This window comes from Scaptodrosophila lebanonensis, unplaced genomic scaffold (genome assembly GCF_003285725.1).
Source record: "Scaptodrosophila lebanonensis strain 11010-0011.00,11010-0021.00 unplaced genomic scaffold, SlebRS2 tig00000001-arrow-pilon, whole genome shotgun sequence".
NCBI lineage: Eukaryota > Metazoa > Arthropoda > Insecta > Diptera > Drosophilidae > Scaptodrosophila > Scaptodrosophila lebanonensis.
In genome coordinates, this window is record NW_022060529.1 from 6,559,307 (window position 1) to 6,845,034 (window position 285,728).

Consider the following 285,728-nt stretch of genomic DNA (forward strand, 5'->3'; position numbering starts at 1 on the left):
CAACTGACTGACGAACTAAAGAGAAAATCAACGTGACTTTTTCTCCTTTGTGTTTCTGCATTAACTTTCGCATAAAATGTAATTTATAAAATGTAATATAATATGAACAGCACACAGTGGTAGGGGAAGAAAATGACCGTAGAGAAGGGCTCGTGAAACTTATGAATTCTGGTAAGAAAATAAATTATGTTAATTAAGGATGAATGCTGTTAATAAAATTGAATTTAAAAATACTTGTATTACATTTCATTGCCAAGGTGAAAAGTAAACAGAAGCGTTGACATTAACTGTTTGTAAAAATGTTTTGGGGCAGACTTGTTATTATTTAAATCTTTTTTAAATATCACTGAATGGATCTATAGCGGTAAGAAAAATAACCAGCATATATAGCACTAGATCGATCATATAGGGTGGTTCGATATTCGAAATGAAATACATAGTGAGCGTGAGTAAGCGTGACACGTCCTCTCACGCTCTCACATCTAGCTGATACAACAATGCCATAATGTCAACTGTCTTTGTCCTTGTGCTGCACACAGTGCTGGGTCGGAGCTGGGTCGTCGTCATTGGGCAACCTGCGGCTGCTGCTACTGCTACTGTCGGCGCTCCTGCTTCTGCTGCCAGTTATGTGGATGCTGCTGTGACAGCGGATTCTCATCGAGTCGCTGTTCGCAGCATTTATTTTATTTCATTAAGACGAGCGAAATTGTGTTCGGTTGTCGCTGCAGGCGGGCGCAACTCTTTGCATAACCACAATTTAGCATATCCTTGTGCCTTTTTATTTGGGGTAATTACATGCACATTGAGATTCTTATTGTCCCTGGCCGAGTGCAGGCCAATTTCAAATTTTATCTGCCGTTGACAGTTTGCTTTTTATTATACACTCTTCGCAATTGAATTGTTGTGCATGCGTGTACGTGGTTTGGTGTATGTTTGTGTGAAAGAGTGCTGTGCGCCTTTTAATGGCATTCAATAAGCTTGCCCGCCTGTTTTCGCAATTCCTTACTTGCCCCTTTGTCAAAGCTAAGTAGCAAATCCATTATAAAAACATAACTGCCTCCGTCTTCCCATGCTTGCCCCAACTGGAAGCACTCTGTAAAGTCTATGCGCTGTTGTTATTATTGTTATTTTCTTAGTATTGTTCAACGTCTTATACAATATATTTGTATAGGGCATTTTAATGGTTCTGGATAGATAATATTTCGATGTACGGAAAAATATATATTTAACTGGGTTTGATTAAATATAAGAATTGCTTTGATTCTTGAGATCCCAACAGCTTCTGCTTTCCAAATTTGTATGTTTAAAATAAAATACAAATTTATTGGAAAGCCATTGTAAACTTTGCCGGGGAAAAAAGGTAAACTACGAGTATAATGACGCTGGCAAGAAAATCTGGCATTTTACATATATCAGGATATCATCCATTCCACAAAGAGTTCGCAAGATTTTATTAAAAATTCGAATGTTCCACAAATTACTGTCATATCAAAAGCGATTGCAACATTTCCTACACCTTCTTGCCATCCCAAGAGCTTTTGCACTCGAATTCACTTGATTACAAAGTAATTTATTGGAAAAACAGGCACCCAAGTCCTACAACAACAGGAACAACAACTACTACAAAAAACAACAAAAAGGCAGTTTGCCAGCTACCCTAGGATTTTGCTCAATGTCTGGCAAACAACGGTCTAGCAGCTGCTGTGCATACAAAATGCGCCAAATCCCAAAAATCAACAAACAAATGAAAAGAAAATTCAATAAAATACTTTTCTTGCCAAAAGAAACCAAAGAGACGAAAAGAAAAAAGAAATACCGACGGAGAAGTGGCGAGGCAATGAAAAAAGACCTCTTGGTGAAAACTAATTACAACCAAGCTGAAATTGCGACTTCCAAGTGGGCGTGTTACGCATACGCCCCGTTTATCCAGAGTGTTTCACTTCTTCCTTTTTTTTTGTCCACCATTGCGTAAGGCGCATTTAATTGCGTATGCTGTGCGTGTCAATTCAAAGCATACATTCACACAGGGACAGACAAGCCGAAAGGAAGAGCATCGGTCGGTCTCACAATCATCAACGTCGTCATCGTCACTATATCAACATCTAACTCAAAAAACTCGAATAAAATTAATTATTTTGTCAGTTGATGTGACGATGATGATGGCTCTGCTCTGCAGATCCGTGACAGCCGCAAAGCCACAAGCCCGCCACCTGCCGCAGTGGGAGAAATTGGCATGTTGTGTCAATATAGATGCCCAACTTCAGCATACAGGGCGCGCAACTCTGGGTTGTACTTAACTAACCAGCAAGCCAGAGTAGACTGACAAAAAAAGGGAGCCGTTGACATCGACGCTTGCCTGCGGTCATGTTATTTTTTGCAATTTGCACGCAGCTAGCGTGAGGTCACAAAGCTGTTCTGTTTGCAGGCAGGTTGGGTAGCAGTCGTTGAATTCGTCAAGTTAAAAATCTGACATAGATGGCATTCGAATTCGGAGTAAAATCTTGTCTTTCGAGTGTTTTTTCAAAGGAAAGTTAGAGGTGCATGAAACTGTTATTTCTAAAAAAGGCAAGCTTAAAATATGGGAAAAAATTAATAGTAGTAACTTAATAGTAATAATTTAAAAGTGATATTATAAATGTAATAGGCATTACTATTCCTTCAGAAATCTTATTTATCAAAATGTTGGCTACTTAATATATTTCGATAACAATTGTTCAAATATTATTCTAAGCATGCACCAAATTATTTTAATTTAAAAAGTATTAACATTTTCTTGTAAATATTGGCAGATGCTGAAGTAAATAGTTTAGTTTTACCAATAAATGTATAATTGTGTTGATATTTTGCTTTTAGAATTAATGGATACAAACAATATAAATTTCCTTTATTTATTGTATTTTTTACGACTATTCCAATAAATGTTACTGTTCGCAGCTATATGTACGTAAATGTATAAATCAACTTTACCAAATTATGTTACAAATTTTCAACAAATTCTATCTAATATAATTCAAGAGCATCTACTATATAAAAAATATGCAAATCCATAAGCAAACTCTTTTTTATAAATCATAGCCAACCACAGATTTACAAACAATTAGATAACAATTTTGTGACAAAATAAAAATTGGAAATGCTTTGATTATTTTCGATTTTTATTTTTAGGGTGGTTGGATATGCAATTTTTATTTTTGTTCTTTTTGGGCGGTGGCTAAAAAATTTCATTACAATTCGAAGCAGAGTTTAAAAAAAGGAACGCACAAAAGTATGCAACACGAAATTGCGGCGCAGTTAAATGCGAAACAAAGGCAACAAAAAGTAGCGATGGTAACGAGAAAACGGCACTGCAACAGACAAAGATTAAATGAACGCTAAACTGGCAAAGGGAATCGGGAATAGCAAAAAGTGCTCATGAAAAAATAGCACAGACACACACAAAATTACATAAGCACATATATACACACATGCATATGCATGTACTCGTATACACACATGCACAAATGTGTGGCCCATGCTGCATATGTGCTAATCTTCGGCGTTGATGTTTTGTTGCAGCTTTTAGGCGCAAACGTTTATTGCATTTAGTTTTCATTTTCCAGCCATGCTAAAAGTCAAACAAACCGAAAAACTGAAACCCCTTACCATTCTGACCCGACTCAGCGCTGCGGACCTGAAATTGCAATGGCAACGTTTAGCGTTGATGGGCTGGAGGGAAGATTTGATGGGTGGAAGAGAGATTGTGAGGGAGGGCGAAAGGGAGGCTTGGAATAAATGAATAAAAATGCCAACTTATTTGCACATGCTGAATTTAAGCGGTTTTAATTTGTACGCGCCCAAAAAATAAAAGCAGCAAACGAAATTGTTATAAATAAATAAACAAAAAAGTAACAAATTTCATTTCTGCAACGTTTTTGTTTGTGTTAAATTGTGTGCAACTTTTTCGTTCTTGTTGTTTTGTGAGCGCGCAAATAAGGAAATTTACAGCACTTATGCAAACTCACACATATCCACACCCACACACATGCAAACTTACGTACATACATATTAATTCATGTGCAGGCACACAGACGCAATTGAATGCAATTTTCCATGGTATATTAAAAATTTTTTTTGCTTGGCGCATTTCGTAGCTTGCCTCATTTCTTTTTTTTTTCAAGTTTTTTGTTTCTGTATGGTTTCCTTTTTTTGGTGCCAATTGTGTTGTGTGTTACATTTCCGTCTGATGGGGCTGGGTGTTACACACATACAAAGGCATGTCCATGTGTGTTGTTGTCTGCAGGGTGCACTTTTTATTTTATTACGCGCACATTATGATGCAGCCATTGCTCATTGAAGGCGTAGCAGCAGCAAAACAATAACAATGAAAACCGTTTTTAATGAAATTTTTGAACAAGTTTTCATGGCAGGAAGAGGTACGAGTACAGCCACATGGTATATACAAAATCACACACATACGCGCGTGTGTTTGTGTTATTTTCAATATTTTTAACTTTTTCTACTGTCTTTTGCCCTTTAACCTCAAATTAGAATAAACAATATGAGATGGCTCCTAACCAACAAAAAACTGTCACTGAAAAACAAAGTGATTGTTTATAAGTCCAGCATCGCTCCCTCTTCGCGATATGGCTTACAAGTTTATGGAATCGCTGCAAAGTCACACCTGCAGAAAATCCGGGTCCTGCAAGCGAAAACCCTTCGCCTCCTAACTGGTGCTCCCTGGTACATGAAAACGGCACACATAGAAAGGGATCTAGGGGTGCAAAAAGTTGGAGACGTGCTAAAGAGATCACACCCTGCTGAACTTCCCAATAGATTTATTTAATATAAGTATAAATAATTAATAATTAAATAAAATAAATAATTAAATAAGACTAAACTCCTAGTTTAAGCTGTATTTGTATATTTCTATAAGTTTAATTTAAGTTGTTGTAAATAATAACAGTAAAATTAAAGTTTTACCAAAAATTAACAACAAAAAAAAATTCAACCTCAAAATAATATTATACTATATGAATTTGAAATGTTATTCACTTCAACACTTGTTACGAATTTCAAATGATTTCTTTCAATTGTTTATTGGCCACTTGAATGGCAAAAAAAAATGCTAACCATTCCAGCCAATCTGCTCATCAACACATATGCCAGTAAATACTTACTTATAACCACAGCTCAAGCCTCAACTATATAATTTCGCAGAATTGGTGTTGCTTTGTGTTATTCTGTATAGCTGGATTTTCGGCACGCTTCGCTGCTACAAAAGGTGTGTGATTACAATTGTTGTTTGTTGTTGGTAGGCATGTAACGCCCATACATAAATAGTGCATCGCATATGCATGCTTAAACTGAACGCCAAGTAAACGCCAGCAAGGTGATGAAAAGAACAAAAAAGTACACTATTGAGTCTTGACCGGTTCAAGCGTTTTATTGTCATCATCTCCCAGCATTCTGTTGTTTGTATGTTTTTGTTTGCATATGCTTGGCCATTTTGGTATTGTTAGTTCACCTTTGTTGTTTGGCTGTGCATGTGGGCCTGCGAAGTAAAAACGGTAGCCATTTGCCATTGTTCGTGCCCAATTTTTATGTAATTCAAGTGCACAACAATGCAAAGGTAATTCTCACGAATTCCGTTTCTTTCCTCCACATGCGGCGCACACACATGAATGTCTCTGACTCCGGTTCTGTTTGCAAGCCAAGAAGGTGGCAAATGTGCTAACGCCCACAAGAAATAGACGAGAAATGGCAAAAACACACGTACATATGTTGAAAGATGAGTCCTTTGGCGACAACAGAAGCCGCATTATTATCGGGAAATGGCATATTTGTGTCGGCATTTTAGCTTTCAAGTGGTCGGCGAAAATTCAAATGAGTTTCGGCTCAGCAGATCAGAAACTTGGATATGTTAGCGGTAATCTTTGGCAGAAATTTGGTGGAAACGCACAACAGAAACCTTTCGCATATGCATATGTTCTTTAATTTTGTACTTAATGGGTGTCAATGTGTTCCAGATAAGCCTGGGCTACTGCTCATGCTCAGCTCATGTGTGGTATGCTACTTGGAATTGCTTATCGCTGGGAATCTCCATGGGAAGTGTGCCACAGCGTCTCTTGGTCTGCTCTGTTTAGAATACTCGTAGATTCCCGGAGTAGTGTTTCACTTTTAGAAAAAATCAATATAAATAGAAGAAATCTAGCTAAATGGTAAATTTGGCCGAAAGTGAGTTTAGACCCATATTCTTTGGAAATTCGGAAAAACGTTTTCAAGACCAAATGAACGCAGAATAATTTTTCTTTAGAGTTCGTTCAGAAAATTTAACATTAAAATATAGTAACTATTGTATAATTTTAAGCGTTCGTATTTAGTTGCGCTTTAACTTCTTTCCCAGTGTACTTGGGTCGATAGCTGGCAGGCATAATAAGCGTTTCAATATTATCAAGAGAAAAATGAAAGAGACAACGTGCTTGGGTTATTTGTATGCGGTCTGCCGTTGCTACTGGTTTGGGTGACGGGTTCCGAAGCCGTCTGGCCAACGGAAGTTTTCATTTAGTGTACGAATACTCGTATGTGTGGGCTAGCATCCAACACTCAACTGCTGGGCACTGCTGGAATATTAAATTATGAAACTTAATGTCAAACAAATGTGTGGCTTAACTTTTCCAGAATGGTCGCATAAGCTGTCTGTGAGTGAGTTGTTTGGTTACGCAGCCGCAAGCAACGAAGGATATTGAATAATTTGTGCGCGCATATACATACAAAGTATATACATACATATATATGCCCTTATGTGAGCTTATGGTAGCATCCAAGTATCTGTGATTGCTAACCAGAAGCAAGTTAACAACTCATTTATTGGAATTAAATTCATATATGGCTTTGATCGTTTTCTCAAAGGGTTTAAGATATAGTTTTCTGACAAAACAAAAATAAGAGTGGTTGGATTAGGAGAGTATAAATATATACCAGTGCATACACATATTATTTAATTATATTTATTCTTTAAACTGTATTGGTGAGAAATTCTACTGTAATTACAAAAGCATATTTTCAATAGAAGCTACTTAATAGGCCACACACAGTCAAGTCAATATTGTACCTAAAGTCAAAGGCAAAAAATCAAATTGAAACCCCATTCCCACGCCCCGAAACAACACAGATTTCACGCTCAGAAACTGACAGCAAACACCCGAGTACACAGAGACCCAAGACCCTGCCAAGAACACCCACGATACCCCAAACCAATGAGCTTGCTTGACGTTCACTTGCTGCTCAACATCCGGCAGACAATAGAAGCAGACGGTAAGTAGACGAAAACTTTTTAGTTGGATTATATTGAGGGGAAGCACGTTGGCACAAGCACGCATCATTCACCACCCACTACCCACTACCCACCACCCAGCACTACATCGAAACCCTCCACTACGGTCGTCCATCCTCCGCAATCTACCAACTCGCTGCCTCGTATACACACAAAATTCGTTTTATTACTTTGATATATTAGATTTAATGGTTAAGAAAAATGTTGCCACCAGCCTGCACCCGCCGTCGTAATGCCCCCAAGCATCTATTGTTAGACTAAGCCCCATCACCCCGTCCTCGCTCAGCTCTCGTTGCATTTAACCTTATTAAAAGGTGAACACTGGCATGGCACCAGAGAGAATTGCCACAATGTGTTCACTATTCTGGGGCCTGAGAGCTCAACGAGTCTGGTTTGGGGGTACGATTGGTTTGGCAACACGATAATGACCTCAATGTGTAAATGTATGCGTAGCCTAGGAAAGGCAACGTCCAATGAGCTTTCACCAGATCTGCGCATGTCCAATGAGCATATGCTCCCATTTGGGAAGACTCCCTCACACACCATCTTTCTCACGGGGCAGACGTGAGCGCAGTGGGTTTGTCAATGAGCTTTGTACATTGATGTGCTAATTTAGAAATTACAATGAAGTATAGCTTCAATGAGTTTGATTCAATTTGTCATTTCACACTTGGACTAAACGGCTTGGTTGCCATGGCGGCCGTTCCGGGGCTGCACATTTTGAAGTGTGGCCCTCAAGTGGTTCCCATTATGGTTTTGCAATTAAGTACATAACTAAAGAACGTAAGTAACAAAGTAAAGCTTAAATGAAAGTGATTTACTGAATTTAATTAGGAACCATTATCTGGAGACTTTTAGGTTTCCTCGGGACATCAACTTCTTGTAGCTCGTGTAAGAGAAAACTTTTTCATTATTATAGTGTGTACCGGAAAGGTGAAGGAGTATACTAAGAAGCCCAAAGTTGAAGTAAAAGGCTATATTTTAGAGGTGAAATGTTCACCACGGTCCACCCGAATAAACATTACAACTAAGAGCTTTCAAATCATAACATTAAGTGAAACACAACTTCGTCAATCGATAGCGTAAATGAAACTTATCTTGAAAAACCTAATTTCCTTTGAAATCCTCATTTTATCATTATGTATTTTTGTGAGCTCGGGAACTAGATTCTTACATTCTACTAAATGCAATTAGTCCTGAATTGGGTCAATTTGTAAACATTTGGCTTTAAATTGAATAATATTTGAAATTGAAAAATTCAAGCTGGTGCTTAGAGCTTAGAAAGCTGCATTTAATTCAATATAATTTAAAGATTTTCATTTCAGATCTCAGAATTTGTAGCAATATGGCTCAACATAAAAATAATTGCAATAATTAACTTATATAGAGCGATTCCCTTCTTATTGAAAGTAAATTAATGTTTTATAGAAACTACTTAAATACATTGCTAAAATCACTTTCTTCTGTTCAGCTAATTGTGTTAGTAAAATTTCTCAACCATTTTAAAGCATTATTGTAAATATTCGAGGCGTGCCCGTCTATTTTTAAGGTGTGTGTATTAGTGATATTAGAAATGTTGGGGCCCTAACACTAATTGGCACAATTAAATGTTTTGATATGTCTAAGATAGGACATGTAAATTACATATTATCGGTATATCCCTGACGAGTTTGCCTCATCATCATACAGAGTGTGCATGATTTTGCATAAATTGAAAATGAATACGAGTATGAAGAAACTATGAACGCATTGCCCATTTCAAAGATGGGAGATTAAATGACAGGTAGGCGCTCCCTGGGCCTGCGACAGGGCCAAGGACTTAAGTCGCCGATGCTGTCCTGACCTGAGCTCTAAATTAAACGAACGATCAATCGGATTTCTGAATGAAATCTTCTCCTGTCGTAGTCCTATGAAAATATGATTAAGCGCCTCACATACACGTATGCAAATGCGCGGTGCGTTAATCCACAGGCCACTATCCCGACTGCCTGTATGTGGCGTCACACATCTGTCACATTAATGAGTTTCATCAATGCTTCTGTCTGCAGGCTACTTGTGCACAATTCCCGGGAAAATACATATCCAGTGAATTTTCGCAGTTTGGCTTTGCCGTTTGTTTGTATGCAGCTCACAATTGAATTGTGCAAGTTTCGACAAATTAGTGAGCTGAGGTGTTGTCGTCGTCGTTATAGTCGACGCTGTTGCTCTTACTGCTCATTGTAAGCGGCGTTATGCTGCAGCTTAGACAAATGAGGCATTGTATTGGTTTTCGGAATGACCATCGAGCATGTCTCTTCTGAAGCACTAGCATTTTAGCTGCCTTTTGTCTGTTATGCAACCTGTAAATTGCTGAGTAACCTCACCCAGCAAGGTGCAGCCTGTACATATGTAGTTTGGCGCTCTAAGCTAGGATCAAGTAAATCTACGGGCGAACAGGCTGCTTCGGGATTTAGAATGACACTGGGTAAGACTAACACTATTCGGGGTTTGCTGAAGCAAACCTTCTTTTTTATACATGAGCCAAGGCTTGAGTTTGAGCAAGGGACTGAGTATTTGTTCCTCATATATTGAAAAGAGCTTGAGAAAACTCTGAAGAATAATTAAATTGAAAATACTTGTATAATAGGAAGTTCATTTTCTCATAGAGCAAAAAGCATTCTAAATTGAAATTCATAATGTATTTATTACATCTTGAAGCTAACATGTTTTAGTATAAGAAATTAATACATTGCATATAACGCCGATTAGGATATATGTATATGCGAGGTACTGTTCCTTTTGTTTTTTAAAGTTGACACTACTTTGAAGTTCTCGAAAGTCTACATGCAAAAGAACAATTATAATTTTTATGAAATATGAATGAGAGTCGTTCATTGTGGATAAACAACTTTTAAGAAATATAAATTGGATATTCTTATATAACATCTATTAACAGAGAACTGCAGAAACTTCAAAGTTTGATTTGATTGGAAAACAAATTGCTACTTTGGTTCAAGGTTGGTTTGTTTCTGTGAATCTAAGACCATTACAAATTTAAATCAGCAGTGAACTGCACTGTCGCGAAAGGACTGAAGGATTTATTGAATGAACTGATTAGGTAGGTACAGCTAAGTGAAGGGATTCATTGAGTGGTTAAGCTATCAATGAAAGCCGCTAATAAAATATGGTCATACCCTTATTATGGTTGTCATAAATTTGTCTCTATGCGCGATACGGGAAAATAGTAAAACTTTGAATGACGCCAAAGGGCAGACGACTTGAAAGAAATTGGAAATTAGAATATTCATTCTAAATGGCGCATACGCCACGCTGTCACGAATTTCAGGTAGCTCAGTAACCTGTTTTTGATTTGTTGATGCACGGACCTCTCAGGGTATCATGGAGTGAGCAGGATGGTTGCCAATGGCTAGGTAAGGAGTGTACTGCGTAAGAGCGCAAGATTAAAAAAACTACTTATAAGGATACACAAGTTTTAATGAGCACAAAATTTGTCAGCTAAACAAAATTAATAGGCAAACGTGCCATAAACATAAAAACGAGTGGAAAACAGCGAGCTGTTCAACAAGAGAGAAAGAGAGTAAAGTAAGAATGTGTGTGTGTGTGTGTGTGTACAACACCCTTCGTGTGCATGTATATGTGACTACCTGTATAGCTAACATTTCAACCATTACCACTGCCAATAGCCAACCCAACGCCAATGAAACTACCCTGCGCTTTGCGACAGAGTGAGATAGAAAACGGCGGGCAGGATAACAGGCGAGGATAACAAGAGCCCAAGCGCCTCGCCCATTTCATTCAGACGCACAGACACTTGCCATCCGCAATACAGACCGTTGTATTTAATACCAACGTTCTGCACTCTCGGCGCTCAGTCGGTGGTTGTTGATCGCTACGAGCGTACGTGCCGTTTTAGTGCTGAAGCCCAAAAACAAACCCGCCGTCACCGCAGTAAATACATAGCAATAACAACAATTAGCAACTAAATTAACGAAATCAAATTAACTAAACAATTTGTGCGTGCGCGCGTTAATTTATTCTTGTTTCTTTGCCTCGTAATCGAAAAGTGCACTTGGCAAATTCCCATTCAAAACTGTTGCACATTCCTCAAGCCAACGAGTGTTATAATTGTTAATTAATTGAAAAAGTGCGCTCAATGTTCTAGTAACAGTTCTAGCACAGGGAGTAGAGCAATTACTGAAAACAAACAATTTCAAGATATGATGACCACAACCACAACGCATCCAATCATGCCACCCGCCATGCGTCCCGTTCAGGAGAGTTCCGTATCGCGCCCACGCGCCGTCTATAGCATCGATCAGATTTTGGGGAATCAAACAAAACGAAGCGGTAAGTCAGTATATTTAACTTTTCTAATGTGTTAAAGGGAAATGAATACACTGAATAGTTTAGTTCCAAAGTAGTCTCTCAAATGCCGTTGGCATAACAACATCATAAAAAATGATTTTTTATACTTTATTTGCTATTTTCTGGACTTTATGTAGTAGTTATAATCTGAAATCGCCGTTTAATAGAGACTTCCTTCAGGATTTTAAAATATGTAATTTTCAGGGAAAGGTATGAATAATTGTAAATTGACCTTTAATAGAAACATTCTTCAGGATTTTAAAATATGTAACTTTCAGGGAAAGATATGCGTAATTGTTTTTATCGGATTCAAAAAATATACCATTACTCGTATGCCATATAGCTGTAATAGAAACCATAAATACTTATTAAGAGGCAAGCATGATCGCTTTTTTTCTGATCTAGCTACACATACGTTGCCAGGTTTGAGAGAGTAGAGATTAGTATTTTGAAAAGAGTCTTATTATTGATGTTGGTAACGAAATATCAAAATTTGTGGATCCTTCAGAAGTGGTCCAGAACTTTTCTGTGGTAGCAAAAATCCGAAGATTAGACCACAAATAATACACATTCTCATAGCAAAAAGAATGATATAAAAGTGGTTATCTTATATAGTTTACACAATAATTTTTCAAGCTTAAAACATCGAATTTGTTGTCTTAAATTCCTTAGTAATAAAGAGAGATCATTTTGCATTGCACGATATAGCAATTCATAAAAGAAAATAAGTTATTATTATTTTCCGGTGCAGAATGCTTTTAGGTATAATTATAATTAGTACAGATATAATACTGTTTTTCAATGGCCAATTCGATTAAAGTAACAAGTTAAATTGTCAAATTTTGTATCCATTGGATGCATGAAGTTGTTGAAAACCGTACTAAAGGTGACAGTTAATAGCACTTGTTTTAACACCTTTTTGGCGCTTAGTCCAAAGTGTCCGATTCCTCAATCCATCAAAACCCATTTTGGCGTCAGCCTATAAATGAACAGATGGATAAGTGAATGTGTTTTGGTGTGTCCGAAATATGCAAATGTTGGTATTTCATGCATAAAATAGGTGACTGTAGTTATGGAGATCGGGTGTCGGAATAATGTGATTGGGGCGTCGCATGATAGACCCTTGTAGTGGGCGTGCTCGATTGCCCGCAGAGTGTGCGGAACTGTTGTGAACACCCGAGGCTATGCAATCCCTTTGGGATACAATAGAAAATAAAAAATACTTTAAAGCGAGCAAATCAAAACATAGCCTGAGATTTGATGCCTAGCACCCAACGAGTTTGGGTAATAAGCGAAATGCGTCATTAGACCCATAATTAGATTGATATTGATGCGAAGTGCTGGAAAACTGTGCTCGCATCCACAACTACGCTACAATTTGTGACAACGTGTGCACCGCAGGACATCGCAGGATATCAGAGCAAGCGCTTACCAAATTGCACGTTCATACTCTATCGGCCCAACAATCGTTGGAAGCGAACGAGCGTCGAATAGCCGGGCTGCACGTAATTTAATGCCTCGGAAATTACCTTTTTGCCACAATAAGCGGCATGAATGTTGCAAAATACGAGTATGAAGGAGAACGACATCGAGGATACATGTACATGCATAGAGCATGAGCATGACTTGCGCAACTGCTGATAACAACAATAAATCCTGTCGCGCTGTACCCTGTTAAATGTCCTGCTGTGCCGCCTGTGACGCTTTGTTTGGCACGACGTCGTCGTATCGCTGGCATTGTGAATATTATTAATTTGAGGTTCATTAAAATTTGATTACATGTTCTGCACATGAACAAGATTTTACAATTTTTCTTTCATGTATGTGCAGAGTCGTGTGAAATTGGATACGTTTACGATAGAGCATTTTTATGAATTTAGACAACAGGTTTTAATTATCCATAGCAACAGCATGTATAGTATGTGAAAAATCACACAAGTGTGTAAATAATTAATTATACTTGTATATATATTTATACCAAAATTAAGAAAGAATATGATTGATTTTAAAATCGATTTACACCCGGGCTTCTTCACAATCTCAATCGTTTTAAAGTTTTTTTTTAAGAGTGTTAAGCTAAACGGTTGGAGGCGCAGCATTATATCAGGATATTGCAGCTTGAATTACAATTGAATGGGTATGGAAAGCACACACATACAAATATGTAGGACATGAACAGACGTAGGCACTTTTGATTTCGCGCGCGCAGCTGCTGAACAAAATTCAGCTCGCACTTTAAACTCCACTTTTGAACTTTTTTTTTGTAGCTTTCAAAGTCAAACACAAATTGCAAACTCTGGTATACTCGAATTCAATTGAGTAGCATTTGAATTTGATTTTTTTGATTTTTCTATACTTGTGTATGCATTTTTCGTTATTGTTGTTGTTACTCTATAGAGGCCAGGCACTTTATTTCGTGCATTGTTTGCATACTTAATATTGACGCTGTTTGCGATAGAAATTTTAACTGAATGTTGTGCAACCCCGATAACGCTGTTGCTGAAGCTGCAATGGGAACATTTTTAAATTTTACGAAAAACTTGTATTCCTTATAGATTCCAATGATGTACTTATAACGCATCAGCATCATGCACATCACATACATCATTTGCACAACAACAACAGCTTGTTGCAACTCAGTCACCAGCAACAACAACAACAACAGCAGCAGCAGCAGCAGCAGCAACATCAGCAACACCAACTTCAACAACAGCAGCAACAGCAACAACTTTTGCAAGCAGTCGCCAAACGTGAGGATTCGCCAACGAACACCGACAACGGGCTGGATGTCGATAATGATGATGAGCTCTCGTCTAGTCTTAATAATGGCCATGAAATCGGCGATATGGAGCGGCCGCGTAAAGTTCGTAGGTGAGTCAGTCAGTTAACAAGCCGCTTAGCAGATAAAATCGTATTAGTCGTATTGTCATTGTCTCGTTGCGAGAGAACCAGCCAAATAATAAACAATGAGATTAATGTGTTTTGTATCGTCCCCTTTCCTTTCTCTGCTGTTACAGATCACGCACAACTTTCACAACATTTCAATTGCATCAATTGGAGCGCGCCTTTGAAAAGACACAGTATCCTGATGTTTTCACAAGGGAGGATCTGGCCATGCGCTTGGATTTGAGCGAAGCACGTGTGCAGGTAATTGAAATAAATAGCTTAGCTTAAATAGTACTTTTGATGGTATCAAAGGTAGATCGCGCACTTGATACCAAATCATCTCAAACCACTTTCTGCTCAACTGATTATGAAATTGTTTACGGCCCATGAACTGCAGTTGAAAATTTGGATACAATGCGCGGTCCAAAGCTCACGGAGATTATGTGTGTTTTTAATTGGCCGCCAAAATTGAATTGCTATATATACATATTTCGAATAAGCCAGCAACCGGCCAGCCTGAGCATAACAGTAGATACTGCCTTATAGAAAAATGGCAATCAATATTGAGGCTTTTCTCCCAGCAGACAAACATGCAGAAAATGTGCAGAAAATTACTAATCTTTTTCAAATATTATTAAATACGACTCAACCTCATCTCAAACTTGTCTCAAACTCGACATGCAATTTTGGTTTGTTTTCTAGTGGCTAAGGACCATTAAGTAAAGGTGTTGATAGTGGATTCTCAACGTTCAAAGTTATGCCTACACGGGGCTTACTGTATTCCTGTATGTTCGAGTTCATATGAAAAACATGCATAATTTGTAAATAGTCTTTTAAACACTTAAGCCCCCATTTGTATAAAATAACATGTCAGATAATTTGCCGACAGGATTGCGTGCTTTAGGGGTGGCAATGTACATTATATTATGATTTTCCAAATGATTAAATTGGCTTGCTCAGGGTCGGACGCATAGTAGACGTGGTGTTAGTATTTTTATTAACTCTACTTTTGGGTAAACAATTAAAGTGGCTTTGGGTGCACGCTCTGCTGGTGGTTGTTGCCGATATATACATACATATATACGTGTATATACGAGTAGTTCCGCGCGTTTCCACACGGATACACATGTAATTAGGGTGACGTGGCCGACGCTCATGAGCATTTGATTGCTTGATCCTTGCACAATTTGATTTCAGTTGAAATACATAGCACACAATACGCTGAGCGGCATTTCAAACACTTCTCGCCCATTTCGAACGTTGACAGAAAATGAAAACAAATCTTGACCCGTCGCTTAGCGCGCGCAGTGGGATTATGTCTCATACAAAATTTGTTTCAGTCCTCTTCAACTTCACGGGCTTGTATCTGTTGCTAGATTTTCCGTAATTGGTCATTGATTTGACGATACATGTATTTTTTGTGCTCTCTACTCCCTTCAATGACTTTCACATGAAGCGCTCTTGAATAGTAACAGATTCTGAGCAGTTTGCTTTGTGATGCCTTTTTTCTTCCCAGTTATCCTTGTGAAACGTTTATCGTGTTATGTTTGCATATATGCATATACAAATTTGCTACCCCTAGAAGGGTTGACGAGTGGGCAATTATTTTCGGATTTTGTTCACTTAATCGCGCAAATGCAAACAAAAATCAAGTGTGGAAGGCTTAAATTCAGCCTTGGCGTTTTTGTTGTTTTTTTTTTTATTTTTTTATTTTGGTTAGCGAGTGGATTTATGTTAAAATGTTTGGGTCAGACTGGCTTTAAAGTATTTTATTGAGAACAAATATTGAGAAAAAATAAGGCAACATTATGGCTATAATACTTTAGCAAAAGAATGATTTTCCTATTATTCTAAAATATATTTCTAGTTTCAGGATTATTTTTGATCAGGACGATGTGAAGAATTAGAGGCGAGATAAGTAAAATATGCTTCTAGTGAAAGATAAGGTATTACAAAAGCAGTTGGGCATACAGTTTTGTTATAAGACAAAGTGAAGGGTATACAGCTTACGACTCGTTCTCTTCTATTATGATGCCAAAGTATCTTGAACCACAACGTTTTCCTTATTGCAATAATGTCAACTTTCTCATGTTAATATATGTAATTTGCTTGCACACTTGCATAATTAGAACTTTTTATAAAATATACATAATATGAAAATTTATTCTATGTACAAAAACTATGTCCTCTCTCAAATTTAAATAATAAACGGGACTTTTAGGCTTCTACAGCCACTGACAAAAATACATTTGTAACAGATACTTGTAGAACTTTTGTGCATCGACTTATTCTTCTGTATATTATCAGATTGCACATGTGTGATAAATGCTGAGCGGATATCCGCAATTCAAGTTTTACGGCTGTGTGGCATACAAAGTGGCTTAAGTTGTAGAAAAGCCACAATATAATTGTGCTACTAGCAATTAAAATGTGCAATGCACACAAAAATACTCGGACACATTTGTGCGAGCTTATCACAAGGGTTGGCAAAATTTACTCACGCATACACAGACACAGCCACAGACACAGGCACAGTCACAGGACAATAATTGGCAGCAATTATAGCAAGGAAATCGTTGCTAATTTACTACTCGCTTTGCTGCACACATTGTTGTTGTTACAGCCACTGTCGTTGTCAATGCTGTTGTCGCATTTGCGTAATGATGCTATATACTCGTATATAGGGTGTCTAAAATTGTTGGAAATTCTTGGGCACAGTTGTTAAGTGATTTCAATTCACAAACAATTAATTTTCTTAATATGCGCGCTCAATTTGAGGGCAGGCCCATTGTCCTTAACGGAAATGTCTATGGACAGAAGTAGAAGGCTCGCAGGACTTTTTCTCTAGCTACTGTTTGAAGGGCCCTTTACGGATGGTTGGTGTGAAAAGTGCAAGATATCACCCCAAGGTACATGAAGACACCACACCCTTAAAATGTACTGCCCTTTACACACACACACACACTCACACACACACGCCGGGCGTAGCAAATCAGAGTTGCACACTTCCGATTGGATGCTATTGTATTTGCCATGGACGCAAAGACAGCAATTGATGAACTTTTCGGCCGAGGCCCAGTCGAGTTCAGTCTGCTGTGAGGTAGTGGCAGATATTGGAATTGGTCAGGGCAATTACAAGACGTTAGGCCAAATTTGCATGGATCCATGAACACACACACACACTCCATACACAAAGGCAAACTCTTTGGCAACACAACTCAAACTTCTTATTTGGTTATTTTGCAGGTTTGGTTCCAGAATCGACGCGCCAAATGGCGTAAACGTGAGAAGTTTATGAATCAGGACAAATCCGGCTACTTGCTGCCCGAGCAAGGTGCGTATATTCACATTTGGCTAATTTCGAAATTACGTGTCTAACATAATTAAAAAATCAATTTTGATTGCCACGTGCCATGCACCACGCCCATCACGACTAATGATGACTTTTGATTTGATTAACAGGTCTACCGGAGTTTCCATTGGGCATTCCGCTGCCACCTCATGCCCTCCAAGGACACCCCGGTGCTCTGCCTGCCGAGTTCTGGCCTCCACATTTTGCCCTGCATCAACATCAGCTGATGCATCAGCAACTTATGCCGCACTACAAGCTGCCCAACTTCCACACCTTGCTCTCGCAATACATGGGCCTGAGCAATTTGAATATTTTTGGCGCCGGAGCTGCGGCAGCTGCTGCGGCGGCCAGTGGCTCGGCTGCTGTGGCGGCTGCGGCTGCAGGATATCCGCAGAATCTGTCGTTGCACTCCTCGGTCAGTCAGGTTAGTCCGCCGTGCAGCAATAGCAGTCCTCGCGAGAGCCCCACGCTCGTGCCAGGAGCTACTACCCTCGTATCTGGGGGTCTTACGCTGACGTCAACATCGGCGTCCTCGCCCCGTAGCCCCCTCTTGATTGGCAGCGCCGGCAGCGCAGCGGGGGGCAGCAGCAACGCCTCGACCCCCGTTTCCGTTGTGACAAAGAGCGACGACTGAGATACCAATGTGGATGAATGGGAGCGAGAACTCACAATCAATGTCGCAAATAGCATAATGGGTGGCTAATTCATTTCGCACAAGTTTTCACAGAGCAGTGGAAATTTGCATTGCATTTGTGGTGATAATTAATATGGGGTCTATAGTTTTAAGTGGGCCGAGCGTTGTGTAGAAGCTTGTAAAATATCGTACAATATTAGGGCAAAAGTTAATCTTAAATACTTGTATTTAGTTGTAAACGCAGCAAATGTCATTAATTAATAATTAAATCAATAATAAATTAAGCAAGTGCACAATATAAAATTAAAACTTTGTGTTATAATCTAACTTAACTACAAAAACTTCCTACAGTTTTTACATAGGATCGTAAGTATTTCTAAAATCTGGGGAAAAAAAAAACAATGGACAATCGTCGAGGTTGATAATTCTTAGCTAAAGATATTTTCATCAACTTTCTTTTCATTAAATTAAATTATTTCCAATGTCATTAGATGATCAATAATATGGATTTAGAAAACATAAACAAATTTCAGTTAATAGGATAATCAAAATTTATAGCATGGATATTACTTATAGTATAAGCTCGCGTCGGTAACATCGCAAAAAAAATCCCCAGCCGGTCCAAAAATTAGGAAAGTATTTCATACCTCTTGGTTTGTTTACTTCAAATTGAAAAGGAATGCAGGTCCAGTAATATGTTCTTCTAGTTGTAAAAATGTTACAGAACGTTTTTTGGCTTTGAATGGAACGTGCAACAGAATACATAAAAGGTACCATTGACAAATCCGTAATTAAGACATTCTGTTGTAGGTACGGGTCGTGGAACTATTATTTGCAAACAAACCATCGACCTATGATTGCGCTGATTGAAACTGATCTTCGGCACGTCGACTACTGAAGTACTTAACATCAGCGCCGATTAACAACCCCTGAATAAAATGGTTCAATGGTCCTTGGCCATTGTATGTGTATAAAATCAAGAAGCAAGAGAATTTCAAATAGAATAATAATCTCGATATTGTGCTCATGTGAGTTCAAACTACCAGCAAAGGAAATGTTGCATAACATGTAGCACATCTGAAAGGAAATAATAAAGGGAGAAATTGCATTGTGAGCTGCGGAAACGGCGGCAGTATGTGCTCCAAAGTCTGTGAAGCAAAGGGATTTCTGCAAATTGAAGTGGTGCACATAATGCGTCAACACCGAAAGACTTTCCGCATCCACATTAAATCTGGGACTGAAGTCGGCTCGGCTCTGTGCCTTTTGTAGTTGGCCGCATGCAGGGCCAAAGGCTGTATTGATATCTCATAATTTGTGCCGCAATTACTTTTTAATAATTTCGCATTGAGTTGACGTCTGTCGGAGCATTTCGCTCGACATGACGTCGCATTGTGATTATGCGCACCACTGCGCCTGCGCCGCTGGCAGAAAAATTTAATAAAAACTCTGTTTTCTCGGACAAGTACTCAGTCGATGCGCTTGGAATTTGATTACACTTACAATTTGGCACTTGGCTGTGAGGTCAGAACGGAACGGAACTGTGAATTGTGAAATGTGAATTGAATTCGATGCATCAAATATGCGACTTAAGGGATTTGTCTCATCAAATGTGTGCTCGGGCATAGGGTACAAAGGAAGCTTTCATAAAAGTCACATGCAGTGGCTTTTGTATGCACTACGTCCCTTCCACGCTTCTCTAGACCTTTCCGTCTATAAACGAAAATTCAATAAGTTGAAGTAGATCTCTTATTTGTGCAAGTGTTTGCGGCCTTGGGGGCAGGACGATGCTTTCCGTTCATGGTTGCAAAGGGCTTACACACCTATTTACATTTTTTCCACCAAATATCTGTATATACACAAACACACACACACACACAGACATACGGCTCTGTGTGTGCATGGAATTTCATTCAGTGCACTCTGCGGGCTATAAATATATGAAATTTATCAAGTGGCCTTTTGAGTTTCTTATTTGTGGCTCTATGAAATTGAGTGTCGAGGTGTGTGTGTGTGTGTGTGTTTGTGTGTATTTGCATTTAGCTCAGATGCACAGTGTGTTTCACCTTGTAAATGTGTGTGTGAGTGTAACGAACACGTACATATAATAAAGCACATTGCCATTTTTGCCTACCCTGCTTTGGCGGCTACTTGCAGTTTTATGAGCTCTTCAAAAATTTTGTGAACAATGAAATGAAAATCAATTTCGATGCGACACTCGAGCGCATTAAAATGGTAACAGTTACGGAAAACAAGTGCCAGCAGCCTGACGGGCGGTCACACTTGAAGAACTGGCCACATTTTGCTATTTTGCGAAGAAAATATTAATAATTGTACACTCAGACAAAAAATTCCAATTCAAACATGAAATATCAAAAGAGCGAACAAAAGCTTGTTAAACAAACTGAAGGATATATTATTATAGTCAAGTTTGTAAGCAATAATACATAAATTAAGCTACCAATATGAAGAAACAGGGTTTATTTCGATTAAAAGATTCAAGATTGTGTTAAGAATCTAACTGCGTACATTTTACTCAAATAGAGTAGGTCAACTATGTTACGTGGTTGATACTTATCCAAATAAGAGTTTTTGATTTATTTGGCAATCTATCTCTTTCAATTTTTATTTCCCTTTTTAGTTGTTATTGTGGATTATTAGTATTACATTTTAAAAAATTAGCCACTCTAATATTTCTATGATGAATATTTTCCTTTCATAATATTCAAGATTAAATTTAGATTCTATCAGTGTATATGTCTACTTATTTAAATGCATACATATAGACATACCGATATTTACTTGTGGAGTCGGCCAACGACTTGGTATAATGAGTCACTGACTGAATTTCTGTCTACAACGACTGAATACAACGGTAATTAAACAAGTTAAATCCGCTCAACAGCCGCTCAAGGCAGATTTCATTTCGCGTGCTTTTCAGCTGCTGCTCCTCGTGTTCGTGGCTGCCATTCGTTGTTGGCATCCTTGTTGGCTGCTGTTTGGCGCACCATTTCATTTCAATTCATTTCATTTGCTTGTCGTTATGCACACACTTAAATATTATTTAATTCATCAAAAGTCGTCAACGAAATAATTATGCAGCTTGTCTCATTTGTGCGCTATTATGTGGCAGCAGGCTGGCAGGCTGACAGGCGCAGATGGAGATGTAGCCACTGCTACTGCCGCCGCCACTTCATGGGCTCATAACGAGCGCCATTTTGTGCTCTGAGGCGCCCAAGAAAATATCACAATACCGACAACGCCTTCAAAATAACAGCAATCTCCAGCGATAATTATAGCAATTTGTGTCCCACTTATGAGACCTCAAGTATCTAATGTCACTGTCCTCAAGGATGATCAACATCACAGGCAAATTGCCAACACACCGCAATATGCAATTGCTACAATTTCCGACAGGATATTAGTAAGTTGGCGACAGCAGATCGAACAACACGAAATCGGATACTTTTGTGACTATTTCAAAGTGGGCCGCTGCGGATCTGGATCTGATATTGAAAGTGAAGATTCCTATGAGTGCGTTTCGCTGACTTCACTAAACAGCACTAAGCTGTGCCTTATTTATCGTCTGGCGATAGATGCAGCTGATCTTGAGGATCTTTTTCTCTGTGTTTTCGCCATGTTGTGAATAAAGAAAGAGCAGTAGCTCATGGTGTATTGTTTAGCGTTTAGCCAAAATGGTTTCATGCTTGATTTAATTTGATTTATATGTTTATGTTTTGGGCGACGTTCAGGTAGAACAACTATGACAAACAGCTGCTAAGGAATTGTTCAGTTAATTCGCTATTTATTGGCCATTTTTATTTCAAAGGCAAGGACCATTATAGATACATCGCTCACACACACGGGAGTAAGATAAGTCTCGGACAGAAAGAGTAAACTAATGCATATACAAGTACTTACATAGGAGGTGCGCTTAATGGATATACTTGTAAATTTATAAAATTGAAAATTAATAAAACTGGGAAAATAGTTTTATTTGATTCTAAAATAAAAAGCATGGATACGTTTAAAAATTTGTGGCATTCTACAATTTATAACACCCTGGAAGAATTATTTTCATGAAAGACAGTGAACATCGAACTGTATGCCTTGCTGTCATATACGATTATTACTTGTATTAGTGCATCAAAATCATAATCAATATGCAATATGAATTACATTTAAGCCTATGAAAAGCCATATTTAAATTGCCAATAAATACGAGTAAACAAGTAAATAAGCACAAATACGAGTCGATTAAATAGATATCACAATAGAATACTATTAAATTAAGTTAATCAATTGTATGCGCTGTGAAACTGAGCAGCTGCTGCATATTGTTTGTTTACATTTCACCTTGCCATCGGCGTTCAAAACACAACCACAGACTCATAAATTATATTAATAAAAGACAACAACAAAAATAACCAGCAATGCTCGAGTGGGGCGGGCGAGAAAGTGCGCGAGATAGGTTTGCTAGTGTGTTAGTGGGTGTGTGATTGCTGTTAAACCTTATTTACTTTTTGTTTATTAAACGACGCGGAAAACTAGTGACAAGCACACACATGGACATGCACATGCACATACACACAAAGACACAGAGACACAGGGACACAGGCACACACAAACGAACAAACATGCAACATGGGAACAATCCGAGCGTGTTATAAACTAACAAGTCACACCTGACTGGGAATTTGCCACCCTCATTTGTTACATACGAATATTCGCAGTTGGAAATGAAAGTATTTGCTTTTAATTAAATTTCCTTAACTTTGTCACAATTTGTTAGGGAAATTTGTTGGCTAATATTGGAGTGTGTGTGCATATAATTTCAAGGCTGCTACCAGGTACACCTTTTAACCCTTAGCTACAAACAAAGTTCTGTTGCGTGTTGTTCGTTTTTCTTTTATAGTATAGTGGGGTTATATTTATTTTCGCGCTACGTATGTAGCAGATAGTTGAAATTATTATATAATTTATTTGGTAGTAAAAGCCAGACGATCAGTTACCAAATTAGTGTCATATTTTATGCTCGTTGAAGAATATCTGATTACCAAGTTGTATTACGACAATTGTTGGGAAACAAATAGGCGAGACAGCAGAAAACGGTATTCCTAAATTTCTTAAGTACACGAATAAAGAATATGAAACGGTGGTTGAAATAAATAATTTAAAATAAGTTATAATTAACTAGTCATATTTTATTTTTATTATCCTTCAATTTAGTTTTAATTCCGAGTTGATTTGGACTAGGGACTTTTGGTTTTAGTATGGAAAATGGCTTGATGTAAACGTTCAAATACTCTCAATAAGAATCAAAACCAACCAAAGTGTTTAATGAGATATTTTGTGATTTTGCTCACGCATTGCTTGGTTTATTATGCACCCGTTTGTGATATTTATTTGTGAGAGTCCTCGTTCGTGACAGTTATTATTGATTTAATTATATGGCAGGTGTTTGTTTTAGTATATGTATATCTGTTTGTAAATTTTGATTGCCAAATTTTCGATGCCGCAGCCATATTATTGCACCTTTCTATTCTCTGGCTGTCCCATTTCGTTGTCGGAGTCATTGATATTCTCCAGATGGCGCAACAATTCGGGAACGTGTGCCAAATGCGTTCTCTCTGCAAGCATGCTGCGAAAAGTAAGTTAGAAATCAGAGTAAATGCTTTAGTACTTGCCTAACTCATTGGCTATATCATCCATTGTATCCATAGCCTGCCATTCACGCAGTTGCAATGGAAAGCGTTGGCGTTGCTCGTTATCGATAAGCGGCATCGTCCTTGCTGTTGCAATAGAATTTTGAAGACCAAAAGTTTGTTTGTGCGGCGAGAAATATGTGTAGGTAGTATTTAGTTATTGTACGAGTGATCAAAGGGATGCTTGCTTGGTTTTACCTACAAGCGATTCGTGCAACAGGCGACACGGGCCTCAGAGTTATGTTTGCCGCCTTAAAGCCATCATTCTTGTGTCAGTGCTCACGTATGTACGTGTATTCAGCTGCTGTGGGTGTACTTGGCCCAATTATCACGCTTGATTTAATAAACTCAATGACGCTTTTAACTGCAATAAGTGGCTGCTAATCGTTTCGCATTTTCTCTTTCATTCTGTCTGCTCTGTCGGCAGCGCCGTATTGTATGCTATAGAAATAAAGTTCCTCTCCACGCAGCCAGCTTAAGAAAAACATGCACACAATGAAAATGGAAATAAAATTGTTATTCGCAAAAAAGTACATCAAACGAAATTGATGACAATTCAAGCTCATTGTCGGTTTTGCTGTCTGCCTTGTTGTCTCTTTCTCTCCATTTCCCTCTGCTTTCGTGCCCGTCGCCCTGCTTCGTTCATCATTGACGCTAACTACGGAAGCCGGAAACGCGCCGCAAATTGCAAAGTTTGAGCAGCGCGGCTGCTTCTGCAGATGTTTCTGCTCTTGCCTCTGCCTCTGCCATCTTCATCAAATTAATTTTATTGCATACAATTGACATTTTGGTTTTGTTGACAGTCGTCTTCTGCCTTAGACTTGATATGGATTTGGGCGACTGTTGCGCGTTGTGCGTAGGCATGGAAATTGACGGCAATTTTCTTTGCACTTTCCACATTTCCTATGATTATGCGGCGATTATAATAAATGCGAATTTCCTTCGCCATTTCCTTACTGTTTCTTTTGCTTTTAATTTGGAAGTGCAATAATTTTGCATTCGTTGCTGAGCGAAGGGAACTGACAAATTTCATTTAACTGAATTCAATATGTTTGCCAAATACAAATATGAAAAATGTATTAATTTTTTGATGAACTTTATAAATTAAAATGTGCATTTGGCCGTATGAGCGGCCACACGTTTTTTTGTTTAACTTTTATATTTGAATAACTTTACTGCAAATATATTATCAATTTTAAATGATATATATAAGCATTTGCTTACATAGTGTGTGTATCGAGTATTGAGCTCTGTGAAAAGCTTAATGATAGAATGAACTCTGGTTCAAAACATAAAATAGAGAAAATATATTAATTTCCTGGATCTGAAACGGACTCGCAAAAGACGAAATATAAATACTCGTATACAAGAGGCAGAAACTATTTTTATTCATGTTGTTCATATACGAGTATGAAAGTCATCGGACTCGAAGTTTGAGGCGTGGCTTGAGCTTTTGTGTGCGCTTGTTGGGTCGGAATTCATAAAAATTTACAGAAATGAGCGGCACCATTTTGGCCTTGCTTTGCTGTCAGATTTTCTACTTGGCTGATGCTTAAAGGCAAATTAGCAGCAGTTTTATGCCAATGTCTGCCCATTTGCTAACGGCTGCATTTAAGTTGTTCATCTTGAATATACTTATGTACGTATGTACGTACAATGGAGCATTTGAAGGACGCACGCGTCATAGTTGTATGTAGCTAAGCTACCAGATGTGTTCCCTAGCGAAAAAACTCCCTAAAAATAATAGAAAAATTCAAGTGCACGTGAGAAAAAAAGGAAAACACACCGATGAATGAGAGGGAGAGAGAAAGATGAAATATGTGTGTAAAAGGGACAGTGTGAAAGTCGTGCATTTGCTGCAAATTAGCAAGCATTTAGAGTTAAATCAGGCGCATAATTATTTTCCCATTGCCGAGAATGAGTGTGCGTATGTGCAGGTATTAGCTGTCCTGCATGTTTTGCGAAAAGGTAAAGCCGCCAAATGTGTGGTGATGCCGACAAAGGACAAGTATGCGGATACATGTGTGTGGTATAGAGTGTGTACGATATGCTTTTCACACATGCAAAGGCAGCACCTTTTTGCACACACATGGAATGGGCAATGGACAATGGACAATGAGGGAGTTGTCGTCGTCGTTGGCGGCTTATTTAAATTACAAATAGCTGTGAAATAGACGCATTACTTTCACTAATTTGTGGGCATATTTTCAAATCATAATAGAGATTTTTCACACACTCACACTAACAGTCGGTTAAGTATGCTTTGAAGTGGCTAAGGTGCTGGAATAATGTGTAAGTGTGGGCATCTTAAGTGGAATTTGAACTGGACAAGAAAATCGAACTCTGCTCACCTGGCATTAAGAACACTTGAGTTCAAGATTTCTTTCAGCCTAACTTGCATGTACAGCTCTTACTTATTTTGCTATTTAATTGAAAGGTACAAGGTTGAAGAGGGCTTAAAATGTTGCCGACATTCAAGTTTTAAACCCGATTTCATGCCATCGAGCTTAGCAAAATGGTCGACCCTATGCACACTGAGGTCGAGCAACCCCAGCAATAGATGCTATGTCGTCGATTTTGTTGAAACCAAGTCTATTAGAGTCAATTAGCGCGCGATTATAATGGCATTTTGAACGGTCGGTCGGACGGACGCACTCTTTTTTCCAACCAAACCCAAACACCAACATTTTGCCTTCCTTTAAAGTCATTGAAAAATTTGCACATAAATTGCGTAAAGTGCAATTTTTTCTGCCCTAACACGTTTTTTTATATGGTATGACAGAGAATGGGAGAGAGGCCCTGATATGTAGGCTGTAGATGCGGTAAATCGGCGTGGTTTGGTGTGTCCTGGCGTGGTCATAAATGGCAATCACCCCCAATTTATCGCTGGGGCGCGCCTGCACGTAATGCATGTGTTGTTACCCCTTTGTATGCGAGTTCGCAGTTGAATGCTTTCAATGGGCTGTTCTCTTTCACTCCTTCATACGCTTTTTATTTTTTTAATCCATTGCCTGCCCAATTTCACACAAAAAATGCAATCAAATGTGACGCTTTTATTATTCTTGCAAAAACTCGCATTTGGAGAAGAGTGAGAGAAATTAAAATCAATCAAATTAAATCGCCTTGTTCGACAATTTTGCGTGCACATTCCCCGACTCTTCAAATTTTTATTTCTCTGCAACTTGTGGGCATTGTATGTGCGGTCGTTTTAGGAATATGGAAAGTAGTGTCCCGTGTCTCCACGCTGTTGTTGTAACTTTTCTATCGAAACATTTACGTAAAAATGATTCTAAATAATAAGATAATAATAAGTAAAGTACACATAATATGGTTTAAATGCATATTTAAGAATCATTAAAAATGAATTTACATAGTTTTTAAAAACGATTTTTATTAAATTATTAAGATGTAAATTGCAGATAGCTATTCCCTCAAAAACACTCCTGGTTTAAACCTTACAAATTCGCTAACATTTTGAGTACATCCACAATTTGATTCTAATTGACTTTGTTACTAAATCTGACGCCCTACAGCTAGTTTGTTAGTCTGCCTACTTTCGTTTCTTGGTATGGCTTCATGAGATCTACCCCATGACAGCAATGGGCCCTATTAAGTGATAGATACTCTGGGCTTATTTTTTTGGCACAGAACGCCTTCCAGCAACTGATACTGTAAGCATCTTTTCCGTTTGCTTCGCTCCTCATTTAATGAAAATATTTGAAAAGCTTTTTCCATAATATTGCGCAAAATTATTTTCATATTAAATTAAAACTGGACTTTTAATTGAAAACACTCACATAGTTGTTTAATATATCAATACATTTGTAAATATGAAGATTTATTTAAAAGTCCTTAGTTTATTAAAGGAATAATTGTAATTTGTTTGTTAGCACAAAAAAATATATTAAATATTGTTGAAAGGAAGTCATGAATTCACAAAGTGTAACCCAACTTGGCACTTCAATGCACATGAGCGCTCTTTAAGTTGTGTGATGGGAGCGGCTTTTCAATTTCATCGATAATAATTGAAGTGAAAACAATAGTATGTGTTTGTGTGTTCGAGAGTGTGTGGTACGGAAAAAGCTTCTTCAAGAACTTAGTATTCTCATTGTGTTTGTATGTGTATTTGCAGTCGTGCTCACAGCCATACTAATTGACCATATGCCGTTGTGTGCTGCATACTTGAAAGCGTCATATACTGGTATATTATTTGCACTCTTTATTACGGATTTAAATCAAATTTGTATGGAAATTAAAATTGAATATACCAGTACTACAAAAAGCAGGCCCATTGACGATCATGATGACGACGTGCTTAGCATTGTGTGCGTGTTTATTTTTGTTTTTGTGCAAATTGATTAGTGGGCTGAACTTCAGGGTTGCAATGGGTTGGCTTGATTTTGCATGGCCATTGCCTCCTTAATTTCCTTTTTTTTTTTTGGATTGTGCTTTGTTGTGCAGAGTTCTGTAAAGTGATTCGCTTGAGAAAAACGGTTGTAAAAAGTTGACAAAAATTTAAATGACAAAACATAAAAGATGCCAAGTGTGAGAGTTTCGAGGCATCGCCTCGGTAAGCCCTTAATAAGCATGAAAAAATTAGTAGTAGTAGGATATTTGATTAATACATTTCAATTACTAGAAAAAGAAAATCAAAAACATTAAAATTTAGTTAATACAATATATATTTATAATGAAGTCAGATTAGTGACAAACCTGAAGGCAAATAAATTTGATCTATTTTTACGTTAGGAGGGAAGAAGCGGAATCTTCTTAGTATGATAGCTATATAGAACATCAAAAAGATTCCCTTTTACTAGTATGGAAATGCTTTTTCTTGATTGCGTAGCTACTTTTTTACACTCTCTGGCTATCTGCCATTATTTGCACTCATTAATTACTATTAATTACTATACTATACATATATTTATCTGCATCTGTGCAGCGTCTGTGACGGCAAAATATTTCATTCATGAAGATCGAGTTTTAATTAAACGCATGTGTCTAAATTGGTAAACGTGTTGACTAATTGTGTTTGGCTGCACTCGAGCGTTGCAGATTTGTTGGAAGTGCAATAAGCGGAAAAATTGTTGGCACTACTCACATACACGGAGAGAACGAATTAGAAAATAATAGCGCTCGGACAACAGTGGAAAAAATAGAGTCAGCTTCAACAAAACCCTATTACTTCATAATACTGTTTACAAATTTCCATTCAAATTAATTTCGAAATGTTAATTTGTTCTATTTAATTCAAGTCGATAACATAAATGTTATTCTCAAATGAATATTTTGCATATATAGTAGTTTAATAATTGGTGCCTAAGTATTTCTGTCTTGTTTAATTTTCGACCATGTTTATTGCACTTTTTTGATCAGTGTATGCATAATTAGCAGTGCACGATAGTTTATTAGAATTTATGTACGTGCCAAAATATGGCAATCTGGTCATTTGCTTTGTTGGCATTTCATAAATATGGTGTAAAATTTTCTGTCAGATTAGAATAAATGGTGGGAACAATTTTTAATAATTTTCTATAATTGAGTATATAGAACACTGAGATGATGTATATCGTATGGGTGTTCCAGAATACAGTATTTGGAATTTCTCATTCTCTCATTCTCTGAGCGCATAGCGTCTTAGCGCTTATTGAATTTCCACAGAGAAGCCACGAGGTATAAACAAAAGAATTATGTTAGTCTCTATACAATATGTTGTATTAAAAGTTCTGCTTTCTATAAATAGGCCAATCATCTCTAAGCAACTTACTATATATACCAAATCGAGAATACCATTTTTGTGTTCGTTTGTACAGCACATCAGAGCTTTTTCGTATACATACTATAGATAAATGGAAATTTGAAACGGTGCTGCTGGAATGCTGGGAAGCTTTTGTTGACCTTAAAATAGCACGCACAAGCACGAAACAAGCTATTCGATAGTTCGATAATAAATGAAGAAGAAGGAGGGAGATAGAAAATGGGTGGACAAAACCACACACTTACCCCCGAACCCACGCCCATCTACTAGGCAGAGAATTGTTGTTTTTAGAAAAAATTAAATCTAAAAAATCGAGTTTTATTTATAAATAATTATAAATTGTTTTAATTAAAATTACAAATCATGAGATTATTTTATATTTCGTAGCAATAGACCCCATCATTCTATTTATGATCTTCTATACAAAATAAGAGTTGTTCTTCATAATAAAATAATCAGATGGTCAACATTGATGAAAACATTAAACAAATTAATGGGGGTCGTTTTCATTGATAGTTCAGTCAGTAAAAAAAATAATTTGGAACCAAAGATGACGTTGGTAAAATGACATTCAAAAACAAATGGGCGGGCATCTCTGATGGCATTGATGTTGTTGTTGGTGCATGCATACACAAATAGTCCACGACAATCCAAAGTAGAAGGCATAGACTATTATGTAAGCATTGGAGATGATGAAGCAACTGCTTAGAAGCACTTGCGGTGGACAATGCCAGGGCCGGACTCGTCGTATTCCTCCTTGGAGATCCACATCTGTTGGAAGGTGGACAGAGAAGCCAAGATGGAGCCACCGATCCAGACGGAGTATTTGCGCTCTGGGGGAGCAATGATCTTGATCTTGATGGTGGAGGGAGCCAGGGAGGTGATTTCCTTCTGCATGCGATCAGCAATACCAGGGTACATGGTGGTACCACCGGACATGACAATGTTGGCGTACAAGTCCTTACGGATATCCACATCGCACTTCATGATGGAGTTGTAGACGGTCTCGTGGATACCGCACGATTCCATACCCAAGAAGGAAGGCTGGAAGAGGGACTCTGGGCAGCGGAAACGCTCGTTGCCGATGGTGATCACCTGACCGTCGGGAAGTTCATAAGACTTCTCCAAAGAGGTGGAGGCAGCAGCGGTGGCCATCTCCTGCTCGAAGTCCAAAGCGACATAGCACAACTTCTCCTTGATGTCACGAACGATTTCACGCTCAGCGGTGGTGGTGAAAGAGTAGCCACGCTCGGTCAAGATCTTCATCAGGTAGTCGGTCAAATCGCGACCAGCCAAATCCAGACGGAGGATGGCATGGGGCAAGGCATAACCTTCATAGATGGGCACAGTGTGGGAGACACCATCACCGGAATCAAGAACGATACCAGTGGTACGACCGGAAGCGTACAGGGAGAGCACGGCCTGGATGGCGACGTACATGGCTGGCGAGTTGAAGGTCTCAAACATGATCTGGGTCATCTTCTCACGGTTAGCCTTGGGGTTCAGGGGGGCTTCAGTCAGCAGGACTGGGTGCTCCTCAGGGGCGACACGCAATTCATTGTAGAAGGTGTGGTGCCAGATCTTCTCCATATCATCCCAGTTAGTGATGATACCGTGCTCAATTGGGTACTTGAGGGTCAAGATACCTCTCTTGGATTGGGCTTCATCACCAACATAGGAATCCTTCTGGCCCATACCGACCATCACACCCTGGTGGCGTGGACGACCGACAATTGAGGGGAAGACGGCACGGGGTGCGTCATCACCGGCGAAACCGGCCTTGCACATGCCGGAGCCTAAAATTAAAAACACACCATTGCGCAAGTTAATAAAATGGAACGACGGACATGCGACGAATCAAATAGATGGACGACCCCAAAAACGCACATATGGGTCGTTTAAGAAATTCTAGATATTTTTCAGCCAAATTCTTGAAAGAACTTGGCAAATTAGAAAGTATTTATTCTGAGAGCACGAAAAATGAGAACTATCGGGTAGTTATAAGAGAGCTATTAGAAATTTATGGTAGAGATATTGTTCTCAAGTATTCTTATGGTTTTTAAACTTTTTTAAGTTTTTGAAAAATTTGAGTGATAGTTTTACTCGAAGTCGGAAATTCCCATGACTGATCGTGCTTCTTTTTAGAGAAATTTGAGTGATAGTTTTACTCGAAGACGAAATATTCTGATTGAAATGTATAAGTAGCATATATTTTTGGAACTGCTACGTTGTTTAGCTGGAATGCTATTGTTCTATTAGTTTTCTTGAATGCTCTTGAAGAGTTCACTTGCAGTTTTTGATATTCGGATATTATTAGAACGTTATTTAATTGCTTCATAATTGAAACATTCACTATAATCACTGCACTTTAGCACTCAGCTCTAGAACTATTGTCCTTGTTTAATCCGCATGTACAACTACATATTTGTAGTACATGACTATGTATTTGTGTATGTGGTGGGTATAATCCATTTGATTTCCTGCCGATTAGTTGCTATCCATTAGTATGTGCAGCTTCTGATACGCACCATTATCAACGACCAAAGCAGCAACCTCATCGTCACACATTTTGTCTGAGTTTTGTTTGTTTTACGGCACCACGGGTAAATTTAAATCAAGAATTACGGCAATGTGTACGCTTTGGAACACAACTGACTGACTAAATCATCGCCGCGTTGGTACTCTGATTTTATACCAGCAGCGCGATTTCTTTCCTCCCAGTCCAAGAAAAATCTGCTGGCACCCCCCACACACGCATACACACACACACACAGGCTCTCAAACATATGGATGTCTAGCCACCTTGGGCTATGGCATAGCGTCTTCGCCTGAGTCACTAAAAATAGATCCTTCTCGGCAAGCATAGGGGGCTCTTTGGAAATCGTAGCAAGTGAGAGCGGGAGGCCAACATATAAAAAAAACAGTTCGGCATGATCGAGCGTGCAGATTGTGATCGTGGAGGAGCGTTCTTTCGACCGCTCGAGCGTTCAGTGTGGCGTCGGTGGTGCTGTTGAGCCCAAAAGTGCCGTATAAGGCAAGGCTGCTCCTGCCGGCGGCAGTGGGCGCCGTCAGAACGATCATACAGAGCAGCCGCCGTCTCCAGCGCTCTCTTCGCTTCTTTGTGTCTTGGTCTTTGTGTGCGTGAGCGATCTTTCTACATAAATATACACATATATACGTACATACATACATTTTTTTGGTCGTGGGGGATTTTGAAAATTAATTTCGAATAGTCGTTGTTGCTGTTGCTTGCCTCTGCGTCTTTCAATTTCGAATATTTTTGTAGTTGCTTCTATTTTTTGCTTTTCATAACTTTCGTGTTTTTCTCATGTCGTAATAAATTCGTTTTCTATTTTCGATTTTTCAAACGATGTTGCTACACATACTCGTATATACTATATGTACATATACATACACATAGGTATATCAGTATATTTTCAGTTCAATTCAATTCCACCCGAAAAATTTGTACAACATTTGTTAATTCTTTAATTTTGCGCGCCATTTGCCTGCGCACGTTTCCACCTTCAATGAAATTCCTCTTCCACTTCTATTTTAGGTAATATTTGTGCGCTCTTCTGCGCTCTCATATCATCATCTCTCTAACTAATTAGACGCTGCCGACACCCACAAATTTCTTGTTCTTGTTGCCAGTTGTAATGAGCATTGCAGCATGAGTATACATTTAATTGTTTATTTACAATTAAAAATTGTTCAAACACACATCCCCAAATACCCACACACATTTTCATTTTCATACACTAACCATTTGATGCATGCCAGGCACTTGCAACGCTATGCTGCAACGCGGTTGGGGTGCCGCAGTCGCGAAGTACCCGTTACATGCCATTTCGCTGGATCTGAAATCAAATTAGGTTTATGCTGCGCCTTTGGAATTTATTTTTAGCGCATCTAAGTGGGGCATGTTTACGTTTTATGGCATGACTAAAGCACCGTTGTTTTCTGCTGGTCTGGCTTCTATAACTTATGTACAACTTATGTATATATATGTATATACACTCATGCTTATGTGAAGCTATCCGCCATATAATTATGCTGCTTATTTTGTTTTGTAGCAAAGTGTTGCTATGAAATAAAAGTACGAGTAAAAGAGATTTATGTCGCAAATAGGGTAGCGAGGCCGTTTTACGTATAAAGCTTTGAAATAAAAACGTGTATATACTGATAAATGATATACTAATAAGCATGTAAAGAGAAAAGGTGTACTTTTTACATACATATACTTATCTATATATTAACGAGTATATATAGGGTGTCAAGGAAGCTAAATAACAAATTACTTTTAATACGTGGAATATTTAAATATATTTTTAATAAATATATATTAAATATATATATATATATATTAGGATTGCTCTTATAGTAAGGATATTGAAGTACATTTTCAACAATTTTATGGACATTGTGTTAAATCGTGTTAATTGTTATAAACATAACAAATTAAAAAAAAATATATATATATATATATATATATATATTCGTTTATTTATTTATTATATATATATATATTTTTTTTTGTTTTTTTTTTTTAATTTGTTATGTTTATAACAATTATAAAAATTCCAAAATCACAAAATTTTTGAGTTAACCCAGAAGAAACTTAAACTTCTTCTGATATCATAAAAATAATGGGAAACTAAATGCACCTAATTCTGTTTTTACACGGTTTAAAAATTAAACATTGTATATAAAATGTTACACGAGTTTATTCCATTTAGCACAATTAATTTTGCTTATGTTCAATGTCTTCTTTCACGCGTTTTTTAGGAGCCAATCTACCGTAAAAACAGAATTCCATGTATATATTTAATATGATAAATGTTTTTTTTTTTTTAATCTTTACCCTTTATTTAAGATCTGTCCTAAGTTAGACAATTATTAAATTTTATGATAACTTTGTACTTTTTAATGATGATTCTGTCATGATGGTTGCTGCATGATTCGAATCGAGTGCCTACTCAAGGAACGAACTCATATTGTGGGATTCCTGCAAGTTCGTTAAGCTATGCCACGCCCCAAAATAAATTAAATCTCCTTGTTGTATTTATTTATATTTTTAGATACATTTTTGTTTAAGATATCGTACGTAACGGGAAGTTAACTAGGTTAAAAAATGGCTGAGATCGCGGATCAATGCCAAGTCATGCAGTTTAACAAGCGGCAGAGAGTAAATAGAAATACAAACTGTGTCGCTTAGCTACAAAAATAAAGGACAATTGCAAATAGATTATATAAATTGCTAAATCAAAATTTAATAAAAGCCAGTCAAATGTGCAGTTGGTGGCTAAGGAATTTTAATAACAAGCCCGTATCCTGGCTGCCGTGTTGTTTTAGTGCACGTGCCTCAATTGCCGACACTAAAGGGATTCATTTGTGAATTACCAAATGCCAATGCGGGCAACGCACGCTCCTAAGTAAACAAGGTGAGCGGGTGGTGGTTGCAGCCTTCCTGGCTGCCTTGAATCAACGAAAACAAATTGCAATTGAGCCTGTACTGGTGGCTGGTGTTGGCGCTCCCCCTACCCTGTCCCTGTCCCTGTCCCCGTCCCTTTGCCTTTGCTGATGGTGACACAAAGTGGCCACCACATCATAGAGAGTAGCATTGCGCATTTGACAGCTCAAGCGGAATGCACACAGACGATGGCGAAAACGCCCAAAGCCAAGGCAACAACAAGACGTCACATGAGCTGTGGCTTTGAATACTGCCACTGCCGCTGCTGCTGTTGTTGTTGTTGTTGTTGTAACTGTGGTTGATGCCGCTGCCGGCTCAAGTCGAGGCAGACACCCTTAGGGCATGAATTTGTTGAGCATTGCCATGAATTTGTGGAATTTTTATTAACTTGCCAATTTGTTGTTTTGCTTCTGCTTTTTCTGTGGCGCCGCTGACGGAGTTCATGAAAGTGCAAAAGTGACTGTTTCTGTGTGATGGGAGGGGGAGACGTAGTAACAAACAAAAACTATTGCCCTGATTTCCTGTGTGAATTTATATTTAATTAGTTTGCCCATTTCACACTGCTAGTGTTTTTCAGCTCGCCCCGGGGTTGGCGGCTTATTGGATTTTGCAGCGGCCCTCAAGGCGCGTGTGAATCCATCAATGCAACTCATGAATGCAATTGCAATTGGACGGACGCCGCCCACGCTATTTTGGATTGAAGTGTCGGAAAAGGGTTAACCGTAATCCCCTTTTATGGTATCGATTGTTGTCAGTTTCAATAATAGGACTAATCACAATTGTCGCTGATTTGTTTAGCGCATTAGTGGTTGCCCCTTATGTACTCCTTCAAATTTCTGACCACCTAACCACCGCCTGCTGACCGTTGTCCAGCCCGGCAGGCAGGAGGCAGCTGCAAGTCCATATTCGACACATTTGGCTACCCATTGTGTGTTTATAATAATGTGCGCCACTTGGCAGCTCATTTGATTTAAATGGCTCACACAAATGTATGTGGTGTGACAGCTTCCATGCACTTTGTTTATACATATATATGGATGCGAGTATGTGTGTTTGTATGTCCAAAAGTAAATCAGGTCGAATGCATTAATTTGTGTTTATGTGGGCAGCAACTGAGCATAAAAATGTTTCCAGCATAGTTTCATTTTGGAATTTGAATGCATTTGCGGCAAACGCGCCTCAATTCCTCAGTTGCGTTTATTTATAGTTGAAAGTGTTTGAATATTGTTAAAACGAGAACTATTGAATTTAAAATCTGATTGAATGCATGCGCCACGATATATTAAAATTCTGATTTCAAAAGTTATTTAACTGCTGAACTTAGGCTAATATGAATAATTTGTTTAATAGTCCAATATGAAATAATTGCTTGCATAATTGCACAGCAAATGATATTTTAGAATTATTATCGACTTAATCTTATTCCTAGAATTGCAATCAAAATCTGTTACGGTTATTGATAAAATGCACTTTTGAATCGAGTTGAGCAAGTCCCAGAATCAATAAAATGCTGCTTATGTGTATTACATTAACAGGTTTATTCTTATAGTTTATAAAAAACTTAACATTTTCATTGTCTAGGTTACATATTTTATTTCTTTATAAGCCATGTATAAATAAATGAAATCAAATTATAACTTCAAATAATAACAATATTAATTTAGATTTAAATTATTGTTTTGTTAAAAAAACATATAAATATTTCACTTAAGTGAAATAATGCCTCAAGTAAAGTAAATGTATTTGTTTGTGTATCACGTTACATATTTTTAAACCAAATTCATTTCAATAAATTTGGTGATAGTGGTATTAATAAGACTTAAACAAATATTTAGCCACACATGGATTTACGCGCTACTTGCATTATTTTTCTCAAGCAAACAAAAACAGACAAGTGGCAGAAATGTACGTGTGTTCATATATGCATATCACATATAGTACTTTCATGTACATATACACGTATGTGTATATACATACAGCTTATATAGAATTTGCCATTTTTGCTCTGCTTTTCCAAAAGTGAAAATATTCATGATCAACACAAACATAGTAAAAGTATACATAGATATATGTGAGCAAAAATAAAAGAAGAAGGTAAGCAAGACTGCCCAAATATTCTTGTGGAAATAAGCAATAATGTCTATAGATTAGAGTGATCCTTTTCTTTTAATAAAATAAAGTATTAAAATTGTAGATGAGAGGTAGAACCTTTATTAAATGTATCTAATAACAGTTGTTTTTATTTTATTGTAATTATTTTTTGTTTAATATGTAGATCAAGAAAAAGTTCTGTCGATACAGATTACTAATATTATGTTATAATTTAAACTTAAAAAAATTTGAAAGACTCAAAAATAAGTATAGAATAATTAGTATTAAATATTGGCCAATCAAGTGTGACAATTTTTGTGCATCGACAATAATATGCTGGTCATTTTTCTCACTTTTCGTTTGGATCAGCCATAATGAGAAGTCAGGCATATTACCTATGCTAAAAAAATGCCGCGGACATTTATGGTGTGCGCCACAAAAGATTTCCACCCATGAAGATTTTCAGAGCACAAACAAAATGCTGTTCAATAATTTCTTGTAGTTTGGCGTCGCTGGTTTCGCCTAGAGATTTTTATTTTTAACATTGTTATTTTATATATACAAAGGAACGAACATCGAACGAGAGAATACCGCCAACGCTTTCATCATCGACGAAACTGGCGCGATCAGCTGTGTGTCGTCAAATTTTGTGTAGAGGGGAAGCCAAATTCAGGGGAGCTGGGTGCATGCACCCAATACATACATATATGTGTACACACTATATATCAGCTAGCACATATTGAGAAATATATTGAAATGTTAGTTTATAATTAATTTACAACTGCAGTGGTGTTGGTGCAGGGTCGGGTGTTCATGAATTGTTGGATCTAGTGTGCTGAGCAAGCGAAACGGAAGCTACAACTTGTATTCCTAAAGCCATCGACAGCAGCCAAGGACAGCAGTGTATCTAGTGACGAAATATACTTGTATTGCCGTTTTAGTGACTGGATTAGAGTTGCTTCATCAAATTTCTCTGGGAACCTCATGAGCTGTTTAGTATAATTTATACATTTATTTCATTTATATTTATAGTTTTGATTTTAACATTTATTTTCATCTTAAATTCTTTTTCTTGAAACTTAGTGATATCCTCTAAGTTCTAAAAACCTTTTCTACTCTCAAACTGTTTTATGTGATATATCATCTCTTAACAAAGGTAATAAAACGCATGCTTTATAAGTAATTAAAAATTCTCGATTAGCAAAGATTATTAAAGAGAGGATGAAATAATTTGTTTAGTTTCGAAATAATTGATCCCTTTGAATTAGAGGTATGTGAAATTTCTCTTCAATATTTCTTGCTGTGTACTTATTTTTGTTTTCGGAACATAGTATATGAATAACGCCAATGATGCTTCCGTTATGGGACTGGCATTCGCACCACTCATGGCCGTGAGGCAGCCGCCCAGCGTATCAGCCGTCCGATGAGCAGCCGCTGCCGTAGCCACTCGGTGGTTTTTGACAATATCTAATTTTAGTAACACACAGTGTTGATTGTGGAACACTTGTCGTCTTCGTCTACGCCTTCATCTTCATGTTTGTCGATGACGATTACACCCATGCGTGCTGTCTGGGTGTCGTTGTGTTTCAGTCTCGAAGCAGAAATGCCATTGCAACATTATTGAAGAATTTTAATTTGATTTTGCGAGCGATTCTCGTGCAGAATTCGTCACTCAGCAGTTTCAAGTTCAATTTGCTCTGCAATTGGACTTTGGCATGCACTTTGCCTGTCACTGCATTTTTTTATTGCATTTCTTGGCAGCTAGTGCGAAAAGGCGAGCAAAGATGCAGGCGATGAGTGTTCAGCCCATTCATACAGAAATACAAACATGAATACACAGCTGCTGCTGCTCTTGAGGGTGATGGCATATTTTCCTTATATGGTGTTTGGCAAGAACTTAAGCATATGTGATATGTACGAGTACTTGTATATACATATAGTGTAGATACTTATGTATTTAACGTGTTCTCTGTTTTCATTTCAATGAGTCATGCAAGTTTCTGATTAAAAATAAGCAGAGACTTTTCTGTTGCCAAATCCGTTTTTTAAAATAATAATGAATTCCATAGCAGTTTTGTGTTATTAAAACAGCATATTTTGAAGAAAAGAATGTAATTGTTTGGTATTTCTGATATATGCGCGCAAAAGATACAAATATTCAATCATTTAATTCAAACACCGTTAATTTTTCTGGCGATAGACGTACATGTTTGTGGGTGGTATTAGCCCTGATTGGTGTCTCCATTGATCCAGAACTGATTACTATGACCAATGTTTGCGATACACCATGCTGGAGCTTGAAAGGTCTAAGCAAGTCAAATATTTGTGGTTGACTTCACGTTAAGGCAATACTTTCTTAAAATCGTCAACTGCGAAAATTAAAAGGTGTTTAAGTTTTATCTTTCAGGCTTGCAAAGTATAATCTTAGAGATTGTGTGCTGGAAGGAGAAGAGATATATTTAGCAGCATCCATTGGAGACCACTAATACACATACCGATGCGTTAACATTGAATAACAATACAAAGGCTAGTACGTCGTATTCCGGAAACGAGTGGAATGCCTGACCAGGAGATCTTGAACGGAAATTTTGGGTTGGGAGGATATCCAAATTTTCTTTTGTTTTGGGTATACTATATTTTTTGATTCGCATAGCATTCGGTAGGGATTTAAAATGCAGTAACATGCCATTTACTTTAACAGTAAATGAATAACGCACTCATTGAGATATGAAAAATAAATAGACTTTTCTGTGCACACCTGGCTCTTAAATATGGCTCTCATGCTATAAAATTATGAAAATATGCAATCAATGATAAGCGAAAGAAACGTAATGATTGGACAAGTTTATAGCTAGAATCACTACATCTGCATATATAAAGATATATTTGTTGTTATTTACTTGCTTATCATTAAAGCTGATTACTCTATTATAAAGGTCTTAAGCTACTATAATTAAAGTTTATCTTTGGTAAACAGTTCTCTTACACTCTACACTAAAATCACTGTTGACTTAAAAGAAACCGCTCATGGAAATGATTCAAAAGCTGTTCACTATTCTACAAACCCTGAACCCAAAGCAATATTACACAAAGAGAGAGGTGTGAAGAACAAATTTATATATACTCGTACATATTGTTGATCAGTAATAGGAGATGTGTCGATTTAATGATGTCAATATGAATGAGTGAAATGGATGTAATGAATGGAGAATCCGTTATTTCCTTCGTAATTTATGGAATTTTACGCCTAAAATTGTTAATTATTATACATACATCCGGTTAGCGCTTTCTTATCAAGTCATTTCATCGTCATGGGGAATTTCTTAAGTTCATTTTAGCCATAAATGTTGCTCCTTCAGCAGCTGCATATTCTTCTGTTGGTTTTCTTTAACACTCTACTGCACACCGCAATATTTTTAAACAGAAATATTTAAAAAATAAGTTTCTTGAATAAAAATAATTATGTTGTATTTAAAACTGCTGTTTATTATTTATATTTATATATCCTTATTCCAAATGTTCAAAAAGAATAGTATAAGCATTTTTTTTGTGGTTCATAAATAATAAGACTATATATTTATTATTATACTCTGTACATGAAATGTACAGAAGTATATTAGGTTTGCGGGAGCTGAAAAATGTAACGGGCAGAAGGAGGCGTGGCAGACCCCACAAAGTATATATATTCTTGATCAGCATGACGAGACGAGTCGATCTAGCCCTGTCTGTCTGTCTGTCTGTCTGTCTGTCCGTCTGTCCGTCTGTCAGTCTGTCCGTCTGTCCGTCTGTCCGTCCGTATGAACACCTGGATCTCAGAGACTATAAGAGATAGAGACACAAAATTTTCCACAAAGATGCGTTATGTGTGTATTCTATACGAGTTTGTTTTATTTTTTTGATTTTCCCCCCCACTTCTCCCCTATGGGGGTTTTCCCGATTTTCCATTCGTATAATCGCCTATATCTCGGAGACTATAGGACCTAGGAACACCAAATTTTAGTCCCAGGTGCCTTATGTAAATACGTAGAAAATGTATATTTTGGAATTTCCTTCCCTCCCCCCTCTACCACGCAAATCGTAACTCCCGTAATTCTTGGAATTTCGAACTACAATTTTGGAAATACCCCCAGTTGGTTATTATATGTCCGTATACCAAGTTGCACTATGATAGACCGATTTACCAAGAAGTTATAGCCATAAATATATTTGCTGCTGCAGCGCTGCTCAAGCGCTGCCCGCGGCTGTTGTTGATGTTGCTGTTTGGTTGACTGTGAAAATGCTTACACAGACACGAATAGATGCGCATAGGCATACATACACTCACACAGACGCAATTGCTTTGTAAATGTGCAATTATAAACCCTTTACGTGAGTTCGAATACCGAGAGAGGTAAAATCGATCAAATTTTGTTTTTTTTTAATTTTCTTAATTTTTTTATTTTCTATAATTATTGTAAACATATGTACAGAGTATTTCAAAGTCGGGACACCCGACTTTAGCTTTTTTACTTGTTATAACATTGCCCTGCGTATGGATAAGACAAGTCTACATACGGACAGTTTTAAGTATGTACATGAGTAGATTTTATTTATATTTTCATTTTTATTATGGGCAATTCACTTCTGATAAGTATGTTATTTGCATATGAGAGTGCTGAATTTCTTTTTATGTCGCCAACAAATATATTTGCATCCAAATGTTGTTAGACTCAACAAACTAAGAAACCAAGTTACCTTAAAAATAGTAAATATAAGATATGTAAGAACCTGATCTGCATTGACGATAATAACGTTATGAAGGAAAGTTCTAAGACAAAAAACAGGCTAACCCAAGAGTAGGGATTGCTTCTACACCCACTCTATATGTTGCTGATGCTTTATTTTTTATTTAAAATATTAATTCTTTCAATATCTTTGTACTTGTATATATTATACGAGTAAATTTTTAGATACATAGGTAGACCGAACATTTTCTGCATGGATAGTTATATACAGAATAATCTTGTATACTACTTGTAATTTATTTCTTGTTTTTGTACACATGCCTCCTTTGTTGCACGACGATTAAGTTTGCCATTCGGTAATTTTTGCAATTCATTTACTATGAAGACCCCACCATTCAGGTGCTTGTACTTGCACTGATTTTTGACTTTACGAAGTCTAAAACTTCGCTGGCACTTAGCTGGGAGTTTTGATTTTAACAACGGCTGCTGCAGCTGCATCGCTTTCGAGTTCACTCCAAATGGCGAAAACGCAAGCCTCACTCACAGCTGGAATATCTGCAATGATTTCTTCGATCTCTTGGGAAGCATATTTCCCCCTGTTCCCCGGGTCCTAATGCGGAACCATCCTCGTTGATGATCTTAACGCGAAAGCCTGGTACGAGATCGAAAGTACGTTCAGAAATGATCCGTGTTGTGCCCACCACCACTGATTTTAAGAGAGTTATTAAGCTAGAGATCCAGTCGAGCGTGCTGGAAGTATATTGGATATCGCTAGGCAAAACATCACTGAAAAAATTCAAATTAGGAAACTATGTTTACAATATTAGCCCAATACTTACACTGCTTCGAACAGTATGTGTGTGTTACTAATGGTTACAGCTTTTGGTATGCCGGTTGTACCAGAACTACTTGTACTTATAATAGCCAATGTTTGCGATACTCCATGTTGTAGTTTTAAAGGCCTGAAATAAAGCACAATGCATATCAAAGCAATTCTTTTTGAAGAAGAACATTACCTAAAACTGTTTACATCGATGGGTGTTTGAAGTATCTTCCATGCTCGTAACGCCGGATACCTCTGGTTTCATTATTATAATTTTGGCTTTACGGCTTGTTCGGACCAATAGGTCATAGTTTTCTGCATTACAAAAAACGATCTTTGGGTTGGTGAAGTCTAAAAGTACGTAACGTACACTTTGGAATATAAAAAATATACAGACGTTTCTCTGCGCGCAACTGGCTCTTAAATGTACTTCTAATTTGCTAAAGACATACAAAAATGTAAGTAATCTGTGATAAGCAAAAAATGAGATATGGTGTTTTCTTTTTAAGTACTCAGTTGGTTATTACTTAAAATGTGTATAGCACTACAAAACTTTAGAGTTACGATAATATTTGTTTATTGTTGGTAAAAAAGTTTCCTAGATGGCTTTGCAAATGACTTTGCGGCATAGCGTCATATCTCCGACGACATATCTCCGCCCAGTACATTTTTGCGGCGGAGATATGTCGCTATTTTTTCGGCGGAGTTATGTCGTTTTCAAGCGTCATAACTCCGCGCGGAGTTATGTCGTTTTGAGCGTCATAACTCCGCGCGGAGATATGACGCTTTGAAACGACATAACTCCGCGCGGAGATATGTCGTTTTTACTTCGGCGGAGTTATGTCGTTTCAAAGCGTCATATCTCCGCCGAAGTAAAAACATATAACTCTATACATGTGTACATTAGAGCTGGAAAAAACATCGATATCAACATCGATATATCGATGTTTTGGCAATATCGAAAACATCGATGTTTTAGTTGCCAATATCGATAATCGGGTACTTTTTGAAAATTCGAAAGCGAAAAGCAGGATGAAATATTTTAGTCCCAGTTTTCTTTATTTATTAATTGAATTTTAATAATTTTTTTATTAATGTAATAGTTTTGGAAGTAGTGGTATTGACAGTGAACGTGGATGCAAACTATGTATACATATCTGTAAAGTAAACTTGAAGTGCATATATGTATGTATATATTTAAGTCCGTTTTATTGAGGCCATGTAACCATGTAAATATTTGTGGTTCTTGTTGGGATCAAATTATTGCCCACCATGAACAAGATAATGAAAATCCTAAGCTTAAATGTCCAACATGTAAACAAGAAGTAAATGAAGCAATTCGCAATGTCTTCATTTATACATAAAAATGTATTTGATATTGATAATATATAATGTATATTAGAAGTATATTAATAAATAAAATATATGAAAATTAGCTTTGTACTTTGACTTGATTAAAAAATTTGAAAGAAAGGTAAAAAAAACAAAATACGCTGTGCCCAGCTTTGAAATGATAAATTTGATATAATAACTAAGGCACATACCCATGACGAACTTATGTACATATGTTGTTACTAGCAGGTATTGCCCGTCTTAACCCGGCTCAATATAATGTTTCCAATTGTATTTATTTTGTGTGTGCATAACCTACCCATATGTTTTCACCTTATAAGTTACCAGTAGGAAGGCATTTAAGGTATTTAAATGAACATTTTCTGTTCTTGACAAAAAATTGTTCAGTAGTCCGTTACATTTTTGTTCTTGCCAAACTATTTCTTTAAACGAACATGACCACTATAACTAATATTTTTTTAAACCTCCCCCCTTTGGAGTTAGAATTTTCCAAAAGCCTTTCTTAGTGTGCTCCTACACTATGATGGATACTATGAAAGGATACTTGAGTCCAAATTTCATCTTTTACCGTTTGGGCTGTGCGTTGATCACCAATTAGTCAGGACAAACTGTTTTATATATAGAGATAACGCAACGTTTTAAGATAGACTATGTGCAAAAAAGGGGAATAATTATAAGGGTATATCCTAATTTTAAATTCACATTTGAGTCTTTTCGTGCCATATTGAGTCAATACGGTCACGCACAAACTCGGAATATGAAACACGGCACACGTGTCAATGCCGTGCAGCGATGAGCCACGATCAAAAAGCACTGACAATTCTCATCTCAATTTGCTAGAGTAAGACTTTCGATAGTTGAAGCCACCGATAGCATAAAAATATCGAAGTTTGAATGGAAAAAGCAGAATATTTAAATAATAAAATCTAATTATTTATTGAGATCGATAAGAACAAATCATATACATACATACATCTGCCCGCAATGCGAAGCAGAATATGCGTAGCTCCGTTATTCGGTTTCTGCTTTACTATCGCATACGCAGTCGTTGCTTAGCGACGGTAACTGTAAACTTTTGGCGTTTTGCCTTTGCAATTAACATTAAATGGTCAAAACGAAAGAAGATGAGCGAGCCAACAACTTGAAGTTGTTGTTGTTGTTTTGTATTTACATGCTTCATACATATACAGGCATAGATACATATGCTTGTACATATGTATGTATGCATGGGCACACATAGACACGAACTGTTCCCAACTATTTGATATTTGATATATGGCAAGTAAAAAACATATTGCTATATTTTAATCGTTGAATGCCAATTTGTTGATATAGTTATGTTGATTACATTACCCAAATTTGAAATCGATCGGACAAAATTTATAACACAAACTATTCATTTGAAAAAGTGAATAAATATTAAAACCCCAATAATAAAATTAAATGCGATATATCGAAAATATCGATACTTGTGTTGATATATCGTAATACATGTCGAATACAAATACATCGAAAAACATCGTTTGAGAGTTATTGATTATAATACTGTATTCGATTGTACACTGTACACATACATACATACAAATTTATTTGTATGTGTACTGTAACTGTAAACTTTTGGCATTTTGCGTATGTAATGAACAGGACTCCCACTACTTCGATGTTTGATGTCAAGGATGGCGCTGGAACCCCCAAGGAAGCAGACGGGATCGGCAGACCTAAAAAAGACGGCAACCTGGCAGCGGATGCATCAGGAATTCTCCCAGAAACAACAACACCACATGGGACACAGCCAGACAGACGGCTAGAAGTTAGAATGTTAAGATTGGAAAAAAAAAATGTCCTTGTAGTAGCCCTAAGCTCCCAAGTGGAGTACAAAGGAAATAAAAAAAAAAAAAAAAATGAACAGGCGTAAATGATCAAAACGAAAGAAGATCTGCGAGCCAATAACTTGAAGTTGTTGTTGTTTTAAAAATTTTTATTTGAAACCATAGAAAACTATTTTTTACAATTAAACAACAGTGTTCGATAGCCCACTGCATACTTGTACATACAAACCTATATATGTATATAGGAATGTATGAACGTACATACATACTTATTGATGTACATACATACATATGTACATGCTATACATACAGACGTATGTACGTATGTAATACATATGGTGCTGGCGTAATTCATAATGCGAAATTCTTTCTAAGGGGAGAAATGTCCCCCCTGCCCAACCTGCGTACGCCCTTGTAGTCCGTTGTCCTAAAAACTCCTTATGCCAAATGTACTAAACAAAGAAAAAAAAGCATAAAAATGTTTATGTTATAATGTTAATAATTTTTAATTAATTAACATTTCTTGCCCTGTCAGTGCAAGACGAATGTACTTTTGTACATACATATGTATGTATGTATGTACATACATGTGTACAAATGAACATTCACACATTAGTGTCTCACATTTTGCTTTGGCTACTTCAACCGTTTACACGCAACTACACGAACAGCTGCTTGTATGTATGTATGTGTGTGTGTGTGTGTATGTATACTTAGTTGTCCCCAACTGTTTGATATTTTGTATTGTTTGTTCTACCTGCATTTGTAAAATGCATATTTTAAAAATCGTTAAATGCAAAGTTGTAATTTTAGTTACGTAGATTATATTACCCAAATTTGAAATCGATCTGACAAAATTTATAACACAAACTTTTCATTTGAAAAAATGAATAAATATTAAAACCCCAATAATTCAAGCTCCAACACAAATTTTGAAAAACCGAGTATGCAGTTTTGTTTGTATTCTTTTATAGATTATAAAACCTAAATTTAAAGTTGATCGATTCAAAAATGCAGAATTTTCAAACAAACTTTGGAGCTACTTTTCCCCCCTTTGGAGCTCGAATTTTCTTCTTAGTGCGCATCTACACCATGATAGGATACTTGAGCCCAAATTTCAGTTTCCTAGCTTTTACCGTTTGGGCTGTGGGGTGTTGATTGTGTTTCAATTTTTCCACGGAAAACCCCCCTTTTTTCATGCCCCAGGAAAAATGGTGAAAAACCAAGTATACAGTTTTTCTTGTATTCTTTTTGAGAGTATACAAACTAAGTTTGAAGTTAATTGGACGAAAATTGTAGATTTTTCATACAAACGTTGGAGCCTGTTTTCCCCCCTTTGGCGATCGAATTTTCCAAAACCGCTTCTTAGTGCTCACCTACACCACTGAAGACAACATGTGTCCAATTTTCAGCCTCTTAGCTCTTACCGTTTGGGCTGTGCGTTGATTGCACATAGCTTTTCGTTTACCGAATTTTCCACCGGAAAATCATTATTATTCAGGCCGCAGGAAAAATATTGAAAATCCAAGTATACAGTTTTTTTTGTATTCTTTTTGAGAATATACAAACTAAGTTTGAAGTTAATCGGATAAAAATTGTAGATTTTTCATACAAACGTTGGAGCTCGTTTTCCCCCCTTTGGAGCTCGAATTTTCCGAAACCCCTTCTTAGTGCTCACTTTCACTATAAGAGGGATCTTGTGTTCAAATTTCAGCTTCCTAGCTCTTACCGTTTGGGCTGTGCGTTGATTGCCAATCAGTCAGTCAGTCAGTCAGTCAGTCAGTCAGGACAAACTGTTTTATATATATAGAGATGTACACTAGAGCTGTAAAAACATCGATGTTCACCAGCATCGTGATCTAACAAGAAGTTATAGCCATATATATAATCTCAGGGCAAGTACTGCCCGCAGCACGAGACATACACAGACACACACAAACATACACGCATAACTATTCTACACATATGTACAGAGTATTTCAATGTCGGGACACCCGACTTTAGCTTCTCTATTTGTTTTATTTAGCCTTTATTTGTTAGATCAATATTTTTGCTCAAAAATAACCATTTATTTACGATTGTACTTTTTTTAAATCTCCTACTTTTGTTAAATTTTTGGCCAGCTTTGCTAAAAGTGCGTTCAGAGGCACATTATTTGGCAGGCACGGCCACGATCTGCCTGGCTACAGAATTCAATGAATCACTGATTGCCAAACAAAAGATGGCTTCTCACACAGTTGTCCCTCATGTAACTATAAAACGGGAAACACTTATAGAAGTTTCAATGCATATCAGACAATCATTACCTTAATTTGGAAGCACGTGTTCATTTCTTAAATATATACATACATATATGCACTTCAAGTTTACTTTACAGATATGTATACATAGTTTGCATCCACGTTCACTGTCAACACCACTACTTCCAAAACTATTACATTAATAAAAAAATTATTAAAATTCAATTAATAAATAAAGAAAACTGGGACTAAAATATTTCATCCTGCTTTTCGCTTTCGAATTTTCAAAAAGTACCCGATTATCGATATTGGCAACTAAAACATCGATGTTTTCGATATTGCCAAAACATCGATATATCGATGTTGATATCGATGTTTTTTCCAGCTCTAATGTACACATGTATAGAGTTATATGTTTTTACTTCGGCGGAGATATGTCGTTTTTAGTTCGGCGGAGATATGTCGTTTCAAAACGACATAACTCCGCGCGGAGATATGACGCTTGCAAACGACATATCTCCGCCGAAGTAAAAACGACATATCTCCGCGCGGAGTTATGTCGTTTTCGAGCGTCATAACTCCGCGCGGAGATATGACGTTTTTAAACGACATAACTCCGCGCGGAGATATGTCGCTTTCAGTGCGGCGGAGATATGTCGTCGGAGATATGACGCTATGCCGACTTTGCGGTTAGGCGATATCTGCAAATTGTCGGCGATTGAATCACAACTTCTGCTTAATTGTTGGTAATTTTTATTAATTTTGACGAGTCTATTCACTATTCAATTCAGTATGTGAATCCGGTTTCCTTTTGGAGATGGTTTCTTAAGACATCATAAGCATTTTATGGTTGTTACGACAAAATTAATGAGCGATACATCTTATTTGAAATATTGCAGCTTTACACTAAGATTACAAAATAATATCTACAAAAACTCAAATAACATTAATAATCCCTTAACAGTTCTGCATATGCCGCTTCTGATCACATTTTAAAAGTTATTGTTTGAATTTAATTATTGCTCAACAGGACCGTATATTTGCTATTAAATATATGTATACTGTTGCTATATTGTAACAGACGGCGTCAATTTAAAATCGTTAGTGCTGCGTAGGAATAAGCAAAGGCGCCACTTATTGGACTACAGTACATAAATGTAAAATGGGACTGCTTGCCAAACAGTGCATATTGAATTTCTCGCTAGTGGCGCCACTGTCCTCGTTTGAATAGTCCGTTGATGAAAAAGCCGGGATGTTACGGAAATAAATAAAAGCTTATAAATAAATACAAATATGTGACAAGAGATTTTTGAAAAGTGCACAGTGTGCTTAAGCAGACTATTGTTTTCATATTTCGCTAGAATATAAATCATATAAGAGTAGAGAAAGAGGCTTTAATTTCCCACGTTATTCAATTATAATTAATTATGCATTTAGTTCTTTGTAATGGCATTTAATTGCAGATTGTCATACCATGATTTCTAGTTCATTCTAAATATTTATTTCACGTAAATTCTTTCAATATTTTTGTATTTATATTTATTTTAAAAGCTCTGCAGGCACTGCGTGATTTTTATGATACGAGTTAATTTGAAGATACATACAAGTAGGTAGAAACCGAATAATTCTTGTATGGATAGTTATTCTGAATAACTGTATCATGTATACAAATTTATTTGTTGTGTTCGTAAACATGCCTCCTTTATGGCCCGACGATTAAGTTTGCCATTCGGTAATTTTTGCAATTCATTTACTATGAAGACCCCACCATTCAGGTGCTTGTACTTCACACTGATTTTTGACTTTACAAAGTCTAAAATTTCGCTGGCACTTAGCTGGGAGTTTTGATTTTTAACAACGGCTGCTGCAGCTGCATCACTTTCGAGTTCACTCCAAATGCCGAAAACGCAAACCTCACTCACAGCTGGAATCTCTGCAATGATTTGTTCGATCTCTTGGGGATAATATTTCATGCCTCGGTACATAAGCAAATCTTTTTTGCGATCAACAATATATAAATAGTGATCGCTGTCCATGTAGCCAATGTCACCTGTGTGTATCCACCCTTCATCATCCCGCACTCGCATTGTTTCCTCTGGGTTACCTACATAGCCTGCCCAGGGTTGTCCATTATTGAAGCATATTTCCCCTTGTTCCCCGGGTCCCAAAGCGGAACCATCCTCGTTGATGATCTTGACGCGAAAGCCTGGTACGAGGCATCCAACAGAACCGCGCTTCACAAGTGCGTTGCTATTAACGGTTATAGCTGATCCTGCCTCGGTTAGACCGTAGATAATGACAGGAATGCCGTGACGCAGTTGGGTTTGAAGTTTCTGAAGAGTGCTTACATTACTATTGCCACCTCCAACAAGCACTAGACGTACAGAGTCGAGTTTGTGGGGCGCAATTTGGGAGCAACTAAGAAGCATGTTGATATGCGAGGGCGAGTGGAAAAGCCAAGTGATTTGGTATTTTTGGACTAATTCTATTAGATGGAGCGGATCGAAAGTACGTTCAGAAATGATCCGTGTTGTGCCCACCACCACTGATGTTAAGAGAGTTATTAAGCTAGAGATCCAGTCGAGCGTGCTGGGAGTATATTGGATATCGCTAGGCAAAACATCACTGAGAAAATTCAAATTAGGAAACCATGTTTACAATATTAGTCCAATACTTACAGTGTTTCAAACAATTTATGGGTGTTACTAATGGTTACAGCTTTTGGTATGCCAGTTGTACCAGAACTACTTACAATAGCCAATGTTTGCGATACCCCATGCTGGAGTTTTAAAGGCCTGAAATAAAGCACAATGCATATCAAAGCAATTCTTTTTGAAGAAGAACATTACCTAAAACTGTTTAGATCAATGGGTGTTTGAAGTATATCTTCCATGCTCGTAACGCCGGATAACTCTGGTTTCATTATTATAATTTTGGCTTTACGGCTTGTTCGGACCAATAGGTCATAGTTTTCTGCATTACAAAAAACGATCTTTGGGTTGGTGATGTCTAAAAGTTTTTGGAATGTGGCTGTAGCGAGAAGAGAAATATTTAGAAACATCTTTTGCAGATCACTACTATTCTCACCTTCTTCTAAGGCAGGGTTAAGTGAATGGTAAGCAATACCATTGAAGAACAATGCAAAGGTAAGTGCTGACAGGTGCGTCGTATTCTGAGCTACGATTCCAACGATGTCGTCTTGCCTTATCCCAGCATTGCGTAAATAAGTGGCAATACGAATCGCATTCAGCAATAACTCTTTTTTTGTTAGCGTAGTCTGCTCTGAATCGGATATCTGGAATGAAGCTACTTATATAAGGCTTGAACGATGATTTTTATAAGCAGTTACTTACCTGCGCAACTTTCTCTGGATCTTTTTGTAAAGCTTGAAATACAATTTCGCCGATACTTGTGTTGGAAGGATATCCAAACATGGTTTTGTTTTGGGTATACCACATTTTTTGCACCGCATCGTATTCCGTAGGGATTTGAAAGGCAGCAACCGGCATCTTTCTTCAAATGTAAATGAATAACGTACACTTTGGAATATAAAAAATATACTGACGTTTCCCTGCGCGCAACTAGCTCTTAAATGTACTTCTAATTCGCCAAAGACATACAAAAATGAAAGTAATCTGTGATAAGCAAAAAATGAGATACCATATCTTTTCTTTTTAAATACACAGTTGGTTATTACTTAAAATGTGTATAGCACTACAAAATTTTAGAGTTACGATAATATTTGTTTATTGTTGGTAAATAATTTTCGTGGGTAGCTTTGCAAATGACTTTGCTGCTAGGCGATATATGCAAATTGTTGGCGATGGAATAAAAAGCTGGAATGGATGGAATAAAAAGCTGATTGTAGGTGATTTGTATTCATTTTGGATGAGTGGAGAAACCATGGGCGTTCACAGCGTTTTGGTTTTCTCTTTTCAATTTAGTAGGGGAATGCGGTTTCGTTTTGGAAATGATTGCTATTCATTATGAAGACATTATAGGCATGTTCAGCTTGTTAGTTACATCAAAATTAAAGAGAGACACACCGTTGTGCAATATTGCAGCCGCACGATATGATTATAAAATAGAATATAGATGAATAAAATACATTGTTCTAAGAAAAGGTAGGACTTGAAAAAGGTGAGTAAAAGTTGTTGTTTGAAATTTAATTATCGCGTTTTATAAACATTATATGTACTTGCATATAAAACATAAAGCTAAACAGGACCGTATATTAGAGAATTTATAAAATTTTATATTGAAATTGATTTTACTGTTGCTTAAATTTTCACAGCCTTGGCGACTATTTAAAAAAAGCGCCACTTGGACTACAATGAAAAACAAATAGAACTGCTTGCCAAGCAGTGACTATTGAATTTCCCGCTAGGTGCGCCACTGTCACCACCTTGAATGAAGGAATGACATCATCATGCGAACGATATAGTCCGTTGATTAAATGACAGAATTGTACGAAAATAAATAAATTTTTATACTATATATAAATACAAATATGTGGTAAACGATTTTTGAAAAGTGCACAGTGTGCTTAAGCAAACTATTGTTTTCATGTTTATCCTCTATATAAATCACGTTCTTATTCAATTATAATTTTTATCATATTTTTATTTCAGGCAACTGCAGCTATTCCCAATTATTTTCCGTCTTTTCATCCCCCACGCAAATTAAATACACATAGTATACCTTGTCACTTCCTTTGGACAATTAGACAATTGTAGTGCGTTATGCATTTAGTTCTTTTTAATAGCATTTAATTGCAGGTTGTCATACATGCATTAAGTTTTCTTTTTTACCTTGTCGCGCTCGTTCAATTTCTTCTTGTCTTTAGTCGCAATCATAATCTTATGGCGCTTGTCAGGGGGGTGTATTCTCTATGGGCGTCCAATTAATTTAGTTATTAAGGACGCTGTGACAGGCGATTGTTGGTTCTGATAAATTTGTATAATTATTGCCCATTTACAGCATGTACAGCAACTAATTATTTGACTATGTGTACTTGTGTTTAGAAAACAAACAGATTAATCGACCAAATATCACTGCAAATGCAATTGCACAATACTATTAGCTGTAATATCAAAAGCGATAAATATTAAAAATACAATAGTATTTGCTGAACAAAATGTCGAAAAGTTTTAATGTTGGAAAAATTTCGCTTGCACAGTAACTAAAGCGAATGTTTGTTTCCATTGCTCTTATTACAAAGTCCAGTTGAAGTTTCAGACTAAGCTCTGATCTGATGTGTCCTGTAAAATAATAAAACTGCCAAGTTGCAGACATGTTGAGCTAAAACTTGTATATTTATTTACTTTAGTGCTAGTCATAGATGTTGCGTTATATTTCTACATGGAAATAACTAATATACATTATATAAAGGATAGAAAACATTATCTGCGCACTGGGTTGGGCATACAACAGCACTAAGTCGTCTGATCGGGGCTATTATAAACGACGAATTAACTAAACTAATATGTAACTTACAAGCTAGAAAAGTACAGTTTTGATTGAAGAAATATCGCTCGCGATGAAACGCTAATTCTGAGCCAAACTTGAGGTGCGAAATAGACCATCTAAGGCTAATTAGATTATTGCGCATACGCATAACTGTGGAGCGGTCAGAGGTTGGGTCTGGGATAGACTAAACGATTACTTATATGATATACAATTTGCAGGAACTCTTGGTACAAGTCTTGCCTATTCTCCATCGCTCTACCTAGACCATTGAGACTAGACCTTTGTTGATGTTATCGAGGTGCTCCTTTGCCTTGATGCGCAGCGTGGCAATCGAATTGCTGCGCATATCCGTGGACGGCGGTGCGGTTGGTGGTGGTGTGCGCTTAATGCTTAGACTGGTCAGTGTGGAGGGAGGGGGTGGACTTTCCCTGCCCACATCGAGCACTTCGTTATTCGCGTTAGCCGCGCACTTGTCCAGGCTGCTGTCCACATCCCCCATATCCTGACAATCGCGTCCATCCAGCGCACCATTTGAGTCGGCATTGGAAATGCTCAGATTTTGTGGTGACATGCAAACATCCGTAGCACTGCCCTCCATTGAACAGGAAGATGCTGAGGACGTATTTGTTGCTGCTCCCGGTGCTGTTGCAGTTGTAATTGTGGACGGCATATTGCTGTGGCCGGTGGGAGTGGGCTGAGTTGGCGTCAGTGGCGTTAAAGCTGCCACAACGCTATGATGATGTGGCGATAGAGATGAAGTGACGTTTGATGTTGTTGTTGTTGCTGTTGTGGCGGCAACGGCTGCATTTAACTGGGCGGACATTGTGGCCAAACTTTGCGGCGACATGCGTGACAGATGCGGTGAGAGATGTGAGAGCGGCACCACATGATGTGGATGCGGGCCATGCGAAGGCAGAGCCCCGTGCGGTGGTGGAGCCTGCGGTGGGGTTGCTCCCATCCCATGAGAAGCTGCAGACGGTGGTGGTGCCAGCGGTCCGTTATGCGGCGGCCCATGTGGTGGCGGTGCATGATGATGATGATGTCCCATGGCCGCAAGACTGCTCATTGTTAGATTTGCGGGCGCCAGGCTGAGAGGTGGTGTCAGATAGCTGGGGTAAACGGTTTGCGGATGTGATAGAAAGCCTGCCAAAAGGAAAATTGCTTAGCTATAGTTATTCTGCAGAAGGTCTTGTTTACTAAAATTATAGTTTAGCTTATACTTTCAACATTTCAGTGCTACACAAATGTATGTAGCTGTTGCCAGAATTTGCCAAAATTTATTTTCTCAGGGATTCAAGAAATATTGGTAATTAAAATGCATTTTATTATTCAGATATTTTAAAATTAAAATGTAATATTTTTAAAGGTTTTAATTGAATTTGAAATTAATGTGAAGCAGCCACAAAATATTTTTTCATTAACACATTAATTTAAGTTTTTTTATTAATAACAATAAAATTAGTAAAGAAAATTGAAAACGATCTTTAGCTTTTGCTATGTTGGGAACATGGCGGATAGAGTAATTTTTGTTTGCTTTAACTATAATAGTAGTACTTTATTATGTGCCTCTTTCGAATTTGAGCGAACTATTATTTATCTTAAAATACAGGCACTTACCTGGCAGAGCGGAGAGCAGGGGCGGCGACAGCCAGGGATCCACGGGCAGGCCGGAGCCACCGCAGCCTAAACGATGTGGGAGCTGAGTGAAATGGGTTAAGCCAAGTCGTAGACTTTCAGATTTCTCCTGGCGGCGCCACTTGGCCCGACGGTTCTGAAACCACACCTGGAAGACAGAGAAGAAGATAGCAAAAAGGGCGCATTAGTCTTAGGTAATTAGTTTGCTTAAAGTAAAAGAGCGAAAGCAATTAAATGAACCACTTCAACGAGACGCTAATTTAATCAGGCGTAAAATGTGTCTAAGCAGCAACAACAACAACAATAACAACAACAACAACAACAACAACCAAGAGAAGAGTAACACCACGGATAATAGACAGGCACGTGTAGCACTTGGCAGCCAGCAGCCCCAAAGACCATGAAACGTAATTAGAAAACTGAATGAGCTTAATTACGTGGCTGTGACGAGGCAAGAAAACGCGAAGAAGCTGAAGAAGAAGATGAAGAAGCCGCACCAGCAACAACCTTCAAGAATAAGACAAAAAGGCGAGCCCAAAACAAAATGGCGGCTAACGCAAATTGTTAATACCAAACACTCACACAAACATAAAGACAGCTCGACAGATAAAACAAAATGGCGCAGCAGCAACCCCAACAAGCAACAGCAACAACCACAACAACAACAAAACGTCTATGTTATTGACGTGGCCAAAGCCGTTAAGCGCTCAGAAATAAAATTCAATTAGTGACGTAGCACTAATTAGAATTATCGTAACAATGAGAGCGGAATTGAGTGTTTGAGTGTAACAGAGTGTATCTGTGCGTGTGTGTGTGTCTCAGTTGGAGCTTTTCGTCTGGACTGGCTTCGCCAACCACCGGGCAATCAAAAGCACTGAGCGTCTGTCTAATTAGTGGGAAATGCGAGCAAGAGAGTTCGAGAACATGGAGTGAGAGAATAAGTGAGAGGCACGACAAACACTATGTATGGTGAGCATGTAGATGGCTATGTGTGTGTGTGTGTGTGTGAGTATCTGCGTGTGTCTGCGTCTGTGGGTGGCACATTTTGACGTCGTCGTCTCCACAACGCCCCCAACCCAACACCATCAAAGTCATCCTCATCCTCATCCTCATCGTCACCGCCGGCGTCGCTGCCGCTGCGCTCAAAGTAATTAAATGCAATTTGAGCAAATTAATAAGAAATTATTTCTGATGGAAATTTCATTACCATTATGGCGTCCTGGTTCTGTCGCACACTCACTCGCGCACTCGTTCGCTCGTTAGCTGCTGTGGTTGTTCTTTTTAGTCAGCCGCTGGCGCCACATTGCAAAATACTTATGTACAAACAAATTCTGTGTGCATGTTGCGTTGGTGTGTGTGTGTGCGTGTGTGCGTGTGTGTACATTAGGTGTTGGCATTGACTCTGGTTTTGAAATGCCAGATCGCGTGCTCCTTTCTGTGGGCGGCGGTTTAATTAAACATAATGGCGCGTAAAATTATTTTCGTTGTCAATTTGTGCACGAAAAAGTGATTTGCATTTCAAATTTTTGCCCGTCTATATTGGTGCGTGTGTATGTGTTGGGCCTTAAATTCGGTTTTGATTAAATTACTGAACGAATGGCGTCAAATGATTTTACAGCGCTAGCCCACGCCGAACTGGTCAGCTTAAATTTGAAGTGGCATCATAAATGGTATTGTACTAGAGCGATTGCACTGGTTGGCATTGATAATTGAACAATCCTATTCTGGCTTAATAAATTACTCATTTTGGATCATTAGCCAAGAAATGGCACCAATTTGCATATCCAGTTTTTGCATTTACGTGATCACATCGCTCTAATTATAGCCCCTAAAATAGAGGAAATACCTGAACGGAGGAACATAGAGTTGAGAGAAAGTAGGAAGGTTTATGCCCAGCATAAATCATTGACAAAACGCAATTAGTTTTTTGTTGCTAACGATTGATTTTCGAAGATTAATGTAGAGAACATGTTGAAAGCCCTATTGAAATATAATTAATATAATATTTTTATAATATATATATATGTTATATGTATATACATATACTTATTATACTTATACATATATACTTATTTGAACATTTACAATCAAGATCTCGACAAACATGCCATACAACAATTCAAAACCTGTCAACCAGTTCGGTAGAACTGAGTTTATATCGAGAATACATAAATACTACCTGTACATAAGACAACTATGCATGTTTAGCCTCTGAAATAAATGGCTTGAAGTAATTCTAATCACAAGTCTAAACTAAACAAGTTTTATGCTTTGTAATGACAATTGCAAAGTAATCTGCGATGACAGAATATCGTAGTAATTTTATTAGTGTCTCAATTGTATAGAATTGGGTTGCACATTGTTGTCTGTGCGATTTGATTGCATTAAACCATATGTGGATATAAATAAAAGAAGCAATTAGATGGCACGCACACAAGTAGCAAACTGAAGCGGCAAGTCTCAAAGTCTAATTTCCTGTCGCTCAAATCTGTACGAAAATAGCTAACAGTTAGAAGCTTGAGGCCACCCACATCCATGTGCATATACTTACAAGCACATACAAAAATCACAAGGATAAACACCCGAGCTGGCAACAGACGAGCGCAACAAGCGAAAGCTGTGAGGGGAGGAAGCAGGAGAGGGACAGAGAGAAAGAGAGATGGAGTCGCAAACGTTAAATGAATATTGACATTTCAGCAAATGGCAGCCACTCGATGTCAATAGCAATAGGTATATATGTATGCATGTACATACACATAAATACATATATGTATATATATATATATTATATGTATGCGAGATCGAGTGGATGGCAGTCTCTGCAGCTGACTGTTATAATTTGAGTTTGTGCTTCTTCATTTTAATTAAATCATCAAAATCAATTTTGTAATTTCCATTCATGGCGCGCCATAATGAAAGCAAACACACACACACATACAAGCACTCTAAGGGCGCGCGCTGTGCTGGTGGTGCACGCCCACACACACAACCATCCGCACAGCCACCCACTTAACCACCCGCTCAGCAAATTGTCTGCTTTCATCTTTGGCTCCTGATGCTGTGCTCTGTGCTGTGGCAGCGCCAAACACAATTTTCCACCCCATGCACACAAATACAAATACAAACAGCAACACAAACACATACTCAAACCCACCCACACACACACACACACACACACACACACACACGCACACCCCCATTTCAGCCATTTTCAATTTAGCTTCATTCCTTCCCTCACGCTTGCCGCCTGCGGTATGTAGTTTTCATGCGGCAGCAAGCCTCCCACCTTGCCTCAAACGCTTTCCCCGCTCTCCCGCAACGTCAACCACTTTTCAACTTTAATCTTTTTCATAAACTTCACATTGGCAGCAAACAATTTGCGTCGTCGGCGTCGTCGTCAACGTCCGCGTCCGCGTCGACGTTGGCGCCACTGCCGAAAAAGTAAACCCAAAAACGAGTGTCCACTCCCACTGTTAAATGGCGGGCGCCTTCTCCTGCTCACTGCTCTGTTGCAGTCCTCATATAATGCGGCATCATCAACGTTGTCGTTGTCGTTGCCATTGCCGTCGTCTTCTTTAATTTTGTTCGCAGCAAAGTTTTGCCATTTTATTGGAAAACTTCTGCCGCAAAGTGTCGTTTGGTCGTTTGGTGTGCGCCCAAAAGCAAACACGGCGTATACGCAATTTGGTGTGCAGCTGCTGTATTGTGTATGTATGTATGTGCCTGAATGCTCTCTGCCTCTCTATCTCTCTCTTGATCTCTCCTGCTTTCTCGTTCGCTTGCTCTTTCGTTCTGGCATCAGCATTTACCAAATGGCCTGGCATGTTGGACTCTTTGCGCTTTGCGCTTTGTGCGCCGTGTGCCATGGCGCACAAATTGCTTTTCGAATGTTTCTGACAGTTTGCAAATTGGAAAATTGACTTTTAACACACAAGAGCTCAGCAGCTTAATAAAAGTGTTTGCAACTTGTAGGACGAGGCTCACTTGCCAATCTGCATGCGTCTTGTCATTACACAGACTTACTTTGAGAGCACTATTGTTGTCGGCCGGGGTGTCCGAGGGACATGGCATAGGCGTAGGCCTTGTTTGTTTGTTCATTTGTTTGATGGCAGTGAAGCAGTTGATGCCGGTCTTGGTTTGCCTTTTTGAATATCAAGCACACTACTTATGCATATCTAGAAAAGTGCTCACAAAACTTATTATGTTGAATTATTTCCTAAGAAAAAGAGGCCCAAAGTAGGAGCAGACTTGATTTTGAAGGCTGATCTTGAGAAATTCAGATGAATTCGTATACCTGTTCGTCTGTTCATCTATTACCCATATTTCAAACCATCATCTAATTTGTATATATGTATTTATTTATATATATGTCAGCAAACATTCACTGTCGACATAGGAAACCACTAAATAAAAAATTATAATAAAACCTTATAAACTAGGAAAGTCTATAAGTAGAAGAAATCTAATCAAATTGCCATAATATCTAATAATGTTATGACCTAAAGAATAATGAAGCATTAATGCACGTTTTTTAAATATTATAAATAGCTTTTGTTTTTGCACTGCTAACATACCATATGTCGTTTTTCACAAAAGTGAAGCAACAGTTTATAATTTGGGGACATCAAGTAGAAAAGTTATTTTCTTTTAAATTTATTTGGGAAGCTAGTTATAGAGATCCGACAATCACTACCTTTGAGAAAAGTAAAGAGCCTATGTAATTGCCTTTCTTCGAGTTCCTCAAATTTGTAAGAAATTAAATAAAGGTGGGTCAGAGAAATAAATTCTAATTTTTTTTTTATTATTTCATTGCTTTTTATTATGCATTCTTAGAAAACGGCAACAACAGCTACGGAGTTCACTTTAAAAATTATTACATTCGCAGGATGTTTGGTAAGAGGCCTCAACTAAGTAATACATTAATCCATGTATTTTACACGTGTTCATATCTCTTACTATTTTGTATAGCTTTTAATAGAATTTCGGTTCTAAAAATTAGAAAATCCTATTTTATTGAGTAAGTTCTGTCGAACGTACACATGCTTGGTAATAACAGCTTGCTTCCCTATTCAATTTGTGCGTTTTTTAATCAACCCTAAAATCTAGACTACCACCATAGTAGGTAATTATGGCACTGGTGTAATCATTATCGCACCGTTGCGCCCGCAGCGTCGCATTCAAATGCGGAGGTTAGTGCTGTCCGTTTCGGGGCACGGCATGCAATCCAATCAAATTGATTAGAGTTGACTCTGTCAAAGGAGACGGATGCATTTTCCAATGTACTTATGTATGCGGTATACGGACTAGGTAAAGAATCGGATAAGCATTTAATTGTATGGAAAAAGTGGCCTGGATATAAGGTAAAATGTGTACTATATAATTAAAGCCGCATGGTTTCCAAACACTTCAGGGACGCGCTGAATCATGTAGAGAGCGACGGCCCATTACGTTCAAGGATATTGATAGCGGCGCCCGTAAGTGTGTACGAGTATACTTGTACTTGTATGTATGTATGCGCGCCTATGTGGTTATTTTTGAGTTTTAATTCAATTAAAAATTTGCCAGGCAACGAGGTTCACAGCTTTTTATTTTGTGGCGCTGCAAACTTCAATTATACGTAGTGGCATTGTATTGTGCCTCGTTTTTCTTTGCCGCTTATGTACGTGTATGTCTTGCCCGGCCGACCGGCAGACAGACAATTATTCAATGTGCTTGTCATAATTTGCCAACACAATGCCACAGCGTGGAACTTTTATATGCAAGTACGAGTAGCTTATGACGTATTCTCCTTTGTTGGCTTTTAGTTCCGGCCGCTTGAGCTTTGATATTTTACCTGTGCGTTTCTTGCCGCAAGCCAGGACAGGCATCCTGTTTCGTCTGTCAGACATTCAGACTCATTCATTTAGCTCGAAGCAAATTAGTGCAAAACAATGGCGTTGCGGTCACAAAGCGCAAGATGTTTTAATTAGTTTAGGAGCCGACAAGAGTATTGATTTACCGACCGATTTCTTTGTGCAGAGCCGCAAACCTGAGTTCGTTCAGCTAAGTTTTGAGCCGTGCTCAACGAATTATTTGAATTATTACTAGTAGTACTAGCAGGCTGGCTATTAAGCGGGCAAAGTTAAAGCTATACAAAATTGCAAACATATTTGACTTATAGAAATATCTGCTCCAAAAATAGTTTGGCTTTAAAACCTTCCGGCAAAGTCGGAAAAGTAAGGAGTAGAAAACTCTCAAACATATCGTTCAAGTACTAGTACTAGTACTAGTATGATTATGATAGTATAGTCAAAAGTTCGTCTACAAGAGATCGTAATATTATGTCCATATATAATGTATTAAGGTTTTTGAATTCTTAGACAAATACTTGTATTGGTTTCCTATTTGCACTATCCCGATAGGGAATAATTTAACGGTCTAAGAGGAATCTCATAATATGAGTTCGTTCCTTAGTCTACGACTCGGTTCGCATCACGGCTGTATCAACATTGCAAAAAGCATGTATTTACAAAAATAATTGCAGCTCTAATAATTCTGAAAGAGTGGTTTTCATAAAAAATTTTGAAATTTTAACCCTAGGTCGATTCCGCAGCATAATAATAGTAATAATAATAAAAAAAAGTCTGTCCCATAACAGCAGTAGTAATACTCCATGATCATGTCCCCAAAGTTATTCTAATAATTTCTTGAGTTACAAAAAGTTGATTGAAAAATAATTGTATTTCAGCAACAATTAAAAAAGTGTATGCCAAAATCAAGATAAACGATAGAGAACTATTATTAACGTTACAAACAGATATAAAATCAGTTGCATCCTTGTGAAGAAAGGAACATAATATTTAAAAGTCTTCTGTGACAGGGCCTTGCAAGGAGGAAGGTTTGGGGCATTATAATAACAGTTTCGGTTGCACATCAAATAGGCTGTAATATAAAGCAAGACACACGGCTTTGCGACTCGAATGTCACATGTGAAAAGTCAAGCGAGAAGCCCACCATACAACCACCGCCCACTTAAGAGAATGGGCTCGAATTTCCCGTGATTTGTAGCTGGCTTTGACTGCGGCTGGTGACGGGACGAGACGGGACGGGAGGCTTGTAGACGCCTTGTTTGCAGTACGGCACGTGGCACCCTGTATTTAATTAGCTATTTATTTACTTGCTGACATGCCGGGCATAGTAAGCGACTGCGACGGAGACGGCGACGGCTACGACGAGGTCGAGGTAGAGGTCGTGCTAAAGGTGGCGGAGAAGGAGGAGAAGGAGAAGGAGGAGGAGGGCGATGACGATGAACACACGCACAGTTAATAAGCAGTTAAATCGGCTACAAAGAACGACAAATAAGTCAGGGAGCAAATAGCAGTTATTGCCTGGGCTGTTCCGTCGGGGGGTGTGTGACGGGGCGTAGTTGGGCAGTCGATCACACGCTCGACTAAACGAGCCGGCAATTTACCTCACGGCTGTCTTTGTAGTGTATAGTATATTCTGTTGACACTTCCCAACGCTTCCATGCCGCACTCTGCTAATTTGCAACATTGCTAATGACAATGGCAGGCAAGGTCGTGGCATCTATCAAATACACCTAAGGCACCTCCACTCAAGGCCTCACGCACCCGCGAACGGGGGTGGCTGGCGAACAGCTTGCCACGCTCGTTGATTACTAAAATAATTTGAATAATGCCTTATGACTAAATAAATTAGTCCATGTCGAGTTTTGTGCGTTAAAGTGCCCCCAGACTGCACAAACTTTTCTGTATGAATATATTAAAAGTTCTTGTGCAGTGTAGTTTTATATAAACAGGTGTGTGTGTGTGTGTGTGTATTTGTCTGTGCCTTGATAACTTAATTACTCATTTTGCGTGCGCTGGAAATACTTTTGTTGTGACAAAAACAAAGCGAGCCGAAAAATTGTAAGGTGATTAATTAGCACATAATAAAATAAGTAGCAGCGGCCCATAGAAAATTATTTAAGTGTTTTATGATTCATGCAGCACAACAATAAAGCGGCAGCAGCGCATTCAAATTAAATAAAAGGCAAGTAATTTGAATAAAAGAAATGAGTAGGTAACAAAAATGATTAAAAAGCGGAAACAGAGTGTACGGGAAAGCAGGCGCTTCTACATGCACATCTCTTTCACAAACAAACAAAAATAATCATATATACTTGTAGTATGAGTATGTATAGTATGATATAATGTAAGCCGATTGTGTCTGACATAATTAACGTTTTGTGTGGGACTGCCTTTCCTTTGCTCTGTAGCCGATGTCAAAACAAGCATTTATATTAAGCTGATTAAGTCAATTTCACATCGAAGCAGATACACATACGAGTACACTTAGTATAAGCGTATGAATGAATCAAGAATTTGTTTGGACCTGCCGCAATTCGTTGAAAAATTCTTTTATTTATGCATTTGATTGACTCACAGCCGTGTCATGCCATTGAGGTTGAGCCCAAATTGTAATTGTATTGTCGGCTCGGTTTGACAACATAAGCCAGGGCTCATTTAAAGTGACAGTGCACAAGAAGCGGCATGTTTTGGACAGCGCTTGAGGTGAATTGGTAAAAAGCGTCCATAGATGCTGATGGCCCGTTGCCAGCTGGTGATCGATTTGAATGGATCGGGCTTACGCATAATATTTCAATAGTAGAATAGTCAAATTGTTCAAAATGGGATCGAATACGCTTATTTATAGATCATACCTAGAAACGTTTTCATAGTGCAACTGTCAGTGTCAACAAATTGACGTAATCAAGTTAAGCAAACATCAATGGAATTATCCAAAATTGTAATTGCACATTTAGCTCACATTATTGTAAACAAATTTCATGCCTAATTCGATTTTTTGTATATGCGCTCACTTGGCATCTGACACAATGTACAAAATATAAGAGCCATAATGAAATTTTAATAGAATAATAATAATAAAAAAAACTCTCCCACCCCAAACTCGCAACGGGCAACCTTATTTGTCGCGCAAACAACACGCCTTTTGACTTCTCTCGCTGATAGCAAATTTTGGAAAGGACCAGAGAGAAGGTGGAAAAAGTCAGAACACGAGCAGATGTGCAACTCATTACGAAGCATTTAAGCGTTTAAATTGAATAATATTCATAATATTATATAAACGGCAATCAGTGAGGGGTGCCGGTTTGCAACCCTCATGCATACAAGTATACTCGTATACTGTATAGTAATACTATGTTGTTTTTTTTTTCGCTCTTCACTTGGCATTCACTTGACATTTCGAGTGGGTCAAGAAACACTTCAGACCTGGACAGCCGCAAGCTGCCGGGCAAACTAACTCACTAGGAATATGAATATGATGTGATGTCACATTATTTCTAAACAATTCGAGACATCCATGTGTAATAGGCTTAGTGGGAGCTGTTAGATTGTGGTTAGGCATTGCAATTTTTGCTACAATTTCGTATGTAATTCACCATAAAAAGGAAACACAAATACAATTTCATTGTAATTGTATTCGCTTGATTACATTTTAGCGTATTTTGTTTCACTCTAAGCCCTCAAACATATTTCGAGTGCGTACAGCTCGAGGGCTACAAGTAAATGTGCCTGCCAGTTTGCCAGGCAGTGTGCCTGCATTTTAACCCCCAAGTGCCGAACTGTTATATGTCAAGTGAGGTTATGTTTGTGCGCTGTCACTTTTTGTGCACGAGGGTTGGTTTTGGAAATGATTTATAATTTCATTCTCTTTGATTTATACATTTTTATTGAAATGTGTTGACAGGTTACGCTAAATTTGATATGATTCTTGACGTTGAAATTATTATGCACAATCTACATACACGTACATATTATACATACTTGTATAGAGGTCTGGCTGTATTTTTTGGTCGGTTAAATCTCTTTTTAGTTGAAACTACTAGACAGTGGATTACAAATCCTGAGCACGCGCTTGCTCTTAATGCTTTTTAATTTGATTTCATTAGCCATGTGAATAGAAGCTGAAAAAAGAGCAAAAGCGTTGCGCACTAAACACACAAATACACACAAATACACCGAGAAGGCAGCTTTCAGGACACGTTTCGCAGCTTAAATTACGCACACGTTGACAGTTACTAGGCACAAGAAGATGACACAGAGACAGCAAAAAGGCAGTTGATCTACTAGTGTTTGCTTTAAAGTTGCCGTGCCTAGGGCACTTCGAGCTATGCAGACCCACAGACATGGGCGTAGCTAGGATTTTATGCAAGGGATTTTCACAAGACAACCTTTTCGAATATGCTGCAGAAAATTGGTGCACTGCTATTTCCCTATCTTGGACAGTGTAGAATGTTTTTTATGCTGTTCAATGTTTGTTAAATGACGGCAAAAATAGAAGCTTACAAGAAATTACTAAAGGTATTCGCAAAAAACATTCACCGAATGTTTACTATATATTGATGAAAACTAAAGAATTAAAAGTAAAGATGAGTTATCTAAGATTGCGACTTAAAGGGAAACTTGTAATATTTTTGTTTGCTCCGAATTGGACGGAGATATAGAGAGAGAGGGTCACTGACAGTTTTTCCCCTTTCGCTGAGCCCATGTCCATGTACACCCTTTGGCCAGCAAGGCTGCGCACAAACCTTCATATACTACACCAAGAGAAGACAGGAGCAGGACTGAAGTTGTGCAAACTCAATAAGTCGCATAAAAGGATGAAATTGGATGCCATTGCATGCGGCAAGCAAACAAACCAAGCTGCTTCAGGCGTTATAATGTGCCTCTATACACAAAAAAGACTATGTCTGGCATGCCTTTGAACTTGGCGCGTAAAAACTGCGGTCGCCGCCTCTCTGCTGTAAGCTGCTGTAGTTTGCTCTAAAAATTCGACATTAATTGATTGCGATGCAAACTTAGTTCTCATTCTGTGTAGGCGGTACCTGCGCAGATAAGTAAGGCAAGGAGGCAAGGAAGCAAGGAGACAACCAAGGCGGCACTGCTTTTGGGAAATGAGCTTCTATTGAGGGTTAATTGAAAGCGGCAAAGTTCTGTGAATCTGCGCAGTGGTTTTCAGAGTGAGTATTCAAAACAGCCGCCAGTATATTTTATACACTTCAAAAACTTTTGTAACCAAAATTCAAAAATTTCTGGTAAATATAAAAAACAATGGGAATTTAAAATATACCAAATATTCTAACAGAAATCGAATCACAATTAAATATTTATTTTGTATTCAATTTAATTTATTTTATTTTAAGCCTACAGCAATGAGCCAAAGTCACTGTGATACGAAAGACCCGGCACCTCTTGCTCCATCACTAGACCCCACTATTAGATCAGTAGGGATCATTGCTTCTTCGTTAGAAATAAATACGGAATATCTAACTGTGATATTTTCCAAACTTAAAAATACACATTTAACTAACCCATATAAGTACTATTGGCTGTTACATTTTATTTGTAAATATGGAATGTCATATTGACGTACATTATGGAAACCAGACGTCCTGCTACAATATATAGATTCCGAAGGATGAACAAAAACCCAACGGAGCATTCTTAATCTGCAACTATTATTAGTTGGCCATAGTTGGTATGGTAGCTATTCGGAACTACAATTTACATGATCTTTAAACTAAATTCCTGGTTTTTAAAGATTCCTACATTCACAATTTCATGTATTTCTTTGTGTGAGCTTAATTGGGTAGCTCGTTGAAAGTGCTTGCTTTGTTTCGTTTGACAGCAGACTGAAATGAAGAATATACTGAAAGGGCAGATGTACAATTATACATTACATACTATATATGCTTTAGGTCTGCATATTTTATTATTTACACACTCATATTCATTACTTGTGGTGGCAACCTCAACCCTCTATCTTGACTCTCAATAATTGTTTACCCTCGCACGAACGGTGCGGGTGGCTTTTTAGTTTTGTTTTAGGGTCTTTTGTGGGCCGCTGTCAACGACCAGCTACAAAAAATGTCGCTCAAAGGTGGCATAATGTGTTAATTGTTGTTAAAACATAGCAACCGCATTATTTTTCCCTCTATAACTACACATGAGAAGAGTACTAGAATACTGTGCAACCAAACATGCGACAGCTGCTGCTTTTTCAGCTGTAATTATTCAAATATTTAAAAGCTAATTAAAGTACCTGGCCCAGCCATTAGATATATTGCAGACAGCCCACACTGGCCACTTAAAAAATCACTGAAGTGTTATGGACTGTCTAATAACTGACCATGTGCCCCAAGAGTTCTATTTGCGTTAGCTATTGAAAAAATTTCCCCAAGGTGCCATTGTCTGGTCGGTAACAATACGTTAAATATGTTGAATGGCGCATGTCCTTAGGGAGGTGCTGGCATTTATGCCCATTCAGTGAAATTAGTTGGAGCTTTTGCTAGTCAGTCTAATATTAAATTATTTTTGGCTGTGTATCTAATGGTCAGTAGAAAAATGGCTTGTTATATATGTTAGACCAAACATGACTTCAGTTTTTATACCCTGTACCCAAAGGGTACAAGGGTATATTAGTTTTGTGCGAGTGCACATGGAACACACAGAAGGAGGCTTGGTAGACCCCACAAAGTATATATATTCTTGATCAGCATGACAAGCCGAGTCGATATAGCCATGTCCGTCTGTCCGTCTGTCTGTCCGTCTGTCCGTCTGTCTGTCTGTCTGTATGAACGCAAGGATTTTCGAAAGTATAAGAGCTAGAATAACCAAACTTGGTATACAGATTCTCCTGAGACCGAGAAAGGACGAGTTTGTTCATTTTTTCTGATCCACCCCCCCACTCCCCCCCTATTAACGATTTTCTATAACTCCCGTAATTCTTGGAATTTTGAACTAAAATTTGGTAGTCACATTAGGTTAGTAATTATATATCCGTATACCAAGTTTCATTATGATAGAATGATCGGAAAGAAGTTATAGCCAAGTTATAGCCATATAACCAGGCCCAATGCACACATACATACATATGTACAAGTACACAAACACGCATAGACACTATTCTGATGCAAAGGTAAATGTATGCATGCATGGAATATTTCATATTTAATTTAGTTAATTAATTAAATTAATTTAGTTAATTAATTTAATTTAGTTAATTAATTTAATTAAATTAATTAATTAATTTAATTACTTTTTTGTGGGGTGGTACAGGGTATTTAAGAGTTGAGCCTGCTCGACTTTAGCATTCCTTTCTTGTTTCAAGCTTATGTCTTTAGTTTAATAGTTTCTTATTCAGAGACTTTGACCTCAACCTTTCTGTAAGGCTTGTTTTCTTATGCTGAAAGTAGGATAAAATAATTTTAATCATTAATTAAATAAAGAGAACAATTCGAACGGAGGATGAAGCTTCTTAACACTCGGTTTTTCACTTTAAATAGAGGTTGATTTCTTGAGTGTCATTATATTCGTGGTTTTTTCCGAGTTATCTGGGGCGTTGGCATGATACGATTTGAAAATACAAATAAAAAGCTATAAGTATTAAAGATGAGGAGCTTTAACTTTTGTTACTCCTGAAATTATGTTTTTTTAAATGCCAACGTTTGTCGCTGTTCATTTGCATTGTTTCATTTTTACTTTTCGTATACGAGTATTTATTAGTAAATTTGTGGCATGAAGATGGAACAAATCAAGCTAATATGCATTATGGTGATTACTTATGAAAGCGAAAGCGCAAATAGACAAACGACGCCCATCATAGGGAAATACTTTTGAGGCAAATGGAGCGTTTAAGAAATTCACATGCATATACACAAGCTCTATGAAGTCTGTCTAGGCAAATGCCATAAAGAGAAATAGTAGTAGCTGAAGTACATATTCAACGTAAATAAAAAAACGGTAAATATAAATAAAAACGGCAATGTTCGAAGCGAACAGAGCAAAGCAAAAGAGTGGAAGACGCAATGGCCATGGCAAGTGGAATGCAATAAAAATCTATTTTATTTGTTAGTGAAATGACATTTTTATTTGTTTGCTGTTTATGCACACTCACATACTCACACATACTAACACGTACACTCGATGAGAGCTGACACATATGAATACATACGTCTATTATATACGTGTATCAGTTGTATGGTTTTGGCTTGGGTTGTTTTGTTTATGGTGCAGGGCACACGTGGCGTATGCGCAACGTACATGCATATATCAATTGAACTGTTTTGTATTAGTTTATCGAATGTTTTGCTATTTTTGGTATGCATTTTGACAGTTTTACGATATTTAATAATTTAACTATGCAAAATAATTGACTATGGGCCCACGGTTGTTTTTTTTATTTGTTCGTTTCTGCTTCATTTTGTTTGCTTTTGTTGCTAATAACATTAATAAAGAATTGTTATGCCTGGAAATTCGATAAAGGTATGTTAGAATAAACAATCTAACAATGTGGATTTTTGGCTTTGCGTGCAGTTTGAAATTGTTCCGTATTTATGTTTATTATTTCTAGTAGTGCGTTGATAATTTACATTCTTGGCTCGCAAAATAAAGACACGCACGTTAGTTATTGCCAGTTTTGTATACTCCGTGTGGGGCCATTGGCTTAACAATTTAATGATTTGCCATTAAATCTGAATTACCCTAACTTGCGTTCGATTGCTCGTTCTATACACGATATTTGGAGCAGCCATCAATCAATTTGTCTCACAAGTGATTTTGTGCCGCAAACGTAAATGTAATTCGCTTCGGTTTTCTACGCTAAATTAAATTTTAATTAACCCCTTTGGATGCTGCTCAGTTGCGGTTGTTGTTGTTGTTGTAGTCGTTGTTTTTGCTTTTGTTTGAGTGTGCAAAATAAAATTCCATTTTCTTTTATGCCCTACTCTACTCGTACTATGGGGCTTGATTGTGTTTAATACGGCATATGATTAGAGCTACTTGAACGCTCACATTTAACCCTTAAGTGCTTGCAAAAACAAAAACCAACTGACAAGCGTCTGGGGCGATGGCTCAGCAACCCTCGGCACTAATTTCGCTGCCGTCAGCGTGTAATCCAAATAAAATAATTGTCATCTGTAAGACATTTTGCCATATGTTTGAGCTCACATCGTAAAAAAAGGTGGCGATTGCCTGAAATTGATGAACACACTTCCTGTTCATTTTCACACCACAAGTAGTTGCTGTTACCATTGTGGCTGTTGTTGTTGTTGTCGTGGTAGTATTAATGGCTTGTCTTCTGCCGTTAATCTGCAGTTTAATTTGCTGGCTTAACAATTTTGTTTTGGTTACATTTGTTATGATAAGAGCGTGCGATAAACCTAAGCCAGCTGCTCTACGGGATAAATGTTGGAAACCCAGCAAATACGAGCATATAAGGGCTGTTTACAAGTTGCAAGACAACGTTTCACACTCTATATTTTCCATTGTGTTGCAACTACATTAAAATGTAATTTTCCATCTGCATTATTTATTTCCTATTAATAGGTATAAGTAATCAAAATAATTCTCAATTATTGTAGTAAATATGTTTTACTATTACTTGTGGATAAAAGGATTTATACATTTTACTATTTCTTGTGGATAAAAGGATTTATATAATTGGTTTTCTTAATTTATTTGTGATAACCCTTTATGAATGTAAATTTATAAATGAAATCTGTATTTAATAGTAAAATTGTACTACTAATATGAAATATTAACCTGTATCGAATGGGCAAATGAGCGAAATTTGAATGAACATTCTTTCATTTTCCGAGCTAACCAACGGCGATAACCACAAATGCCTCGATTGCAATTTAACATTTTTTGCCTTTGCTTTGAGCCAATTGACAGCTAAGCAAGGGGGCGGAAGCCAAACTGACACACCCACATACATACACACACATGAATGTCGCTTACAGTGCCCATTACAATATGAAAATCTGAGCGAGTGCAGCCAATATAGCCATTTAAACAACAATCAAACAAACCACAAAAATGCATACACACAATGAAAGAGAGCACACAATGCATACAATGTACAAAATGCAAAATCCAATCAAACTTTTTAAACTAACATTTAACAAATCTATTACAAGCACGTTTGTTGTGCGCCCCAAAAAAGCAAATGGACTGATCTAAACGAGAAATTGTGGTGGGCAAAGCAAATACGATATTGCACAATTTCCAACTCATATGAATGGGTGGATGGGCGAGGAGTTAATAGTTGAAAAGAAACAACTCTTGCTGTATGTATGTGTGTGTGTGTGTGTGTGTGTGTGTATGTTGTTGTGTGTGGAAACTTAATCAAAACAAATTTCCACCTTCAACGAGTTGCACACCAAGCAATTTCCCAAGCGCAAAGGCAACGAGCCTAACGAGAAGTTCGTGCAAAACTAACCACAAATACAATCACACACAAGCACACACACACACACACACACACACACGCATACAAGCGTAGAAAACTACTATATAAAAAATGTTGGCCACGAAATCGAAAAACGAGTTAAATGCAAATGTATGGCAACGAGACGGGCTCGAAAGTTGGCCGGGCCGCAAGCACTTTTTGAGACCGCTTATATATGTATACATACTTGTATATATATTTGGATTTTTGTTTGTTTCGGGGCAACAATTTTGGGTGCCCCCCTCCTCACAGGCATAATTTGAATTCGTGTCAATTTGACAAAGTGACACATGAGGGCTGTACGCCATAAAGCGCCATCTAGAAATACTGATAAATCGTAGCGCCGGCGGTGCAAGAAATTTTTATGCGATTTCGGCTCATTACTTTTGTATTTCATTTATGTATATTTGTGGATCAGACGACGCTTGGCGGCGGCGACGTTCGTATTTGTTTATTTATTTATGTGCATATATTTTGTTGCCAAGTCTTTTTTTTTTTTGTCAACCTGAGTCTTTCGACTGTTGGGCGGGGGTCTGCAGGTGACAGTGTCGTCGTTGTCGTCGTGACTGTGGCACGATAATGTTTAGTCAATAAAAATGATTTGTCGGCAGAGGAAACGAAATCATGAAACTTGATATACTCTGCATTTCCTCTAAGTAGGTATGTAGATAGAGCATAACGAGTATAATACACTCAGAAAAGCAAAAAATGTAGGAGGAAGGGTTCCTTAACGTTTCTTTAATTTTAAAACTTTAAAGGGAACAAGAAATTTTAATAAAAAGTAGAACAAATAGAATATTTGTGCCATGCCAGCCTGATTCTTAAATGCACACCCCGTTAAAGCAGTTAAAGAAAATACAATTTTATTGCCGAAACGAATCTGATATAACTTCTTATTATGGTGTGGGACTACTTGTAATGGAAATGACAAATTAATTGTAATAAATAGGCTTAAATTTCAATAGAAACTCTAAGATATGACAATTTTAAATGAAATTCTAAAATTAGAACGCTCTGGTAAGATTAATATGATATTGGAAACATTAATTTCCATTTAATTTTCCATCCAAAGTTAAATACCTTAGTGAAAAATTGCATACAACAGTTAACAATCCTAAGCAATTTGATCAGTGTATCTATACTTAAGACGTTCGAAGATAGACGCCCACTTGCAGACGAAAATTGCGGTTTATGTGCTGAAGAGTTGGCCAAAGTTATTGCCACTGCCATTACTTGGTCCTAGTTGCTGTCCACTTGCTGCTAAATGCAACCAATTAGCTTGGTAGGGGGCATCAACTTGTCGCGCTTCAATGAAGAATGAACTGTGAAGCCCGTTCTCCTGCTTTTCCGAGCCGCGTGTCTTTTATGCTACACGGTTCTGAAAGGAATTTACGAGCCTGCCGTCGCGTTTCGCCACCCGAAACGAATGGCAGTCAGACATGCATGTACAGACAGACAGACATACATATGTATGTATGCAGCAGCGAAGACTTGTAAAGTTTTACCCCTACGCCTATGCATTGCTTGTCATTGTGCAATTGAGACATAAATTGTAATATGCATACAATAAGAACAACAAAACCAACGAACCAACGTTTTGCCTCAAACTCAAGTCTCTTTGGAAAAACTGCAGCATAAGTCGTTGTCGGTATGAAGCTCGAGACTAAACATTTTAGCACCTAAGCGGGCGCAACTTAATTACGTTAAAATAAATTGGCAACGGAAATTGTTTAATATCCGGTCTTTGCTGGCTGCTGCCTCCTGCCTGCCGTTTGCGGCTAACATGTTGACTGCACACAATTATTCAGTGGTTTATGCATAAATAACTTTAAATACATATGCAGTACAAGCTCTATGTATAGTACTTATATTGCTAACCCTAAAGGGAAGGCTTGAATCATTGCAATGCATAATATTCTAATCAATTGTATAATCAAAATGCACAAAGAATAAGAGTAGATTACAGATAACTCACATATTATGGAATTATTTTATACAAGCTTAATTATTTCATTGACCATTCAATAAATAATTCCATTAAAATATAGTTCTTTGTAAACTATAGATCATTTTTTAATACAAGTAGTTGTGCTGACGGTTTCTATATGATATAGTGGACCAACTTTTATAATTTTTCTTTGATTTCTCTGATTTTCTGAAGAGAATACTCCTGTGGATCGGCCCTATACTGTACTTGATACAACATTGAACTGAATTGGAACTCACCTGGACGCGCACTTCTGGCAAATTAACTTTCATGGCCAGCTCCTCGCGAGAATAGACATCGGGGTAGTGGGACTTCTCGAAAGCGCGCTCCAGCTCGTGCAGCTGATAGGTGGTGAAGGTGGTGCGATTGCGACGATGCTTCTTCTTCGCGCAGTTGTCGTCTTGGCCTAAATGGGTGGGTGTGCTTGGGTGGCTGTTGTGCGGCTGGAGTTGCTCAATACTTACCCTCGTCATCGCTGCCGGAAGTGATTTTTTCGCCCTGCTCGCTGGAATTGGTCTGATTGAGGTCCTCGCTGGATGCACAGCTGCCGTTGACCAGGCTGTCGGCGTCAGCGTTTAGGCGCTCAGAGTGGTCCGCAACTCCAGTGGCGCCAGTGACGCGATAATCATGCTGAAAGTGTTGCTGCGCTTGTTGGTGGTGTTGCTGCTGTTGCAGGTGCGCCTCATTGGCGCCATTTATCGACTGGTGATGCTGCTGCTGCTGCTGTTGTTGTTGTTGCTGTTGCTGTTGCACCTCCTCCAATGTGCGGGCGCGAATGCCCTCGAAGCTCTTCATCGAGTAATTGCCCAACGCACTTCCGTTGGACAATTTCGTTTCATTATCATCACAGTAGGCGCTTGTGGACTTGCGTTTGTTGCCAACGAGGCCGCTGCCGGGGCGACGAGGCGTGGGCGGCGTGGTTACATCGATGCTGCCAGCGCCACTGTTGCTGCCATCCTGCAGTTTTGCATCATCATCTTCGTCGTCGTCCAGCTCCTCCAGCTCTGCAGCACCGCTGGCCGATGACATTGAACGATCGTCATAGTCGCGTGCCTGTCCAGCAGCTTGCAACTGAGCATGAGGCTGAGCTTGAACTTGGGACTGAGCCTGGGCTTGTGCTGCTGTTGGTGGCACATCTGCCACAAAGTAGCCCGAAGCTGTTGCTGGCGGTGATGACTTGGCGTATTTGTTGTGCTGTTCCTGCGCATGGGCAGCCAATGCGGCTAAATGTTGCTGATGACTGCTATAGGCTTGGCCGGCCATTGACGAGTTAGGCGGCGGGGGCTGTGGCGGCTGTTGCTGCTGCAATTGACTGGCCTCGACCATTTGGTGCATGGAACTGAGATAATCACTAGCGCTGGCGTTCCCGCTGCTCTCTTGCTGATGCGCATACTGAACTGCTCCAGTATTCTGCTGCCCAAAGCTTAGCATGGCATTGTGATAGGCAAAGGGCGCATGAGAGGTCGCTGTTGAGGGCGACGTCGTGACTGCCATATGTAGTCCTACGTGACCCTGCGCCGTGGGTGAGTGGGTGAGCGCATAGGGGCCACCATTTTTATGCGCCGCCGCATGTTGCTGCAACATGTTTGCCATGTGGTTGTCCATGTTACGCAAGTGCGTTAAGGACATGCTGCAACGCAAATCGGTGGCATCTTCATTTTCCAGGGCATCTCCATCGCCATCGGCTGCAAAAGATAGACGCACGGCATAATCAGCTTAGAATGAAAATGCTTAACAATTTTTTTTATAAAGTATTTAAATTTAAAGGATATCAATACATATTTGGATATGTTTAAATAAGAACAGATTCAAAATAAAAAACCATAAAAAGGAAATCATATTCAAATATAGCTACGAAATAACAGTAATAATACTCTTTAAGATTAAACTTCAAAAGTCGGCATTATACATCGTATTTCTAAATCGTCCAATTTTTATATTCCCAGTACACATTCTATTGAAATGTAATATTATCAATTTTTAAATTTGTAATTTAGAACAGTTTTTTATTAACACTAAATTCTATCCTGCACTTTTTGAACGAATCTTATGACAGAAACTTAGGTGATATTTACAAAAAATTAATAGCAAATTTTCTTAAGACATCTCTATAAACGAAATAATTATCCTACTAAGAGTGGTTTTATAATAAAACAATTATATGACAGTTATAAAAAATAAAAAGGCTATATATGGTTTGTAATTTTAATATGCACTTAAATAATAAAAGCGGCATATTTAGCGTATATATATATATATATTATATTTAGTGTTGTTACGAACGAACAGACGAACGGAATATACAGATTCGTCGGCATGCTGTTCATATTCTATGTACCTCCTGCCTGTTACATACTTTTTCCGTTTGTTTTACTAACCCTTCAGAAACAGCGAACTTATAGGTATTTAATAAGCATTTATTTCAAAAACTGAAACGTCGAAACTATAATACACGAAGCAGATGACCATCACTATATCTTTTATGTGGCGATGACTACATAGCGATATTTTTACATCCATTTCCAGGCCTAGATTTTGTTCACTGCTATTTTCAATAGATTAATATGTAATGCAATTTCAAATCATTTGCAGAAATATCAATCATATACTTACATTTACAATTCATTGTGTTAATATATTTGTTCTATATTTAAATTGATATTTGGGGCCAGACAGCAAGTAACTAGACAAACGCAAGCTCACATGTCAAAATCAATCGAGCGAAGAAATTTGATATCAATTAGCTTGTTTGCCGCCACATGACTGTGGGTGCACAGCAATGCCTATAATTACATTTTAATTAGCCGTTTCCACACACACACACACCCACCTACGAACAGGCACGTACTTGCGTTTTGAGAATCGCAGACAGGTAGCCAATTCATGAGGCTCTGTGGGTGTGTGTGTGTGTGTGTGTGTGTGTGTGTGTGTTTGTGTGTGTGCTCGCCCATTTGTTTATCGGTAGAAGCTTGCCAAGTGGCGCCCACGCAACAATAACGTGTTATTTAATTTGAACTCCCCTCCTACTCACACATGCGCTCTCAAACACACAAGCACACAAATACAACGACGTGTGCACCCACACCAGCGCACATAATGCACATTAATAAACGGCTTTCAATTAGTCGCCTCATATTTACAATGTGCGGCAATAAAAAAATGCTCCTTCATACTTCGTATTATTCGTATTTCCTACAAAAACGTCAAATACCCAGTGAAGGCTCGTTGGTGTAAACTAGAAAGCTCGGCCATAGAAACAGGCCATAATAGTCAACGTGTATGGATATCTGTGTGTATCACGTGACATGCAAGGAAGTCATTAGTTTGTCGCTGAACGGGTGCCAAGTGGGTGACTGGGATTGGGAGTGGGAGTGGAAGTGGGGGAGCGGTGCAGTAGCCGTCTATTTGCATTGACTTTTTACAGTTTTCTGCGGCCCTCTGCGCATTTGCGAGGTGTAGGTGGGTGTGAAGTAAATTCAATTTTGTGTTAAATTGGCTTCTATACATATAAAGCAGAGTGAATAATAAAAAAAAAGCCAGTAACGAAAAATGCAATTACTCTGCCCGATGCCACAAACACATATAAATTCATATGCAATTATAGGTTTTGTGTAATTGGTTTCTGATGTAACTGTGGGTTCGATTTTAAGCCCGAACATAATTATGTCTTGTGTAATTATTTTAATTGCCAGTAGCCAATGCTAATGCTAATGCCTTTTCATTTGAGTTTTGATATTGATTATTTCACTGAGCATTTTTGTTTCAAGTGTGCGCCCAAGTTTCTCAGACTAATTTTCTTCGTATAATTGGGTCAAACGAAAGAAGCGAAAAAATTGTCTAATTAACTTTAGAGACGCTCAGGAAGCCAAAGCGCCGAAAAAGCTTTAAGAGAAAAGAAAAACAAAATTCAATGCTTTTAGGTTAAATTAACCTTTACAAGTTTTCACTAATCATTCGAAATTTACACGCACAGCGTGCGATTTTCTGAGCGGCAGGGGCCTTAATAAAATTAATAAAGGTGTTGGAATAGTGAGAAAACTGTGTTCGAATTTGTGCGTTCAGTGTAAATGAGGTAGCTTAGCAATAAAAGGCACAAACAAAGGCGAAAAACTATTTAAATATTGTAAACACCACATGAGGTGCGTTGCCAATTTAGACAGTAGCCCAATAGCCCACACCCAGTGCGTGTGTCCGCTAATTGACTGTGAGTGGCTAACAAAAGAAAGTTTCGCTCCAAATAGTTGTTGTGCGGTGCAAACTGGGCTAATAGGAATGCCAACAGCAATGATTGAACTTCATATTTACTTATATAGATAGGAACCTTGTAGAAATACTTTTTTAAATTAGGACTGCTTGTGCTGTAAAGTCCATATGATGTCAGACCTGCTTCCCTCAATTTAGAAGTGTTTCGATATTTGTCGGAAATAGTAAATTATAAAGTTGTAATTAAGCTACTCTTTAGTTTTTCCCTATCTATACAAATATAGGCACTCAGGAGGTTAATAAGCCAAGTTTGGCAAATCAGTTTGTTTCCTTATACTGAACATGCATTAATTGCATTGCAAACAGCTCCGTTTGAGTTTAATGCAACAATTTCAATATCTAGGGGGATATTTTTTTCAATCATTCAGTCACAGTCACTTGCTGAGTCCAAAACGCCGACGCCAAGCCAATTTGTCTGATCGACACTTCAATTAAGGCATGATTTCGTCTTTATTTTCAGCGTTCAGGCCATTAGCTGTGGCAATTAAAGTTGGCAGCTGGAAATTTGTTGTTAACAATTTAACTATGAAGACAAATGTAAGCGTGAGCTGAAATGTTAAAAGGTTCAAATTAAGCCAGCTACTGACAACTTCAAGTTTTCGGGGCGTGTTGGCCAATTGAAGGGCCTTAATTGAACATGAAACCTTTTATATAAATGGACTAATGCGTCGCAGATGCCGAAGATTACATTGTGACTATATACTCGTATGTATGTATGTACATTATCTAAGGCAGCAATGAGTGTTCGAACAACCCTTGTTTGTGCTCTAATTTGCCGCAATTTCGCCGGGAAACAATCTTGAGAGCAATAACATCAACAAACCGAGCGACAAAGTGACGCTAATCGCGTCACTTTAGATGATTTGACAGTTTCAAATGAATCTCGCCGACCGGCACTCGAAAAACTTGATCGCTAGACGGGCGGATAGCGGCCTAATTGAAATGTTATTAGCCAAAAGCAGGGTTTCTTCTTTTAAACTTTTTGTCCAGTCATTGCCAACAGGTAGGCAGAGACGGGTCGATGCGATGCACAAAGCGAAACGAAAAGGAAATGCACAAGTTGGCATCGGCTTCGGCATCTTCCGGCGCGCAAGATATCGAATTCATATCAAAAATCGAAACAAGCCGTAAACAAAGCTGTCAATCATGCGCATACACGTACAAAGAGCCGAGTAAAGTGAAGTTGAGTCGGTGCAGCAGCAACAATAGCAACAACAACAACAGAAAGAGGTCGGCTAATAAGCAGTAACAACACCGACGCGCGTTTAGCTCGCTTCAATTCAATGGGACAGAGGACGGCCGGCCGGACACGCATTAAAATCATTAAGCGACTTAATGCTCAATTTAATGCCGCGTCAACTGCCTAACAGCCTTGCCGACCAGTCCAGTCCGCCGATCGATCGATCGATGGATCGTGTAAGCCTGTCTGTGTCTGTGTGAATTGTTTATCTTGATCTTAATGATGCAGAGCACATCACTTTATACGGCCTAATGCACTTGTGCAGCGCCTACTCACATCCACATCCATATGTACCTATATGTATATACTCTTACATATGGTGCATATGTATATATGTATATATACATAGTCTAAAATGCGCTTTCATGCGTTTAATGAGCGAGTTGATTGCTTGCCTTTCCTATGTGTGCGTGTGTGTGTGTGTGTATTTATGCTTATGTCTGTCTGTGTGTGTGCGCGCGCTGCCTTGGACGTCGCAGCGCCGCAGGCTGTCATTTTAAATGCTTTTTGACAGCCTGTGTCTAGCAGCAGTTTAATTATGGCTTAAATGGCAACTGGTTTGTATATGTCTTTCTTCCCCTCCTTCGCCATTCCCCGCCGCACCACCACTCCCTTCTGCATCTTGCCAGTTACCGGTTTATTTGCTTGCGTTTAATTAAATTCTGGCCATTAACTTGAATGCAAGTTATATTTTAGCCTAATGTTGTTGCTTTTTTTGCAAAGCGCCATTTTCTCTGCTTCCCTAAATAACGCATGTGCTGTGGTTTTGCTGTCATATAGCTTGCTACGCATATCAGCATTATATTTTTAATTGAAGCGAAACACCTACATATGTATAATTGAATTGTCTTGCGAGTGTAAAAAATGCTTGCATAATATTAGAGTTCATTGATACTTGTATATTTCGCGTCTTTTATCTACATATTTGCAGATTTGCACACTTTGCTAAAAAAACACCCATTTTTCTCAGCTCAACATTTGAAGGCGAATGACAATCGCTTGCCAGCAATCAAAACAAAAATGAAATGAATTAAATATGACGTGCTCAGCACCATTTCCATTTCCCCATTTCCGCCCTTGTGGTAAAATGTTGCCTTTGGCGCCATCGCCGATTGGAACAGCTCATAAATCCAACTATAATCCAGTTAAAAAGCCTTCACAGCTAACGAATGCGGCCCATGTGGGGGCAATCTAATAAAAGTTTAAATTACTAAGAAAACACGACGAAAACAGAAACAGAACAAGAACTGCCATAAAAACGCCCCCGAAAACTGCGCGAAATGGTCGCACAACGTATGCGGCACTTCTAATCCTTTCGGGCCATGTAAACGATTACCGCTGACTGATTGCTTATCAGCTGTCGTGCATCTCGATACGTAAGAGTGCAAACGTCTACGATTGCCAGCCCATTACAACAGCTACTTCTTGCAGCTATGTACGTCAAATGGTAACGAAGAAAATAAATGCTAATGTAATTTTGCGATTGTGTTGGTTGATTGTAATTCTTTTTTTTGGGAAGTGGGAGGACATGAAACTCCTCAGGTCGGCTGCTCCGTAATTGAAATCGATGGCCGCCAGCTTACAAATTGCATTTTGCTTATCAGCTATCAGCTCAGCGAGAGGGCGAATGAAGCTCATGCGATTATGATTACTTGGACGTATAGAGCTATGTATGAGAAAGCAAATTGCAGCCTTTTGTTGTTGACAGCTGTAATTTGTGACACAATTGGCCATTTGGCAATTAACCTGAGCTCTAATGCATAAATAATCACACAAGTTAGCAGCTTGATTTATTGTGGCTCTCATGATTGTTAATACTAGGAATTTAGTGTATTATTTTGCCACTTACCATCGCTACCCTCGGTGCGATTTTTTAGGCCCAGAATGGCATCGATTGTGTGACGGGGCGTTAGGGTTTGTCCACCAGCACCATATTTGCGGGCATTGTCTTTGAGCGCTAGCTCAGTGTCTGCAAAAAGTAATGAACGCTTATATGAAAACACTGAGACAGCTTCAGTATCGCAGGATTTGCTTTTGATGCTTAGTGTATGTATATTATATGTAATATAGGAACTAAAAACGACTTTATTTTCATTCCATCACTCCAATTAAGAATATTGATTATGGCACTCTTTGTGTTCGCAATGGGGACATATGTATGTATGTATCTTTGTGCTTGTATGTATGTATGTATGTATGTATGTATGTGTAAGAATATGTCATGGTCGTCAACTGATTAAATGGATTTTTTACGACAATTACTGCTACGTTCAAATTAAAAGGCTGTTTACCAACAGTTTGGCCATAAGCGCATGGAAAGTCAATTAGGCGCACGGAAACTATGCAAATTTGTCAGCAATTGCAAAGGTATTAAAATGTAGTGCAGTGGAAATTCTGCCAGCCCCCTGCCAGTCCTTGTCACAACGTTATTTACCGTTTTAACGAGCTAAAAGCTGTAATTGCATTTAAGCGACACATTGGGCCATTTGGCTAAAGTAAAAATGCACGGACAAGGCCGTAACGAGCAGTTATCATGACACACATGCAGAATAGGGAAGTCGGCGACTCTGAAAAGTATGCAACATGTTTTAAAAGCTTTTATGCTAAATTGTTAACTGCACGTTTTTGATTGACCCAAATGGTTGTTGTGGATGTTGTTGTTGCTAAATGTTTTATGCATTTTTAACTAAATTAAAACAAACATGGGGCATGTACACAGCAATGAATAAAAAAACAAGAACAACAAAAACAACAAACTTGTGCGAATTAGGAAAATACTTTTTAATTGCTGGCTGCGACGTTTTTTTTAGCCTGTTCGTTGGCTGCGTGCTTTAGCAATTAGCTTTTAATTTGCAAATAATTTCCACTGCCTGATACATGTACCTGTGCATGTACAGGTGCATGCTAATGGCCAGCAAGCTGGCCCTCAAAAATTTCTGTGAACACGCAGGCTGTTGCATTATTTGGCCGGCCTTCCGACAACCTGCTGTGCGGGCAATGCCCAACATTATTATGTTTCTGATGTTTCTGCTGTTGTAGTTGTTGCTGCATTTGAGCGCTTGTCAATGCATGTTTCCTTGCAATTTGTGCTAATTAAATCAGTTTAGTTTTGCGCTTTCCGGGAACTAATTGCGTGCGCTTGCCAAGCAACAAAATATTGAGTGATTTGCATTTTTCTTATACATACATACATACATGCAGTATTAATTCATTATGGTGAATCTTGTTTGTTTTGAATAATTGCAAAAATTATCTAAACTGCAAGAAGAAACTGGCTACTATTTTTATTGAGTTTGCCGCCGCAACTTACCTTCGGTGATCACAGTATTGTTGTTGCCCAGATTAGCATAGTGCTCCTGAAATTGCTCCAGGTTCTTGAACTTCTCCACAATCAGCTGCAAGTTCTTGGCATCGCGCACATTGCCCAGCAGATGACGCAGGTGTTCGAGTTGCTTGGGCGGCATTTTATGGTGACCGCCGCTATTGGACACTAGCTTCTCGAAGATGTGCTGGAATGTCTGCGGCTTGTGTTGCATGTCCAGACACGAGAGGCTGCCAGTTAAGGGAGTCGGAGAGGTTGGTGAGTCCACCGTAGCGGGAGTGCAAGGTGATGATCCGGTTTCTGCACTAAGTGTTGTGCTTTTAATATCCATGTTAGTGGTATTATATGGTTGTTGTAGCTTGTTATACTGTGTTTGGTTGGTGGACTTATGAAACTTTCCTGCAAGCACAGCTAAAACACACATACACACACACACCAACAGACAAATTTTGATACAGTTGGTGCTTGCAAATGGTTTTCCTGTTACTGTTTTTCAAATGTCAGCCATTATGGAAGAAGATTATTTAAGGGATTCTTTGGTGCCAATGATGCCGGTTATACAAACTTTAAGATATTCTTGTTAAGCAAATTTTTGTGTTTTTATTTTCACATAGAAATTGGCAATGTTATATTTTTCCATACCACTATAATGGTATTATCAACATTGAAATACGAGTATATTACGTTTACGCACAAACTGTCGAAAATTCTTTCACACCAAATTTGAAAAACTGCTGATTATGTTTCTATTCTTTCGTGCATTCAAGCGAAACCGTAACGCACCGTACCAACGCAACGTTGGCAATAAACAAGCCGCCAAACTCGACAGCGACTTTCAGCCCAGCGCTCAAAATCTAGAAGTGAAATCAAATTCAAATTGGAAACCGGTTCTATGCGCGGTGGTGAGTGTGTACAGGGGCGGAGCTTGTGCTCACAACTGGCATCCTTTTAGTGTTAAGAGAGAAGGGGAGAGCGAGCGAGAGAGAGAGACTGCGCATGGCTTACAGGGATAGGCACACAAGTTGCCTGCGGGCTGGCGGGCATACAGTCCGTCCATCCATCGGTCCCTTCCTTTGTCAGTCCTGCCCATCCATTTGCCATCTGAGCGCCCTGCACGCGTGCTATAACTTTGGCCCATTGTTGCGCAATGTGTGAAGCACTCTCGCATTAAAGTGTCGAATACACTCACATCCATTGTCATGGCAGACAATGGGCTGTTGGTGTTTCTTTTTTCCTCTTGGGTTACTTGCTTGCCAGTTGGATGACGGTTTCTCCATACCTCGCTTCCCTTTTGCTTCTGCGGCTTGGTATGTAAAACAAATTGTTTGTCAGATGCAATTTTTGCGACACAAAACTAATAAAATAAATTCTCGAGGAGTGGTCGTTAGTTGTAGCCAAGCATTGGAGACATAAGCTAAAAAAGTGAGTTGAGCTGATTAAGAGCATGAGAGGAGCTCTCTACATATATGATATCTTCTTATATAAATCTGAAGCATTCTTTCAAAATAATATTCGAGACCATTTTGCTAATAAAATTTCTGCTACCATCGAAGCATCGCCCATACCCCTAGCTGAGTGCAAGCTCGTTTGTGCTCTCCGAGCCGAGCAGTTGCAGAATTTAAGTGAAAATAAAGCAAAACGGATACATAAGTGGATTTTGTTAATATCCTGCTATTGTTACAAATTTGCAACTGATTGCGCAAGCGACAAATGGACAAAGATGGCGTCGGTGACGGCAGCACTTAGTCTCTGTGCGAGAGGAAATAAAGTTAAAAGGATGCAACAAACTTAACAAGGAAAGTGAGAGCAAAGAGCAAGTTAAGACAGACGCTTGTTAGTCGGCAATTGAAAATGGTTTGTGGCAAGTTTGTGGCACTTTGTTGGCACACACACAACCATCCGATTTGCTTGGGTATTTTGGAATGTTCAATGAGGCTAGGCTTGGAAGCATTTCATCTTAAGTAGAGCCAACAGACTAGATTTGAACTTACTTGAAAAAAAAAGAGAAGAAAACATCCAATAATCCAATTTGGCATTAAGTTTAACCAGGCATCAATGTCGATGCCTGTTGTCGTGAGCTGCAAATTTTCATTAAAGTCATTTACTCCTTTGCGCTATCCTCCATTACATGTGAAATGAAACCTTGTGGCAGACGCCTCTACTAAGTAGAGAAGTACGTTAGTCGTGATTTTTCTTGATATTCTGAAATATATAAAATTCCGAATATATTGTAAATTAAACACGCATAATCTATATATGTGACGAAAATGCAAAATGCTACGTTATTTTCACTCAACCTAGTTATGCCTTTTAGCTTTAAACTGTGAGACTAGTTGGCAAGAAACAGAAAGATCGATAGGTGTTTAAAAACATGATATACCTTTAATGAACTTAGCATATGAAGCTGTACAAAATAAATCTTGTCTTACAATATTATTCTTGTAAAAATAGTTTAGAGGTCAGATCCCAAATTTTATAAAAAAGTTTTATTTTCTGAAAAATGAGTTAAATATATTTGAAATATTTTTAACATCATACGAGAGCTTAAATGTGTTTTGATATTCTTTTGATTGATTAATGTAATGAAAACATTACGAAATGAATTAGCTATACCTTTTCTATTTAGTGTGTATGTTGATAACCACATTTATATATATATCTGCCGGTCTATCTATTTCAAGCACTACTACTCCCACAGTTTTAAATATGAATAAACTTTTCATAGAGTTTCATAGTTTTTATTTGAAGGGCACATATAAAATGACGAGATCACTATACTATATACTAGCTGCCACGCAAACGTTATGATTTAGAGATAGTTGTTTGAAAAACTTGTTTATTTGTAAAGATATGGGAATTGAATGGTGAGAATAATGAATAATGATTATTATTAAATCTAAAATGCTTTCTAATGCGAAATAAGAAACAGTCTATAGTGAAGTATAAGCAGCTTCGGCGCAGACGAAGAGTACTTTTTAGTACGTATGTTGAGCCTTTCGTGCATCATATCGGATCCATGGCCACCTCTACTCGCTACCTAGCCATCGCTCCTCCTGGCCCATGCCAGCTATTCGATTTGTGCCAACTAATGAGCTCTTAATACGAGTTTATTCTTACGCATAACGAGCTTGCCAAACGTCATTACGCGCACAAATGAACGCTAATGTGCGCTTGCCTGTGTGTTAGTGTGTGTGTGTGTGTGTTTCTGTGAGTGAGTATGTTTGTGTGGGTGCTGTGTGTTGAGCATTTACGAGAGACTGTCATGGCCATGTCGGAGCGCCGCTTAATTGAAGTGGAGCTGTTGCTTTCGCTGTCACGGCTGCGAATGTGCTTGTGTGTGTGTGTGTGTGTGTGTGTGAGTGTAGGGTGGTGTGAAATGATGTCGCATCTCAGCTTCATTTATGTGCTCAGCCCACAGAGTTTACTTTTTGTTTTAAATTAATTTGCTTTTAATTTGCTTTATTATGTGGCAATTTCTCCTCTTCGTACTTTAATTAGTTTGCTTTTATCGTTAAATTGTTAACGGGGTAGCAATTTATTCAGGTTTTTACTTGACGTTGTTGTTGTGGCTGTAGCTGAAGCAATTGCTGTGTCTGATATCGTCGTTCTTGTAGGTGTGTGTGTGTGTGTATGCAAATGTAATAACACATACGACCTGTGTTTTTCATATAGGTGGCCGCCATTGCAGATAAAATTAATAAGGCGGTTAATTTTGTGTGAGTTGTGTGAATTGTTGTTTGCGAATCAGGACTATCTTTTGCAAAGTCTAAGCACTTAACACTAATATATCCGAGCATTCTACACATGTACTATGGATGCAGGTTATCGCTGGCATCAAATCGAAATTCACTACGCACGCGTAAATGTCTAAGCAGGGGCACATTGAATATAACTAGTTTTATGGTCACACGGCTACAGCTGCTTCTGACTCTGCACAGCAACTGAGAGAGCTCACTCCATCAGTGATGCCAGGGGGTGTGGCCTAAACGAGTTAAAGAAGTGCCGCGAGAGAGTGTCTGAGCCGGCAAAGAGAGTGCATTCAGTGAGCGAGTCAGCGCAGTAAGCGGATTAAAAACACACTCACATACACGTACGCAGCAAACACACACACACAAGCAAACAAACACGGACGCCTGCCATGTGGTAGACCATTGAAAAAGTGATGAAAATAACTCTCTGTCACTTTATTGGCGCTCGAGTTTGAGTTGATGAAGAATTTAATTTATGATGCTGCTCACACCATGGAAATAGTTGAGGGGCGTGGGCTGCATATGGGGTATGGAACATACAAGTAGGATGGGGTTCGGGGGGTCGCAAACACGATTCTGGCTCATATATGGAGCTGTTGCTTGTTTCCAATGGCGCGGCAAACCGCAGCACATAAGTGAAGCTGACCGTGTTAGGCAAGCAGCAAAATCGAACAGACTGACTGAAAAATAAAAAGGGCTGTTGGGTATGTATATGTGTATGCGTGTGTGTGTGTGTCAGAGTGGGCGGCACGGTGCTGTGGGCACAAAAAAAATAATAGAAGAAAAATTAATGAACTCGTAACTGTCGCTTTGGAAATTGGGGAACATGTGGAGTATGTGTGAGAAGCGGTTAAAATTGAGCGTAGGTGTGTGTGCTGGGTCACGCCATTTCATGAATATATATCCACACACACATATGTATATGTATGTACATATGTATGTGTATCCCCATGGGGAGAACGAGCGCACAGACAGAAAAGGATGGAGAGAAACAAGGAAAGCAGCAGCCGCTAGACGTCAAGCTTTGATGATTTAATTTTCTGGTCTTCTAATTTAATTTTATTATAGAAATACAGACGTGCGCATGAGTGTATGTGAGTCGGTGTGTGTGTGTGTGGTGTTGTGTGTGTATGATTGAAAAAGCACGGCTCCTGCCGCTGCCGCTGCTGCTGGCAGAACACACACGGAGAGCCACAAACTCACACACTCTGACACATGCAAATTCGTTAATGGAAAATGGTGGCGTTTAATTGAAAAAGGAAGTTTACTGAGCGGAACTGAGGAGGCGGAGGCAAATGAAAGCAGCGAGCTATGCGCACAGTTTTTCTACCCTATACGAAAAGGAGTGATGGCTAAATGAAATTCATGGCACAGCTCACAAGGTCTGTTTATTGTTCCCCTTGGTCATCTACCTCCCGAGATAGTAGCGTGCTTTTCCGAAATAATTTAAGGACTAGAACTATGGCAGACCCGATGCCAACTGACAATAACTATATTGACATGTTGGTAGTGGGAAAAGAAATTTAATTTAGGCCACTTTGAATTTCATAAAACGTGACTGGGTTACTTGGTCCCGTTTTTGTTTGTAACATCACTCTTATCGGGCTCCAAATTCTTGAACAGAGCAGTTGTTGCTTCGAAAAGCAAGGAGCTAATAAATTATTGTAAGTCTTTGCGGTATTGCGAATTGTAAGCCCCTCATGTAGTTTTTGAAGGATTGAAACAACGTACGTTGGTCAAAAAATTGTGGAAAATTTAACCTACCATCAATGCTAAATTTTATTATTATATTTATTTCTCTATATGGATAGGTATTGTTAAGTAAAATCAGAGTATTTTAAAGTCTCTACATATGTTTTTAGCTTAGTTTGCAAAAACGTTGATGATTTTTTTGCGGTTACTGTTCCAATAAAAATGTTTAATTAAAGTTATTGGTTTGCATTTATGGTTTAATTGACAGACACATCAAACAGTTGAAATACAAAAAATACTGCACTACATGCGCTTTTGCGCAAAGTTAATTGAATTAAAAATGTGCAGATAATTACAAAATGGCGTTGATTAATCGGTAGCTGCCATATTGATTTTTCTTCTAGAACAATATTCAATGATTAACAATTAACATCGCACTGGGATTTTTGATGCCAACTGCGGCTGCTTCTGTGAGCCTCAATAAAAGCAATTAATTTTCATTAGCTGCAAATTTTCAGCATACATACTCGTACAATTACAAACACATACACATATATACACGTACACACACACAGATAAACATACACAAAAGCACATACTAATGCCATCACGCGCTCGTTTTCTCAATTATTCATTCAATTTTCTTGCCACAAAAGCAGCTTTAGTTCCGGGCCTCGACATTGCCATACATATTCATGCGGCTAAATGAAAACGGCAACACTTAAATGCAATTTTCCTCAATTTTCGCAACGTCTATAAACACACTCGCACACACACACATTTACCCTGAACGTCAAAACTCCATCGTTGCCGTCTTCATTATCTTCATGCTCTTGCTCTTTTCTTAGACGGCATTCTGCCCGGTTCTGGAACGTCTAGAACGTCTTAACGTCTTTTCATGGCACTTACATCGTCATTCTATTCGTCTAATTTCATTTTCATGCCGTTTTCCGCCAGCAACTACGTAGCTTATTTTGCGGTTCTGCCCTTCCATCGTCCCTTCATCTCAACTTCAGTTGGAAACTGTGGAAGCAAGCCCAACTGCTACTGCCTCTCCAGTCCTTGCCATGAAAAGCGAATACACGCACATGTACTCGAGTGTACGTATATTTGTATCTCTGCAACTGCTGTCACACAAGATTTGGCAGCTCAAGCGTTTTTCTAATTACTTTCAATTAAACTTGTTAATCTATTTGTTTTCCTTGCACCAAAACCGGAATCTAAGAAATAGCAGCTAGTGTTCGTTGAAAGTCAATGTATTGCTCAATTATTTAACTTGACGCTATGCAAATAAGTTAAAGGGGAAGCTACAATTCTACAATCAGTAAACGTTTTCTTTTGACTACAGATTTAAATTCGTTTAAATATGTTATGGTCAAAAGTCTGTAAATGTAAACGTTTCAGTACATCTATGAATAATTCCAAATAAATTACCAAAGACTTACTTTTATAAATTTTTTAGTGCCTTATTTAGGCATACATTTCAGCTAATTCAATGTTTAGAAATCGATTTCCACATTTTAACTTTGATAAAAATGTTCAAATCGGTACTCGTAACGTCATCTTGGTCCTTTTTTGATCATACTTATGTATGTCGATAACGTGAAGCTTATTTCGCTTTCGTATAAAGATCCTCTCCACCACAGTCGTTTGCAGGATGATCTGATATATTATATTATATATCTAAATGTAAGTTTTTGACTTTGCAGCTTATGAACTTATAGATGCGCATAGAAGTTTCTTGTCTCGTTATTATAGCTGCCATAGAACCGATTGGTGCACAAATTATTCTTAACATAATAACTTTTTTATGAGCATTAAATTTGGTGCACTAAATTATATAACTGACATGGAAACGATCGGAGAAAGCTTGGTACCAACAACTCTGTGCTTATACAGATATCTCAAGAAAATCTCGTATTTATAAGTTTTCTATTTTGTTTGTAAGCTTTATGGGTTTTTTTGTATAATTTTTCCTAGTTTACACTGTCGATTACTGTTAACCATTTTTATTTCTCCATTTTGTTTAATTAAGTAGAAAAGGCTAAGCTGCCTATACTCTTAACATAAATATATCTTTGCCTCACTTGTTAATTCATAATGTTTTTAAGAAATGTGAATAAATAAGTAAGGCTGGAACGATTTCAACGTTCTACTCGCTTAAATAGTATTCATACGCTACAATCATGCGTTACTTTCTAAATATACTTATAAGAACCATTGATCTAGAAATGGAACAGAGTACATTATTAAATCCATAAATCATTTCATAAATCCAACTTTAATTAATTGTTCTTAATTTTTTATAAATTTTCGTCGGTCTTTTAAACGTATAATAATGTTAAAATCGTTGCTCACTATTTTTAGATTGCAATGTTTTATTAAAAGCGGCCATAAATTAACATTTTTATTTTGTTGAACAGACAACACCTAAATTATGCATTTCGATATTCGCATTAATTTTCCAAAAAACATTTTCGTACTAATTGCAAATAAATGTTTGTTCTTGTGCACAAACATTTGCATATCATTTTATGCATCTGCATTAATAAATACAATTATGTATCTATTTTAATTGAATTTCGGTAATTTTCTATATTCTACAATTTATCAAAGCACTGGTGCATTATATTATCGCAATTAATGAGCGAATGAGTGAACACTTTTGTGCATACATTTAGCAATAAAAATTGATCAAAATTCAGACAAATAGGCAAACGCAAACGCGGGATGAAATTCGGGGAGCCAAGAGCATCACCAAATATATTAAATTGAAATTCAATTAAGTTTTCAAAACACGTAAATTGTGCTAACAATATACAGAAAGTGCGTGCTTGCCACTCCAAATATTGACAATTGACAGAAACAGCATCAGCAACAACAACAACAACAACAACAACGACAATTTATCCATCGGCATTCGTTGCCAAATTGAAACTAGTTTGTATAATTTCATTAGCGTTGATTTTCAGCAAATAAATTATACAGTTGTCGTTGTTGTTGCTCGTTTTGTGGGTGCCAGTGTGTGTGTGTGTGTGTGTGTGTGTTTGATTAGATGTCTCGCATGTGTGTTAATCAGGTTTACTAAAGCCTTGCAAAAGATGCGGCAAAGCCAAAGCACATGCAATTTAATATTGCCCTGAAAATTTCAACTTCAACATGTTGGGCACATAATGAAAAACTAATTACGAGAAGGAGACAGACAAGCCATTTTAAGGGCATATTAGGAGCCCACATACTCGTCCTCGTATGGAGGATGGCTATAGCTTGCAGCAATGCGATAATTGTAGGCTGAAACTCGGCACCGGGGTGGTGGAGGGTGACAGCTGTAGCAGAGGATAGAGGGTGCGACTGTTACGCAGCGGGTGGTAAACAGCGGAGGAAACAACAACAACAACAACAACAACAACAAAAACATCAGCATCAGATTCAGATTCAGCAAACACGGCCACATCCACATTCACATCCACATCCATGTTCATATCGACATCGACATCGACATGTACATTAACATCGACATGTCCGCAACAGTTTCCATTGCACTAACGAAATTATAGACTCAGACAAACGCAAATACACAGATGAGTGGCCACACACACACATACACACATCTGCACACAGTGCTTGCGCAGTTCAGCATCCTGTGGCGCAGTTCTAGGACAGGACATTTGGTTAATGCGCCCTGAACGACTAATTAGTGGATTATTATACACAAACTAGTTGCCAACGACAATTCGATCAAATTGTGTGGAAAATTCACAGCAATATGAGTTCAATTAGCCTCAGAGTAGGCAATATATTTTTATAAGCCAGTGTATTTTTTTTTTTTTTTTTTTTTTTTTTTTTTTTTTTTTTGTAAAAAATGTATATATAATTTATTAAACTAGTTTTCTACTAACAATAAGCTAGTTGAAAGTTAGGGAATACAAAAATTGTCTATAGTAAGCATCTATAGGACGCTCTTACATCTATGTATATACAATATTTACAATGTTTTACATGAAAAATGACATTACATTTTATACAAGGAATCTTGTGGGGAGATCCTTTGGATGGCACTTCTTCAGTGTTCTCTTCTTAGGTTTGGACAGGAGCCGCCTCGCTAGTGCGTTGGGGTGACTGCCGAGTCGCTTCTCGTAATTGCCTAACCAGTGTATTTAAGTTAAAACTTTTTTTTTTTTAATTATATATACATGTATATATTCTGACACAACCCGGTAGCCGAATTATACAATTTCTTGAGTCGTGCATGGTTGGTATTGATCGATCCGGGAAACTTGTATGCAACCAAAATAAAAAGTTTAAAGCGTATTACGAAGTCCGGACCTATTTCACATAACCAGACAATTTCACAGAGCCCATAAAATGAGCGGAAAAGCACAAATGATCGCCCGTAGATAAGATAATATAATATTTAAATGATTGTATCTTACAGTTAAACCCTCATTGCAATTTATTGTAGAGTAACTAGCACCTGCAGGCTAAATATGAGTTCTAGAGCTGTTAGTTCAATTTTATAACATACACCAGAATTGAAAATCTACACTAAACTTCTAATTGCTTTTAATAATTTAGTTACTGATTCTAAAACAAAAAATACCATCAAGTCAAGTAAAGGTTTCGGATATGTATGTATAATCAGAACTACTCTGAATAATTAGAACTAAAACACAAGCTGTATTCGAAACACAAGCAACACAACTTTATTTCACATTACATTATAGCTTTTATATTAAAAAGCTACTTGTTTTATTGAGTTAAGCTTCATATATAGATCGTGGTTTAACTTTTGGTTAGCGGCGGGATCTAACTCCAAATGTATTATATTTCACGGTGCGATCGCAGAGTGGCTGAACAGGTCGAGCATTGGGACCAATGCGAGCTCCATTATGGTCCCGCAACTGGCGGAACTCATTGAGCTGCCGGGCACCAATGGCTATGGGCATTGGGTAGATGAACCACTCGACACCTCGATGGCAGGGTGGCTCCGTCAGTGAGCCATGGTAGCTGTAGAAGCGCGTGTAGAAAGCATGCATCAAATAGCGCAGGGCAAAGGGCGGAACTTCCGCACACTGACCTGCTCGCTGAACCATCACCAAATGCTGGACGAGCGTATCTAAATAGGGATTCTCTTCAGACACCTCGAAGAAATAGGAGATCATCAGGATGCCGCGACTGGAGGTGCTGGAGCTGTCGCTCGAGTAGTTCACATGCATGCATTGCATCTCCAGAGGGTAGTGGGCATAATCGATGGCGTGCTCGGAGCCCCCCGTGTTGCGCCAGCTCCAGCGGAACGAGATCTCTCGGAACTCAAAGCGGCTGAGTAGGTCGCCGCCAGAGATGTTGGGCGTCGGCGAATCGAAGGCGGCACGCAGCAGCAGAGTGCGTCCATTGTTTTCCAGACGAATGCCCAAGGGCAGATCATCATAATGGCACCATACCAATGGCGTACTGAAAACGACCCGCTCGACGCATCGCGGATCTATGTTGATGGGACTCTGATTGTTTGGCTCCGTCTGCCAGGTGTGTGGTCCATGTGTGGGACCGTAATCGTAGTTGGAGGTGTGGCTGTTACTCACGTCATACGTCCGCACAGCTCGCTCCATTTGCATAGAGCCCTGATTCTGGCAAATGGCGTAGCCAGCGCTGAAATTGATGATGAGCAGCAGGGCGAGTATTCCGGCTAGCAAGACCAGGAAGAGCTCACTCTCCCTGATGGCGCAGTAGAGGTCCGAGAACCAGCAAAATGGTTTCATCAAGAACACACAGGCACTGCATTCCATTCCATTCGTTCGTTCTGACTGAATATAGCCACCGACTAAATTAACTTTTCTGATCCGAACTGAACCAAACTGCTGACCGAATTTTGTGTGTCTCGAACAACAAATTCAACGCCTGCCCGGCCCATGCCCGAGCATCAACAATTTCTAATTAAACGCAACGAAAAGTTAATTATTTTGAAAAACAATTTGCAATTTATTTGCATTTCGGCAGTGTTGTGTGTTTTGCATAAATTAATTTTACGCTGCTAAAAACTCTTCAGCGGCGGAAATTACTTGCACAAATATCCTGTTGCACTTTAGCGCAACAATTTCAGCGCTCATAATGAAGGATATTAATTAGTTTTGTGTACAAAATGAGCATTCCAGCGGAAATTATTATGAGCGCGTCTTATTTACTCTTTTTGCCACCTCGCCTGACCTCTCCTCTCTACAAAAATGCCAGCAAATGCTCCGTCGATATGAATACTTGTAGTTCCTCTCGAGTCTGGTACAAAAATGTAGGCATATCTTGCAGGGCGTTGCTGGCACGTAACCCGAAACTGGCCGCCGCAGTTGCATCACTGATTAGCATAAAGTTATGAAAAGTAATCAAAAGACCAGTCCACGCCCACTCCATGTTGCAACGCCTCAAAATTCGGTGATGTGACAAATTGCGTGCTGCGTTTAAATGTGTACGCATAGCTCGAGGGTTGCCAACGATGGATGCTTCAGGCGTGCGTGAGTCACTCTCGTGAGCACAATCGAAATGCAATAAGTGTAAAAAATGCTAATAGTTTTCAAAAATAATACAATATAGTCTCGAAAGCCAACGCAGCTACAAACCGGTCGATCTCAAAAATACCAAAAAATACAAAAATTGTGCTTAAACAAATTGTTAGGAATACCTCATCGTCAATCTAAAATGAATTGGAATTTGTGGGAATGTAAGTTTGTGGATTTCTGAGATACACAAAATAACTATATTTTCAAATAACAGAGTCTATATACTTAGTCTATTAAATTGTATACTTGTATATTCTACTCAAACCTCAGCTTCTAAAAGGACAAGGAAAGGTTTGGAATAGTTTTCTAAGACCTCGAAAAATGATTGGTTTTGCAAAACTCACCCTTTTACGCATTGGACTTTTAAAAACGAGTTCTTCATTTCCTGAGTGAGCCATTTCCATGGTTGGCTCGCTTTTCGCGATCTGCGTGAGCCTAGAGTTTTGCTCTTACCTTTCCATCTTTAGTTCTGGCCCTGGTCATGTCATATCAGGTCAGGTCAGGTTGCTGCGCTGTTTGTGATTCAATTATGGAATTCATCAAATTCTGCTTTGATTTGGTGCCCCTGATTATTATTACTTTTTTTTTTTTTTTAATTTTCCCAAACGGGGCGTCGCCTTGTGACAAATGTTACAAAATATCTCTGTTAACTCTGTTGCGAAGCTCGCTGCTGTTGCCAAAGGCGTTTTGTTGGTTGTTTGCAACGTGCACGCAAATTGCTGGGTAAGCATGTGGCGGCTGAAGCGGGCATTAACACCATTATATAAAGCCCACAGTGAGGGGGTGCCCAGGACAGACATAATTTTGTGCAATGGCTGCCCGCAGGCGATTGTTTTGATCGTGGCTCGAAGCATGTATGTTTACAATTAATTGATAAGTCAATAGAAATACCCCAGAGTGGCAGACAGCATCAGACCATTTTTAGTAAAGCATTTTGCCAGTCCAATAATAATGCCAAGTCCGTTAGGAATGACACTGGTAGTGAGACCTTGACCAGCTGGGAAAAGGTGGGGAGTATGTTGTGAGTTTTATGTTGCTGGTGTCGCAAGCCAAGCCAAATCACCAGCAATTCCTCAACAATACAATGATGATCACTGCATTTTCCGACGCTTTGATAGAAAGCCAGAGCTGGAGCTTGAAAGAAGTAGCCGCAATAAGCCTGCACCTATTTACACTTGCAAACTTACTTAGTTATATATTTAATTGAAATTAGCTAGATCAGCACGCTGTTTTTGTACCCTTCCTGTATTTAAATGCAATTTGCAAAAGAAATCAAGGTAGTGCTTAACATGGCTTTAAGCTAGCAAGTTTCTGATAAGATTCAATAGATAGATTCTGATAGATTCAGTTGCAACCACTGTACGCTTGAATAAGTATCAGTAATATAATTCCAATTCTTAGTAAAAAACACCCAGTTAAGTTTCTGATTATTCTTTGAACAAATCCGTCATTTATAATAAATTTATAATAAATAATAATAAATTTAAAGTTTTTTTTTGCCCTAAGAAATTTATTTGTACACGAGTAAAGTACCATTAAACTTTTGGAAAAATGAAGATGAAATACAAATTAATGGCAATGTGCTCATATTTTATTGTTTTTATACAATGATTCTGTTCAAATCCTAGGCCGATGAAGGCAAATACTTTTTATATTATTATGTGGATATTTTCTCACCTTTAGGGAACTTTGGCTATTAAAAATATTAAAAAAGGGTTTCTGTTCTAAGTCTAAGACTGAATACAAATATAATTTAAAGAGATATATTGATTTTGTATTTCATATTATTATTCATATTATTATTCTTTTAAAAACTCGTATTCATTATGCCTTAATAAAGGAAACATATATGCATGAGAGTTAAGATTTTGCCAAAGTTGGTAGAGCACCTTTAATTTGTAGCTTAAAGATGGGTTTTAAAAGTTTTGAATTGTGTTTAGTAGAAGAGTAGCAGAGAACTAAAGGCGTACACTTCTTTTTGGGAATGTTTTTTAGGTTGCGCTTGGGCTGAGTCCTCGTGCTGTCCTTGGTGTGCCACCCGACACTTAAATGCAACGGAGCAAACAAATTGTCGCTCGTGCTCAAACATACGAAATGAATTTCCGTTTCCGTTGAGAACATCGTTAAACTGACGCGAATTTGATTGAAAGCGAAAAAAGTGGCAGCGACAAAATGCAGCCTACAGGGCCAGGTGTCATCGTCTGTCGCCAGTGTGGAATGCAAATGCCAAAAAGACACACAGGCGGCTCAGTCAGCCTGTGGGTGTCGATGATGAACCGCAGAGCTTACAAACAGAAGGCTGCTTGGGAAAATGAAATGCGACACAGTTTTCAATTTTCACGAATGGGATACAGGAAGAATTTTTGGGCTTCTTCTTTAATACCTTCTAAAATGAGTTAATTACACTGCCCTATACTATAGATGCTTCAAAATCGGCTCAAGCACTTAACCGCATTTGCTGATTAAGCCAATGAACGATGCTTCGCAGCAGGCGCCTTCCGCTCGGCGTAAATTTTCACACATTAAACAAATGCCTTGCTCCGAGAAAGAGAGAATGTGAGGAAACAGAGAGAGAAAGAGAGAGAGGGACAAACAATTGTTAGTTGGTAGTTTTCGATAAGATTGTCTCTTGTTTAGCAGTACGGCACATCAGATAATGTTCGCTGCGGGAGATGAAAAGCAGACAACCTAACCAGACAACCAAACAACCGAACAATCAGAAAACCAGAACCAGCCGGCGGGCCGGCTATGCTCTCCTCGAGCTGAACAACAAGAGGTTGGGCCGAAAATCCGCTTATGTCGCAGTTTGCATTGAATTTTTTGGCACAGTATTTTACAAAATTTTGAGCGGGATTATCAATGTTTTACAAGCCGAGTGAGTAGTCCAGCGCATCAGCTCGGTATTGTTAAATTGTTAAATGAGCAGCGGCAATTCTGCGGCTGCGCGGAAGCCACAAAAACACAAACAGACGCTTACCGTGCATATGAGTTTCGGTGTCGTGGTGTTTCTGTCATATGCTTCTCTTCAATGCGATCGGTTGCAAATATACATATGTATATATGCATTTATATACACACGTATATGTTGATATGTACGTACAAAGTTGCTTCTGTTTGCCACAGTCTCTCAAATGATCCTTAACGCAGCATGCGCCCTTTGTGAAGGATCCCATTGTGCGTCTGTTCATCATTAGCAGCTTAGGGGCGTGTATGTGTGTTGCCTGTTGTTTACAACAACGTATCGCTTCTTTGGCTTTATTACAAATTTGAGGCGAAGACAAGGTAAGTGTGCATTTCCTTTTTCTTGTTCTTGTTTTGGTAAGCCATCGGGTAAGCAATAGGGTATCATTAGTCAGTTACCTCTGAGTTTGTTTCAAGAGGGATGGATTTATTTATACTCGTATTTACATACATATTGGTGTGAAAGCATTTACGAGTATGCCAATGCAGCTTATAATATTAATTCATTTGCCAAATGAAACACATCTAAAGAATGCGGCCATGTATTTAATAATTGAACAATGTTCAAGTAGAAAGAATGTAATTTTTAATTAAATCTAGCAAGTTCCACCGTGGTGGTAGTGGTGGTGTTGATTGATTGATGTGGTTTGCCGATGGTTGAATGGGAGGTTGCGGTCCATCTCATTTGTTCTTCATTTGATGGGGCTGATGGGGCTAAGCCTTGTCCATTTTTTTACTTCACTCAAAATTACAACTACACTGAATGCAATGCTTGCGATTGTTGTGTATGGCGATGGTTGGAATTCGAATTGCGATGGATATGAGTAAGCGGTGTCTGTATTGATACTAAAAGTATAGGTATTGCTCGTTTTAAAAACGCATTAAGGTGTTAGTGGTTTCCGTTTCTCCTGTGTGCTGTTAAGAAAAATTTGAATTTGTTGTTTTGTTTTGATATACATGGAAATTGAGTAGTAGCGCCATCTATTGTTAAAATAATGCGCGCCACCTATAGTGCAAACTATTTTGTAGAAATTGTCGCCATCTTTAAAATCGATATGCAATGTTGGACTAAATTGCTTAGCATGGCTTCGCACCAAGATGAAAGCTCCAATTTGAGCGTTGCCAGATATTGCTAATAAGACGCTTATAAGGCAACAAATCAAGACTTATACTACTATTGGTCATTCGTTTGCAATTTTATTTATTTCAAACTTAAATAGATCGTATAACATCGAAATATGAACATATGTTGTTATATTTAATGTAGTAGTAATCTTTATTGTTTTTTTTGTGTTATTTGGTTTTTGTTTAAATATTTAAAAATAAAACCAAAATGCAAACAGAGGAATAGGTAAACTAAACAACCGAAATACGCATTCATTTTATAAAAATCGAAAATAACAAAAACAAAACCAACCGTTTTGTTAATTTAAAAGAGAACTAAAAAAACTTTACATACTTCAATCATTGACAATTTCTGAATACCCTTCAAGCAGAAACAAACAGGAGAGCAGGCATATTCCACATTTGTACTGACATTTAAATTTGAGTATGCAGAATGGAATAGTAATATGAGAATCGGAATAGTAATGGTAGCTACTGAGAAACTAAAAAAGATTTCTAATCCACCGCATTACGCACTTGGCCAGTGGGGAAAAGGGACACGTTGCGGAGCCTGAGTGCGACGCTAAGCAAGAATAATGCGTTACACGAAACTGCACTAAAGGAAACATTTTTGGCCGCTTTTTGTTTTTATGCGCCGAGCTGCACAAATCGTGGAGATAAGTCCACAACACAGTGACAGGAACAAGTCGAGGCGAGGAAAGCCGCAACCCGAAGGAAACTTCAGCGCAAAAACGACTGTTTGTCACTCAAATAGGGCTGGAGCAGCAGGACTCGGCACCACTAGTGTACCAAAATGGCGCCTAGACAAATCACCATTGAGCTGCTGAGACATCAGTCTGTTCGTGTCAAGCGATGTCTTGCTGGTGCACTCAGAGAAAATAATGAACTTAACACAATAGGGCGTTCAGTTCAGTTGAGTTTTGCTCAGACCAATCGAATCTAAGCCCAAATATGGTTTTCTCTTACATAAAACCTTACTTACTTTTCAATAAAAATTGCTTGCATGTCTGTCCATAAGTGTAGTTTGTGGGAGGATAACAAATAGTATGTAAGGAATAAATCTCGTTTTAAGCACAAATGAACAAACTTATGGAAAGATAAAACAAAATCATAATTTTATGTTTCCTCAGAAGGCAAATGAGTCACACATTAATTTCACTGTTTTATCCTAATTGTAGAATAATATAAATTATTTTCATGTCTGCTACAGTAGCTTAAATTTGTATGAGTCCAAGGTAGGTGTCATAAGAACAAAATAAATCCATGAAGTCCCGGATTAAGTATGTTATGTGCATTGAATTATAGTTTCCATTTGAAAATTCATGAAGCATTAGAAAAAATGTATTCGACAGTCTTCATAAGATACATTTTTGTTTAGTTAAAAAATATATATTTAATATTAAACTCGCTTCTTGTGATTGAATTTCTTGCAGTGTGTGGCCGCATGGCCCAAGGGAAGTCCCGAAACATCGAATTTTAAAGAGAAAAAATCGTTTTGGGTCTAGGGTCTGGGAAAAGGCAATGATGGTTGAAGCCCGCTTACCAATACGGGCATATGCCCATTGTTAATTAGACAAGCTCTCGGGCAGCCTTTTCGCACACCCACATCCACACCCACACACACACACACACACAGAATGTCACACAGACGAGGTGGGGACAACAAGTGGCTTTGCGGCAATGGGTGTGGTGGGGGTGGGGGCGGTATTCCATGGGTTGACATGGCGGCGCCAATTAAATGCTTAAGTTGACTTTGTGGTACGGTTGTCATAAATTTTGACTGATTATGCGTATTCGTCTCTGTCGGTTGCTCGCCCCAACCACCCGAGCCCTCAAGCTGGCATGCGGCATATCCTTTGACAATTTTTCGTGACAACTAAAGGAATTTTGCTGTCTCTCCGGTGCTTTGAGCTTCTCTGTGCGCTGTCTGCCAGCGAGTGGCCCTTGTCACGGACATTGGACAATCCCTAGCCCCACCAGATGCTCCACCGGATGGCCCACTAGATGCCCGCTGCCGATTCCACAGCAGCCAGCGCCATTCATCATTCAATTAAAAGGCACATTTCGACGTTCTCCGTTCGCCGTTGGCAGTTCTTCGACGTCTTTGCTTTAAAATCTTACGCGAACATACTTTCGTGTAACTTTTGATGCATGGGCTTTGGGCACGAGTTTTAGAGTTTGGCCCTTGATTGTGCAAATCCTTTAATACGTTTTTCGTTGCCATCGATTATCCTTTCAATAAATGCTGCGGCGGCCCAGAAACTTTACAGTTCATCCCATCTTTTTGGTTGGACTCTGATTTTGGCCAAAGCGCAAATATCGAGCTTGATTTATGCGCTGACTTAAAAGCCAATCGATGTGAGCAGTTCTTTTTGCTTTATGTTATAAATTTTTTGTTGTTTTCGCTGATTCCGTGGCATGATTGGGATGAGCTGTTTGTAGGCTGCCACTGCTGCTGCGGCTGTTGGTGTTGCATGTTAAGAGGCTGCTGCACGTACTTGTTGAAAGCTTTGTGTTGGATTTCTGTTTCGTTGCGGCTTAAACGATTGTCAAAGTCGAAAATGCTTGGCACATGCCAAGCACAAGCCAAACACGCGGATTGCAGCGAACGCAGGAGCGAAAGAATGAGGCTCCAATCGAGTTTAGTATTCTGTTCCAGCCAACAGTCTTTTGCAGTCTCCGTTGCTTTTGCTGCTTGTGCTGCTTGTGCCGCCCCTGCCGTTCCTGCCACTCCTGTCAACAGCCAATATCCTGTTGGCATTTGGCAAAGTGATTTATGTGCTGCTCATGCATAGCATGCAAAGGCGGAATGCAGGTCCCTCCTTGCCCCGCAGATCGTGTCGGATCAAAGCCAGTCTGAGGGCTCAGCAGTCACATGTTTTAATTGAGTCTTACAGCTGTGCGCTCGAAATTGTGAAATCCATCCATACTCGATCCGAGCACAAATACGCAACAGCCCAGAAATGCGCCTTTGATTAATTAACACGCCAAACACCTTTGATAATAAAATCAAAATAGGGAAACAAATCTTTGACGCCACCAAAGCTCTAATAAGCCCAGCCAACACCGAAGTGAGATGTTTTCACGAATAAGCCAACACTTTTCTGCCCTCTGTTTACCCAATGTGCTTTACACCGATGAGTACATCGATTTCGACTTGATATTCGCTAATCAGTGGATCAGAATATCTGTAATTCGATAGCTGATAGTTGACGCAAAGAAAATTGAATACGTTTTATCGAGTTCGAACTGGTATGTAAAATCAATTAGTTCTTCATATTCTCACATTTTAGAGACTGATGAAGATTGCTGTTTATGGGTCAATCTTTTTCAAAATCGTAAAAACCTCTATCATATTAAATTCATTGCAAGTTATTTTTATTTTTGAGTACATTTAAAAAGAAAGCCCGGCTTTAAAATATTTATTGACAAAACCCTCAATTAATATGATGTTGGAAAAAAGTTATCATAAATCGTAATGGGACAAATTACGGTGTGACGAATTCTCCGATTTACTGATCCAAATAATAAAAATTATTAGTTGTACTTTTCAAATAAAATTATTTCAAATGAAAATTAATATATTTATTAACTAAAATTTCTTCATCTATTTTTATAGCGGGGTTAAAAGATATTTATTTGCGCGGGAATTTTATACCCTACGCCAAGGTCGTACGCAGCTTTTCTCAAAGGGAGCCAACAAATTCAATTTTTGATTAAATAATAATTTATGCGTATGATCAACAGAAAAACTTCCAACCTTCAGGTATTACAACAGCTTTATTAGTATGAGCGTTGGACACAATTTGTGCCAAAGAGTATTTCTTCCAAAGATAATTTTCCAATTATATAATTTTTACAAAAGTCAACCGTTCTTCCTTCTATGTGTTGCATTATACATTCTTACTTTTCAGTTAAGGATATTAAAAGCAAGTTAAATAGGTGCAATATTTTTTTTTTTTTAAATCTTGTTAGTATCGATGGACATTCAACAAATAATTTTGGTTAGCAATAAGTGCTTTCTGTTTTGAAATTTTTGATTAATAGGCTTAAACTATTATTGATAGTAATTGTTCGATAAAACGTCCATTCTAAAGTATAATATTATTCGTTTAAGTTCGTTATTTTCAATTTATGCGATTGTTTTCCTAAATTTATATCTAAATTTCCAGTCATCTATCGTAGTTTTACTTTGATTTATATTTTCATAGGAAACCAATCAAAATTAAGAATAAACAACGGTTGCGGGTGGAATTTTGTGTTGATTGAAGGCATGTAAATTCGAATTAAAATGTTTAGATTTTCAGATGGAGCTGGGCATCAAGCCACGTGATCAACACGTACATTAACGGGTATACGTATACAAACTTGTCTATTTGAGTTTTTCTCACATCGACTTCTTGATTCTGTGGCCGTTCTAATGTCCATTTACAGATGAAGAGTTCCGTTTGCTGCCTAAATCCATTTTTGGCGATCTATTTGTACTTCTTGCGGCACAGAGTTTTGATTTGAGTTTTCAATTAACACCATGGCCAATGCTGCTTTACCACAGGCGGCTACCAAGAACAACAGAGAAGCTGCGGTTTCAACTGTACCCGGACATATTCGGAAAGTGGCCCCAAAGAGTCGCCATGTTTCCAGTTTGTGATCTCGCCTTTGTTGATTTGACGATGTTGCCATGGAAAGGTTCATTTTGTCAGCACACTTTGTTGCCTAATTCGGCAATTGTGCTGCACACACATATATAAAAAAATTCCACACAATGCTTGACAACATATCTATATTGCATGCAGGAGGAATACGCCGGAAACTAATAAGAAGGAAGCGCACGGCCCGCCCTGCCCATCAAACACAGAGCTCAGACAGACGGTCGAGCTTTGAACGTCGCCAACAGGTGACTGCGAGCGTCTGACACGTGCAGACTGAGGGGCTGAGAGAGCGGGGATTCGCCATGGCAACAACAACAAATACAACAACATTGAAAATGGAAAATGGCAATGGCAAATGGCACGCGCACTTTTCTTTTGACAAGAAGGCAGCTTAGAGTTATGCCTCTGACGCTTTTATTAAAAAACACAAAGCGCAGGCAAATAACAGAAATTCCACAGTTATTCCAGCAACTGTAGCAGCAGCGCCAACAACAACAGCAACCACACTCAAAGCTTCCCTCCGCGCAGCAATTATCGCTAGAATACCTCTCGTCTACAGACTTCTGGAAGAGACTGTGCTCGGGCTGCGGTTGTCAGGGCAACCAGCCAGCAAGCCAAACTATTTATGACCCGCTTTGATGCAAGCATCGGCATTTCTTATCCACTTGCCAGAGAATGGCCGAGACACACTTATAATTGAAATTTAAATACATGGATGCCCATTCATACATATATGGTACGATATTTATAATGTGATATTAATTTTGACTAACTCTAAAAATTGAAAGTAAAAATATGAAAATAATAATATTTATGTTTTAACTACTTTTTTGCGGGCTAAGGTCTCCTATTAACAATCAATCTATTTCCTAGTAAAGTTTTTAGTTTAGTTTTTTAAAAACCATTACAAACAAAGTACACAGCTACGTCGCCTAGCCTAGTTGCTTTGTTTAAAAATACTTTTGCGTTTTAATATTATATATCTGTATTACAATAGCAACATTACTAAACAATTACCAGAAATTGTTATTTGTTTAACACAAATACAAAACATAATATCAATAAACACAGACTTAATACTGTTACTTATAGACCCAGCTAATGGATTGGGAATTATTATTACCTGCCAGGCACAAAATAAATTAAAGTAAACTCAGAGCGTTTAATTGGTAATTTTCATTTATTGTCCTTCTTAGCTGTTACACAAACAGAAAGTATTACAAATTAAGAAACGTTCCGTCTATTTGATTTCACCGAATTGTGTATTCTTCAAATAAATTGCCTCTTACGCCTTGACTTCTTCATTTTAGGAACTACAAATAAAAATATAAATATAAGTAAAAAAGTAATTATAAAAGATGTCTTGTTTTTGATAAAGATTCCTAATTTTAAAGGGATAAGAGCGCGGCTATTTTGTTGAGATGGCATATCAAATAGTTCGCGCGCTCCATTTATCGATAAGTGCGAATAATCGATTGCAGCAGGACTCAAATAGCTGTCAGTTTCATTATCGAGCCACCGCTGCATATCGACCACAAAAGAGCAGCTCGTTTGGTAGCCGCCCCCAAATGGCAGCTCTATTTATCCGTTATATGTGGTGGGCGGTGCTTAGCGCATTCTTTTTGTCCCGCTCCCACATATACTTCGTGTGAGTCGGCAAAGGAGATAGCAGTTGCGTGTTCCATGCGTGCGGCAGCAAAAATGGCAGACGAGCAGTCGAGCTGCTGTTGTCTCGCTTGCGCCACCTTGACCTCCATATTGGGGAACGGTTTCGCCGTCAGCTGCTGCCCTCCAGCCCCCGCCGAAGTTCACTTGCAAATCAATGCACATGATAACCAGAAGGCAGATAACACGCGCTATACCCGCGCTATTCGGATTTTTTGCTCTGTTTTTTTTTTTTCTATTTTGCGCTCGTCGATTGTTTGGCAAACTTCGTCGAGGGAGGGTCGTGTGCGGGGCGTTGGGCGGTGGTGGCGATTGAATTCGACGCCGATGCCAGCAGCAAGTAGCAAGCAGCGAGCAGCCAGCGTCCAAAACCCAGAGACAGCATAGCTGGCAGCCAACGTTAACGGCAGCGTTATCATCATCGAGTCAATATTCGTTTTGATTTTTTCGCATTTGTCTCAAATGCGAGCGAGGCCGCTTGGTAAACGTTACGCGTCCCGTTCGTCACGGTTTGTGCCAAACACAAGTAGTTGAGATTTTGCAATACTGTGGAGCGGAGAGGCCGTCGCTAAACCGGAAGCGTCGACTTATTTGTTGACTCTCGAATCTTCATTCCCTGCAATGTGAATTTGCATAAAATATTCAAATGGAAAATTCCACGTGATTGTGTAAATCGAATTAAGAAAGTGTGCCAGCAATCCGAAAAACTACGAAAATAATTAAAAGAAAATAAACAAAGAAGAAACCGCACCCGCAAGTCAACCTCAATCGGGTCAAACAGCAAAAGTTGTGGCCCAAGCTTCAAGCTTGATGTTATTTGGCCACAACACGCTGACATTGTCCAGCGTCCGACTGTCAGGTGGCCAAACATTTTACCATTTTACCAATAAACATACAACTTCCGTTTGATTCCGTGTACTTTTGTTTGCCTCGCTTATACATACATACTACGTCTACGTGCGTGTAACTTTGTCTCTGTCAGTGTATGTATGTGTGTGTGTGCGTGCGTGAATTTATCAGTGTGTTGTGTTTGCGTGCGTGTCCAGAACGCCCCCCAAACTTTTCAACTTCCGAGCAAAGTGACTTCGATTTAATTTCCTTGGCTTTTTAATGGTCAAGACATTTAATTAATTTTACGATGGCCATTTGAGAGTCTTAAACGCGACTGAACCGAACCGAAGAACTGGATCGTGGTTGTCCTCTGGATCAAGTCGTGGCCTCATGAGGTGAGTAAAATATCATAAAACGAAGGCGGGCTAACTGTTGTCCGATGTGTGATTGATGTGAACAATATTCAGATGCATACACTCACATAAATATTTTTCATATGTACATACATAATCGTATATATTTCTTGAGAAACTCTTCAAAGTATATATATTTAAATGCGAAGGGTTTGAAAAAGAATATATTGCTTAATAGCGAAAAAAAAAAACTAATGAGCAAAGGCAGTTTCATATGATATTTGAAGAATTCATATGTACATACATACATATAATTGCAAACATATTTTACATGTTACTAAAAGCAGATACATGCAATTTGTTTTTCTTTTAGTCACTCCAAGTCCACTTTACCTCTGAAATGTAATTTTTAACTGGGTGTGGCATATAAAAACGTACTGTGATAGACGAGTATACGAGAGGAAACTTTGGATTCTTCAAAACTAAAACTTAGCTACGTTACTGGAAAATTGTCCAATTCAATTGAATTGAATTGAGTTCGATATTGGAGCACTAATACAGACAAAAGGCAACAAGCTGTCGACGTTATCGATACGCAACTTCTCGGCAAACATGCTGAACAATCTTGGGGCCAATGTGCTGGGTAAGTTGTAAAACGATGCCGACAACAATAACAATACTCGTAAAAAACAACGAATAATACAAAACAACTCATTACGGCTGTAAAGTGCGTGCGGCCGAAAGAGAGGCAAGTGCAGAGACAAAGTAAGAGACAGAGTGATGGAGAGAATGTGTGGGAGGGAGAGGGTAATGTTTTTTTTTTTTTAAGGTAGACGACCTACCGTCCAGCTGAGCGAGTGAAGCGTATAATATTGTAATTAAGATCGGCAAGTGAATTGCGCTAATATATAATAATGTGTATATTAATCTGTAGCTGTTCGGCTATAATTAAACTAATTTCTTGGGCATATACCACTGAGGGGTCCAGCTGGTCGAGCATTGCTCAGCATCCAAATGGAATGTAGATGTACGAGTACTCGCCGCTGCTTCCGAGCTTTCGAGTTATGCCCAATAACGCTAAATGCTCTATAATTGAGCCGTCTAATAGCTGTCAGCTGTTGGCAGCCGGAGTGTTTGGCGCCAGTGTCGCGTGCATTTAGCAATAATTAAGTTGTATTTGACTAACTTGCATTTTTGTTTGCCTGTGTGTGGGTGGGCGTGTGGATGTGAATGGGCGAGTGTATGTACAGTCGTAAGGGTGTGTGTGTGTGTGTGTGTTAATTGCCATAATTGCTCTTTCAAATATGCCGCAAATAATATGAACTGTAAATTACATTTGTACATCATTATGGATCCCAGCTCCATATTGGCATTATTCATAAATATATATTTTTACCACATTGTTGATAATTTTTCAAGCACTTTCAATTTCGACAATCAATTTTTAGCTGCCACCATCGTTGCAACTGAAAATTATGTTCGTCCAACGAATTGCCTGCGTTTTTATTCAATTGCAATTTTTCAACTTTTCTGTTTTCCATACACATACATATACTTGTATACCCGTACATGCATATATAAAAGTCCTTGCAACTTTTTAACCCCTTCCACCAAATATTTACTTGCCATTTCGCTTGCACTCGCTCCGGCTAGTGAGCGAACGCAGTCGTTGCTGGCAACAAGTAATTAATTACTTTTATTAATTTATTGCCAGTTTTTCACACGCGTTGCCTTTTGCATGCGCAATAAATTAAGCGAAAATATTGAAAAATGCATTGAAATAAGTTATGTTTCATTGGCCACAAATGCTGCAAATTTAATTTCACTTCAATGCCGTTTGGCGATATTTGTGTGCACCAACAAACAATAAAGTTTGAAACGAAGGAAACACAATTCCCACCAATACCCCCATTCACCCCACACATTCGAACTATAAATTTTCATAAGGCTCTGTGTTTGGGGCAGGCCGAAAATCCAGGCGCCAAATCCTACCTGCAGCAGGCTCGCTCCTAATAAATTTACTAAGCCTTTTACTTTTGCCAGCAACACCAGCAGCAGCTGTAGCGATAACTATGTACGGTACGAGAGGAAAGCGCATTTGCATATAGCGCACATTAAGTATACGCAGCGTTGCCCCAGACAGCTGGTCGTGTGCTTTTGTGAGAAGGTGGGGGTCGCGTACAATTAAGCGCAATTTGCATGCAAAAGAAATGCCAAAACAACACCAATAGTAACAATAGCAACAACTTGCTCAAACAGAGCGGAGCGGAGCGGAGCGAAACATCCTACCCTTGCCCCAAAGCCCATTCATTTGCATCTCTGTCGAAAAACTTAAATCGCTGGCATTTTCAGTGGGCTTCCATTTAATGGAAAATAAACATTTTCGTAATGTTTTTGGTACATAGTCCTTTCGTAGCCAGTTTTCGGCTTTTTCGCAGTCGGATTAATTAAATTAATTTCCTGATTGCATTTGTAATTTGTGCACAACAGGCCGCCAAAGTCGTCCTCATCCAGTACGTTTCACATTTTTGTGGTCGCCTGTGCCTGATGAAATATGTGCACTGTGGGTGCCTCGCCACCCCCCAACCCTCACGATTTCCGCCATTCGTATTGAAATGTTATGCGGTTGTGCCAGCTCTGCATAGTGCTGTGGTTTCACGGACTCCATCCTGCTTGGGTCGCTCTTCCTAAAAACCGCACAATATCCAAACTTCAATAATTATACGCAATGTGTGCAACTGACGACGAAGCTGCTAACTGTAATGCAATGCTAGGCTTTTCACATGCACACTATAACAACGACAACAACGACAACAACGACAACAACGACAACAACAACAACAATTTACCATATATTTTGCGGTTGTACTTGCATTTGCTGCAATCGCGCGCACACACGCAACTGATTTGCGCAAATTGTGCAAATTGCTTGCGCGATAAATTCATGTTTGCCAATTTTAATTAATTAATCGCTTTGTGGTTTTCATTTTGCTTTTCCAAAAACATGCCTACGTTCCAAATTTGGCTTTTTCCCTGCCCCTTTGCTCCATACACAGTACACAATAAATGACTGCCATGCCTAAACTGGCGGCCTGTTGCTTTGTATTTAGGATCGTTGGAATGGGTGCGATTGGGTGAATCTGCTATTAAACTTAATAGGCTTTGAATGTCACATACATAGTGCAGCTTATATTATATACCGCGCACAAGTCCAATAATTTGAACAAACATTTGATTGATTAGACATTTCAATGGAAAGGCACAAAATATGTGTATTCCATACATATGCATAGACTGATTGATTTGACTTCGTGTCTAATAACTCATAATTAGGCATTGCGTTGATTAATTATGCTTATTATGATCTCAAAAATATGGTACTATATTCCTATTTTGAACTAAGGTCAGCTGTTGTATTAGGTGATAGCATATGGACAAAAAGTGCAATCAAACTGCTATTAGAAATAGATAGAAATGATTTAATTTTTGAAAAATTGTATTGGAACGCGTGGGTAAATAATTCTACTTAAAATAAGCAACGAACGTTCTTTGTTTCATAATTGTCTGTATAAAATGTATTGGGTCTAATGTTTAGTCTTTTTTAATGGCTGAATCAATTTGTTAAGAAATGAGAGATTCAAAAAAGTAGAAAAGAAATACTATATTTTCATTTTGTAAGCAATGAAATGTCCAAAGATATGATTTCAGAATCTCTCATACAGTTGCTAATGCTGGTTTGGTCTTTCGTATTTGCGAATAACTGTCTGTTGCAGCTGATCGCACTTGACTCACAATTACCTACAAATAGAATGGCGAAATCAGCAAGTGCGATTTCAAGAAGTGGCGCTACCCTATCCACGAACCAAGCCCTAATCTTGTTGCCCCTACAGAAGTAAGCAGCGCACTTTAATGTTAAAAGTCGCACTTGCTTGCAGCACAACAAACAACAAACAACTAACCAACGAAGCAACGGACCTCGAACACGACTAAACGCTTCTGCCGGAGCTTGCTTAGCCACAAAGAGCAGACAAAATGCGTTCGAGCGCAAATTGTGCGACTATGGCAGAGATATCGCACCTAACACCGCGCCTTAAATTTACTAATCACGACCCAATGGAGTCGGGTGGGGGGTGGGAAGCGGAGGCAACAACTGCGTGCGTGTCGTGCGTGTGATCTTCCAGACAGACACTTGAAGAAAAAGCTATTAGCCTACATACTATAGACTCGTATATATAGTACATACGAGCGTGTGTGAGGATATAATGTTGTTACATCTATCAGTTTATTATACTTTGGAACAATAGAACTAAACCTCACAAATATTAGCTAAAATATAAGTATTTTATTTTAAAAAAAATTCAAACTAAACCTCACAATTATTAGTTAAAATATATGAATTTTTTATAGAAATTTTCTCAAACTACGCGAAAGTTTTTATTATTTCATTTTTATTATTGTTCTGATGTCGAAGGTAGATTTGTTTCTAATTTGCAACAGTTCTGCTGAACTTAATATTTAAAAGCTTAGAGTCGTAAATTAGAAGCGAAGGAAGGTAAACACATTGAATGAAGTTTATTTTCTGCTATTTTTTATATTTTTTAAAGTATAGTAAATATGTCTTCAATCATTAATTGATTTTAAATGATTTCATTTTTTTATACCTTGTACCCAAAGGGGGGAGTGGCAGACACAATAAGGCATATATAGTATTCTAGTATAGTATATCAGTATAAGGAGACGAGTCGATACAGCTATGTCCGCCCATATGCCCAGTAGTTGTTGTGGTTGCTGCTTTGTCTCAACTTTGCGTTGCACACGAAAGCAAAAACCCAAATCTGATGGAAGTTTATGTAATTGAAAAACATATTATTACAATATATCGGCTATTAGTTTCATTCAATGTTCAATGTTCAAAAAAATCAAAATTATAAAAACCAAACTCTGTTATACATACGAAAATTAAATGCTAGAGTCTACAAATAGTTCCAACATCTATTTTATTTGAACAAATTCTAAAGATGTAAAATGGCATTTAATTGAAAAGGTAACACTGACGGTTGGAAAATTCAAAATCTTACCAAAAGTAAGCAAGAAATGTGCAGTTTTCGTTTTTTCTCTATTCATTTGCATTGTAACACATTTCTGAATTCCTTTACTAGATGGTACACTGTACCTGTAGCATAATAAATCTTAAGAAAATTATTAATACTTGTAATTCATTACAGATTACATAGTTTGAGGAGCATATTTATAAACAGAAACAAATTTTATTTTGCAGCTGAAATAAATAAATAATTTGTGATTGGGAAGTAAAGGGTGAAGTTGTGCTTTTTCAGTGTGTTGTTTGCTTGCTGTAGGACCGTAGGGCCTTAAGCTGCGTTACAGTTATTGCAACTGTTAACTGTAAAACGTGTGAGCTCTCCAGAACATTAACGTGCAAACTGCCCGTTCGGCCGCTTGACTGACAAGACAAATAATTACAAGCTGCAGCTGTCAAGCTGTTTTGGTCGTCGTCGGGTTTAGCTTAGTTTTGGTTTAAATGACATTTTAAGTGTTTGCCCATGGATAGCTGTTGACGCGGACCGGTCGAGCGTCTTTCGGGCGCGTCACAGAAATTGCTAATGAACAGTAGCCGCTTTCGGTGTATGTGTAAAAATTAGCACTTGGCTGGCAACGCTTAAAAAGTGAGTGATAAAATATGGAAAAAAGAGATGTTGGAATGTCGCTATCATAAGACAACAGTAAATGCGCTTCTATTTTGTTTTATTTTATTTAATATTTGATTTTGTACCCCTTTGTCGCCGCTGCAGACGATGGACCTATAATGGCGACATTTGCAGGGCATTTCGTCAGGTGCTGGACCGACAATCACTTGGCTGCCATTACACGCAGCTCTGCGTCCCTTGTGCCGCTCTCTGAAGTTGCCGAAATTTTAACAAGTCCATTTCGAAACAATAAAAATCATTGAGATGCTATGCCGTGTAGCGTGCATTGTACTTGAGTCGCGGCTTCACTTCAAAGTCGGCGGCAATGCACGACGGCGACTGAACATAAAACGAGTTAACCTATTAAAGCCAACAGTTTGATTCCACTGAGCATGAGCGTTTAACTTTGTAGAATTTGAAAATTGATTCAGCATTTCAGTCCATAAAATAAAATCAACTATTCAATGAATATTTGTTATGTTACAAGTCATTACAAGTGACTGTCGCAACCCAAAAAAACCTACTCTTGCTCAACGTGTTCGAAATTGATCAAAAACACTTTCAAATAAAAGTAAACTGTCATTGCAGTATGAAATAAAAATGATTAATTTAGTTGAGTTATAACAAGATAGCAAATTATTTTTTTCAAGTCCGCCAAGCAGTCCGAAAAAAAATAATTATGTAACTCATCCTATTTAGCTGTTCTTAGTTCTATGACTCTCCAGATACTATAAGCTGCTACCCTGAAAATGTACGTACATACATGCATATGCAAGTTTATTCAAATATCGCACCAGCTGCTCAAAGGGTTAAGAAAGAACCTTATTTATTTGAGTGTTCCAAGGAAATTGCACACTTTCTGTTGTGCACACACACGCACGCCTACACGTTCACTGGTGCATAATTGAATGTTGACTACTACTATACATCTCTGCATATATGTACCAATGAACAAATGTTATATATACGTATATACCTATATATACATATGTGTGCATGTACAAGTATATATACATACAATATAAATAGGTAGATGATGCTGTAGGTACCATTGCTCAGCAAACTCCGGCTTCGTCATGACTTCGCATCAACTGGCGATGAGTAAATGTTTAACTTAAGCTAAAGTCGAAAAATCAGTCGGTGAAAACAACAACAACAACAATACCAACACCAATAGCTATGGCAATCGGTGAATAGAAAAAGAGTTAAAAAACACACGACGCATGTTCGCTCACAATTTAGTGGCGTTTTTCACATTATTGAACCGATGCCCGCCCGAACCAAATCCCAATCCCAATTCCAAACTCAATCCCAGCACCAGCACCATCCACTGAACGGACGTTCGGCTCACATCTCATCGCATGTACATGTTAAAAATTCCAGCCGTGCGATGATGATGACGACAACAACGACTACACACGGGCAGATGGACGGACGGACGAACTGACAGACACACAGACAGACAGACAGACAGAGAGTCGGACAGGGACAGACAATCGGTGAGTAAAGTTAGGTTGGCAGTCAGGCAGACAACTGAACTCGCAACTAAAATCTTGCTGCTACCCCACTTAGTTGTTGTTGTTGTTATTTGTATTTGCCTATGATTCTTTTTTATGTATGTGTTTGTATGTGCATTTGGAACTACTGTGATTGTTGTTGTTGTTGTTTTTTCACTGCTGCCGTTGTATCGAAAAAAAGTTACGTAGCAGTCAAGTGAAGTAAGGTAAAAAAAAAAAACAGAAAGGGGTACACATACACATACATACTATATATGTATATATGTATTCACCTTAGTGCGTTTATGTGTGTATGTGTGTGTGTGTGTGTGTGTGTGTGTGTGTGTGTGTTTGTGCAACTTTATAGCAACGTATCGCACCTCTGTTAACATTTTGTTGTTGCTGTGGCTGCTGCTGCTTCTTCTTCCTCTTTCATTGCGTTTGTGTTTGTTACTGTTTTTGGCATCTCTTGAATGACAGGTTGTTGAAAAATTCAATTTATCTGATCGCCGCAGTTCGTTCCGAGCGATGCGCGACATCGAAAGCTGGAAATTTTCAACTCGCGCGTCTCCCACGCGACGGTAATTTTTAACTCAAATCCAAAACGTACAGAGTGCGAGACGGAGTGACAAAGCGTGTGATATTGTGCATCGGCGTGTGTGTGTGCGTGTGTGTATATATGTGTGCATGCTTCAGGACAATTGCTAACGAATAAGGAAAAATAATACCACAATCCGGCAACAAATAAAATAATAACAGTAATATTTGAAAAATAAATAATGAATACACAGAAATTAAAGCTGCAGAAGTAGGAAGAAATTGTGCTTGTGGCAACGACTACAGTTTAATTGCAGTGAGTGTGATTTATTTCTCCAATTAATACAAGTTGAGCCCGATCTTCAATTTGCAATTCAATAATTGATTACACTTATTTATGATTGTTCCCATTTCTTTCATGATTGTGCCTTTTAATAATTATATTTTTGTTTTGGTTACAAATTTATTTCGAAATTTGTTGTGTGCCTTGATCAGTAATGCGTTTATTCTGTGTGTTCGATGTTTTTCCCCTCCTTGGTCTTGATGATCGTGCCGCTAGCATCATTCTGTGGGCGCTGCACACGCCAACGTTTTGCCAACCATATATTGGCCTGCATATATAGTAACAAAGCTAAGGCCATAAAGAAGATCAGTATGAAATTCCAAGCCATGGCCAATAAGCAACGCGAGACGGCTTGAAGGGCCTTGCGTAGACCTACACAAACAATACAATTGTTTTCCATTTTCTTCAAATAAACTAATACATCAATTTTTATAAAGTTCTAATGGGCAATGCTAAGGTGTTGTGATCACACGAAGCAGAAATTTTAAATCTGATTTCGATTCAGCGAAATATATATTTAAAATGTATGTATTTGGTCATAACACTTGTTAACAGCTAACTACGATCATTTTGTAAGAAAGAAATTATAGCTTTATCCCGGCTGTGGGGTACTTTGTGCCAATTTCAATTTGTTTTAAATAAATATTTGTTTTAAATAACAAGATTGTTGTGTGTTAAAAGGCTGCTGCGCTAAGCAGAACATTGTGAAACGATCTTGGGAGTGGTCACATTTTCAATCTCGTTTGATAGAATGCATTCTAGAATTACTTTCTTGAGTCTGCATATTGTTGCCATCATTTAGTTGTTTTCAATTTTCGTACAGTTTTAATTTTAGAAATTCAGTTATAAGCAAATAAATTAAAACTTCAATGATTCTGTGTCCAGAGCATGTCATCATCATAACAAACTTTCCCATTAAATAATGCTTACGAAAACGGGGATAGAAAACAAAGTAATGTTAAATACCACTATTAATATTTTATGTTACTTGCCTTTTTATTTGGAATTTCAACAGGCCCCAAAGATTGCGATCTACCCAAAGCGGCACTCACAGCCCTCCACGCAGGCGTCAATAGCTTCGGTCAGTTGCCAGGCGCTCAAAACGTCTCCGATCTTGCATTGAACGGCGGCGCCGGAGGCGGGGCTGGAGGCGTAGGCGTCGGCGTCGGCGTGGGCGTGACTCGACTGCATGTAGCGAGCGGCCTGTGTGACAGCTCAAATGCGCTCAACAGTGCTAATAATCACAGCAGCAACAACAACAATAACAACGGCAGCAACAACAACAACAACAATATGCAGCAACAGGATCAGGTGAGCATGCGTCGAAGAGACGATCAAAAAATTACATTTTGCTGGCACAAAAATGCAAGTAAAACCAAAAAAAAAAAAAAAAAAAAACATTTCAATAATCCATGTTTCTTTCGATGTTTTTTCCTCAAAACTACTATGCATATAAACTAATTCGAAAAATAATTTGCCAACAAAAATTGTGAAAAATCAAACCAAAAATCTATTTGCCTAATGTGAATGTGTGTGTTGAATTGTGTAAAATAATAATCATAATAAAATTGTAATGTGCAATGAAAAAAGTAAGTGTGATTTTATTTAAATATCTATCTACTTTATGTAATTAGCTCCCTAAATCACAACCCTCTATCTATGTAGACTAGCTTAGTGCTGTTAACTTAGTCATCTAATCGTTCTGTACGATATTTGCAATTATACATATGAATATTTGTAGCTGTCTTTGTCGTTGTTGTTGCTATTACTATTATTAACTAATTAGTCACTGCTACATCCCTCTCGCTCACTCCTCTCCCTTTCTTTTGCGTTGCAGCAACTCGATAAAAACAAGCAGAAACGTCATCGCACGCGCTTCACGCCCGCCCAGCTGAACGAACTGGAGCGCTGTTTCTCCAAGACCCACTACCCGGACATCTTTATGCGCGAGGAGATTGCCATGCGAATCGGCCTGACGGAGTCGCGAGTGCAGGTGAGTTTTAAATAGTTGATGGTCGCGGTTGGCGACCAATGCCAATGTGTTTTGATACTTGAATGCGTTGCGGTTCCGCCCACCGGTTTTACAACTTTCTGCGGTCTGCCGCTCTGTCAATGCGTCACTTATCCACTGCCTCGACGAGAGTTAGATTGCTTGACAGTAACTGCATGGGCGGTTAGTTCAACATGACATTTCACTTGTTTGTCTCTGTTGCCAAAGTCGCAGTTTTGAATATGTATTTGAACGGGCTTCGTTTAGTTTACGTAGTTTATCTCGGAAATATTGGAAACTTAAGTGGTATCGCCGATTTTCGGCTCAATTTCAATTTCCATTTTCTACTGAAGACACCTTAGACAAAGAACCTATGTATGTACATTTAGCCAGCAGTTGTCGGCCAAATATTCCAACTTTCGATAAAGTACGCATGCTAATTTTTTTCAAATATATATTCAAGAGCGAGACTCTATTTGTAGAAATAAAAGTTATGGTCAGGTGGAAAAATAAACTGCATATAAATATGTCGTAGAAGGGCTTTAAACAAATGTAGCTTAAGTTGTTCTGATGTTACAATGGAAAGGTATATTGGTAGCCGACAGAACTTTATTCAATAAAATAAAATAAAGTAAAAGATGTGACAGTTTGAACAATGGGACATATTTATTCTTAAAATATATCATACTACCACAACTTATTAATGTCCAGAGCAGAGCAACACTTTAAATAACAGCGTTTTATGATCCAGGCAGACGGCGCCATTTAAGCGCACGAAATTATACTTTATTAAAGCACATAAACTCACATTTATGCAGCACTCGGTCTCAGCGAGCGCGCGCGTCTGTGTGTGTGTTTGTGTCTGTTAAGCCAAAATAAAAAACAAAAACAAGTGCGACTTATGACTCCCACTGCCGCAGCCAATTTGCAGAGCACACACACAAAAGCTCATATACTCACAAACAAACACAAATATATACACACACACACGACCAGTGCCAAAGTTTTCCAAAGCATCGCAGACACACGAGCATATACATACATACATGCACAGACACACACACACAATTATATATAAGCGAATGATGCTTTTGTTCCTACCGCTTACCGCTCCCTTGTTGCTGCTTCGGGTTGTTATTGTTGTTGCTGTTGCCATTATCCCTGCTCACTGCTCGGTGCTCGCCGCTCGCCGATAGCTGCCTGTGGCGTGCGCCTCGACCTTTGCATGCGGGCGGGTTTTGTTTATGCGACAATCGAATTTACTGCTTCATTAAATTTGTGTTTAAGCTTCCGCTTCCTGCCATGCAGAACATCCAAGTGGTTCGGCTCATAAGCCTTGAGCCTACAACTATGTGCGAATTGTTTTGCGACTTAAATAAATGTCAAAAGTTGGTCCTGCAACATATTGGCCATAGCAAAAGAGTTGGCCCAGCCAATTGGTATTCAGTTTGATGCTGCCAAGACGAGAGCAATCAGCTGAATGGCAATGCAAGACTCTTTGGAATGGGGCTCTTGATGTTCTGGCATTGAGGGCGTTAACAAAATTGAATAAAGTAGCCAATCATTAAATCACGTAATAAACTTAATAGCATGCGGTATTAGTTAGTATTATCTTCCGACTGTTAACTAACAGATGATGTAATAGCTAATTATGCATTCTGAAAAAAAAAAACGTTACTCTCGACTCGGCGAGAAACAACTGTATTTTCTTTTGACTCATTCATCGCTATAAATACAGTGTCTGGCCAAAAAAAGTGTTGCGTGCTTTTTGGAGCTGCCTGGTCGACGACACCTTTTTCTTTTTTCTGGCGAACCGGACATGCTGCTTTGATAAATTGTTTTAATAATTGCGTATCAGTGTTTGGTTGTTAATGCATCATCCTGGGGCGCTGTCAGCGCTGGGAGGGTTGTCAGCCCTTCCCCGGATGCGGGGGTTGCTCGTTGTCTGCTCCATGTGGGCACGCATTGATGTGATTTGCCGTCGGGTCGGGCTATTAACACGCTATAATGTTTGACTTTCCAATGTTGTTTTCTTTTTTTTGGGCTTTGCGGCTTATGGAATGTCAGCTTATTGGATTAGTTTAGGCTTATTTCGTACACTGCACTGTAACTGTCCTTGTTGTTGTTAATAAAATTAGCATATAAATTAAGTTTGCATGCTGCGCTTGTGTATGTGAGTATGTGTGTGTTTGTATGAAGGTGTGTTTCCTTTCCTACTGCCATTAATTCAACATAAGGTTTAACAATACAAGCTTGTGGCAAAGCAAGAATTTAAAGTGAAACTGTGGCTTGGGCCGACCACAAAATTCTTACCCACGAACTTTAACACTTCATATGATATGCCTAGCCTGTCCTTTTTTCCAATAGGCGCGCTTGTCTCGCCACACCTTCATTTGATATGCACACACACGTCCGACCCTAAATCAATCTACAAGGATTTGCAGCTAATGACGGCATAAAGACAGGCACATAAATGGCCAAAATGCTGGCGTATTAACACAAAAATCAAGTCAACTCACGGTGATCCCCAATTCCGTGTGTAGCTTCAAGATTTTCCTGTGCAGTGGAACAAAATTCAAATACTAAGGACAAATTACATTTTATAAATGTTCTTGATAGTCCGGTTAATAATTTTACATTTGCAGCAATCTAACTCTCGTAGAGGCAATGGATAAGTGACGCATTACATTTGCTGAGCACAATTTCAACTAATAGCTATTCTTCAAAATTCAGTATAAACTGAATACAAATTTCGCATTGATATTGAAAATAGAAGTATTATATTATGAGGCAGAATATGCTATGTTTAATGGGTGTTGTGCCCATTGTGCAGCTAAAGCTTGAAGTTAACTTCATAGCCACACACGTCTTTATGAATACTCGTATATGAAATATGCGAGTGCCTCACATTAGTTATGAGACTCACGTACTAGATATCGCTTGAGTGTGAGCCAAAGAGCTGAGCGTCTAAGTTGCTGGAAGTCATCATGTAGTCTGGCTATGTAGTCAGCAGCAGCATAGTCAGGACTTTGGTAAGTTTAATTATGCACTGATACGAGTATAATTTAATAGACATGTTGCACTTTCTTTGTCAATGGCACTGACAAATCTAATGGGATGCTATTTTTGTTCAAATGCCAAAGTATAATTGTTTACAAAGGATGCCCAGAGGGTGGTGCAATTTTTTAATTTGTGTGTTTCACAGCTAGAAGTTGACGCTTAAGCGTCTTATCACCCCGATCTCCCACACCCCACCTAAGCACCACCCATGGTCAGGCAATATGTTTCAAACTCTCGGCTTGCTCTACTGCATTTGGCAATTTCTGTGGTTGCCAGCGACACGTGAGTGGGCGAGAGCGAGGGTGAGGACGTGTCCCCCTTGATGAGCTCGAAATTGACTTATCATGATTTTACATTGTGCCCCTTGTCTGTGTGTTTTCTGGTTTCTGTTCTCTCCGTTGTTGGTGCTTAGTTGGGCATGTTTTGCATTTATTGGTTTGTTTATTAAATTGTTGCAATAGCCAGCAGCCGCGGCGCATTGCCCGCTGGCTGTGGCGGCGGTCAGCACGTGCCGTAGTGAACTAAATGAATTTCTCACATGATTAATTTGCCTGGCAACAGCAACAACAATTTCAACTTCATGCCAGGCAACCAATTTCTAAATTCAAATGCATGCAGCTACTTAGTACTGGATGGGATATTTAAACATGAAATTACTTTAAACTTCGATAACTCGCCTAATAGCTTGTAGCACTGGAAAGCTGATTACTGGAGCGGGATGTGTTAATATTACCGAGAGATAGACATTTCTACTCCATCTGTTTCAGTAGCTAGTGATGTATCCCTTATACCAAAATCTTTTGACTCCTTTCATTTTAATTACACCCTTTAACAAATAAAGAAAGCAATACTGTTATTCCTGCTTTTATTTTCTGACTTGTACAAGATCTCGTCAAGCACTCGTTCCCTTAAGCTCTATAAAAATTCACAGATAATTCGGACCACAATTAACTCGAATTAAGGCAATTTTCGAGTTAATTAAGGCAATTTTCATTACATATATGTACATTAAAAAAAAGGGCAGTTTTATCGAAAGTATATAACAAAACTCTTTCGGAGCTTTCATTCAACATTTCGTATTATTTATCAACTGTAATTTTGATTAATATTTCATTAATATTTGACTAATAATACTAACAATTGACTGGAGAAAACATGTCTTAAATCGACCTTCACATTCAATTTAGTGTAGACCTGCCCTCACATATACTTATGCACTGTGATTAAGGTCACTTTTACAATTCATTTATATTCATATTTGCAAGTTTTTTAACTATATCTTGAGTGTGCAAAGTCTTCAACTTTGTAAGTGAGTGACCTTTACTAACACACTCCTCATCGATTGAATCCACACAGGCAACTAAATCTAGCAGTGATAAATTATGTCGGCGTCGGGAAACTAATTTATTTTGTAAGCCATCTAATGCTTTTCTAATAGCCCATTGGGCGCGCAGTTCAGCCTGTAAGGACTGGGATTCTGCCTTACCCAGTAGATTTATTAACATTAGGGCAGAGATAGGGGAGGCAATACGCGCGACTTAAGACATACTGAAAAGATCTACGTAATGCATACAAGTAGTATACATACTTAACTAAAACTGTAAGAAATATTTTCTTATGAAAATTCCAAGAAATGCGAAATTCACAAACTTGTGAAACAAAATATGTACTTATTCATAGCGTCGAGCTGCACAACAAAATAACAGCAGCAGCTCATAAAAAATGTAATCAAATTGTAAGCAAAAAATTCGTACAAAAAGCGAGCTACTGACTAGAGACCAAGATATGAAAAATATTTCCAAGCTCACAAAGGCAGCACGAACAGCAAAACATAATTGAAGGGGAGCCCCGACAGTAGACGTGTTTAGGTGCAACAATCAAAGCCTCTGTTTCTATGTCTGATAACCATGGCATCGCATTTTAATTAACGTTTAATTGAAATACCAGAACGAAAATTTGCAAAGCATAAGAGCAGAACACGAAGCCCGCTTACTCTGACGTCCTTTGGCCGTTTCATAACTTGGCGTGGGCTGGATATTTAAAGCTGAACACATTTTGGCAGTCGACAAGGTCCTGCAGACAAAGTGCACATAAAATGAACATAAAAAGCATAAAGAAAATCTATCACGCGTTCTGTTTATGGCATATGAAGCAATTTCAAAAGCAATTTCGTTGATACTTTTCATTGAAATGTTTGTGTGAAAATGGCGTGCCAAAGTGTCTGGGGATAAGCTGCCATCGAATAGAAAGCAGCAGCAGGAACTGGAAAAACCGAATCCACGGTCACATGGATGGTCCACGAGAGGTTTTGTTGACACAAAAAAGAGAGCAATATACATACATACATATACGTGTACATATATACAATACAAACAAATATCTATCTATCTGGCTGGACTTCGATGTTGACAAAAACGCTTTTGACTCTCGCACTGACATCCTTTGTGCCACATTTACTCGCAGCTTTCAAAAACAAAAAATGCAATAGAAATTTGAAGAAGGGAACGAAGGGAATGCAGTTGATGCGCATGCTCCAAAACTGCACAAATGTTGGGGGTTGCATGGCGTACGCGCCCCAAAGTATGCAGCAGACAATAAAGCAAGGACTTTACTTGCACTTCTGACTATTGCTTCAAAAGGGTATCCTTTGGACCCTATGCCAAGAGGATCCGTTAATCCTAATACCTTCTATAACTAGTAATTTCGTTGGAGTGTCGTAATTTTAAGGCAAGAAGTAGGAATATAATGTTATTAAAGTCTAGAGAGAAAACTACGACAGCAATTGCCATTTCTGTGGACTCCATAAATCAAATTGTTGTTTGCAATTGCTAAGTCCAATAATTTAAGTTTTCTATCTCCAGGCTGGCTATAGTATTGCCGCCTATCAACTATCGGTCGAACCATGTCCCAAAAGCTACCCCCAAAGGAATATCCCCAATGTTCCAACATGTCTGTCAAGCAGAATCCGTGAGTGGGCGTTCTCCTGCATGGACAGAAACGATACAGAGACAGAGCGAGAGAGAGAGTGAGACGAAAATAGTAACAGAGCCCCTGGTAGCGGGTTGGTTGCTTGGGTGGCTGGGTGGCTGGGTTGCTGGATTGCTGGGTGGTTGAGTGGCTGGGCGGTTGGGTTGGCAGAAATGTCAGGGCAGAGCAAATAAATGTGTGACGACGGTGGCTGTAGCCCGAGCAACCAGAAAGGCAGCCGCAGCAAGTGTCGCTTGGCGCGCTCGTAAAGCAGGATTTAAAGGATAACATAAAATAAATCGACTCCATTTGAGCGCCAGGCCGAAAGCGGTAGCGACCCACAAACACATTGAGACAGACAGGATAGACAAGACAGACACAGACGCCGTTTTATGAATTTATACGCAATTTTTATGCGCACACAGACATACAAAAGAATGAAAAGATATTGGCCGAAAAACGATTTCCATAAACCACTCAGCAAATACTTATGTATATTGGCCGAGTCGGGCACAAAGAGGAGAGATATGAGGCAGCAGCCAACAGTCAACAGCCAATGATAATAAAAAGACTGTTGAGTTGAGTTGCCTTGAAGACGAACGAAGCCATGGAGAGCCTGGACGGACATCAAAGACAAAGCCGTTCTCTTTTCAGTGGCTTTTTATTAGCTGCCAAAAACAATAATGGCTCTGATTGTGGCTGTGATTATTGCAGCCGTTCGAGTGTCCATTTCATTTGCTTTGGCTCGCAGTATTGTTTGTTGTCAAGGCACACACACACACACATTCGCAAAAGAAAAGCAATAAGCTTGACAAGCAATTGATTTTTGATTACGAATATGCAACAGCATCACCAACAATAACAACAATAACAACAATGGCAACTGCGGCTTGGTTTTTGTAACACAAAATTGTCAATAAAAATAAGCGAAATATTTTCTCTCTTTGCCAATCAAATGTTTATTAACGTTGAGTGCATCGCCAGCTGCAATACAGAGCTTATACCTTTTCCTCACCATCCCTCTTCCTATCGTCCTACTGCACCGTTATTGTTGGCCAACCAGACTGTGGGAAATGCAAAAGGAAATGACTTGGCCAACCAACCAACCGACTAGCATTCGATTCATAAATAATATTTGCATTGCAGCTAATCGAATTTTGATTGCAATTTTATGTGCCAGAGCTGCCGATACTAGTGCAGTTATTGTTGCTGTTTTGGTTCTTGTTGTTATTGTTTTGTGGCTGTTGTTGTTGTTGTTGTAGTTGTTGTCAGTATGTGGTTGGCTATAGCGTGCCTCAGTCATATGCGTTGGACAATTTTTATTGCAATTGTGATTGATATAGAATATTTCCGAAATTGGTTTTACAAGTACCTTGAAAGTGGCTTTCTATGTAGTGCCATTTAGATTGATATGCGCAATGTAGCCTATCTACTATAGCAGTATAGTTCTGCACTACAAGTATACATATTATATATGCTTGCACATGCCCGATCTTGTGACAGGTGTTTAATAAGCCATTATGCATAATGTGCAATTAATGTTGCATAACGGCACACAACAAAGGTCGCACCACAATTTCACACCCTCCTCACACACACACACACACACACACACACACACACACACACACACACACAAAAAAAAGAAATCATATTGCTAATAACCTGCCGGCTGTGGCTCACATCGTATATTGGTGGTATGACAGGCCCAGATCATAATACGTATAATGGGTGCAATCACAAGCACAGCGACCCCGGTCGGCACAATAATACAGATTTGGTTTCATAATAAAAAGGCAGCCGTTATGTCTTTGACACCACAACACTCTGCCATTTAATGCGAGCTCGTAAAATCAAAGCAAATCACTTGTTATCCCTGCCGTCGCGTCCCTGCCACCCTCCCGCCAACCTGCCGGCGCGCCCTTCCGCACATAATTTGGCGCTACTTAATTTCTGACTTCTGCTTTCATTTTTGGCACTACGTTGTCCACACACCCCCCGGCACACCACTGTGCGTGTAGCAGTTAGACCGGCAGACAGGCAGACAGACAGACAGACACACAGACAGATAGGCCTAAGGCTTTGTGGGTGCTAATGTTTGTGTGTCCTGCCGCAAGAAATTGCTTTTTCATGAACTTGACTCATTTATTATTTGCAACAGTTTCCTGCTTGTTTTGCTGTTGTTGTTGCTGCTGCTGGTGGTGTTGATTTTTGTGGTGGTTGCTTTTCTAGGCACTGCACCGCAACCGCAAAGAGCAGAGTGAAAATTAAAAGTCAAAACATGAAAATGCTTTTGTGTGAAACATATGGCCCAAATTTTTGGTTTTCATTTAGACTTGCTTGCTTCAGTTTTTGGGTATCACAAAAACAGAACAAAACAAAGACAACGACAACAGAAACTTTGAACAACAATTGTTGGCGTAAAGGAGAACGTTTTTCGAAATAATGTGTTTGAACTGTCAACTGCACTCTACGAACAGTGCTTTGCATGTTTTGTATTCTTCACTTGTAGGCCCAGAAATCTCGATGGAACTAGCAAAAAAACCTGTCAATTCTTCACTAAGGGATAAATAGCCTAGATTTGTAGATGGATTGAGTTTGAATTTTTATGTAATAATTTAAAGTTCTTTTCGCACTAGAGTTATTCGAATTTATCAATGATTTTACAATCGAGTCCAAAATCGACAAGAATTCCTAAATGTGTTTCAGCGGCCTATAAATTTGAAGTGTAGGAATGTTAAAATATATATATGATCGCTTCCTGAGTGTAGGGCATAAAAAGCAGTTCTAGAGCAGCTGAAAAGGTGAAAACTGTTTTTTTTTATAGATCTTAACTTTATAACATATTGGATGAGAAAATTGCTTGTATTATAAACTAATTTAACTGCTGTCAGCTGTTAATGTTCAAAAGTTGTCCTGATTATATAAAAATGACACAAAGATTAAAATTAAAACGGTCATGGAAACAGCACTGACAGGGGCAAGTTTTTTTTTGCTTTTATCATCTAATTTCCAGCCAACATTTGAATAATAATCGTCCAAAAAGTGGTTTAGGCAAGGGTATATAAATGTCGACGCGCTAGGAACCGCACCTTTCTACATTTCAGGCAATATAATAAATCAAAAAATCTGATTTGCTGTAATCGAAAGGCGGCCTTCTGGTTAATTTTCAGCTTTAACCATAACACTCAGCACTCATATAATTTATGCATAAGGGCGAGTTTCAAAAATTACAGTCGAAACGCTATTTAATGCGGCATAAGGAGCGTTCAAATGGGTGCATCTAGCAAGCCTCTGGGTAAAGGACGAACACTTTTCGTTGTCTGTCGGGCTGTCGGTTGTTGTGCAACAACCTCAAACACACCCTCGAACAATAAAGCACACACACTCATAGAAAAATATGCATACTTACATACACATACATATATGTACGAGTAGTATGTGCGGCATGGGCCGCGTGCATAAAAAATAAATGTTTTGTTTAACCGACATTTTAACGCCTATTTACGTGCGCGGCACGTCATGCACGTTATGCCAATTTAATGGTCGCTCCTGTGCTGGCGACGCGCCGTCAGGCAGGCAATGACTTTTGGCTTTTCACACGGCACGATTTTGTATTTACTCGTATTTATTTTTTTGGGCGCGCCGGCAAGGAGCGACTGGCACTAGGCTTATAAATAAATATAAATAAAAAACAAATGCAGACTATGCACATACGAACATATAAACATGCGAAAGTGCCAAGCAAAATAAAAAGAGAGCAAATTTAATTTGCAACACACACACACACACACGCACACGCACAGCAACACATATACGGCACGCACACACACACACACGTAGACGGCAAACCAGACACATCTTAAATTATTAAATTAAAAGCTAATGAATAGAGCGACGCATAAACACGTAAAAAACATAAACAAGTCAAGGTCGTTGTTGCTGCCATCGCCATCACCAGCGTCAGCGTCAGCGACAGCGACAGCTTTAACTTTTCCAACAACCCGCAACTTGCTCTCATATGCGCTGCTTTGGCCCTGTTCCCTGGTCCCTGGTCCCTGGTGTGACATTGCGCGGATATTTGGCTGCCGATCGACTTCAGCTGGTTGAATTCATAGTCCATGATTTTTGTGCGTTGCAGATACACGCACATAAAAGAATGGAGAGCTGTCTGCCGGCAGAGACCGACATATGACGAATTCTCTAGAGACCATCAGCGTTACACGTAAAGTTACTTTACACAAAAGCTGCAATTTTTCTTTGCTCCGCTCTTCGTTTGTCTCTCTGTTGATATTTCCTTTCCGCCATTAGTCTGGCTGTGGATGTGACTTTGGCTTTAGCTGCGCCTGTCGGGCACATCAGCCATGTCGACGATGTCGACAAAGTCAGAGTCGCGTTAAAGTGTTTTTAGCTTGACAGTTCAAGACTTGCTTTTGCTAAGTTGGCCATGGCTGCCTCAGCCTCAGCTCCAGCTCCAGCTGCTATAAATACTTGGATATGAAGCTACACATTTGGTTTATTTAGCCCGGCGGTATACGAGTAAAGCATGGTTAAGTTGTCAACTGGATTTGATATGGATGCGGCACTTTTATTATGCACGGCGACCAAAATCGTTTCCATGTCGCAAGTCAGTCATTCACGTGGTGACACGCTCCCTGTTGTTTTTTCCAACTTTCAAGAAAAGAGAAGTGAAACGATAATAAAAGATTTTAGAAATTGTAAATAAATAGCAACAGTATTATACTACTTGTATACATTTATCGCTTGGCTATTATAAAAGACTTTACTGGACTTGCTAATTAGACTCGATTACTTTTTATTTACTGATAAATATTGTAAATAAAATAATAATACCACCGAATAGTCTTAATATATATTTAATTGTGTACTCTGAACCTTTTGAAAGATTATGTAACAGACAGAAGCAAACATGACTCGTATTAAAGGTTCATATATGATCTGCATCGACATAGAGAAGTCCGTATATCCGTCCGTATTAACACCGACAACATCTAGGGGCACCAAACTAGGTACTTGTCTTGGGCTTGTATTTTACATCTGTAGAGCCATCTATAATACAAACCACATTTACTATACTATATGAAGCGTCAATTTTGTATATAGGTTTCGGTGGATAATTCCCTCTTCGTAGTTTAAATATTTTGCTTGAATGAATATAAGATATCTTTATGCAAGGTATTTATGAGTTTATGTTCTGAGGTACACAATATAATCTGAATTAAATTACAAAACATTACAATTGATTTGTAGTCAAAATTTGTCTGATATTATACTTGAGTTCGGATGGTGTATGCTTAGGGGAAAACGAGCTCAATTCTTGACAAAAACATGGTGTATTTTGACAAAGTCAGACGATGACTGTGGGCTTTTAATGCTGGAGGATGTTGCTGTCAAAACTTCAGAAATGTCTGCCCACTTGTAACACGTCAGTATCCACAACATTCCTTATGCATATGGAAATGCCAATTTGGAGCGCACACATCCGACATGGCCTGCGAAATTGGCCAAAGGGCAAGGCTCGATGAGCGTAAGAACAAAGGGCCTAATGGAGAATGGGCAGCATCGACATCTTGTAACATCGGCTTTTAGTGTCAGAGGGGGGTAGAGGAAAATTGGTCAGCACATAGATAGATATATTGGTATAAAGAATTTACATATGGAATTTATGCACATGTAAATGTGTCTGTGTGTGTGTGTGTGTGTGTGAGAGAGTGTGTGGGCTTGGGTTGGCGAGACAAGTTTCTGTTGCACTTGTTGTTGCTGTTTTGGTAGTCGCTTGTCGTTTGCGTATATGTTTTGACTGTCACGACGGTAATTGATCTCGATTAAGACCATGTACCCCTAACAAGAACAACAAGCCACGCACGCCCACACACGCAAACGCCTACACACGTACTCGAAGCAGACATTTTGTGTTCTGCTTTAAGATATTGGTGTTAGAAGTTCTTGTGTTGATGCTTAAATTTGTGCTTTAAATGATTGCAGGTTTGGTTCCAAAACCGTCGAGCCAAGTGGAAGAAGCGCAAGAAGACCACAAATGTGTTCCGCACTCCGGGCGCTCTCTTGCCCTCCCACGGACTACCGCCGTTTGGCGCCAATATAACCAACATTGCCATGGGCGATGGACTCTGTGGCACGGGAATGTTTGGTGGCGATCGCTGGAGCGTCGGCGTCAATCCCATGACAGCAGGTATGTGAGATGCAAATTTTGGAATTAGCTGTGTATCGTTGGTCTCAGACAGAAAGGATAAAACGGTCACTACATAATCGAAATCTTTAACAATTTATAAAAATACATATGAGCTGAGAGCTGTCCCTCTGATACCGACGATATGCATCCGATATACATATGTTAACTGCGCGCGAATGGAAACTAAGGAGCTCTTTCTCTCTATCTCTTTCTTGCTCTACTAACAATTGCCAAATTGACATCTGAGTAAAGGTTTTGGCCAACTAAATCAATCATCACCGCTTTCGTCCACGCTGAATAGCGGCCTGAACTCGGGCCTTAACATTGGTACCGCCATGGGTGCGGGCAGTTATCAGCATTACGGGCTAAATGCTTTGGGTAGGTTGCATTGTGTGATGCGTTTAGCTTAAAATCAAATTCGACTCCTACAGCATCACATGCCTGAAAATTTTCCATCTGCCAAAAAATGTTGACACTTTTTCATTTATTTGTTTACGCTTTGTTTACTGAAGTACGTGTTTTTTCTCCTTTTTTATACTTTTTGTGACGCCAATCCAGTTTTCTTGACAATTACCTAGACACGACAGCAAATGCGGTGTTTTCATTTCTTTGAACCTTTAACACTTTTTTTCGGTAGCGGATTTTCGAGGTTTATATGTATTTTGGCGTGTATACAAGTATATGTATGCATGCATGCATGTATTTTTAATCATAAAAAGCCGAAAGATTTATAACACTGACTCTTTGCATATTTGTTTGTTCAATTAACAACAAGTCGTTTAATTTTCAGGAATACCTAAGGCATTTTTATTCATTGTGCGACACGTCTTTTGCTCTCCAGTTTTATTTGATTTCGTATAGTTGTGCTAATTGATATTTTGGAGACATGTTTTTTTCTACCATTTGTTGGCTTCCATGTTTTCATTGTTACAGTTTCTTTATGTTGATGTTCTCGATGTTTTTGTTTGCATAAATCATCTACGGCTTGGTGTTATGTAAATGCGCGCCCAAAACTGATTGAATATTGTGTGTCTTTTTGTACTCATCTCCAGGCGACTCCATGATGTATCAGCATACTGTGGGCGTGAGTTGTGGCCCCAGCGGCTCGCCCAACACACGCAACACGCCGCCTAACATAAATTCTTGCTCATCGGTGACGCCACCGCTCTCCACGCAGCCAAATGCCAGCCAGAATGAGCTGAATGGCGAACAAATGGTAAGTTAACTCTGCAATAGAGTTGTTAAATAATTATATCGTTAGTTTGTGTATCCAGTTTTAAATTTAGGACAGACTTTGCTCTCAGGAACGTTAGTTTTCCGATTATATAAATTATTATTATAAGAAATAGAGAAGTTTACAAATCTTAACTAACTTCGATGGTATAGCGCTGGATGGAAGGCCTTGGGCTATGATTCTATAAATAAATACAAGTACCAATCTTTCAGTTGCATTTTGTCTCCTCAATTAAAATACTTGTACTGTTTTAGTTGTATTTTACTTTCAAATATATTAAATAACTTAGATCAGTAATATTTGAAAAGCCATTATTCGGAGTAAAGTGCAGGCAGCTTTTTAAGTTCACTCTAGAGACGGACTAGCGAAGACACAAACCAACGCGAAAAAGTATGCTTTTAACTATTCTTACATTTTTCACAGAATGCACAGCCACATCATCAGCAGCAACCACCGTCACAGCAGCAGCAACAGCAGCAGGCACAGCAAGCTCAGCATCAGCAGCAACAACAGCAGCAGACTCACCAACAGCAACAGCAAGGACATCACCAGCAGCAACAGCAATCAGCGCAGACACCAACCCAGCAGCAACAGCAACACCAACAGGACAATGCCAACACCAGTAATGCGCATCTGCTGCCACATTGCCACCAATCCATGCAGTCGCCCACTGAAGGAGCCAACGACGAGGACGTGTGGCGAGGTCACAGCATTGCGGCCTTGAGGCGGCGTGCCTCTGAATTGAATGCCACCGCCATACCGTCGTACTTGCACCACAACTCATACGAACATCACAATTCGGTCTACTGAAATTTGTTGAAGAGCTTTGAAAGCTTTTCGGATTACGGTTTTTCCAATTGTGGGAATCACGATTTCTAATAGACGCACAGTTTGAATAGCACTGTGCCCCCAGATAGCCAAAACAACAGTTTTGTTTAATTCGTACTCACGATTTTTTGTTGAAATCCTTTTACGTTCTTTTGCCTGACACGCATGAGCAGGGCAGTTTGTTTTAAGTTGAATGCTTGAAAAACAGAAGACTATAATGAATGTAAACAATGTATACGAAAACGAAACTTGCGAAAGATAACTATGTCTAACGGAAGACCCTTACGGATCTATTTTAGCGGTATAATTGACTAAAATAAAATTATGAGCATATACAACAATCTAATAAGTGTATAAAATTTAAGTATGCATAAGCAAATTAAACTGAAAATAACAAATATTCCGCTGTTCAATCTTAAATTTCGCATTAATAGCAACATTGCTAAGATATTGAGAGAACAAACTAATAGGAAAAGAGAAAAACAATTGCTGCACGAGTATACGAATATGAGAAGCGAACAAGTTGTATTAGGTGATTAAAAACTCAAAATATTTTACTTAACATTTAAATAGTTGCAAGTCTTGCATAATATATAGTTGAAAAACCCTCCCAAAAATGTGTAAAATTGAATTGAAATGAAATGAAAAGTGCGAAATTTGCAGCATAACAATAATTTTAAAAAAACATATTTACATACGAGTATGTATGTATGTGAAAAGCTATACAATGCTATATACTATATATTCAGTTTTTAACTGTAGAGCAGCGTAGCTAATTCGTAAGAATTGTACAATTAAGTGTTGTTGTTTTTGTGTATAGCCTTTGTTTAGTTTTTGCTATATCTATGCCTAATTAAGTAGTCCATTAAACAGCATGCAATAGTAAAAAAAAACAGAGAACCTTTCTTTATAAAATACATAAATACATACAAACATACGATAAATACATATGCAAAGTAGCAATAGAAAAATGTCCAGCTGTCTAGCATATGCAAGAATTTCAACAACCACAGATTCCATTTACAAAGATACAATACAATACAATACTACAAACATACTTCTCACATTTACATACATATATAAATACGTAAAAATTAATATGAAATATAAACATATACATATATACAAGTATATATATGTATATGTGTGTAATAGAGACTTTCTCGTAATGTTTAAGCCTAAATTTAGCAACAAATAAAATGTATGTAATTATGCGTATAATTAATTAAAGTGGTAAACTAAATGAAATATGAATTGAACGTGATTGAAATACAAATATATATATATATATAGTAAACAAATATATAACTGATTTAAATGAGCACTTCTGAAGAGCATGCCAGCCCTCAATACTAACCATGCCGCAGACCTCATCGTTGTGCAGTCAATTAGCTGCTAAGCTCTTGATAAAATGCAACTGAAGTTGCAAAAGCAATTACAGTAATTGCATGTGAGAAGCTTTTGGTAGCTAATAAAAACGACATCACGAATTTTGCAAAACAAGTTTAAGCTCAAATTGGCAAATTGATAAAAGTTTGACAGCGCCCATTTATGAATGTCGCCAGATACGAGGATGCTGGCTAAAAGCATACACAACTACTAAAATGGCCAAAGCATTGCCATTGACTGCCAATCTAGACCATTTGGGGTCAACAGCAGAAATAGCAGCAACAGCAACAGCAACAGCAACAGCATCTGCTGCAGCACATCAAAAGCAACATCAACATGGTTGTTGGTCATCGAATTGTGTTGGCTGCATAGCCGACTCTGCTGGCCTCTCACTTGGTTGATATGCATATAAGGCTTTATAAATTTTATAATACCTGCCATGCTGCATGACATTTGACACGAACATTGTCATGTCAATTGGTCAATGCAGCAGACAGTGACACACTCACACGAACTTTGGACTTCAGGCATTCGAGGATTCACGCACATTTCCAAACTGATGGGAATTTTATGTGAAACTCGTATTGACGCTGCATAAAGTATGACACACAATTCAATAACAGCAGTACATACACTTAAATGATAGGATTGGCAAATATAACCCAGAATCTTTGAAAGAGGTTACCCAAATACTGCCAATACTGCTAATAGCTTTTCGATTTCTTGTAGTTTTTTTCAAGCCAAGGATAATCCTTCACTGCACATACATTTTATTTAATTTTTAATGATTAATTTTTATTGTATTTATGAAACCTTTTTTATTGTGAAAGATATTTTCTAATCAAAAATATTAAAGTCCATGTGCTTACAATTTTTATTACATATTTCAGTATAGTAACCCATAGTTTTAATTTACAAAACACAAAAAAACGTTTTGGAATTACACTTTAATGTTGGAATTCTTTTTAGAAATACGATTCTTAATTTCAGGCAAACAATTTTGGATTGAACTAAAATGTAAATATAACACGAATTTGTTTGAGTGTTCACTCACACTATATATGTACACATACATATGTATATTTAATTTCAGGCGCATCTGTGCATATATGGATTTGGATGTGTGCAATCTATATCCGAATGTGAAATGTCGACAGAAAGTCTGGCGCACGCAGTATCACATGCTCGAATTCCAAAATGGACAGCTTGCCATCGCCATCGACATCGGCCTCCTCGATTACCTTGTCGGACACAAAACATTGCTCCTCGGGCGTGAGTTCGTTTTTGGTCATTGTTGTCAGGCAGGACATGAGGTCAGCGTGCCCAATGAAGCCATCTTGATCGAAATCTGTAAGGTTATGCAATGCGTTCGAAGAGCGTTAGCGTCATCATTGCTGACATTTTCTTCCCCAAAAGTCAAGTCATGTGTACAAAATGATGTTACCTAAGGTAACTTCATCGTCAGTAGGTGGATATGTGCCTGTGTATTTGTGTATGAGTGTGTATGTTCGATGTTGTTGTCAATGCACAATGCAATTTATGTCAATTGCAATCTAATAACTTGAGCTCGAGTACATGTGCGCTGCTCTGAATAGCGAACGGGCTCGACAAACAGCAAACAGAATAAAATTCGATGGAAAAAGCATCAATAAAACTAAACATTATACAATTCAACCTACTACTAAATTGCATTTAGTTATTCACGCTTCTAAACTCGGCCACCCAATGCTCACGTAAATAAAATTTAAAATCTAATTTAAACCCTTTTAGCAGCAATTTTACAATTACTCGTATAGTTTAAATCCCACAATGCTATGTAATTTATTGAATTGGATTGTTAAACAGTGTAAACAATTTTCTGTGATTCTGTCATATTTAAATGCGAACGAGTGGCAAATTTTTATATAATTCTATTTTATATTTTGCTTTTTTATCCAACCCCAGCGAATGCTTAACAACAAATTCAAATCCTCAATTTGATTTGGATTCGGTTAGTGATTTTAGTTATCGATGGCATGCCAGTTGTCTACCTTCAGATAATAAAGTTTTGAAGAAAAAGATGCAATTAAAGTGAGTGGGAAAATCATGAAATAAATGTTTCAGAAGAAACCAATATTATTATTACGACCAATATTTTTACATAATTCATAAATTGTTTACATTTCCTAAATTAGACCAACGATGGGCCGGAGAGAACAGGCGTTTTATAAGTTACAAGATTAACAAAAGGGTTATGAAGATGGATCTAAAAGATCGATCATGAAATGTTGAGGAAAAATGAGTGTCTACAAATGTTAAACCGAACTGTTTAAATTTTGGTTAAGTCTGGCTAAGATTTAAAGTATGATCAAGTCGAACTTGAAATAATTCGAATAACCATATTTAAGTCAAGTTCAACGGATTAATATATCCTTAACTGTCTCTCAGCTATGCTCCTTTCATAGCCCAATGAGTTAGCCTTTATTTAAAAAATTATAAAATCGAAATAAGAAAAAAACTGTTTCTTTTCTTTCAACATTTACATGTATAGTAAAGCTTCTCGCTTAATAGATATAAGAACTATATTCGTATAAATGTTGTATTTCTTTAACCAATATTGAGTGAGACGAACCGCATTAAATTTGTAAAAATGAAAATCGGCAGTTATGACACTTTCTGATATGATTTGTAAATACTGGAGAAAAATAACTTCTTCAAGCAAAATGAATAGACATTTCTTATGTGCGCTTTTGGAGTCATGCATTCCTTAAGGCTCATTAACAAACTAAGTTTAAGAAATTTAATTTTGTTTAACTCAAAGGTTGGTCCTTTCAATGCATATGTGATTTATTGTGGGTCGAGACAAATTCATTGGCCTCAATAGACAGGCGTGACGCTTTTTAAAAATTTGTAATTTAAATTTCAATTAAAACCCTTATTAGGATTTATTGCTCCGGCCTTGAACTTTGCCTGCAGCTTGGGGCGCCATTGTTGCTCGCGTCGCCGCAATTTACCGAGTACCAAGGTTGGGCAAAGGCAGGCAAATGCGTCCATGTAAATGCCAAAGACACGAGCGCCACACACATGCAGGCAGGGCGCGGAAATGCATAAACAAGACAGAGGGGTGGTAAACAACCATGGCGCCACACAGGCACAAAAATATAACGAGAACCACACAAACGAATATTCAACTTACCATAAATTTTGAAAGCGTAGAAAACTTTAATGTCTCTTGGCGCTTGCTCGCTGAATACGGACAGTGCGTCCAAAAAGTCCTCAAAGGATAAATTGCCCTGGCCATCGCGTGAAAAGGCCTCGCCTGAGCACATTGAGTGGTCGGGTGGTTCAAGTGGGCGTGGTCGGCAGCCGGGAGACGCAAATAAAGGATTTTTCACTTATGAGCATTGTTGCCTGTTTTTGGGCGGCGTTCTACTCACAAATGCGTCGTCGAAATGGATTCTCACGCCACTCCGGCATCTTTTCAATGCATTCGCATGGAACCTTGACACTTGAGGCTTGACCCTCGGTCATTTGGCGCGGAACCAAGTCTGGACGTAGCTCTCGAAAACGTTTATGCACGCTGCGAAAGAACAATATCAAAAACAACAACAACAACAATAGTGTCACACTGAGAAATTAATTTAATATTCTCGCCACTGTATTTATTTGTAACTTTTTACAAAATGTTGCTTGTGGGGCATAACTTGTTGCAACGCAGTTATTGTACATATTTATCGCAGGCCAATTTTAAGACAATAAATGCAGATTTTGGATAAGTTTAGTTTGTCAATTGGAAAAAGGAATAATGTTGGAACTACAAGATTTCTTTGTTAGTTCATTGGTATCGCATAAATTTGAGTTTTTCAAACCAAATTTAAATAAATTCATTTGTTTCACGTTCTCAAAATACAAGAAAAGTGTTACAATTACATTTGGAGTATAAAAACTCAATTTGTGAACCTTTTTTTTCCTGAGTGCAGCATCAACAATAGTTGGCCTACCCAGCTGAAATTTGTGAGTTTGCAGAGTTGATGGAAGGCATTGTGCTTGTGCCCCTTTACTAACCCACTCAGCCTTGCCCTTTCACGGCTCCTTTGTGCTGTGTGGCCAAACAAAGAACGAACACAAACAATGGCCTTCCAATGGGCTTTGTGATGTGCATTTGACATAGCCAAATGAAATGAAATAGTTCTGCTTATTATATTCTAATATAAATGGCTCGCCTGGTTAGGCATTTTATTGTGCGAGTATTTCTCCATTTTCTGCATACGTACCGCAAAATTTCCTTGCGTGTGAAGAACGTGCAGTCCTTTAACGTTAAAAATTTAATTTAATTTCGGGTCTCCAGGCTAGCTGCAGCTTCCTCACCTGATAGTCGTCGAGTTGTTGTTCGGTGAAAGTAACAACTTTGTTGCCCATTGCAGCTCCACGCACTTATTTTGCACTTCAATTGTTTATGTGTGCACGACCAAAACTCCGCAGCTGACTGCGAGAGACAATTTCTAACGAACTTACGAATGAGCGAACAGTGCGTGGCGATGGTCGCCACAAAACTGCCACAGGGCGAGCTTCAGCCCATCAGCATAACTTTGCATAAAAAACAGAGTCAGACACAGGAGCGACAGCGACAACGACATCGTTGACGTCGGCGGCGCCAGCGACCTACACACCCACATCCTGTCGCGTGCTCAGAACGTATGTTTGGTGTTGCACTCGAAGAAAAAAATTCGGTATGACTAGCTTGCAATCAGCCAAAAGCCTGACCTGTTTAACAATAGTTGGCGACTTTCGACACACGTGCCCGGAAAGTAGCAATGAAAAAAACGATTACCCAGTAGTCCCAGTAGGACTGTTTTTGCAGCAAAGATAAAGAGCAGAAAGTGGAGCTGGTTTGCTGTAAACAACTCACGATGTACGCTAAGCGACCTAGGCCAGTCATTCCTTTAAAGCCAATGATGTCTTTTAAACGCCATACATGATTGGAAGTTCTGTAAAGTTTACTAGTGTAATTAGTTTAAGTATAGCAATGCGACTATTTGTGCACCAAAGCCACAAAGAATGTTTTTCGAGTCGCTCGTTTATCTACCCAAAGATACATATTTAGTATACTTATAATAAGACTTACTCATACTTGTGCCAGCTTAATTTTTTAAAAATTACATAGAAAATACTAAAAACAAGCCGGACTTAATTCTATTCTTGCTTTCGCCATAAAGTAATTTGCCTCTTCCAACAAATTTTAAAACAGGTTTGAATGCAGCACAAACACCAATTAAATGATCACATTTTTCAGCAGTGACTAGTAGAGCCTTAACTATGTATTTTAATTAGAATTTGTTTATATAAATGGGTTTCTTACACAGAACTGAATTTTCTATGATTTCAAAACATGTTTCAGTGCAGCATGACTACCAATTTTCTTAAAAATATTAAATATATTACAAATATTATAAAATATTTCTTGAATTGTAAAAGTACGCCCTATATTATTATTTGTTCTCTCAGTGTGTGGTTTCTGCCACTATCGCATGGAAATTAATTAAGGAGTGTTCACCGCGTGCGTTGCCATTTTTTCATTTTTATTTTGCGCTTAACACGTTTTAGGGCCGCGCGACTTCGCTGTTCTGCGGCTTGTTTGACGCCGCTTGCTCTTTTTGCCGTCAAGTTGCGGCAAAATTGTTTTAGAGGTGCGACCAGTAGCAACAAGATATACAACAAATGCAAGTGAAAAAAACATAGCACAGTTTTCTGCGCAAAACACTCACTGCTTGTTTTTGGACTTTTTCTCCTTTTTTGCAAACTTTATTAATTAATTTAATGCTTGGTCGCATTTTTCAATCTCACGCGTTTGCTGTATAAATTTATGAAAGTGGCTATCAGGCTTTGGATCGAGATCCAATACGCTGACTTTGGCTATAAAGTGACGCTGAAAGTTGGCCAAATGCACATGCCACGGCTCCAAACGTTCAAGTTCCTTAGCACTGAAAGAGCGTAAAAAGAGTAGAAATTGATTAGCTCTTGCAGAGTGTGTTTGTTCATATGATTGATCGGCTCAATAGGTCTGAAAGGTGTGTCCATTACCGTTCTTTTAAATAAATTTCTCTATGCGAATCAATAAGTTACTCTGTCAAATATATTTAACAGTTCTGAACATCTAATTGAATTAAGCCCGAACGTATTAGAAGGACCTACGCATATATTCGTACATATGTAAGTAATATGATCATTTCAATATGGTTGTAGCTATAAGTAATTCGGTTTAGTTAGTACTTCATGAATTTGCCTATTTCCGTGAAGTCTAGACTTAAGTAAATTAAATACTGAATTGTTTTAATTTGAATTTTTAGGCATTGTTTTGCAACATTAAATCCTTATTTTGGGATTGTTTCTTTCTCTTCTTTTCAGCGTAGTGCAGTGAGATTGACAATATTTCACACCATTCGGTGCATTGTCGTACGAGTACAGTAGACCTACCTGACATTTTGGCATTGTATTTCCCGAAATGTCAACATTATCGAGCAGTCCAGCGCTGTGGCACCCAGCATATAAGCCTGTTCCGCTTCTAGTCCATCGATGTAGCCAATCCCTTGTACCTGCGTCTGTTCCTTTTCCCGGGCGAGGAGTGTGCGGAGGGCATTGTAGGTGGTCGTCACTTGTGTGGCGTACCCCGCCTCGGCCATGTAACGAAAATGCCGCTGTAATTGCAGCGTTAAATGGCAAAGTCAGTCACCCGGTCAGGAAGCGAGTAAAGAAAAAAGAGAGGTCTTTGGGAACTTACACACCCTCCACTGCCTGCTAAATCGACACAAAAACCGAATTACACTTGGCTGTCCACACGGCCACGAGGGCCTCGGGCTATAGCCAGCAGATTTCTCACTTGGCTGGCGTCCAAGTGAGCGTCGCTTTGGCAAATCCCAGTGACCAGTGGCCGATGCTCACTTAGCTGCCTTTTCAATTTCACTTTTTGTACGCCTTGCAATGGACTTGAAGCATTGTTGAAACATCACCTATAGCTATAGTTTTTGCTGTGCTTTCCCCACCTGTCTAGCTGTCTGACATTCCTTGGGCAGGCAGAAATTAAGAAATTAGCTGTCAAGATGGACGCAAGAACGAGGAAGAGCTGATTAAGAACTAGAACTAGGCTCTACCTAAGATATAAATAGTTTTCTATGAACTACAATATGAAGCTTCTACAATTTGTTTGTGAAAATATTGTAGTTCTGGATGGATGGATGGTATTGATGAGCGAGTTAGGAGTTGATTAACAGCTAAATGTGATATATCAGTGTACTTTTTTCCAACACTCTTTGACACTTCAAATGGGCAAACAAAAGTTGCATTTATTGTATTATGCTGCTGTTTTATTGGAGGGGTTTATAACAGTACATATAGCTATAGTTTTGGAAAAATGTGCTAAAAAAGTGTGTTTAATTGCCTGTCCCTTATTGCATCAATGCTGTAAAAATAAAAGACTGATAGTTGGCTGCTTACCTTCACCAAGAATTGCAAATGTAAAATTTTTTGCAGGACACAATTTTTTGGTAAGCACGATATTTCCGTTGTGTTGATTTGTGCTTGAGTCGCCAGTGGTTCCGTTTCCGTTTTTGTTTCCGCTTTCGTTTCAGTGGCCATTGCCACATTCGCTGTCGTTGTAGTTGTCGTTCTCGTTGACTTTGCGCACGTGCTTGGCTCAATTGTTGTGCTTTCCCAGGTCGATGTTGCTGTTGCCATTGTTGCTTCTACAGATTCTGTTGTTGTTTGCCTTGCCGTTCTTGTTGCAGTTGTTGTTTTAGTTACTTTGCCACGTTTTGTATACCTTTGCGTCTCTTTTGCAGCAGCTGCTCTCGTTGCTGTTGTTGTTGTTGCTGCTGCTACGGCTGCTACTACTGCTGCATTCAAGCGTTGCGGTTGACCAGCGGCAGCTTTAACAATGTCATCTACAGCTCCCGCACTAGCATCTACAGTCGCTTTCACATTAGGTGCGCCAATTTCCACAGCTTGAGCCTCAGCCTCAGTCTCAGTCTCAGCTTCGGCTTCCGCTTTTGTCTTTTCATCTGCTGCTGACTCTGCCTCTACTTCTGTCGACTGCGCTGCCTTTGGATCCACGTACAGCTCTGCAGCTACGTGGCCGTCCTGGCTATATTCCCTGAGCAGGCAGGCGACCAACAAATGTTTTATAAGCACCATAATTTCACTGGAGAATTTCAGTGATTTTATGGCGAGTTTTCGAATATTTCGTTTGTTAGCATTTACAATGCACATTCCGAGTGTTTGGTGTTATTGTTGTTGGCGTTGTTGTTGTTGTTTTTGTTGGTTGCGTTGTTGTCAACGATGTTGCGAATGGTTTTGTGTGTATTTCCAAAGGTGTTGAGCAAAAATAACAACAAAAAAAGTAAAATGAAAATGTTAACGTTCGCCACGAGAGATTTTCGAATGGTCCGTTGTTTGCATTATTTATTGAATATTTGCGTGCACAGAAAATTGGTTACAGTTGGCTGCACCACTCGCTTTTCTCTCCCATTCCCTTCCTCACTGTATTTGAAATAACATTTTCCTGTACGAAAATTTATGCATGCTGCTGCCGCAAAGGGTATCGGTACCGAACCGGTGTAAGTTTACGAGCGTGTCAGTAAAGTAATTAAGTTGTAAAAAAGCAGGTGAAATGACTTTAAAGCTTAGCAACTATAGCTTATTAATGTTAAGTCTGAATTGAAAACGATCAGAGAAATTTCACTAAATTTGTAGTTCGAGAGATTGCAAAGAGTTACTAGAATTTCGGATGCTTCTTCAATCGAACTAACTACATATTGTAGAACTAATATTTAGTATGAAAAACTTGTATTTTGTAAGTATAACAAATATAATATAATATATTAGTTAGAAATTATAGTAAGATTTAATATTTGCACACGTCGTTCCTATGGCAGCTATATAAAAAAGAGGCAATGATACGTATGGAATGTCTGGTAAGGGATTCAGGCGGAATGACCCTGGACTAATGCACAGATGCACATACCTATATCGATACGTTGCATCTATTACGTGGGGCTTGCCAGGCCCCCTTCTCCGGTTATACATAGTCGAAGCCTTTACTTACTTTACCTTTCACCTTTCGGGTAGGAGGTATAAAAAAAACACTAAGCTTACCCTTGAAAAACTCGACTATGAAGCTCCTCGCAGGAAATCGAATTTTCATGATCGCCATAAATTAAATTGCCGTTGCGGAATACACGTAAATTATTTTGCGGACAGGCAAAAAGTGCACTCAAGGCATCAAGCATACGACCGGGTGCACTAAAATAAATAAGAAATAAAGAAGAAAAAACTGAAACTTTTACATATGTATGTGTATATATGAAAACAGTTTTGTAACAATATTTTGGTAACGCAAAGGCCGATAATATAAAAAGCTACATGTATAGAATATGCAACGTTGTATATATAGAATGAAATGAAAAGAGTGCCAGGCGGCAAGCCGGAATGAAAGCGCAAGCAAATTGAATTTCGTGCACGGATGCACGCATGACTTAAAACAGCGGGCCACAAATAAACGAATGAACGACGCCGGACACGGGCACGGACATGGACACGGCAGGGAGAGAGCCGGGTCCAAAATATAATAAAAGCTGGCAAGGAAACAGAAACAGAGTAAAAATGGCAGGCGCGGCCGCACAAGTGCACCGCACACTCACACATACACAGACACACACATTACGACGCATACATGTAGCATAGGTAGGACAGGCCACAAGCCCGAAAGTGTTGGAATTATGAAGCACGACAGGACACGCAAATGGAGCAGATTGAAATTTATGACTTAAAGGCGTGCTCAGAAACAGGACCACGGGATACACATATGAAGAGAAAAAGCCCAGCACATAAAAGTTTATTATTTTGTGACGCAAAGCCCGAAAACTTGTTGAGTTTCTGCCACTACTTAGCATTTAGAATGTGCCAAGAGCCAAAGACTTACCCGGAAAACAGCTCCATAGGGCAATAGGCGCTCAATCGCTTGATTTTCCCATTCTTCAGCTACTTAAAAAGAGAAATAGAGAATAAAAGTGTTATGCAAACCAAAAATAAAGAACAAAAGTACAGTCGAACGTGAAGATCCGAAAAAATATAACCACAATAAACTACAATGTCATACAAATGACTACTCAGAGAGAGAGAGAGAGAGAGTTTATATCTAGAGTTTGTTATCATACCATTTTATTAATAATGGTCAAATACTATATTGAGGTTCGTTGTTTGGACTACTTAGTTTAATTTCTGTTTTAAAAAATCTACTACTTTTAATGATGTTCTCTAGTTTTATCTGGATTTCAAATACTTGTTTCGGACAGGAGTGATTTTGATTCATTGATTGTTGTGTAAAATGAAATAGCGGAAATATACTGTTTTAGGATTACTTATCTTTCTTGACTAGACTGAAAAATTACCTTCGTCTATTTTCGCCAGAGGTCTAAAGGTCCTAATTTAATCAGTTTTTAAATAGCAGTTTAAAGTTCATTATTATTTATTTAGGGTGTTAGATCTATAACGTCTATAGTCACTTTTGGCTGTGAATTGGAACGTTTCGGAGGCGTTAAAAGACATTATTATACATTTATTTTAGAGGCTTTCATATCCATTAAATTAATGGTTTAACGTACTTATTTAGCGAAAACTGTATAGATTGAACAAATTGTCAAAGTTTTGGAGGTGATAAGTTCAATTGCAAATAACACGCAAGTAGTATCTATCTTTATAAACCAATTGAGTTCCAAAATGGTTACAATCAATTCGTCTAGTGGCTTTTTGTAAGTGACGAAAATACCTCAATAAGGGGATACGTTTTAAATGGAGCTCGACTGCAACTATTAAATGACATGGACACGACTAAAGGTATTCAGCAGAGCTCTGGACACCTTCCCAGACTCACCTTCAGTAGTTGCATGCTGCAGAAGCGACACATACAGTCTGGTTTTGTTAACTTGGCTGCCGTTGCAATTGGCAACGATTGTTCAGTGGCAGCAACATTGCTTGTCGAAATGACCGTTGTTGTTGCAGTGCTTCCTGTAGCCTGCTGGCGACCCACTGCTGGAGTGGGCATTACTGTTGCTGCTGTCGCGCCTGCTGGCGTTAAATCAAATAAATCGCTGACATCACTTGGCAACAGCATCCAACCTTGTTTTGGTTTTATTTCGATGGCATATGTATCTCCCAGAATCGTTGTTGTTGTTGTTCCCATGTCCACGCTCGTGTCCGTATCCGTGCTCGTGCCCTTTGCCTGCAAATTATTTCGTTTGGCTTATTCCTTCAATTCCTGCTTTCTTCTTCTTTTTTTTTATAGTTTTCATTGCCCCGGCACAAAAGGTGAAATAACCTGCAGTGTAACTTAAAAAAAAAAAAACAGAAAACAAAACGAAAATGGCTGCACACAAATGCAAGAAAAACGAAGCAGCGTGAAATATTATGCCGTCAGCAGGACAGCCGGGCCACGGCAGCACGACAGACGGAGTCGCTCTTAGAGATACACTGCTGGGGTTGTGCTTTTCGTTGTTGGTATTCCGACTTGAAAATACCATTAGAATAAGAGATACGGGATATATGGGAATATAATTTGAACTTTGTTGTCCTTTCTATATAAGTAGTACTATGTTGCTCTCAAGTCATTAGAGTAAAATATTATCTGGCACCGAGGATATTATAAAACTGATTTAGCGAATAATAATAATAATCATTTATACAACACATTTAAAAGACTGAAAATAAGGGATTATTTGGGGAAGTTTGGGCATAAGTTTTTCATTTTAGGCGTCGCTTGAATTTCTGTACATTTTCTTACTCATACACGTACTCGTATGCACTTTAACTTTAACGGACTGAAGTTATGACCATGGCCAATATAACACGTACTATAACAAGCTTCATCAGAAGTTAGGGTATAATGAACATTCCCGAAAGAGACAGCCATTTTGCATGAAGTTATCATCGTCGAGTGCCTGAACATGAACACCAAAAATAACTCGCATTGCATTTGCAGGTCCAGGTATTCTTAATTGTTGTTACTGTAGTTGCTGCAGTGACATGAAAAAATAACAATTTTTTCTGTTGTCGCCGATTGCATGATGAGTTATGTTGGGTTATAGAGACCTCTGGAAAGAGCGCAGTGCAGAGGTGACGAGTAAGAATGGAAAATGAACATTTGAAGATGCTGCGGCAGCAAGGCCCAATTATAGGCCGACGGTAAACCGTTGGCCATTCGCCTGAGAGGTGTAAGTTATGGTACAATTTCATTTCGTTCCATGTTTGGATATAAATTCAATATGACGAAAGGGAAAACAAAAAGCGAAATTTGGTTGAAAAAATGGGAACAAAAAACTATCGCCAGCAGCACTTTCAAAGCAATTTCGACGTCTTTTATAACCGCACTAACTGAGGGGGGCAGCAACGTCCGGGGTAGCAGCTACACGGCAACAAAGTGTTTACACTGTTGCCCACTTTAATTCAAAACAAAGAACCGTTGATTTATGTAGCTTGCCATTGGCGCGGACCCTGGGTCTAGCCGCGGAGGGCGAAGAGGGGTGGTACAAGCTAAACCGCAACGGAAGCGCGCATATGGCAAAAATACCAATATTGTCCTTGTACAAAATGCACAATTTATTTGGGCAGGGCATAGCACGAATATCCCGAATAGAGTGGAAGGCAGCGCATCCATCCTACTCCTGCTAGTGCAAGCTTGCTCGCCTGCTGACTGGCTGACCAGCAACTCACCTGTAAGTTGGCGAGCAGCGTATCGAACATGGGCGGCAACTGGGTCACATCTGGCATCAGCAGACCGAATGGCCCCACAAATTCCTTATCCAGACGCGCAACTGCATGTGATAGAAAGAAAGCGATGAGCGTGAATAGTGGCGATAAATCGAAAGAAAGTTATGTTAACAAGACATTACTGTTTTTTTGAAATTGAAAACCAAAATCAATAAAATCCGTCGGCCTATTATACTTAATATATCTGAGACATGTAAGTAATGCTTGATAAAACTCTGATCATAACATGGTAAATTTTATTAGAAATTGGATTTATTGAATTACAGACTCCCATGTTTTCCTATACGACTTTTGAAATATTTATAGCCATGATCTTATATATTTACTTATATACGAGCATTTGTTAATTTTCCAGAATTATATGTTGCATATTTTCGATATGTTTTGATGCGTTTGCCACATTGTATTTCTTTTTACACCTCTAGCTTGAATGTAAAATTGCAGCCATCCGTTAGATTGCGATTATTGATATATAGACGACCGGGTTAGCGGCATAGTGCCAGATAAAATGATAAATTGTGGCCAGGCGAAGCGCGCAGCCTGTTGCTAGAGCGTCCCATAAACCGAATTTTGATATATGGCCGCGACTATTGCAAGTCCAAGCTCGGCAGCTCTGGCACTAATCAGTCCCATGTGTACGAAACTTGCAAAATAACCGGACGTAGGACTCCGGACTAGTTTGTGGCCTCAGCCAGAGCAAGGACTGCATCGCTGGCAATGGCCGCTCATGTGTAACGTTCATCGTAAATGTCCGAGCCAAAGGGCCGCAGTAAAAAGCTCGTTTATGATTGATTGCAGTTGCTTTCAAAGGCATTGGACGGCGGCCAAGTCACCAGAAGCACTAAAGGCCAAGAACTGAGATGAAGGAGTCAGAGACGAATGCAAGGCAAAGGCTCTGATCAAATAAAAATGTAGCTTCAAAAAAAGAAGATTGCACAATTTCTTGCACAGGGCAGGCACAATGGCAACGCATACATACATCTCTATACACACATGTACGTGTGTGTACATACTTGGCCTGGCGTTGCGTATGTGGTCGTTTATCCAAAATCTATCGCTTTCCTTTGGTATGGCAACAATATCCGCTTCGCAGACAAACTCATTTCCTAATAGACGGCGCATTATCTCGATATAAGCCATAAAATCCGGCATTGTCAAGTCGCCAGCTAGAAAGAAGCAAACAAGAAATAAGATAAATGAAATAAACACATTTGATGCAATGGCAGTGGCATACGAGGATACAAAGGAGCCGAGGGAGTAAAAGCCAGCGAAGCAGGCAAAACCCAAAGCCAAAGCACAATACACAAATTGCCTGGCTACATAGGGTATGTACTTATGTACATATCTATACATATGTACATATGTGTGTTTCTTTGGGCGTTGGGTGTTTGAAGTTGCACGCAACCATTTCCTGCCGCCGCTACCCAAAAAAGAGAAAAAATGATTATACGGACAAACTAACCAACCTTTTTCTCTTGATGTTTTAGTTTTCATGGAAACATGGGGCGGACTTCGCTCTTGTTGCTGTTGCTTTGCTTCCGGCTGCGCCTGCGGACGAATACTTCGCTGTTGTTGTAGCGCCTGTCTGCTGGATATCATTTTTGGCAAACGCAAAACTTTTTTAAATTGCGGCAATGCCAGCACCAAATTTGCATTACCCTCCGCCCGGTAGATCAGCTCGATTTGGCTCAGCTCCATATGCGCGGGCAAGTGCAGCAGCGTGTTTATGGTCTTTGCTGCAGCAACTTCAGCTTCTCTAGATGCAGTCCCTGTCATGACTTATGTGGGGCTTGTGGTTCAGTGGCGTGAGTCACAATTTCACTGACACGGACGTTTGTCTGCGGCCCGCGTTGATGACTGCCGATTGTGGTTCTTTGTTGTTGTTGTTGATGCAGTTGGCGCGACAATTGACTGGCTTTCTCTTCTCCTTGCGACACCTGCTTGCCTGCTTATCGAAGTTGATAGCTAACAAACATCCTTGATCAAAATAGTTAGGCTTTCCTACTTAATTTAGCAAACAAGTTTTGTTTTATGGACAAAAACAAAGCACAACTACTTTGCCAGAAACAGTAATCAGCTGTGCGTGTGGTAGATCGTTTTAGTGTGTACACATGCAGTGGAAAAACACAAATACCGCAATCTAGTATTTTTCAACGTAGTGGCAAAGTGAAACCGAATAATAAATAAACCCGCGACATTTTCGATAAAAACAAAAACTTTTTTTGTATTCTTTTTTAATATTTTTCATAGTATCTTCATAGTATTAACGTAGTATTTAACGATCAGTAGGTCCTTAGTTTTTACGAATATATTGTCCATTTTCAGTCTGTACCAATGTGTGGCCTGGAGTCTTAATGACTTGAGTTCCTGTAAAATAAAACAAATGCATTATAAATATTAAAGCCTATTAGTATTTTTTTTTATTTTTTTGTATTACGTACCTCCCTCAGCACTGGTCACAGCCACAATCAGGGCAAAGACAAATGCACAGATTTTTACGAACTGCATGTTTATGTGTTGCTGGATACTCGTTTAATGAACAGTCGAAGCGCTCGACTCTGCCTTTATACCTATACGAGCAGAGCATTTGGGAAATCCAGGGCCTATAAACATATAAGTATAATCTACGCAGTATTTCAATATACATACATACTTACATATGTATATAAATAAACACAGTGCTGAGGTCGAACTCGTCTACTCTCATGTAGTCAGATAACGCTAATTAATGAATATTAAGACAGGCTTTGCGTATGCATTTTCTAAGTACTATATGGAAGTATTGGGGTGTACATATTTGTATAGATATGTATACAAACTACAGTGAAATTCCCACAAGCTGGACACCCATCGTAGCACTTTTTTGTAAGGCTTTGGGAGATGCCCGCTAACGGTAAAGGAACAAAATATTTATTTGAAATGCTTTGTTGAAACCACCCAAAAGGCAGAAATTAAAAAGGTATATTAGGTTTGTGCAAAGTATGTAACATGCAGAACGAAGAATCTCCGACCTTATAAAGTATATATATTCTGAATCAACATGACGAGAGAAATCGATCTAGATATGTCCGTCCGTCCGTCCGTCTGGATGAACGCAAGGATCTCAGAAACAATGAAAGCTGGAATAACCAAAGTTGGCATCCAGATTCTCCTAGGTCCGAGAAAATGTTGAAAATCAATACAAACATAAGTACCAATGCACGCATGTTAATATAAGCAGATAATAATCTTATGTTATCTACAAGTTATCTGTCACTGTTGCATACGAATGTAAGCATAAAGAATATGTATAGCAAAAGTGTCAGTCTCCAATAAAACTCTAAAGCGAACAGACGCACGGCGGTCCGCGACTATTGTCTTTTACTTTACTCCTACTGAGCCCTTCCCTTTTCAGCGAATATATAATCTATTCAATAGGTTATGGGCCCAGGGCATATAGGCTCATAGGAGAAGTTCAAAGTATTGTGAAATAGTAATCGTTTGGTGACTCAAGAAATATAACATTTAAAAAATGAGTGCGCTATATCAAATAGACAAATTGGAAGAGCATAACTATGACTCATGGAGCATACAGATGCGATCTGTCTTAGTGCACGCGGAATTGTGGAGTGTGGCATCAGGTGCTGAACCTAGTAATACTGAGAGTTCAAGGCCAAAAGATGAAAAGGCATTAGCAATTATAACGCTAAGTGTAAAAGCTTCACAATTGGGCTTCATTAAAAATTGCAACACTTCGTACGAGGCATGGAAAAAGTTAAAGGACGTTCATCAGCCGAGTGGACCTGTACGGAAAGTGTCGCTGTACAAGAAATTGCTAGGCAAACGCATGTTTCAAGGCCAAAGCATTTCAAGTTACATACACGAATTTAACGAAATTCTGGATGGTTTGTGTACAGTTGGCATCGAATTAAATGATGAGTTAAAAACAATCGTGTTGTTGTCAAGCTTGCCCGAACCATACGAAAATTTTGTCGTCGCCATTGAGACGCGTGACAATTTACCGTCATTTGATGTGTTATGTATCAAGCTGATGGAAGAGGGAGAGCGCAGAGGCAATGCAGATGGAGAGAGCGAGAATGCAAGAGCATTTATAGCTACGCAGCAGATCGTCGCGCATTCCAAAGCGAATTCAAAAAGGAATTCAAAAATCGTCGTTTGCTACAACTGCGGCGAAAAAGGGCACTACAAGGCACAGTGCAAGCGTGAGAAAATTCGCGGTGAAGGGAAAAAGCAATCGACAAAGAAAGAGATGGAAAAGCAGAGCAGCTTGTTAAATGCGTTGGACGTTGGAAAGATAGAGAACAACATGTGGTGTCTGGACAGCGGAGCAACAAGCCATATGTGTTGCGATAAGACGTTATTTTCAAAATTTATTGCGCACACTGAAATGATCGGTTTAGCTGACGCTGGTTTCCTGAAGGCCGAAGGCAGAGGAGAGGTGAAGTTACAGACAGAACTTTGTACCTTGGTGTTGTCAGATGTACTGTATGTACCGAAAATGAATGGCAACTTTATGTCCGTCAGCCGGTCAGTGCAAAAGAACAATGTTATACATTTTGGGCCACATTTTGCTAAAGTTATACAAAACGGCGAGTGTATACTGAAAGCGAATAAAGTTGGGAACCTTTATATGTTTCAAGGCAAACAAAATAGGTGTTATTCCGCAACTGAATCAGATGGTACATTGTGGCATAAGCGTTATGGCCATTTAAATTTTACCAGTCTGAAGGAAGTGATCAGCAAAGAGCTAGTGCGTGGTATTGGAAAGGTTGTTTTCCCAGACAACTTGAATTGCAAAACGTGTATGCTAAGCAAAATACATGTACAGCCATTCCCAAAGGTAAGCACTAACCGTGCCGAAGAGCTGTTGGAACTGGTTCATGCTGATGTATGCGGCCCATTCGACACGAAGTCACTTGCTGGATCCAAATACTTTCTGACCTTCATCGATGACAAGTCCAGGCGTATATTTGTTTATTTTTTGCGGAAGAAAGATGAAGTGTTCAGTAAGTTCGTCGAATTTAAAAACTTGGTTGAACGGCAAACAGATAAAAAGCTCAAATGTATTCGAACCGACAATGGAGGCGAGTTTGTCAACACAACATTCAACGGTTTCCTGAAACACCATGGTATTGCAAGGCAATTGACCGTGGCTTATACTCCGCAGCAGAACGGCGTGGCGGAAAGAGCAAACCGGACATTAACGGAGATGTCCAGATGCTTATTGGTGCAGTCGGGCCTAGGCGAGTCTTTGTGGGCCGAAGCAGTCAACACAGCAGTATACATAAGAAACAGATCACCTACCAGTGCACTGAACAACCTGACTCCAATGGAAGCGTGGACAGGTAAGAAACCCTGTGTTAGCCATCTAAAAGTTTTTGGTTCCATTGCAGTTGCACTTGCAAAGGGTCCCCGTAAAGGCAAATTCAAACCCAAAGGGCATGAGTACCGTATGGTTGGGTATTCGGTAGCAGCCAAAGGCTATCGGTTATACGACCCAGAGACGAGGACGATTGTCGAAAAACGAGACATTCTATTTGATGAGCGTTGTGGTGGTCATACCAATGAAGATACCGTTACGGTAGATTTTCCTGCATGCGAGGTTCAAGAGCATGTCACTCACACGGATGGTGACAGAAGCATCGACGACGATGACAGTGAGCACAGTTCTGACGACAGCAGCTCCAACGCATATGAGAGTGCAGTCGAAAAAGAAGACTCTGACGAGGATACTGTGAAGATTGGGCCAGGCCGGCCTAAAATTGTTCGAAATGGTAAACCTGGTCGTCCAAGAAAGCAATACAATGTGCTTGGAGCATTGGTTGCTAGTGACGTAATGGTTCCGACATCCTATGATCAGGCCGTTGGTAGCACACATGCAGTATTCTGGCAAGAGGCGATGCAAAAGGAATATCAGGCACTACAATCAAACGAAACCTGGCAGATGGCTGATTTACCAAAAGATCAGCGAGCAGTTGGTTGCAAGTGGGTATACAGCCTGAAACGTGACTCTGATGGAAAAGTCGAACGTTTCAAGGCACGACTCGTTGCTAAAGGGTGCTCCCAGAAGTATGGCGTGAACTATGTAGAGACGTTCTCACCCGTTTGCAGATTGGAAACCGTGCGGTTTATTTTGGCGTTAGCAGCGGAATTGAAGCTGTACCTTCACCAGATAGATGTGTGTACCGCCTATTTGAATAGCGACCTGCATGAAACTGTTTATATGAAGCAGCCACAGGGATACACAGATCCCAATAATCCAAGTAAGGCTTTATTGCTTAAAAGGGCAATATATGGATTGAAGCAGTCGGGGCGCGAGTGGAACTCCAAGCTCGATTGTGTACTACAAGGCATAGATTTTGTAGCATGTGAAAATGAACCGTGTCTTTACAAAAGGAACGGAAGAGGTGACTTATCATTAATCCTTGTTTATGTTGATGATATAATTATAGCATGCCGATCAAAAGAGGACTTGGCCAACATCAAGTCAGCCATTACAACATCGTTTGAATGTGTTGACAAGGGAGAGCTGCATTTGTTCCTTGGCATGGAAGTGCAGCGCGACGGTGAGCTTGGCGAAATTTCGCTAAGCAATTCGCAATACATCAAAGACATATTGCGTGAACATGGATGCGAGACCTGTAGACCTACAGCGACCCCACTGGATGCTGGTTTCCAAGTGATATGTACCAGCGAGCATTGTCAAAAGGTTGACATTGCATCCTACCAGTCTTCAATTGGCGAGTTAATGTGGCTGGCGCTTACAACAAGGCCAGACATATTGCATTCCGTTGCCAAGTTAGCTCAACGGAATCAAGATCCGCATGCAGAGCACCTAGTGGGTGTAAAACATGTGCTTCGATACCTGGCGTCAACTGTGGACCTGAAGTTGCACTACAAAGAGTGTGGACAACCCCTTACCGGCTATGTGGATGCAGACTGGGGTGGCGACCGCATCGATCGCAAGTCGTATACTGGCTATGTATACTACTTGGCTGGAGGACCCATATCCTGGCGATCTGAAAAGCAACGCAGCGTGGCACTTAGCAGCACGGAGGCGGAGTATATGGCTCTTTCAACTGCGTGTAAGGAGGCCATATACCTACGGCGTCTTATAGTGGAGATTGGCTGCGGTGACTCGAGTACTCCAACTATTCTTCATGGCGATAATTTAAGTGCTCAACAATTAGCTAAGAATCCTGTACACCATGAAAGAACAAAGCATATTGATATTAGATATCATTTTGCAAGACAGGTTGTAAACGAAGAACAAATTGTTTTACAGTATACATCAACCAATGAAATGATAGCTGATATTTTAACGAAAAATCTCCCTAAAGCGAAGCATGTTCATTTTACAAAGCTGTTAAATTTGATTTGAAAATTTTTGTAAAACATGTTTGCATTGAGGAAGGGTGTTGAAAATCAATACAAACATAAGTACCAATGCACGCATGTTAATATAAGCAGATAATAATCTTATGTTATCTACAAGTTATCTGTCACTGTTGCATACGAATGTAAGCATAAAGAATATGTATAGCAAAAGTGTCAGTCTCCAATAAAACTCTAAAGCGAACAGACGCACGGCGGTCCGCGACTATTGTCTTTTACTTTACTCCTACTGAGCCCTTCCCTTTTCAGCGAATATATAATCTATTCAATAGAAAATACGTGTTTTTTTTTATTTTTTGGAATTTGTTTTATTTCTTTGATTATCACCCCTCCCCACCCACTTCACCCTATGTGGGTTTTTTCGATGTTCCATTCGTATAATCGCCGATATCTCGGAGACTATAAGAGCTAGAGACACCAAATTGTGCACGCTATACGAGTTTGCTTTTTTCGGGTGTCCCGACTTTGAAATACTCTGTTCATATCGTCTTGTCATGCTCATCAAGAATATATGTATATACTTTGTGGGGTCTGCCACGCCTCCTTCTGCCTGTTACATATTTCAGCTCCCGCAAACCCTAATATACTCTTGTACTTTTCATGAAGAGAGTATAAAGATTGTGTCGAAAGATGTTCTACTATGCGACTGTCCATGATAGGGCATTTCACTGTATAGTTATATTTATTTACATGCAATTACTACAATACACACGGAAAATAATATACTATAAAAAAATAAACTGGTTTACAATGTATAATGCATAACCATACCATAACCACATCGAGTGCAATGAATTTCTTATTGTTATTATTTGCATAGTTTATACAAGTACTACGCGTGCAAAGAAAAACCCGGTTTTTCAAATTTACAAGTATCTCTTGTTAACTTCATCCGACTTGCAATCACACATTTCATTTAAACGTTGATAAGCAATAGACAGTGTACATGATGTTGTTGCGATTCGCATTCGATCTATGAACCTGAGCAATTCCCCAAGTCGATAGGAATTGCCCAGCAATCGGGGCGACTATAAAAGAGCTCACAATTTACAATTGCAATCAGTATCAAAGTCAAAAGCTTAAACGTACAAAGTCAACATGAAATTCTTCCAAGTTTGCGGAATCCTCCTGGCCATGCTTGCTGCCCTGGCCAGTGCTGAGCCTATCCCTGAACGTAAGTGTAGCAAAACAATCCTTGCTTTGATTTCAATATTAATTAATTGGATTTTTATATTGCATTTTAGCTGGCACTGTTCTGATCCAGACGGACAACACGCAATACATCCGCACCGGCTAACTTCTTTAACTGCCATATTTTAAACCTACTGAAGAAATAAAACGACTTAAAAACTACTATTTCATTTCTATTTATTGTTTACTAAGGGGTATTAGTGTTTATTCAATTCGTCTTTTAAATGCGCTTAATCAGTTATACAAGTAAGCGGTTTGTTTCACGTGCGCATTTAAATGGGTCTTAGTAAATTGTTGATTCCGATTGAATAGGCAATATGTGGAAAATACCGGTTTATAAATTCACAAAATCGAGCACAAAGAACAACGACAATATGCATTGGGGGAATGCCCAGCGATTGTCTAGCCAGTTGAACGTTTTGTAAGGCAAATTGCCAAGCCATGAAATTGAAATAGTTTGCGCGCCTTTTAATTACACAAAATGTAAGCGCCTGCAGCGCAAATGCTGAAATGTTTAGCAAAGTGGCAGTTTTGCACTTGTTGGCCAAGCCGAGGAGCACCATGAAAATGACGTACTATACCATGAGGGGACTAGGGTGGAGTCTGCCTGCCGGTTGCCGCAACTGTGGCCACTCAAACAAACAAGTAGGCTACTACCGAGCTACGCTTATAATATGTATATACATACTTGTACATATATATGAATATTATATGCTGTATACATACATATATATGGCAAAACTTTAAACAATTTTCCAAGCGCCCAACTATTCCGTCGTCCTGGTCTATTGTTCCCATCTGCAGTCTGGCGAGGCTCTACCACGCCCAGAACGCCCCCTGGCCGTCGTTGTATGCTTCGTTACATCAACAATTATTTTAAACTTTTGCCGCAAATATTTCCTTCGTTGGTTTTACGCCTCAAATAAATTGTAATAGAAGTTGGATGGTTAACAGAATAACCGGCGGCCACAATGTGGCAGCATCGACATCAGAACGTCTGCTTCGGTAGTCGGAGGAGCAGCCCACCGGCCGCCAAAGGCATCGAGCGCACTTTTGTTGTCTTAAACGTCGAACGTAATCCTTTATCCTTTTGATTTTCAACGAAGAAATTCCAGCCAACAACTAGCTATGTGCGCCATATCCTCTGGCCACATTTCGTAGCACAACTGTATCCGCGTTACTCGTTCCTCCATTGTGTTGGACTGCACCTCTCCAATGGCCTGGTGCTAACAATTGTAGGGTCTCGCATATTTCATTCGAATCGATGTTGGCACACGCAATTCCGCCTTGTTTTTGTTACCGTGCACACAGCTGGGTCCGCACTGAGAGACCGAGATTTTCGAATCTAAGGTATTAATGCTATTTAATACGCTACACTCCTGCCACGGGCATCGTTTAGAATAAACCACAGTATTAAGAGTTGATCTCTCGAAGCATGGCATACACTCTCTCATCAACTGCGGTCGCATTTCGTTTATTTTGCATCTGTGTTTTAGATTAAAATAATCATCAATTGTATCACAATTTATTGTTAGAGGGTATCTCAAATTTGAGTGCCATTAACCAATTAGTTCTCCCTCCGTTTTGTGCTTGTTTGACAGCAGCCTCTGGTCGCCATCTAATATTCCCCAGTAAATGCAATATCAAAGGGTATTGACAGCATACGCAAAAATTATTTTAAAATTGCTCATTTTTGAACACAGCAAGAGGAAACTTCATTTGCTGCTCATGATGTATATTTTGTGGTCCGTAATCGTGAACGCGGCGCTTCAAAATCATACAATTTGTGGCCTTTGGCGCTTATTGAAAATTAATTTTAATACAAGTAGAATGGTGGATTTCATAGAAGTTTTCAGGATATGAGAAGCGGACCAACGAAATGAACAACTTCGTTGGCGCATCAAAGGCGTTTTTCTTTTCTCCCACCATGCTAGAGGAAAGTGAGGATAAAATAAAAAAATGTAAATTTTTGCCTTTCTTTCGATGCTCGCTTTGACTATGTGCCTCACTGCACTCGCAGACGGTTATTCAAATCACATTGCAGGCAGTCAGCAATTGAATCGAGACTAAAAATGTGCAATATTGGTACTAGAAGCAGCCTCCAATGCGTACTCTTTAACCTTCAATGCAGCTGCACAACTTTCAGCAAAATCAGAACAAATGGAGGGTTTGCATTTTTAAAGCAGTTGCAATTGTTAGCCGATACCCTGATCCATCAGTGCCGCTGGCCATATATGTACGAGTATAAGCAAGATAGAAATTAAACCAATTGTGTTTGTTTATATTTAAAGATTTGAATATATTTTGAATATACTGTGAGGGGGTTAATTAAATATTAAAAATTATATTCAGCAAAAACGTTGAGAGTAATTAGCACTAATACTGCCATAATCGAAAGCGTGTGCGATATAAAAGATTCGGTAACCCCAGTTCAGTTTAGATGCGTATATAATTTTCGAAATTGAAGAACTTATCAACCGAATGCAATTGGGCATTTACTTAGCACCTCGGCCTTTGCTGTTCTGCTGATAAGACTCTCTGGCGTTCATCGGGGTATAGCCCGACTTTGTTGCTGCTTCTCTCCTATAAAAGCACTGCTCGTGCTTGACTTCGCACACAGTGCTAATAGCAACACACAACCGTACAGTGCCATTCAAGGGATTATAGCGAAATGAAATTCTTCCAGATCTGTGGTCTTGCTCTGGCCTTTATTTTGGCCTTCGCCAATGCAGCGGCGGAACGTAAGCAAACATACAAATAACTAAAATAAAAATTTTGTTTTGATAACAATTTTGTTTTATTTGCAGCTCAAGGCACCATTTTAATACAGACCGACAATTCACAAACCATCTTAACGGGAAAGTGAGGCAGTTACCGAACTATCTTTGGACTATTACGTAATAATAAACATAATAACATAAATGACTCAGCATTGTTTTAACAATTCTTAGTTCTGATATTGTACGCATCTGTTGCCCAGTGGCTGTGTCTTGCGGGCATTCCCGGCAATGCGGCTGCCATCGTGGGTGCAGAGTTCGCCAAAGCGACGCAGCTGGGTCAAGCTCATTCCAAAGGTGCGCGAGTATATTAGCCATTTGGTGGGCAGGACGGTGCCTCCATTATCGTAGGTGCCGTGATATGTGTAGTAGCCGCTGTCAAAGGGTCGCACCAGCGAACCGAGATCAAAGGGGGGCAGCTCAATACACGAGCCGGGCACCACAATGGCTTCTAAGTTATCCACAACCTGGCCAAGAATTTTATTATGCTCCAGAATGGAAAATAGATACGATATGGTCAGGAATTTACAGTTGGCATTCGCAAGATTGGTTCGATGTAGAACCTGCATCTCCAGTGCAAATTTGAGAGAGTCTATCGAGTGCTCCGATTCCAGCATACCCCATTTGAAAGTGGCCTCCTCAAAGTAATAATTTTCAGACGGTTCGATGCCACTCAGATGAGGCGTTAATTCTGGAGCACAAGCAATCCGCATAATGACAGTGCTTCCATTATTCTCGAGCAGCACAGCCTGGGGAAGCTCGTAATAGTTGTGCCAAAAGAGTGGGCATGGCTGCCTGCGCTGATGAACTAAGCTTCGCACAATGTTAATGGGCGATGGTTGCCTCTCCAACTGTCTTTTGCTGATATGACAATTAATGCTTGACAGGGACTCGATCAGACCATTGCAAATGGTGCATCCTGCCTGTATATTAAGGATGAATATCAAAGCCATGGTGCAGCTAACTAGAACCATCAATAACTTCGATTCAGCGGCATAGCTCATAATCAATGCGATCGGGGTCGTAAGAATGCTCCACAAGAGGGCCAACATCGCTTGCGAACTGTATATAAGACACGTACATATTAAGTTAGTTGGAAATTTTAAGAAAATGCATTATCCATTCCCAATTTGGGAACAAAATTACACAAGGTTTCTAAACAATATAAGAGTTATTACTCGTGTGCCTGGGGGATAAGGAGAATCTACATAAAACGTTTGGTGAAGAGGCTCAGAAGTTTCCAAAATCCAGGCGTTTAGTGGTGGAGATTAAGATGCTGATTAAGAAGGAGGTGCGGCATGCTGTCTATTATATACTTTTCACAAAGCTAATATACCCTTTTTCCATTTGGAAACTGGGTATAAAAATATACAAATAACGCTGACTGATTTATTTAAACTCTTCTTAATTTTAATTACTTAACTTTTGTTAAGTGGTTAATTGCTTTAAAAGCGTTTCAATTCATCCAATTATGATGAAATGTCGAAAACCATAAGTCGAATTCAGATGTTGTACTGCTGGACGAGGAAACTTTTGACGATTCAACATTCACAGCCAGCATAGAAGGTGCGTACATATTGATCCGACCTGAATCAACATTTCCGTGCTCTGATACGTGTGCGTTTTTTGAATGCACAATTGTGGTAGAGACATTGCAGCACCGATGAGATTGTTGTTACAGATGCCACTCACTTGGCAGTAACAAAGCTTCCTTCGCTATTGGCATTCGAAGAAACCCTTTCATGTGCACTTCATCATAGAAATAGTGCCGGCAAAGGAGATGGCAAAAGTGAATGGTAGGCGCCGTGTTTGATTTGTGATGGACTTTGTGTCTGTGCGTTTATCTGACTGAAGAGGAAGCCAAAAATATCAAATCAATGAATGCAATGTGCGTGCGATTGCATACGAGTTGATGTTCAGGCTCGGCTCTGAAACTCTTAATTCAAACTGGGCAATTTATTTGGTAATACTAACAACGAGTAACTGCAGACGGAGGGGCAAAAAGGTTATGGCCATTGCTACTTTCATTGTTTGCTGCTTAGTTGGTTGCATGAAAGCGCTGAGCCATAAAATACAAGATAGGCACGTAAATGGACGAAACGGGCACAAGTTTATAGTGCGCCATACACATACAGACATACACACACACGAGTACACAGGGCTTAAACGAACTTTAATACTTGGGCGATAGGACAGGCTATAGATTTGGGGAATAAGGGCTGTAGGTGAGCCTCTCTCTGTGCCATCCCATATTCTTGCCCATCCAGGCAGTGAGGCAGGCAGTGCCGAACTTTTCGACGCGTACTTCATAAAATAGTCATAATGCATGTTTTTTTTGTGAATTATGGAGTACATAACCAAAGTTGCTGCTCCTCAGGTCATGCACACAAGGCCATACATATATTTACACACACACACCTACACCGTGTGTAAATATGTATCGGCCTTTACGCTTTCTGTTGCATATTTCGGCATAAGCTAAAATGTAAATATTTTGCCATGTAATTATAGTTGTAACACCAGGAGCCATGGGCGCTGCCTTTATAAATACACACACAAATTACGTATTTCCATGTGTGTGTAGTTTTAAATTTATTAGTAAGCCCATTAAAAGTTGTGCAAAGCCGGCTGCGAATATGCGACAAGGTGCTTATGCATGCTCCGAAACCAACATGAAATTGCAATGGGATTTGTGGCCCAACTGCTTATGAAAATAATCAACATTACTTGTATATAAAATGCCACATTCTTTAGTGGTTCATTATGAGCAGGAAAGGTCACTCATTGCATCTGCTGACAGCCATAGTTTCGACAAGGCTTGAGTGGGCGGTAGCCACAATAAATCAAAAACAAAGAGATTGTTAAAGTCTTGAGGTATCTGGAATTGACAGCTTCGTGCGCTTTGGTGGTAGCAGATATACAAGTACGAGTAGCGATAACAGGTGGTTACTGTGGACGTGTAACTGTTACTACTGCTGTCCCTGACTGCTACTGTTCTGATGTAGCGGTTACTGTGCAGTAATTAACTTGAAACCAAAGCCCGCCACATTCGGATTAAATGAATTTGTAAACTTGTTGTGCGTAAGTAGGGGTTAAAGGCAAGTGAGAAAGTGGAGTGCTTGCAAATTATTACCTGCCTGCATGGGCTTATTTATGGTAGCCAAAGTAAGAAACAGTAGCCGAATGAGGCAGTACCTTGTTTTTTGTTACCTCCAACTGGTGACTGTTTCGCAAGTGACGATAACTTTTGACTTGCAACGCACAAATATTGTGAGTAAGCATGTTTAATGAGCGTATTTCTTAAAATGTTGACATAAGCATGGCATAGTATTCAATTTATTGCAATTCTTATTGCTGTCTGCTGTCTGCTGACTGTAACTGAATCTGGCCCTGGTCAAAGTTGTGAACATTATTTTGAACTTGCAACAAAGTTGCAGTTTTTAGAGGTAAATAATGTTTGTATTTAACAGAAAAACTTTTGTCTGCAGCAAGCTAAAATGTTGTAATGAGTAAACGTTAAAATTGCAAATGATATGCTTTATACTCACCGTTGGGGCTTCTCCTAGCAAAATTCTCTATTCAAATATTTGATTTTCTTCTGTGGGTCTGCTGCAGCTTCTTATCGCCAGACGCTAAACAATACTGGGAATCTAACAAATTGTATTTAAAAAACTTCAGAGCTCTTTAATATTACTTAAAATCATTCTCCTGGCTTACTTAAAAAGAAGCTAGGGAAAACATTCACATCATAAAAGATTTAATTAGTTTATTTCCATATTATTTACTTATGTATTGCTATCCACAATTCTGATGTACATACTGTTCAATTCTTTTTTTTTTTTAATTTTGATAAAACTTTAATTTTACTGTTATTATTTACAACAACTTAAATTAAACTTATAGAAATATACAAATACAGCTTAAACTAGGAGTTTAGTCTTATTTAATTATTTATTTCATTTAATTATTAATTATTTATAGTTATATTAAATAAATCTATTGGAAAGATCAGCAGGGTGTGACCTCTTGAGCCTCCTTCTTACTACTCTTCTTCCTTTTCGTCGCCGTTTCAGCAGGCGCCTTGCTAATACGTTATCATGGGTTCGCAGACGCTCCATGTATTGCGCAGCCTGCTTATTTAGCACGTCTCCAACTTTTTGCACCCCTAGATCCCTTTCCATGTGTGCCGTTTTCATGTGCCAGGGGGCACCTGTTAGGAGGCGAAGGGTTTTCGCTTGCAGGACCCGGATTTTCTGCAGGTGTGACTTTGCGGCGATTCCATATACTTGTAAGCCATATCGCCAAGAGATAAAAATGCAGGACTTATAAACAGTCACTTTGTTTCTCAGTGACAGTTTTTAACTGTTCAATTCGGCGAAACTCTGGGAATATTTTCTAATGATAAAATTGTTGCATACCCTTAGGCTAATTTATTGCGTATTTGAATTTTGCAAGAGTTTGGACAAAAAGAGCTTTGTGAATAACACAATCTAAACTACAGTTGCCTTTCATCAGCTGCAATCACAAATTGGGGAAGCAAAACTTATTTGGCCATATTGCAGACATCTGTTCGGTTGCACGATTTGCAGCGAGGATGGGCAAGAACGATAACTCTGTTGACAGCCACTCAAAATGGCGTCTCTGAAATGGTTACAAATTGCTTGTTTACCCGGAATTATGCAAATTCTTGTGAAAATTGTTGTACACCAGCAATAGCACGAAAAGATATGACTCTTCAAAATGAAATGAGTAACATTTGCCAAAAGCTGCTCGGTAGCATCAGGGCCAACAATTGCTTTGAAGTCGGCTCGATGTTGTGTTTGTGTGATGCGGATTTATGCTGTTTGTCTAGCAATATCTGTAGTTTTGTGTGTGTGTGTGTGTGACTGCCGGCGATGGTTCTTGAATTTGAAATTTTGGACTGCAGGCTGTTTGCGTCAAGGAAATTGAAAAGAAATTATTATTACTACTTATATTTGCATTCGAGTGGGCAAGTGGCCGTGCCCATAGCTGTTGAGTGTGAGGTTGGGCAGTAGCCTCGGGCTTGGGTCCAGTTGCTGCAGTTGCTGCTCAACTTTTCAATTTGCCCAAAAGTCACTGCAGTAAGTATTTGTTGTTGTTGAAGTTGAGATAAGTGCGCAGAAATGTATGCAGGACGTGCAACAAGACCGAGCAGTAGTAGAAATTTTATGCTAAAATTTATTTCTTGCCGAGTTGATAACTTGCTCTAGCTCTGGCCGTTCTGGCCGTGCACTGGGCGTTCATCGTCAAGTTCATCTTTAGTTGCAGCTTAGCTTCAGCTTCAGCTTCTGCTCGGCTTGTTATTAAAAAACTTTGTGAGCGTGCGTTTGTTTGTTGTTGTCTGTATTAACTTTTTTCGTCGTGTAACTTACAAAATTAAAAGGATTAGCAAAAGCATATCATATCTGGATGTCTGGTAGAGAACACTTTAGTAACTACACAAATAGAAAAGTAAATTTTGCCTGGGAAATTTGTTTTCACTGCAAGCAACGTAAACTTTATGATTGAAACTTTTGATGAATTGCAACGGCAGTTGATGTTCCATCTTGTCATTTGACACGTGTTGCCAGAATAGAAGGTACTTTTAGATATTGTCCTCAGTGATTTAGCACGTTTCAAACTTATATTAACGGGCACTCCACCCTGCGAAACGAAAGCTGGAAAAGCAGCAACTAGTTTACAATTCCTTAAGCTCCTGAAAGAGGAAATGTCAAAAATACTTAAGTCAGTTACACAAAAGACATAAGTATGGGAAAGTAGGTGCAGCTTATGTCTGCTACTGATTGGCTGGCTCACTTACAAACGACAACTGAAAAGAAACTGCATTTGCATGATGGCAAATGAAATCTAATTCAATTTCTAATAATGCCGCCTCTGGCTCAAACTTTCTCTGCAGCTATGCTTTTTGCAAAACTTTTCACGTTGACTTTTTTGTTGTTGTTTTTTTTTTTTTTGTTTGTTTGTTGGAAAAGTCAAAATTGAAAAGAAAAACTTGAATGTTTTTTTCCCAAGCATTGGATAGTGCATTTGTATACAATACATCCGAACTTTTCAAAGTTATCCCCGCTGCTCATATGTGTGTGTGGACAATGTGTGAGTGTTTGCCACATGAAGCTGTCAACACTTCACTTTGTCCGGCTGCACTTTGTTCTCCTTCCTCTCGACAGGAACGACATCTGAGCAATATCGTTCATCGGCACTCGACTGTTGTTTTTCTTTATCTCGCAATGGAAACTTTTGCAGGAACTTCAAAGTTTTGTTGACGACACAAAAACTATTAAAAGTGTATCGACTCATTTGTGCCAGGGTCCGTCGCATTTGTGCCAAGGTTGTTCAAATTACTCAAATGAATTAAGTGCGTAGTAAAGTCGATGGGTCTTAAAATAGCTTCAGTTAAAAATGCAGGGTAATACAGCGCTCATGGCCATTAGTGCCACTTTATAATGTACGTTCTTTCTTAATAACTCAACAGCAAACTGCTGAGCAAATCAAGAAAAAAGATAGAAATATGCAAAACTGAGGTAAAGCGCACAAAGTGAAGAATTTTACAATGAGAGCATTCGATGCCAGACAAAACTAAACTAGCGGTGGGCGCATAACGATGGCGATGCTTCGTCCCCTCGGGTTGCCAAGGAGCTTAGTGCTATGTCAACGTGCGCAAAGTGTCCAAAGTACGTGACTGACATTAAGTGCTGAGCATCCAGACTCTGCTGTTGGTATTGAAGCCATATTGTTGTTCTTGTTATTATTGCAATGTTAAATGCCGATTTTTTCTTTAATCTTCAGCTGGTATTTTGAACGATTTGGCAAAAAATCATACTCAATTGTCCAGTGAAGCGAATTGAAAAACCCGTAAAGCTATTGCTGATTTGCAATCAAAACGATTAATCTGTCATTGCTTTCGGAACTCCAGCTGTAATAGCAGAGGTAACACAACTTTAAACAAATTCAATTGTGTTTCCAGCAAAATGTAAAATGGCTGAGAACATTTTTTTTGTACTATACAAGTATGTTCAATAATTCTTTTGTGACTAAGTTGTATTATTGTAAGTGCATTTTACATTTGCAAAGTACCAGCAAAACAGGGAATAGCAAAACTGGCTAAATGGCCAATGACAAAATGACTGAACTCTAAACGGCAGCAACTCAACTCGGAGGTGACCACTGGAGACTAGCTTTGATTGCTATTAATGGGGTTGTAGGACATGGATATTGGATCCAGGCGACTTGTGAACTCTAGAGCTCTGTTTTTGCTGATGAACGTACGTTCCAGCATTCGCCTATAGCTCGGGCACAGCAGACACTGAATTTCAATTAGAGGAACTGATGGCGCAAGTGCAGCCAGCCGAAGCAACAGGCAATGAGCTGAATGCATACACGTATGCCCTCCATGGTGCTCTGTGGCAACATGCCACGCACGTGTGTCACATGTAAAAACAAAGCCGCAAGCGGCTGCCGAACGAAAATTGAAGTCTGCACCCGCATCCGAGGACACACCATACTTGCGCTTTAGTCAAGTCCGATGACGCCTAACCAGGTGTGGTGGCCAGTTCGTCGACGCTATGTCGCAGCCAAATGAAAAAAAGTCAAATGCAAATGCAAATACAAACGTGTGCCGTTGGTAGAGACGCGTGGCCCATGACCTGCGGTCTGCGGGCGTTGACGAAGGCAGCGCCTCACAGCGTCTCTCACACCCGCAGTGTCGCGTATTACTTGCTACCTGTTGCCCTGCTGTTTGTGTTGTTGGTGTTTTTTTTAAAGTTGTTTTGGTACGTGCGTGTCACTGTCACGCACGTGTTGATTTGCCAGCAAATTGTATAACTAAGCCGGCTGCGACTGTAATCCTTTCCACACCTGCGTTCGCTGCTTTTTCACACACATCTGCACATACATATACATACTTGTATAGCACATGCAAGCATACGCATGTGTATATCTAAGTATGTATGTATGTATGTATGTGTGGGTGAAGATTCAATGAACCAAAATATGCTTACCTTTTGTGACCAAAACATATTCCGCATAGCTGGAGCATATTTGAGTTAAAGCTGCAGAAAATGGAACAGAGTTGTTAGAATTCACATCAATGAATCCATTTTTAGCTCTGAACCACCATTTATAATTCTACTGGAATCAGCAAAATGTAAAGGGCAATTTTGAATTGCATTAAAAACGTACTTCCCCCTTTTGGTGATAGAGCCGCATCGCAGTCATATTTTCATTACTTAGTTTCTCCAGTATGCTTAAAATATTCCATTATGAAATCCGCAAGTAATAAAAAGTGAAAGGAAATCAATAAAATGGTATATCATATTTGACTAATCATATTTAACTTTTAACTAAGGAATTGTAAAAAAAAGAGTAATTCAACCTAGTCTTAACTTTCAAAGCAAACAGATAGCATATTTAAAACTAAATTAAAGCGCCCTTAAAAACGCAAAAGGGCGTGTTTAATTTAGGACCTTTATAGAACTGCTATAGAAATGTATTTATTTATTTATTTACAAGCAAATAATTATTAAATAAATATTAAATTATTTTGGGAAATCGATTTATCTTAAATATTCAATAATTAGGATTAAAACAAACCCAAATGTGTATTTACTTATAAACAAGTACATTAGTACATATATAAAATATATCTTTCAAATGAATTGTTCTGAAGATCTAGCTCAGGAAGCTGTAGGAAGTGGTACAACACAACCGATTGGACTAAGGAGGAAGCAGTCAGTAACGGCGCCCAACGGCAGCTCAATAAAAATTCAATATGTCGGGGGCATTTAACGATATTTCATATGCGGCGGAAGTATGTGTGGTATTTTGCATATAAATTTCAATTGCTGAAAGGCGGAGGCTTGCTTCGGCTCCTCCTGATTCCTCCATCGCCGATCCTGTTAAATGTGTGCTTGTGTGTATTGCCAATATGTAAAACAAAAGGGACTGGAAGCGCATTGTTGCCTTGCAGTGATAATTCATGCGTAAATTTGCAGCGACGTTACAACGATGGGAACAATGCATTTAGACGGCCGCAGGATAAAGACAACGTTGACCTGAATGAATCTTGCTTAGCATATGAATGGAATGCTTATCGTAGCCTACGCAAAGTCCTTAGCTCTTAGGCCGACCCAAGGCGAGCAGCATGTGTTTAGATAGGATTCTACAAATTAACAGTTTCGTTAGCGTCGACGGGCGTTGCCGAGCATACAGAGAGACTCGTATGAATACGTGTCCATGTACCTAATCCTTCCACACTAATGTGTCGCACTAATAGCTAATAGGATTGCTTTGCCATACAGAAGGAGCTCACCTCACCGACTTCATCAATGAAACAAATACGAAGCTGTGACCAGCACTCGCTCATAAATGGATATGCCGGACTAAAGTCCCACGTGTCCTTCCATCGCGCTTAAGCAACAAATTCTCTAATCTTTGAACGTTTTTCTTACGCTTCTGTCGTTTACATTTGCATTTAAATTTCGAATGCAATTTTAATTATACAATGTGCCCTGTGCTCTACGGTCGGTGTGTTTACTGGCATTTTAATCTTGCCGTGCTGCGGCCACTACTGCATGCTATTGCCACACTGAGAAAAATATAACGTTCAGCATACATAATGGGCAGAAATTATTAATATTATATTAATCATTTAAATGTGATATTAAATATTAGTTGGAATAAATATATAGGGAATAAAAACATCACTACGAACAGTTTTTGTTTATTTATTTATTTATTAGCAAAATACTGATAGAGCATTATGTAAGCAAAGTAATATTCGCATAAAGAACGAATAACTTAATGACGACTCAAGCACTCTTTAATTTGAATACAGTTTCTCAATAGAAATATGGAATCAGGAAGCAAACTCTATTATTTCTTAATTAATGTAATATTACATTTGATTTATTTTTATTATCTAAAAATGAACAATGCAACTATTTTTCTCAGTGCATTGGTGCGGCCAGCACTCGCTACTCTTATGTTTTATGCATGTTGCAGCAGCATCGCGTGTGCCGCCGACTGTCGCACCTCAGTGGCTGTCCTGATATTGTTATCCTGCGACCTGTTTTCGTTCAGCTTGGTCCTATGGCCAGCCACTGCTCAATTGCTTGCAAATGCATGCAAATTTAAACAGTGATTTCTGCACTTTCAATTGACATAGCATTTTCCACTCAGTGCTAAAGGTAAAACTGATTCGCTTCTTGCTCGCATCCGGATTTTTATCGACATTCCCATGGCTTTTTATTTCTGTTATTTTTCCTTGGCATGCATATTCAAAGGAAGTGGAAATCATTTCCAGCGCACTAATCGAGCGCTAATGAAATTAAACTAGCTAACATGAAACTAATTCAACTCGAAAGTCATGGGTGTGATGGGAGAAGGACCAGAGCTGGAGATAAATCAGCATTCTCATCTGCCTATTTTCATTCGAATTTCATTGCTAAAGCTCAGAGACTAGTTATACAAAAGCACAAGGAACTGCTACATACTATATACAAGTATATGTATAAGTATAAGTATACTACTTGTATGTATAGGTACATGTTGTGTATAGAGCGTTGCATACAAGAACATGAGAGCTCGAGGACCCGAGGAGAATGACGACAGAGTTCTGCATGTATGAACCGAATCTGTATGGATGGGCAAGGCTGATGAGGTGACATTGTCGCAGTCAGAGCCCTTACCTCCACAAGGCACAAGGTGAAAGGGTCGAGTGGTATGGTTAGAGCATGCTCAGAAATAACGAAGACCAGAAGGGACAAAATACATTAATTGAAAAAGCATTAATTTTCACATCTCAATCCCTACCCTTACAGAGACTCATTTATTGAAAAAGTTTATATTTTTGTTTAAACAAATTGAAGTACTCTTAGTAGTTTATTTATAATCATTTATTGATTTTTACCTATAATATTTATCAGTTTGTTTTTAGAGTTATTTTCTGTGTTCTCTAGTTTCAGTCAGCGGATAATAGCAAATGTCATGATGATTGCAAATAATAATTAATAATATCAAAAAAAAAAAAGCAGTTGGCTCATCAGTAAAACTTGTTCAGGCAGACATCTCATTAATGTTAGATTAGCATGATATGAATAAACATTGTAATTAGCGAGATTCGATTCTGTTGCATTCTTCCACTTTGGCAAACTTTAAGCTAAACATTTTTGGTAGCATTTTAATGACCAAATGGTAGCTGGACAAATTTGCAGACAGCTTAAAGTCCGCAGTCCCATTATTTACTTTATTCTGTGCCATCCATATTGTGCATTGTCTCCGCGCTCTGCGACACAGACTTTAACCTGTTCAGCTGATTAATGATAATTTCGGAGCATTAAATTATTTAAGGCATACTCTAGTGTAATTGTGGTTGCTTATGTGTGTGTGTTTGTATGTGCACTTAACACATTGCCAGTGCGAAAACTTTTGCCTGCTGCCGCGCTCCAATTGCTGCAGCGTCACGAGCTTGCTGAAGTGGCTGTCCTGCCTGCTTATTCTGCCCCTGTGATCCAAAAAGTTTAAATGCGTTTTTTTTTTTTTTAATTTTTACTTTTAACCCAGAATTACTTGCCTTGACTTTTTTCCGTCTTGCAGCGCCAGCCGTGCGGGCTGTTAATGCTACTTGGCGCGCTGAAAACCGCAGCCATTTACGCAAGGATGCTGCACATGCCCCTCCCTTGCCCCTTTTGAAGCTACAGACCGCGTTGGCTGCTTGGCCAGTGACTGTTGTGCTTTCATTATTTATCCATGCAGTCAACCAGCTATCCAGCCAGCCATTGCAGTGCGTGCAAATGTATGTGTGTTGGCATTTACACTTGAACAAAAACAGTCCTCTAGTTTTCACAAGAGAAGATAACTTACAAAAAGCCCAATAAAATGTATGGTATCTAAGAAATTCGTAAATTGAACTATAAAGTATGCTGATAGGCATGGAACAAAATTTAGAAATGGCTAAAAAAAAATAATAGTGCATGTATTTTGCATAAATTTTTAGCTACAATAATAATAACAAAAGGTAAGCATTACAGATTATTAATAACTGACTTAATAAAATAATTTGAAATTTAAATTATATATTTATATACATCTATTTAAAGACTACCAAGTGGTAGTAGACTATAAAATAAGAGAGAAAGACGCCTAGCAGAGGCTATTGTTGAGCGTAAGCCGAGACAAAAGAGATTAATAAAATTGTGGCACGCTTTCGATTAATTATAGTATATAGACCTTTGGTTAGAGTGTACGTTTGAGTAAAGCTTTTTGCATTGTGCTTGGGCTAATAAAAACGCAGTGGCGACGACAGCGGCGCAAACAAACAGCAACAGCAAGAGCAACAAACTAGTTGAATTGAATGCTTGTGGTTTGTTGGACACGCCCCGCTCGCTGCTCCCCTCGCATTTGTGCTCTTGTTTCCTTAACGCCTGCAGACAATCTCCAAGTATGGCCGCTCGGCATGGAACGGCAAAGTTTGCTCAAAGTTAGTCCTGCCTGCTCTGGTCAGCAAAGTTGACCGATGCGTTCCGATGTCGCCGATGGTGGCAGCGCAGCCAATGAATTGAATTGTTGTTCGTTTTGTTTATGCGGGCAAAACATAAATTTTATGCGGCTTGAGTTGCTGCAAAATTAAGTTTTTCTTTCTCCCTCTTCCGTTGCTGGTGTTCTTTGTTTTATGCGCTTCCACATTTTGCGTTATATTATATAGTATATATACAAGTATATAGTATGTACAAGTATGAGTCGGTTTGAAAAAAGTTGGCCGCAAGTACATTAAAGTTCTGTTCTAAGCATTTTAGTTTATTTTTTTTTTATCGCCTGTTGACTTTTGGGCAGCAGCGATGCTGAAAAGAAAAACACTACGTTTGCCAGTTAGCATGCATAAAAAACCGCGAGATATATACACATTGTGTCCCGGGGTCCACTCTTCCACTGAAAATGTAAAAACAGAGACAGTAAGTGGCAAAAACTGAGCTTGTGCAGCCGCGACAGTGCAATATTTAATTTAATTTCAATTTCCAATGGTATTGCAGATGGTTTAATTACATAATGAGCAATTATGCCCACAATGCGCAACGGCAAATACAACTACGAGTAAGCTTGCAATTCTTTCACAAAAAAGTCCCATACTCACATCTATTTATTTACAAGCACATATGTACCTTTATGTTTCCCCGTGCGTGTGTGTGTGTGTGTGGGTGAGGAGTGCAAAACAAAGGAAATTAACAGAATGAACATTTTAATTGGCAGCAGCGTGCGTAGAATCTCAATGGTTCAGATAAACAGATGCACTGCCATAATACGTAAATACATACGTGTCCACATACATACGAGAATACTCGTGAGAGTATGTGAGAATGTAATATTGTAATTGAAATTGGCGCAAATTTCCGCATCCGGGCTTTAGAGCGCGAACAGGCAAAACTTTGCAAGACATTTGAACAACATTTAACTTAAATGGTTTTTATATGCCCAAAGGGATTTTCCTGAAATGCTCACACAAAGTGTGTGTGTGTAGCTAGTTGAAGAAAACGCAGTGCCTCTAAGAACAAAATCAAATATGTAATTGGTTTGTGGCTGCGCCATTTTGAAGTTGCTTCTATCCCTTCATACACACATATATACGTATACATATAAGTATGTATACTTAAGTAGGCATGTCTTTTAATAGACATCAGTTATGCACATGAGTGTGTGAGTGTGGATGTGTGTGCGTGTTTGCAGACAAACATTTGCTTCTCAGGCGTACTAATTAATTGTTAATTGCTCATTTGAACGGATTATTAGTGTTGTAGCATTTTGAAATCACTCCTAAACCTATAATTCCGTTAACTAATTAAATTATATTACTCACTTGAAGCGCTAGCGGCAATTGTGGGAGCTGTTTGAATACTGTTTCTCTTCAAACATTTGTATCGGCTTAAGGTTATTATTCTGACAGCTTTTAAATAAGCCCAAAATCTGATTGACAGGCCTAGAACTGTATAATCTCTGGAAAGTATTGAATCGGTGTACAACTCAGATAGTTAGATAAATAAGTAAGTTAAATCATTATTGCTCATATTGTTATCCTGTTATTCATGAATATAAATACGACTGAATTACTTCTACTTACAACGTGACCTGCACAGAATAGTGACTGGAACAATTCAACACTAATCCAATATTTACTTAAATACGTGAACTTACATATTCATATTCATACATATACTCGCACAATATGCATTTCTTCATTACTATGTCTATGGCACATGGAAAGTGCTATTTAACCCTTGGCTACGTTTAATAATCTCGACAATTATAAATGCCTGAAATTAAGGAGAACACTGCAAAGTAGTCGAAACAATGCCTACAAGCCGCCATTTTACAACAGCTAGAGGATGCCAGTGGCAAATTAATCCAATCCTTAGTAGAGGTAAAGCGCCTACTTCTCGCATCGTTACAGCGAAGGCAACAAATTAAATTAAATCATATTTTCAATTACAGCAAAATTAGGCGCCAACCCAACGGTCATTACACCGCACTAGCCGGTGGGCCACCAACTTCCTGCTTCAGTGCACAATTCATTAACACTTCAAAGTTTTAGCAGCCGGCACGGCAAACCAAAGCAGAACAAACCAAAGAAGAAGAAACTGTAGAGGGCCAAATACACGCAACAACACTTGAGGCGTTCGTTCGTTAATTTGTTGGACGAACAACAAGATGCCTCAGCTCCCTATAACCTCGGCCGGCGACGGTTACGCGGGCTTTCGGGCACTCGGAGCGTGAAACGCAAAACCCCGACGAACGACGTCCAACGACGCCTACGGCTAAGGACAAACAATAAATATGTGGGTGGGCTGGGGCGGCCATAGCCGCATAACCGGATACAACTATTGTTCCGGAAAAGTACTACTCGTAGTTGCAGGCAATGCGTCAGACGCGAACAGAAAACATAGACGCGAGTGGGCGAGTAAAAAAGCAAAAATGATTTCGCACAAACTTTTCTGTTAGTCAATCATTTTAATTAAGTAATTTTTTCGCCTACTTGTCGCAAAACTTTTAATAGCAATGCTGGCTGCTGCTGAGGGGAGCGGGGAGCGGGGAGCAGGGCGCAGGACGTCGGGCAGAGTCAGTGACAACATATTGCCCGACGGCCGCATTGCCACAATGTGCACTGAAAAAATTATGATCCACAGTTGCTGTGGATATCTGAGCTGGAATTGGAAATGTAACTGATATCTTACATAATTAAATTGGCTCATAAATAAGATTTGCAGTGGTTTTGGTTGGACTCAAAAGATTACGATTAATTACAATTTTTCGAACGTACATATTTCACGCAGAAATGACTGATAGGTGAGGCCTTTCATGAAATAAAATTTGACTTTAACTGATTAACTTAATTGAAATTAATTTATATTTGAAAATGCTACTTCTACCCTTGGAGGAGCTTAAATAAATGTTGCTTTTAGAAATATTCAAAATATCGTTTGAATTTATTTTTATTATACAAGTATGGTTGTAAATTGGAATTTGTGTTAGGGAAACTTTGAAATTGTTATCGATTAAAATTGATCTAATTTGCTCTCAAGTTTTATGGGTTTGTGTACAAATCATTTGCCTGCCTGACCGTAGATTAGTCTTCTAAATTGTAGAACCTAAAAAAATGCGTATACTAAATGCTATATTTCGATGTGTTTATCTTTTTCTGCTGCAATAAATATACTTGTAGTTTGTTCATTTTTCGCAAAACAAAGCCCTGAACGGAATGGTTTTCCCGAGTGTTCCTTTCCCAACATTTTTTCGTCGTGTCCTCTTCCTGCTTCGCTGGACAGTGTGTAGACATGCCCGACATAACTGCATTTGCGGTTAATTATAATGTTGAGCCTGATTACATTTGCTTTGCTCAGTGGTTTGTGGTTTGGTGGTTGGGTGGGTCGCTTGGTTGCTCGGTTGCTTGCCTGCTTGCCTGCTCGGTTGCTCAGTTGCTCGGTTGCTTTTCAGCAACTTTTTCTTGTTGCCATTTATTTTTTGTGGGCCTATTCAGGTCTCTCTGGGTTTTTTCGGGATGGTGCGCTGGCGTAGGCGGAAGTAATACTGTCAGTTAGTTTTCCTTGATGGCGCGAATTTTTCGCAGTTAATTGCTGAGATTTGAAGTAAGTTAAATGTAGCGCTTACCCGAAGAAGGACAAGACATGTTGATTTTGTTGCTGTTGGTGATATCCAAGTTGTTGTTATTCTTCATCGCGCGCTGTGTTTATTTCATTGAGTTTGGTTGTGGTTTCGGCTTAGTTTACTTCAACTTGGCTTGTCTGTTTAATGACCTCATAAAAGAGCAATATAAAAGTTGTTCAAAAGTTTTATTAGCTCTGTTGCCCCTCTCGCTAATGTTGTTGTTGCTGCTGCTGCTGCACCGCTTTGTTGGCATGTTGCCGCTGATCAGTCTGCTCATTGGTGCACACCAAGTGGACGTATTTTGGTGGCATGCATTGCTTAGCACTCGGCTCTAGGCAGTCGGTGGTCGCGTAATTAATTAAGTTTTAATGGCTTTTTGCACAAACATTGGCAATTAAATTTTTGCACTCAGTACGTCAAAGCGAAACTACATCCTTTGATGTTAGCGTTTTGTCAATTAATAAATGCACAGCTCTTCTAAATACAGGCACGCCTCTACAACAAAGGACCACCATGTTCCAATAGGTCTATTGCACAATGTGTCCTTTCGAAAATTTGTCACGTTTAATTTTTACTTTATTGGTGATAGAACTCTGCCATACTTAACACATTTGTCCACCTAGATTGGAAAAGCTCACACTGTGCCTCGACATCTGTCTATTCAACAGCTCGGAAACTCCCCTTTCTCACTATGGTTTGAAGTTTGTTTTTGACTTTTGAATCAAGCGTTGGCACTGAATAGCTTGCATTTAAAGCTCTGCATATCCGGAGCACACACTTGACTCTTCACTAAGCATGCCAATGAATGTGAACAGTGCCTTCAACCTGGCTGTCAGTCTATCTTTCTGTTCGTGCTTCTCTGTGCCTGCTTGTTTGTCTGGCAATGGCAATGCGTAGTGTAGGGTACACACAAAATTAGTTCATGCCGGGCTTAATCGTGAAAATTGCCTAAATCCTGCTCACGCATGGGCAGCTCAAATAATACGACGTATAGCCGTATAGTTTTATGGCATGACTAACCAATGACATTGCTTTTGGAACTGAAAGACATATGCTCAGCTGATTTGTCTGGCCGCCATTTCTGCGTCAATCGTGTGTTCTTAATTAACGCCGGCTACATCATGCTGCTGCTGCTGGCCCAGCGCTGGGGAGCCTATATATAGTGTCACCTATAACACGAAAACTCAGTTAGTGTTAAATTTGTGGGGAAAAGTCAAAGCAATGGCAGACACACGATACGACAGCGTGCAAAAAATCTGGTTTGGACCCAAAGACAAGGAATACTATGGTCCCGATATGACACTAGGCGAGGTGGCCCTGCTCATGTTTAAGCTGCATGCGGACAAGGTGCTGCAGGTGGACGATTCAACGGGGGAGACCCTGACAGGCGCCCAACTATTTGAGCAAAGCCGGCGACTGGCGCATGCCTTTGAGCGCCTAAATTTGCATCGTGGTGATGTGGTTGGGATTTCGGCGAAGAATACAACCTATCTGACCGAGGTGGTTGTGGCGGCCCTTCTAAGCGGAACTCCCATCAATCCACTACATCCTGGCTTCGATGAAGGTGATTAACTATTTTGTAGTACATTTAGCTTCATTTAATAATTGATTGACATGCAGAAACCGTCACATACATGTATGAGATTACGAAGCCGAAAATCATATTCTGCGATGTGGAGAATTATGAGACCATAAAGAATGTTCGCAGCCATTTGACATTCGAGACGGAAATCATATTGCTGAGCGGCAGTCTGTCGGGTGTCCGCAACATTCAAGGGCTTCTACAGGATGGTGGTAACGGCTACGATCCTAAGACACTGTAAGTGAGCCGTTTCAGCCACACAGTACCCCCTCATGCCCTTTACTTTTCAGATTCGCCTGCCCATATATGAGCGGCGATGATACAGCTTTTATTGTAAGTTCCTCCGGCGTTAATGGACTGCCTAAGGGCGTGGCACGCTCTCACAGAAGCATGCTGAACAATACGAAGATGTAAGTAAATTCAATCATATCTTAATGGGATAGTATAATAATGTTTCGTGTCAGGCCGCAGCTGTTCACCGCAGACATGGTGCTCTTCTGCTTCAGTCCACTATACTGGATCACCTGCATTTTCACGCTGCTTGCCTCGGTGGTGAATGGCTGTAAGCGCATCATCACCAATCGCCCTAATACTGTCGACAACTTACTCGATATCGTGTCACGTCATAAGGTTACCTTTGCCTTCACAGTGCCGCACAGCATGGGAGCGCTGGCGAAGTCGCAGCGCACTGACATAACTGAGAAGCTCGCTTCCCTGCAGGCACTTGTCTGTTCCGGTTCTAAGGTGCCCAAAGCCATTTGGAAGCGCTTGCACGAGCTGGTGGGCAAAAGATTTGTGGTGCTGTACGGGCTATCAGAAATAGGGGGTGTGAGTAAAAATTTGGATGGAACTGTGGGTAATGAGGGAAAGTTGCTGCGAAATATTCAGGTTCGTGTACTGGATGAGGAGGGAAACCCTCTGGGTCCCAATGAAACAGGACATGTGCATGTGCGCCTGACATATCGCTGGGGTGGCTACTACAGAAATCCACAGGATACGCAGGCTACTCTAACACCGGATGGCCAGTGGCTCAAGACCGGCGATCATGGCTACTTTGATAGCGATGGCCGCTTGCATTTCCAGACTCGCGAAACGGAGTCCTTCAAATACAATAACTTCTCTGTTTGTCCCAAGCATGTTGAGGATGTCATTCTACATCTGCCAGGCGTACATCAGGTTGCTGTTTTTGGTGTGCCCGATGAAATATCCACAAATCTTGTGGCATGCGCCGTTGTGCGCGCAAAAAACGCTGAAGGAGAGAAACTAACGGCCGATGCTGTAAAGAATATAGTAGCGGAGCATTTGAGTGACTCAAAGCATATACGTGGAGGAGTTTATTTTGTAAATGAATTGCCCAAAACCATCAACAGAAAATTACAGCGATGGAAAATCTTGCCTGAGTTGAAGCGAATGGAGATCAATGCGGCATTGTGAAAGAATTGAAAAATGTTCAATAAAATTTGATAAAAGTGTTAATGCTTAGCATTTAATAACGGCCTAAGCGTTTTATTTCCGCAATAAATCATCATGAAACTGTCTCAATAATGTCTTCATAATTGTTTTATTCCATTTTCAATTTTTGATTTACATTTACAATTATGACGATGCTATATGAGACAACATTGACGACATGGCACTATACTAATTGAGATTGAAAGAAGAACTCGTGAATTTTGAATTACAGACTGATCCATATTCTATGGATTTCTTACCACATTAGTCAGCAAGTGACAAGACAATATACAACCAGCATCTTTTTAAACTTGAACTGAAGTTCCGACGACAACAGCGAAGCATCATGTGCAGCGTGTCCGACTAATTAACGAATTTTGTTTCCTATTCACAGCCACAGGTCTTTAGAGGGTTAGTAGAGCATCGTATATAAACGTGGCGAGACGTAATAAATCACTTAGTTCACAGTTTATTGTCCAAGATGAGAGGACCCTGTACAATCAATTACAAGTGCGACCAGCGCATATGGATAGGCCCCAGAGGCAAGGAGTACTATGGCTCCGACATGACCATCGGTGAAGTGGCAATGCGCATACTTATCGAACTCAATCCGAACAAGGTCTTGCAGATATGCGATTGTACAGGTGAGAGATTGACGGGCTGGCAGCTCGCACAGCAAGGCCTTATCATTGCGCAGGCGTTCAAGCGTCTCGGGCTTCATCGCGGGGATGTTATTGGAGTATCAGCCAACAATACAACCTATTTGACAGGCGTTATCATAGCGGCGCTGCTCTCGGGAACGCCCATCAACCCTCTGCATCCAGATTTTAATCAAGGTGAGCGAGTAGATAAGGCAAGTCGAACTTGTTTCTATACTTTAAAACCATCAGAGACTGTGAAATACATGTACGACATCACCACGCCCAAGTTAATATTCTGTGATGTGGAGAACTATGAGATAATCAAAGGTGTTAATGAGCAGCTAGCCAACCCTGCGCTAATATATTTGGTGAATGGGAGCATTGAGGGGGTTCCAAATGTGAGAGAGCTGCTAAGTGCGCACGACGGGACAAAGGAAGTGTCGTGAGTTTTAAGTGTCTGTGTTTTACTATGGATGTTTTATGTAGATCCTGTTGGCATTCACAGCTATGTGCCCTGTCCAAAGCTACATGGCGATCACACAGCGTTCATTATTTGCTCATCGGGGACCACAGGAATGCCGAAAGGTGTAACGCGCTCCCATCGTAGTCTGCTCGCTAATAGCAAAAAGTAAGGATTCACAATGAAATATCACAAGAGTGCTATTTTGATTTTGGCTCTAATAATATTGAAAACGTTCAACTACATTTATTAAACAGCCCCTCCACCTACACCCGCGATAGTATTGTGTTCACCTTTAGCGCTCTGTACTGGATTTCGGGAACCCTTGTTCTGCTCGCCTCGCTTGTTAATGGCTGCACACGTATTATCACCCATCGTCCCTATACAGTGGACTATATGCTTCAGGTTATCTCGCATCATCGCGTCTCCTTCGTGATTCTGGCCTCGCATCAAATTGCACTTTTGAGCAAAAGCGATCACAACGACGCATATATCAGGGATAAACTGGAGTCCATAAAAATCATGATTGGAGCTGGATCCAAGATTTGCAAGGCCGTGGCTAAGCGCATGTACGATCTGATAACGAATGAGCGCTTTATTGTTGGCTACGGTCTGTCCGAAATGGGCGGCATCACCAAGAACGTGGGTGGCCCCTTGGGCAGTGAAGGCAAGATCATGCGAAACGTAGAACTCTGTGTTCTGGACAAGCTGGGCACACCTCTAGGCCTGAGCGAGGTGGGTATTATACATGCCCGATTGCGCTATAAATGGGCAGGCTACTATCGTAATCCGGAGGCAACGAAGCGTGCTATCACCGCCGATGGCCAATGGCTGAAAACGGGCGATATTGGTTATTTGGACAGCGAGGGTAATCTCTATATACAAACACGTGACACAGACGTCTTTAAGTACAACAACTTTCAAATCTATCCTGAGCAAGTCGAAGAATTCGTATTGCAATTGCCGGGCGTAAGCGAGGCCTGCGTCTTCGGTATTCCCAACGAGGTGTCTTCCAATCTAGCAGCTTGCGCTGTGGTGCGCACAAATACCATTGAGGGTCACCAACTACGGGCGAGCGATGTAATTGGCCAGGTGGCACGTCATCTTGGCAACATATACCATATACGCGGAGGCGTGTTCTTTGTAGACGCGCTTCCCAAAACGGCGAACGACAAGCTTCAGCGGCGTAAAGTGCTGGCTATGATCAAAGAACTAGGAATAGACGCGGCTCAGTAATGTTTTGTGTTTGGATGTCACGATAGCTAGATAAAGCTTAAGCGATTGTTAAAAAAAAACGATATATAAATTAGTACCATTAGTACCTCATTGCCTAAAAACGATTGTCAAACAAGTTTAGAATTATGTCACGTGCAAACTAACATGAAAAGAAAACAGACAAATTAGAAATATAATGTGGGTGTTGGAGGTGGTGGCAGTACGGTAAAAAAAAGCCAATAATATCCCGATTATTCCAAATCTTAGACGGTCATGCAGATTAAATGTACAGACTTATGTATATGTTTATCACACAACTCTTTCAGTTGATAATATATGTCTACTTACCAAACTTTTAGTTCATAATGTAATGTTTAAATTCATTTTGGTTTTTACAAGTTTTTAGATGATTCATAAAAATTGCAGATATATATATATATATATATAGATATATATTTATTAACCTACCTTGTGGAAATCAAATTTAATAGAAGAGCTATGTGACACAAAACAGCTTCATTCTTCTACAAACATCAAGTCAGTATGCAGAGGGCCAAATGAAAATATTGCAAGGGACTCAATGCATTTTAATCGAGATTTAAATTGCTGAATGGTATGGTGGCAAGCACCGCAAGCAGGCCAAATGAACTGAAAGCTAGCGGCGACTGATGAAATGGAGTGTGTTCTCTGTCCCACCCTCCACTCCCTTTACCACCCGACGTGGTGGGTGGATAGAGAACTATGGGACGTGACCAAGCGTCGACCTAGTACTGAGCGCCCTCCAAGAGCCATAGATGCATAGAAATGCATGTGACAAGCAATTTGTTATTTGTGGCACTCCTGTGGCTTTCATGTTTGCTATCGACAAAAACCAGCACGACAAGAACAAAGGGGGGCTACAGAAAAACATTGACGACTGCTACATAAAATGAATTGACAAATTAAAATTTCAATATGCAATACATATTTTATCGCTGTGTTGTTGCAACGTCTGTCTCAATCGTTGTAACTAGCATTGAGGTTAACATTTAGACATTTGACAAATGCCGAATAAAATGCTCAAAAACATGATTCAATTTGCACAGCAACAACGTTCTACTATAGTTGTTGTATCATAGTTTTTCAGTTCCTGCAGTCAAAACATAGAAATCCAGCGCCCAAGGCCATACAACAGTGGCATCGTACTGCACTGACATCGCACAAAGCCTTTCCAATATGCTGTGGTTCTGGCTCTGGCTCGGGCTTGGGCTCAGAACACTTTTGACCAAGCGGCTGCGTACACTTTACAACTAAAGCGGATTATCCAAGGCTTTGCCAACGACACCCAAGGTGCAAAATTTGGTACAACTAAGGATTTGCATGTACAATGTTTAGTAGTAAAGTCAGGTCAATAATATATATGTTTGTAAGTATTTATTTACACAAAGCACTACACACAACTGTCTTGTACAAAGAACGATCAAAAAGTGATGTTCTCTTTATTAATTATGTCTTGTGTACCTCTGAGAGCGGGAATGCTCTCAGTGTGTACACTAATGCTTATTATACTAAGTACAAAAGTGTATACATCCTTACTTTCTACGGTGATTAGAGTAACGGCCTGCTACAACTCGGCCATCCTTACGTCTAGATCTCCTGATCGTACAGTTATTATTGAGAACAGTATTTTTTCTTTTATGTCTAACATGAAGTAGAGATTTTCTTAACTTAACAATTGTATTACTTAAACATAATTTCACACTACGACATTTTCTTTTGAAGGCTTGCTTAAATTGACAAAGGTGGTTTTTTCTATTGTACTTTCTTTTTAACAATGTTTTTTGTTTTGAGATACAATTCTTATTTATGGTATATTTTTTTCTCTTTTGTACATTTGTGGTTTTTCTTTGTATCCAATGTTTTATATTGTGTATACCCCAGACACCTTGATATGGATTGCGAGAGACTTGAAATCCTTCGACATCTTTCAGAAGAAATCTGTCATTTTTTAGAACTTTTGCAATAACATATGGGCCTTTGTGTTTTGGAATTAATTTTCTTGCTGCACCTACGGTAGAATCAAAATTTTTAACCATTACATAGTCTCCTTCATTGTATTCAGTTGGTTTTTTTCTTTTTCTATCTACATATGTTTTGTTATACATTTGTGCCCTTTTCTGGTTTTCTTCAGCATTTTCTCGTATATTTTTTAAGTCTCTTTCCGAAACAGTTTTATCTAATTCCTCTAGCTTCTGCCTTAGCTCGTCTATGACCTTCCCTGTCTGTTCTATTCCAAATAGCATTTTACTGGGTAACTGTTTTATGCTTCGATGCTGTGTGTTATTTAATGTATGTTCGACTTTTTCTACAACTAGATCCCAATGCAAACCATTTTCTGGTTCTATCAACTTTGCTATCATTGGACCCAGACTTCTATTAACTCTTTCTACCTGCCCGTTTGCTTGAGGTGATCCTGTAGCTATTTTAATGTGTTTGATATTGCATTCCTCAAGGAAGTTTTTGAAATTCTCGGAAGTAAAAGCAGAACCTCTGTCTGAAATAATGCATTTCGGACGACTGTATGCTCTAAAATAGTCTTTTAATGATCGAATTACCTCTTGTGTATTGGTTGTCTTTGTTGCATATAATCTAACGAATTTAGTGAAAGCATCTATTATTACTAATATATATTTATTAGCTCTTCCTGCATCTACTTGACCGTAATGGTCAATATGTATAACATCAAATGGTTCACTACCTTTAGGAATGCTGTGCATAAATCCATCTGTTTTTCCTGTTTTTGGTGAAAATGAGACGCATTTTAAACAGTTTTCGATATGTTTAGAACACTTTTCTTTAAGGTTAGGAAGCCAATAGCTTTTCTTTATAGCTTCAATCATCTTGTCTCTACCTACATGTCCAAGTTCATTATGGTACTTGAACATAACATGATCTTCCATTTCATTTGGAACATAAAATAGCAATCTATTATCATTTGACTTTTTATATATTATTCCGTTGCGCATCTCATACAATTTATGTTCTGTTTTCTCTAAAAATTGTCTAATTTCTTTCAGTTTACTATCTTTTGCCTGACATATAACTAGATTGTCCTCAAAGCTATTTGTTTGAACGGTCATTATGTTTGTACACCTGCTTAGAGCATCAACGTGCTGCATACGTGTACCAGGTCTATGGACTAGTTCATAAGTATAATCTTGAAACTCAAGGGCCCATCTGGCAATTCTAGGATTAAGTTCAATCTTATTTAGTGTAAGTGCTAACGAATTACAATCTGTAACGATTTTAAAATCTTTGCCCTGTAGATAAACTCGGAATCTTCGTAAAGCATAAACAACTGCTAACGTTTCTAACTCAAAGCTGTGGTATTTTGATTCGACATCTGTTGTTCTTTTGGAAAAATAGAAAATTGGGTGCAATTTTTTGTCTTCTTTCTTTTGCATTAGTACGGCGCCAAATCCTAGAGAACTGGCATCGCAATGTAGTTCTGTTTCGTGTTTGTAATTGTATATTGATAGAACTGGTGCTTGTGTCAATTTCTCTTTCAACATTTTAAAACAATTGATTTCATCGAGGCCAAATCGGAAAAGTCTATCTTTCTTTAGAATATCATATAAAGGCTTAGCAACGGTAGAAAAATCTTTTATAAACCTTCTGAAATATGAACAAAGGCCCAAAAAGCTTTGTACCGCGTTCACGTTTGTTGGCGTTGGAAAATGTTGAATGGCCTCGACTCCTTTATCATTGGCTTTTACTCCGTCTTTTGTTATTAGGAAGCCTAAGTATTTGACACTTTGTTGCAAGAACTCGCATTTGTCTATTCGAAGCTCAAGTTTGTTTTCAACTAACCGTTTAAAAACTTCTTTGAGGGTATCTAAATGTTCGGTAATATTTTTGTTTGCTATCAAAATATCGTCCATGTATACGACGACCTTGTTTTCTCTAATCATGTCGGAGAAAATTTTGTTAACAAATCGTTGAAATACAGAAGGCGCATTTTTAAGGCCAAATGGCATTCTTAACCATTCGAACTGGCCTAATGGTGTGACAAAGGAAGTGTATTTAACTGTTTCTTCGTTGACAAACACATGGAAGAACCCATTTTTGAGGTCAAGTTTTGTGAACACCGTTTTATCTACCAATTTGTCTAAAAGGTCATCTATCAATGGTAAGGGATAATTATCTTTCAGTGTAATTTTGTTTAGTTTTCTAAAATCTACACACATTCGCAAGTCACCTGTTTTCTTTTTTACTAATACAATGGGTGAAGCATATTCGGAATCACTTAGTCTAATAAATCCTTTTTCTAAGTATTCATCTAGTAACTGTTGTAATTTATCTTTTTCCATATATGATAAGCGTCTTGGTGAGCAACTAAACGGTTTCGAATTGTTAAGACTTATTTTTAATTCACACTTTACTAACGGAGCGAACGGGCGTTTCGCATTAAGATAAACGTTTTCAAACATTTTAACGAATTGCAGCCGAAAGGCGTGGCTTATGTTTTTACCTATGTTGTACTCTACTTCTTCATTGCATAAGTGGTTGATTTCTAACATTTTTCTCTCGAAATTGTCTAACAATGGTTTAACTGACTCTAAATTTGACGCAACAATTTTATCTTTTGGAGTAAGCTTACTAACAATTTCTGTTGACAATTGGTTATCTAACGATCTATTTCTAACAATTGTACTAACGATCTCGTTGTTTAGGCTATCGCTTTTAATTTCAGTTTTATCTAACAATTGATCTTTTGTTTCTATACTTTGTGTAAAAGTTTTAATTTTATCAATGGGCTTACAAATATTTTCAATTTCTTGCTTATTATGAACATTTTTGTTGTTTGAAGCCTCAACATTAGATTCTAAGGTGTTGGATTTCGATTTTTGCTGTCTTAATATAGGTTTATTGAAATTTTCCTTTAAAGCAACCATATTCAAAGCATCTGGGCTTAAACGTAAATCGCATGCGCTTAAAAAGTCTCTGCCAAGGACAACATTATACCCCATAGACTCAGAAGCCACCACAATTAAATGAAAATAAATTTTAATTGTTCCTTTTAATACATAACATTGTGTTTTTCCAAATGTTTTAATGTGGCTTGTATTCATGCCAAAATATAAATCGTTAACTGAATCCAATATAATTTTTTCGTCGATAAGTGAAATCTTAATTAATGAGACAGGGCTTCCTGAGTCTATTAGGCATTCTGAAATCAATGGCATAACATTATCAGGGTTATTGAAGAAAATTTTAAAATATCTTACATAATTGTTTTTGACGACGCTCTTCCTCTCAGGGCACTGTGCAACAAGGTGACCAAGTTTGCCACAAGCATAGCATGAGCCTCGTTCGCGTTTGGCTTTCTTGCAGACATTGGCGAAGTGGCCTCTGCAGTTGCAGTTGGCACAGCGAACATTGTCTTCGTACTTGTTCTCTGGGCCATCACTCATTTTTGGTCGAACTGGTAGACGCACATTGGCAAAGGCCCGTAGCATGTGCGTTGGGTCGGAAAAGCATTGGATGCGCGCCTGTACACGCAGGCTTTCCAGCGGAATTCCTTCGATCATCTGATCCAGCAGCTCGTCATCATCAACATTTATTTCTCGTGAAAGAGTCATCTTGTCATCAAAATAGGAGGAAAAATTTTCTTCGGCTTTCCATTTGCGAGTCTCGAACTTTCGTCTGATGTCCACCTTTGATATTTTTCCTCCGAATGCCAGAGTCAATTGGGCAAACAAATCGTCGAGAGACTCTGACATCCGAGCCGGGCTTGCATGTAGCCAGACTTGAGCAGCGCCTTTTAACTTAGATATGGCCAACATGCGTAAATAGTTGTCGTTAATATTGTAGGCGCGTGCAATATTTTTTATTTGTGTGATCCAAGCACGCACGCATGACTTGCCGTCGAAGTCCACCACTATCTCTTTTGCGAACGTAAAACTGTGCAACGGAGTAAATTTGTTCTCTTCGCTCTCAATTTGTTTTGGTTTTAAGAGAGTATAAGAGTTTTCGGCAGCATCATCGTCAAATGATTTTGCTCGCAGCTCTAACTCAAGTAAACGAAACTTTGCCTGTGTTGCTTCTAATTCGGCACGTAACTGTAACAATTCTCTTTTTTCGTCTTCTTGCATTACTTCTGACGATTCGCTTCTGTTGCTGGCATCGTGATCGGCGCCTTCGCTGTTGTTGAGGGCTCGCTGTTGTTCGCTTTGCGTCGGAATGTTGGTCCCGTTATGATTTTCGTGGGAATTGTTGTTGCTCTGCACACAATGTTGCGAACTATTGGCGTCGGGACGCAATTCATCGTTGGCACTTTCACATTGTTTTTCATAAAGTTCGGAATTTCTGGGTGAAAAATTTTCATCCATATTTTGGGCTTGGGGCTCCTTAGGGTATGCGCCACGATTTTCAATATTGTTGAGTCGGGCGACCAGCTCTGCTTTTGAGCCCATTGTTGATTTACCCAAGGCGTTAAGCCAATTTTTTAAGATTTGTGTTGAAAATGTGTTTACATCAATTGTATCGTTCATAGCGCGTTACTATCCCACTTCTGAGATTTTAGTAGTAAAGTCAGGTCAATAATATATATGTTTGTAAGTATTTATTTACACAAAGCACTACACACAACTGTCTTGTACAAAGAACGATCAAAAAGTGATGTTCTCTTTATTAATTATGTCTTGTGTACCTCTGAGAGCGGGAATGCTCTCAGTGTGTACACTAATGCTTATTATACTAAGTACAAAAGTGTATACATCCTTACTTTCTACGGTGATTAGAGTAACGGCCTGCTACAAATGAGTGGAATAGAAATACTAGGACCGGAAGCTGGGTAGATCTTAACACAAAACAGTTTAAATGTAGTGAAGGGAGTATAATATACTTAGATCGCTTTCGTAAAATTCAAATTCCCTAAAAGGAAAATCGATTATTTGTATGTATTATTGTTATTTAAAAAACCAGTCAAGAAGGAAAACTCGATGCGAAAAGACAGTCCAGCCATCCAGCCATCCATCCATCTTAACAACTATTAGTTGTACCTTCCATTTAAATTTATATGTATAAGCAAGACGAACCCAGCCAATAGCCAGCATACAGACAAAGGAGCATTTCAAAAACAAGGCCAAAGAGTGAAACTAATTGTACAAGTATGTGTTCAACCAAATATGTCTGAATACTGTACAGCACCATGAATTCGCCGTGACTTCAAAGCACATACTTTTTGTTTAGAAATATCAAGAGTTTTATTTGACTAAAAGCAGAATAAACTGAATGCAAATTCATTAGAATTAGATATTTTCAATAAATGTATTCATATTGCTAACAAAATTTGTTCACTAGCCTGCTTGTTTTTGACATTCAAATGCCACTCATCTATCAATTGCAACCTTCGAATAAAAATATTCTAGCAGGCAGCTTACCTTCTGCCCCGGTTCACATTCACAAACGCAACCACAATTCGGTTGGTAAATAAAAAAATCGGAAAAATAGTGAAATATGCATACATGTTATTATATTCGGATTCGGTTTGTTAAATATTTTATTCATCACCAACAACAATGGGCGAACACATAAACAAATCTGTATCAACATGTGTGCACTTTCGGGGGAAACGATGTTATGCAAACACTTGGAATTTGGCATTGAGGATATCCGTAGCATATGCAAAATGTAAAGTTGCAACATATGAGCAGCAAACTCGCCAACAATAAAGCTCGAGTATTCCATATGTATTTTTAAATAAATAATTGGGGCTATAAACAAGAAACATTTTAATAACAAATATTGCAGCACTCACAATACAATGCACGTAGTATGTGCATACACGACTACCTCTACATACATTTGTACATTTAAATGCCCAGAAGTCCAATTGTGGGCTTGATTGTAATTAATAAACAAACTCCTTTTGCTGGCACACACGCACACACACACACATTCAGGGGCTCAGCTCAGCTTAGTAACCCTCACTTTTTGTCATGCAATGAAAAACCATCAACGGCCGGCACACGGCCCGCATGTTAATGTTCTATGCACTAGCGCTCAGTGTACTTGTATGTCCTGCGCTGTTAAGCGTGTCCTGCGCCTGCGTTGGCAACAGCAAAGTCGTTAACGACGGCGCACATCTGCTCTCCTGTGTCCTCGATGCGCTCCTGCGTCTGACGTTGATTTCCAGTGCTACTTCCCTACTGCGCCTAGGGGGTTGAAATGTGTTTGAAAAATTCCATATCAAGAGTGGTTGTAATTATAAATATCGTTCGAATCAACGTGCAGCATGGGGATGGGTTGTCCCTGCCACAAAAACCGTTACTTTCGCGCACAACGAAAATATGGGAATTGATAAGAAATGAATGAAATGAAATGAAACAGACCTTATTTTTTGTGGCAATATTTTGATCTATAACTTACATTTCATTTAAATTGTATCCTTAAATTTTCGACTTGGGCATAATTCAGCTTAAAATTTTATAAAATTCTTAAAAATAGCTGCGCGAATAATTTACGTGCGTGGGCATCGAGGAACGTTATCAATGTTTGCGGTTCCTCTTTAAAACTTCAAGCTTTCTTGCCTATCCCCATAACTTACGAATAAGTCAGGTGCGTCCGATTTTTTGTCGATATACACATTTTTACACAGCACTTCTACCAACGCCTTAACAACTCGGCTTGGCTTCTCAACACGTTTGCATGCTTTTGGGCGCCCATATTTAACTTTCAAACAAACTTGAAGCTCATGCAAATTTCATGCCCAGCGTAGTTGGACCACACTAAAAAAAAAAAAACAAATTAAACATGTTATGGTATTTTATATAATACACATTTATGTTTTTATTAAATACACAAATCGAATGGTTTGTGTTGAAATTTCTGTCACCTGCCCACAGCCTTAATTTCGGGTTATTTTTCAACAACTATATTTATAAAATGAATTTCTTTCTTGACTCTATTCTGAATGTCTTCAATGTGTTATGTAAGCAAATTTTTTCTCTGTGCAATTGTGTTTGTACGGGTGTCTACGGCTGTGGGTTGTGGGTTGTGCTGCGTCTGACATGCGGTTTTTAAGGCCCATACGGGCTCATAACGCCGCAAAAGGTGGCGCCTAGTTAACTCGGTTATGGGTTTCCTGGTTTATATAACGCCTGAACATGTCAGTTCATAAAATGTATCTTACATTGCGGTTTTGTGGCACTGCAGCTTGCTGCTCATGTCCTACTGACTGCCTCGTTTTCATACTTTTTATTGTACAAATTTTATGCGATTTCCCTATTTTCCGATAGCAGATTGCCGATTGACCACAACGAAGCGCAGCGAGTGTTTCTTTCATTTTCTTGTTTGCCTTGGACTGCGGCTTTTATCAATTTACTCACAAATCAAATATGCCCAAGTGTAATTTTGTGATGGGCTGGATGGGTGGCTGAGTGGTGGTTCAGTGGTTGGATATTGCGTGTGCTTGCATGCATGTCTGTCAAATCTTTACTTTTGCAACTCGCTCAAGCGTGCCTCGTGTTGGCAATGAGGCGTACATTTTTGATTTCTCGCACATTTGATTGATGAAGCCAAAGCCAAATGGGTGAGAGGTACCCAAAAAATATACGCGTTCGAAGATATTTGCACGTCCGTCCCTATTTGAATGCTGCGGGTCCACTTAGCTGCCTCAAAGATTAACTCAAAAGTTATCGCATTGAGAAGAAAAGGTTATGGTTCCTATTGCTATTCCTGCTGCTGACGTACAAAAGCACTGATAAAACATTTCAATAGCCTTGATAAAAAAGGTGCGCATATGTGTCAAAACTTCAAACGGACAATGCAAAGAGCTCACATCCTCGTACAAACGCTTATACATAAATATGCTCTTATATAAATACATACATTTCTATGGAGCACATAATTTCCGGCTAGATAAATTCGAAAGGAAACGAAAGTAAAGAAGAGGAAAGGCAGAGCAAAGGCACTGCATTTAAAATGTATAACCACAAGTTAATAGTTTTATGACAAACCGAACGTATCCTTTAGCAAGGAAACTTTTGCCAACAGCCTGGGTCGCAGCTGTCCTGCGCATTTTAATTTCCTTTAGCCCGGCCCAGCACTATAAAAAATGTATAGGCAACGTTGCCAAGCCGAAATAAAAGCGAAAAGATGATGGCACCAGGCCCCCGCTCTACCGCTTTGTAAAAGTCGCAAGAGTCCCTCGAAAAACTTTCAGGTCTCAGCACAGTCAAATAGCTGGCAAAGATACTTAATGGGTAGGTAGATACACTGAGAAAAACAGTTGCTTTAGCCTCTCTTGAATACCTATTAATGCAATAATAAACAAAAAGCTACTAGATTAATCATGCGTTGCTGGTAATTTATCAGCACTTCAATTGAAATTAATTTGTATACATACTTTCATTATTGAAATGGGATATACTTGTATTCATGTATATTAAGACTTTTAGAAAATGCGTCTTAGTTCTGGAACTTAAGACAATTTATTTCATTGTCAGTTGGCTAAACGCTTTTTCTCCAAGTGTGAGATGGAAAAAAGGTGAGCGTAAGGACACGCGCGTCTCGGCCACGCTTCGCAGCGCCTACACATGTGTGTGGCCGTTGTGTGTGTAGCGTCCTCGCCGGCTGTCTAGCACACGCCCGTCGCGTTCCCTGTCGCGTCGTCTCAGTTGAGCGCCTTTTGGCAATGCTCCACTGACCAATAGTTCACTTTTCATCGCTGATAAAAGTGGAAATGGAAATGGATAATGGCGCAAGCACGCCCATTTCTCTTTTTGTTGTTGTTACTGTTTGTGCTCCTGTCTATTTCATTTGGTCTATTTATACGTTTGGAACAATCTAATTAATATTTCACATATGGGCTGGACAGACATCTGGCAAAAGCTCACGCAGTTATTCGATCACGAGCTAGCTGCCCGTCTTAAAGGCGTGCAACCTGCCACATCATTTGTTGCGCGGCAGTACATGCGAGCTGAGACTTGGACAACATACAAGTATTAATCTTAGCTCTTTCCATTACCTATTACATTTGTCCATGTTTTCCACCACACTTTATCATAACACAGTTCATTGTGCCTTTAAGGGTATACATACTACACATATATGTACGATGATTTGCTTTTGCCTCTTGAGTCAATATTTGAGGCTTAGTTTGTGCAAGCAGCTCCGATTTGACTAACCCGTACATACATATACTATATATAAATACATGTATGGAAGTAATCACCTTTTGAACAAAGAGCGACATTTTTGATTTCCCCTTGAATCACGCATCTGTAAACTTATATAAGTAAACATTACAAGAAGCATACTTGTACATACATACTTTTGTAAATATCTCTTATAGCTCACATTTTTCCACATTCATGCGCACATATTTTGAGAAGGAGAAATACGGCTTTAAACATGCACTACGTTTGCTGCATTTGTTGGCAGAAGCGCCCAGCCAAAAGCTGATAAGATAAAAGCTAAATCTGATAAGCTGGCACAGGCCTGCATTCCTGAATGTGTTTAAGTTTTCAACAAACTTCTTAAGTTGCTGCACCAATCGTATCAAAAAGGGCGAGTACAACAATAAAAATATTGATAAATTTACTGTCAGTAAATAATATTTTATTTTATTTTCTTGATTACTGTGTGGCCCATAAGTCGAGACGGAATATAGGGCACCGGCAAATGCATTTATGACCTTCCATCAATCATTCCACGGTTTTTTGGCTCCAATTTCAGAATAGACAGTCCCATTTCAAAATGTCATCTTCTCTGTGAAATTATTAGAAAGACTTCTCGGACATTCATCGACGAAAGAAAGTCAAATCTTGATCAAATTTGTATTCAGTAAATATTGATAGTTAGTTGCTTTTTACAAAGTCTGGCCTTCTGAAAAATTAAATGAAGAACATTATTTAAGCACATGAGCTCGCCAGTTTATTTTATGCTCATAGCTATTTCGGAAAATTCTTAGTTATATTCATTAGTTATACATACATATAGAATGTGCCACCGTAAATCGTTGGCCGCCATCTGTGCCGCATCGAACAAAAGGCGGAGGAGCAACATTCAATTAATTTTACACGATGTTGCGGAAATCCTGGCAGCAAAAAAACTAAACTAACGTTCATTTTGCAGCAAGTGTAACAAAATTTAAAGTGCAAACTACGCTGTAATAACATTTTAACGATATTAGCACGAAAAATGTGGTCGAAACACAAAAGCGGAAAGTGGAAAGCTTAACGATGCTAAACGAGTGCAGCAGCACTAGCAGTAGCAGCCGCATCGAAAGGAAAGGGTGGCACCAACAGGAGGGATGGGGGAAGGAGTCGCATATGCAGACACATACACGTATACTGACGCTGGAAGCAGTTTCCCTGTCTCCTTCGCTTAACCATAAAGCAAAAGGCGGTTAGCGAGTGCTCTATTTTCTGCAGCAATTGCGACGATGTCGACGGCGACTGCCAAAGAAATCTGCAGCACAAATTGTTCAAATATTTTGGCTTTTGCACGCACATGAACTCACACTTATATCTGTATGTGCACATAAAGCCCAGCGGCTATGTGCATACACACACACACACACACTGAAGGGCAAACTGAACTAAATATACACTGATAAAAAATACTAATGATCTTTACTTTTGCAATAAGTTATACAAAGTACTGTTGCGTCTATGTCAGAGTAGATCTTTAATTACTTGGGCGCACAAAAACACCTCATAGTCTGAAAAGTTAAGCAAAAAAGGCACTGATTAATAAAAGTTGATATTTAACAGTTAACTAGTTAAGAGCAATGACTGCATTGGCTGTGAATATATTACAAATGATCACATTTTTATCTCAACCTCAACCCATATTTTTCTTAAAGTGCAATATGAAAACTTGAAAGTGGCTAAAATTTGTGCTCTCTCTTCTTTTGGAGCTTGCAACAACAAAAGCGGCATTGTTCAAATGCAACGAGTTGTTACACATCCATGTGTGGTAACATCAACATGCATATGTTATTGCACACCCCCACGCATACACAAACACAACGCACACATTCAACTGGCAGGCTGGCTGGCGGGCAGGCTGGCAGGCAGGCAAACAGGCAGGCAGATAAGCAGCCATTATGGTAAAGTGAAAAGAATTTCCAGACGCGTTCTTAAAGCGCATTGCGCGAGCGTGCTCCCATTATTTTCCACAGCATAAATTTTCGCACACATACATATACATACATACATATAAACATAACCAGGCAACAATTTGTATACATGTGTGAGTGTGTGTGTGGTTGAGTGTTTGAGTCTTTTCAGTGCGTTGGCGCTAAAGTTTAAGCAATGCTGTGCGCTTGTTTTGCGGCATTGTCAACAATTTCATTTTTGCCTTTTCAGTTCGTTTTCGTTGTTAATATAAAGCGCAGGCATCGCATCCGCGGCTTTGTTAAGTTATGTGGCACTCCCACAGACACACACACAGTAAGCGTTAACTGCTCCGCGACAATGTTTTATTGCTTGTTGTTGCTTTTGTTTTTGTTATTTGTACTCGTATTGTCCTTGCATGTGCTGCGGCGTGCTCAACACTTATAAATTGTGATTTTTGCACGCTTACTTATCTTTGGCGTTGGTTGTAGTTGTTGCTATTGGTTTTATGTTCAAGTTTAACAACTCATATAAGTCTAGGTCGATGCACACACAAAAACACATGCACACACTATACATGTGTGTGTGTTTGCATGGCAAGCGTTAAAACTTAATAAAGCCAAACTAACAAAAGCCAACGATGAAAGTGTGTAAAAGCTGGCTACAAGAGAATATTATGACAATGCACAACAAGCCACAAGCACACAACACAGACACAGACACACACACACACACACACACCTACACACTTATTTATATTCATCAGCGACTCTGCAAGCGCTCCACTGCCACTAAGTGTAGCATACTTATGTGCGCTTAAGTCATGCATTAATCCTCGCAGCTAAACACAACACGAAAGATTAAAGTCATGTTACCAATGAACTACTTTTTGGTGGTTCGAGCTAATAAGTGCCTCCGACGCTAACTCTTTATATTGTTGTTGATGCTGAATCTGCTGGTGTTTGCATAAATTTCAACCAAGGCGAAAACTTTCTTTTTACTGTTTGCTATAAATATAGAGAAGAGTTTTGGGAACATGTTATCCATATTTATGTGTAAGCTTTCGAGCACGACAATATTACTATCTTCATTTAAGATGTCAGATTGCTGAAAAATCACCGTAAAGTTTCAATTCCAATACTTACATAATACCAATTCTATCATTATTGAATATTAGTGCGGAACACGGAAAAACCATTTTATTTTTCTTCCTTTTTGTAAATCAAGTTCATATGTATCGTGTTGAATTTATATATTTTTAAATAAATTGTTTTTCCTATGGCGAATAATTTAATGAATATACTTTATAAACTAAAATTTAGTAACTACTATTTGTGGAATGCAACGCTCACTCTAAAAATAATGCGATATCATATTGATAAGAGCTTGTTTACAAAAACAAACAAAAATAAAATGTTCATTAAAATATGAAATATATTGAAATAGTAGCACATTGTAAAAAATATACGTACTAACCCTGGGAACTGTGTTTGTCAAAATCAGTATGTTTAATTATATATTTTAGGTACTACATATACAATAGTACTAACTGGCGATTTGAATGAAATGTTTTCTATTTTTTTTACAACACAAAGTAAACAACCTCTTGTGTAGCGCTTGCAACATTTGTGTCTTGAGGGCTGTCAACAGCAATCTGTGGCACAAACAGCTGAGGGGCAATTGTTGGGCGGCAATGTCAATGCACCTGATGATAACATGCGGTGTCTCCGAGCAACTTAATATGCCACATTTTTCCGCTGCATTGGCAACTGACAAGGTAAACAAGTTCTCGCCCGTTCGCCCGTTCGCCCGTTCTCTGGCACTGGCTGCCACACGAAATGCTGCTGTCAGCGTTAGCGTCAGCGTCAACGCTTATGTGACTTGTTGCTGCTTCCATTGCTACTCAGTTGCTCCTCGGTCGCTGCTCAGTTGCTTCTCAGTCATTGTCAGCGTCGCAGTAGCTGCGGCTGTGGCTGAGGCTATGGTTGTGCTCGATTTTGATTTCATTGGCGGCACTCGCGTCGTTAAATTATTCTTCTTTAGTGTCGCAATTTTTTATATTATTTTATGATGACACAGTAAGAGGCGGTGGCGGCGACGGCGGCGGCACTCACAGATAAGCGGTCGGCGACAACGCCGGCGTCGCTCGTCGGCGTCCAGTAAGAAAAGCTGAAGCAGCGGAAAGAAAAAGTAATGTAAAATAATATGGCAGCAACTTGAAGCGCCTGCCGCTGTGCTGACACTCGGGCAGGGAATTGAGTTGCCATCGAGTTGCAGTCGATATAGAAATCGCGATATTGATATCTTTATATTTTTTATTTTGCCAAGCTTGGCATTTGTTTGCGTTTGGGTTTTGCATTTTGTGGCATACCTTTCTGTTGGTGCTTAAATCAATTTTTTATTTATCGTTGACTCAGTGCAGCTGTGTCAGCAAAGACCAAACAGTTCAGGGTTAAATCAAATGGAAGTTACGCAATTTTTTTTTTTGTCACTTCTATTCCCAAATACTTGTAAATTCTTGAACGTGAGCTTTTAAATTAAATTAACTGAATAAATATTCAGGTTGAAACTCTGATAAAAAAATATTTTCCACCTGACTGGCCGATATTACTGCATCTTTTATAAGTTAAAAATATACATTTAATATTTAAAAAAAGGCAATGGTAAGATAGATGTGCCAATCTTTGTCTACAACTTGGCATTCAAATCCTTTAAATTGTACTAAAATGAATGCAACAAAGTTAAAAAAGGACGGCATCTTTTTAACTTTTCAAATACTTGAAATACTTTACTCGTATGTTGAAAACAGATTCGCTTTGAAGATAGTGAAAGGAAAATTTCCTAGATTAGCATCTAATATTCAATTCGCCGATATATGCCAACATGGATATAAAAACAGATTCCAACATACAGGATTTTTCAGAACTAATGGTCATAAAACAAGTTCCAATTCAGACCGACGTCCGCTAGCGATATCATTTTGTTTTCACTTTTATTACAATGTACAATGCGTAAGACTGGCTTTTATCAGTCATATTTTGAGGCTGAGTCTGCGTCTGGGGCAGACAACACTTAATCATGCTGCTTACCTCTACTCAAGCTTTATGCCACTCACATCGTCATTTGCTCTCTCCGACACTGACACATCAAATGTGCGCATAATATTCGCATGACTCATTTTTATAAACATGCGACTTGAGATTGATTTTCTTCTTTGTTGTTTTCGCATTCCTTGTTTTGTCTTTGTCGCTAGTTAATTAAGTGCTATATACAGATATACATGTTTATTTTTGTAGTTTTATTATGAGCTAAGGGTGAACTATATTGGACAGCCATATAAGCAGTTGAATACAGTTGATGTTAGATAATTAGTTCGGCTATAAATATCAATACTTTGCCGCCGAATGCACAAAATCGAAATCGAAATGGAAAAGTGTTTGCTTGCAACATGTCTCCAGATAACACCGAGCACTTAAAACTTTACGACAGAGATAACAATATGTACGACGAGCAGAGCAGAGCAGACTGGGGTGCGGACAGCTGGCAGACGCTAAGGGCAATACTCGTATGCACCACTCTAGGATTTGGGGTGACTTCGAGATGCATGAGGAAGTCGAGGCATAAGGCACACATCAATGCCAGCCAGCGAAGCGAGGGGTTACATGCAACGCCAGCAACGTGCAATTGAGCAATTGCCCTAAAGATACACACACACATACACAAAGACACAAACACACATACAAATACTATAAATATAGTCGTATGGAAACGGTAATGCTCAGTAGAACGGTGAGCGTTCGCTCGCGCCAAGAGCCAGCTGCGATCTGGTTTGGGAAGGATGTATGGAATGTAATTGCTGCAAGCGCAGTCGAGAGGTGACAGTTTATGCAAACCCTCTTGGTTCATAACTGTACGTGATGTGTACACTTGGAAAAAAAGTTGCAGTTTGATCAGCATTAGGATCTTTCATTTTGATGTTTTACCGGTGAAGCTAAATATAAGATTGAATAACCGAGACGATTTTAGCACAGATTCTGCAGTGTCATTATAGTTTACTTTTCCTGACTTTTTCTTAAATTGATACAATATTGATTAATTATTTCTTAAGACTTATTTGTTTCAAATGAGAATGGAAAGGGCCGTCGTCAGACAGTGCATCGTCTGAAAATTTAATGTTTAATCTCTTTCTTGGAATTCCAAGTTGCAGATATAACAATAGGAGAACAAAGAGATATGTAATTTAAATGAACTCGATGACTCGCGAACAATTTTTTGTTAGACTGTTTAGAATTCTGACCAGGTAGCCCGTTAACTGCTGGGTGTGAATACTCCTTACATTTCTCCAAGTGTACAATACTATATTCATATTATAGCTCAGTTCATGCAACTATTTCCTTCCATTCCTTTCTCCACGACGTTCATGAGTATTTGCCGAGCCTCCTCCTCAGCCTCAGCCTCAGCCTCAGTTTCAGCCCATTGTGATTACTTGCCGAACAACTGTGCAATTTATGTCTTGCGACAACTTCCCGCAGTCTGGCTCTTCGCAACTCTGGCAGCTGCACTACATTACGTTAAGGTTAACGTGACAAAAATTCATTGATTGCATTTTTTTGCTAGTAGTTTCTACACACATGCATACATACATATATTCTGGCTACACACACACACACAGAGAGAGAGAGTCAGACAAACAGACTCACACATGCAGCCGCACATTTCATTTTGCTGCAGCTCACGTTTCTTCACATACTTGGCACATTTGTCTCTCTGTATCGGCGTCTTCAGCATTCAAACATGTAAACACTACAGAAGGAGAGAAAATGCACGTAGCCGTAGATATTAGGGGGAGGGGTCCGGGGAGATCCTGTGGGCCCTGCTGTTGTTGCTTGCGTGACACCCACGCACACGTGTACAGAACAGGGTCTTTGAACTGACAAATTACATTGTGCTTCCAACGAAATTCTTTTCATATGCACTTTGAACTTTTTGTGTCATCGACGTATTCTATACAGATACATATATGCATATGTATGTGGATACGTGTTTCCTTTATTGCTTTCTTTTGTTTGCTACCTTTCCTTCATTGTCTATTATTGTTGTTGTTGAAATAGTTCTGCCGATTGTCTAACTTTATTTCTTTACACATATGTTACTTTTAATTTTAATTTGCTTATGTGTATCTGTTATTTTGTACTTGTGTTGTTTCTGTAGTTGTTATGTAGCAGCTGCCTACATAGCACGAAGTTCGTGAAACTTTCACGTACTCCCTCGTACTACCGCTCGCGTACCAGTTTCTCAAGTGCAAATGGTAAAAATTGGCGAAAATTGTTTTTAATTTGTTGTTCGATGTAGGTGGCTTTAATTGTGTGGCTAGTCTCATGTGTTGTTGTCGTTGTTAGTGCTGTCTGTTTTTGTGTTGTTTTTTTCGAATTCAGGTGGGTGGATAATAAAATTACAGTTTTTATAATTGTTTAATGGCTGTTGAATGTTTGCTAGGAATTGTTTTAAGCCCATGAATATTTCAACGAGAAAGGGCCAATTAAAAGTATGTTTTTTTTATTGCATCACAGGCTGATTGATCGTTACTTATCAAAAGTTATTCGTATTCGGTCAGACTTCACGTCTGATGATTTTGATTTTTAATAAAAAGAATCAAATGTTACTTAAATTACAACAAATGAAACTTGTATACTACAAGACACTTTTCTACTAAATTATTTTTTAGGACTTAATGTTTTAAATAAGACTAGCTCAACAATAAGTCGTTTGGCAACTGTGGCATCGCAAATGTCGAAATATCACTGTGTAACAATTGTCACTTATCAAAGCAAACTGATTAATAGCCTTTCATTACTTTAACGTCTAAGTTATGACCATAAAGTAACAGTGCCTTCGTGTTCGGATCTTATCGTAGTGTTAATGTAGGGGTACATACTAAAAATAGTTTCGTAAATACCCATGGGCTTATCTAAAAAGTATATTTCGAAACGGAAATACTTGGTGTAGGCCGCCCAACTCCAGGAACCGTCCCTGAGATCACTGACGAGTTCTTCAATTTTCATGTGCGTCGTTTAAGTATGCAAATTAGGGCGAAAACAAGACGTAAAAACTGCTAAAGTGGGTACCTAAAAAAAGAGCGCCAAGAATAAAGAAACATAATTAACAAAAGAAACGAAGCAGCAACGACAACAACAGCAAGGCGTAAAAACAAATCACGTCAACATTTTTGCGGCAGCTGAGCAAAAATGTGAATGGAATGCGCATGAGCGCATGCCCAAAAGAGCGCACAAGATGGCACGAAAATAGCCAAGACTCCCCGTCTTGGGAGAGAATGAGAGAGCGTAAATGAACTGGCTACCGGTTTGGCCAAATAAATGACAAAGCCACCCATAACAAGAACAGCAGCAGCCGCAGCCGCAGCAGCAACAAACAGCTGTATGTGAGGTGAGAGCACAACGGTGTTGATAAGAAAGAGCAACAACATTAGCAGCAACAACCAGAGCACGGCAAAACCAACCACCAACTACTGAAACACGAGGCCATCGGCTGAAGCGACGGCAGTCGCAAGAACAATGAGGTGCATTATGCGGAACGTACAATATGATTAAATAAACAACAACACCAAAAGGCATGGGAGCAGCACAGCTACAGTAGAGATGGCCATATTCGTAAGTGACACGAAAAAATCACACAAAAAAAAACGAAACTTACAAATTTAATGAATTTAATTTTTATAAAAAATGTGTATTTTCGTTAGAAAAGTACATTTCGTAAATAACATTTTGTATTGTAAACGTCAAAGTTTAACCCACATACTTAGAAGCGCGTTTAAAATTTAAACAAATTAGAAAAAAAAATTCCTTGAATTGCTTTTATTTTCATATGATTTGATTTTTTTTTAATGTCTCATTAATATCTGTATACTAATATATTTTATGAATGGCGGGCATGCGTGTGCGTGTTTCTATTATTATGTTAGTGTCGTGTCGGTCTATTCCCACCTCTAGGCCACAGCAAAGCAATAACAGCAGCTGTCGTTGTGCTGATAGTCCAGGTAATGCACAAGCGCTCTCTCTCTCTCCCTTGCGTAGCGGCAGCAGCGACGCTAACGTTATGAGTCAACGGCGCTGACGCCTCAGCTGCCTCAGCCGGCTGTCGAGCGGCATTCGCGATCCAACGTTCAAGCAGCGCAGACGCAGGGCGATCGCTCACACCTATCTATGAACTCTGAATTAGCAATAGTGTTTCCAATACGACTCACTGTATACAAATTGAATTAAATTTGTTGTCCTGTATGTGGACCTATCATGTCAACGTCAGTTAAAACTTACCGTTGCACCTAAACGACCGAAATGTAATCAAGTGCATGTGTGGGTGCCTCATCGATCGTAGTTATTGTGTGCGTGTGTTTGTTTACCTATTATGTGCATGTGTGTGTGCGTGTCGCGCTTGTGTAAATCAGCCGCCAGACCAAAAATCAACTGACACGTGCTTGAAATATTTTTGTGTTTATCAACGTGAGGCGCATTATCAACAGCAACAAAAACAAGAAAAGCCACAACAACAAAACCAAAACGATAGCTACTACACGTTGCCATCAACATAAAAATTGGATTATTTGCGTGCCTTTGTGTCTGTTTATAGAAACGAAACGGTAAGTTAGCCATAAAAGTAATATGCCATCGCATATTAGTTAGCTTTTATGCTGGGGGCCATAAAACACTTGACCCCAATATATTTAGTATTTATGGTTAGTTGACTTTCCTACACATATACATACATACATGCATACTTAAATATGTACATACATACATATGTACCTATGTATGTTTGTGTGCCTAATCATATCTATTTGCGCTGCTTATCAATGTCAACAAAATAAAATGAACGCTCGAACTGTCAAGAGACGCCCCTCACTGAGAGCTGTGACTTTTGAAGCTTCAAATATTGTTAATTATAATACCCGTGTGGATTGTTGTTTTTCATTATTTGGTGGGCTTGTAATCCCGCCGCCAGAACTATACACTGTCATTGTAAGGCGCCGTCTCATGACTCAGGGATAATTTTCTGCGTCAACGCCATTTGTTTGTTTTTTCACAGACATATGTACATACATAAGTATTTGAGTTCTTTTTATGAGTGGCTTGTAGCTCCTATGAGTCATGTGCTTTATAAGTGGGGAAGTCAGGTAAACAGAAAGACAGACATTCGGAGCACCTACAAAGCTGTCTTAATTTGCAAGAGAGATATATGATGGGAAATTGATTTGAGGTGTTGAATCCGCAAAATTGATTGAATGAAGAATTGAATGAATGGAGCTTACGTTGGTTACCACAAATTACACATTTCGATTGTTTGATTAAGCAATTCCGCAAACATATTTACTTTTGTAGAGCGCCGGCAGATGAATGATCGCTGACCGTGCGTAACAGAAATCTACAGTTCTACAGTATAATACTGTCTCTCTAATTACAAGGCGCTTCGAATTGCATCCGACCGATCAGCTCCTGATATGCACTGAAAAATATTCAATGCTTACAAAATTAAATGAAATTCGAAACTCTGAGCTGAAACCCATATTTAAGCTTACATGTAAGTGTCTATGCAAAAAAAACTCTAAAGGTGAAAAATATTTTTTGTCTTTTGAAAAATTAAATACAATTTTTGATGACTTGTCTGACTTCCATTTTGTCTCATTATGAACACAATGCGGACCTCTGCAAAAACTATTGTCGTGGGCTCGAGAATCTTCTAATTCGCTATTAAGTTGTCTCCACTCCTTCCTCCTTAGTGGTGGAATTTAATTCAAATACGTTTGGAAACAATTTACATTTTCTAATAAGCTGTGAATGTAGACTGGTGATAATTTCTTTGGCTTTTAGGCTGCTACATTGCCTCTGGCTAAGAAATTACAAATTTCTTTGAGTGCATCACCATGAAGCTATTTGTAACAACACGAGAAGTGACAATTAAAAGCGACCACACCACACGTCAGACGGCAAACGCCAATCCAGTTCAAGTCAACACCACCATCATCATCATCATCAGTGTCAGTATCAGAATCAGAATCAGTATAAGTCTTGGCCTCAGTTTCAGCCTGAATGTGCCCGGTGGCTGGCAACAATCACTTTTTGCAATGAGAGATGGGTATCAATGACAAAACAATCGAAAGCAACGGTGTTTTTCTTTGAATACACACATCTGTACTAACAGATAACTGCTTGTTACCGTTACCGCGGACAAAGCAAATGCCAACCAAATGGCTGTCAAGTCAACATAGTATTGGCAATTGAATTGTTGTGCAATTAAGTAGAATTCACCAGCTCATTTATTTATTGCTTTCCAATGAAATGCCAATGTGCCAAATAAGGTGTAATAATTTTTGTAACAAAGCTAGTACAGTACAGACTCGCTATAGAAGGCAGATAGTTTTCAACGCTGATGAAATGAATGGAACTAGTGTCGAGTATATCTCAGGATCAGCTTTTTCGCAAAATTGAGGTTTTGCTCATTTATGGAGTTTTCCTAACTTGTTGGGCAGCTAAATGGTTCATCACTGTATCAGACATTTACATGGGCTGTTAAATGTAACATTCTCAGTATTGTTATTACTATTCTCCAACTTACCTTCAACTCAAATCGCTTGCAATTGCAGCTTTGAGACGTGTATTGCACTTCTGTTGACAATCAATTCTATTATGCGGCCATTTTGAAAATTCTATCGACGCATTAAACAAGCTTCTGGTTTTAATTTTATCAATAGCTACACACTCGTACGCATAATATGTTCATTTTTTTATTTATTAGCCTAATTATTTTAATGTTTGTGCATTTACAAGCTGTAGACTCATTGGCAACTAAACAGAGGACGCACATTAAGCCCACAAACCCAATTAAACAATAATTGAAATGCTGATTTATTATTAATTATTTGTCACTACAATAACAGAGCAATTAATTAAAAATCTGTTGTGTCTGAAATGAGCGCCAGTATTATTTCACACAACAATAACAATTTATTACGCTGACTTTACATTTATTCGTATTTATTTTAAATTGATATGCCAAAACTATAAAAGCCGCTCAGCTGATTAATAATTGAAGAGTCGCTTAATTAACTAAAGCCGTGTAAAGTCAAACTGACCCTAGAGGTTAAATGTGTCATGTCGGCTTAAAAAAATAATGGCATGTGAATTCTGGTTGTTAGTGCACAAATAATAAGTAAACAAAAAACAATGACTTTTTAGCCCAGTTAACATATGACTGTAAACACTTCAATTATAAATATATTTTAATCTTCAGAGTCATCAATATTAAAGCGAACAGGTCTGAGGGAGTACGCCAGATCTGTTGAGCGACTTTTTAAATAGTGTTATTGGTCTTCTGTTCCCTGTAATATAAACGTATAAAGCACCCAAAAGATGCAAAAACCGTTCGCATTTTAATTATTCTTACACTTTCTTTTTATATATGCCCGTACAAGCAAATTTATATGTATATGTATATCAGACTAATTGTTATTAACATATTTCATGCACTTTCTCGCTCAGGACTCATCAACATTAAAGGCTCTCGTAGGTGGTTTTATACATCCTGTAAATGGCCGTGACATAACCCATCATCCTCTCATTGTTTCTTGTTATCTTTTAAGCCCACAAGTAATGCAAGAAGCTTTCTGCCTTTTAGTTGTAATGACACATGCATATGTATGTATGTATACTGGTACTATATGCATGTACATATACATATGTATGTATGTATATTGGCTTAATTGCTATTAATATATTTTATGCACTTTCTCGCCTATACATTTTAACTTAATTATTATTAATACATATTTTGCAGTTGCCCGCATGCCACACTACTTTATACTCACAAATTAATTAAATGTCCCCTGCTCCTTCTGCAATTTCACAAAGGACACTAAAAATTAAAATTTCCCCATATTCGATGCAGTATATTGAACAGTGTTTGCTTAAATGCTTAAAGCATTTAAACGGGCATAAATAATTATGTGCCACTCATAAATATTGCAAAATTTCAACTCGCATCTCGGATTAATTTTAATTTGGCTGGCAATCGATTGTGTACAGCTTTTATTGTTGTTGTGGCTTCCAGCGACCTCAATTAAAAGGATTCAATTATAAAATTATTTTTCTGTTTTTCTCTCAACACTTCTGACCAGCGCTTACACAATTTATGAGAAACTTAACAGAGAAAGAATTGCTTTTGTTATCATCGACGGCGTATGCTAAAATATCTGAAGCGATGAACTGACAACAATTTTTTCCCCAAGTTGCTTCTGCTTTTGTACAAACCACCCGAATATATAGGAAAAAGTGCCGTTAAGTGTTGGCATCTTTGTCTCTGTTGTTGTTGTTGTTTAATGGTTGTGTTGTTTGTGTGGTTGCTGTTGTGCGGCGTGTGTTGCATAAATTATTGAAAGCTTTTCATTCCACCTCAACTTGATGAAGCGCATTTAATTGCCGCATTAAATAATACAAAAACAAGCTTAAGAACTATCTTTGGTGCTTCGAAACTAATATATATGTATATATCTTAAGATATATATTTATGATACAAAGCATAGCATTAAAATATACATAAATACCTCAGCATATCTACACAAATCGTGGGATCTTAAAAGCTTCCAACTATGCATTATTAGAATCAAAATGAAGTAATGCTTGTTCTTGCACTCACATCGTGAATAAAACGAGAAATTATTAGGATTTACATATGAATTTAAAACACGGCCTTTTCTTCTCTAATAGTTAACTAAACAATTCATTCAATTTGCCTTTGCCACACCTTTTTCTTCGAACAGTTCATTGTGTGTGTGTTATTTTTTATTTTTTTTACAAAACACGATCCGTGGCAATTGTTGTTGCCATTAATTTCGCGCCACAATGCAATTTGTATATGATGTTGAAGAAGCAGAAAATGAAAATAAAAGCGAACAAAACCATTTTCTGATTATATGGCATTGGCATTTGCTTTTTGTTGTTGTTGTCGTTATTGCTGTTGTTGTCAACGCCTCCCCATCTGGGCTGCTGGGCATTTGTAATGAGCAAGCGCGCTCATTTCCTTAGCCGTAACTTGTTGGCTGAATATATTTTCCCCCCCGCTATCTGTATTTTAATGAGCCACACGCTGTGGCTCTATTAAAATTACTCATCGTCGACAATAAATATCGATTATAAGTCGTTTTTCTTTATGTAATGCGGTTTTTTAATAAATTGAAAATTACACTGGTGTCGTTGTCCACCGCATAGTGGTTGGGCGAAATATCTTTAAATCTTATTTAGAGTGCTTGAAAATTCCTTAATATACTTACATTTTTATGTTTACAAACTAAAACATTTAAAATCTAAAGGTATTTTTAAACCTTAACCTAATTCGTAAATATAAAATATATACAAATTAAGTAAAAGCATAAACCGCATTTCAAGAATGGTTACGAAGAAAAAGTTACAAAAATTACATTAAAACCTTATTAATACTTAGTTTCCTTGTATTTAGAAGTGGTGTCCTTTAAATAGTTGTTGAATATTTTCTTAAAACATTTAAGCAAGCTATTATACTATAGATTTGTGGCTACTTTGGAGGACACAGACCACTGTACCTTGTTAATGAGCGAATTAAGTTGTTAGTCGCGGCGTTAACAGCTCACACCTCATGGGCTGGGTCAACAACACAGCCACAACGAAGACGGCGACGCCTTAGCTGGCTTCGCGTGTAAGTACTGTCCGCCCGTAGACTTGTTCTTTCCCTAGCCCATCGCTCTGTGTAAGTTTAATCTAATTAGTTCAGCTGGCGGCTAAGTGAGTTTATGTTTAGCCGTGTTATATTTTTAATTAGATTTTTGGCACGCAGTTCTCTATCTACTGGCATTTTCTCTTTATTGACGCGTTCCCATTTGCAATTCCCGGTCATTGGGCGCAAATGAAGCGGTAGCGTCCATTGTTAATTGCACGGTTCGAAAAGGCGTTACAAACGATCTTTGTTGGCCATGCCCAGGTGGCGCTTTAAAACGGTCTGGCAGTTCCGCTTTTCAGTGCTGGGTAGCGGCGAAACAGAGCACCACACTGATGCGCCCTCTTTTTCACATATTACAGACATTTGCTACGATATATAGTTGTACTGCTTCCACACGCGCTCAAGTCTCTCGCGCTGACATCGCCTGCTCATTCCGTTGACTCATACTGCGCGTATGACTTGGACAGCTGTCGTCGCTTGAGTTGCTCTCGCGCTGTGTTCATAAAAAAGAAAAGGAATTAATTTTCACTTTGTTTTTAACTTCCTTTACAAAGCGGCAACAAATTCAAGTGACAAAATTTACAAACAAATTTGGTTTTGTTTTGTCGGTGCGCGTGTGGAAAAACATTTGGAGCAACAAAATGCGCTGGCCGCTGCTGCTGCTCTGGGAAACATAAAAAGTGCGGCCTGTGTGCCGCTGCTGTCGACGACGACGACGTCATCACAACCTACACATACATACGCACACAACGAATCACAGTATAGAGAGACAGAGGCTCATTGAAATTGCCGTTCATCAAAAATTTAAATTATGAAAGCAATTTATCAACTGGAATTCGAACTCTGACGCCACAGCAACTACAAAGAACGACAAACTGAACTGGCTAGCTGTGCAATTACAAAATATGCGGGAAAATAAACGCTAATCGATCGTGCTTTTAAATATACAAATACATATATACATAGAAAAATAGACAAACGAGAAGCCGCGCACATAAATTTGTGCACATAAAAACATTGTTAAAATATTGCCTAGTTTTGCAAAGAGAAATTACGCACTGTATTTTAATAGGCTGCTCCGCACAGACATTACTGGATTCAGCAACAACAACAATTAAAGGGCGAAGACGACAGCAGCAACAACTTGTTGCACGCAGTATTCACAACATTCATACACATAATAAACATAGATACACACACACACAAGTATAAAGAGATTTACCCTGTGCGCTGTGTTCTGACCTTTGGCGATTTTCCTCGAGCATTTTGTGTAAGTACGCTAATAAATTTATCAACAAACAAAAAAGCAACAGCAACGCGTTTAATTGCAAGCTCATAAACATACCACAAAAGCAACGACAACAACACACTAACACATGTATACATACAAATGTATGTATCTATGTAAATATTGGTGTAAATGTATTTCTGTTTTCAATGCTATACTATACCCCTCTAATGGCGGATACGGCCAACAGCGGGACGTTCGTTTTGTATCTTCTCTGGCTTGTGCATATGTACTCGTGTTGTAGTTTTTTTCTATCGCATTCATCCAGTGGCAGTCAAACTGTGACTTAATTGCCATACATAATGTCGAGCTTACAAAACCCGAACGTTATTAAACATTTAAGCGGTGGCTCGCTTATACAACAATTTCACACATTTCGACATTTCGTTGTCGCTTGCCGGCGCAAAATCGTAAAATTGTTTCCATTTCGAACGGTGATAAGATAAAATTCCACGACAGGCTAGGACGCCCACACATTATTCTTTTTTTTATTATGTTTTTCATGCCAACTTTTTGCATATACATACATACATACTTATGAACATACATACTTCCTATATTTATTTCATTCAAGAGAAATGCGTTGGAAAATTTTCCGTTATGTTAAATATCGTTGTGGACATGCGTGTGCGTAAGTTATAGATACAGATACGAATATAGCTTTTGTACCTAGTGGGTGACATGTGCAAAAATAAACTCACCAGAATACTCACATACTACCATGCCATAAAAAATGATGTGTACTTGTATACGCCCATTTTGGTGTTGCATTGAGGTGCTTAATTGTCTGTCTTTAGACCGCATACTTTGATAAATTCAAATATCTATGTTTATGCAAATATCTACACATATATACTTGTATATGTATATGCCTACATTTGTATGTATGTATGTACCTGGCAGCTAGTTGGCCGCCGGTTAAACGTCCATATGCAAACAATTGTGTTTATTTTGGCTTCTATTTTGGCTTGCTGCTCTTTGGCCATAATTGCAATTATATTGCCCTCTTAAAACGTGTTCACTTTATAGTTTTTAAATTGCTAAAAGCGCTTGTAAAGGCCATTTTCGTTATTAAATTGGGAAAACTTGTGAAGCTTTTGTTTATTAAATGAATAGTGCGGTGAATTATTAGGATCCAACAACATTTGACATGCAAAAACAAAAGAAATATTTCATGCCCAGATGAAAATACAGCAGAAGTACAATTAGTTGGTAACCAAATTTAAGCCTACAAAAAAGCACAACAGTTGCTGCTACGATTTATGAATTCGAAAAGAGCGTTAGAAAATTCAATTTCCAAATGGACATCAGCAATTTGATTTGGTTTTTATAAATGCAATTCATTGAACTTGAGTGGAAAAAAGGAAATGAAATTAAATAAAAATAAAATACATTTCGATTCGTGTATGAACGATGCTTTAGCTCTCAAATCATGCATTGTATAAGCGCTTGCACAGTTTTAGAGTCACCTATTCGAGGTTTGGTGCCTGCTTAACTGCTCTCTTTCTCTCTCGCTCTCTGTTCAAATTTGTTTTCTGCGATAAAAAATTATCACTGTGAGCGTAGTCGTAGAAGTTGTTGTTGTGGTTCTATTTGCTCTTGTGTAAGCAAAGATAAAGTCGTTTTTGAGTAGCAGAATTCGTCAGACAGATATCCATTTGGATGAGTAACTGTTGAAAATTCAATTGAAAGATCTCAGGGTAATTTTAAATCAATCTATAGGCACATTACGGGCTTCTGTGCATCAGTCTTACAATGATGGTCGTTGTTCGAGGTATTTATTTATGTATAAATGTATGCATATAGTATAACAATTATACCTTGTGGGAGCGAACGTGACAATTTGCTTGCAAATTCTCTGTGAGTTTAATCACAAGCCACAACTGACAGAAAAATGAGCACACACGCAAAGTCTTACTCATAGTGTCGATCCAAAAATTAATGGAAATGAGGTTGCAATTGAGCGCGCTTTGCTGTTGTTAGTGTTTAAAATCGAATGACACACACCTACACACACACAGAGGTTGAAAAGCACTGCAAATATTGTTTTTCTCTTTCAAATCAGCACGAAAATATCCACACATCGCTACCCTAAAATGGACACACGCATTGAGTTGCAATTGAAGCCTATTGGTGTACAGGGAAAGGATCAACAGGAGCACCGGGATGAACAAGAGCAACAGGAAGAAGAAGAGGAGCAGCCACTGCCCACGAAACTCAATGAAGCATCAACAACGACGGCAATCATTGTAAAACCCCCAGATATTCAATTACCCACAAGTAGTTCACATAATTCTATCAACGATTTTATGGTTGTTCCACATTCACCGATAATACCGCCATCACCTGCCGCGCCTTCAACTCCCACATCGAACGTTCAACCGAGCACTTCGAGAAAGCTATTCCATGATGCAGCTAGTCAACATGGTGGCTTTGAGAGCTCTGCCTTACTTAATCAGGAGCTGTGGAGTATTGCAGCTTCTCAATTACCGCAACCAAAGGTGCGTAGCGCCAGCTCCACACTGGATGCGGCGGTCTCACGCAATCCGTCGACTACTGGTGGCCGACATGAAAAAAAGATTGGTCATCGGCGCGTTGCCGAGGGTGGAGAGGTCACCTATAAGAAGATCCAGTCAAAGCAGATCATGGGATCCATTCAATTGGGCATTCAGCACACAGTCGGGAGCTTGGCAAGCAAGCCAAAACGAGATCTTCTTATGAAGGACTTTTGGGAAATGGAGTCAATCTCATTTCCACCTGACGGATCATCACTGACGCCAGCCCATCACTACAGCGACTTTAGATTTAAAGTTTATGCACCCATTGCCTTCCGCTACTTCAGAGATCTCTTTGGCATAGCACCCGATGACTTTCTAATGTCCATGTGTGCGTCCCCATTGCGTGAGCTTTCAAATCCGGGAGCTTCAGGCTCTATATTTTATCTGACCGATGATGATGAGTTTATCATTAAGACAGTACAGAAAAAGGAATGCGAGTTTTTGCAAAAACTTTTGCCCGGCTACTACATGAATTTGTCACAAAACCCACGCACATTATTGCCAAAGTTCTTTGGACTCTACTGCTTCCATTACAATTCCAAAAACGTGCGTCTGGTCGCGATGAACAATCTACTGCCCTCGGACATTAAAATGCATGCAAAGTACGATCTAAAAGGTTCCACATTCCGACGCAAGGCCTCGAAGGCAGAAAGACAGAAGGCGAGTCCCACATATAAGGATCTCGATTTTCAAGAGCATCATCCTAACGGTATATTCCTCGAGACGGACAAATATAATGCGCTGATGAAGACCATCCAGCGCGACTGCATGGTACTAGAGAGTTTCCAAATAATGGACTATTCCCTGCTGGTGGGCATTCACAATTTGGATCGTGCAGCCCAGGAAAAGCGTGAGGAGCGCATTTTGAATGCACGTGCCAAGTTGCAACGCAAGGATGCCAATGCGCAAGTGGTCGACGATGCGCCGGAAGCGGATCAGACACCGTTTAATACCCAACAGCTACCCACAGTGGCATCCACGGGCTCATTGGTTGCTGGCGCAGGTGCAGGAGCCAGCACATCAGGCGCAGCTCTGAACCGCACTCGGAGCATGAATCGTCAGCGCCTGGTAGCCCACTCCACAGCCATGGAATCTATAACTGCTGACATGGATGTAACTCTAGAGGAAGATGAGGATGTACCTGCTGGCGGTATTCCGGCTCGCTCGGCAGATGACGAGAGACTAATTCTCTATATCGGCATAATTGATATATTGCAATCTTATCGCCTGGAGAAGAAACTGGAGCACACATTCAAGAGCATTCTCTATAATGGCGATACAGTCTCTGTGTGTCGGCCCTCCTTTTACGCGAAGCGTTTCCAAGAGGCCATGGCCAAGCAAGTCTTCAAGAAGACGCCCACATTTCCGCTTAAGCATTCCCCGTCAAAGCGTAAGACGTCAGCCAATTCCAACGTAATGCGCTCGACGCCCCAACGTACGCCTTCACAGTCAAACGCCCAGCGACCGCCCACGCTCACAATGCTCTCGGGAATGTCCACACCGCCGCCGGCTTTTGATGACATCTCCGAGGAGGACATTACGGCGGCCTCCACCACAACGCTGCAACAACAACAGCATCGCTATAACAACAACAATGATAATAGTTTGCCCAGCAGCAACACCAACAACAAGAGCAATTCAAGCAGTTCCGTTCCAGAACCCAACAGTCCAAACGGAGGTGCAGGAATCGAGCGGATCTACACGCCCCAATATTCCTATAGTAGTTCAGTGAGGAGTAGCGCCCTAACGAGCGACTACAGCGACGATGAGTCTGGCAGCTACAGCGTGTCTGGTATCGCCACAGGTGCCCGATCCCCCCTATCGTCACGCGTACCGAGACTCACGAAAACGAACGTGCAGGTCACGACTATTGGGTGTGCGGACGATGAGTCCAAGGATGCGGTGGCGAAGGCGCAACCTGATGCAAACGGAACGACACCAAGCAGCAACAATCTCACCACATCTACCAAGACGACCGTCATTAAGGCGGCGGTGCAGAGTTACACCTCAACGCTGGTGCTTAACGATGTACCACGTTGATTAAATTATATATGTATATATATGTATGTAGCTGTACATGTAGCAACAACAAATTGGTGCTGGCTTTCACTACCCCCCTAGCATTCAGTGCTCCAAAACTGCCCCATTCAATGCTATAGACTTGACGCAGCTTGATGTATCTGCTAAGGTTGTGCGATCCGGAACTAGTTCGGCCCTCTGGTTCATTTAGTTAAATTCATTGAGAAAAATAACATTTATAAAGAAAATATTCGAGATAGGATGTAGAAATAAAACTCACCCTTTCAAAACTATTATATCCCAGATCAGCGCAACAAAATTTAGTTCTACAAATCACTAAACTGTAGCCTTTCAATAGAAAATTTGAAAGTCTATTACGAATTTCGTGTTTCTTGGAACTTGTTCCATTCTTTCATATATATATATAATATGGAATACATTTCTAACGGGTACAGCATAACTTTTGTTTCTACTTGGTGGCGTATACGTAACGTCGCGCTCGTTTATCTTGATTAAGCACACTCCCACAAAGAAAACCCAAAAACGAATATTCGATATTAAAATTTATGTGGCGCGGTTTGTTAATTGCACGCACACACACACACATACGTAAAGCTAATCGAACAGTCTCACACTCGTCAGGACGTAACTGAAATGTTCAAGAAATTATTACTGCGAATGGCGGTGCTTATTAAAATTTATAATTACATCCCTTGTGGACTTTACTGATAGATTGATTTTGTCTTTGTTTCATATTTCGTTGTTGGCATGTCTATTGTCCTTCGTAATTTTTGTTTTGTGAATCGTTGGCAATTGACTTTCAAAATGTGGCCTTTGGAAATATGCATAAATGTTTGTGCAAAAGAATATTTTATAAGTAGTATTTAATTGAAATGTGGAAAATGAATGTTCAAGCGAAAACGTGTCTGTGTTTTGTACAAAGGAATATCAGGACAAATAATGTATAGTATTATTTCGAACATGCTTTAAAACCTAACCTCCCTGAACCTTAGCATATTTATTAATTTGCTTTAATACAAAAGAATATTATTTGCATTTGTTGTGCGTGGCATGTTAATAATTGCAATAAAAGAAACATTATTGAATATTTTGTTAAACTATTTGCACTTCCACAGAAACCTATTAAATAGCGTTTTCAAAATGATGGTGGGAAAACTCAACAACAATTTTTAAGCTAATTGCTTTATCTGCGGAAATGCGTTGCAACTTTTTTATGGGATTACTTTTTACGCAATGCACTTTCTTTTGATTTGTGCTCACTACATGGGCCAGCATTTAACATAATGGCTGCCGGCAACTGAAAATATTAATTGGCAAAAATATTCATACCATACAGATAGTACATACTATATATTCGTGCGTATGGGCCATGTGTTGGTTTTGTTTTCCAGCAGTTTCTTTTTTTGCATTGTCTGCGCTTGTGTGTGGCACATAAATCACTTAATGATTTTCAATATTGGTATTAAGTATCGTTAATTTTTATCGCCTCGCGCACACAAGCCACCGGCATGGGCTTGATCCTTTGGACCAGGACTGGGCATGTGCCTGTGCCTGCGTCGCAATGTGTACGTATTACGCAATTGCGCCATATTTATTGTGCCTAGTAATTGTGGCTGGGAACATTTTTACGTATTCAATTTAAGTAATCAATATATAGTCGTTTTGAAAAAATAATGTAACTCATTTGAGGAATTCGTCTATAAACGAACGAAAAAAGCGTCCATAATATTGTACTATATATTATAAATACAAATTTTACACTGCTGTAAATTTTACAATGGGCCCATTGCTAAATTATTTTTCATCTGTAAGGCAAATAATCTTGTTACCAATTAGGTTTAACAAAAAAATAGCGTATATATATTGTACGCTTAAGAGCAATATTAATAACAAGATAGAACGCTACAGTCGAGCAAGCCCGACAGTAAAATAGCCTGTACTCTCCACAAAAAAGAAAAATTAAAAAAAAAAAATTAAAAAAAAAAATTAAATTATTAAAAAAAATTAATGAATTAATTAATTAAATTAAATTAGAATATATGTTTATGTTTAGTTTTAACAGCATACATTTACATCACGTACCTATGCGTGTTTATATGCGTGTATGTATGCAGCACAAAGTTGAACCAAAGCAGCAACAACAACAACAGCTGCGGGCAGCGCTGCCGATAGAGGCAGCGCATGAGCAGCGATTTTACTTATGGCTATAACTTTCTTCAGAATTGACCTATCATGATGAAATTTGTCACACGGACACATTAGTACTAACTGGATGTACCTACCAAAATTGATTTCAAAATTCCGAGAATTACGGAAGTTATAAGAAAAAACACGAATTGCGGGGGAGTGGGGGGGTGCATCGAAAAAAAACTCAAACTCGTACTTTCTCGGTCTTAGGAGAATATGGAAACCAAGTTTGGTTATTCTAGCTCTTATACTTTCTGAGATCCTTGCGTTCATACGGACAGACGGACAGACAGACGGACAGACAGACGGACGGACGGACAAGGCTATATCGACTCGGCTTCTCATCCTGATCAAGAATATATATACTTTGTGGGGTCTGCCACGCCTCCTTCTGTGTGTTACATACATGCGCACAAAACTAGTATAGCCTTTCACCCTTTGGGTACAGGCTATAAAAAGGAATAATATTACGCATTTCCATTGAACTTTTCGTAGCCTCAAATTCTGTGAAGATATGGATTGTGGTTTGCCCAAAATTCCACTATTAATATTTGTCAAAAGGGGAGTGTGGCTTTCCATTCATGCCCAACACACAAACAGGAAAGCAAAAAATTTCCATTAAACATTGGACGAAATAGCTGCTTCATAATATTTTAAAATTATGGTAAACGAGGATAATTAAACGCAGGCCACAACAATTCAAATGGCCGTAATATAATTAAGGTTTTGTGTCATTGTTCTATCTTCTTATTTATAAAGTACAGGGTGCGCCATCTTTTATGTCGGTATGTAAACATTGAATATCTTTGAAAATAAACAACCGATTTTCAAGTATGAGATATTTTTATTTAATTTGGTTCTGTACAATTTCTTGAACTGAGGTTTTCAACACTGGTCTACTCAAGTCAATCGGTTCGCTAATGACAAAGTTATTCAATATTTACATACAGACATAAAAGATGGCGCACCCTGTATGTAGTATACTACAGGTATATATATACTGAGCTACTTGCTATTATTAGCTGGCTAATTCACGGTTAAATGTAAACTGTATAGAAAAGCTGTATGGAAATATGGGGCTTTTCATAACATCGTTAAGGTTGCTTAACTCGTGTACTGGTAAATTCAGATCTTTTCATAATACCAAAATTTGTTATTAAAGAGTTTAACAGTTGGGCTTATAGTTTAGGATCATCCGAATTAAACTTATGTTTTATGTTGCCAAGGTTCACACTCCAAAAATCACTGACCCTGTAGTTTTATATTTTTAATAAGAAGCATTCAAACCAGAGGCACTCGGGAAACATCACCTATCTGGGGAATTATCGATAACACCAAATTATGGTAAATAAACAGTAGGCAGTGCTTTAATCTTAATCTTTTGCATGCTTTTTAACTTATTAAGTAAATATATAAAATATGTGTTTAATCATATAATATTGCTTTTGTGTCCCTGCGCCCAAATATCTCGCATAATTATTTTATTCAATTTGCATAAATGCCGAAATTCCCAAAATGTGGTCAGTCAGCCTTGACCAGGTGCTACACTTTCGAACATGTTCGGCGCAAAGTTCAACAGCAGCCACAACCAACAACAACAACAACAATCACAACAGCAAAAGCGCTCCCTTCATTGGACACAGTCAACAAAAGTCATTTGGGCTGTAAAATCTGCATAAATGGTCGGGAGCCGGCCAAGCCAACAATTTGGTATCACATCAATTATTTTGAAATTATAACGGCATTAAATTGTACATTATGTATTCGTATGCATTATGCATGATGCGACCCTAGCACAGAAAATACACCTAAATCTGCAGTATGCCTCTAATTATATCTGCCATATGTCAAATGTTATTTTGATAACAAAGTCATGACGGTGACCGAGAACGTCTGTCTAACTGTCTGGCTACCAAGTGTTGGGCAACAATGAAGGGTAAACATACAAATAATTTGTGGGCGTGTTTGTTTGAGGAATACCTGCTTTGATACTGAAGTATATAGAGTGGCAAAGAACAGGAGTTCAATAAGTGGCTAGGTCATGGGCCGGCCATTGAACTAGTCTCCAGCACACAAGTAAATTAAATATGTATGTGTGTAGTTATATATACGTGTATGTACATACAAATGTACACACGTGTACGTGAGCCGCCAAAACAGCCAGCGGCATGAGACATTTCGAAATTGGCATTTCATTTCACTTTATGGTTCAACATAGCCAGGTCAAATGGTGGGCGGACGAAATCGACTGATAGTCTGGCAGATAGATGTACACATTTATTGATTAAAATAATGATTTGTGTCGCACAGCGGAAATTTAATTTTTTGTCAAACGGATATTAAAGCAATGTGCAACCGCATATACAAATATTGGTGCATAGTGGGCGTAGGGTCTGTAAATTGTGAGCGTGTGAGCGGGGCATTTACATTTTGGCAACGCTATTGACACTTTGATTTTATATTTGCGTTGAACGACTCATATTCAGTGCTAAATTAAAAATACAAATTATTTTCATTTATTTATTTATTTCCATCGACAAACAATGCAGTCGATGTACATAAAAAAAAATCAATACAATACAATAGAGAACTTAAACTAAGTAAAACTAAAGAAATAAAAAAGCCTATAAAAATGACAAAAATATATATTAACGAATCCGACACGGTGGGGGCATTTTATTTGCCAGAGAGACAGTATTCTTCTTGTTAAAGAGATAATTGTATTTAATTATGATGAACAAGAGAGAATGCTACAGTGAAGTATGATGGTTGGTTATTAGAAGAAACTATGTATATACCAAGTTTGGTTAATGTGGGCTCAATCGTCTGCCATATCCAGGCGTTTATCCAGCCAAACGGATGGATATGGCTATCCAGGCGTTTAACCAGACAAACGGATGGATATGGCTATATCGATTCGTTTCATTATGCTGATTAAGAATTTATGGGGTCGAAGGCGGTTCCTCCTTTCTGTTACATACATTACACAAACCTTATGCACCCATTATACCTTTATAACGAGCAAATAAAGTCATAAAAAAAGTAAAGTTGACTTAAAATTAAATGAAGTTCCAAATAATCTAATTAAATGTAATATATTCCTCATCAAACTGGATGATACCATCACGTCGAAGTAGCGAAATAGATACACCGGGCTTAAATAGACATTATATTATCGAATTCTTGTTGTTGATAAAACATTTGATAACAAAGCGCTCTATAGAAGATTAATGGGATGAATGTTACATTTGAAGAGAATTGAAATAATTTAATTGAGATTCTAAAAACAAATTGTATATTTACAGGCCAGGCAATAATTACAACAATCAGAGTACCACAACAACACTATTGGAATGGCCTTTCAACGCAGCTACAGCAAAGTCTGGTGGGGCTCCGACAATTATCTGGGGGGCAGCAGCTTCACCGGTGGCGGTTACTATTCACAATACGCTCAACCAACAGTGCAGCCAGCGTCACTGGACAGCGCCCTGCAACAGCAACAACAACATCAACAACAACAACAGGAGCAACAACAACAACCCCAACAGATTGAACCGCACACTTTCAAAACATACGGGATTGGAAATCTTTCGTGCATTCAGGAAGTGGAAGATGAGCAGAATAGTTCGAAGCTCTCGTGGCATAAGCATGACAGTCCTGGCAGCTTGCGTAGTCAGGTATGTTGGTTAGATGGCCACTCAATGTATACATATGTGTCCTTTAAAGGGCATGTACTGTTCTACTAGCTAGATTTTTGTGTAATATTTAAAAAGTAACCGATATTGTTTGTCTTCCGAACAGGATTCGGGTTTCTCTGACAACGAGGAATCGCACAGCTCTCGCCCAGCCACAACCTCCACAGCCTCCACAACCTTCACCACAACAGCTCCAGTGACGCCTAACTCTAAGTGCAACAGTAGCGATGCTTCATCCTCACCCACCTCGGTGCGGTCTGTGGCCACACCACCCACAGTAGTACGTCGCGTTGGAAACTCGTCATTCTACTCGCCTCTTGTGAGCGTCACACGACGCATTTCCTTCAGCGGCGCATCACTCGCATCCATATCCTCCGATGCGGAATTGGAGGCCAGCCGCAGCAAGTTGTTTGAGCAATTGGATAACTTGCAGTTGAGCCAAAACAAGAAGCAACGGCAGCTGCAGTTTGACGACGAGCACAATGAAGAAGAGCATGATGAAGATAGGCCGAATACCCAGATGCTGGAGGCGACGCCGCCTCGTGCCACAGCCCGTCGTCGCAAACGTGTTGTGCGAAAATCTACACAGCCGCTTTCGCCGACCCATAAAAGACACAGCAAACAAATAGAGGCGGAGGCAGATTCGGATGAAGATTCACCTCCGCCACCGTACAATAATGAGACGGTATATTTGGGGGAGGCGCCGCCACCCTACAATAATGAAACAGTCCTGCTAGGAGCGGGCGAAGAGCACGAACAAGAGGATGCTAACCTCACTCTCAAATTTGAGGCGTCGCCGTTGCGCCTGAGTTCTGCACGGTTTACGGCGAGTACAAGCACACCAAATGCGAGGGCTGTAGCCACAAAAGAACGACCTTCCTTTGATGTACCGCTCCCCTTCACATCTTCTGTGCAGAGTTGGCTGCAATCGGAGCGCTGGAGCTGCGAGCAGGAAGTCATGTGCACTCTGCAAACAAAGTCCATCGCCCAGGAGGCCTACAAGAACTTTACGATCACCACCAGTGCAGTGGCTAAGCTCATTCGTCAGCTTCAGCAACAGTCGCTAGCACTCCAAGTTGACTTCGAGCGCAACGAGCGCGTGTTGAGTGGAGTCCAACCCGCTGGCACACTCCAGGAAGCGCTTTCGGGCGCCAGTCAACTACTGGCCCATCTTTCGGACTTCATACGCGTTCTGGAGCGCCGTGCAATCTTCTTCAGTGAGGCGAGAGTGGAGCGAAGACGCTACGAGCAGCATCTAGAACAGATTAGGATTATAATTAAGGACACGGGCTATTCCCTGGAACGTCAGCATTACATCAATCTCGAATCCCTGCTGGAGGACTTGCAGCTCTTGAAGCGTTACACACTGATCACCATTCGTCTGATTTTGGAGCGCCTAGTGCGCATTTTGGTTTTGAGCATCGAGCAGAGCCGCTGCGATCTGCTGCTGAGGGCTAACATTAACATGGTGGCCACACTGATGAACATCGACTACGACGGCTTTGCATCTCTCACAGACGCATTTGTACAGAACGAGGCGGTGCGGGCATTACTCATCATTGTTCTGGATCACAAGCTCAGCTCTGTGCGTGCTCTGGCTTTGCGCGCCTTGGCCACTCTTTGCTGTGCTCCAGAGGCCATTGCCCAGTTGGGCACCTGTGGAGGCATTGAAATTGTGCGGGACATTCTTCAGGGTGGCCAAAAGCGAGGTGACATTGAGCGACGAGAGGCAGTTTCACTGCTGGCTCAGATTACGGCCGCCTGGCATGGCACGGATCATCGCGTGAACGGACTAAAGGACTGCGCCGAGTCCCTAATTGCCGGCTTGTCTTCGCTACTAACGCCCCAGTGCTGCCCACAGACTTTGCTGCTGTGCGCTGCCGCCCTGAACAACCTTAGTCGCATGGAGATAACCTCACACTACTCCATTATGTCGAACGAGGCTATTTTCAAGTTGATCGACACCCTGGAACAGCAGCAGGATTGCCCACAGGCCAGTGTGTTCCTCTATGTAAGTGACTGAATTTCTAAAACACAAACAAGTTTCAATCTCATTGAAACCTTTTCACAAGCATTCCGCATGAGGGGATGGCTGCTTGTATAGTCAGGGGGATGGAGAAAAGGGGGAAGTGGAAACAGCACTCGTAAAATTTATTTCTGCATTTGTGAGGCAATTTTTTCTGATGCCGAAACAGCTAACAGATTTCTCATTCCGACATTACACTCAGCTCTACACTCAAAGAATAATCTACCTGTGTTTGTCGATTTTGCTATTCATCCTACACAAATCGAAAGAATGGGAAATTCGGAATTAAAAATGTATTTAAAAAGATCTGCAACCTAAAATATGGAGACATTGGAGCTAATTAATAATGTCACAAATAAGTAAATTAGATCCTTTTGATTTGAATAGCTTAGGTATATGCTAAGACAATATTCTAAGTAAAGTTACCGGCACTGCTCTTTATTCAGTTTATCTTAATTTTCAAAAATAATTATTTAATATACTATATTAGCTATTTCAGCTGAAATATCATTATTTATATTTTTTTTTAAATGACGGAATACGGGAAGAACTCTAATCTGCAATTTCACATTTAGTATTTAATTGGAACTTGCAGCTTTTTGTGAATTTCATTCAGTTTTCCTTCTTTTTTTCGGAGTGTAGCCTGTCTGTTTTACTTCCTTTTGCCACATCTTTTGCTCATCAGCACTTTCCGCTTTCGCTTTCTCGTCCACAGGAGCAAATCGTTGCGATGCTGCACAATATGTCGCTGAACAAGAAGTGCCACAGTCACTTGGCGAACGGCATCATCATAAATTTTATCACGTCCGTTTACCAAGCGGAGTTCTACAAGACATACGGCTCACGTGCCGAGTGTGAATCGCAGCGGCGCAGCATCAAGGCAATTCTCCATACGCTCACACGTCTCGCTCAGGACTCCCCGGCGCTGGCCGCCGAGCTATTGGAGCAGTGGCGTTTGCCAGATCTGCTGCAGCAGTCGCTGGCTTCTATCCCTTCGGTGGGGACGACGAGCTCCCTCCTGGACAACAGTGGAGTGCACAGTCGTGACATCTCGCAGTTGGCGCGACAATTGCTGCATGCCCATCGGCAGGAGCAGTTACTGCTGCAGACCACCCAGTCACCATCCTTGTTCAGCAGTGGCCACCAGACGCCCGAGGCACAGACCAGTGCCAGTCTGTCAAAAGCGGCGCCAGCTTCCGGTCTCAAATTCAATTTAACACGTCAGGAGAGTTTCGTCTAGCAATCCGAACCTTCAACGCCCACCTGAAGGTGAGGTGGAGTTAGGAGTTAGGAAATGGTCACGGCCGTAGGACGTGCGTCAAGTGTTAATGTCCCATTTAGAGTGCGCTTTTCTCTTTTCTTGTAAATATAAACAAAATGGTTTTTATATTTGTATCTAAGAAAAGAGGACACAAGACATGCAGAGAAGGCCAACGAAAGCTTGCTAATTTTTGTAGTTGTGCAAAAATAGGACAAAGCCATTCCGCTTTATCGTTTGTTCAGTCTCTCTCTCTCTCTCTTTCTCGTTATATATATATTTACATACATATAAATCTATATATTTATATATCTGCTTACTCGATTATTAAGGTAAACCGTACTTGCTGTTAATTGAAGTTCAGCCTGATTGTTGTTTGATTCGTGTAAGGATCAAATATTTTATTGCAGTGCTACAATAAATATATATCTTTGTATTTAACATGGATTGAAGAAAATACCAAAATTTAGATATTAAGTCAACTATGTGCCAAATATCAATATAATAATGGGATTGTTAAATATAAGAAAGAAAACAACATTTGTATTATAGAAACCAATTGTATATTGTATATTTGTTGTAAATAGGAAACATTAAACATTTACTTTAATTTTGTTCATTATGAAGTATTTTCTTTGTGAATCGAATAAAACCAATAACACGTATTTTCATTTTGACTTGAATATTCAAGCAACCAAAACATTAAGGACAAGGACTTAGTGAGTCAAACCGAATTTGCCAAAACGAAATCCTTAAAAGTGATGATGATTTCTAGATATTGTATACTAATTGTTTGTGTCCTTCGGAATATGTATTTGGAGTATGTATTTCTTTTTTTTGAATTAACAAAATAAAGCCAATTTATTTCAACTTGAAATTGAATGCTATTTTCAAGAATGCTATTTAACCAAGTTTCAAACAATAGTAGCTGAATACCACTCTGCAGGAGGTGCACATTTCAATAAAGTAAATTTGCACATAAAATCATTTATAGAATCGTACAGTCTTTCAATTATTCAAATTCAATTATTTCATATCTGTGATACGTTTAATATTATCATTCCCTATTGGAATGTCCCCCTGCCGCATTTCAATGGTGCGGCAAATGGGCGATGAAACGGCCAACTAGCATATATTTAAGTGCGATATGTTAACGAACTGCTGGCGACGGAAAAAGGCAAACAATTTTGCAGTAAGCCACATGAAAACACGACAGCGATCACATGTGGAGTGCTATGCAAATCCATGGGACTCTATCGGGCATTGAAATCTCCTCTAAGATTTACAATACAATACAAAATGGAGTGAGAACGAGTAGCGCCGACAGCAACAGATGCGTGTGCATGGCTGTGTAGGATAGATAGAGATATGGAAAATACTTGTAAGTATGTAAGCGCACAAATGTATGCTACTCAATTTTGTAGTCAAGAAGCCGAAATGCGCGCCGCCATTTGCCATCATTCTGCCAGTGAGTGTGAGTAAGTGTGTTTGTGTTTGCGTTCGTGTTAGTGTTAGTGTCTGTGTCTGTGCCTGTGTCTGTGCTGTGTGAGCATAAACAAGTTCTTTATACATTGAGTGGATTGAAGTTATTTAAAGCTCGCATATTATGCATGGTTCGAAGCTTGGAAGAGCAAAATGCGCTAGCAAGAGTTAAGGAAAGTCTTTCAGAAAAATGCCACAAAAGTATGAAAATGTTGAGCCACAGCTATGTGGCGATTCTATCTGTGCGGATGTTCGGGCGTGTTTGTGCGTTCGTCTTATGTTTGCGGCTTTTCAAATGCCAATCTTTTTTGTTTGCGTGTGCGTAAAGAGTTGCGGCAGTTGCTCTGCTGCCTGTATTATGACAGTCGAGCTGACAACACACATTCAACGATGCCTCACCTCTCCCCTTTCCACGCAACCACTTCTTGTTGTACATATAGTATATACTCGTATATGAATATTTGGACGGAAAGAAAAAAGGAGGCCCATTGACCCCAGAGCAAGTCTTTTCGTTCAATGTGCTGACATTTATCGTGCCTGCTTGCCTGATCCATAGATATCATACAAGTATGTGTGTGTGTGTGTGTGTGTGTGTGTGTGTGTGTGTGTGTGTGTGTGTGTGTGTGTGTGTGTGTGTGTGTGTGTGTGTCTGTATGTGCTTGCTGGTATGCGTGTGCTTGTACAATGCAAGTAGGTGTATGTGTGTGACGGTTTTCATGGCATTTACAACATTTGTTGCAGCAGCCAGCCAACAACACAACTTGACAGGAAATGCCTTTAGTGATTTCCGCAACTGACTGAGGCATGCGACGCTATATGCTCTACCCCATATCCTTTTAATGTTCAACTTACTTTTCTGTGTTCGGGTGATACTTTTGGCACGCTTGAAGCGCTGCTTACACACTCTGCGAGTACTGTTTGTGCACAGTTGGCGTTTTTTTCTTCTTCTTCTCTATTTTGACAATGAAATTGAAGCTTTAAAATTGCAAAGGAATGTCGCCACTACTGCAAATGGTGGAGAGCTGATTACATACAACATTATTGGGGAACAACATCATTAAGGCAGCATTATTAAAGTATTGTTGCGAAAAGTGTTGAACACACAAGGACTGCTTTCTATTCGTACCTCCCTACACTTTACTGATACTTACGGTAAATAAGTAGTTGGCAACTTTGCGCTATCAGCAGCTAAAAGCGTTTAAAGTTTAAACTTACTGGCTATGTAAAATTTGCACCTCAGGGACGACTCTTGCTTCAGCAACAATGACGCACACTTATATAAGTACATAGTAGTCAGAGTAACCACAACAACAACAATGAACTGTTCTGTCTTTTATGTGTTGGCTTCCAGTTGCACATCTACAACTTCCTACAACTTCCTACTTACAGCAAGCACAACTGTGGAAACACTTAAGCACTGCCCATCTTTTACATCGTTTTTGCATTCTGTTTGCAGGTAGCTTATCAGTTGCATTTCGCGGCGGCTACACTTACAGAAAGTTCCTGAGATTGTTTTTATTTGGATTGCCTCGCCATATCATTGTACATACTTTATAACTATACTATTATTCAAAAGCAAAAGCTTAAAATGTCGTTGAAGTTTAAAAACAATTCATTTAATGTATAAAGTGCGTTTTAAAATTAAGCTAGCTAATTTTGAGGTTGAATTCTAAAATCAATTTATTATTATATTAAAATCGATTTGCTAACTATTTACGTTAGCTTTTTAAAATGCGCTTGAATGTTGATGATCTTTAAGACAATTAAAAGTATTTTTGAAGGCATCACGTATGAAATTCTTATCCACAGCGTACTTAGATACTTGTATTACCCTGGCACAGAGATGAGGCCATGATACGGTAGCTTGGATTTAATATCAGAGTCCTTTGACTTGGGTGTCCCCACATTCCGAAAGTGTTGTACTATATATATGTCGGCAAAACTGAGCTGTTCGCCACTGCATGCGATGCTTTGTTTCAGTCAGTATGCGTTAAGCCACACATTGAGCCACAATTGATGCCACAATAAACGAGTTGTCATTATTAGGTAATACAGCCTGGATCTGGCATTATTAAGCATTATTAACTGCCATAAAGTAGTGGGGGGAGAAAAAAAATGTCTGCCCCATGCATTGAGCAGTGCGCAGAGTGTCTAAAGTGTAGATTACGTATACGCAGTGTGTTCGAATTTAATGCGTGCGCTTGGTACACTTGGGGCTCCCGTTTGGATTTTTATTGACGGCTCTTAGCGGGTCAATACAACAACTGTGTCTCCGGAGCATATAAATAATCCTTTGCCGCAACCAAAGTCTCAATTGGGGCAGCAGCCGGGCTCACTGTTCCCACCGAAACCATTGCCGGGTATTATTATGCGATTATTAGCCATATTTTATTTGCGCATTTTATGCGGCCACAATGTTTTGTGTTTGGTGTTTGTTGCCATTGTACTCGTAAATTTTTATTTGTTTCAGTAAAGGGTTGTAAATTTGCCATTAGGTGTGCCCTTTTTTGCGGTTATATTTATTTATATATATGTATTCAAGTATACAGTCCTATTTCCTCATAACGCACTACCTATTTTGTACAATGAGTACCAAAATTATTAACCGATAAGGTTTGAAGTAAAGTTATTTCCTTCTGAACATTTTAAAGAATTTGTGTGGCTGAGTTAATTAGCTATATAATTTTGACTATATGTCAAGAATAAAATTCTGTAAAAAATTACTTAAAAATTCTGCAAAAACTCTTCTAGTTTGAAAATTAACAACACTAATATGATGCGACTATACGATTATGTATAACATTTTAACACTTATTAGCCATTTAAATTTTTTCTAAAAATTATATACTCATAATATGTTTTGCGTTTTATGATATTTGCATAAAATCATGGAACAAATCTCGCCCAAAGTTGGGCAAAAATGTTAACACTCGAAGTTCCACTGTATGCTTTAAGGTCTCATTTGGAGCCACAGACCTGCACAGCTGTCGAAATGACAAGACAACGTGTGTGTTGGCGAGGCTGAGGGGTCCAGACAAAATTTATGATCGCAAATTGATTGTAAGTGCATAAAATATATGCCAGTTTCCATTTCAAGTAGCGGGCGTGCGTGAGCCTTGCTCTTGTTTTGTGTGTGTGTTTGGAAGCCATTTTTTGTTTGTAACTTTACGCGCGCCATGCATAAACATAAAAAATGCTTTTAAAAGCAATGCAACATTGTTGTTGCTGTTGCCGCCTCTGATGCTCTGATGCTCAAGTCTTGAAGCGCCAAAGTTTTTAAGTAATTTGTGTGGCTTACGAATCTCTTAAGGCGAGCACTTGACTACAGTTATGATTGTATGGCTTCGACTGGTGTGCCAATGTGGCCACCAACGGAGACAGCAACCGTATTTGCCATACAATTTATTTGTGGCTTCACTCCTTATAGACATTGCTAATATTAGAGCTGCAAACCCTAAGGTCTCAACCACAAAACAATCAAAATTGCTGACCGCGCATAGTTGAGAGATATGACTGCAAGGGATTTGCTCGTCGTTTGGATTCTGTTTGTGTTGGTGGTAAGTTATTGGCTCTGTGTGTGTGGCAGTCTTTGCGTAGGTACGGACCTGAAAATAAGTGGAAAACGATTTGCCGCTTGTTAGTTGCTACGCTTGCTGCGGTTGTTGCTGTTTTTGCAATTCCTATCTGTTTGCATCTTGTTGCTTGTTGGGAAAACTTCGTCTTGTAGTCACAGAAAAGCTGTTGTAGCTCTAATGTTGAATATTTTTTAGAGAATAATTTGTAGTGTTGGGTAGAAAAGCAGCTGAGACTGAGTATTGCAAGTGAATTCAAAGGCAAGTTAAGAGATGTTCAGACAGTGAATCAATATGATTGAGTTTCCGTTTACATCAAGCCAGCAATTTGAAACTTTCTTAATCCTTTCATGACACATTATTCATTGGAGGAAATTTCTATTTTTCGGTAATGACCAAAAATGGACAGTGCAACTATCGGTAGAATCGTATGTCTTTTAAACGGGCTAGTTAATATAGTTAACAAAAAAACCATTGAACTATTTAAAATGCGCTCGAGCACTACAAAAGTTTTCGTCACTTGGATACGTATTATTACAGATACAGAATAATCGTAGCTGGACTATAACATATTCTCTTGTTTACTATAAATGCAGTCGCACATAGCAGCTGCAAGACATTGTTAATGGGTTTTCAACTTGATAGCAATTATTATTTCTTATGTGCAAATATTTGTCCAACAATTGTAGATAAGTGAAAATGTTGTGTGCACGGTCTGAACGGTGCTCTAGGTTGACAGAGTGGCAGCCGCTTCTAGAAATTGATAGTATTGCATGTAAATGCGCATTCAGAATCTGCAAAGGCTGTTCAATTAGCTTGTGCAAGGACGCCATGTTCCTGTCATTGGCCATCTGGCTTATGGTAAGTTGTTGTGGCTGCTGATGCTGCTAGCAGTTATTTGCTGCCACAAGTTGGCATTGTTGCGAGTTCTATTTCGTAATATGCGCAGCTGATATGCTTCCTCATTTTCTCTCAAATTGACAAATTGAGCGATGGGCTTTGGTTGCTGTGGCTGGACAAGAACTTTGCATAATTGCGTGGCATTCGAGTGGTTGGCATGGGCTGGAATTATATGAGAACTGTTCTCCCGCATAGCGCGTATACATTAAATTGTATTCTATCTCAATTAGTGTGACACTAGGAAAATATTCAGCCTGTCGCTGTCAAAATGGCAAAAGTCGTTAGTATGCTTTGGACCAAAAACCAGAAGAGAAAAGAGCGGGCTCTGAACCGTTGAGACCAAAACTTCACGTAGTTGCATTTAACGTGCACTAAAGTACGAGTATGTGCGACTCTTATTTGCACAGCAAATGCTTTTTCTTCGCTTACTAAATGCTTTTTGCGCATTTGGCCAAGCATTTAAAGTGCCCAAACGAGAAGTGGTGCGGAGCGGAGAGCTACTCGTAAGAGCGAAAATAGAATAAAAACTGAGAACAAACGAAAACGGTCAAATATTTGTGCAGGCTTTTACTACAGTTTGCTAAGCGATGGTTGCTGCGCTCAAACAAAAAACTTAGTTTTAATTTTGGTTCGATTGCATTGCATTTCACTACGAATTCAAACTCGAAACACAATCAAAATTAATGACATAATTAGCTGAAGCCGGTTAAGACGCAGAAGTAAAGAGCAAAATCGGCCAAATTGCGCTCTCAAATTGATCAAATTTTGTGGGCCACATTAAGCATTTACTCAGCAAAAAAATCCAATTAGTATTGTATATTTAACTTTAGCGAACACTGTGTGCCGAGTTCAATATTTGTTTCTTCGTTATGATATTGATGAAATAATTTAAGGTGAACTCAATGCTGAAATATTTCATAATCAAGGAAATTAAACAGAGCTAAATACATAGCTTCCAGTTCTAGGTAGCAGAATATTAGATTTGTCATTGCCCCATCGCCATAAAATTAAATCACAGTATTTCAGAGCTTGATTAAAATTATTTGCAATTTTATTGATTGAAAATGTTTCTCCATTTTACTTGATTGCAAACAATATTTTAACGAGAAAAAAATTTGTACCAAAAGCTGTAACATTTTTGGTTCCATCCATTTTATTGACAGCGATAAGAGGACTGTCAAACATTCTCATTGTGTGTAATAAAAACTAGCAATCATGTGCAGCCAAAAACCTACAACATTAGGAGCTACAAAGAAGCAAACACAATGACAACGCGCGGCCTCTACTGACGTACACGCACACTCCAGCAAACAAATAAACAAACACACTTACACACGCACACACACACACACACACACGCATCACGTAACAGGATTTTTGGCAGTGTTGGTTTGTTGTTGTTGAACCCCCACCAGCTGATGCTGATGACGGACGTGACAGCTGCACAATGGACCCAAAAAAGCAAAAAAGCAATGCATGTATTTTTAAATAAATGAATACGAACAAAACGTTAAAAGCTAAAATTGTAGCCAAGTTTGGTGGTCTGCAAAAAGAGAAAAATTGTATGAATGACAACAAAATCAAATGGGAAACTTTGCTAGACGTACACGAACAGCCATGTTATGTTTGTGTGTATAACTATGCGTGTGTTCTCTAGCAGCCACGAGCTTGTCACACTAACACAAATACAGATTTGGACAAAGCTTGGCACAGGTGGTCAGCACAAGCAAATGATGTCAGCCATTACAATGCACGAGTCAAAAGTTGAATTTTAATCAAAAAACAAAAAAAAAGAAAGCAAACTAAGTGAAAAGGACAAGGTAGTCTGACACACATACATATACACATGCACAAAACAACGGCCGGCATGATTAATGAGAGAGTGTGGCACATTTGCATGACATGACCTGAGCACAAACCACTCGGCAAAAAGTACTAGACAAAGAATAAAAGGCAAAAAGTAGGCTTCCGAAGTCGGCAAACCCGAAGTCCCAACCCACGGGTAAAGTTCTTCAAGTGTGGAAAAGTGTCAAATGAAAAAACAATGATTTAATAGTAGACTATACTTTTAAATGCAAAGAACTCCATCTTAACTGCTTAGCATGAGATCGCAGATATTTTGTACAGTGTACGAACCCGTTCAAATACCAGCGGCGCGCGCTAAAGTATGCAACGCATTTGTGTTCGCGCTTCAAGGCACGCTTTTGACCAGGACATTGTGTCATTTCACTTTTGGCCCTTTCAACAGTTGAAGCTCTGGGCCAATGGACACACTGACCAGCATATGTCGATTGTTGCCCGCACAGCCCTGCAATTCAAATAAAATATAAATGTTTGTAAGTGGAATTCTGTGCACTTAGATTTGTCGACCTTGCGGCTTGACCAATAAGCAAAAATGAAACTCAACACCTTCACAAACACGATGACAAACACACAAACATCCATATTTTGCTAACCTACATTTTTTTTTGCTAAAGAAAGGCTAAGCAAGGACCTAGACTTGTTTACAGCTCGCTCGAATTTCGCAAACAATGCTGGAGGCAGCAAAAATTTAATGTGCATGTTATTTAAGTGAAATCCTCTCAAAAATACTCGTGCCTTCTCAGATGAGCCACAAAAGAAGTAGTTTATTTTATCATATTGCTGCCTCCTGCTTGCCAGCGTTTACATATCAGCTTTATAACCTTGCCCAAAAAATGTACAAAATCATAAAATATAAAATGAAACTAGAGCGTACGTTTGATGATAGAGGGCGGGGTGGAACAGGGACCAGACGAAAAGGAGCAAGAAAGCGTTACGTCGCCCACGAGTAGTCAAATCGAAGTTCGATAATTTATTTTCCTGCCATTCCAAGCGATTTCTCTCATGCGGCGTAGTACATTTATTACTTATGCTAAGGAGCAGCCCTTCACATGTGTTGGTGTGTGTGTGCATGTGTGTGTCTATGAGAGTGTGTGTGCAAATAAATTCCCATATATGCGGCTGGCAGCTGCGTGTGTTCGGAAACTGAAAGTTGCATGCTCGGATTATATATGAGTTCGATTATTTCAAGTTACGTTGCTTAAATGGCAGCAAGCGGTAGCAGCAACATCAGCAGCTTTAGCGCCCAACCACAGTGCGTCTTCTAGTAGATAAAGATCATAAAAAATATATTTTGGCTTAATAAAGTTCGCAAGGCGTTCAAGAGTTGAGAAAAAGAAAGAACTGATTTTGGGACTCACCTCGACACATATTTTGATTGGTAAGGAACTCATTTAGTGGGTTCGGCTGCTTCGAATAAGCGAAATTACTTTATGGCTTGCACTACGTTTATTTAAGTTGAGCTTATCTATCTCAAGACTTGTTGCCGATACTTCCCAAGCTTGTCTCACTTTAAAGCTAGCCTGTTAAATAAGAGCATCATATATTGTCTTGAATAGTTGTCACTCAAATGAAACTTTTGTTAACGTAGAAGAAATAATTAACTATAATTTGACTGAAAACTGGCGTTAAGGCAATACATAATATAGTATAGCGACAATATTGTAAATGCTATAACAAAATCTCACCTCATATAACACAGATAATATTATTTTAGTCCATTTCACTCATACTTTCGACGCACTGTGCGACCCTGGAACTTTGTTGCCGTTTTATATTGAAAATATATGTGCGTTAATTTGTTGTGTCGGCAAAGGGAAAAATAGGAAGGTTAAAATATTACGGCCACAAGAGGTTGTATTTTTGTTGTTAAATAGAGTAATACTAGTATAATTTGGAAATAACTTGGAGCAAGCTTTAAAATACTTAGCGAAACTCGAAAAATACTATCGTTTTTAAGCATTTCAGATTGCTATAATACAATTTGAAGGTAAAATTGTAAAAATATAGTGTTTATTAATCAATCACTCGTAAATAGATTGGCTTGTATGGGGAAAGGATTGAAAACTTTTTACTTCGCCAAGCTTGTTGTAGTGCGCAAGCTTTCGCAGCTATAGCTGGCTGACGTAATTGCTTAGCAATAGCATTGAAGATTTGTTGGAATTGAAATATGGAACACAACTGCATATTAATTTCAAACTAGACAAAATCACTTTTTTAAAACATATATTTCACACAAAATTTCCGGTAAAAATTAAATACTTGTTTAGATGCTAAAAACAAAATGGTGCATTCAAGCTGTTCAATAGTATCTACATTGCTTGAATGTACAGAAATATTTAATTGTTCTAGGGACTTGTTTTATATTTTTGCTTTTATGTTATGGGTGAAGGTCTACTATATTTAGGTTTCTCAGCTGGCGCGTGTGTTGAAACAATTTCAGTTTAAATTTTTAGCCTTCGTCGCAGAGCTATTTGAATGGAGCGTGCTTTTACATAAAGCTCATGAAATGCAGCCATCAATGCTGTTAGATAAGGCCGCAATAACTTCGCCGTGCATGCGCCATCATGCATTAACTTTGACAAATTATCGGTCATGGTGGTAGCCCATCCACCAACATGTGAACGCGACTAATGTGCTCATTTGCCAGGCTGCATGGGCCCGAAGCTCGTATTCGAATTCAACCCATCATGGCGGAGAAACTCATTAATATGCAAACTTTTATGCAAGCGAAAAGAGCTCGTTACCGTTGCTGTACTTTCAGTCAGCGCTCGTCGTTGTGTGCAATTTCGCTATTAGAAAGGTATATTTTTAATAGCATACTTTGCAGGGTGCGCTTCATTGCGGCTTACTTTAAACGCCTCTAAAAGAAAGTGTAAAAATTTGCATCAATTATGGCTTTCTGCTCTTTTAATGGACACGACGCCGCTTTCATTCCGCACAGCCATGCGTCCACCCAACAACAATATTAATTTCGGTTGTCGAAAAATTACGATGCTGTTGCTGCGGTTGAAGGAAGCGTCTGTACGGGAATATGTATCTAGTGGCACTGCATACTTTTTGGTCATTAGGCATTTAGTATAATGTGAATTTTATGGCCGCTAAATGCTTAATAACGATATCAAAAGGTATTATGATCGATTGCGTCAAACATGGTGCTGCCTTTGATGGCAGGGCGGCAGGAATTTTTATTGTGGTTATTAAAAATTTTCGGCGGTTTTAAAAAATATATCGATGTCTAAGGCTTGCCAACAAGCATGAACCGAAAATGGTTCATCTGCAGAGCAACTTTGTGAAAGCTTTAGAAAATATTTTGGTAACTACTGGGCAAACTAATTGCTCTGCTTCCATGGCAATCCATTATGTTATTGTATTTCTCGAACCATTGCGCGTATATTCGTATATAATACAAATCAATTCGGCAGTTTCTCGAAATACAAGTGAATTTGTTACAGCTTGCATGCCCATGACCTTGCCGCAAAGGCACTAACAACCGCTGGCATACGTGATTTATATGGCTTCGTTCGATTTCGACTCCATGTTGCACCATGGGGGCGTGGCAGCAACTGTACAAGTTCTCTAACATACACACGCACACGAATTTGCTGCCAAAATACTGCACTATTGACTAACTGACTGACTGATTCAACGACTGGCAGTTTGATTGATTCGCCAACAGTCAGACTAAATTCCACTCAATGTGTACATTTCTGTTCAATTCTCAAACGAAATCACTTTTGCATCGGAGTTACGTACACTGACAAAAATACGACTTGTGATTTCTAATCAGCGCTCGTAAATTCATTTCAGTGTCTAATGAGGTAACACAATCATCATTAGAGTTCTGCATAGGTTCACAAATGTGCTGGGATATATTCCGATTAAAGCGTAACTGGGGGCTAAAACTTTTGCAGCACAGAGACTACATTGAGAGTGTAGTTGCAATGACTGGAATTTTAATTGAAATTTTTCAATGCTCTCGCCAGTTTTGTGCAAGCGCAGGCAGTAGTGCATACCTACGACTATTGCAGGATCGATTTGCAGGACTCACCGTCGCTCCTACGCCCTGAGACTGCCTTATGCCTGACCGTTTGGCTGACAAATGCATACTATAAGCAGGGTCGGTGCTCGTTGATTACTGGCCTAATTTCAATTAGCTGGCTCCAACTGATACGACCACTGTGACTATTGCTCCTATGGCTGCAGTTGCTCTGCGTGCAGTATTTGGGACTGTGTCTTCAAAAGTGGCAAGCTAAAAGAGGCAGAGCAATGTCGTTCTGGCAGCTAATTAAATTATTCCATCAGTAGTGTGCAGAACATCTGGGAAGACTGCCATCTGCCTGCCTTCCTTCACCTGCCACCTGCGACCTACTCCCTTCACTTCACTTCTACATCACACTGAGCGTGGTTGTAGGCGACAGCAAGTAGCCATGTATATGCTAATTAATGTGTCTGTTATAATGTATTGTTGCCAGCGCTCTGGTTCAGTCTAAGGTTGTACAAGTATGAGCCACTGCAGGTTGCTTGTTTTCATTAATTGTATAGGTGTGTTTATGCTCCTGCCGTTTTGTGCCTTAGTTCTGCCTAGGCCAGCCTAATTCTTCTGCATATCAAGAAGCTGATAGACCCCTTGGCTGTTCCGTTCTAATACAATTTAATAATCAAATAATTTATTTGAATGCCCAGTGTGCATAGCTAAGATTTGTTTGCTCTCCACTGATGGTACTATGGACTTTCCTATATAAGTAGAGAAGTAATTTAAAGTTTAAATGACAAAAGTAGACATTATGAAAGTCATTATCAAAACCAATGGTATGGTCCCCACAACGTTGTATTAGAACGATTTATGGATGCTAATTGCTTTTTTCTATTTAAATTGTTTTTCTGTCCTACCGTTAAGCTCTACTAAAAGTTGAAGAGCTATTGTATGGGAGGGTATAATTACTTCATAAAACTCTCCCGATTTTTCTGTTCTAGGTTAATTTTTTCATTTTCACATTTATATTTTTTTTTGATCCTCAAAAAAAGTAAAATACAATTTTTATTGTAAAATGTCTTATTGTCAGTTGATTTATATTTAAAAAAATTAAATAGCATATAATATTAAAGTCTGAAGCCTTTATATTTAATCTCCAATTAGTATGCGATCTAGTTATTAAGAAGTGAGCACTTACCTTCAGTTTTAAATAAGAATTTCTCCAAATTTGGTTTGTTTTAACTCTTAGGCACATTAGTTGTTTTTAAATATTAATTGATGTTGTCATTCTCTGTTAAACGTTCCATAAAATTACTTTTAACTTAAATTCGGTTCTAGAGGGTTAAATGAGAATACATCCGATAATCGTTCGTTGTTGACAGTTAAATTCACAAAAACAAATGATTTTAATAAAATTAATTATGCGGTTCACCAGTACCTTTTGAATATAAGAGCTTCACCAATGACACTAAAAACAATTAATACTGGCAAATTAAATACAATGAAAGCACATCTATATACTTATGTATGTACAAGTACATAAAACTTATCGATGTGCTTTGGTGCTTGAAATTGCCAAATGACAAAGGCAAATACGCAGAGTGCGAAAAGCAACTGAGCTAGTGGCTCCCAGATTAATGATGACCAGGCAGCTGGACGACCGAACAATGATGGCAGACTCGTCATCGAGATTCGCCAACTATAACTTGTTGAAGCAAGCGCATTGTTTGTACTTTAACCAAGTTGATTAATTGTTTTGATAGACAGATGCAGTTTTTTGTGTTTGCTGCACGGCTTAGCAACTGAAATGGTATTCCGTGTATACCATACTATTGCCTTTTATTTTTAAAGTGCTGGACTGCTCAATAAAATTATGTTTAGCTACAAAAATAAAAGTTACGTTACAGTGGAGGAACGGCAAAGAGGAAAAAAAAAAAACAATTACGGCAACAGCGGCTCCACCTCTTCGATCCAACGTGTCGACATACCGCAAGCTTCGGCCTTTATTTTTCATGCAAAACGCTTCTCTTTTACACGGTTCAGTTCTCATAGCTCACACGCCTATATCCGCACCTGAGTTGCTAAGCCAGAAAAATATAGTAACTAGAGTCTGCAAGAAGAAAAAACAGTGCCGTGTGGGGGTGTAAGTCTGCCTGCCTTGCTTCCACCTGCCTGAGCCAGAGCCAAACAATAAAATTGCAGATGAACTGCAAAAGGCGTAGGATATGCACAAACGAAATACAAAGGGCGAAAAGGAGAAAAAAGTAACTGAAAAGAAATGCCGCAAAAATATTACAAAGCATTTTCCAATAAATTTGCATAAGTTGCTTTGGCAGACGGCAATGCTGCAAACATCCTTCGCGTTGCTGTTGAATGATATTTTATGCCTGTACATATATAGTACTTCTAGCGCATAGTTGGGTGAGCTCCTTCAAATAAAGAACTACTTACCTATATACATACTTATCTATACTATATGTTGTCAATTTTTCGGAATACTTTGTGCATTTTTTTTAAGTGGGGAGTGGGGGAAAGATGCTTTTATTGCAGACGGTGCAGTTGTAGTTCCAATTTGAATTTATGGATTTCCTGAGCTGTTAAAGAGCTGATTTTGATCAACTTCCCTAAAATACTTGTATTGACTATAATGATAGCATCATCAGATAAACTAAACTAATTTCATTCAACTTTGTAACTTGTACCTTTCTTTACACACGAGTACAATAGTATTTATATAATTCCGGGATAAGACTGTTGAACTAAGCTCTGCAAAGCTTAAAAAATAGAAAACGATTTTCAATGCGAAATACAAAGCACATTAAAAGCTAAAAAATGCTTAGCACACACACTTAAATGTACAGAGTAGTAAAATTTACCAAATGTTCGAGGCGGTCAGTAACAAAACGCAAGTATATATAGAACAGACAACAACGTCAAAGCCAAAGCTACTGACAGCAACATCCACAAGTGTTGGGCAAACGCCTTGCGGCCCATTCGGAGTTCAGGGAAAATAAATAAATAAAAAAGTAGAAAATATATAAATAAAGAAGCAAAATACTGAGTGAAGCGCACAGCTGAAATGGCCAACGCAGCATACAACATGTGCGCACTGCGGCTCCCTCTCGATTAAAATTCCTTCAGGCCCTGCCCCACCCACTTCAGTCCACGATTGGACCTGCTTGCCTTGGCTAACGCTTTAAGGCTTACGAATTATAAATTTTCAATGAATTGACACTTAAGGTCATATTGAGGCTAAGCTATTAATTTTGCCCCTTGGTTGCCATGTTGAAAGGTGTGCGCCAAAATGTATGAGAATTTGTGTGGGTTTTAAGTTTGACAGCGACAGCCTTGAAGTTACCCAACCAATCTAAGGACGCACTTTCTTTTTTGATTTTCTTTTTGCGAAAGTGTCGCACAACGCAATGAGTGTGTGTGTGTGTGTGCGTGTTGGTTGGTTGGTTGGTGTCACCTAGGAATATTCACCACATGGCCACGCACACGCTTGGCCATAGTACGTATACGAGTTACTTTGTTGTTGGTGGCAGCCCTTTTTTGGGCCAACTGCCCACAGCACAAATTGAAAGGAAACGCAAAGGAAAGGTACAAACTTTTGCACCACAACTTTTGCTGCCGACCATGGCATACGTGCTTGTGGCTCCGGTAGCTTCCGCTAACGTTTTCAAGGACATCAGCACACCTTGTTCGGCCAGCAGCAGTAACAGCCGTAGCAACGACACCCTTGGCAATTTATAATTACCTGAAGCAAGCCATAGATGTGCATTGAAATTAGCCAAATTCATTTGCACTGCGTCCGTCCGCAGGCCACTCGCTTCGAGGAAACGCTCGAGTAGCAAAGAGATAAGGGAGTCTAGTGCGCAGCTGTACGAAGAGAGCGGAAAAGAGACAGAGAGCGAACGAACAAAAACTGTGCGCTAAGAGCTGCAAAGGACATTTTCTCTTAGCTTGTGTATTATTGTGTATGCAAGCCCTACACATTTGCTATTTAGAATCAAACATAAATTAGTTGGCATTTGCGTTATCCTACGAAGCGTTCCTTACAACTGTTGCTCTGCAGCAAGGACGCTCTCCATAGCCTGCACATAGCCAATGAGAGCCACACATGGTTTTCTGTACAGTACAAAAGCCAAATTAATGTCTTCACATCTATTTTCTAAATTGTAATATAACAAAACCATAAATTCTAAGTATCCACACATGAATACACGCACACATTCTGACTCACACACATTTTACTGGAATGCCACGTTTTGACTTTTGTTGCTTGGCTTTGTCAAAGAAATATTTTCATTCAAAATCTGAGCAATACGACAAACAAGACAAAAGATAACGATAAACTCCAATTGAAATCATTCAGCAAATGCTCCGCATAACATATTTGTCGCAAAGTCGTATGTACATAGTTGAAAACAGAGATATTATTGAATTATATGATTGGTGGAGTAATAAGAGCGGCCCAACTGCCTGGGCAAGTATTTCCGCAGATCCTTTGCCCGTTCAACCCAATCAAAGAATCTTAAATCAACATTTGCAAGATTAAATAATAATGATGAGTATTCGTTACCAGGCGCACATTTAGCACATAAGAGACTTTTTAAATAATTGAATTGTATATTAATCATCCGTGCTTGTAACCAAATAACAATAAATATCAAAGTGCATTTACATTAAGTGTTTCTCATATATTGAAAATCTATATTCGCTTTGTTTTTTTGCTTGTTTGGTCATTACATACATGCAATAAATAAAGTATAGTAATTAACAAATATTTACTTTTAAAACTATGTAATGAGTCAAGAGAACGCCTTGGCTTTCAACTTGTTAGTTTTTGCAAAAGTACTTATATATTTTGTAGATTAGTAATAACACTTTAAGCTTCCCACAACATAGAATCCAATACGTAGACATTTTTTTCGTGAAATTTGTCCATGAGTGCTCTTAACCGAGTTATAAAACTTACCCAAACGAGGTCAATTTTACAACATGTGCTACATCGAATGCCCGGCAGCAAGAAAAACGTGTTTCATTCTTTTGGTTGCCGTTGCCGTAAGCTTTCAATATGTTGCTGCCACATACATTCTGTGCTCGCCTTTGCGAACACCTCGAGGCAAAGTAATTTCTATTTTCATTTAATAGCAAAAGTTTTGCATTTTTGTTTAGAAATTGTGCCAAATATTTGGTAACAAAAAACTTTTTCCCTTTGCCGATGCTATAAAAGTGAACCGGTACACAAGGTGTTTGCATAAAAGGCAACAACAACAACAACGACAACAACACCAAGAACGCAAACAGGCAGTCATAAAACACACACAGAGTTTTTAAATGACTGTGACTGAGTTTTTTTGCATTGGCTTCTTTTTTCGTGTTGGGTGCTTATTAAAACGTAAAATCTCGGGCATTGCGAAATAAATTGAACAGCACACTATTGGGGCGAGCGAACTTTTGCAATGTCTGCAGATTAAGTAACACAACTCGAATTATGGTTGGCCATTAAATGAAAATTTAATAATGCCTATAAATTGCGCATAAGTCAGTGTGAAGCTTTCTGGCCCAGGAAAATGTCAAATATTTATTAAATTAAATTCGGCGTGTCGTACATTCACATTCAGGGGGCGGCAACATTTTTCACTTCATTTAACTGCACGGAACACTCCCGCTCTGAATTTTCAATTTCAATTTCAAAACAATAAACTAAGTCCATCGATTAAATCCTGCGCACGTAAGGCGACCGGCTTTGTCCGCATTGATGCCGGGAAGATATATTTTACCCCAGACCCGAAGCTGTAGCAGCCGACCACTGTCTATCCTGCTGCTTCCGCTTTCATGTGGCATGTGCTTCCGCCTTCCTTTGTTAGCTCGTTCGACATTGGCGCGCAAATCTTTAGTTTGGGTGGAAGGGTGTAGTAGGAGTACATATATATGATCAGTAAGACCAGACGAATCCGTCTGAGCATCGCGAACCATAGAAACGATCAGTTTCACGGTGTCGTAGCCTAACTTGGTGTTGCTTTTTCACGTTGATGGATTTTTAGAGTTTATTTTAGCCCAAATATTGTGCGTCAACATTTATTCACCATTCTAATCGTTTATTTTATGCTTCGCCTTGTCTTCCTTCACATCATCATGGCACAGTGGTATCGAGTTTTTCAAGACAACATCATTGCATACGCATTTAATAGAAAAATTGAATAAAATGTGTTAATGCGATAGTGAAGGAATGGATTGCAGCTCAAGATATCAATTTAATTGCAACATTCAGATCGAAACAAAGTAGCCACTCTTATGGCCGAATAACTCAATTGCTTTTGCCCCACTACAAGTCGTTGCTTCATTATGCTGGCGATAGCATCGCTCAAAAAAGTCAAACTGAATGCCCTCGGAAGGATAATGTTTTGGCAATACATACATAATTATGCTGCCTCGAGTGGGACGTGCGTGCCGCTGGGTCTGTCTGGTCGGTTGTACGCCCAGAGAGGCCTAGAAAGGACACTCGTGCCGCCTTTTTGGCCAGAAGCGAATGTTTATGTGGCCACCAATGCCGCAGCAGCAGCCAAGCAGGAAATGTTTCACTACTTCTCGTGCCTTTAAGTAACAGCCATAAAAATGGGCCAGCGCATAGTCCACCCGCACACTCATTTGCGAGTCCTTCTGCGTTTGGCCATATTTTACTTGCTTGTGCTTTTGCCAAAAAATAAATTTAGCGCGTAATCAGGGTTTAATGCCGGCCGCCCGGGGGCGTTCCGAGTGTCGGCCTGTTGGACTGTCGGACTGTCGGACTGTCTGACTGACCAGTGGTGGGCATTTGCTGGTATCTACGTATCTGCGGCCTAAATCCACATAACAGCTGTCAATTAAAAAGGATAATTTCCATGATATTCATCACATTGAGCAGCGGCAAACAAACAGAACAACAACAACAACAGACAGACTTGAAACTTGGTCGTTGAGTGCTGTAGCTTTTAGCCGGCAGTGAATTATGGCCAACAAATTAGTGTGGATTAACACGGCTGTGTGTGAAGTGGGTAATACGAGTAGCAACCAAAGAAGGCGAGCCGGCTGTGGTCTGCCTCAGTTATCCTGCCTCCTTCAATTTCTATTTCGTTAAATTGACAGAGCTTGCTTTTGTGTGCGTGCGTGTGTGTGTGGTTGTGTGTGGTTGTGTGTGCGAGTGTTTGTAAGGCTTTGCCTTTTTGCCCAAACATCTAAACCCTTCGAAAGCCTCAAAGTCAGTTTCGTGTCGTTTCGTCTCGTTTGTCAGCGCATTGTGCGCACGAGTGAGATTTTGATAAACGGCAAACAAAATGTCAAATTATTTTCGACATTTATTCGTTATTCGTTTTCTTGCTTTATTTTGGTTCACCGAAATAAAGGTTTTAAAAGGCGCCATCCATTGGTGGGCTTCAGTTACAATCATATTGGAATTGCCAATAAAATGATACAAATGTTAAAGACACATTTATACGTTAAGTTAGAAACGCGTATGGCCGGCAACAATTAGGTAAAGAAATGATTGAGCCCCAGACTGCTTGAAAATATCATGGTCGCTGTCAAAGTCATCTTCATGTGCCGAGGCATTTACCAGCACAATGGTAGGCCAACACTAATCCACTGAACCAATTTGTTAGACCAGTGTAGTGCTCAAAGGACGAGCGCGTGCACCGTGCACGGCTGCTACAATGAATGAGACCCACAATGGTTATTGACAGCGCTCAGATGGACGTGTGTAGAACAAAAACAAAAGCAAAAAACAACAACAGAGACACACAATGCACAAAGAAGCAAAAAAAAAAAAAAAAATGAGTAAAGAAGAAATAAATTGGAGCGTGTAATGCTGGCCTATACACAAATACACACACACACACACAGAGAGAGAGAGAGAAGAACACACACACATATATAAATAAATATAAATAATACCTTACATATACATGGCTGGTAAATTATATCGTACAAGCAAACGTTGCCCACACATTGAAGGCCAACGGTCGTGAACTCGAGTTGTGGGCCACTGTTGGCCACGTTTTGCTGCAAGTGGAATTAAATTGGTTGCGGCTGTTTATTAAAGTTGCATGGAGAGTGAGTGGCACATTTGGTTTGCCTTAGTTCCACGTTGTTGCTGCCAAAGTTGGTGCTGTTGTTGTTGCTATGGCTATATATAATGAATGCCTCTTGACACACAGCATCAACAGAGTGAGAAAATGTAGTCAAGAGTGTCCGAATTCATGGCAACTTTAAGCCGAAGGCAACGAAATAATAAACAACAAATTGAGCTGATAACTTGTAAAGTACAAGGCAGTAAGCCTTGACGGATATCGTGTAATTGGAAAACATTATGAAATAAGTGCCAATTAGTCTTATTATGAGATTTTTATCATTTTCGAAAACTCCTATTTCCTTAAGAAAGAATGAGACAAGTTCTATTTTGACCGAAATTGCTCGATATACTTGTATGATTTTGGAAAACGAATCTTGCCAAATCGAGATGTGTATAATTGAATTAAGCCAAGAACGATGTGTGCAATCGAGAGTATCATATGATTTTCGCTGCGAACGGATAATGTATTATTTAAAGTGGCATCCAGCATGCCATTAGTGGCTTTTACTTCCACCCAAGTAGTTTTCATGACGTCCATCTCAATCCATTGCATGATTATACACATGTAGGGCATCAATAACGCGTATTGATAGAAAAGACTCCAGCAACGACCTTTCAACATTAAATAAAAGTGAACAAGTGGCTAACAATGGTCCCAAAAAGGGTTTCTCTACGCACTCAGCCATACTTGTAGATAGACATATGTACATACACACACACACACACACACACACACATGCCCTTGCACTAAAATAGATGCCCATATTGGCACACAGACAGCTCTCGGATCGTACAAGACCAAGTACAAGCCAAAAGCAGGCACGTGCTGTCAACTGCAGCCACATCCATACACACGAGGATGTATGTTGTACACGTATGTTTGTGTGTGTCTGGGAGAGTAGGGACACACTCACACACACACATACACACACAAATGTAGTGTGCTTCTATGTATGTTAGTGAGTCAAAGTCAAAGTCAAGCGTCACTATTAAAGCACAATCACATTTTAGCATTTATTGTGCCAATTTCGCAAAACGATTTTCATCTAATGGCTTCTTTGATATGCTCCTATTCCTACTTCTTGGGTTCCTGCCACTGCCACTGCCACTGCCGATGCTCCAAATGGCCTTTGTTATTTTGTGTATGTGTATCAGTTACTAAATTCAAATATTGAATACTTATGGTCATGGCAGGATGTGCCATTTACGGTGTGGATAACAATAGAGTTGCCTATAGCACATGTCGCATTTACGATTCTTCGTCTATATATACAGATATATGTACATACTCGTATGTGCATGTCCGTATATCGGACTTGTTCTGCTCAGCTTTGAGCCAGCTCATTCTTTCAGTTCGCTTACTAAAATATAAATGTAGTTAAAGGAGTGCACAGCATATAGGCACTGTTCTTGAAGGCCGCAAAGTAAAAAGTATGACGACGTTCAGAATCTGTGTCTTTCGATTCAAATATGAAACTAGAGCTTTTAGCGCACATCGGCAATTGGCTTGGTCACATGAAAACACATTGTACATTATACATATGTTGAGCTATTTATCCAAAGATTTGGAACTAGTTGAAGCCAAAGCGACATCATTGCAGCCCAAATGGTGGCAGCGTTTGTTCTTATAGCCATAATAATAATAATAATCATAACAAAAGTGAACGACATGCATAGAGATGGCTTCGGCCATGGCACTTACATCTGACTTTTGTCCAGAGGGCCAAATTGGGAGCTACGTTGGGGCATAATTAGTTTCACACAACAAAGCATATGAGTGCTATGTAAATAGCTGGCCCTAATGCATTGTCTAATAAAATCTCAATAACACAGCCAAGCTTAGCCGGCCGGCTGCATCAAATATGCAACGGTTGCGAACGATAATTGCGCTCAATTCAATTTATTGGCAACCACACTAAATTGAATTCAACAGCAGTAGCAACAACAGAACTGACAACAATTCCGGGAATGCACTGCCCTCTTTATCACGCATCTATAATTAAAATACAAGCATAAACAACATTAACAGTACAGCTATACTTGTATATTGAATGCATTTGTGTTGCAGTCACAATTGGAGCTACCAGCAGGGGGTGTTGCAGATGGGAAATGAGAGAAGGGTAGTTGGTATTGGCCAGCATTTAACAAGTAGTAACAAGCGGCAACAATAGTTAATATTGACAACGGCAGTGGCTGGCAGTCAGTCGAAAGCATTTACTCGCCCATCAAAATGAAATGAATGACGCCACGAATGCATCAGATAATAGTGAACAACCCATTAAGTAAATAAAGCGTTATATGTAAGAGTACATATATTTGTAGGTGTGCGTGTGTGTGTGTGTGTGTGTGTGTGCGTGTATTTTGTGTAAATGCAGCATGCAATATCATATAATTAAATGCTGAAACGCATTTCAGCCAAAAGGGCGCTCTGTAAATTAGAAGTGAGTTATTTAATCACACGCGCGGCTGCCTTTTCCCACCCATTGTACAAAGCCAGTGTAAATTTATTCCCTGAAATGTTTGTTAAAAATATAAACTTCGGTAACGGAAGCATTAACTTGAATCGTTTATTTTGAACAAAAATATCATCATCGTCCCAAACGTTGGAAACATTTACTTGTAATTACTAACCAGCGCTATTTATTCTAAAATTTTAAATCGTACGTGGTTGATTTTAAAACTGCAACCAAATACATATCTAAATAAGGGAAAATCACTTCGCATTAAAAGGTGGTGAAGAACAAATTATGAGAGAGTCGTGGAATCAAGTATTCTATTTTTAAAATCCGTCAATCTACGACTTCATTGGTTTTATTCTTATTTTACGAAAATTCAACTTTAAATTGGCCTTATTGCACTCTTTGCAACATTTTTCTTTTGCACTATTTATAATGTTTGTCATTTAGGCTAACCTAATATTTACTTAAGCAATTATCTTGGCAACAGATCCTTGTACTCCCTGGGCGTCATTAAAGTGCATTCCCTTCCAGCAAATTGAATCAGGACGTTGTTTACTTAGCAACAAATTGCGAAGATTCAGCTTTCTGCTTCGATATATTGTCTGCATCGTCGGTGTCTGGCTCCATAACATCGTGACGAAGCTCAAACTAAAGTCTTCTGTTGTTCCTGATGCTGATGCTGATGCGTCTGCTCTCTGCCCCTGCCTGTTCGTTATTGGTGTTTACTGTTTTACAAGCTTGTCGCTAACAGCTTCTTACAGCGGACGATGCTCGCTAGACTATTGTTGTTGCCGCTGTCGTTGTAGTTGTTGTCCTTGGCGCTCGCCTGCGTGTTTACATGCTTCATAATGTCACGATTCGTGAGTGTGTTGCTACAAGTTTACAATGTAATTACCGCAAAAAGCTTGACATGTTTAGTGGCGGCATGCGTGAGAGTGTATAGTATGTGTGTGTGTGTGTGTGTGTTCGTCCGTGCGTGAGGAGCAGCTACCATGACTACACTAAAAAAGTTGTTCATCGCTGAGCTTGTCACTGCTCATCAATATTCAAACAAAAATATCTGAAAATTATGTTAAAAACAAGCTAAAGGCTCTTAGAAGTGATTCCTTTATTATGTAATAAGTAATTGATAATTGTTTTAAACTAACTTTTTTTTCTGATCCCTATCTCCCCTTGACCTCTCAAAGACTTCTTCGATTGTACTTCCCTGCAATTATAACGTATTATAATTTAATCTGCGAAGATATTATGCATATGCAATGCAAATACTTGTACAATTAATATTAAAATTTACAAGCGGTATTCAAATCTTTTGAATAATAAGCTTATTATTAATTAAACTTTTATTTTGAATTCAGTTTTTCTCTTGCAAACTCGCGAAATAATGTTTCGAGTGTACCTGAATTGCGTTTCCTGCTCACACCACTGAGGCTGCTATGTTGTTGCTATTCCTGTCATTGTTGTTGTGGCTGTTGATAAACTCTGATATAAATTGCGTAGCTTGCCACGCAACAGCATGCATGTAAATTAGAAAATTAAGACAGCCATCTAATAACTAGGAGCGCTAACGCACGAATTCACTTAACCATGCAACAGGCAGGCAACAAGCCAGAGAGAAGCCAGCAACGACAAATTATGCATACGCACCGTGTACGCCATTTGAGAATGGAATGAGGGCCAATGAGCTGCAAATGATGTTGTCAATTAAGTGCTTGATGGAATCGAATAAAAAGTTGAAGCTGAGTCGAGCTTTTGCCCGCCAAATGATCGCGTTGTGCTCATTTGGGGTCTCATGATGTGTGTTTGATTCAGTTTTGTGCTCGATTTCTGCGATTCGCTTATTGACATCAATTATTTACATTTTGTTTCCTCGGCTGTTGCCGCTTGTATTATTCGATCTGATTCAAACACACACACAGACTTATATATACTCATTTATACTTGTATAACGTAACATATACACACACACATTTATCGACTGCCAATGGTACTTAATCGAGTTCGAGTGAAGTGCAATTGCCTGTAGTTGCCAGGTGAACGAAGTAGGGGCAAACAAACCAACGAATGGACTTGGGTCAGGTCAGCAATTATGTGCGCCTGGCTGTACGCCAAATTGTAGCCGTTTTGTGCCAACTACTGTAGTGGATGTCGTTGATGATGATGATTCGGCAATGATGACGATGGTAGTGGTTGTGGGGAGTGGAGCGGCCGAGCGCCACTTTATGACTATATAATAAATCAAACTTGATAAATTGAGGTCAGAATTGAGGTGGAGTTGCATATTAATTATTGACGTATTGATTGTAAGTTTGATTACAGTTCATACAGTTGCTAGACAACAATTTTCTTTTAAATTTCTATACAATTTATTTCCGGTTTTTCACACTATTCACAGTTAATTTAAGCCATTAAGTGTATACTTATGTAGGTTTTCTTAAATTCAAGAGTTCGAAAAATAAACTTCAAAATTGACGAGTATGCTCGTATGTATTTACAAAATCTAGCTCTCGAATTAATGTGTTAATTGAATTGGCATGGATTGCCAGCTACCATTGCCAGCAGATTATATTACACAGAAGCACTGTTACTCTGTGCGGATGCTTTTCAATTTGCATGACATATTCAAAAAGCTCATTCAAATACCTTGAAAAATACGCGAATTTCTCTCCCTTGTGACACATATTTGTAGCCTGGGTGTTCCTGAAACAGATTTGTTGCCCATTCTGCTTTATTAAAGCAGAACAGTCCACTTTTCGGGAACGATGAACGATTATGCAAGTGGCTCGAGTAAGTGACAGCGCAGGTATTTATCCAATCAGCTGTTTTCTTACTTTTTGTGGAGTTGGGACCGATAGATGGTTCGATAACATGGAAGTGAGGAGACAAATCAGTGCAGGAATACCCAAAGAAAATACACCCTCTCTACATAATACATACATAGGTATTTGTTTGTGAGAGTTTTTTTGTATATTTTTCTCTTGCTTTTTACGATTGGTTGCATTACCTTGTTTGTTTGTTTACCATCGACGACGGCGCTTGCATCACACCATAGCCTCTAATTTTTCATCAGCTACGACAGTTGGATGGGTGTTGAGACATGCAGAGGCCCACCCCACAGTTTGAGGATTTTAGCGGTTGAATCGCTGAAATATTTCAGTCAAATTTTCACCTTTTTGAATTGTCAAGGTTGTTTGGGCAAGTGTTTTCGCCTGCCTTAATAATGATTGTTGTTTTCTGCCACGCGTTCCATTTACTTTACATTTGTGCCTTTTTTGTTTTCGACGCGTTATATGTACACATTTGTGTTTTCTCGGTATCGGGTGCTAGTATATGGTATAATTGGAAATTAACTTTGTTTTTCACCGCTCTGTTTACCGTTCCATTTATTCTCAACTCTTGTGTTTCGTTCGCATCTTGAGTTGCCATTGCCTCTGACCTCGCACAAATTACTTCAGCTCATTTGGTAAGAAAAATGGTGGGTGGGTTGTTGTTGTTGTTGTTGTTTTTGTTGCTTTTCTTTTTGTTTGTGTTCACGTTGGTTTCCCGTTCACAACAGCTGGCGTCAAATTTGCAATTTAGCTGAGCTATTCAGAAATATTTCAATATATCAGTACTTACGACTTTTTGTTTTCCATAAAATTTGCTTTGCATTTCATTTTTGGTTGGCATCTAATGATATGGAAATAATTATTGATTTCAATTTCCACATATTTCAGTAGATGGAAAACATACTCGTACATACATATGTCTACACACATGCATGCAAACATACTATATACACAATCTAGATTGTGAGTGAATGAAGAAGCATTATAAATATATTTTTGCGCTTGAAACGGCAATGAGAAATTGTGCGAAAGTTCTACAGACATACACTCACACTCACACTCGCAAGAATATATTTATATACAATATATACACATGTACATATGCGAGCTCATATGTATAGGTAAATCAGTATGTATATATTTGCATGTGTGTACATCTACATATCGTATTATATTCTCCATTGAAGCTTAATAGATGTTGGCGCCTTCATGCGCACATTTCAGTTATCCTTAAACTTTTCTCTTTGTTTTCCGCCAATTGTTTTCCAACAATATGTGGGCAAGCGTGTGTTTGTTTGTGACGTGCAGTGTGTTTGTGTGCCTTGCGCTATGTGGCTACGTAATTTTCTATAAAAAAGGAGAGAAAAAACGCAAAAACAAGGCAAAAGCTGTTCAAAATATATCGCAAGCCATTTGCAAATAAATTGAATGTTCAATTTCAATAATTTTGCATACTTTCAAGCGTACGCAACAGACCAAGTTGTTGCTAATCCATTTAAACGCAGACTAGCAACAGCAACAACAACAAAAATAAATATAAAAAAAAAAAAAACAACAAGGATTACTCTTTCCAATCTGCTGGCATTACAAGTATTCAGGCCCCATATACAAATTTGCAGAAGTGTGAATACGTTGCAGAGAACTTCTTGCGTTTGTATCTAGGTGTAGTCATGTGTGTGCGTGTGTGTGTGTCAGACAGAATATGTGTGCCGCAGTGTTGGGCTATTATACAATACGCACAATTTATGATTACAAAGTTTTGACCTTAAAACTATTATAGCAATTACGCTGACGATAATAAAATTCAAGTTTTTTCACTTCATTCGGATTTTCTTATGTTCCACGTGCAGATATGTATCCTTTTTAAATAAGTCATATCAAATTCTATATTTCGATTCTTTTTTTAAATGCTTCTAAGTACATATTGTTATGGAATATCTAAAATTTAAACTTGCTACTTATGTTGAGAAATAGACTGATCTTTGTCAATTGTTATCATGCGTTGATATGAATTTAATTTGTTGTATTTTGAAAACTTAAATTTAAAGTGCATAGTACCTCTTGAAAATGTGAGCCTTCCGACACTCTGGAATCGTTTCGAACAGTGCCAAACCATAATGAAAATATATTTGTTTGTTTTGCGTTTGGTCAAGTTGGTGGACGACTTTTGTATGCAAATAGCCATAAAATTCTGCACACAGGGAGCAAGCAAATGAAACGCCATAAAAATATGGGAAACCAAACGAAACCAAATGAAACGAAACAGAGCCAAACCAAACGTAACGATATAAAATGAAATGAATGAATGAATGACTGAATGCACGCCTGTCCGAATGTTGAGCACATGAAACTGTAAAATGTATTTGTTATTTTATTTGCATAAATTTCCCCTGGGAAATTGGACAGATACGGACACACACACACTCACACACACCCTCACATACAATGCAATGGGCCTCAGTGTCGAGGTCGAATGTTGTCAGAAACCGATTGAACGAGTATTAAACACACATAATACATACGCGTACTTGATACTACCCGGCCAGTCTGACCAACCATGACCATGGACTAACTCCTCAGTGTCCAATCGGTAAAAAAAAAAACGGACTATTTTTGCAAAACTATTTTTGAAATTTGAGTTTTAGTCGCAAAGGGTTCTTTAGTTTGTTTTAAGCTGAGAAAAAAACGTAAATACTGCCAAAGTGAAATGCTACGACATTAAATTAATTTTGCTATTGTTTTTTTTGAGGAATTTTAGGCCTTATTTTGCTAGCATTCAAAGAAACTTAATTAAATTACCATAAAATTTGCAAAACACTTATATAATTTCGTCGAGATGTTCTTGGTATGGCGAATTTGAGCACCCACTTTTTGTAGAGAAACTTGGTAATTTGATATTCTAGTGAAATGGATTTTAAAAAATATATACATGTAAGTATATTGATTAATTAATAAATCACTATAAAAAAGTCACCAGTGTACAAGTATATACTTTTCGAGAACTTACTGTAACTCCACAGCAACAGACAGAAAAAAGTTTCTTTTTATGCACACATGCATTTATATAAAGATATCTATTTTCGTATTTGCCTAAAACAAGCACAATTGATTCATGGCATTTTATTTATTTTGTTATTATCCTAATCGGAACTGATTGGCCGACTAGTTTTAAGAGGACAATCGAAAGGAAATTTGATTGTTTTTTGGAGAGTTTGAAAAACTAATGAACTGCTCAGGCAGTATTGTTTTAGAAAAAGAAAACAGTCTAACACTTTTCCGGGCCCCCTTCTTCCTCTCTTCTCTCGCTTATTGCCGCTTCCGTTCCGCTTCAAGGGACCACAAGTGCCACTTGCTCTTTGACTAACGCCTCCTGCCAGCACATACAGAACTGTCTACACACATCCACCTGTTCTGTTGCCTAGTAAACATCTTGGACGTAGAAGCTCATGCATACCAGCCCCCTGCCCTTCGCTGTCAGGTAAAAAGTGCGCAAAATGAAGTGGACGCCTCTGCTATCTGAAAAGTGCTTCACTTGAAGCACGCGCCCGACTCTCGAGCTGTGTCGGCTGTGTCGGCTGTGCTTATATTTTGCGGCTTTGCCACTTTGTCTATCTAGTAGCTGAAAGGAAGGGGACGCACAGTCGCCCAGAACTTAAATCTATCCGGAAAAACGTAAATTGCCCAATTTAAATAAACTAGCTTAAAGTGATTTTATGTACAAATATTTGTGGTTGTGCTTGATGTTTCTTAAATATTACAATGACCGTTTATAGCCTGGAACTCGATTAACTTAATTATGTTTATAAATGTTGCTTTACATCATAAAAAAAAGAAGAGGAAAAAGATTCACAATCCATCCATTCAAACCATCTTAAGCGAGGCAATATATCTGGCTAGGCATGTTTATGTCGAGACCTTGCTAATCGTAAAGAAAGCAAAACAATATTTCTAGATACCTGCTCTTGTTCGTATCAATTCTTATTCAACACAAATAAATAATGTCAGTAGTAATTATCAGCGTCATTTATATTTTTTGTATGAAATCAATAGATTTGACAGAAATTTAACTTATTAAAGACCATTAATTTTCAATTAGAAGCCACTCAAATTGTAAAATCCATTAACAAAATGTTAAATAATTGGGGCAGTGAACGAAAATCAATATTATTTGCAGCTATTTATTTAATATTCGAGTTGCTTTCAATGTTGTGAAATTCGCTTAGCCATTCGGGAGTTGGTGACCACTGTGGACGGGGAAATGTAAAACGAAGCGTTTGCTGTTGATGCGCAGTGTTTTGATTTTGATTGCACTTGTGGAGTTGCTGCTGCTTAGGAGGCAAATGCAATTTACCTTTTTTTGCTATCCTTTTCAGGATGTCACAAATTGTGTGCAGAGGACTGTGTATGCGAGAGCTTGTTCTTTTCTATGCCGCCGTGATTAATTGCATCCTTTTTTGGCAACAGCTGGTGGCACGTGCGGCTTCGGCTAGCTGACGGTTCCAGCAGTTGTGACCATGGCTGAAAAATGTATTTGCAACGATTTTTACAATTTTTAATTGCACGACATATATTTAAAATCTCTCTTTCGTATCGCTGCCCGCAGATTTATGAGTTTGGCTGCACAGCAAAATAAAACAGAAACATGGAAAAACGCCGTTTGGCCATCAAATTGTCTAAAATAAATCTAAATTTCGCATGCCATGCCGCGGCTCGTTGTTAAATATGCAGTGCCAAAAAAACGTTTTACACAAAAGCAGACAAAATATTTAAAATAAAATGGCGTTTGCTAATGTTGTTGCTGTTGCTGTTATTGTTGCTGTTGTCTGTTTGTGGCAACAAAACGGGCACCTGTGACACCTGCGTCTAGTGCAGCGTGCTTTTAGGCGAGTGCCGTCAGTTGGGGCCAGCAAGCGCTTTGATTTATTGTCAATTTGCCTTAAATTATGCATGTAGCAGATAAAAGCGGGAAAGATGGAGGGGAGGTGGCCGCACTCACACATTGCGGGCGAAGATTGGAGCAGACATCGCACACTCGCTATATTTGCAAGTCATCTAAGCATATTTCCAGGCATTTATCATATTTTATCACTCGCCAAATGTGTGCCATAAATAATTCTCCTGCAACTGATTTAATAGACTCGCGCGCGCCTTACCTTTGTGCATATGACGGCCTATCCAAGTGATAGTAGACTGCGTGACTACACTCAAAAAACAGCCCTTGGATGCAGGATGAGCTCAGCTTATACTCGTATTCCCTGTATCCAAAGATATACTAGAGAGTCTAGAAATGCGTGGCATATTATATGTACTATACATGCGCGTTTGATCAGCATGTTTAAAATAGATATGGACATGTCTGTCTATCTGTCCGTCTAGTTCTTAGATGTGTACATATTACAATTTTTGTTGCAATTAGACTCTTGGCTAAAGAAATTTCAATCAATACTTTTTGTTGGCAAAAGTATTGATGTAGTGTAGGTGGCCTACTTCCACAGACCTACCGCGCTTGGTCTTCAATTGCCTCCACGCATAAATTGTGGGCCAGAAACCACAGGCCGCACTCGTAGCGCCGCCAACTCGATAATAATTTGTCAGAACACTCTGTGTGGCAGACAACGGTGTCGCCGTGCCTAGTCGGCCTGGTTGCAATGTAAAATTTATGGTCGTGCTTATGCTTTTTAACATTTTGTCTCATTTTGTGCGCGTTGCGGTTGGAATGCAGAGGTGGGTAGGCCGCGGGCTCACTGTGGCATTGGGATTACTTTACGTTTTACATGGCAGCTAAATGACTGTGACAGTTGCCCGCTCAATTAAACTGCAATTCGCAGGAATCACATGGCTATCTGTTACCTACGGGTTCATGCGACGGCATTTAGCATGTCTTGTGGATTCGTGGAACCGAGCGATTTCGATTTCGACTCAGATGGTGTACATAGTACATGTATCAGTATAAAGTCGTTATAGGCAAGAGTATTTATTGACAAACAATCTGCAAATTGATATTTGACTTTCATTTTGTTCATGAAATAGTTTTCGTTATTTAATGTGCGCATAATCGAATAACATGACTGTGAGAGTGCGTACTGAATGAGTCAGCTTTTGCAGCCACTAATTGGTTGTGCAGCTTAGGGCCGAGTACCTCGAATATAACAACTGCAGTCATTTATTTAGTTGCATGGTCAATGGGATTTTCCTAATGCACTGTTTCACCGAATACTTGTAGCTGGCCTTTGAAACGGACCTCTATGTTGTTAATGATGTCATAAAAATTGCGCACATAATGGCCAAAGCAAAGGCAAGAAAAACTAATTAGCCATTGAAATTGTGTTTTCTCTCCGCACATTTCACGCATAACTGCAGTGACAAGCATTCATTGAAGTGAAAATTAATTTTCATCCACTTGTCCTCTTCTCATTGACTCGCTCCGTTTACAATTATGAAATTGTTCTCCTCTCCTCACCTACCTCCCCACAGGCACGACTGGTAGCAGAAGATTACAGCAGCCGTCAATGTCATGGCTTAGAAATTTGCGCCTATTTGAGAAACGTGCTGAAAAAATCCGGCCACAACACTTCCCCCAAGCATGTGATGGAATAATTACAAATTTTTTATTTGCTTCGAGCCAAGGGTGACCGAAAAAAATGAAAAGAAAGTATACTATACGTATACGTATGTGCCAGCAAACGTAAAACCATCACCACAAATATTTCCCCGTCCGCTTGGTTTTGGCTTTTGGGTTCTGGGCTTGGAGAATGTGGGTGTTGATGCGGGTATTGACTATTCTCTGCGTCCGAACATTTTGCTCTGAACGCCTTAGTTTCGATTGCCAATGTGCTGAAAATCAAGCAGCCGAGTCGTAAAATTTTTTAATTCATTTTCACAATGCACGGACAAGGATGCCAACCGAAAAAGTGTACAGTGGAACGCGCTGAATTGCTTGTTGTTTTCATGACTATTTTAAGCTATAGCCACTTTTTAAAATTTAGAGTTACAAATATTTAAAAAAAAGGCTACGACATTATTTGCGTTTGCCCAAGGCTACATATCCTTCAATGAGTCTTGCAGCATCACTTTTTCCGGCAAATAATTTTTACTTACATTATTATTACAAGTATTATAAAGTGTTTTTAACTTTTTTCCGATTTGCGACCTTGGGCGACGAATTCGCGACAGATGCAGAACTTTTACTATAAACTAAAATATTCTCAATATAGGTTTCCATTTCTTTGACATATTATATATATAAAAGTGATAGACGGAGAGACAGACTGCCGGACAAAAGGGTATGTCTTCATGTATATATAAAGATGAATTGAAATTGTGTATTTCTTATTCTTTTGGAAATAACCGACTCCTTTAAAAAAAAAAATAAGTATAATAAGTTGTAGAGACTCAGACACTTACTAGTGAAATATTTTGCTTAGGAACGGGTCACTGTGCGCCAGCTATTGGGGGATGCCTTAACAGCTAGCCCAGCCAAATGCTGGCCAATACACCCACATATATACATACATATAGATACACATACACATACATTCGCTGAAGCCATTAAACAGCTGCACCAAACAGATGTACGAGTATGTATGTGTGTTTGTTTTTGGATTTTTTCGGGACAGGCTTCGCGCGCCATTCTCTTTGGTTGTTTTAGTGGTTGGCTTGGTGTTTGCGTTTTTCAAATTGTGTAAATTTATTTTTTGTTTTTATTTTTATGGCGCCCGAAATTATGCTTATTTTGCCATTTCAGTTTAGCTCTTAAAGAAATTAAAAAATGGTAAAATAAAGCAGTCAGCCAGCCGGTCGCACAGAGGACAGTAAGTTCGTAGCCCATGGCTACGTCTGTGCACATGTATGTATGTGTGTGAGTGTGGGTTTTGGTGTTTATGTGCGTGTGAGTAGAGCGTGTGTATGAGTCTTACGGTTTCGCGCCTTACTTAGACTTTGGGTCTGTTATATTGCCGTTGTTGTTGGCTGCAACGAAAACGGTCGCAAGCGCCGTAAGTACGAAAACTTTTTTGTTTTCATTGAACGAGAAGCTGGTGAAAATTTTTTGCTGCTCGTGGCTTTCCGTCTGGTCATTGTCGCCACGTGAATTACGTTTTACATATACACATGCACACACATATACCCACACAAATACACCCAAGAACACTCTTCCATATTGAAAGCGAAAGCGAGACACAAATCTGCAGAAAATTGAAAAATAATAAAGAGGACCGCTATTTCTATTTCGAACAAAAAACAAACGAGAAACTGTTTGTGCCATTTCAATATGGCTTTGATTGTTTTGTGGTGGGCAAGCTAACTGGTATTATTGTTGTTGTTGTTTCGTACAATGGCCAACTGTGTCATGCTTGGGAAATCTGGTCTGTCAAGCGCCGCAAAGTATGCTGCAGTACACTTCGATTGTAACATGGCGTTTGACCAACTCCTCCTCCTCCAGTCGTTCCCGCGAAGAAGATATCAAAAACTCATAAAAAACACTTCTGACATAAATGTGACCAGCAAAATTAAAGGTTGTGGCATCATGTCGATGAACAGCAATAACAAAAATATTAAAATGCTTTCCAAATAGAGGGTACACGCAATTTCATCAGATTGCCTGGTAAATTTTCTTCTCTTTTTGTGCAATTTGATTTGAAGGCAGCTGCTACTTGACAGTATTTGTTGTTGGCGAAAATTCATCCAATAGGCTGAAATTAAAAGTTATGTACTTCCTTTCGGGCACATTTTTCTAATTAAAAGTTCAAGTGCCATTGACAGCTTTAATTTGACATTTAATTACGACAGCCTCAGGCTAATATCGTACTAGATATATTAATTGAAATTGTTAAACACTTGAAGTTTCCCCCAAAATAGCTCTGTGAAGGCACTTTGAGCCTTTTGACAAATTTACTTTTATTGTTCTATTTATCACACTTGGTATTTATGCTTTTCAAATCACGTTGCGCTATATCTTGCCCGTCTAGACAATTTGTTGCCTGTCTGTACGCATCTATCTTTATATGAATTTATACTATTTACGAGTGTGCTGCTGTAAACTAAATGCGCACAAAAGCACTCAATGAAAATTGACATTAAAAGCTGTCAGTCAAATGTAATGCCATTCTGCCAAAAGAGCAGCTAAGATACATTTGAAAATTATTTCAAACAATTTTAGATAAAAACTGTACTTGGACATTTATTGTTACAGTTTTAGGCATTAGAAGAATAAAGGGACAAATATTATTACGAAATTTCAAATGAAAACAAAAAAAACAGGACACATATTGTTTTATGCAGCCGCTCTGATTGTACATTTAAAGTAGTTTAAAGCCAATATAGTTGTTGGAAAAAGGCTTTCAAGCTGAGTTGAACTGAAATGGCTGCCAGTCGTGGCATGAGTTAAGCTTTATTTGCTAACTTTTCCGTGCCAACGACAGCGATTTTCTACTTTAAACAGAGAACGAAATAAAACATTTAAGGTGAGCGCAACAGCAAACACGCAAACATGCCTTAAATTGCACAGGATTGAAAAAAATCTTTTTATATTAGTTTTTGTGCCCACAGCTACCTCAATTATGCGGGCAGACCATCGGCAAATACACTTCAGTACCCACCAGTTTTTGAAAATAATATGATAATCATTAGGTACTTGCCTTTTGGCAATGGTAATAGAATACCCAAGTAATTACATCTTTTGTTTAAACAAAACATCAGGCACTTCATTTCTGTTCGATTTATCAAGCGAAAAGCCAATGATGGCTGATAACATAACCGCTGTCATCTTCATCTCCACCATTGCGGCTCTGTTCATTTCATTGGCCCCGAGTTATGCTACAATAAACACAAATAATTGTAGTGCTGGTCTATTCTTTACTGTCTATATGCACAGAATGGCCGACGAATATACAGCAGTATGCCACTCAAAACGTTGTTGAAGCGTTCTTCCCATGAGCCTGCAGCTCTGCAGCATTTGCCAAAGACGGCCGTAAGACCTGAACGTGAGCGTGACTAAAGGGAGCGCAGATATTGTGATGCTCCAACATAGTGAATGAATGAATGATTTACGTTTAGTATTTTAAATATTATCTCGCTCCAAAGGATATCTATTCCCCCTGAAAGGGATCTATATATTCCTATGTTTGAATATGTCATAGAAGCACAGGCAGCCAGTTATGACAATTGCCTGGGTTGTCCCCCTAGCGCACTAGCGAGGCGACTGCTTCTAGGCCAAGAAGGATAAGATTGATGAAGTGCAACCCTCAAAATATCTCAATCAGCTCCCTTGTTTAAATTGCATCATAATTAATATCTCAAAGTATATTTTAATTTATAGATCTTCTTTAAAATAATGTAAATAATTTGTGTTTTGTATATTTCATATAGATGTAGGTATTGTCCTATAACGGACAATTTGTTGTATTCCCCTTAAATGTACAAGCTGCAAAATTGTTTAATAAGAAAAGATTTTGTTTTATTTACAGTTATACAATTTTGATAATATGTTAAAAAAAAAAAGTTGTTCTCAAAAGGTCCTCATTTATAAATAAATTCTTATATTAAATAATTTCTCAAAACTATATGTAGTATATATACTTATACTCGTAAAATCAGCATTCACTAAGAGTGCCAGCTGCTGGCGCTTCAATATTAACATACACATTGCCTCTTTAGTAATTTTCACTGAGATGCAGATGAACCTCTGGAAACTAGATTCAATATTTATACTTCTGAAGTACAGGGCAAACACTTTATTCGCGCCTTAGATGACTAAATTTTGATATGAAATGTTTGAAGAGCTCTCCAACGTTATGTTCATTGCATTATATTTGATGACGAATACTTGATTTACTTGCATTGGGTAAGAAGAGGGGAAAGAAAGATGCCATGATTTAAGCCATCAATTTGATTATGACATGGCAGAGAGTCACGAGGCCGTCTCTGACTTCTACTGCTACTGCTACTGCTGTGGATGCTGCCTGTCTTACTGGCGTTCCCTCATAAACTCATAACTAGGCAGGCACAGCGGCGCAGAGTAAACAAATTACGCTGTTGACCTTCATTGGGCGCAAAACTTTTGCCTTTGACTTTGTGTGTGGCGTGCGCTTGCCTGCCTTTCAATACGCAATGCTGAAATACCCACACACACACACATACACACACACACACATATATATATATATACATACACATATATATACCTACATATTCAAGACTACATGTAAGTATATATTTACATATACGTGTGTATGTATATATGAATATTATTTGCTTTGCATATTTATAGGCATTATTTTTCAATGATTTCAAGCAGCAAGCATGTTCGTTAGTGCCCGCCGTAGTAGCATCCAGATTTATGTATTACAAAAAGTTTTTTAACAACATTGTGAATTTACGATTTTCGGAAAACGCCGCACAATATATAAAAATACACTCACAGCTTCAAGGCTTGTAAATAGACAAGCTTTGCTTGGTTAACTGGCTACCAAAATGGCACAGTCTGTCTATTTATCTATTTGTCTGTCTGTCCGTCTCTCCGTCCGTCTAACTGCCTGGCCGATGTTGGCCAATTGCTTGTTGTTGGTTACGCGTGTGCCTTGAATTGTTTTGATTTAGTAATGTTGGCGTACATTTAATTAGTGTCGCCGAAAAGTCTGCAAAACTCAATAAATAAGTCGAACACTAGCAGGAGGCTTTAATTTTTTTGTGTAAGACCTTAACAAAAAATTCAAAGAATCGTGATTAAGTATATCTGGTATTTAGATTTTTACTACATAGCCATCATAAGTAATGATAGCTATAATGCCTCGTGCATAGTTACAATCCAAAACAGGGAATACTGAGTTTGCTGTCACATTAAATGCTCTCATAAAAGATACTTGACTGCTGTTATTTGAATATTATTTCATTTACGAATAGTGTGCGCGATAATTGGGTTCAAAGTTAATATCACTTAAGCCTGCTCGAAACAGGTATGCCATTGCACTCTAAAAATATAGAAAACTCTCGCTGCACAGCCATTCCGTGTTGTAGGCCCTCCCCGCACGACATTCGGCTACCAACTCATTTGTTTGGAAGTAAAAAATGGCAAACATCTGACGCACAACTTGACTGAATGACGGCTGAACTGACGACTCGCACAAAACGACTCAAAGCCATCATAAGTTAATAGCACTTTGCATTCACATTTGCATATCGATATTTAATGAGGTACAGAAATTGATTTTAGAATATTCCACACCAAATTAAAAATGTCGGCCAATCATTAAACATGTTAATGTCAAATAGATCTGAACATACATATTTATGTTATAACAGTGACTCATATTATATAGAAAACAATAGCATGAATACTTTCATTATTTCGCGCAGCTTATCAAGAAGAAGCTGCTCTCCAAGTCGAAATAAACTTCGCTGAGTATCGGCAAAGATATGCTGTCCGACTATCTGTCAGCCGTATCATGTACAGCTTTACTATTTAAATTACTTGCCATTAATAGATTGCTGCAAAAATCAATCTAACCAACTAATTTTTTGTTGAGTACGATATGGTAACGAAAAGATTGTATTAATCTGAAGGAATGCTCAAAATTTATTTTCTATATTATGTTGATCATGTTCAAAAACCTACCAATCTTGGTATTAACAACTTGTGAGCATATTTCTGTATCTTACCTGGATTTTTAAAAATTAACTATATCATATATCAGATATCAGAGAAATGATATGTACAACAAAGTATATTTTTTTGAATGGCTGATGTGGGAAAAGTTTGGGTACAAGGTATTTAGGAGTCGGACTGGCACACTCTTCTTGTTTCACAATAGAAGTTAAAAGCATACAAACAACTAAATTGACACAATTATGACTTACTAGTTATTCAATCTCACAATTCTAATCAAAAACAAACAAAAGCCTACTAATTTAGGTGAAGCTGGACTATTTTGCAAAACAAACAGACAGGGAAAGTTTAATTTATGCCACACGGGTGCAAATGGTGCCCCTAATGACCAAACCTCCATTCAAATATGAAAACACCTAATATGTTGCCGATCCACCGTGAAATTATAAAAAAGGAAAACGCAAAACTAATGTGATAAATAAAATGCGACTTGAAATGAAGTGTTTATTGGTTTCATTCATTTAGGTGCTCTTGTTCTCCGGCCAGACCAAGTACCGTAAGACTATGGCGAAGTGAGTACAAAAGACTAAGTCTTAGCACGGTTCGAATTAGTCGTTCGCTTTAGCGTTTCGAAAACGGTGGTCTTCAACAATAAAAGACTTGAGGAGACACAATGTGCATTCGAGTGATCCTTTCGTTATTGGTGGCGATCAATTGCTTACTGCATGGGCAAAGAACATGTCTGTGTGCCTCCCAGGAAGTGAACTGGCCACGACATCTCATGCAACGCAACTTTGATAATAATCAGATTGGTCGCTTATTGTCGAAATTGACAATTTTTTCCGATCAGCCCGAGGAAGTTGGAAGCCCACAGGGGTTCTATTATCCGCCACCATATTGGTATGCACCCCCACCACCACCACCACCACCACCGGTCCAACCATATCCACCAATACATTGGTGGAAACCAACAACTTCAACAACTACGACGACAACAACAACAACTCCTGCACCAACAACAGCTCCTCAAACACCAACAGTACCTGTCAGAAAACTAGCGATAAAGGCTCCGAACGATCCTTGTCTATCTACATCGCCACAATGGCTGTGCGAGGCCAGAAGAAGTGGGCAATCCGTTATTAATATACCTATCAGTCTGGAGACACTACAGAAGGCGGTTATTCAGTATTATCTTACTAATGGCATAGCTGAGAGTGATCGCGGCAAAAATTTAAAATTCCATATTCAATAAAATGCAATTCAACTTCCGACACGGATAAAAGACACTGTTTTTTTCCCCAAATTTTAAGCAACGGACATCCTTTTCTGATATTTCTAAAATTGTTATTCACGCATTTGCAGTTTCTTACCCTATGCGTATTTTCGCGCCAAAGGGTAAAAGGATATATACTTGTATAGTTTAACGCGAATGTATGTAACACATATGAATACTTCCGTATTTTTTGGAAGTTTTTACTCAAATTTAACACTGATATACAGTTAGTACATATGTTGTGTGTGTGTCCCTATTTTATGTAAATAGATCATTTACAAATTATATATATAGCCTTGAATGCAATCCCTACCCGTGCTCTGGAAGCAACAGTAGTTGGTATTTCTTCTTTGACTCAACTCCAGACTGCGTACACACAGACACATAGACGGATACAGAGCGGGTATAGGGTACTTAAGTGTTGGGTACGCTCGACAGTGGTTTACCATTCTTGATGTAAATGTAAATAAATTGGTGGCTTAAGGTGGATGTAATATGTATTACATGCTGAAGGCTGAACCTATGTATCCATATGTCTTGAATATATATAATTTGTATCATCAGGACGTGTACTACAAAATATTATATTTTTATATTCCGACAATAATCACTCAAAAGACAATTTAATCACGTTTAAACTTTTCACTGGTAAGACCAGTAGTTAAACCCTCTTACCAAAGAGTACAAAGTATATACATATATTGTTTATCAAGAAGAGTCGCGATAGAGCTTATTTATGATAGGTTTGATAATGAGAGGTCAAATGTAAAAGAAGTTATGGCCACATTCTTGTTTTGTATTGGTGAGCAAAAATCAATTTGGAAAATTTTAAATGCTCAAAAAAGGCAGTTGTCACAATGTGAAGAGGCCCATTATCGCATATAATTATTGAAAACGCTCCACAATACTTTAATAGTTTATAATTGCATTATCAAACATGCAAACTGGAATTGGTATAGTTATTATATTAAAAAAAGTAAATACAATTCAATAAAACTGAACTTTTATTGCAAATGTGGACATCAAGGGAAAGTTGTTTTTATGGCAACAATGGCAAAAATCATAATCATAAATACAAATTCTGATTGTGTTCTGTGATGATTAGTTTCAAGCTTTCAGAACACAAATACAAATAACCAAATTAGATACAACTTGTATTGGTTCCGTTAGCCTAAGCGCCCATTTTTCTTCTTTTTTTTCGATCAAGTATCTTAAAATCGTGGAGAATTTAGTACAAAAGACCGAGTCTCGCCGCGGCTCAAATTAGTCGCCTACTTAAGTGCTTTTAAATCGGTGGTCAGCAAGAGAAGAAGTTATCTTTAGGACACAAAATGTGCATCCGGGTGATCTTTTCGTTAATGGTGGTGACCAATTGTTTGCTGCTTAGTCAAAGACTAAGTTTTTGTGCCTCACAGGAAGTCAACTGGTCCCAACTCCCTTTGCAACGCAACTTAAACAAAACCGAGATTAGTCTATTACTATCGAAATTAACGACTTTCCCAGAGCAGCCAGACGGAGTTGAGAAACCATCGCGGGAGAGTATTCCTGCACAATATTGGTATATTCCCCCAATATTTTGGAAGCCGTCAACAACAAAAACGACGACAACAACAACAACGACAACACCTCCTCCAACAACAACAACAACAACAACACCTCCTTCATCAACAACAGAACCTGCACCAACAGCAATGCCAACGTCAGATCCACTTTTTGTGATCATAAGAGATCAAGCAATAGTAGCCTCTCTGGATCCATGTCCATCTACAACGCCACAATGGCTGTGCGAGACCAGAAAGAGACAGACCAATGGACAGTCCATTCTTAATATACCTATAAGTCTGGATATTCTACAAAATGAGATTGATCAGTTTTATCTTTCTCAAAGAACAAAACAGCTATCGAAGTAATATTTAAATATCTATTCAATAAACAAAAACTGTGCGCATATATCGCCTACTTTCGCTTTAAAGCATTGCATTTTTGCAACAATTTGGACTCTTTAGTAACCATCATTGTATATTTTTGAAATTCGATAAGATTTGCTCAAAATCAAAAGGCACTAATGAGAAAAAGCATTTCAGTGAGACATCGACCCTTCATACCACTGCATGTAGAGTAGGGCCGAGCTTTGATACCAACAAGCTAAGCTTAAAACAAAAGTCAAAATGTATTACATCGAACTTTAAAGATACAAATCAAACAATATTACTACGCAAGATTTACTGACAATGTTAATTTTGTAAAATTAATGATACTAGTTTCGATTTGGAAGATATGGATCTTATACGACTTGAATATATTATACCAGCAAGTCTCAATATATCATAGGCAAGAGAAAACCAATTTCTTATTTCAATCATATGATATGACGTTTAGGTAATAACTATAAAAAGCCAAAACGGTTTCCGAATTAGATTAGATAGCTAGTCGTGGTTTGGTCATTGAAGTAGCGCGAAATGTCGACCGCATTCGTATTTCCTTTTCTAACCTTATTGACTGTGATTTGTCAACCGAAATGTTTGTTGGCAAGAGTGATAAAAGAGAATCAAGTTATCGACAATGCGCGTCTTTTTGGTGTATGGAGTAGACTGTGGAACCCCAAGCCCGTGGTCCAAGTAATATCGCCTTATTCCGCAGCCGGCACACCATCTTGGGATGGAACCACCCCGCAGCTTGCACGTCCCCTGGCTTCTTCAGACTTCAATGCACAAATAATAAATCCTAACCAGCAAATTACAACAGATCCATTTATTTTGAGTGCGCTGGAAAATCTGACAGCCTCACAAAATGCACCCGCACTCAACTACGAACTGATAAGTCCATTTGGAAGTGGTGCTACTCAACTAATAAGACCCATCCAATTGCAGCCGAACACTGCAAGCTCGCCCCTGAGGACTGCATGGCAAAGTTTGTTTCAGGCTCTCACAAACCCACAACCAATAACCATAGAGGGACTGCCCATTGCTGTGGGACGGGTGAAAAGCTAAACTCTTTAATACAGAAGATAAAATCTTCCTGAATTGCTCATGGAATATGGCGATAAAACAACTGCACTTTTACTCGTATTTTAACCGATTGATATTATCGCCCACCCAGAATCGTGATTGAGCCACACACACATATCATATAGCATATTGTAGAATCATTTTGGAATTTCATTCACACTTCACTAGGCCCAGAAATTGAGGATTAGAGTTAAATATTTATAAATTAATTAGTTATTCTGCAAACAAAATAAATAATTAATTTGTCTAAATTGGTTTTATCAATTCATATTGACATTTTGCCTGCGACATTTTCAAGTAGAGCTTTCAAATATGCAGATTTGTTTGTGTTCCTTACAAAGTGTTAATTTTTGGACGATGCTTTTACAAATCTATAAACTATTTGCATATATAATTGATATAAGTTAATGCCGCAGACGCGTTCTAACGTATGCCGGCTGCCACACGGTTGCCGAACTTTAAATCTATATAAACTCAAAATGTGAACTCTTCGAGGTAGTTCCCAACTGTGGCTGCCTGGAAAAGTTTCGACCGACGATAGGAGAATGTTGCGCAACAATTTTTACCTAATGGTGATATGCGCCTGCATCAGCACTCAGGTGTACACTCTGCGAATTTTTACACGCACGACAGTACCCCGAGCCATTACGGGCACAATAAGTGGTGATCCTGCACCGCAAGGACGTATTTGGAATTTCTATAAGCCAGAACCATACAGACCAGGGCACGATCATGAGCATCATAATAATCAGCCACCTATTATCATAGTATCTCCGCCACCAGCTCTGCCGCCACGTCCACATCCACCTTATCACTACCCGCGTCCTCCGCCACCTCCAAATACACATATATACACGGTACAGGTTCCATACCCAATACCTGTGCCAGGAATACCGCCTCCGCCTCCGCCACCAGTTATTCAGCCAATTCCTCTACCTCCACCTTTCCGGCCGCCTTTCCCTCCAGCATTCTGGCCACCTTTTCCACCAACTTTGGCGCCTCAATTCCCTCCATCATTCTTTGCTAGAGGTGCTGGTGATTTCAATGGAGTCACACCATCAGTCATTAATATCACATATTCCCCTGTATTAGCTGCCGAGCCAACTAATATAGCAGGTAAGAATTTTATTCTATATTTAAATATTTCTCAACTCAGCTATGTCTTCATTTGGAGCAGATCGACGTACCCAAGAAGAACTGTTGTTTGGACAGAACGTGCTCTCAAATCAAGTCCTGGATTATTCGCAGCTGGCACAGTTCTTCAACGTTCAGCCCCAAACGCAGGCATCACTCTACCAAGCCGTCGTTCCCCAAGATCAACAATACTATCTGGCACCAGCACCAGCTTTTGTGCCTTCTGATATTTCAGACTTAAATATTGACCTAGATGAGGATGAAGATTTGATGGACTATGACGATTCGGTCGACAATCTTGCATTGCCTATCAGACAAAAATCGAGACCTGAGGGAAGATCTGTAATCCGCCGATCACAAAAGTGGGTTAAATAATAATGATACAAGTAAATGATAAGAAACAAATATATTATACACAACTTCTTTCTACCGTAAATAAACGTCCTTAACTGATCAAATGTATTACAACTGCTTTTAACTTAAATGATAGTCTATGTTATTTATTTTTATTTATGTCATCAATAAACAAAGCTGTCGATGTGGAAAATCAATAATATCGAATGCGACTCGATGGGGGAATGTTATTACCCAAACGGCCAACTATGCCCCGGTTTACAGAGTAGTCGGAGACGTTATTAAACCTAACAAGTAGAAATAGAGATGAAGATATTAAAATAATGTTAAAAAACCATCGTCATTAATCAAAATAATGCTAAATTAAATTAAAATACTTAAATAATAAGCAATGCAAATATAATTTAAAAGCTAAAAAGTTGAGAATCACGTGCCCGGTGGGAGAAAGTTCTCCAGTCCGGCAAGTAATCATAGTCATCATGCACCTATTCTATATATTTTTAACTGAGGTGCAAATCTTATTTATCTTTAAATACGATTTGGATAGGTAAGATACAAAATTGTAAATTTTAGAAATATACATTTTCGTGATTTGCATACAATCTCAAAAGCAATACAATAATTAGTTTACGTCAACAGCTAACAGGTAAATCGAATTTCACCGAATTTTCTCAAAATGAAACAAACATACTCTATCCAATTCGAAATTATGGAAGGCATGGGAATATGTAGTTGGAAGAGACGTAATGTCACTACCTCATTAAACAGTTGTATTAATTAAATTGCTATAATTAACTCATTTTATCGATCAAAAAAATCATAAATAAGATTGTAGAATCATACGTCGATTTTTTTTAATTATACAAATATTTGACCCGAAATTCATATACACGCAGGCAAAAAGAATTTAAATGCTCTGCTTCGAATAATTATGCAAAAATTGGCCTAACGTCATTAGAAACTTGATTTGAATATTTTTCAATCTGAGTCAAATGTTAATATAGACGATGTTATAAAAAGTTGACACTCCCGTTGGCGCGGGTCAGTCCGTTCCCAATCTCAACCGCAACCACATATGACGAGAACAAGATGTCGGATCGCATGAACGTACTCTTCATCATAATTAGCTTATGTCTTTCTGGCGTGAGTGTGAGTGGTCAGGTGGACTTAGGCAACAATGTGGGTACAGAAACTAACAGCGATGCTCTGGATGTGCCAACAATTGAAGTTATCAAGCCTTACGGCGATATACCAATGATAAATCTTACTAAGCTATACAATGAAAGGCCGACACTGAACCTAACACGATTCTATGGCAGGCTGGTGAACACAACTGCGCTGGTGAGACCCACAAATTGGCCAGCAACTCGGTGGCTAGCCAAAAGGTTTAGGGCAGCTGCAACATCGACCACCACAAGCCCTCCACCTAACAACGAATCACTGAATGGTAATGCAGATTTGACAGTGCCTCCGGAATCTGAATATGTGACAATGGCAAATAAGCCGGCACCAAACCAAGGTGCTAGCTACGAGCTTTCATCGTTCCCGTTGGCTATAGCACTACAGCCGAATGTGGCGCTGGTGCCTCAAGTTCTCCATGGTTACTACGAAACGTCCCAGGGCGAGGCGGAAGAGAACACGCGCAGCACAAGTCCGCCGAATCAAGCGAATGCCATTCAGGTCCCACTTCAACAGTTTATCAATATGCCGGCCATTGCAATACCTAATTACTCGTATGGACAGAACGTCGTTCACTTGCAATCCCAAATTCCGGGCGTGCAAGTCTATCAGCTTCCATACTCATCGGTTAATGGGGGTGGTAACCTTATGCCATATACTCTCACAAGTCTGTACAATTCGAACGTGCAGCGGGGGTATCAAAACGTGGGTTTTCAACTGTCAAACGGCCAACCAAGCTATGATAGCAACCAAAATGAGCTCGATGACAAATTGACGCCCCTGCTGCGCTGGCTTCAAACTCATGTCTCAGGACGTCGTCTACCCCAGCAATACGCAGACGATCATTATTCAGATGCTGACCTGAACGAATACGATATCGTTAAACCTTATTCCCTGTGGCGAAGTGCAGCTCCAGCGTCAGAAGCAAGGAGTGTAAAGCAGAAGAAGCTCAAACGGCGCAAATCAGTGCCGAGGAAGTACCGAACAATTGGACAACGAAAGCGAAGGCGATCTGCACGTAGATTTCAAAGATTTATATTTAATTAAATAATGTTAAAAGAGCTTTAGCAATAAATAATGGGGCTTAAAAGAAGAGTGCGTATTTTCTCCATCATTAAATGTGCCATTTGTGTTAAAGAAAGCAATCAAATAAAATTTCACCAATCGAGTGGAGAGCATTAGCATTTATGGCACCCAAATTTCACGCAACTGCTAAATATTCAAAATTTATAGCTCAGGCAGTCAGTTGCTTTGCGAACGCGTTTTGGAAACGTTTGTTTTAGCATGAACCTGTATCAGCGTCTTATTCTGCTCTTTGTTATTGTTGTTGTCTGGGCTGACAGTGCAGAGATGACACAGCAGGCACGGACCTTCGACGAGCAGCGAACTGCACTTACCTTGCTTTATCTGCTGGGCTATCCGCCATCGTTGCAGCAAACGGGTCAATATTTAGGTGGCCTGCCTATCAGACGACCTTTTCAAGATCAACATTCAAGTCCGCCCGATCAAGTGGAGATGGACGATGTCGCCCAGGGCTCTGCCATGGATCCTACGGACATGACTATGATACGTGAAGAGTTTATCAAGGGCGTGTTGCAGGGCCTGGTACAGCAGGCAGCCAGCAACGATTCTCCGACCATACAGCCGAATGTATTGGCCGACTTTATTGAGCAGGCGGCCAGTGCTACAAGTAGCAGACCACCAGGGAAATCGGAAAAAGACGCTGACTACGATTACATTGACTTCAAAAATGGCGGTCGCATTCAATATGACTTAAATGGCCATGGCCAATTGCCGAGCGAAGAGCAGTATCCAACGAAAATATTACAAGCCGAACCCCAGCAGAGTCAGCCCCAAGTTATGTTGCCGCATCCACTTCCTCGCCCCGCTCACATTTATACTCGAACACGTCCACAACTCTATTTCTTATACGCTGGCTAGATGTGCGCTCCACGCTCTATTACCTTTAAGAGATAGTTGCATTGTTTGATCTTATTCTGTAGCAGCAATAAAAATTAATTTTATGGCCATGAATTTTATTTGTTGTGCTTTACTTTTGATTTGGAAATGCATTCGACATTATAAAATCGTTTGCATAGCCACTGCCAAGCTAAGAAAGAATAGAGAAAGAATGAAGAAAATTAGAGAACGAAAGGAGAAAAAGATTCTTAACGCACAGTTTTTCATAAAAGGTTTTTTTGTCTTTTAAACATGAAGTTTTATGGCGCGTCCACTTCTTCGCCCGTTCACATTAACCCACGTCAACAACTTTATTTTTACAACGCTGGTTAGATGTGTGCTCAATGGCCTACTATAAGAGACAGATCCAGAATAGTAATAGCCGTATTTTTTTTATCTCATGCTGCACCAGCAATGAAAATGTATTTTATCGAAACCCCTCTATTAATTACCTACTTGTATGGTGATTTTACGTTAACACAGCCATAAACAACCTTAAAAAGAATAAAACGAAAATAAATAACAAGATTTGTAGACAGTTTTTCAGAAAGGGGTCTAACCTCTGTTCTCGGCTCGTTGACATCTACGAGGGCGGCCCGATAAGTACTCAGTCTTACCTCCAGGCAAATCGGTCTTCTAGACTATAGGATCTAAGAGTAGGGTAAAACTTGGCTCTACTGTGCCCAATTATATAGACGATTCGACGACGAATTGCAGAAAATACAATTAGAAAAGGGCACCTGCCGTGCAGAAATTTGAAGCGAATGAGGCAGTTATCGCCGCCACGGAGGCCTACTTTGGAGACCTCCCAAAAACATTTCGGGAAGAACTTAGAGAATCGCTGGGTCAAGTGTATCGACCTAAGAGGGGACCTCTTTTCCAAAACGTTCGTTTCTCTTTTGTAGGCTACGTACTTATCGGACCACCCCCGTATTCCCGAACAAGTCCACAACTTTATTTCTACAACGCTGGCTAAGTATCCGCTCCTACTATAAGAGATAAATAATTGTAATATATAATCTTACTCTCTGTTGTCAATAAACATTTTTTATGGACGCTATTTCATTAATTGTCTATTGCGACCTTACGTTTGATTTGAAACTGCATTCGAAGCTATATAAGCGGTTGTACAGGCCCTGCCAAGCTAGTACTGCATCTGGTGTTCCAGTGGAGAGTAAAGCTTCTGGCTGCAGCAAAGACGGAGTAGCAAAAATGTTTCTTAAAGGCATTAGCCTTCTTCTTGTGTTGACAAGTCCAGCCTGGTCTGAATATAGAAGCGACGACAATGGCTCAGACCTAAGACTGCAGCTGCCAAATGAACTGAAATTATACAATATAATAAACAAGCTAACAAAAGGGCCTGAAACACTTGCACCTCCAGTGAAGGACGAAGAAAAGAAAGGACCCTTGTATAACTATCCACCGTACTACCCACCACCTTGGTACAATAATCCGTATTATCCACCGTATGGACCAGTTCCCCCACCAAAACCAACACCCAGGCCACCAACTTACTGTGAACGTTTTCCGACCTCGTCATTCTGTACATCAACGAAACCAACTCCACCAACTCCAGGATGGCCACCTTACTGCAACCTTAATCCAACCAGTCAATTCTGTCAGGCGTTACTTCCACCACAAGGCTGGTGCCTTCTCGTCCCAACTTACCCGAACTGCGACAAATGGCCAGCAATAACATCAACTACTAAGCTTTGCGATGTCGCCTCCTTTTTAGCGGAATGCCAGACAACCCCTCCTTCGGACGTAACTCTTTGTGTAGCTGTCCCAATGCTACCAGCCTGTACGCCTGGAGTTCCAACTGAACCACTTTACTGTCTTCTCGCTCCAACTTTGACCGAATGTCGTCTGTGTTCATGGAATCCCACTGCCACAGCATGCGAAGTATGTGCAACAACTACACCAGACCCATCTATTTGTCCATGAGAATAAGTAGGATCTTGTTTTCAGAGGACATTTCGCACTTTCAAAATCTATAATATAGATGACATAGTTCCATACATTGTGCTGTACTTTATTCTTTTCAATAAAAAGAACCAAATAAAAGTCGAAAAACCGATGAAAATAATCGAAACTTACACTAACTCTGCTGACTAGGCGCGGTTCTGACACTCGACCACCAACCATCACCCAAGTTAAGCGACCATCTGTAATAAAAATGGTTTTGTATGCGTTGTTAAGTCCATAAACATTTTTATATTATGGGCGCCCTTCAATAAATTATCGTTTGTGAGCTTACAAGCTTTCGATTTACAACTGAATTCGCCATTATAAAAACGTTTTCAGAGTCAGTGCCAAGCTAGTTCTGCATGAGGTGTTCTAGTGGCAAGAAAGAATTCTATCTCCAACACAAACCGAATCACAAAAATGTTTCTCAAAGGCATTTGCCTTATTCTCGTTTTCGCGAGTCCTGTCTGGTCTGATTATATCAATGAAAACAGTTTCTCCGGCCTAAGACTACAACTGCCAGCTGAACTAAACTTAAATAATCTATTCTACAAGCCAACGAAAGCGTCCACCACACGCGCACCTCCATCGAAAGACGACGATAAGAAGAGGCCCTGGCATAACTATCCGCCGTACTACCCAGCACCTTGGTGGCAATCGTATTATCCATATTATCCACCATACGGGCCAAATGTGCCGCGCCCAACACCAAAACCAACAACCAGGCCACCTACATACTGTCAACGTTTTCCAACCTCGCCATTCTGCACACCAACTCCACCAACAGGATGGCAATCTTACTGCCGGCGTAATCCTACCACTCAATTCTGTCAGGCGCTACTTCCACCACAAGGCTGGTGCCTTCTCGTACCAACTTACCCGAACTGCGACATATGGCCAGCAATTACAACATCCACTAAGCTTTGCGACGTGGCCTCCTTTTTAGCGGAATGCCAGACAACCCCTCCTTCGGACGCAACTGTTTGTGAAACTGTCCCAGATCTACCAGCCTGTAATGTTGGAACTCCAACTCCACCACTTTACTGTGGTTTCACTGAGGATTTGGTCGAATGTCGTCTGTGTTCATGGAATCCCACTGCCACAGGATGCGAAGTATGTGCAACAACTACTCCAGACCCAGCTATTTGCCCATGAGTATAGCTAGGATTTTGTTTACAGAGGACGTTCCGCTCAGTGGAATACCTATCAAAATCTATTTAACATACTTGTAGTTCAATACATTGTGCTGTACTTTATACTCTTAATTAAAAAGAACAAAATTCAATCGAAAACAGTTGAAAATAGCAGAAGTTTACACTAACTCTGCTGACTTGGTGCGATGGTTGTTTCACACGACCACCAGCCATGACCCATATAAGCGATAATTTGTATTAAAAATGGCTTTGTATTTTTAATCTTATTGACGCCCTACAAAAATATTCTTTTGTGAGCTTGCGATTTAGAACAGAATTCGCCATTATAAAATGTTTGCACAGCCAGTGCCAAACTAGTTCTTCATTAGGTGTTCTAGTGGCAGGAAAGACTTCTACCTCCAAAACAAAAATGTTTCTCAAAGGCATTTGCCTAATTCTCGTGTTCGCGGCTCCTGTCTGGTCTGATTATGGAAGCTACTATGATGGCTCTGGCCAAAGAGTGCAGCTGCCAGCTGAACGGAACTTAAATAATCTATTCTACAAGCCAACGATATCACCTCCCACACCCGCATCTCCAACAAAAGACAACTATAAAAGGAGGTCTTGGAACAGCTTTCCGCAGTACTACCCAGTACCTTGGTGGCAATCGTATTATCCGTATTATCCACCATATGGACAAATTGTGCCTCAACCAAGACCAACACCAAAGCCACCAACAACTACACCAACTCTGTTATGGCCACCTTACTGTGAGAGCTATCCAACCAGTGGATTCTGTCAGGCATTACTTCCACCTCAAGCATGGTGTATTTCCCTCCCAACTTACCCGAACTGCGACAAATGGCCAGCAATAACATCAACTACTAAGGTTTGCGAGGTGGCCTCCTTTTTGAGGCAATGTCAAACAAGCCCTCCTTCGGACGTAACTATTTGTGAAACTGTCCCAGATCTACCGGCCTGTAACCCTGGAGTTCCAACTGAACCACTTTTCTGTCTTATCCTTCAAAATTTGCCCGAATGTCGTCTGTGTGCATGGAATCCGACTGCGACAGGATGCGAAGTTTGTGCAACAGCTACACCAGACCCTGCTATTTGTCCATTAGTATAGATGGGATTTAGTTTTCAAATAAGATTCCGCTCAATGGAATACATTTCAAAATCCACTTACCACAGTTCCATACATTGTGAGTACTTTATTCTCTTCAATAGAAAGAGCAACATAAAAGGTGGAAATATCCGAAATTTAGACTAACTCTGTTGACTAAGAGCAATGGTTGTGTCATTCGACCACCAGCCATGACCCAATTCAAGAGACAATCTGTAATAAAAATGGCATTGTGTTTTTAATTTTATGGACGCCCTTCAAAACAAAATATTCTTTTGTGCGCTTCTAGCTTCGATTTAGAACTGAATTCGCCAATATAAAAACGTGTGCACAGTCTGTGCCAAGCTAGTTCTGCATGAGGTTTTCTAGTGACAAGAAAGACTTCTATCTCCAAAAGAAATCGACTAACAAAAATGTTTCTCAAAGGCATTTGCCTTATTCTCGTGTTCTCGAGTCCTGTCTGGTCTGATTATAACAACGACGATGGTGGCTCGGGCCAAAGACTGCAGCTACCAGCTCATCTGAATTATCTATTCTACAAGCCAACGAAAGCGTCCACCACACGCGCACCTCCATCGAAAGACGACGATAAGAATGGGCCTTGGAATAGCTATCCGCCGTACTACCCAGCACCTTGGTGGCAATCGTATTATCCATATTATCCACCATACGGGCCAAATGTGCCGCGCCCAACACCAAAACCAACAACCAAGCCAACAACTAGACCAACTCCAGGATGGCCAGCTTACTGCCAGCGTTATCCAACCAGTCAATCCTGTCAGGCGTTACTTCCACCTCAGGCCTGGTGCCTTCTCGTCCCAACATACCCGAATTGCGACAAGTGGCCAGCAATTACAACATCAACTAAGCTTTGCGACGTGGCCTCCTTTTTAGCGGAATGCCAGACATCCCCTCCTTCTGACGCAACTGTTTGTGAAACTTTCGTGGGACTACCAGCCTGTACACCTGGAGTTCCAACTGAACCACTCTACTGTAATCTCGCTCCAACTTTGACCGAATGTCTTTTGTGTTCATGGAATCCTAAGGACACAGCATGCGCAGTATGTGCAACAACTACACCAGACCCAACTATTTGCCCATGAGTTTAGCTAGGATTTTGTTTACTGAGGAGGTTCCGCTCAGTGGAATACATTTCGAAATCCATTTAACATAGTTCCATACATTATGCTGTACTTTATTCTCTTCAGTAAAAAGAACAAAATAAAAGTCGAAAAACCGTTGGAAATAGCCGAAGCTTACACTAACTCTTCTGACTAGGTCGACAAACTAATCGTGATACAATTAATGCGAGCAACTAATAAAAAAAACACGTTTTATATGTTCGTGTTGTTGAACCCGTTTCAGGTGTAAAAGAATATACAAGTATATTAAAATTCTTTACTGACAGGTTTTCGTATAAGATCGATTGGCAGGCTATACATCCATTTTCACGCTTTTCTTACACTTATCTTAAACTTATCTGTGCCTGTAGCTTAACTACTCTACTAGTGAAAATACATTTTTGTATGATTAGTTTTTTAACACAATCGAAAGAGAACGATATAATGAAGTTTCTCGAAGCCTTTTTCGCTTATTAATTGTACTTATATATAAACGACCTGTAATCCATTTTTGCCCTAAATCCTCTTCTTCACTTTAGCCAGCTACTGCAAATAGCATGAAATTAACATTCACCTTCGATATCATCCAGTTGCATTTTCTAAGAATAGAAAGTACTTTCAACTCTAAGCATTCTGCAAAATTTGCTGCAATTGGATATAACATAGAGATATGATTTATGATAATTAAATAAGAAATTATATGATATTTCACAAAATAAAGAACTGTGCAATAAGATAACTTGAGACAACTGCCTACCAATATCTTTTGATATAGCGTAGCTTTTGTTGGACTCATTCATTGTTTGGGAGCACTCCAACCATTCTCTCTTGGCCCCCTTTCGATATACATATAGTCCCACAAGCTCTACAAATAGCTTTGGTTAAAGCGTAAACTGGTTTACAGTCGAGCGAGCTAAATCCACTTGACCAACTCGAATGTTTCTTGACAGTCGTAGGTGGGCCAGCCAACCCAGTAGTCTAAAATGTTTGCCGTACATTGGACGTGTTTACTGTTTTTGTATCATGTTGTTCAGCAAGTCAATGGCCTACAGCCGTTCCGGGACGCAGTCCGGCAAATACCAAACCTAAATCTGACACAAGCGGCACTTATCGCGGCCAATGCGACTGCACGCTGCATATTGTTGCCCGAATTGTGCGATGTCCAACTGCATCTGTACTCAGGTCATGCCTTTTCTGTTCCACTGGATGTCGCGGACTCGACACCAGAGATTGCTCCCGTCACAGAAGACACCAAAGCCACGTCAATGCCCTTTCTTGATGACAGTCCAGTGCAGATTTTTAAGGTACCCGCTCACACTAAGGGCCACCAACTACTTATCTTCGCGCAGATAGAGCCCAAGCCAAAGGCGAAGAATTCAGGCGATGCTCAAACAAATGGCCATGGACTGTGGAGAAGAAAGAGAAAGTTGCCCCGGCGACCAACTCTGAACTTTGTGCTTACGTAATGCAAATGCCTCTGTCATTTGAGTTTGAAAGTTTAATGAATCACTAGTAATCATCATTGTTTATTTCTATATCTTGTGACGCTTCTAACGCTTCTGTTCTACGCGGTCGCTTCGGAAGAACTATTAACCATTTATGTCAACAAAATTGCCAAATAAAAACATAACTTAGCTAACATATAAATATTGACCTGTCATTCGGCCACACGACGCTAACGAACTCGTCGAACCACTTTCAACTTTAACCCCAGAAGCTTGTGACCCAACAGCTGCCGCGGCTTCTCACAGCCAGAACTTTATTTGGTGTGAACTAATCCGACGTGTGGGTCAATCTTATGTATTTATGCAAATAAAAATTGATGGTTTCATAAACGCGTAAATTATTCGTTTCGAATGCAGCATTAATTGAGACATTATTAGCAGTTTTAAGCTGCCGCCTTAAGCGAGTTGATATATTATAGGGCAAAAATCGTGTAAATTGTTCGCTTTATTACACAGATATACATAGATATGCACTTAAATGAAGAGTATAATTTAACTATAGCCTACTTGGTAATACTATAATATTAGATTGCTGGACACGGCCCACTGCTTCAAACTTTAAGAAATTTGTTGTTGTTTTTTTTTGCATCCGGTCGATGTCTTTTGCATTCACTCATCGTAGGCAATACTCTCATAAATCGTATTCAAAAATTTTCTAATTTCCGTATAGGGTAGTATATGCCACCAATTTGTCGCTTCAATTTCCTCATCACTGTCAGTGTCCGGACGTCGATGCGTGCCTTTGCGCTTACCCTTGCCGTAGCCCCCTTTGCTCTCTCCCGTCGGCTTGGGTGGACGCGTGCTCTGATTGACCAGAGCGAGATTTTCCATGGATGGTACCGGAATACTTGTCGGTGACTTGCCTGGAGATGCCAGTAAGGCTGTCATTTTTGTATCAATTTCATTTCGTTTTGTTGTTTGCGTTTGCATTCGATTGGATTTCAATGGACCACGAGTGACAGAAGAACTAAGCTCGGCTTCCGTACTGGTGCGAACTATTTTCGTGGACGGGGGAGAAAACGCGTGAGACATCTCACTCGTCGTCAGAGCAGGCACTTGCTTGTCAAGTTTGTGAACGCTTTTGTTCATATCAGTCTTGGCATTGGCAGCGACTTCATCATCTTTGCCTGGTAGCTTCCCGTCCACCTGGGTGTCGGACTTTGCTGCATCGTGAGCTGTAATATCACTGGCGTTCGCCTTGTTTTTTTTCACATCCTGCTCCGTTTTCTTTAGCTTATCAACGTGTTCGTTGCTGTGCTCATTTGTTGCGAAAGAGTCGGATAATTCCATTTTACTTGTTGGCTTGGTTGTCAGCAGGACGCGAAGGCTGAACGGCGTATCTTTAGCTTTGTTGTCATCGGCAACGTCACTCGCTGGCTTGTCAAAAGCATCTCCAAATGGCACATGCTTGTTCATTAGCTGAAGCACTGGAGGTTGTTCAATTTGATGCACTATCGACATGATTTCGTTGGCTGCCTTTGGATTGATGCCGACCTTATTGGCAGAACTAGCAGCAGGAGTGACAGCATCAATATACTCAATTGTTGTGCCAACGCTTTCTCTATTTTCATTTGTAAACGCTTCTTTCGCATTCAATTGAAATTTTCCATGAACATGTTTAGATATCCCTGCTCTGATATCATTCAGTTCCCCTTCATTGTCATTCTTATAGACTGCGCTCATTAGTTCCTGCTTATGTTTCGTCAATACTTCTCTTTCGGACTTCATAGAGTGGGCCGCTGAGGTGGGCTTCTTTAGAACTTGGCTTGTCTCATCTGGTGTTTCAGTTGCCGTTGGTGCCATTGGATACAATATGGGTAATGTTAATGTCGTTCTCAGAGGCTGCTGCTCCTTAGTCCTATGGCCAGACTTTGTCTGCTGCAAGGTATTGTATTTTACAAATTTTCTCGTACCATTACCTTGCACAAGAAACTCTTGGGAGAATACATTTTGGTGTGTGTGTGCGTTTTCTAAACTGGAATTCATTTGCAGTGCTGCTAATTGCTTGTTTATGACCGAAACAGCAGCATTTGGTGCAATTGTTGTTGATGTTGTTTGTGCTACTGTGGTCGGCTCTGTGGTTGTTGGCACTCGAAGGTCGTGCCGTGCGGCCACTGCATTTAATTGTTTTCTCACAGAGCGTTCCATTGTAATTATCTCGTGTGTGGTTGCATTAGCGAGACCATTGTGTGGCCCATTGCTGGCTGCTAAATAGTTAACATCCCTGTTGTAATTATTGGCTTCGCCACTATCAATGGCTGCGATGTCCTTCCCACTAGCTGCGCTCCTATATTCAATGTGTGGCGACTGCATCGCCCGGCTACTGTGGGAAAGTTGCTGCAATAGTTGACGCATGCGTATTTCAGGCTGCTGGTTAGAATCGATCGAGTCGCCGTCAACTTCCATCTGGATAATGGGTCTGTTGAAGGCAAACACGTGCACATCGAAGGCACCACGGACGGGAGCACGACGCCAGTGTTTCCGCAAGGGAGTGGCTGTTGAGAAAAGAATTAAAAGACAGCGTTAAAGCAATATTCTTTGGAATGAAAATGTATTCTATTGTAGCACCAGCACAGAAATATCGACTATGCTAATAACTGTTGACACAGAAAAAAAGATATATCAAGATTCCACTGGCCAAACATTTGAAGGCATCTCTTAATTTTGTATCCAAATTTAAACCAAACTTGGAACCATTAGGACAACTATACAAGTATAAGGGGTGCAGTAAATTAATTGGTTTTTTATTTACATTCCGCGAACTGAGATGAGAGGAGCGTCATAACAATATTTAAAATTGGCAGCAACAACATTTTAAGAACTCTATAGCACCATCATTCAAACACGTTAGACTCGACGCCGACTAAGCCGATTTGGCAGCACTCACACAATTTTATCGACTTCTAATTTGGGTCAGATCGAAAACTAATTTGCATATCATCAAAACGAAATGTTCTACGCGCGCATTCCTAATCAGAGGAGAATCACGCGTTAGCCAAACCTCTAAACTGGTTTCACATTTGGCCCACAAGGCAAGGCCCAATAACGGTAAACATTTGTATGACAATGGCAGCTATTTCGGAATTGGCATCTGCGCTATCATAGTTGTTTTTGTTGTTGCTGTCGCCGCTGCTTTTAATGTTGTCTCTTACAGCATTCCAATTGTATTAGCTGGCCGTGCCATTTCTTTTTGTGCTGCCCTTTGACACGCTATTGTTTTGACTGGGTCGAGCTTAAAAAAGCCTTGACCAGGGCACAGAATTTGCAAAAGGTGTCGAAATCAGACCATAGCGAAAGTTAAAATTACCATATCAGTGTCAGAGGTAAAAGTTGTGCTTCTAATTCATACGGCATCGAAATGGGGGCTAAGCAGACAAATGTTTATTGTGCGAAAATGGAAATGAATGGCAAAACTATTTGAAAACATTGGACTACTTTATTATAATCTCGCTTTAAGAAAGAGTTTAACGGACAAACGAAAGAGAAAGAGGGCGATTTAATTTACAAAATTTATTTATCCTTGCACCACGTCAAAAGCAGTTGAGCGAAAATCAACCGACCAGCGAACAAACAAGCCAACATTTGGCCAAATAAATGCGCTGAACACTGCAGAGAAGGACAGGAAGAGTGACAGTTGGCTTTCGGAGCACTTAAGATAACTTCTTTGGGGGGACAAGTGTACGAGCTGATGCCAACACTGAACCTGAAGCTGAAACTGAAGCTGATGATGTCCACCAGTGGAAGATTTATGAAAACTGTTGACATTAAGTGCTTCGAACCGTAAACTCTGAGGCATGCCAGCGAATTTGCATTTGCATTTTGACAATGCCGAACAGAGCCGCAGGGCAATGGCGAAAAATGGCTTTGGCTTTGGCTTTGGCTTGCAGACCGAAGCAATAGTGCAATGTTAGGAAAGTCAGAAACAGCAACACAGTCATGCACAAGAAAAGGGAGAAAAGAAAGATACAAATGAAACGATTAAAATGTGTGTGTTTCCGCTTTTTTATCCTTCTTTCTCTTAAATGAAATGCTGGGAATGAATACTTGTATATACATATACCTATACATGTATATAAGCAGTATACAGCTCCTATACATTTGCATATTTAACCGCGTTGTTCAAATGGGGGTCATTTCTCACCCGAAAGACAAGTTCTCTAGCGAAACTAATTGGTTAATAATTGTAGTGAGTATTACATATCCCACAAATCTACTGATTTCGATTTGTTTAAGTATATATATACATATATTTTTTTTAATTGTGCTTAAATTATTTTTCAGGTTTCTTCTTCTTTTTCGTGCATAACAAGAAGAGCCTTAGAAAGACGTATAAAAAAAGAGCCTTTCAATAGATTGATATTTAATATTGCAGAGTTAACTTAACTTATTGCTACAAACATATATCGCAGTTTTCAATATTTAAATAAATACTTGGCGGTTATACCAAAAGCAGTGTGGATCCAAACTAATATTTATTATTAAGACTGTTTGTCTTAATGAACACAAAAATAATAAGTAACATCATAATTTGGAAAGTTTTAAACAAATCCAAGTGGGTTAACCAACGTTAATCAGCACTTGTGTTGCATTTCAACTTTTGAGCTCCTCATTTAAGTTGCTTTTGTTGCTGTTTCTGCTGCTGCTGCTGCTGCTGACAATGACAACTGGCTGCTTGGTGCTTGCTGCTGGCTGGCTCAATGGTTGGACACTTGCAATGTTAATTCGCCAGGCAAAGTTTTCTGCGCCAAGGTGGAATATGCAAATGAAAGAGCAGCAGGATAAGCGGCGGGTAGGCAATCAAGCAAGCCGATGTCGCCTGTTTGCTGCCTTAATTAAGCATCACAAATAACAACAACAGAAACAATGGCCAAGAGGAGTTGCACACACGTTGATGAGTGGACAATGGCTTATCTCAATGTGGTTGCTGCCTTGCGGCTTTCGGCTTTTTGCTCGTTCGAATCGACTTATTCTGGTATTTATTTAAATGCACTTTGTAGCTGGAAACAACTTTAAGTTCTTAATGCAAAGCTGTCACATTTACTCTCCAGACAAGGCGACTGTTTGTCTGCGATGGTTTTGTTTGGTTTAGCTTACAACTTACATACTTCTAATATCATCAACTACTCTGATAAAGAAACTAAAATGTGATAATATTTTTGTTGTTATAAAGAACTTTGGAATCAAAGAGAGTAACTTGACAGAACGCTTTTCATTTTCTTTACTAATACATGCATTTCAAATAGTTTGCATCCTTGATTAAGCATCGTTAAGAAGTAACAATTACATTATTAAAAGCATATATTTATGCAGTTGAATGTGGAAATAACAATTTTTATTAGTGCTTCAGTTTCCAAGTACTGAAGCGCACAATGCACACAGTTTACTCAGTCATTAGACGGACTGACACTTGAGCTTACATCCTACTCGCTATCCCTGCCATCGGGTATGTCGATATGCAGACATGTTTACATTCACACAGATATATGTACGAGTATACTCGTATGTGTGGGCATATCTCTATCAGCCACTGCCTTTGTGGCTGTGCATTGAAGCTGACGTCCGTCTGTCCGCCTGTTTGGTTGTCCGTCAGTTTAAACACACTTTGTTTTCCTTTCTATTTGCACATCGTTTGTTGCGTTTATTTGTTGCAAAAGAAACGCTGCAAAAAAAGAAATCAAATAAAGTACAAACGGAAAAATCCATTCACAAATTTTCGCTTAATTTGAATTTTTCTATGCAAGTGCCGCGCGCTTTTTTTTGGGTCCATTGCCCGTTGAAACTTTGTCTGCACCGAATTGTTATTGCAGCGCTCTTTGTCTCCTTTTTTCACATTTTCAGCTTGCACATTTCATTGCGCCGTCGGTGAAATGATATTTGTGGATTTGTGGATACCAATTTCACTTTGCAGCTTTTATCTGTCGCTGACCTTAAATTGTTATTTGCAGTACTTAAAGCGAAAATTGGGTGCTTTGCTAATTGTTATGCAAAACCGAAATGAGGCTATTAAAAACCGAAAGCAATAAACTCAGGCAGTCGCAACATGGCTAAATAAATTCCAGTGCTGGCAGAGATCCTAAATAAACGTGGCTTTGATTTAGTGTATGCAACAACAACAACAACAATAAGAACAACAATAATAATAATAAGATCAGTAGAGTAGTAGAAGCAGCAGCAGCAGCAGCAACAACAAGTACTCGCACATACAATAATAAAACAATGGCAAGAGCGAAGGGGAATACGAATGCGAAGTCACACAAATGCATGCGCCAATTTTATGTCCAACATAAAAATTGTTTTTGCTTTTGGCTACCAGCAGGGCCGTTAAGTGTATGTTTGTGCGTGTCTGTGTCTGTGTCTGTCTATGCCACAGACGCACCATGAATGTCAATGACAGAAAGCAAAAGCAGCCTTTAAGGCGCACTGCTGCGCACACAGTGCGTATGCGTAACTTGAGCACTTGGCTCCACTGTTCGGGGTCGTCACAAATTTATAGTTACACAGTTTATGCATGCATATTGGCCATAACTTGTTGCTATGCAAAATCAGCGCTGCCCTGCAAAACTTTCGCCACATCAATATGCAAAGCAGGAGGACTTAAGTGGCAAGCAAACCAAAACACTTGCTCTCAAATGGAGCTTACAAGTGGCTAAGCCGCTTTAAAACTTAAAGTTCATTTAACTTTCGCAATCTGGGCATTTGCGTCGCGTGCTGGCCATTTTATGATTTATTAAAAAGGGCTCTCAGCGTGAAACAGCAGCAACACGCCAACGCAACTCAAAGGACGCCTGGCCATCCAATTATCTAAGCAAGCGAGCGTGAAATAGAGTTCTATGTAGGTACTGGTGTCTCTCCTTCCCCTCCTTTGGGCATTCTTCCTTCGAGCCTGAGCACAATGAGTGCGAGCTCCAGCTCATTCTGTTGTAATAAAATTGACCAGATGATTTATGATTAGCGCGTTTTTCTTTTCAATAAGGCTGGGACGAAGGCTCAAGTTTTAATCGCCCAATGTATGCGTAACCAGCCCAAGACAGTTGTTGCTTCCACAAAAGTTTATGAAGTGCTTTCAATTTAATAAAAATAATTACGCACTTGCTGGCTATAAATTGTGTGAGATTTCGCCAAATTTATGCACTGCTTGTAGCCGAACAGCGACTAATGTTTATTTATGAGCTGCTGGTCAACCATCGATTGTGCACTTCAGCAGCAGCTCTGCCAACGAAATGATTGTCAACCAATACCAAAGGGCATCCATCAATCATAATTTGTAACTGTCAGCGCATGCTGCAGTACAACAGTGAGTGATGAAGCTGTCGTCGCGACAGCAAAGACAGACCAAAGTCAACAGGCAACTGGCAACTGGCAGAAGTACGATTGTCAGCAGGCAGTAAGGACAAACACATTTTTGTACCTGTGCGCTATCGTTTAGATATCAAAACCGTGCTACCAATAAAGCATAGAGAAGATATTCTTACAGCTGAGTTGTTCAAATTATTTGGTGTGATCCCCACAGTGGTGATAGCATGCCGAATAGTTTTTCTCACAATGATTTGTGCTTCTTATATACGATTTATAACTTTTAATTGAGATATACGAGCTCCGTACCTATTTTTTTGTTACTGTCCCTAACTTTAAAAAGAACAAAAACGAAATTTGAATGTAGAGCTTTCTTTCAGATTTGAATTCAGTTGCCAAAGTTGATGAAAGATAAAATGAAGTATGGAAGGTGTAAATAGTCGGGAAGTTTGCGAATACTTGCTGAATTCGTAATAATTAATTAATTAAAAATGCATTAAAGAATATTCAAGGGCGTAGGTAGCTTTTACCAAAGGAAAGGGGCCCAAAAAATTTAAATTTTGATTTAATAATGCACGATGCACTTAAAAAAAAAAATAGAACGCTACAGTCGAGCAAGCCCGAAGGCAAAATACCCTGTACTCTCCACAAAAAACGGAAAATAAAAAAATTAAAGTTAATTAATTAAATTAATTAATTCAATTAAATATGAATTATTCAACACATACATATAATAAATTTACATCAGATGCATTAAAGCAGAAACAACAACAGCTACGGGCAGAGCTGCAGGCAGAACATGGGCAGCGATTTTATTTATAACTATAACCTTCTCCATAATTGACTTATCATGATGAATGATTGGTATTCCGACATATAATCACTAACTGGGTGTGACCACCAAATTTCAGTTACGGGAGTTATAGAAAATCGTGGGAGAGAATCTGGATACCAAGTTTGGTTATTCTAGCTCTTATACTTTCTGAGGTCCTTGCATTCATACAGATCCAACTCAGATCCATTTTAAGGAGAAATAGTGTGTCATAATAATGAACGTGTAGTCGACTTTATATGGCAAAAAATTTTGTGTGCCTACGCCCTTGAGAATATTGATAATTAATATTTATAAATTTTGTGTTCAATGATGAAATGTTTTGAATTTCAGCTTGATGCATACTTGTTTCAATTAAAGGCATAAATAAGCTTTTAGTTAATTATCAGTGTTATGAAATATATTAAACTGTCAACGGGAATGGGAATTTTTAATGGTGTGCAGTGTATTCGTCTGAATGGTCTTTATTAGCAGAACTGTGTCTGCACATGTCATTCACCTTGTTGATGCGCTGAGTTTAAAGCATTGCTCACACTCTGGTCTTTCAGCTACCACTATTTTGGTCTTATTTTGCTGCTGCTGCTGCTGTCGCTGATTTATCGCGAATTTCAGTTTGTTTTTAGCTCAGCTCGTCTTGCCAAAAGTCAAAACACAAACACAAATAACAACAGCAACAGCAGCAGGAGTAGCAATAGAAGCAAAAGGAGCTTGACAACAGTTGCCGTTGACAAAAGTTTGATATGCTCGAATTTGACAAATGCCTGACAAATCCTGTCAGCGTGTAGTACTTTTAATGAAAGGCAATTCCAGTTCCAGTTGCTAGTGTTGCGACTGGCCCGCAATGTTGATAATACTACTTACTCGTACTTTGACTTTGACGCCAAAGTCTATGGCACGTGCTTCCGCTCATCCCCTCATCGTCTCCTTGCGCCTACTCCTTGTTGTTATGCGATCTTTATTGTGGTATAAGCGTATTTTTTATATATCGTATATTTATTTTGCACGCACGCGCGCCCAAGCTGTTGCAATTGTTTTTTTTTCGCAGGCCATAAAAATTGAAAGGCCATGCGATAATATATAATAACGATTAAATATGTCAGGCGTGCGATTTGGCAGCTCGCATTGTTATTCCCGGCAGGTCGGCTGGACATAAAACTCGTATACCTGTACCTCGTTGCGTTCAGTATACCACGGGCCAGCCAACTTATGTTCAGACTTTTATCCGCGGCCCGACAAACCGATAAGTCTTTTGGGTGGGCCAGTCGCCATTTAAAATGCCTCACCACCGAGATTTGTGTCAAAATGTCGGACAAAGTCGGGCGGGCACACAGTCAAGTAAATCAATGTGAGAAGCATGTCTGCTGCTGCAGCAACCATCAGTCATTTTTCATGCTGCCATGTTGACCACCAGACACACACTTACACACACACACACACACTTACACACACACACACACTCGTACACTCTCGCACACACATTCACATACACTAGCTGACCAAACGTGATTATTGATTGGTGTTCACCTAAATTCATGGCTTGGTCGCACGCAGACGAACCATTTATCTAACTCTGTACATACATACATATATAAGCGAGAAGTCAAGAGATTCTTGGTGTTTGTGTGCGTGCTTCCAATCGATATAGCATATGTGTGTGTGCGTGTGTGCTTGCGAGTGTGTGGTGACCAGAAAGCGCATTGTGGTACTCTGCCTCCTACCGCCATTGTTATCAGTGTGGCAACAATAGCTACAGTAACAGCAGCAAAAAGATCAGGAAATAGCCATCAAGCGAAAGTTTGATATTTATGTGACATTTGAAATCAATTTGCACAACAATTGGATTGCAAATTTTGAGTGTTGTTTCCCATTGCAGTTGTTTTCCCCATTCACTGCTTGCCGTCCTGAATTTGTTAATTTGTGCACATAAACACTTTCCCCATATACATGTCAGTTGGTAATTCGAAACGGTTTGTATTTAAACAGTTTATTGCATGCACATTATTTATGTTTGATTATGCATTAAGTTCACTCCACTCCAAGCCACTCCACTCTCTGGTAGTTGAAATAGAAAAATAGAAGGAAAAATACAAACTGCATAGCTGAGTGGTCACTGAGTGGACCGTAAACCATAGCCGGTTAGTCAATGTTAAAAGTTTATTAAACAAAAGCGCCCGCATATTTACGAGTACGGTTCAAAATGAAATGCTGTATTAAAATGCATGCATAATTATGATCTCAAATGCATTGAAATGCACACCATAAATTAGTGGATAAATTAGGATTCGCACAACTGTGCGGTGTTGAATCCGAAACGATGTGCTTAATTGTACAAAATACCATTTGAAAATGAGAGCCAATTAAAATAATCATTGAATTAGGCAGTACGAGCCGAAAGAAGAATTGATATTGGTTTACAATTTATTTAATATAACCGCCTACATATTAGATGTACTATACAGGGTGCGCCATCTTTTATGTCGGTATGTAAACATTGACGTTAAAATGCTGAGCACGGTGGCGATACGACACATTTGAGTCCTGGGCAACACTTTCTCTTACCATTTCAATCAGTTTATTGGAACGTCTTGGTCGTTGATGAACAAAATGTGGACGATCTCCCACTGTCCCGTGCTCAACAAAATTTTAAAACAAACGACGAATAGTGTTGTCAGATGGTGCCTGTTTGTCGCGATATTTTCGACGATATGCACGTTGAGTTAACGCAACTGAACGACTATTTTCAATGTAAAGCGTCACTATTTCAGCGCGTTCTTTCGGAGTGAAGCGAATCATGATTAAAATTGTGCTGAACCGAGGTCTGAACTACTCAAGTCAATCAGTTCACTAATGACAAAGTTATTCAATATTTACATACCGACATAAAAGATGGCACACCCTGTATGTATAGTATATTGAAAATGTACGAGCTAACATAAAATGCGTGCACACAGACTCGTACGTTTATTTAAAAACGCTATATATAGAATACTGTCAATAAATGGTTTTGGATTCTTGGTAATCATTATAAAATAAAAAATCTCATCGATCTGAAAACCTACACAGGAAAAGGTGGGTAACAAATTTTAAATTAATTTATTTTCTCTAAAACGGCAACAACTAAAAATTCACTCACATAAAAATCAAATAAAAAGTAAACCTATGCTTTCCCAAATGAAAATGTACTTCTTCGGGCTTGACAAAAAAATGCGGTTTAGCTTCAACAAGTACTTTATTTTTATTGCAGTGAACTATTTATGTTTACCAAATCCGACTGCAAATGGATTAGTCTGGATTCAGATGTTGCTCTAAAAATTGGCAAAGTTAATCTTGTCTAGCCGCAATTTGAAGCTCACACAGCAAAACAATTTCGAAAGGCTTTCAAAAATTGTGTGTTCAAGTAAAGCAAGAGAGAACGCTACAGTCGAGCAAGCCCGTCAGTGAAATACCCTGAGCCCAGACAAACATTCGACACTTAGTTATATGCGCCTCTAGCAGAAGCAAAAAGAAGTAGGAGAGCAAACTTGATGCTTCAGTGTGTGCGCTTATAGCTTTTCTTAGAACTGACTGATTTGTATGAAAAATAAAACATAGTATATAATTGGTCGGAGACGCTTCCTTCTGTCTGTTGCATTAATTTTCCCCAGCCTAATATACTCTCTTTACCCTACGGGTACAGGGTATAATAAAAAAAGGTAGAATTTGTTGTGTTGAGTGTTGGCGCTTGAAAAAATAAGCCAGCGTGGAGCAAATTTACTTATTCCCGAGTTTATATATATTGCAATAATACATGTGCGCAAATGTATTTACAACAAAAATACATATCGTCATACATGAACAAATCAGCATACCTTTATTTCTTTAGGTATTGTTTGTTTGCATTTAACGAGTATATTAACATACAGAGTGTGCAATTTTATTAGCTATGGGTAAGGAGGAATAATTGATGAAATATTAGCTTTATATTTTTATACAAGTAAATAGATATACCTACCTATCATTTATTTCGATTTCGGCTTTTTCAAATCATGGAGACTACATTTGTTGTTTTTTTTGCACCCTGTAGTGAGAAGGGTAACTTGTAATTAATTATTAGCTGATTAATTACATAAAACTAAAAAGTAATAATGAAAAAAGCGGAAATCTTTGACATGGGGAAAAAGATTTATTAGCGAGTCTGGCAAGCTATATAAGTGCCCCGTCTCATAGCCATATTTCGTCTGTTTATCCCAAGAAAGCTAAAGGGAAGAGGCAGTTCAATTGAGAACAGATGGAAATGAATAATGCATATTATACAAGTATCATTGAACAAAGCGATAACCGCCGTTGAACTGAATATATTTTTTCGTGTACAAATTCTGAATCAATTGCAAGTTTTCAGCTCACATTTTCCAACGAAATATTGAAAGTAATATTTTGTACATTAGCATACGTCACACCTACGCACAAATACATTTGACGGACCCCTAGGATACGAAGTAAAGGCCAAGCTATTGCCGCTTCTCATTTTAGTTGTTGTTGTTGTTGTTGTTGTGTCTCCTGTTGGTGCTGTTGCGGCAAAGGCGATGGCGATGGCGACGGCAGCGGTAGCGGAAGTGCGCCATGTCTGTTTGCCCAGTTGGCAAAGTTAAACGCTCATCTCGGGCAATGCTCATAGGGGCCGATATCAGTATAAATGTATAGTATGCATATGCAGGCTCGGATAGCAGATAGCGTTATAATATTTAGAGACAGCTATTGCAAAGTTCGGACTCGTGGCTGTGTGTGTGAGCGTGTATATCTGTGTAGCTGTGTATCAATGTATGCGTGGGTGTTGGACTTTTGTTGTTATTTGTGCAGCGGAAAGGGAAGTTGGCTCCACAACGTTAGCTTTAAGAAGTTTCCTACTCCCGGGCATATGCGGAAGTTTGGTACTTGGCATGCAGCAAGAACACCAACAACAGTTCAACAAGAACAGCAACAAAGAGCCAACAGAAACCCACTCTGCCTCTGCCACTACCTCGTAGCTGCAGCAAGTCAAGTGTGTAGCACAATTGTAAAGTTTGGCCACTTTATAAGGAACTGCTCATAAAAAAACGAAATGCCTTTAATAAAAAATATAAAAAAACTGGTTTTCAAAGAAATAATAACATAACTGCATAACATAGTGAATGTTTACCAATTGCCCCCGGATTAGCCACGGTAAATTTTGCAATTTTACTTTTTATAGTTTCTACATCTATTGTAACGGGTATAGGACATATCCCAGTAGAGTAGGCGAGATGGTGTGTGTATGTTGGAGAGCGCACGCTATATGTTCCGGCTCGGGCTCGTCGGCTAGTGGGTGGTGTTCGAGGTCTCTCCAATCATACGGCCTTTCATTAAGCTTATTATTTAAAGTTA

At 39.0% G+C, this 285,728-nt stretch overlaps 17 protein-coding genes and 2 long non-coding RNA genes across 22 annotated transcripts; 8 read left to right on the top strand and 11 right to left on the bottom strand.

Annotated features, from left to right (window-relative positions):
• The first annotated feature begins 11,529 nt into the window (after positions 1 to 11,529).
• On the top strand, positions 11,530 to 18,549 carry LOC115634138 (dorsal root ganglia homeobox protein). The gene is made up of 5 exons (XM_030531705.1): positions 11,530 to 11,659; positions 14,233 to 14,548; positions 14,695 to 14,824; positions 17,810 to 17,897; positions 18,026 to 18,549. Exons 1-5 carry the CDS (start codon positions 11,530 to 11,532, stop codon positions 18,547 to 18,549), a joined length of 1,188 nt encoding a protein of 395 aa, XP_030387565.1.
• Positions 18,550 to 23,882: 5,333 nt separating this feature from the next.
• On the bottom strand, positions 23,883 to 24,366 carry LOC115634406. 2 transcript variants are annotated; one of them, XM_030532101.1, is made up of 2 exons: positions 24,239 to 24,366; positions 23,883 to 24,187 (listed from the first exon to the last, which is right to left on the bottom strand). In XM_030532101.1, exons 1-2 carry the CDS (start codon positions 24,328 to 24,330, stop codon positions 24,073 to 24,075), a joined length of 207 nt encoding a protein of 68 aa, XP_030387961.1. In that variant the 5' UTR covers positions 24,331 to 24,366; the 3' UTR covers positions 23,883 to 24,072. The 2 variants fall into 2 exon arrangements, with proteins under 2 accessions (XP_030387961.1, XP_030387962.1); XM_030532102.1 differs by having other exon boundaries at positions 23,883 to 24,176; positions 24,234 to 24,366.
• A 6,210-nt stretch (positions 24,367 to 30,576) lies between these two features.
• LOC115634422 (actin-57B) lies at positions 30,577 to 32,679 on the bottom strand. Its single transcript, XM_030532129.1, has 2 exons — positions 32,538 to 32,679; positions 30,577 to 31,805 (listed from the first exon to the last, which is right to left on the bottom strand). Exons 1-2 carry the CDS (start codon positions 32,575 to 32,577, stop codon positions 30,715 to 30,717), a joined length of 1,131 nt encoding a protein of 376 aa, XP_030387989.1. The 5' UTR covers positions 32,578 to 32,679; the 3' UTR covers positions 30,577 to 30,714.
• A 17,521-nt stretch (positions 32,680 to 50,200) lies between these two features.
• LOC115634672 (4-coumarate--CoA ligase 1-like) lies at positions 50,201 to 51,976 on the bottom strand. Its single transcript, XM_030532531.1, has 5 exons — positions 51,896 to 51,976; positions 51,630 to 51,837; positions 51,392 to 51,572; positions 51,221 to 51,337; positions 50,201 to 51,167 (listed from the first exon to the last, which is right to left on the bottom strand). The coding sequence occupies exons 1-5, from the start codon at positions 51,974 to 51,976 to the stop codon at positions 50,201 to 50,203; spliced, it is 1,554 nt and encodes a 517-aa protein (XP_030388391.1).
• A 2,294-nt stretch (positions 51,977 to 54,270) lies between these two features.
• On the bottom strand, positions 54,271 to 83,082 carry LOC115634673 (retinal homeobox protein Rx). Its single transcript, XM_030532532.1, has 9 exons — positions 82,740 to 83,082; positions 81,279 to 81,398; positions 75,070 to 75,611; positions 74,680 to 75,027; positions 74,391 to 74,556; positions 74,166 to 74,332; positions 55,629 to 55,794; positions 54,848 to 55,154; positions 54,271 to 54,772 (listed from the first exon to the last, which is right to left on the bottom strand). Exons 1-9 carry the CDS (start codon positions 83,080 to 83,082, stop codon positions 54,271 to 54,273), a joined length of 2,661 nt encoding a protein of 886 aa, XP_030388392.1.
• Positions 83,083 to 92,872: 9,790 nt separating this feature from the next.
• Positions 92,873 to 94,043, bottom strand: LOC115634146 (carbonic anhydrase-related protein). Its single transcript, XM_030531719.1, has one exon. It carries the CDS (start codon positions 93,973 to 93,975, stop codon positions 92,986 to 92,988), a length of 990 nt encoding a protein of 329 aa, XP_030387579.1. The 5' UTR covers positions 93,976 to 94,043; the 3' UTR covers positions 92,873 to 92,985.
• Positions 94,044 to 106,828: 12,785 nt separating this feature from the next.
• Positions 106,829 to 130,674, top strand: LOC115634674 (homeobox protein orthopedia). Its single transcript, XM_030532533.1, has 8 exons — positions 106,829 to 106,964; positions 115,418 to 115,713; positions 116,240 to 116,395; positions 128,426 to 128,630; positions 128,883 to 129,008; positions 129,683 to 129,846; positions 130,288 to 130,320; positions 130,375 to 130,674. Exons 1-8 carry the CDS (start codon positions 106,934 to 106,936, stop codon positions 130,672 to 130,674), a joined length of 1,311 nt encoding a protein of 436 aa, XP_030388393.1. The 5' UTR covers positions 106,829 to 106,933.
• A 2,536-nt stretch (positions 130,675 to 133,210) lies between these two features.
• On the bottom strand, positions 133,211 to 136,522 carry LOC115634255 (calcium and integrin-binding family member 2). Its single transcript, XM_030531850.1, has 5 exons — positions 136,429 to 136,522; positions 136,335 to 136,369; positions 135,498 to 135,640; positions 135,257 to 135,379; positions 133,211 to 133,429 (listed from the first exon to the last, which is right to left on the bottom strand). Exons 1-5 carry the CDS (start codon positions 136,477 to 136,479, stop codon positions 133,212 to 133,214), a joined length of 570 nt encoding a protein of 189 aa, XP_030387710.1. The 5' UTR covers positions 136,480 to 136,522; the 3' UTR covers position 133,211.
• Positions 136,523 to 137,831: 1,309 nt separating this feature from the next.
• Positions 137,832 to 146,984, bottom strand: LOC115620989 (inositol-pentakisphosphate 2-kinase). 2 transcript variants are annotated; one of them, XM_030514512.1, is made up of 9 exons: positions 146,343 to 146,984; positions 145,890 to 146,042; positions 144,820 to 144,920; positions 142,985 to 143,332; positions 142,034 to 142,092; positions 141,208 to 141,354; positions 139,552 to 140,254; positions 138,535 to 138,755; positions 137,832 to 138,041 (listed from the first exon to the last, which is right to left on the bottom strand). In XM_030514512.1, exons 1-9 carry the CDS (start codon positions 146,650 to 146,652, stop codon positions 137,870 to 137,872), a joined length of 2,214 nt encoding a protein of 737 aa, XP_030370372.1. In that variant the 5' UTR covers positions 146,653 to 146,984; the 3' UTR covers positions 137,832 to 137,869. The 2 variants fall into 2 exon arrangements, with proteins under 2 accessions (XP_030370372.1, XP_030370380.1); XM_030514520.1 differs by lacking the exons at positions 144,820 to 144,920; positions 145,890 to 146,042; positions 146,343 to 146,984 and having other exon boundaries at positions 142,034 to 142,095; positions 142,985 to 143,044.
• Positions 145,091 to 145,891, bottom strand: LOC115634009. Its single transcript, XR_003996399.1, has 2 exons — positions 145,856 to 145,891; positions 145,091 to 145,771 (listed from the first exon to the last, which is right to left on the bottom strand). It is a non-coding gene; the product is annotated as an uncharacterized LOC115634009 (long non-coding RNA).
• Positions 146,985 to 147,093: 109 nt separating the features above from the next.
• LOC115634008 (immune-induced peptide 14) lies at positions 147,094 to 147,460 on the bottom strand. The gene is made up of 2 exons (XM_030531535.1): positions 147,318 to 147,460; positions 147,094 to 147,243 (listed from the first exon to the last, which is right to left on the bottom strand). The coding sequence occupies exons 1-2, from the start codon at positions 147,382 to 147,384 to the stop codon at positions 147,170 to 147,172; spliced, it is 141 nt and encodes a 46-aa protein (XP_030387395.1). The 5' UTR covers positions 147,385 to 147,460; the 3' UTR covers positions 147,094 to 147,169.
• Positions 147,461 to 153,288: 5,828 nt separating this feature from the next.
• Positions 153,289 to 153,624, top strand: LOC115634367 (immune-induced peptide 4). Its single transcript, XM_030532030.1, has 2 exons — positions 153,289 to 153,445; positions 153,516 to 153,624. The coding sequence occupies exons 1-2, from the start codon at positions 153,370 to 153,372 to the stop codon at positions 153,566 to 153,568; spliced, it is 129 nt and encodes a 42-aa protein (XP_030387890.1). The 5' UTR covers positions 153,289 to 153,369; the 3' UTR covers positions 153,569 to 153,624.
• A 2,457-nt stretch (positions 153,625 to 156,081) lies between these two features.
• LOC115634328 lies at positions 156,082 to 156,387 on the top strand. The gene is made up of 2 exons (XR_003996432.1): positions 156,082 to 156,203; positions 156,270 to 156,387. It is a non-coding gene; the product is annotated as an uncharacterized LOC115634328 (long non-coding RNA).
• On the bottom strand, positions 156,286 to 159,899 carry LOC115634327 (carbonic anhydrase 1). The gene is made up of 2 exons (XM_030531985.1): positions 159,788 to 159,899; positions 156,286 to 157,301 (listed from the first exon to the last, which is right to left on the bottom strand). Exon 2 carries the CDS (start codon positions 157,289 to 157,291, stop codon positions 156,410 to 156,412), a length of 882 nt encoding a protein of 293 aa, XP_030387845.1. The 5' UTR covers positions 157,292 to 157,301; positions 159,788 to 159,899; the 3' UTR covers positions 156,286 to 156,409.
• A 13,731-nt stretch (positions 159,900 to 173,630) lies between these two features.
• On the top strand, positions 173,631 to 175,425 carry LOC115634677 (luciferin 4-monooxygenase). Its single transcript, XM_030532535.1, has 4 exons — positions 173,631 to 173,973; positions 174,030 to 174,228; positions 174,282 to 174,401; positions 174,456 to 175,425. Exons 1-4 carry the CDS (start codon positions 173,631 to 173,633, stop codon positions 175,423 to 175,425), a joined length of 1,632 nt encoding a protein of 543 aa, XP_030388395.1.
• Positions 175,426 to 175,924: 499 nt separating this feature from the next.
• Positions 175,925 to 177,780, top strand: LOC115634678 (probable 4-coumarate--CoA ligase 3). Its single transcript, XM_030532536.1, has 4 exons — positions 175,925 to 176,279; positions 176,334 to 176,526; positions 176,590 to 176,712; positions 176,802 to 177,780. The coding sequence occupies exons 1-4, from the start codon at positions 175,925 to 175,927 to the stop codon at positions 177,778 to 177,780; spliced, it is 1,650 nt and encodes a 549-aa protein (XP_030388396.1).
• Positions 177,781 to 182,884: 5,104 nt separating this feature from the next.
• Positions 182,885 to 183,391, bottom strand: LOC115634591 (zinc finger CCHC domain-containing protein 7-like). The gene is made up of 2 exons (XM_030532420.1): positions 183,027 to 183,391; positions 182,885 to 182,968 (listed from the first exon to the last, which is right to left on the bottom strand). The coding sequence occupies exons 1-2, from the start codon at positions 183,378 to 183,380 to the stop codon at positions 182,960 to 182,962; spliced, it is 363 nt and encodes a 120-aa protein (XP_030388280.1). The 5' UTR covers positions 183,381 to 183,391; the 3' UTR covers positions 182,885 to 182,959.
• A 14,670-nt stretch (positions 183,392 to 198,061) lies between these two features.
• LOC115620082 lies at positions 198,062 to 219,295 on the top strand. The gene is made up of 4 exons (XM_030513264.1): positions 198,062 to 198,519; positions 215,003 to 215,374; positions 215,499 to 217,403; positions 218,134 to 219,295. Exons 2-4 carry the CDS (start codon positions 215,051 to 215,053, stop codon positions 218,656 to 218,658), a joined length of 2,754 nt encoding a protein of 917 aa, XP_030369124.1. The 5' UTR covers positions 198,062 to 198,519; positions 215,003 to 215,050; the 3' UTR covers positions 218,659 to 219,295.
• On the top strand, positions 204,102 to 210,568 carry LOC115620083 (phosphatidylinositol 4-phosphate 5-kinase type-1 alpha). 2 transcript variants are annotated; one of them, XM_030513265.1, is made up of 2 exons: positions 204,102 to 204,894; positions 206,978 to 210,568. In XM_030513265.1, exon 2 carries the CDS (start codon positions 207,009 to 207,011, stop codon positions 209,508 to 209,510), a length of 2,502 nt encoding a protein of 833 aa, XP_030369125.1. In that variant the 5' UTR covers positions 204,102 to 204,894; positions 206,978 to 207,008; the 3' UTR covers positions 209,511 to 210,568. The 2 variants fall into 2 exon arrangements, with proteins under 2 accessions (XP_030369125.1, XP_030369126.1); XM_030513266.1 differs by lacking the exon at positions 204,102 to 204,894 and adding an exon at positions 206,589 to 206,686.
• Positions 219,296 to 285,728: the final 66,433 nt, after the last annotated feature.

Coding starts and splice junctions, on each gene's coding strand:
- LOC115634327 (XM_030531985.1), bottom strand. CDS start 157,291: ATGTTGGCCCTCTTGTGGAGCATTCTTACGACCCCGATCGCATTGATT.
- LOC115620083 (XM_030513265.1), top strand. CDS start 207,009: ATGGACACACGCATTGAGTTGCAATTGAAGCCTATTGGTGTACAGGGA.
- LOC115634367 (XM_030532030.1), top strand. CDS start 153,370: ATGAAATTCTTCCAAGTTTGCGGAATCCTCCTGGCCATGCTTGCTGCC. Junction 153,446..153,515: donor TGCTGAGCCTATCCCTGAAC/GTAAGTGTAGCA, acceptor ATTGCATTTTAG/CTGGCACTGTTCTGATCCAG.
- LOC115634138 (XM_030531705.1), top strand. CDS start 11,530: ATGATGACCACAACCACAACGCATCCAATCATGCCACCCGCCATGCGT. Junction 11,660..14,232: donor GAATCAAACAAAACGAAGCG/GTAAGTCAGTAT, acceptor TATTCCTTATAG/ATTCCAATGATGTACTTATA. Junction 14,825..17,809: donor TGAGCGAAGCACGTGTGCAG/GTAATTGAAATA, acceptor GTTATTTTGCAG/GTTTGGTTCCAGAATCGACG.
- LOC115620082 (XM_030513264.1), top strand. CDS start 215,051: ATGGCCTTTCAACGCAGCTACAGCAAAGTCTGGTGGGGCTCCGACAAT. Junction 215,375..215,498: donor CTGGCAGCTTGCGTAGTCAG/GTATGTTGGTTA, acceptor TCTTCCGAACAG/GATTCGGGTTTCTCTGACAA. Junction 217,404..218,133: donor AGGCCAGTGTGTTCCTCTAT/GTAAGTGACTGA, acceptor TCTCGTCCACAG/GAGCAAATCGTTGCGATGCT.
- LOC115634591 (XM_030532420.1), bottom strand. CDS start 183,380: ATGACTCTTTCACGAGAAATAAATGTTGATGATGACGAGCTGCTGGAT.
- LOC115634008 (XM_030531535.1), bottom strand. CDS start 147,384: ATGCAGTTCGTAAAAATCTGTGCATTTGTCTTTGCCCTGATTGTGGCT. Junction 147,244..147,317: donor TGTGACCAGTGCTGAGGGAG/GTACGTAATACA, acceptor TTTATTTTACAG/GAACTCAAGTCATTAAGACT.
- LOC115634422 (XM_030532129.1), bottom strand. CDS start 32,577: ATGTGTGACGATGAGGTTGCTGCTTTGGTCGTTGATAATG. Junction 31,806..32,537: donor TGCTTTGGTCGTTGATAATG/GTGCGTATCAGA, acceptor TTTTAATTTTAG/GCTCCGGCATGTGCAAGGCC.
- LOC115634674 (XM_030532533.1), top strand. CDS start 106,934: ATGCTGAACAATCTTGGGGCCAATGTGCTGG. Junction 106,965..115,417: donor TCTTGGGGCCAATGTGCTGG/GTAAGTTGTAAA, acceptor GAATTTCAACAG/GCCCCAAAGATTGCGATCTA. Junction 115,714..116,239: donor ATATGCAGCAACAGGATCAG/GTGAGCATGCGT, acceptor TTTGCGTTGCAG/CAACTCGATAAAAACAAGCA.
- LOC115634146 (XM_030531719.1), bottom strand. CDS start 93,975: ATGGAATGCAGTGCCTGTGTGTTCTTGATGAAACCATTTTGCTGGTTC.
- LOC115620989 (XM_030514512.1), bottom strand. CDS start 146,652: ATGACAGGGACTGCATCTAGAGAAGCTGAAGTTGCTGCAGCAAAGACC. Junction 144,921..145,889: donor CATACGCAACGCCAGGCCAA/GTATGTACACAC, acceptor TATCACATGCAG/TTGCGCGTCTGGATAAGGAA. Junction 138,042..138,534: donor ATACAATGCCAAAATGTCAG/GTAGGTCTACTG, acceptor ACGCTCTTTCAG/TGCTAAGGAACTTGAACGTT.
- LOC115634672 (XM_030532531.1), bottom strand. CDS start 51,976: ATGTTTGGATATCCTTCCAACACAAGTATCGGCGAAATTGTATTTCAA. Junction 51,838..51,895: donor ATCCAGAGAAAGTTGCGCAG/GTAAGTAACTGC, acceptor GCTTCATTCCAG/ATATCCGATTCAGAGCAGAC. Junction 51,168..51,220: donor CATAAATTGTTTGAAACACT/GTAAGTATTGGA, acceptor GAATTTTCTCAG/TGATGTTTTGCCTAGCGATA.
- LOC115634673 (XM_030532532.1), bottom strand. CDS start 83,082: ATGGATATTAAAAGCACAACACTTAGTGCAGAAACCGGATCATCACCT. Junction 81,399..82,739: donor CAATACTGTGATCACCGAAG/GTAAGTTGCGGC, acceptor TACTTTTTGCAG/ACACTGAGCTAGCGCTCAAA. Junction 55,795..74,165: donor TGCCAGAAGTGCGCGTCCAG/GTGAGTTCCAAT, acceptor TCTGTCTTCCAG/GTGTGGTTTCAGAACCGTCG.
- LOC115634677 (XM_030532535.1), top strand. CDS start 173,631: ATGGCAGACACACGATACGACAGCGTGCAAAAAATCTGGTTTGGACCC. Junction 173,974..174,029: donor ACATCCTGGCTTCGATGAAG/GTGATTAACTAT, acceptor ATTGACATGCAG/AAACCGTCACATACATGTAT. Junction 174,402..174,455: donor ATGCTGAACAATACGAAGAT/GTAAGTAAATTC, acceptor GTTTCGTGTCAG/GCCGCAGCTGTTCACCGCAG.
- LOC115634678 (XM_030532536.1), top strand. CDS start 175,925: ATGAGAGGACCCTGTACAATCAATTACAAGTGCGACCAGCGCATATGG. Junction 176,280..176,333: donor GCATCCAGATTTTAATCAAG/GTGAGCGAGTAG, acceptor TAAAACCATCAG/AGACTGTGAAATACATGTAC. Junction 176,527..176,589: donor GACGGGACAAAGGAAGTGTC/GTGAGTTTTAAG, acceptor TGGCATTCACAG/CTATGTGCCCTGTCCAAAGC.
- LOC115634255 (XM_030531850.1), bottom strand. CDS start 136,479: ATGGGCAACAAAGTTGTTACTTTCACCGAACAACAACTCGACGACTAT. Junction 135,380..135,497: donor TCCATTTCGACGACGCATTT/GTGAGTAGAACG, acceptor CAATGTGCTCAG/GCGAGGCCTTTTCACGCGAT. Junction 133,430..135,256: donor CTACGCTTTCAAAATTTATG/GTAAGTTGAATA, acceptor ATAACCTTACAG/ATTTCGATCAAGATGGCTTC.
- LOC115634406 (XM_030532101.1), bottom strand. CDS start 24,330: ATGCCGCTTATCGATAACGAGCAACGCCAACGCTTTCCATTGCAACTG. Junction 24,188..24,238: donor ATGGATGATATAGCCAATGA/GTTAGGCAAGTA, acceptor TACTTTTCGCAG/CATGCTTGCAGAGAGAACGC.